General features: G+C 39.9%; 1 protein-coding gene across 1 annotated transcript; it reads right to left on the bottom strand.

Moving 5' to 3' along the window:
• Nucleotides 1-164,811: 164,811 nt before the first annotated feature.
• On the bottom strand, nucleotides 164,812-278,679 carry Srp14 (signal recognition particle 14). The gene is made up of 4 exons (XM_067140320.2): nucleotides 278,495-278,679; nucleotides 251,895-251,967; nucleotides 203,055-203,167; nucleotides 164,812-167,385 (listed from the first exon to the last, which is right to left on the bottom strand). The coding sequence occupies exons 1-4, from the start codon at nucleotides 278,516-278,518 to the stop codon at nucleotides 167,269-167,271; spliced, it is 327 nt and encodes a 108-aa protein (XP_066996421.1). The 5' UTR covers nucleotides 278,519-278,679; the 3' UTR covers nucleotides 164,812-167,268.
• Nucleotides 278,680-288,358: the final 9,679 nt, after the last annotated feature.

The raw sequence follows: 288,358 nt of genomic DNA, 5'->3' as shown, positions 1-288,358 counted from the left end.
TCCTACCTTTAAAGACACCATCCAAACTTATTCGTCTACTGATGTCCTCCCACGCCATCTCTCCACTGACAGCTCGGAACATACCACTTTGTCGAGCAGCTCGTCTCCTTTATCATGGTGTTTACATGTTTACATGATGTTTACATTCTCATAATTATTATTAGTGTGGTAACTCAACTGCAAACAAAATCAAATATTACGATTCAGGAATATATGTTAGATCTTGCAATTTATCCGCATACAACGACATTTTACATTTAAAATGCGTGCATTCAGTACTTATTATTATTATTATTATTATTATTATTATTATTATTATTATTATTATTATTATTATTATTATTATTATTGGATCGAGCTTACAACATTCAGACTTCGATCGCCAATCTGACTGCTTTAATCTCTTGCTTTAAAATATGATTATTATAACAGATGCGTCACATAACTCTCATTATTATTAGTTTGCCCGGTACGTGAACTTAACATTTACAATTACACTACATTATAACTATATCGGACAACGCATTAATCTACAGTCATATTTTATCAAGATAATAAATTGAGCGGGAGCCTCCGTGGCTCAGACGGCAGCGCGTCGGCCTATCACCGCTGGATACCGTGGTTCAAATCGCGGGCACTCCATGTGAGATTGCAGGTTTTCAATAAATTGAGCGTCTCTTTACCTCATCTGCTGGCCGCTACTGCATTCCGCCGGACGTCGTCATCTTTTGTTTAGTGCATCTTGAATCTCATGATTCTGACGTGATTTAGGTAGCAGTCGTTAATTAACCACATTTTTATTTTTCGTAGCACACGCATGTCTTGTTTCTTGATACCTTATAACTAGAGTTTGTGATTTTTAGCATTTGCGATAAATGCGAAATATGCCGAAACTTTGTCAGTGTATGTGCCTTCATCTTATATGACCCGTACGGGTGATTTTTAGCGATTTCGAATTCGCGATAAAATGCGAAATTGGTTCAAAATGCGAAATTATACAATTTATGCGAAATAGATGCGAAACTCTCAGTTTTATACGAAATAAACATATATTTTTAAAAAGTATGCATTTTTCTTAAAAATAAGATATAAATGTTGTTATTTATTTCAGGAGAAATAATTATTACGGCGCCCACTGCGATCGTAAAGCGGTAACATGCTTCGACGGACACTTCCGTCTTGGTGCACGGAACATCTATAAGTTCATTATCGCAGTTAGCTGGTCGGAGAGATTTATTCTATTTGTTTCGCAGCCTAACCGATTGATGTCAGATGATACCTGAAGCTATTTTCTCTGTGTAAAAAGTAACTCTGAGCTGAAATACGGAAAATAAAAAGCACCTCATTTTACCGCTCGTTGTAAACAATCATGGCGGCATCCAAGCGCGGCATGGATGAGTTTATTCGTAATTGGCTTGAAAATAGTGATGTTGAAAGTGGAAAAGATTCTCTGAGGAGTGAAAATTCTTCATCTTCAAATGACAGTGATGAAAGTGATTCCGAGATGATAGTGCCAATTGAAACTACGTGACAAAATCAGAATGCAACAAGAGCGAGTCAGAAGTCTACTTTTTTTTTCTTTTTTTTTGCTAGTTGCTTTACGTCGCACCGACACAGATAGGTCTTACGGCGACGATGGGACAGGAAAGCCTAGGAATGGGAAGGAAGTGGCCGTGGCCTTAATTACGGTACAGTCGCAGCACTTGCCTAGTGTGAAAATGGGAAACCACGGAAAATCATCTTCAGGGCTGCCGACAGTGGGGTTCGAACCCACTATCTCCTGGATGAGCTCACAGCTGCGCGCTCCTAACCGCACGGCCAACTCACCCGTTGAGAAGTCTAGTAAAATGATACTTGGAATTATGATCTTGTTGACAATAATGTAACATCTAAACCAGTTTTTGAAATTCACTCTATAGTGAGGAGGGGGTTGGGTAATAATCCGAAAGAAATGGACTTAGGGAATGAATATCTAAACCCACAGTTCTGGGATCACGTTACTAAGGAAACCAATACCTATGCCTCTACATTTCTTGCTAATTTATCTGCTTCCCTTGAAACCAGTAATACTTACGAACAAGAACATTGGTTTCCTGTTACTATAGACGAGCTAAAAGCTCACTTTGCTTTGTGTATTTTTATGTAGCCTATGTGATTAATCAAATTTATGTTAAAGTGACGAAAAAATAAATAGTGTAAGGGAATATTTCCTTTCACAAGTAATGGCAGGCCAAAGGGTTAAATCATTCAATGTGTGGAATTTCTTTCACTGGCTAAAGAGCACTGCAAAGACCAGTCAATCAAACAGCAAATACACTTTCAAGCACCACGTTCATTCTCTTTGTGTGTTGACCCTTGATCTTAGTTGGTTATTCTTGACATTGGTGTTGAGTAGTAGTTCCGTTTAAATGTACGGTAGCGATTTATTTCATTGTCTGTTAGTCATGGGTCGAAGAGAAGTGACGATCAAACAGCATGCCGAAAGTCACAAATCGAGACATATTTATGTAAGGATACAGATGGTCTATATTGATGTGCCGACTCTGCAACCAAAACCTTGAAGAAGAAAAAATGTTTTGCAGACTTTCCTTTGCCTTGGCAGCACTTCTGTGCATTTGGGCCTCTACGAACAGTGTCGATGTAGAGTTTTTTTTAGCAAGTACAACATAATTGTAACTGATAGGCGGTCTCAAATGAAGGAGGACACCTTTTAAATAATTGGCATGTTGTACTTAAATCATCATTGAAATTCCTCTTCCTTGTAGGTGTGTTGTACTGTGATAAATAAATACGTTCAGAATAGTATTTTTCACTTTGAAATTGTGTTTGTAAATTTGAAAATAAGCATATTCCTGTGTGTTCGTTAATACTTCTTGCAGTCTTATGTTGATGTTTGTCTTATTTTCCATAGTGAATTCAAAACTGCATGACGAGCAATGTGTGATTAAACAGCATGATTTTACTCCCAACTGTTGTGTGTGCAATTTAGCAAATTTTGCCTATTTTTAACCAATTTGCTACAAAATGCTAAATTTGAGAAGTTTAGATGCTACAAAACGCTAAGTTTGAAAATCAAAACGCTAAATCACTGATTTTTAAATGCCATAAACCACGAACTCTACTTATAACATAACTTAAAGACTAACACTATTTTACAAAGATTAATTAAGGATCAGCGTTTGTACTGTGAAAAATGACCTAATTTCACTACCGGCTTATCTCTTCTGTCCCGCGCATCTGATATCGTTCCTGTACGGCACCTCCTTTCCCTTTTAAATGTTTGTAAACAACAGAAAGTGCCCGTCCATTCTCCTTTCTCTAGCGAGATGGGGATATTTGTCCTTGCGAACCTGGTTCCCGGAATTGGTTGTCTGCTAACGGTACACCCTTCTCCCCAATCAATCAATCAATCAATACTGATCTGCATTTAGGGCAGTCGCCCAGGTGGTAGATTCCCTATCTGTTGTTTTCCTAGCCTTTTCCGAAATGATTTCAAAGAAATTGGAAATTTATTGAGACCAGTTCCTGTTATACCTTGTCTTTCATAACCCCAGTTCTCAATAACGTTAACATTTAATGTCTATTTCTGCGGCTCCCCTTTTGAGTAATTTTTGCGTGCAACTGCCGTAGAAAATATATCGGTACGGTTTTGCAAATTGCAATAAAGGTATGACTGTACGTGACTGAAAATATTTATTATTTTGAGTACAACAAGGTTCATTAAATGTTAAAACTATCCATAGAGTTGTCTTACAAATGGCGATCTGTCTGTTAGGTCATCAGCCCAGAGGCTGGTTGGATCCTCAAATAGCACCACCAAAGACTATGCAGTTATAGGGAAACTGCAAAAACCAATGGCAGAGCCCAAATGAGGCGTACTAGGAGTGAGGTAGTTTGCCATTGCTTTCCTCACTGGACCAGAAGGTGCCACTGCAGCACAACTGATCCTATGAGCAACACCTTTCATAACACTCAGACACTAGTTGTGCTCCAAATGTCATTACTCAGCACCAACCCATACCCCAGCAGCTTCCATACTGTCACAGCCATGAATGAGACTGGGACTTCGGTGGAAGCTACACTTTGCTCTGGCCTGTGCCAAGAGATGGATACAAAAATACTGCATCCATCAAGAAATGGCAACAGGCGGGAAAACACCTTTTTCCCAAACTGACGATAGACTGTTCGAGTCACTCCAGTTGGTTAAATAACATATCTGTTCCTCAAATATAAGACTGAACATTGATTGTTGCATAATGACGAGTGAGTGCATAGTTTATTTAAATCATGACAGAGTTCTTATGATTGTGTTAGATTAACACTCACCTCGATCAACAACGACACTCGGATGATAATTGAAGACCGCGTACCGATTTTCAGACTAACTCAGTATCGACTGGTTAACAGCTGGATAACTGGATAACACCTGAGCAACTCAACAACTGAGTATCAACTGACTACTGACTACGCTGTCGGCTCCGACGGTTTCTTTTGTATCTCCTTACGCCACGCCCCCGCATGATCCTGGGAAGGGATGGGCGGAAGAATCTGTATTACACTTCGTCGAATTAATTTGATGTCCATCACTTAATTCATTATTGAATTATAGTAAGTGACTATATAAATGTGTGCGGTTCTAAATTTTCTAATAATAATGGAAATGGATAGCAGAGTTTTACACAAATTCAGAAGCGCCATTGGTGTTAACAGAAATGGTGGATGCACTACGCTTTTTGCCCTGTGCGTTCCCACATTTAGACGAGTTCACTCCACTTACACTTATGGCGTAGATACTTGGACTGAATTAATTACAAAATAATTAATCATGAACATTACCAGAAAATTTCATATTGATTTTTCACAGATGTGAGCACAGTCTTTTTCCTTTTACATACTACAGAATCTCGGAATTGACTGGTAATCAGATTTAACTCGGTTAGGCGGCTATCTCTTGAAATTTTCTGATTGGCTGAATTTTGCTTCGGGCACTAAAGATCTCTTCCGACCAGGATCGTACCAAATACTGTGAGGGGTAGCAGGAGTAGATGCGACCGCCTTCTAAGAATGTGGTCTCTGTCTAACACTAAGTTGTGGCTCTCTTTGTTTCCAAAATTTCGCTTCCCACGAGAAAGTTGCAACAGAAATATAGCAGGCGGCGCATTAAGTGTTTGGGATCCTCACCGAGAATACCTAATAAAAGAAATAGATAGTGTGCAGAAGAAAGCAGCAAGATTTGTAACAGGTGATTTCAGGAGAAAAAGTAGTGTATCAGGAATGTTAGAGGAACTTGGGTGGGAAACTTTAAGTAAGAGAAGGGAGAAAACTAGACTTATAGGATTATATAGAGCCTATACAGGAGAAGAAGCATGGGGAGAAATCCGTGAGAGGCTTTAGTTGGAAAATAGTTATATCGGCAGAACTGACCACAAGCATAAAATTAGAAGGAAGTTTAGCAGAAGCGATTGGGGTAAATTTTCATTCATTGGGAAGGGTGTGAAGGAGTGGAACAGTTTACCAGGGGTAGTGTTCGATCCTGTTCCAAAATCTGTGCAAATATTCAAGAAGAGAATAAACAGCAACAGAGAAAATAAATGAAATATTAGAGGGCATTCGACCAGTGCAGGTTATTGTAAATAAAAAACGTGTGTGAATAAATTAATTCCATCCCCTTGTCCATGGAGTTTGGACAGCCGAAGTAGGGGATTGCCTGTAGGGGTGAAGTACAGTGGGGACTTCGAGGGCCTCGGGACCGCTACGGTAGCTGTAAAGGCCCTTCAGGAACTCTGAAAAGTGGTGGGAAAAGGGGCTCTGGTTAAGACGCAGCAAGTCGTTATGCTACTTAGGTTCCAAAATGGGTAAAAGATAAATAAGTGAATAAATGCAATGTAAATTTTAATCTTATACCAGTTGTATAGTATTATTTGAAGTAATTCCACATACTGTATATGAGTTGACTATGTTTGTAAGTACAGGATATATTATAAGTATAATTTTCTAAACAATATACATTCATTAAGGATGAGCTGTGTGTTTAATAGAAAAAAATTGTTAGTGTAAATTGTATAATATTGTATTCTAGGAAAATTTTCTTCTTCTCTTGTTAATTTAAAATTTTGTGCTTGACAATAATGTATTTTAGTGTACCATTTGCCACCTCATTTGAAAAAAAAAAAAGAGATTTTGATTTTGAAGTTCTACTGAAGGTGGTTTATGGCCGGTTGGGCATTCCGGTACGTGCTTAAAGACAAGTACAGAGGATTTGGTCTGGCTACAAGACTGTCTCTTTGTTATCAAAAGTAGAGATTAACTTCCATGGATTTTCAATGCCTATTTCATATGTGAAATTTATAAATTTAATTAAATTGTTCCTTGGGGTAACCGCATATTGGGTGCAGTACATGGATACGATTAGTGAGAAGTTTCGAACAGTGGAAAGTGAGCAGTTTCAGGATAGAGAAAGAGAATGGGTGGCAAACAGGGATGCTGTAGTAGAAACAGCAAGGGAATGCCTGGGAAGGGCTGTGTGTAAAGACGGGAAAAAGCGAACATCTTGGTGGAATGATGAAGTGAGAGCAGCTTGTAAACGTAAAAAGAAGGCTTATCAGAAATGGCTCCAAACAAGGGCCGATGCAAACAGGGAATTGTACATAGATGGAAGAAACAGCGAAACAAATAGTTATTGAATCAAAAAAGAAGTCATGAAAAGATTTTGGTAATAACCTGGAGAGGCTAGGTTAAGCAACAGGGAAACCTTTCTGGGCAGTAATAAATAATTTTAGGAAGGGAGAGAAAAAGGGAATGATCAGTGTTTAGGGTAATTCAGGTGAACTCATAATAAATCCCAGGGAATCACTGGACAGGTGGAGGGAATATTTTGAAAATCTTCTGAACGTAAAAGGAAATCTTCCTGGTGGTGTCGCGAACAAGCTCATGGGGAGGAGGAAAATGATGTTGGCGAAAACACGCTTGAGGTAGTGGAAAGCATGGTAAATAAACTCCATTGTCATAAAGCACCAGGAATAGATGAAATTAGACCTGAAATGGTGAAGTATAGTGGGGAGGCAGGGATGAAATGGCTTATTAGAGTAGTAAGATTAGTATGGAGTGTTTGTAAGGTACCTTCAGATTGGACAAAAGCAGTAATTGCGCCTATCTATAAGCAAGGGAACAGGAAGGATTGCAACAACTATCGAGGTATCTCATTGATTAGTATACCAGTCAAAGTATTCAGTGGCATCTTGGAAGGGAGTGTGCGATCAGTGGTTGAGAGGAAGTTGGATAAAAACCAATGTGGTTTCAGACAACAGATGGGCTGTCAGGATCAGATTTTTAGTATGCGTCAGGTAATTGATAAATGTTACGAGAGAAATAGACAGTTGTATTTGTTTCGTAGATCTAAAGAAAGCATATGACAGGGTACCGAGGAAAAAGATGTTCTCCATACTGGGGGGCTATGCAATTAAGGGTAGCGTATTAAAATCAATCAAAGGCATTTATGTTGACATTTGGATTGCAGTGAGATTTGATGGTAGAATGAGTTCTTGGTTCAGGGTGCTTACAGGGGTTAGACAAGGCTGTAACTTTTCACCTTTGCTGTTCGTAGTTTACATGGATCATCTGCTGAAAGGTATAAAGTGGCAGGGAGGGATTCAGTTAGGTGAAAATGTAGTAGGGCCTAAGCAGTCTGGTCTATGCTGACGACTTGGTCTTAATGGCAGATTTTGCCGAAACCTTGCAGTCTAATATCTTGGAACTTCATAGGTGCAATGAGTATGGTATGAAAATTAACCTCTCGAAAACTAAATTGATGTCAGTAGGTAAGAAAGTCAACAGAACTGAATGTCAGATTGGTGATACAAGGCTGGAACACGAAGATAATTTTAAGTACTTAGGTTGTGTGTTCTCCCAGGATGGTGATATAGTAAGTGAGATTGAATCAAGTTGTAGTAAAGCTAATGCGGTGAGCTCGCAGTTGCGATCAACAGTGTTCGGTAAAGAGGAAGTCAGCTCCAGGACGAAACTATCTTTACATCGGTCTGTTTTCAGATCAACTTTGCTTTACCGGAGCGAAAGCTAGATGTACTCAGGATATCTTATTCATAAATTAGAAGTAACAGACGTGAAAGTAGCGAGAATGATTGCTGGTACAAACAGGTGGGAACAATGGCAGGAAGGTACTCGGAATGTGGAGATAAAGGCTAAGTTAAGAATGAACTCGACGGATGAAGCTGTACGCATAAACCGGCTTCGATGGTGGGGTCATGTGAGACGAACGGAGGAGGATAGGTTACCGAGGAGAATAATGGACTCTGTTATTGTTGGTTAAGAGGAATAGAGCGAGACCAAGACGATGATGGTTAGACTCAGTTTCTAACGATTTAAAGATAAGAGGTATAGAAATAAATGAGGCCACAGGACTAGTTGCAAATAGAGGATTGTGGCAACGTGTACTAAATTCACAGAGGCTTGCAGACTGAACGCTGAAAGGCATAGCGGTCTATAATGATAATGGAGTGTATAATAATAATAATAATAATAATAATAATAATAATAATAATAATAATAATAATAATAATAATAATAATAATTTTTATGTTTTATCCCTGTCAACAATTGGTATTTCTCATGTCACGTTTCTTTAAACGTTCGGGTATATTTTCTACCTTTCTGAGTGACGTGTAGCTTAGGTTGGGCTATACTTGCTTTAAAATAAATGTTTTTGCTCGAAAGACACACACTCGACATAATTATTATTACTTAAACATTAACAGGTCCGCCTCTGTGGTGTAGTGGTTAGTGTGATTAGCTGCTACCCCCGGAGGTCCTGATTCGATTCCTGGCTCTGCCACGAAATTTGAAAAGTAGTACAAGGGCTGGAACAGGGTCCACTCAGCCTCGAGAGGTCAACTGATTAGAGAGTGGTTCTATTCCCACCTCAGCCATCCCCGAAGTGATTTTCCGTGGTTTCCCACTTCTCCTCCAGGCAAATGCCAGGATTGTACCTAACTTAAGTCCACGGCCGCTTCCTTCTTCTTCCTTGTCTATCCCCTCAAAACTTCCCATTCCCCAACAAGGCCCCTGTTCAACATAGCAGGTGAGGCCGCCTAGACGAGTTACTTGTCCTCCTCCCCAGTTGGGTATCTTCCCGACCCAAAGCCTCAAGCTCCAGTACAATGCCCTTGAGGCGGTATAGGTGGGATCCCTCGCTGAGTCTGAGGGCGGAACCAACCTTGGAGGGTAAACGGATCAAGAAAGAAAGAAAGAGAGAAAGAAAGGAAAAGAAAGAAAGAAAGAAAGAAAGAAAGAAAGAAAGAAAGAAAGAAAGAAAGAAAGAAAGAGATAATAGAACTCAGATAATTAGAGGAGGCGAAGCTTTATCTGACCCTGTAATAATTAAGAGGAGAATTCCTTAAGTCACTATTATTGGAACTTCATGTTTTCTTATACACTAGTGTCCAAAATTTTAAGTATAAGTTACCATTAAGCAGGGCAACAGGAAATAGACCGTAAAACGCACGACATATGCACCTACCAACATTACGTGTTCGCTCTGTATAGGAAAGGAGTGTTTCCTACTTTGATACGCGGCGTAACCGCAAGGTAAGCGCAGCTAGTGCCTGCGCCCCATATTCTCTCAGTCGTGTTTGCCCTGCTATAATGTGCGGAGTGCAGCGTCGTGGTGAATGTGACAACATAATGGCACAACGACGCCATTTGGACCCCGTTTTGCAGGGTAGAATACTCGGTCGCCTGGAAGCAGGCCAGACACAGACCGAAGTCGCCGTGTCCTTGATTGTGCCACAAAGTGTCATTTCCAGTCTTTGGAGACGACTTCGAGACACAGGAGATGTTAGTCGTAGGCCAGTACCAGGTCGACCAAGGGTAACCACCCCACAGCAGGACCGATATCTGCCTTAACCGTCCGACGAAATCGGAGTGCACCTGCAAGACAATTGTCGGCGGAGCGTGCAGCCGTCTCAGGGGTTGCCGTTTCCCGACAAACTATGTACAGGAGGCTCAAAACAGCAGGGCTGTTTGCCCGATGTCCAGCGGTGTGCATCCCGCTCAACCCAGCATAGAGACGGGCCTGTTTACTGTGGAGCCGTCAACATCCAAACTGGACCATGAATGAATGGAACATGTGCTCTTCACAGATTAATTTCGCTTCAGTTTGCAGGATGATTCCCGTCGCACATTAATCTGGATAGAACCGGATAGCCGATACAACCACAGGAACATCGTGGAACGGGACCAGTATGATGGAGGTGGCGTCATGGTGTGGAGCGGCATCATGTTGAATGGCCGTACGGACCTGCACATCTTGATGGGTGGCTCGAGGAGCACTGTTAACGCTCGGAGATACAGGGGATGAGGTACTGAGACCACATGTTCGACTCTTCAGAGGTGCGGTTGGTCCAGACTTCCTCTTAATGGACGATAATGCCCGACCATACCGCGCTGCTCTGGTGGACGAATTTCTGGCTGGGGAAGACATTCATCGCATGGACTGGCCAGCGAGCTCTGCGGATCTGAATCCTATAGAACATGCGTGGGATGCATTGGGGAGGCGAATTGCATCCCGTCAGCCTCCACCAAGGACCCTCCAAGACCTTCGCATTGCCCTTTCGGAGCATGGGGATCGACTGCCACAAGAGCTCTTGGACCATCTGATAGAGTGCATGCCACATCGCTGCGAAGCATGTGTGGCCGTTAGGGGTTACCATACGCCCCAATAACGGCATATTTTGTTGTGGAAGACTTTGTCGAGTTTTGTTACTTGTTGTCAAAATTGTACCTTAGCTATCAGAACCTTTGTGACACTGTTTTTTTGTACAAGTTGTGTGACATATTGTGTGTGAGTCAGCTTCCGTTTGTTCAGCAATCCGTCTGCCATTCCTATCAGGCGGTATGGCCTCATTAGTGATTATGTTTAACTTTTGGACACTAGGGTATATATAAACCATATGAGTAAAGAAGTGGAACCAGAGATACCGCCTTTTGCGGATGATGTTATTCTGTATAGAGTAATAAATAAGTTACAAGATTGTAGTAACTGCAAAATGACCGCGATAATATGCTGAGATGGACAGTAGGCAATGTTATGATGATAAACGGGGTTAAAATTCAGGTTGTGAGTTTCACAAATGGGAAAAGTTCTCTCACTTTTAATACTGCGTTGATGGGGTGAAGGTTCGTTATGGGAATCATTGTGAGTACCTAGGTATTAATATAAGGAAAGGTCTTCATTGGGGTAATCCCATAAATGCGATTGTAAATAAAGGGTACAGGTCTCTGCACATGGTTATGAGGGTATTTAGGGGTTGTAGTAAATATGTAAAGGAGAGGGCATATAAGTCTCTTGTAAGACCCCAACTAGAGGATAGTTCCAGTGTATGGGACCCTCTTTCGTTGTGGAGTGAAGACAGAGTTATTTATTATAAATGACTCAATGTTGTATAATGATAAATGCAATTTTATTATTGTGCACTTTATCAATAGATAATCGTGTTGTAGTTTTTGCCAATACTTTCCATATACTAACCATGAACCTCTAATGATTGAACATTAAACTTAAATGCATGGAATTATTTCTAATTCATATATGCACTGTTACTTGGTCGTAGGAAACTATGTTGTCTTTCCATTTAGTTTAGTTTGCTGTATTCACATTACTTTATTATGTGGTTTCATTACAATAAGGTGTAAACCTAACCTTCGTCTGAAATTACTGACATTTGTTGTTTTATGAACAGACTATCTTACATTCAATAACTTGTGTTTAGGGACACAAAAATGCATTTTATTTAAAATGAAACATAATGACCACAATTACTTTAATCGGGACATTTCATCTTATTTTATAGGCTAACGCATTTCATTTTCCAATCACTGCACTCGAACATTGTGTAACGTTTGTTGCTAATCTCAATATTTTCGCGTACCGGTGTATCACTACTAACACAAGAAACGCGCTGCAAAAGTCGGTAGTATAATACAACAATCCAAATTTCGGTAGTTACTAGCAAATGACTTATTACTACTTGGTAAAACGGGGTTAAAAGTCAGATTGTGAGTTTCACAAATAGGAAAAGTCATCTCATTTTAAATTACTGCCTTGATGGGGTGAAAGTTCCTTTTGGGGATCAGTGAAAGTATCTGGGTGTTAACATAAGGAACGAATCTTCATTGGGGTAATCACATAAATGGGATTGTAAATAAAGGGTACAGATCTCTGCACATGGTTATGAGAGTGTTTAGGGGTTGTAGTAAGGATGTAAAGGAGAAGGCATATAAGCCTCTGGTAAGACCCCAACTAGAGTATGGTTCCAGTGTATGGGACCGTCACCGGATTACTTGATTCAAGAACTGGAAAAAATCCAAAGAAAAGCAGCTCGATTTGTTCTGGGTGATTTCCGACAAAAGAGTAGCGTTACAAAAATGTTGCAATGTTTGGGCTGGCGAGATGGCGTGGAATCACATCAGTAGACGAATAAGTTTGAGTGGTGTCTTTAAAAGTAGGAAGCATCACAATCTGAAGATAAAGTTGGAATACAAGAGGACAAATTGGGGCAAATATTCGTTTATAGGAAGGGGAGTTAGGGATTGGAATAACTTACTAAGGGAGATGTTCAATAAATTTCCAATTTCTTCGCAATCGTTTAAGAAAAGGCTAGGAAAACAACAGATAGGGAATCTGCCACCTGGGCCACTGCCCTAAATGCAGATCAGGATTGATTGATTGGTTGATTGATTGATTGATTGATTGATTAATTGATTGATTGATTGATTGATTGATTGATTGATTGATTGATTGATTGATTGATTGATTGATTGATTGATTGATTGATTGATTGATTGATTGATTGATTGATTGATTGTAGTACTACCGCAATGCAAAACGTATATTACTACTTTATAACCGATTTCAAACTGAATGAAAACTATCGAATGTTTTCATTCGATAGTCACGCTTCACAATCGGTAGTCTTTTTTTTTGTTACTTGATTTACGTTGCACCGACACAGATAGGTGTTATGGCGACGATGGGATAGGAAATGGGTAGGAATAGGAAGGAAGCGGCCGTGGCCTTAATTAAGATACAGCCCCAGCATTTGCCTGGTGTGAAAATGGGAAACCACGGAAAACCATTTTCAGGGCTACCGACAGTGGGATTCGAACCTACTATCTCCCGAATACTGGATACTGGCCGCACTTAAGCGACTGCAGCTATCGAGCTCGGTAATCGGTAGTCTACCGATAGTTTAAAACATTCAATATTCCCATCACTAGGTGGCGGTACTCACCCGAACTTCTTCATGAACTGAATCTCTGACTTTGTTCATATCTGCAGATGTACCTTAGCCTTCCATCTGTTTTTCCGCTCCTAAACTTGTAAAATCTTGGCACAACTTACAACCTAGCACTTTATTTTTCACATAAAGCCACTCATTTCTCTGGAAGAAGTCAGTTCTCTGGATTAATGTCCAACAATCGGGCCCATCATGGACTGAATCGCTTCCTCTTGAACTGAAGTAAATCTGTAAAACTGTCGGTACTTGCGATGTTTTCTTCACATTCACTTGATTCACTGTTCGCAGTCCAGGAGATTCTTCAAGGAATTGCAACGCTTTCTTTTATTTATTTATTTATTTATTTATTTATTTATTTATTTATTTATATATATGCCTTTTTTCAGTAGCGAAGTTAGGGCTCGAGGCCCTGTCTTCCACTTCACCACATACTAACCAAAATCATAAATAAAATTCTGAGATATTTAAAATAGTTAAAACCAAACAAAAAATTAATAGGATTGAGAACAAATTTAAATTCATTACTAAGTTAATAACAAACTAATTAATAGTAAAAACTCTTAATAATGACTAATCCTCAGGCGCGCACACATTCATACTTCAGCCATTTAGTTAGCCTTTCTCAGCAGGTAGTCTCGGCAGGTGACCTTAAATCTTTGTAAAGAGCTAGTTTCTCTGACCTGAGCTGGCAGGGAATTCCATAATCTGGCGCCGGTCACTACAAACGATCTATTAATTTTATTTGTGCGGTGCACTGGAATAGAAGGAGAGGATCTGGTACGTGTACTTAAGTTGTGAAATCATGATAAAAAGGTGAATTTAGAAGAAATATACAGTGGCTGACTTTCAGCTAGTACTCTAAACACCATTGTTAAAATGTGTAGCTGCCGACGTTTATCAGGCTTCAGCCATGAGAGAGCCTTATAGTATGGAGTAATGTGAACATCGTACCCAATATTGTAAATAAATTGCAGGCAGGAATTCAGTGCTCGTTGAAGTTTAAGTGTTTCTTCTCTTGTCATATCAACTAGAACAACGTCACAATAATGAAGAATAGGGAGAACCAGTGTCTGTATTAGTTTGGCCTTAAGCTCAAATGGAAATACATCCCTTTGCCGTTTAAGGGGGTGAAACGTTCCAAAAATATTTTTACAGATGATTTTCGTGTGATCAGACCAATCAAGTGTTTCATTCATAATTACGCAGAGATTTTTAACTGTTTTACTGTAGAAAATAATGTTACCATTCAGTAGGATAGGCGGGATTGCAATATTGTTTGAGCAGTTCAGTAATTTTCGTGTTCTAATTATGATTGCCTGAGATTTTGTGGAGTTTAGTATAAGAGAATTTCGTTGTGCATATATACTGAGTCGTCGGAGGTCATTGTTAATATCTAGTATTGTTTCATCTAAGTCTGAAGTCTTGCAGTGTCGATAAATCTGAAGATCGTCAGCATAGAGGTGGTGTGTGTTATTTCCTGTCACAGATTGTATTTCATTGATATAAATACTGCCCTGTGGGGCACCACTAAGTTTCATTTTCCATGTAGAGACCTTGTCGTTTACTGTTACACGCTGCTGACGGTTACTCAAATAAGAACTAGAAAACTTAAACGCAGCCAGGTCAAAATTTAGCAGTTCCATTTTCATGATCATAGTCTGAATGTCTATAGTGTCAAAGGCGCTACTGAAGTCAAGAAAGATAAGTATAGTAAGCAGTCGTTTGTCCACAGCATTTCTAATGTCTTCAGTAACCTTCAAAAGTGCTGTCGCGGTACTGTGCCCCTTCTTAAATCCAGACTGCAACGGGTCCAAAAGAGCATTTTTATTTAGGTACTGCAGAACCTGCTCTTATACTAAACGTTCAAAGGCTTTAGAAAGCGCTGGGAGTATGGACACTGGACGATAGTCAGAGGGTGACTGTGGGTCTAAACTCTTAGATACCAGTATAATATTGGCTGTTTTCCAGACCGTTGGAAAAGTTCCATTTAGTAAACAATAGTTCAGTATGTGCGTCAGTATAGGCAGGACAGCACCCATAATGATATATAAAAAACCAATAGGAATATCATCTAAACCTGTGGCCTTTGATTTAATCGAGTACAACGCCTTTTAACCTGATTTTCTGTGACACTGTTGCGCACCGGTGCAAAATAATTAGTTATTTTATTCATTTCACTTCTTTACCTTGTGAACTACGTGCACCCATTGCTCCTTCTTTTTTTCTTTCTTAATCTGTTTACCCTCCAGGGTAGGTTCTTCCCTCGGATTCAGCGAGGTATCCCACATCTACGGCCACAATAACAGTGTCCTGGAGCGTGAGAGTTTGGACCGGGTGATACAACTGGAGAGGATGACCACTATGTCGCCCAGGCGGCCTCACCTGCTATGCTGAACAGGGGCCTTGTGGGGGATAGGAAAATTGGAAGGGATGGACAAAGAAGAGGGAAGGAAGCGGCCATGCCCTTAACTCAGGCACCATCCCGGCATTTGCCTGGAGTAGAAGTGGGGAAACCACGGAAACCTCTTCGAGGATGGCTGAGTAGGGAATCGAACCCACCTCTACTCACTTGATCTCCCGAGGCTGAGTGGACCCCGTTCCAGCCCTCGTACCACTTTTGCAAATTTCGTGGCCTCCGGGGGTGGCAATTAATCACGCTAACCATTACACCGCAGAGGCGGACACCCATTGCTCGTACTAAATACAAATGACTCGCTTGTCTCGGCAGCAAAAAACAGGTGTTTTATGCTTTTCAAACAATTTTAAAACAACGCAAACAGTTAAATTTAAACATACACTAACCTCAGATTAACTATGACGTTTAACTATTTACTAGTTGTTTGCTGCTACGTTGGTATCACTGGAGCAATACTGATACCGTTGAATTCTCCTTGACAAGAACATTTTGTTTGCTGAAAGATGAGGAAACCAAACCCTACGTTATTGTATTCCAGTAGCCAAAAATGTGGAAGGATAAGAAAGAACAAGCCGATGATTATCTCCTTCTGTTTCTTTAATAATGGTTTTTACGTCCCACTAACTACTTTTATAGTTTACGGAGACGCCGAGGTGCCGGAATTTAGTCCCACAGGAGTTCTTTCACGTGCCAATAAATCTATCAACACGAGGCTGACGTATTTGAGCACCTCCAAATAGCACCTGACTGAGCCTGGATCGAACCTGCCAAGTTGGGGTGAGAAGGCTATCTCCTCAACCATCTGAACCACTCAGCTCTATTTCCCTCTTTCTCAAACTCCAAGTTGATGACACAACATGGTTAATAGAACAAGAATGATGATTTTAGAACGGCAGTTTACAGGAACTTAAATCATGTGCTCGTACGCATTATAATTATATAAACACCGAGCTCGATAGCTGCAGTCGTTTAATAGTAAAAAAAAAAAAAAAAAAAAGAAAAATCTTATATATATAAAGCCACAAGGCTAACTGACTGACTGACTGACTGACTGACTGACATTAATGTTTGCCCACTTCCAGGTGAGCTAGGAACTTGGAATTCGGCAACCTGGTGGCTATTAGGCTGCAACCCAAGGAAAAATTCCAAAAAGTTGAAATTTTTCATATTTAGCCCCCTTCCGTCTAATCAAAGTATCGGACTGAAATTTCGTGTGAGACCCTTCCAGATGAGATAGGAACTTAAAAGTCGGCAGTCTGATAGCTATTAGACTGTAACGCAAGGCAAAATTCCAAAAAATTCAAATTTTTTATATTTAGCCCCCCACCGAATCAAAATATCGGACTCAAATTTCGGGTTAGACCCATCCATTCCAGATGAGCTAGAAACTTGGAATTCGGCAATCTGATAGCTATTATTCTATAACCCAAGGAAAAATTCCAAAAAGTTCAAATTTTTCATAATAACCCCCCGCACCGAATCAAAATATCGGACACAAATTTCGTGTTACACCCTTCCGCCCAATCAAATTATCGGACTCAAATTTCGTGTTAGAACCTTCCAGCCAGCAATCTGATACCTATTAGGCTGTAACAAACGGAAAAATTCCGAAAAGTTCAAATTTTTCATATTTAGCCCCCCCCGCTCAATCAAATTACTGGACTCACGCTTAAGTGCGGCCAGTATCCAGTATTCGGGAGATAGTAGGTTCGAACCCCACTGTCGGCAGCCCTGAAAATGGTTTTCCGTGGTTTTCCCATTTTCACACCAGGCAAATGCTGGGGCTGTACTTTAATTAAGGCCACGGCCGCTTCCTTCCCACTCCTAGCGCTTCCCTGTCCCGTCGTCGCCATAAGACCTATCTGTGTCGGTGCGACGTACAGCAATTAGCAAAATTACCGGACTTAAATTTCGTGTTAGACCCTTCAAGCCGGCAATCTGATACCTATTAGGCTGTAACGAAAGGAATCATTCCAAAAAGGTCTAATTTTTCATATTTAGCTCCCTCACCGAATCAAAATATCGCACTCAAATTTCGGATTCGACACTTCCAGATGAGCTAGGAACTTGAGATTCGGCAATGTGATAGCTATTAGGCTGCAACCTAAGGAAAAATTCCAAAAGGTTCAAATTTTTCATATTTAGCCCCCTCCTCGCCCAATCAAAATATCGGACTCAAATTTCGTGTTAGGCCCTTCCAGATGAACTAGGAAGTTGAAATTAGGCAATCTGATAGAAATTGAGCTGTAAGCCAAGGGAAAATTCCAAAACATTCCAATTTCTCATATTTACCACTGCACCACCCAATCAAAATCCTCTGCCCCCCTAGCACAAAACAAAATGGCGGACGCCATAATGCAGTACCCTACAATATTAAAATTTGGCAAAATCTAGCTCCTAACCCGTAACAGACGTAGAAATTGCAAGAAGTTCAAATATTTAATATTTTACACACTCAAAAATTCAAAATATTAAGCCAAATTTAAGGCCGGTGCAGGCTTTCGTTTCGAGCTATCTTCCGGTTCAACGGTAATCGCTATCAATAAACGGATTGCACAGTCGTTTCCTAAAATGAGGAGATCTACAACTTTGGTCCTATGACTTTTTGTCGTATCTCGACTCGTTCTACCTTAGACTGAGCTTCCTTTCCCCGCTTTTGGTCAATTTTGTTAAATTTCCATAAATTATTTTACCGATTCACACACTCCTAAAACAGATAGATGCATGAAATTTTGCACGTTCCTTGGCACGACCATTGGTCATATGTAGACCAACTTTCATTATTCTAGCTGCCTTGAATGTATGGGAAAACGGAAGGAATATGTGGAAACACTAATCATATTTCAGTCTAATTTATGCTTCCTAAGCAATTTATGGCGAATCCCATGGAGATACGGCAAAACCTCAAATAACCAAAATTCTAGGCCGTTTCATCGTCGACCTTGCCTGCCAAGTTTCAAGACTGTAGCTGTCTGCTAAGTTGGCAAAATCATTTTTCAACTTGTGAAAAGCGGACGAAATTTGACATGGATCGAAACGTTCACCTCTTTCAATGGTATAAATAGGCGAGATACCAGAAAATGCCTAAGACAGTAATGTAAGCGACTGAAAGGGTCGTCTGCTGTCGCAATCTGTACTTTGATATGACGTACCGTTCGGCCGCAATAAATTTCCAAATGAAAGTCTGCACTATTTAGCGTGCACATTGCCTGGCTCTATCTTATCTTATCTTATATATATATAAAGCCACAAGGCTAACTGACTGACTCACCCACTGACTGACTGACTGACTGACTGACATTAATGTTTGCCCACTTCCAGGTGAGCTAGGAACTTGAAATTCGGCAATCTGATAGATATTATGCTGCAACCCAAGGAAATATTCCAAAAAGGTGAAATTTTTCATATTTAGCCCCCCTTCCACCCAATCAAAATACCGGTCTGAAATTTTGTGTTAGACCTTTGAAGATGAGCTAGGAACTTGAAATTCGGTAATCTGATAGCTATTAAGCTGTAACCCAAGGGAAAATTCCAAAACGTTCATTTTTTTATATTTAGCCCCACCGTGTATGTATATTTAGTCATCAGCCCGAAGGCTGGTTGGATCCTCAACAGTTTTGCCATGAGCTGTCACAGATGGCTTAAGCATCACTGAAGAGGCGTACTAGGGAAATGAGGAGTGAGGCAGTTTCCCGTTGCTTTCCTCACCGAGCCAGAAGTTGCTATTACATATCAGTCTGCCAAGCCCACTGAAATGCATGCACCAACCAAACCTATGAGCAACAGTTTCACACCATTCATAGCAGGGACTGGCTGCATAAGGAATGGCATTACTAGCATGGCTCATACCTCAGTCACTTTCATTTTGTCAAAGCCAAGGATAAGACAGAGACAGATCAATGAAAGTAACAAAATTGCTCTAGCCCATACCAGAAGACATAGTGCACTGTAAACACTAGGTCCTGCCAGCAAAGAATCAAAATATCGGACTCAAATTTCCGGTTAGACCCTTCCGTTCCAGGTGAGCTAGAAACATGGCATTCGGCGATCTGATAGCTATTATTCTATAACCCAAGGAAACATTCCAAAAATTTCAAATTCTTCATATTTAGCCCCCCTTGCGCCCAATCAAAATATCGGACTGAAATTTCGTGTCAGACCCTTCCAGGTGAGCTAGGAACTTGAAATTCGGCAATCTGATAGCTATTAGGCTGTAACCCAACCGAAAATTCCAATAAGTTCAAATTTTTTTATATTTTGCCCCCCACCGAATCAAAAACATCGGACTCATATTTCGGGTTAGACCCTTCCGTTCCAGATGAGCTAGAAACTTAGCTCTTATTCTATAACCCAAAGAAAATTTCCAAATAGTTCAAATTTTTCATATTTAGCCCCCCCTCCCGCCACTCAATCAAATTATCGAACTCAAGTTTCATGTTAGACCCTTCCAGCCGGCAATCTGATACCTATTAGGCTGTAACCCAAAATATAATTCCAAAAAGGTCAATTTTTTATATTTAGCCCCTCCCCCAACGATTCAAAATATCGGATTCAAATTTCGGGTTATACCCTTCCAGATGAGCTAGTAACTTGAAATTCGGTAATCTGATAGCTATTAGGCTGCAACCCAAGGAAAAATTCCAAAAAGTTGAAATTTTTCATATTTAGCCCCCCTTAGCACCCAATCAAATTATCGGACTGAAATTTCGTGTTAGACCCTTCCAGCCGGCAGTCTGATACCTATTAGGTTTTAACCCAAAATATAATTCCAAAAAGGTCGAATTTTTAATATTTAGCCCCCAGAACGAATCAAATTATCAGACTCAAATTTCGGCTCAGACCCTTCCAGATGAGCTAGGAACTTGAAATACGGCAATCTGATAGCTATTTGGCTGCAACCCAAGGAAAAATTTCAAAAAGTTGAATTTTTTCATATTTAGCCCCCCTTGCGCCCAATCAAATTATCGGACTGAAATTTCGGGTTAGACCCTTCCAGATGAGCTAGGAACTTAAAATTCGGCAATCTGGTAGCTATTAGGCTGCAACCGAAGGAAAAATTCCAAAAATTTCAAACTTTTCATATTAGGCCCCCGCCCAATCAAAATCCTCTGCCCCCTCCCCGCAAACAATATGGCGGACGCCATAATGCAGTGCCCTACAAAATTAAAATTTGCCAATGCTCTAGCTCCAAGCTTGTAACCGACCTAGAAATTGCAACAAGTTCAAGTTTTTAATTTGTTACCCACTAAAAAATCGAATTATGAAGCCAAATTTAATTACTGTGCAGACTTTCGTTTCGAGCAATCTTGTGGCTGAACGGGAATTGCTATCAATAAACAGACTGAATGTTCTTGCTTTAAATGAAGAGTTTTTCAACTTTGGTCCTATGACGTTTTGTCGTATCTTGAACCCTTCTACCTTAGATTGAGCTTCATTTCCCCGGATTTGGTCAATATCGTTAAATTTCCATATATTTTTTTTACTGATTAACACACTCATAAGACAGATGGTTGCACTAAATTCAGCACGCCCCCTGGCACGACCATTGGCCATATGTAGACCGACTTTCATTATTCTACTGCCTCGAATGTATGGGAAACTGAAGTAATATGTAGAAACACTAACCTAATGTCAGCATAATGTGTGTACCTTAATCAATTTATAGTGAAGATCATGGAGATACGGTAAAACCTCCAATAACCAAAATTGTAGGTCGTTGCATTGCCGTCCAGCGTGCCAAGGTTCAAGACTGTAGCTGTCTGCTAAGTTGGCAAAATCATTTTTCAACTTGTTTAAAGCGGACGAAATTTGACATGGATCGAAATGTTCACCTCCTTCTTTGGTATAAATAGGCAAGATACCATAAAATGCCTAAGACAGTAATGTAGACGACTAAAGGGGTCGTCTGATGGCGCAATCTGTACTTTTATACGACGTACCGTTTTGCCGCAATAAATTTCCAAATCAAAGTCTGCACTATTTAGCGTGTACATTGTCTGGCTCTATATTATATATATAAAACCGTTTGGCTCACTGGCTGACATAAATATTTACCCATTTCGGCATGAGCTACAAACTTGAAATTTGGCAATAGGATAGCTATTAGGCTGTATTGTGGAAAAGTTCCAAATGTTGATTTTTGTCATTTTTACTTCCCTTCCCTTAAACTAAATTGTGGACGATGTGTTACAGTGCGCCAAAAAATTAAAATTTGTCGCAGTTACAACTTTGGCCTGCAACCGACGTAGAAATTTGAAAGAGTTGCATTGTTTAACGTTTCCATCTCCAGAAATTATCGAAATCTGGAAGCAATTTTCATTATGGTGCTAAGTAACGTTTCGAGGATTTTGGTGGCTAAACTGTAAGTCGTACCGCCAAATGGACAAGACGTTCGGATCCCATCATGAAGAGATCTACAACTTCTGTCCCGGGAATTTTAGTCGTATCCTGATCCCTTAAGCCTTCGATAGAGCTGCGATTTCAGATTTAACGTCAATTTTTTACATTTTCGTTATTAATTTACTGTTTTACACACTTATAAGACCGATAGAATCATGAAATTTAGCAGGCTCATTGGAACGTTCGTGGGTCACATGTGAGCAAAGTGCATGATTCTAGCACCCTGTAAAAATGAAGAAAACGAAAGTAATACGTAAACCCTGCACTCCTAATCCAAGGTTCTAAACCAATCTACGGAGAACTCGATGCAGATACGACAAAACATCGAATAACGGAAATATAGAGCATTTCAACCACGATAAACCTACCCGTTACGTTAGGAAAATAATTTCTTTTCTTGTGAAAATCGTACGTAATTTTCACCACGTCGAAACGTTTAACGCTATCTTTTCTATAAATCGTGAATATACGGTACGAGAAAATATTAGAGGACAAAATATGTACGCGACTATTTGGGCCGTCTGGTGGCGCAATCCGTTTTTCGTAACGAAGTACCGGTTCGTCACAGTAATTTTCCATGTGACCACTTGTAGATCACGGCATTTTAATGAAAAAATTGTCATGCTTTGGTCTGACCCCTCCTTGGTTAAAACTGCTTGCATCTTATCTTAGTGCACGGAAACAATATGTTTGCTATCATCAACATGAGTCTTTCGCATACAATGTTACTTCTGGTGTACCACAAGGGTCTAATCTTGGTCCTTTATTCTTTATTTTATATATTAATGATATGCCCACCAGAATTAGGTTTTCTCAGTGTTTATTATATGCTGATGATGTCAAACTTTATAAAGAGATAAAAAATGTTGATGATATGTTGAAATTACAATATGATTTGGATTACTTATACGCATGGAGTATTGAAAACTGTTTACAACTTAATATAAATAAATGCTGTTTCCATCAGATTTCAAATAAGAAAAATACATTGAATTATAAATATAAAATTAATAATGAAGAACTCAAAGTTGTTCACTCTGTTAATGACTTAGGGGTAATTGTTACAAGAAATTTATCTTTCAAGGAGCATATTAAAACAATGATTAATGATTCCTATAAGAAATTGGGTTTTATAATTAGAAATTCAAGAGATTTTTCTAACACGTATCCACTCACCTTATTATTCAATAGTATTGTCCGATCAAAACTTGAGTATTCATGTACAATTTGGTCTCCATGTTATAAATCTTATCAAAATCAAATTAAAAGGGAGCACAAACGCTTTTTAAGATATATTTATTATAAAAAATATAAGATATTCCCCTTTAGAAATTATGTTTCATATGGTTTTTTGTTGAATGAATTTAAATATGTATAGCTAGCCAGTAGGCGTGTAATAGCTCAACAAATTTATCTCTATAAGATGGTTAATGCATTAATTGACGATAATAGTTCGCTTCACGAGTTATGCTTTAATGTTAGAAGAGGAAATTTAAGATTTCGGCAATTATTTATTACTCCAGTCTCCAAAACTGTATTTTTTAAGAACTCGCCGTTTATCAATATGTGTGAAACATACAATAACTTAATTAATAAGTATCATATAGATCTTGACTTCACTTATGAATATGACACATATGTAAATATATTAAAATAATTTTTCTCGTCGAAGTGATTTGTTTATATGTATAATATTTACATGATTTTGTTAATTTTTTTGTTTGATTTTTAGCAGGCTTCTGTATATGATATATTGTTTCATCCATTTAATACAGAGCATTATCATCTCATTTACATAGCGTTTTCACATTTTCTACTTTTTGGTATTTCTATGTTATTTGTTCAAATAATTTGTAAAAGCCACCTGTAATTGGAGCGTGTCTCTGTTGGTGGCACATTAAATAAATAAATAAATAAATAAATAAATAAATAAATAAATAAATAAATAAATAAATAAATAAATAAATAAATAAATAAATAATGTAGAACAATTGGGGGTTTGGGGGCAGAGCCCCCAACGAGAGAAAGCGAGTTATATATATATATATATATATATATAAAACCGTTTGGCTCACTGGCTGACATAAATATTTACCCATTTCGGCATGAGCTAGAAACTTGAAATTTGGCAATATGATAGCTATTAGGCTGTATTATGGAAAAGTTCCAAATGTTGATTTTTTGTCATTTTTACTTCCCTTCCCTTAAACTAAATTGTGGACGATATGTTACAGTGCGCCAAAAAATTAAAATTTGTCGCAGTTACAACTTTGGCCTGCAACCGACGCAGAAATTTGAAAGAGTTGCATTGTTTAACATTTTTATCTCCAGAAATTATCAAAATCTGGAAGCAATTTTCATTATGGTGTTAACTAACGTTTCGAGGATTTTGGTGGCTAAACTGTAAGTCATACCGCCAAATGGACAAGACGTTCGGATCCCATCATGAAGAGATCTACAACTTCTGTCCCGGGAATTTTATTCGTATCTTGATCCCTTATGCCTTGGATAGAGCTGCATTTTTCACATTTAACGTCAATTCTTTACATTTTCCGTAATTAATATTACTGTTTTACACACTTGTAAGTCCGATAGAATCATGAAATTTGGCAGGCTCATTGGAATGTTCGTGGGTCACATGTGAGCAAAATGCATGATTACAGCACCCTGTAAAAATGGAAAAACGAAAGTAATATGTAAACAGTGTACTCCTAATCCACGGTTCTAAACCAATCTACGGTGAACTCGAAGCAGATACGACAAAACATCAAATAACGGAAATATAGAGCGTTTCAACCACGATAAACCTACTAAGTTTCAAGACTATAGCTCCCCGTTACGTTAGGAAAACAATTTCTTACCTTGTAAGAATCGTACGTAATTTTCAGCACGTCGAAACATTTAACGCTATCTTGTCTATAAATCGTGAATATACGGTACGAGAAAATGTTACAGGACCAAACATGTACGCGAATATATGGGGCACCTCGTGGCAAAATCCGTTTTTCGTAACGAAGTACCGGTTCGTCACAGTAATTTTCCATGTGACCACCTGTAATGTAGACGAATTGGGGGTTTGTGGGCAGAGCCCCCAACGAGCGAAAGCGAGTATATATATCGAACCCATGACCTTTGTGTCCTAAGAATATTATGTATTAAATTGTCAATTGGAATAAGAAGTTCGATTCTTGATAGCACGGAGTTGACACGTGGCGAGGGGGTAGCTACCTTCTGTCCCACGCTCTGGGATACGTGAAGTCATTCGCACGTGTCGACGGCGGAAGAATCTTAAGTCATTTTTGGAGGCTATTTCAGAAGAGCGCGTGTGTATGGCGTACCCAAGCCAAGTCGACAAAATATAGTGCCTATCAATTGAGGTAATTTATCCAGCTAATTGAATATGTATAAATTTTAAATGTCCATGAACACTACCGCCAGAAATGTAGCAAGTATATAGTCACCTTCAAAACTCCTGTAATTACAGTTTAGTTAAGTCAGAAAGGTTACGAAAATTTTCTTGGCGGAAAAGGGAGATGCCCGGAGAGAGGGGGAAGTTTCTATAAATAAGAAGTGACGCCATGATGAAGCCCCTGCATTTTGTATCACGAGGCTGAAGACAGAGGGTTGAGCTGCTCTGTAAAATCGAACGACAAAAGTATACTAAGTCCAACTAACAGATTTTAGCCGTTGTGGCTGGGGTCTTGACTCCATGTGGAGATAGTTTTCTTGAGTGGAAATAATTGTACCAAATAGGACGGTCAAGGTATCGAATAAATTTCTATGTGATAAAGAAAGTAATTCGTGTGCGGAAATAATTACAGTCCATCGTGTGCGCTCAACAAGAACAAGTGAAGGGCATTTTCTATTTATGCTTTATTTTCAGGAAATCGGAAGAATAAAATGATCTGTACAGCCAGAAATGTAAAAATGGCTAAATAAAAATGCCAGGGTCACAGGTGAGCCCTATGATGAACGCTGGAGTGACTTAAGGTATGTGACTTACCACCTTACCACCAATGATATCTTGTTTCATGATGTCTAAATTACATGTATTTGAAGGGGGTATATACGACGCAGTTGGTCGTTCCTATGTGGTTTTTGTAAATGTCAGAATACGACGAAAAAGGGTCATTTGTTTTATTTTCCACTTGGATAAATTTTCGAAGTCTTGCGAGTTCCGTATGATGTAAAAAGTTATTAAATAGGGTTTCGAAGTGATATCACGTACAATGTAGATCGTCATTTCCGTGTGTTTAGTGCCTATATTTTGTGATGTCAAATTAAGATGTTCATTCGACGTAAAATTTTCTGTCTGAAATTTTGACGTAAATAATATAAGAAATCCATAGTTACCCATTTTCAATCGAGGGGAAGTGCACTGTCGGGTGAGAGTATAGAGTGATAAATTTGGTCACGGAGTGAAACGTTTTTCTAGACCCATTTAAACTGTGTTTGACTGACAACAATAAAAAAAGATTTAGTAGAATTTTACAGTCATTTTCGTGAAAATCCAGTTATTAAAATACGATATCATTTTATGCGAAGTTATTCATTATTAAAGCACTGTGCGTTATTAGACGTCGTGGATTCTAGTAAGGATTTTATTCCAGTTCTTTTGTCAGTGATAGTCGTGAGTTTATGAAGCAGAGGTTAGTTTTGTCGTGTGAGTCGAGATGAGATTTATGAATCAGGTGTTGTAGACCTGTCAATGAAGCTGGGACTTGTGGAAGCCCGAGGAAGATTTTATAATGTTGGGAATGGAAAGCAGTATACAAGAATCCACGCCGGTATTAATTTGCGATGTGCATAAATGGATCTTCTGTATTGGGAATCTAATCTTTGCAGTATGTATGATGGTTAGTTGGAAAATGTACTAGGGCGGGCACCAACTGAGAGTTTTTGGTCATATCCGGGGAAAATAGCTCACCAAATGCACGGAAAACATCCCCTCTAATGTAAAATTTACCTTCGAATGGGTTAATGCACCCTAATGCAATATTTGTAATTAAAAAATAATCATAGTGAATACACTTGATCTCCATGTGAATGCATATGTTTAAATATAATATACATCTAGAATAATTTCTCTTAATCAAAACGTTATAAGGTACTAAACTAATGCTTCGTTTATGCGAGTGTTCACATACGGCCGCGCCATTTTTGCAAATATTGACAGCTGCATTAAGGTCTGATATTGCAAGTGATCCTGGCTGGACCTTTATTGGAAGCTCACTTCAGATTAGTGACGACTGCAACACACTGTATTTACTACTACTACTACTACTACTACTACTACTACTACTACTACTACTACTACTACTACTACTACTACTACTACTACTACTACTACTAATAATAATAATAACGATAATAATCGTCCGACTCGTTGGCTGAATGGTCAGCGTACTGGCCTTCAGTTAAGAGGGTCCCGGGTTCGATTCCCGGCCGGGTAGGGGATTTTAATCGCTTATGATTATTTTTCTGGCTCGGGGACTGGGTATTTGTGTCCGTCCCAACACTCTCCTCTTCATATTCACACAACACAACACACTACACTACCAACCACCACAGAAACACGCAACAGTGATTACATCCCTCAATATAGGGCTGGCGGCAGGAAGGGAACCAGGCCGTAAAACAGGGCCAAATCCACTTGTGCGACGCAGTTCGCACCCATGACCCCACATGTGTGGGGAAGCGGTAGGGAAAGAAGAAGAAGAAGAAGAAGAATGTAGTTCTTATGCTGAATAGTCAACGTCGCGATCTTCAGTTCAGAGGGTTCACGGTTCAATTCGCGGTTGAGTCAGGGATTTTAGCCGCGTTTGAGTTAATTTCTTTGACATGGAGGCTGGATGTTTTTGTTTGCCTCAACTAAGATCAATGTATCAGACATTAATGCAAAATAAAAATGGCCGCCTTATCAGTTTGACGTAAACAGTTCTGTACTGTATTATCACAGCATTTTGTTCATGATATGTAGAGCCAGACTTTTTCGCATTAACGATAAGCGCGACGAGAAATATTTTGAAGCGATTTTTGAGATATCTTAATGAATCACCTCATTCTGGTTAAGAAATTAGTGATTTTGTTTTCGCGAATTACAGCGAATTAATGCGACAAGGCCAGTTTAAAGCGACATTTACTTATTTTGCGATAAGTGCGAAAATGCAGCGAAATTCATAAAAAATAACGAGCTTGAAATTGTATTCCAATATCACGTATGTGAGCGGAAACAGAAGACACAATAAGGATTTCTCATTTCGACAGAAGTATCTCTTCGTATCAATATTGTATAAAATACAGGGTAGGTGAAAGGGCAATTTCTTATGTGGTCTTGATTATAGTTCTAATCAAGATTACATAAGGAATAATGAATGATTAACAATGTTGTTTCTCTTTATTTATCTATCCTTCACATAAATAATTCACAAATCTCACAAATTAAACTTTTTTGAATAATTTTAGGAAATGATTCACGTGATCTTAAAGCAATGGGGACAGCCCTCTTTCGCGAATAAACGCGAAAACATGTTTCCTTTTGGCGAAATCGAACATAAATTAATGTGAAAAAATCATGCCCCTAACGATATGTAAGTGCTGTGCTCTCCAGAATGGTGTGCATATTTAAACGAAACATGTTTTCTACGATGAAAATAATGGAATACTGAAAACCTTCTGAAATTAAACAAAAATGTAACACGCTTTTATAACAAAACTAGTGGCCTGTCACAGCAATAGCTGAGAACAAACACTAAAAATGAAATTGATGATAAATGAAGAGCGAAAAAAGTAACGGAAAATATCCTGAACTCGGAAGACCATTTATTTGCCTTTAAACGCACACATTCTTTGTGACTATACGTATGGAATATTTGAACCTTGGCAATTCATAGAATTTTCACAAGATTTGAATCTATCACATAAAGCTAACCGTATAATGCTTGGCAATTTTCAGTAGGCAGTAAATCTGAAATGTATCTATGAATCATCCCCTGAATTTTAAAACAGTAAGAACCTTATCATGGAATGTGGCTACGGTTAGCAGAGAAGGATGCAAAGAACATTGCACTGTTAAACTGCCTTATATGATTCATGAAATTATCATACCTTTAAGTACATCGTTTACCTGCCGTTGTGGAAAATAAACAAAACCACTGTGGCAACACGAATTAAAATGCCCATTTACCATTTCAGCAGCGAAATGCCGTGCTTCGCAGTGCAAACAGATTTCATTTAATAACCCTAAAACCAAACCAGACCGCATGCCACTACAGCCCTTGAAGGGCCTTGGACTACCAAGCGACCGCTGCTCAGCCCGAAGGCCTGCAGATTACGAGGTGTCGTGTGGTCAGCACGATGAATCCTCTCGGCCGTTATTCTTGGCTTTCGAGACCGGGGCCGCTATCTCACCGTCAGTTAGCTCCTCAAATATAATCACGTAGGCTGAGTGGATCTCGAACCACCCCTCAGGTTCAGGTAAAAATCCCTGACCTGGCCGGAAATCGAACCCGGGGCCTCCGGGTAAGGGCAGGGACGCTACCCCTACACTGAATAATTCGATGTGTACCGGGTGAGTTGGTCGTGCTGTTAGAGGCGCGCAGCTGTGAGCTTGCATCCGGGAGATAGTGGGTTCGAACCCCACTGTCGGCAGCCCTGAAGATGGTTTTCCGCGGTTCCCCATTTTCACACCAGTTAAGGCCACGGCCGCTTCCTTCCCACTCGTACGCCTTTCCTATTCCACCGTCGCCATATGGATTCCTTTCTGTTTCTCGCTTATTAGAACCAATATGGGGCAAGAACTGATATTCTGGTTGTTGGAACACTACTGGCCAGCCGGACGGAACCACACCCCGGCTATCGGCAGGGGAGCGACAGTGTGAAAAGGCACAGCACAATGCGACCCTCCAGTTTTAGTTTGTTTTCTTTCTAAGCTGAGGCACTGCCTTTCTTGCTGTCTCTGCTTTAAATGGATACTGTTGGACTTATCTCGGAACCAAGGGTCGAGGGTAGACGGGACTTGAGCTATTATGTTTCAGGCAGTCAGTTAGCAATGGTCGCGGCGCGCAGTTGTATGTCTGAAGTGTTTGATGTAAATATGTTTAATAAATTATTATTAATAAAATTGTCCTCCGTATATGTGTTTCAAAATGAGCTACCAGAGAGATGTTGTTTCACCAGCAAACAGACATTTTTTGGTCCTCCGGGCCGGATATTGTGAATAGTTTTCCGCCGAATGTTACGAATACTAACTTATTGTAAACTTTCGTGCACGGGTCTCTCAGTTCGTATCGTATGTTACGCTACTTTACGTACGGTAGCCAGTGCCGTGTTGTGTGCTTTTCGCCGGTCGTTTTATACAAGCCGGCTTGCTGTTGAAGAATTCCACTGGAGAGCTGAGTAACCTACTGGACCTGGCGGCGCGCCCGAGTTCGACTCCAGGCCGAAGCATATCTACAGGCAGATGTAAGTACCTAGACTGGCAACAACCAATCCTTTCTTACCTAATATTGTTAGTCATGTTATCCTCGCCCGTTTATTGATCCAGTGTTCCTAATTATTGTTCTTGTGCATTCCTCTTCTATGGTCCTTATCTGTCAGCATGGATGAGACTAGCAGGAAGAAATTAGTCACTACTCGCGCAGTAGCGAAAGCCAGCCTCACGCGTCTCGCGAAATTCGTACAAGAATTTCAAACGGATTCAAATAATCATGCCATCGTAGTTCGTTTGAAGGAACTGCCTCTTATTCGTGACAAATTTGAAACTGCTCAATCCCAGCTAGAAATATTTGAGGATTTCCAACAGCATGCAGAAGACAGAGATCACTTTGAAACCATGTATTTCGACACAGAAGCAAAAATGAATAGCTTAATCGCATTGAGTACCGAAGCTGCTGGCCCCAGTAGTTCTCGTTCTAGTGACAGTCAGTCTTGTTTAAGTGAAACTAAGAAGGCAATTAAGCTCCCTACCATAAACCTACCAACCTTCAGTGGTGATGTAACTGGATTTAGACATTTTTATGACACGTTCATGAGTCTTATAGTTAACAATGAATCGCTGGACAACATTCAAAGATTTCATTACTTACTGAGTTCTCTAACGGGCGAAGCGCACGTACTAATAGCAAACCTCCCAGTCACTAGCTCCAACTTCAACGTGGCTTTCGATACGATTTGCAATCGCTATAATAATCCGAGGTTAATCGCATCCGCACATCTTAAGAATCTATTGAACTTACCTACGATGAATAAGCCATCAGCGAATGAACTCCGTGCTCTACTCAATCAAGCTTTGAGCAATTTGAACGCTCTCAAGGCCTTAGAGCTAAATGTACCTTTAGATGATTTGATTGTTTCACAGCTAATTCTTGAAAAAACGGAAGCGTCAATTCGTAGAGAGTACGAAACTACTTTGAGTCCCAAGACATTTCCTACTCTTAGAGATACCTGCGACTTCTTGGAAACGAAATGCAAGTCCATTGAGATTGTGAGTTCTACTTTGCCTGTAAAACAAACCCCTTTGAACACCGGAACGAATTACCCATCCAATCGTAAGCAGCTTCAAACCCAGAAGTCATATGTGATGACCACTCCGCAGTGCACGTACTGCAACGAAGCTCACACACTAAGTAAGTGTCGTAACTTTGCACGTATTTCTGTCAATGAGCGCAGAGACTTTGTAAGAAGCAACAATCTGTGCTTCAACTGTTTACGGGGAGATCACAAGGTACAGGCTTGTAAATCTGGTACCTGCCGCACTTGTGGTAAATGGCATCATACTCTAGTACATGTAGACACTACACCTCAGCACTTTACTCAACAACATGGTCTGTCACGCAACATCGAGAGAGCGAGTACTTCAGCACAATCAGAGTCACGTGTCAATAGCTATTATTCACAAAAGGTGGAACCAAGTAAACACATCCTTTTATCCACTGCACGCATCAGAATTAAGGATAGGAATGGAAAGTGGCAAACATGTAGAGCTCTACTAGATTCAGGCTCCCAAACATGTTTTATGTCCGAGTCCTGTGCCCAGCGATTAAGGTTGCATAGAGAGCCCAACAGAACACCTGTCCAGGGAATAGGTGATACCATTTCAGAATGCAAGTACAGTGTTTCAATAGATCTTGGCTCATGCACTAGTGACTTTACAACTTCAGCAAATTGTTTTGTACTTCCTAAGATAACAGATGACTTACCGGGTCACAGGATTGATTCTGCTACATGGAACATTCCCCAGCACATTGTTTTAGCTGATCCCGAGTTTTATAAGCCCTCCAAGATCGACATCCTTCTAGGAGCTGAGGTCGTTCCGTACATTCAGCAGACAGGCAAGCTCACCAAAGATGCTAATCACCCCATTCTTCAAGAAACCAAACTGGGATGGGTTTTAACCGGAAGATACACAAATAATGACGGTCCTTCAGGTGTCTCACGGCGGCCGGTACTGTCATGTTTTGCTAAGACAGATGTTGAAGTCCAACAGCAGCTTCGAAGGTTTTGGGAGATCGAAGAGTTGCATCAAACTCCGCGTACGAAGGAAGAAGAGCAATGTGAAGCACACTTCGTGCAACATACCAAAAAGGATTCTACAGGAAGATTTGTTGTTCGTCTGCCGTTCAGAGAAGACCCGAAAAAATTGGGTGACTCATTTCAAATGGCAGCCAGGCGATTCTATCATCTAGAGAGAAGATTACGCAAACTACCCAATATGAAACGAGAATACGTGAAATTCATGACGGAATATGAAGAGTTAGGGCACATGGAACTGACACTCCCTTCTGCGATTCCTGCATATTATGTACCTCATCACGCGGTTATCAAAGAATCCAGTTCTACCACAAAGCTACGTGTTGTATTTGACTGTTCTGCTAGTTCCAGCAGTGGAATTTCCTTGAACGATTTACTTTATGTTGGGCCAACAGTCCAGCAAGATTTGTGTTCTATAATCACCAGGTTCCGGACCAACGAGATCGCGTTCACTGCTGACATAGAGAAAATGTACAGACAGGTACAGGTAGATGAAGGAGATTGCACTTACCAGCGTATTCTCTGGAGAAATGACGAATCGCAGCCCTTGCAGGAATATCAGCTCAAGACCGTTACATATGGTACGGCAAGCGCCCCGTTCCTTGCGACACGATGTCTATATCAGATTGCAATGGAAGCCGCTCATGAACTTCCTAGAGCATCTGAAACCCTATTAGACGACTTTTATGTTGATGACTGTATGTCTGGATCACACTCTGTAAATGAAGCTCTCCTCGTGCAGCAGGACTTGATACATTTGTTAAGAAAGAGTGGGTTTTCACTGCGAAAATGGTGCAGTAATCATCCAGCTGTTCTTGAGAATGTTCCTCCAGAGTATCGAGAGACTCAACTTCCCCTACAGCTTCACAATGATGAGAATGTAAAGACGTTAGGTTTGTTATGGCATCCAGCATCTGACAAGTTTCAGATAGTTAATAATGTTCAACCAAGTCCCCACGCTCCACCATTTTCTAAACGCAGTATTCTCGCAACAGTATCATCCATATTTGATCCTTTGGGACTCATTAGTCCAGTGCTAATTTTGGGAAAAATATTTCTACAACAGTTGTGGCTAAAAGAGACGTTATGGGATGAACCTTTGGATCCAGGAATATCACATGCTTGGGAGACACTATACTATCAGTTACCTTCCATTGAAAAGATTCGAATCGATCGTCGTGTCCTGGTTAATGGCCCTATCAAGGATATTCAGCTCCATGGATTTTGTGACGCCTCTGAGAAGGCTTACGGTAGCTGTATCTACATACGATCAACTAACATCCAAGGTAATACCTCAGCCAGACTACTGTGCTCTAAATCACGCGTCGCTCCTTTGAAAAGGCTGTCACTTCCTCGGCTGGAGCTCTGTGGAGCCCTTCTTCTTGCACGGTTGGTTAAGAAGATTATCCCTGCACTGAAACTATCGGTCTCTAAAGTCGTCCTGTGGACAGATTCAACCATCGTCTTGGCATAGATAGCTGCTCCATCTATAAAATGGAAAACGTTTGTAGCAAACAGAGTATCAGAGATTCAGGACAGCACTGAGAACAGTGAATGGAGACATGTGGCGTCTCAAGACAACCCAGCAGACATTATATCAAGAGGATGTTGCCCTGATGAGCTGGGTAAAACTCATTTATGGTGGCAAGGACCAAGCTGGCTACAGCAACACCATGATATGTGGCCTTCCTCTGCAAGTACTAGACTACCACTAGTGCTGCATGAAGAGAGGTTCAAGGTGACATGTAATATCGCAACGATTCCTGACGATAATATTATCAACCGCTTTTCCAAGCTTACCAAACTGCAGCATGTTGTAGCATACTGTCTAAGATTTGCAAGAAATTGCAGGGCAACTCGTGGGTGCAGAGCAACAGGTGCACTATCCCTTCTAGAGCTCAACAGCGTAATTCTCCACTGCATACGAATAGCTCAGTTGACATCGTACTCTAAGGAAATACATCAGTTGCAGTCCAAGAAACCTATTCAGAGCAAGAGCAAATTAAAAACTCTAAATCCGATGTTAGACAGTACGAATATCCTGAGAGTAGGAGGAAGACTTGAACAAGCCAACATACCGTATGAACAAATGCATCAAGCTATACTGCCTGCAAATCATCACCTTACGAAGTTGATTGTTGAACAAGAGCACAGACGTATGCTGCATGCCGGCGGACAGCTTCTACTATCATCGATTAGGCAGCGGTATTGGATTGTTAATGGCAAAAATGTCATCCGAAGAATTTTGCACCGTTGTTTGATTTGTCAGAAACTGAAGTCAAACACTGCTCAACAGCTGATGGGTCAGCTGCCACGCCCTCGTTTAGAAGTAGTTAGACCATTTTACAACTGGGCCGTTCTACATAAAGACTGGTTCCAAGCGATCACCGTCAAGGCAGAAATGTTATATTGCCTTATTTGTATGCCTAGCCACTAAGGCAACTCACCTCGAGGTTGTAACCGATATGTCTACTCAAGCCTTCCTAGCGGCATTGAAGAGATTTGTCTCACGTCGTGGCCGATGTCAGTCAATCCACAGCGACAACGGGACAAACTTCGTTGGAGCGGACCGAGAACTTCGTGTAGTGATTAGGTCCTGTCAACAGCAAACGGAAGTCAGAAACTTCGCAGAACAAGAAGGAATAACATGGATATTCATCCCTCCTGGAGCACCACACTTTGGCGGATTATGGGAGGCTGGCGTGAAGTCCTTCAAGTACCACCTTCGCCGCGTCATGGGAACTATGTGTCTCACTTATGAAGAGCTGACCACCCTCACTTGCCAAATAGAAGCCTGCCTGAACTCCAGGCCCCTTATTCCCTTGTCCTGCAACCCTGATGACCCTGAAGCCCTTACTCCAGGTCACTACCTGATTGGCACAGCTCTCACTACCATTCCCCAGCCAGATCTAGGTAATACTAAGCTTAACCTACTGACTAGATGGGAAATACTACAGCAGCAAATGCAGAGGTTCTGGCACCGCTGGTCAAACGACTACCTGCATCACCTTCAGCAGCGATCAAAATGGACACACTCCAGTCCAAATGTGCAACCTGGAGAACTGGTGGTGTTAAAGGAGGATAATCTTCCACCATTAATGTGGAAACTGGCAGTGATCACGGACGTTCACCCAGGATCAGATGGACTAGTGCGTGTGGCTACTGTCCGCACCTCTCGTGGGATATTGAAGAGGCCTACCAATAAACTGTGCCCTCTTCCAAACGACGAAGAGTGATTTGTGTGTGTTGCAGATATTGAGTGTTGTATTGTGAACTCGTCTAGTGTGATTTTATCTGAATTTGTGATTTCAACTTTATTATGTGTACCTTTGCAGTTATATATTTCAAGAAATTGACATTTCTTGGCGGCCGGAATGTTGGAACACTACTGGCCAGCCGGACGGAACCACACCCCGGCTATCGGCAGGGGAGCGACAGTGTGAAAAGGCACAGCACAATGCGACCCTCCAGTTTTAGTTTGTTTTCTTTCTAAGCTGAGGCACTGCCTTTCTTGCTGTCTCTGCTTTAAATGGATACTGTTGGACTTATCTCGGAACCAAGGGTCGAGGGTAGACGGGACTTGAGCTATTATGTTTCAGGCAGTCAGTTAGCAATGGTCGCGGCGCGCAGTTGTATGTCTGAAGTGTTTGATGTAAATATGTTTAATAAATTATTATTAATAAAATTGTCCTCCGTATATGTGTTTCAAAATGAGCTACCAGAGAGATGTTGTTTCACCAGCAAACAGACACTGGTGATAACTTTATTTCAAAGAGCCATCTATCGGATTATTATAAAGATCTGCATAGACAACTTTCACAGAGCTCTCTATCGGGCTGGCATAGATCAACGGAGAAAACTTTCATAGAGCTTTCTGCCGGCGAATACACTGAATTGCAATGACCTAATCATAGTATTATTTGAATAAATTGTTATTTTACGCAAATAAAGGACTTAATGGAATTTTTCTAGTAATCTTCTTTTGTGTAAAATACATAGGCATTAGTTTTGCAGTTTTCTCACAATATTGCGTTGCACATTCAAATTATATATATAGGTTTTTTCTTTGCTAGTTGCTTTACGTCGCACCGACACAGATAGGTCGTATGGCGACGGTGGGACAGGGAAGGGCTGGGAGTGGGAAGGAAGCGGCCGTGGCCTTAATTAAAGTGCAGCCCCAGCATTTGCCTGGTGTGAAAATGGGAAACAACGGAAAACCATTTTCAGGGCTGCCGACAGTGGGGTTCGAACCAACTATCTCCCGAATACTGGACACTGGTCGCACTTAAGCGGCTGCAGCTATCGAGCTCGGTCAAAATTTGTTTTGAGGATATACTTTCGGAGGAAACGTTTTCTGATCAGCATAACTTCATGTCATATTTTTTTTGTCAACCGTAAAAACGAGCTTTGTGCCAACATTGTCACATGTGGGAAATTGGCTGGACTATTGCGACATGGAGTTGTTGGTGTTACTGTAGACGTTATGTTTACATTTGTCACGTGTAGGTCTCGGTGTGTTTTGAGCTGATTGGATGTTTTTGGTTCTAGATAGTTTTTCTGTGCGTTATTATAACTGATGGATTCTAGATTGTGAGTATGAGTTCGTCACAAAGCTGTCGTTGTTTGTGTAGTTTAGTTTCACTATTTGTTGGTATCGTTTCACGGCATTAGCCCACAAATCTGTCACCTGTGGGTGTAATAGTATTTTGTTGTAATTGTTTGGTTTGAAGTATTAATTTTTCAAGGCATAATCTCATGTGAAGTGGAATTTGAGTGAAAATTAATACTGTAAGTAATTTACAAGTCAGAGAGTTTTCCGGCTTTCTCATGACGAGAAATTTACCGTAAAGACACTCGGAAGACCATTACCGGACTTAAATATTGTGCAGAATATTAATACTGGCGCCCTTGCAACGGAAGTTGCAAGGGCGGCAGTCTGGTTGATTGATTGATTGATTGATATGGCCTTGTAATAATACTCAACAGGGCTCAGCTTGTTGATACTGCTACACGGCTGAAAGCAACGGGAAACTACAGCCGAAACTAACTCCCGAGGACATGGAGCTCTCTCTGTATGAATGATGTACTGATGATGGCTTCCTTCCGGGTAAAATATTCCGGAGGTAAACTAGTTCCCCATTCGGATCTCCGGGTGGGGACTACACAAGAGAGGGAGATCATCAGGAAGATTGATACTGACATTCTGCGAGTCGGAGCGTGGAATGTTAGAAGTTTGAATCGTTGTGGAAGATTAGAGAAACTGAAAAGGGAGATCGATAGACTAAAGTTAGATGTAGTTGGTATAAATGAAGTACGTTGCCAGGAAGAACAGGATTTCTGGTCAGGCGACTACCGAATTATCAACACAAAATCAAACAGAGGAAATGCAGGAGTTGGTTTAATAATGAATAAGAAATGAGCTCAGCGTGTTAGCTACTATGACCAGCATAGTGAAAGAATTATTGTCCTTAAGATAGACACCAAGCCAATGCCCACCACAATAGTGCAAGTCTATATGCCTACTAGCTCAGCAGATGATAAGGAAATCAAAAGAACATATGAAGAGATAGAAGATTTAATACAATACGTAAAAGGTGACGAGAATCTAATTGTGATGGGAGACTGGAATGCAGTGGTAGGCCAAGGAGGAGAAGGTAATACCAAACCAAACCAAACCCCATGGTACTACAGCTCGTGAAGGGCCTTGGCCTACCAAGCGACCGCTGCTCAGCACGCAGGCCTGCAGATTACGAGGTGTCGTGTGGTCAGCACGACGAATCCTCTCTGCTGTTATTCTTGGCTTTCGAGACCGGGGCCGCTATCTCACCGTCACATAGCTGCTCAATTCTAATCACGTAGGCTGAGTGGACCTCGAACCAGCCCTCAGGTCCAGGTAAAAATCCCTGACCTGGCCGGGAATCGAACGCGGGGCCTCCGGGTAAGAGGCAGGCACGCTACCCCTACACCACGGGGCCGGCTTAAGAGAACGTAATACAGTAGGAGAATTTGGATTGGTACAAAGGAACGAAAGAGGAAGTCGGATGGTTGAATTCTGCACTGATCATAATTTAGTCCTTGCCAATACTTGGTTCAAATACCACAAACGACGGCTTTATACATGGACGAGACCTGGAGACACGGGAAGGTATCAAATAGACTTCATTATGATTAGGCAGAGATACAGAAACCAGGTGCTGGATTGCAAAACTTTCCCAGGAGCAGACGTGGACTCTGACCACAACTTGTTGGTCATGAAATGCCATCTTAAGTTAAAGAAATTGAAGAAAGGAAAGAATGAAAAAAGATGGGATCTGGACAAGTTGAAAGGAAAGAGTGTGAGGGATTGTTTCAAGGAACATGTTACAAAACGACTAAATGAAAAGACTGAAGGAAACACAATAGAGGAAGAGTGGATAGTCATGGAAAATGAAGTCAGTAGGGCTGCTGAAGAAATGTTAGGAAGGAAGAAAAGATCAACTAAGAATCAGTGGATAACTCAGGAGATACTAGACATGATAAAATACAAGAATGCTAGAAATGAAGAGGGCAGAAAAGAATACAGGCGATTAAAGAATCAAGTGGATAGAAAGTGCAAGGTAGCTAAGGAAGACTGGCTGAAGGAGAAGTGCAAGGATGTCGAAGGTTGTATGGTCCAAGGAAAGGTAGATGCTGCATACAGGAAAATCAAGGAAACCTTTGGAGAAAGGAAATCTAGGTGTATGAATATTAAGAGCTCAGATGGAAAGCCACTTCTAGGGAAAGAAGACAAAGCAGAAAGATGGCAGGAACATATCCAACAGTTGTATCAAGGTGAAGATGTAGATAATTTGGTTCTGGAACAAGAAGAGGCTGTTGATGCTGATGAAATGGGAGACCCAATTTTGGGGTCAGAGTTTAACAGCGCTGTGAGCGACCTAAATAGGAACAAGGCACCTGGAATTGATGGCATTCCCTCTGAATTACTGACTGCCTAAGGAGAAACCAGCTTGGCAGGGTTATTCCAGTTAGTGTTTAAGATGTATGAGACAGGAGAAGTCCCATCCGATTTTCGGCAGAATGTTGTTATACCTATTCCCAAGAGCGCCGGTGCTGACAGGTGTGAAAACTATCGCACCATTAGTTTAGTATCTCATGCCTGCAAAATTTTAACACGTATTGTTTACAGAAGAATGGAAAAACAAGTGGAAGCTGAGTTGGGAGAAGATCAGTTTGGCTTCAGAAGAAATGTAGGTACACGTGAAGCAATCCTGGCTTTACGTCTGATATTAGAGGATCGAATCAAGAAGGACAAGCCCACGTACATGGCATTCGTAGATCTAGAAAAGGCAGTCGATAATGTCGATTGGACCAAGCTTTTTAAGATTCTGAGGGTGATTGGGATCAGATACCGAGAACGAAGAATTATCTACAATCTGTATAAAAATCAGTCTGCAGTGATAAGAATTGAGGGCTTTGAAAAGGAAGCAGCAATCCAGAAAGGAGTGAGGCAAGGCTGCATTTTGTCCCCGCTCCTTTTCAACGTTTACATAGAACGGGCAGTAACGGAAATCAAAGAGAAATTTGGAAAGGGAATCACAATACAAGGAGAGGAAATCAAAACCTTGAGATTTGCCGATGACATTGTTATTTTATCTGAGACTGCAGAAGATATCGCGAAGCTGCTAAATGATATGGAGGAAGTCTTGGGTAAGGAGTACAACATGAAAATAAATAAGTCCAAAACAAAAGTAATGGAGTGCAGTCGAACGAAGGTAGGTGATGCAGGACATATTAAATTAGGAGATGAAGTCTTAAAGGAAGTAGATGAATATTGTTACTTGGGTAGTAAAATAACTAACGATGGCAGAAGTAAAGAGGACATAAAATTCAGATTAGCACAAGCAAGGAAGAGATTTCTTAAGAAAAGAAATTTGCTCACTTCAAACATTGATATAGGAATTAGAAAGATGTTTTTGAAGACTTTCGTGTGGAGCGTGGCATTGTATGGAAGTGAAACATGGACGATAACTCGCTCAGAAAGAAAGAGAATAGGATCTTTTGAAATGTGGTGTTACAGAAGAATGCTGAAGGTGAGATGGATAGATCGAATCACAAATGAAGAGATACTGAATCGAATTGGCGAGAGTAGATCGATTTGGTTAAATTTGACAGGAAGAAGAGATAGAATGATGGTACACATCTTAAGATACCCAGGACCTGTTCAGTTGGTTTTTGAAGGAAGTGTAGGTGGTAGGAACGGTAGGGGTAGGCCAAGGTATGAATATGACAAGCAGATTAGAGCAGATGTAGGATGCAGTAGTTACGCAGAAATGAAAAGTTTAGCACAGGATAGCGTGGCATGGAGAGCTGCATCAAACCAGTCTATGGACTGATGACTCAAACAACAACATTAATACTGGAAATCGACAGTTTAGAGGGTGTTCTAAAGAGCTATTTATACAAATAGTGATTGGTCATGTGGTTGCGAACTTAAAAATGCGTTATTCTGCTTCCCGTGCTTGTTGTTTGGTGGGGAACGCGCGTGGACCAAAGTAGGAGTTACGGATATAAACCACTTAAGTACCAAAGTAAAGAAACATGCATCTTCAGCTGTTCACATTCCAAACTGTTTAAGACTGTCACTTTTTGGAACTGTCAACGTAGCTGCACAACTCGATAGTGCGTATAGAAGGAAAATTACGGAGTACAACGAAGAAGTTGGGCATAAGAGATATGTGTTAAATATTTTAATAAACTGTAATCGCATCTGCGGTTCTTTTGAACTGGCCTTAAGGGGGCACGATGAAACTGAATCATCATCAAACCCAGGTGTTTTCAGAGAACTAATTAATTTTAGCGCTGAATTGGATGCCGTGCTAACAGGTCATTTGGAAAAGGCAACTATTTTCAAAAGAAAATAAAAAACTATTCAAAATGAACTTTTGCAAATTATGTTGGAGGTATGCCAGGAAGAAATATCAAAACAAATAAGGGAATCATAATTTTTAGCTACTATAGCAGATGAAAGCAGTTACATTTCGAATATATTCCAGATTGCTGTTTTGGACCGCTACGTATTAAGAGGCAAACCAATAGAAAGGTTCTGGAGTTTCCTGTCTCCTGCAAAACATGACGCACAGGCATTCGCTGCATGTTTATTGGAAGAATTAAAGAACCACAAAGAAAATGAAACTCCCCAAAAGTTAAATGCATAGACATATGACGGGGCATCCGTTATGACTGGTTCCTCTGGTGGGGTACAAGCTATTGTAAAAAATCCTATCCCAACGCAGAATATGTGCATTGCTATGCCCATCAAGTTAATCTTGTAATGAGCAAGGAGGCATCGGTCACCGCAATGTGAAAATATTTTTCTCAAATTTGTAAGGAATTTGTGCATTTTTCTCCAACAGCCCACAGCGGACCGCGATACTTGACGAGATAGTGAGGAAACATTTGGCACAGGCGTGCCCTACTAGGTAGAATTTCCAATCATGATGCGTAAATACAGTTTATGACTGCAAAGAAGACCTTATTGAGTATATGAACCAGATATTGGAAGGTGACTCTGTAATGAGTGAAATTACAATGTGTCACACTCTTGGTCATAAAAAGTTCTTTCCAATTGTAGTTCAAATTTTTGGCCGGAATTCTTCCGTACAGTTATGCCACTAGTCCAAGTTCTCTTCGGTCAGCTACAACACGGAGACACTGATGCGGGTTCTACATATAAGGCCATTTCAGCATTTGAAGTAAACATTTCCAAGATCCGAGAAGAAATTGACCTCACGAGCGGTAATGGACCTACCGATTGCTCACTGAAGAAAAAGAAATTGGACAAGACTAAATGGAAAAGAGAAGCAAATGAAGTGTGTGATGTGATAATTTCCCAGGCTAAAAATCGTTTTAGCTTCTCAGGTCATCTTGTAGCTTCATCATTGTTTCTTCCAGAGAAATTCTCCTTGTACCCTTCTAAGTTCCCTGAAGGTACCTTACAGACAGTGTGCTCAGTGTATACGTTTTTGGACAAACTGAAAATACGCCATGAACTATCGTCCATCTATTTAGCACAAGAATTCAGATCATTGTCGGGTGCTGTTAATCTAGCAGAGTTTATAATAACCAACAACCTAGAGAGGACGTCCACTGAGTGCTTGAAACTATTGAGGTTAATTCTTACAATCCCTATGACGTCTGTCGAAGCAGAAGGATGTTTTCCTACTTTGAATAGATTAAAAACTTTCTTAAGAAACTCTATGACCCAGGAATGACTGTCGGCCTTGGCAATGCTTTCTGTAGAAAGACATCTGGTGATGGAAATCGCAGACTTCAATCAATGGGTGACTGACAAGTTCACATCAATGAAAAACAGGACGGCACATTTTCAATTCAAGTGAGGCAAGAATAACTGTTGTTATACTATATAATTCGCCTATTATTTACTGTGTTTTAATTGCGGGATATATTTCAATTTTAATAGGAATGCAGTTAATACTAGATATTCTTGTTATTTCTGTAAGCTTGTCATTTAAAAATGCAACATTGAAAATTGAAGCTTCAGATACCACCAGCCGCCAATTTTCCCGCACGTACAAATAATTACAACCACAAACCCCCCAAAAGGTGGAAGAATCCTGAGAACTTCTAAAAGAAACAGTAGCCCAAATTCCTAAACATCATGTCAAAATTTTGATGGGAGATTTCAATGCAAAAATAGGCAAAGAAAAGAAGTAACAAGCCATCGTAGGCCTCTACCCTGCCAATAAAATTGTGATGGGAGATTTCAATGGACAAATAGGCAAAGAAAAGAAGTAAAAAGCCACCGTATGACTCTACCCTGCCAATAAAAGAACCAATAACAATGGAGGAAGATTAAACAACTTCTGTGAGACCTTTGATCTGAAACAAATGCCAATTCATTTTCTAGCACGCCCGCAGAAGAAAACAATTTGGAGGTCCCCGAACATCCATTTAGGAGAATTTCAGGTAGACCATGTGGCTAGAGAGAAACCAAAAGGAGATCATGAATGTAAAAGTCAAAAAGGTTATCGTCGACTCTGACCATCACCTATCTCTAATTAAAGTGAATTTTCAACCTAACAGACCCAAATGTACATCACGATGAAACCCATGAATCGATCCAGAGATTCTGAAGAAAAACTCAAGCTCTTCCCTGGCTAAAATCTCCGAGCAAAATGCTACTAGTTGGTCAGAACTTAAAGACGCACTTGTAAAAGCAGCCAAGTGCACCAACATGCCACCGATGAAACGCAAACATCAGTGGTGGACGATACTTGTGATAAGGCGATAGATCTTCGCATTCAAGCATGGCACAGAGGCGATATCAGAGAGATTACCCTCAATAAGGGATACCGAACTCGTGACCTCGCTTTCAGTATAACAGGGCGCTGAAACATTCCTATGTAAATTGTTCCTCAAGAAGAGTTCATCGGCCTTAACTGTCCCTTTTGATTCTTAATTACGTATTGCTAGCTCATACAGCAATTCCTCCTTTCGCAAGGCTCCCGGATAAACAATGTCTCGAGTAGACATCGTGTAAATGATACAGGACACAAGGCAGAGTTTCGAAATACCGAGACGAGAGAGCTCCCAGGGCTCAAATTTCGCAAGTAAATGAAGAAAAGTCCAGATCGAACCACGCTCTGCTACCAGCACTGTGCCGTGACTCAACCGGCAGGTCGACCAAAGGAGAGCGGGCCAGGGATCTGGATTAATAAACGTAAGGACCAACCCAGAGGTACAATGTCAAGACAAAGTTTTAAACAGCTTGACTAGAACATTTATTTTACACATAATTAAGAACAAACATATTCGGAAGCGCTTGAGTACTAACATGGTTAAAAGGAGGGTTTTGACCCGTTTCATTCATTCATCTGTAAGTAGGGGAGCAGCCCATGTAAAACAGAAAGGTATCCTCTCCTCCTACAAGAGGTCCAACATGAACATAAACTATTCGCCTTAGTACCAGATCAATGTCGAACATATCACTACTGGGCTGCTATGTATTTGCAGTTCACCAGCTACCTCGTGTAAAGAAACATCATGTAAAAGTGAACATAAGGTTAACATCCCATTAGGGTACTATTGCAAACATAAGACATCGCTTCTCCAACTAAACTCCCAGAACATTCTGGCACCTTACATATCATTTCCGTGAGCTCATTCCTTAGCTCCTACTTTGATTTCAAACCAAAACATCAATAACGTAGGCTCAAGTGGCCACCAATAGCTTATGATCCAAGAAACATAGAATTTAAGGGCTAGAACACTTAGGTTCAAGTTCATTACTCAATAATATCTCTACACCACGCCTTCTGTTATCAGTTCACAAACTAAAATCGCCAGATATATGGCTTTACATATCCATTTCTTAGTTCCTAGTTCCTCCCATCATCCTACCATCATTTAGAAAACCAGAAAGTCTTACCTCCCATGCCCCCCTCACGGTCCTTGGTTCGATGGAAGAGAAGTGCTCAGCTCCAAGTGCAGCAGCTGAGTATGTCCATCGCCCGGCGAGGCGCACCGTCTCGCCGGGAGGGGAGGGACTCAAGACCAACGTCAGCACGCCCCCTGCCTCGGAGAAGCCGGGAGGGGGTAAGCGCACGCGAGCGGGCCATGACAGAAGATCGAGATACGAAAAGAAAAGCAAGAACGGAGGGACGCCCCAGGACGGAACGAATTCCTTGCCATGGAGCCATAAGTGAGGAACAGGGAGAGAACACATTTATTATAACATATCAATGGCCAGGATAGACAGGAAACACGCACAATTAATTACAGTAACTTTCAATGAGCTCACTAGGAGCGCCACACATATATCAAGTTCTTTAAGGCGGGGGGGGGGGGAGATAAAACTCATGGTTCACTAACAACTGAAAGAAACTCTAGGAATTAAATCTGAAATCCTCTCGACCGGATATTTAAAAGTTGTACAAGAAATTTACCCCTCCCTGGTTCATGTAACAGTACCTTCAACACTTTGAGTGTTAATACGACGTATTCCTTTGAGTTGGTATCAGCTGTAGGTATCTCAAACCTAATTCGGTGATGTATCCTTTTGGTTTCACAGACGAGATATAGCATGACTTGAAATTATATTCACACTTCACAAACAACTTTACAAGTAATTCACTGATAACTGTTAGTCTACATTACGACGACTCAATATTCGGCTGTCACCGAACTGACACAAGAACTCGACCGAACAGATACACGAAACACACTCCGAACATATAATCCGTTTGGTCACTGAAGATCACGTATCCATATCACTGTTCGCCATCCGTCTCCTTCCAATTGACTTCATGGCAAGTCTCTCCATTCAACTCCTTCCAACCAACTGCTTCCAGCCAACTGAACTATCCAACTGACTGCCGCTATAGGATACAGCCCCTCTAAATAGACATAAGTTGTCACACACACGCCATTTCTGAATGAGTATATGATGTAACTCCTACCCAGCTCCAAAGCATTACATATAGTGATGAAATAGCCTCAGGCAAAGTTGAAACTCCCAGAAATTATCACATAGTCTAAATGCATACAATGACTTGAGAGTTACTGTAACAATATTACACCATATGTTGCAATGTCAAAAGGTTTCATAAAACATATCCATATCTTATATTAGGCAGCAACTCTCACTCTATAGGGTTTTAAAGCTAATACACACACATATATCCACAATAAATTAACTACAATGAAGCAAGCGATAATTAATTAATACATAGCGAAATCAGATTATAGAATTGAATCAAACAATAATAATAGTTATAATAATATTAATAATAATAATAATAATAATAATAATAATAATAATAATACAGATGCAATAATAATAAAAATAAAATAATAATAATAATACAAATAATGTTAATAGTAATACAAATAAAATAATAATACAGATGAATGCTCGTAACGTAATTTGAACCGTTACAATTCGCCTCCCTCATAAATAAATAGAAGAACAAAGAATCGATTGATTTTTAAACGACATAATATATATAACACAGACATTGACACATATAAGCACTTTTAAATGAGTATATAATAATTTTTTAACACATCAATACATTTTATAAAATATCACTTATATGATAACTTTTTTAGCACATTATCATTACAGGTAACTCTTAAATGCCCTGTTCACTCCTTATCATACAAGTCACAACAATATATCACTTTTTTCGTATACCGGAGTTCATTATACCAATAGGACACTTGATTCACACGCAAATTTTCAGAAGTTACAGTTTATTTTATGCCAGCTTCTTACAAAAATTAATCACATTATTAATATCTCAACAAATCTCACGTGACGTACTTCTTTAAATTTCTGATGTTATAAGTACCGACAATATTCCGTTGGTGATCATTTAAAGAATATGCGCACTTCTCGACATGGCTCACAATCGTGAAATACACCTGATACAAAAGAAAGAATTTAGACATATTTCCCGCCCCAGCTGATGAAGGAAATGGAACTCTGAGTAGCACCTTGTCACCCCAACTGAATTCGTCCAATTTTGCCCTTTTCTGCTGGCGAATGCGTTTATTTCCTGCTTTGATTAAATTTTCCCTGGTCAGCTGGATATAGTAATCCTTAAGCTGCGTTTACACTAGCGAAACTCCCTCGCGAAAGTCGCTCGGGCGAAACATACTCGCTTCGAGTGAAATTTCGCACTACCCAAAACAGAGCGCAATTCAGAGCGAAAAATAGCGCGAGTGGGGCGAGCCGCCTTCAACAAGCCTGAAAGCTTCAGTTCTGGTTTTGCAGCCAACATGGAAACTTGTTTTGTCCCTCCAGCCGCTACAATATTTCATCATATAGTAGATTAGAGTCATAAAGTTAAAATAAATTTCAGTTTTTGTAAGAAATTGAAGTGTTGCGTTTTTCGTGCCGGTCAGTGTAAGTTCTTCACAATGACACAAAAATGCTTCAAAATAGCTACCGGTAGGTTCAAAAAAGTAATGAAATATCACAATTTTGCCTTTTAATCCAATAGTAATTGCTTACACAATCCAGTGATTCTGCTCTTATTTTCTTTCGATCTTTCGCTTCGATATGATCCCAGTAGCGGTTTCATCTTCCCTTTCACTGTAGAAATAGGAAAGGTTAGTTGAAAACTAATTTCCTTCCACGCATCTTCTCTTTTATTGCGATTGAAATGGTTTTTGTTTTTCGGATTCCACATAAAATCTCGATTTTTGTAGAGCTCGATGAGTTGCAAGCACTGTTCTTGATACATCCCTCGGGCAACTGTAGAAATAGGAAAGTTTAGTTGAAAACTAATTTCCTTCCACGCATCTTCTCTTTTATTGCGATTGAAATGGTTTTTGTTTTTCGGATTCCACATGAAATCTCGATTTTTGTAGAGCTCGATGAGTTGCAAGCACTGTTCTTGATACATCCTTCGGGCAACTATAGGGGCTACGTTTCCACTGAGCGAAATTCGATGAGCGAAACCGTTTGATGCGCGGACAAAAACTGACTGAGCTCCGGCCCGCAGCGAGGGCCCTCACTCCGCAATTACTCAGGGGTGGGCGAGCGTCTACACTAGGCTCAATTCCCTCGCGAAATTATTTCGCGAGGAAATTGCGCTTAGTGTAAACGCAGCTTTAGATATTCCCTCTCCCAAGTCTAAACCTAGCATACTTGCAATTTGATCGGTTGGCTTCCTACCATAATGAATTTCGTAAGAAGTACTTACCATAGACTCGTGTAACGTAGTATGACAACATAGTTCTACATCACCAAGTACCGAGCTCGATAGCTGCAGTCGTTTAAGTGGGGCCAGTATCCAGTATTCTGGAGATAAAAGGTTCGAACCCCACTGTCGGTAGCCCTAAAATGGTTTTCCGTGATTTCCCATTTTCACACCTGGTAAATGCTGGGGCTGTACCTTAGTTTAAGGCCACGGCCGCTTTCTTCTCACTCCTATCCCTTTCCTGTCCCATCGTCGCCATAAGACCTATCTGCGTCGGAGCGACGTAAAGCAACTAGCATCACCAAGTCGTGTAAACCATCAACTGTGCTTATCGTGTACGTAGGCTCTAAATATCCTCCCGATCTCTCTCATGACCCGCTCGAACATATTACCTTGTGGGTATCGAATAGACGAATATTTGGTCTTAATACCCAATTCATTCAACTTGGTAGTCCATATCTTTGAACTGAATTGACTGCCGTGATCTGATAATATTCTGAGTGGACATCTAAATTCAGGAATATATCTGTCAATAACCTGCTTCAGGCAACCCCTTCCAGTAACTTTTCTCAGGGGATACATTTTGATATACGTATTTGCTGAAGGCATCAATCAAAACGAACACATATCGGTATCCATACCGATATTTTACTAGTTGCCCGAACAGATCTACGACTATAAGTTGTCCTGGCTTATCTACAATGACTGCCTGCCGTGGAACCTCTAACGTTCTGTTAGGATGCTTACTGCGTTGACATAGATCACAAGTCGCAAGTATTTTCCTAATTCTCCTTCCCATATACTTCCATACAAAATTCCCTTGAATTGTATAAAGAACCTTGTTTGTCCCAAAATGACCGAGTTCTTTGTTGTGATACAAAATCATATCTTCCTGTAATGACTTTGGTACACAAACTTTAAATTGACCAGAATGACACTTCCTTGACAGGAAACCACTGCTTACAAAGGGCACTAGGAAAGTTTTACACTGTGAGTGAACGCTTTAGACTTTTTCTAAATAATTTTCACCACACTCAATACACTTCTCCACACGTCGAAACCAGTCACTGAACCAACTCAGCCACTTTTCTTCGGTTACATTTTCACACTCTTGATCTCATGCTGCCAGAAGCTCTTCGTCGGTTGCAAAACGCCGCCCTTTCAGCTTCATCTTCACTTCTGGGAAGAGTGCGAAGTCACATGGGGCAAGATCAGGACTGTATGGAGGGTGATCAAGCACAGTCAACCCTGATCTGGCAAGAAAATCCATTGTTACATTAGCACGATATGCTGGAGCATTGTCATGACGCAAGAGCCATGTGTTGAGCCGTGACGTTGGACGGAGCTGCTTGAGAGCCTGGATGACCTGAGGCAGACAACTCTCACTGTACCACTTCGCAGTAACTGTCCTTTGTGTTTCTAGCACAACCCGAGTCAGGATGCCCCCATTTAGTGAGAACTGCAATCATCCTTTTCTTCGCTGACCTTGACTTTCGCACAGTCACAGGAGTACCCTCACCTTCAAACAGCCACACCTTGTTCTGGGATTTTGTTGGGACATCCTAATAATAAAACCAAGTTTCGTCACCTGTAACGATGCTATTGGCGTTACGCGAAGTCCCATTTTCAAACTGTTTTAGCATTTTTCGGCACCATTTCACTCGATGTGCCCTTTGATCCTCTGAAAGTGAATGGAGTACCCAAAGGGAACAAACCTTTCTAACATGGAGATGGTCGTGTAGAACTGAATGAATAGCTGGTGCAGGGATGTCGAGGGTCTCTTCTACCTGCTGATATGTCAACCGCCTCTCTTGCTGCAACATTTTCCTCACGGCTTCAATGTTTTCGTCAGTCACTGATTCAGACGGTCGCCCAGGACGAGGGTCGTCTTCAAACCCAAAATTTCCCCTCTGGAACTCTTTGTACCAGCGGAAAAATTGTTGCCCGATGTGGACAGTCTTTTCCCAGCACAGGAGTCATTTCCTCCAGCCACTGGTCAACAGTTAATCCACGAGCAAAATTGTACCGGATAATTGCGCGATATTCACCTTTAGACCACACTGACATCTTAACTTGCTTTCAATCCCACTGCTTGGTAACAACTGGTGTGAAGGTCGTGCCTTGTTGTCTTCTAGACCGGTTTTCACCCCTCTTTTCATCCCTCACCATAATAGGGGTGTCCAGCCAACCGTTTTGCGTATTGCAAAACTTTCCTAGTGCCCTTTGTAGTTTGTACTGATGTTTGCCTTCATTCACCGCAACATCTGCCTCCTTATCACTTAGCAAAGTCAGGATAGCATATATCTCATCCTCCCTCTCTTGTTCTAACATGAGATGACGTAATTAATCCCGTTTTATCATATTGTCCGTTACACTCCCCACACATACTAGTATTCTTTCTCTTATTTCTACATATCTGGACTACGTATCGCCTGATAGATTCCTACTGAGGAAATCTGCCAAGACATTATCTTTAACCTAATATGTCGAAAAGTAAAGTCATTATCACTGATAGCCCAAATCCACCTTGTCATTCTATTACTTGTTAATTTACATGTCTTAATAAATACTATTGCCTGGTGATCTGTCCATATCTCAAACTTATTTCCTAATACATACATCCTAAACCTACTTAATGAGTAAATAATGCCTAAGAACTCAATTTCAGTAACGGTATACCTTTTTTCTGTCAACCTGAGTCCCCAACTCGCCAAGGAAACAATACCCAAATTTCCTTCATCATCCCTGTGGCATAAACATCCGGCAATAGTCTTTTCCGATGCATCGGTCATGAGCACGAACTCGCGATCAGGCATAGGATGTTTTAACATATAGGCATCATTAAAACTTTTCTTCAGCGTAAGAAATACCTCATCATGTTCAACCGTCCACTTCCATTTAGCTCCGCCTTTCAATAATCCTCTAAATGGCTCTAACAACGCTGCATATTGAATAACAAAACGTCCAAAGTATTACCAACCCGTGGAGTACTCCTGTTGTTAATCTCGTTTGTTCTGGTTTAACCCCCTGTGCAGATACAGTTTGTCCCAAAAATGGAATCTGTTGTGTGCAAAATGTTGACTTATCCAGTTTTAATATGAAGCCCCTCTCTCTAATTTTCTGTTAACTATGTCCAAATGTTCAATGTGTTCCTCAAAAGTGTGAGATGCTATAACTAGGTCATCAATATACATCGTTAAAAATCCCCTGTATCCCGACCTAAAATTCTAGACATCGCACGAATCAACGCTGTGGAAGATGCCTTTGTCCCAAATGGAACCCTGGCAAAATTGATACAAACGGTTCTTATATGCAAAGGCTGTGAGCGGTCTATCCTCTTTTCTGAGGGGAATTCGCCTAAATGAAGAAGACAAATCCATGATGGATAACCATGTTTCTCCTTCAAAACGCTGAATGAGTTCTTCAACTGTTTCAGGCCTCTGTTGGCCTGCCTCAGTTTTCTGTTTCATCAGCCTGGCTTCAATACATAACCTTACAGACCCATCCTTCTTGGCAACAACAATTAAAGGATTAATACTATGGCTACAAGATTGTTCACTTGTTCCGTAATCCAGCATAATGTTGATTTGTTCTTCGACGGCACTAGCATATTTAATTGGAATGGGTTACTTAGGTCCCACAAATGTTGATTGGTTATCTACTACGAATTTGTGTTCATATACATGTGTTCCTCCTGGTTTGTCTCTAAACACGTCCCGATGCTCAACTGACATCGAACACAATTGATTTTCCTGTAATTCACTCAAATTACGTCTCGCCACTGCCTCATACAGACTATCCCTCGGATCCTGTCGTATGGACACGTAACAAACATCAAAACATTTCCTCTCACTAGGAACACCATCACTCACCTCTCTTATATCTTTAATAGAACACACGTTACCAACAGACCTATCATAATTTAATCATACTTCTCCGTTAGTTTTCCCCCAGGACAAACAAACACTACCTAAACCAAAGTCTAATGTAGCCCCATGATTTGTAAGCCAGCCAGCTCCCAAAATAACCGAATACACAAGGTTTGGTACAACAAGGTATGGCTGAAAGTTACATTCATCTTCAATCGTGATTGGTACCACTATCATTTTATTGACTCTTTGTCACTTACTACCAACAGCTGTTATAATGAACCTTTGCCTCACAGGAATTTCCGTTATATTCTGACTTTCTTTCAGAACTTCCTCATAAAGCTTGGAGCTAATACATGACCTTTCACTACCAGAATCTAATAGTACCTTCACTTTCCTTCTCCATATCATAATCTCTATCGTCGGAGTCACTACCTCACTACTTATATCCTCAGTATTATAACTACTTACATCACTTAACAGATCACTCCTTATGTTTAAATTAATATTACTATTAATCACTGTATTATCTATGACTACGTCATTACTTGAAACATTTCACTTATCGTTACTTAGGTCGCAATCACGTTGTTCTCTTAAATCTACTTTCTTTTCACACTTATTTACACTACCTACCTGTTTCTCACAACTTATACCTTCGGACTCTCCACGTGACCTACTTATCCAGTCCGCTGAGAGTTTAAAGTGCTCTGGCTCGATGATAACTCCTGAATAACATTCGTATTAAGCCTATTGTTATCTCTCTGACTCTTCTGTCCAGAACTTCTCACATATTTCATATGTTCACGCCTCCCATCTTCAGATTGTCTCTGGTAACTCTGCTGACCCCTATCACTATTGAAATTTCTATTAATCCTCTGATGATCATAATTATTACCTCTCCTCTGATAATTATCTGACCTGTTTCCCCCTCCCTCTACTGTTCTACTTTGCGGTCGATTACCACCTACGCTACCATTCAGAGCCACAAAACTATCTAATAATATCTCTATTTTTTAATAGTACTGACATTTGCATACAGGCAGATTCCCTAATCCTATCAGAGTAGAATAGCATAGAACATCTCTTTATTGCCCACCCTAGTGTACACCATCGGCTTACAGGCAATAAAGACAATAAAACACACAGAAACAAAAAACAAAAAACAAACTTGGGACAAACAATATCTAATCTATGTTTCTTAAAACTACTAACTACCTTCCCTAACTAATTTGGTGGCATCCCCCAGGCGGATCACCAGACCTTGGGCTGTGCCACCCTACACTAATCAAACAATATCTACTATTTACCCTTAAAACTACTTAACTCTATAAAACTCTAACTTGTACGGTGGCGCTGCAGAGGCGGATTTCCGGACCGTAAGCATCACCACCCTACACTAAAACTAATAATCTACTACTACAACTAACAGAAAAAATTTAAAAAACGACAACTGGCTGATCGTGGTATCCCTTGCTAGAGAGGGAATCCCTTCCGCCCATGACACCACTATCAGCCACACCCGTGGGTCAGATGACATCCCCACCTAAACCTCTATGGCAACGTGTTTCCCTCCCATTCATTGCTTGACGAATCGCCGAGGAGGATACCTGACCGTCATGCGATTCGTTATGCTCTTGTCTATTGTCCCGCCTACTAATGTGAGTCGTCATAAAACACATTGCCTGCTCCTATCTTGATTCTCCTTATCTCTACGTGCGGACATGTTTGTTTTACTCACCTAGGGATGGAACCTTCGTAACCCATCCTTCCATCTTATATTCCCCCTCCCTCCCTTTTCCAAATCTTTTCATCTCTCTTCTTCGCTTTCACCTTTTCATCTATCTTATAGTAACTTATCCACTATATGGTACTCCTATTCATTTACCTTATAATAACTTATCCACTATATTGTCAACACTATGTCTTAGAGTTTTTTTAACACCATTTAACAACACTGGACTGTCAACAGTTTTTCAGTTTCCTTATCCCTCGCCGATCTTTCCTCTTATTTATATCTTTTAGATTTTTTTACCCACTAATTAATTACACATTTCTTTAAATTACCAGTTTCAATACACCTGTTTACCCTGTTTAATTTTTTCTATCCACTATGATCTAATGTTAAACTATTTCACTTTTTTACTGAAATTGGCCACATATCAACAGTTATCTTACTCATCATTGTTGTTCCTCATATTTGTATCACTTAGTTTAAAAACCACTCACTATTACACCTTTCTATACATACCCATTGTAGTTAGCGCATTTCTTTCTTATTTTCGTCCCTTTGACCTAGAATTATTAATCACAATTTTTGTTATTAATCTGCATCACTTAGCCTAAATATCATTATCTCCAACGCTATAGTACAATCTTTTTCTTTTAGCACTCATTATCTGGATCATAGTACCTTCCTATTGTTCACTTAGCTTCTTTACAAACCTAGCTCTAACCAAATTTAATGATTTTGATATATTTGTTCCTCTTTCCCATTCTCTGCATAACCATGTCGTCATCTTATGATCCTTTTCTACTTTTTCTATCTCCTTTTTATTCAACACTTTCATTTTATCTCTTTTAATTCACTACATTTAGAAAATATATGTATATCCGACCATACCTATCCACATAAAATACATCTATCCTTATTTTCTCGACCTATCCATCCTAAATTTTTTGGGATTCCCATAACCCACCAGTATAATCCTCTTTTACCCCTTCTACCCTCAAGTTCGGTTCATGGTTTCGTAATTTCCACTAATTTGTTTAATACTGATAATGAGTCTCTTTCCCTACATTCCATTATTAAATTCTGTCTTTCTATATCAGCCACTCTCTTTTCTAACTTTCTCAATACCCAATCTTTCCTCTCTCCCCGTCTTTCCCACCAGTCTTCTAATTCTATCTTTCGTAATTTGTTTTTGCATTTATTCACCCAGTACTCTTCGTTCTCCATACTTTTCTGGAACCTATACACCTCTTGTAATAAATCTCCTCCTTTTCCTTCTTCCAATCTCATCCAATATTTCATTATCCTCTTTGCTATAGTAATATCTATCGATTCTTTACAAACTAATCTAGTCCCCACATTAGCAGTACAATTAGGAACCCCCATCATAATCTTACTAAATTTTGCCACCACCCGGTTTAATTCATTTCTATTATCCTCCAATCCCCACACTTCTACCCCATATAACATTTTTCCTTTAACCATTGATTGGAACACCATTCTCTGAATTTTGTATTTAATATCAGGGAATTTATTCTCCAATACCCCCACTATAGCCCGTGCTCCTCTCCCTTTTAATTTAGCTGTTTTGGTCTGGTCTTTCCATGTTCCATTGCTACTAATTATCACTCCTAAGTACTCAATTTTTTCTGTTCTGATTTCTTCTTGTTCTACTATCCAAAATTTCTTTTCTTTCTTGTCTTTCCTTTTCCTGCATACCATTATCTGTGTCTTCTGTACATTTATTCTAAGTGCCCATCTTTTTATATATTCCACCACCTCTGCTAGCCCTTTTCTCAACCCCATTGCTGTTAGTGCCAAAATCAATAAATCATCCGCAAATAGCAGTCCAGGTATTTACCGTTTGTTTATCCAAGGACATTGCCAGCCCTCGCCTCCATGACCGTCTAATACATTGTTTATAAACAATAAAAACAATATCGGTGACAGTTTACAGCCTTGTCTTACAACCCTCTTGGATTCAATACACTTATTCAATTCACCCCCTTGTAATTTAATCATCACCATTACTTCCTCGTATATTCCTTCTATTGCCATTCTCATTTTCTTTGATAGCCCGATATCCCTTAACCTAGTAAACAACGCCTCCCTATTCACTGTATCGAAGGCTTTCTCCAAATCTATTGCTGCTACATATAATCTCATCCCTGCTATCTTGACATATTTCGCAATTAAAGTATCCAAAATCCATATATTATCCACAGAATTTCTCTCTTTTCTGAACCTATTTTGATACTCCGAAAGCCTTCCATACTTCTCTGCCCAATTTAAAATCCTATTGGCTAAAATTCCTGTGTATACCTTCGATAGAGTCAAGGAGTGTTATTCCTCTGTAGTTATTAGGATCACTTACTACCTTTATTCTTGTATATAGGACATAATACTCCTTTTCTCCATTCACTAGGAAATTTCGCCGATTCCCATATCTTGTTAAAAAATTTACCATCACCTTCAATATCGATTCGTTTGTCCCTACTTCCTTCCATACTCTATTGGTAATACCATTCGCCCCACCCGCTACTTTCGTTTTTATTTTACTTAACACACTAATTATTTCTTGGATTGTTATTTCCCCATCTAATAACTGTACTCCTACTTGGAAATCTCTTCGGATAAATGTCCTACTTTTTTCCCCATGCCAATCTCCTCTCCCACTCAAAAGACCTGCACAATATCCTACCCACTCGTTTTCTTCTATGCTTGCTCCCTTCCCAGTAGGCCTAGTTCTCTTAAGTTTGTTAATGGTTTCCCATATCCTCTCAAATCTTTTCTCTTTGCAATATCTGTTCACTCTTTCTGCTTCCGTCTCTCTCCAGCATTTCTTTTTCTCATTCAGTAGCTTCTTGTATTCTCTTCTTAGTTTACAATATTCCTCTCTTTTTTCTTGTTTCCCTCCTTTCTTAAACTCTGTTAGTGCTGACATAACTATCTCACGTTCCCTCTTACAATCTTCATCAAACCATCCCGTGGCTCTGTTTTTGTCTCCCTCTTCTCTTATCTTTACTTTCTTTCCCACCTCCCATACAGGACGCTCTATTATTTTTAAGGCTTTATCTATGTCTTCTTCTAGCACTCTTTCAGCTTCTACTCTTATACTATCTCCCCTCTCACTTAACTCCAATCTCAATTTCTCAATCGTAGTTTCATTCCAAATGTATTTCCATCTCTCTTTATGCCTCATCCTATTTCCTAACCCTCTCTTTGCTTCACCATTTTCCTCTCTTAATTTTATCCTAATGGGCATGTGATCTGTTGACCCACATTCTACCACCTCGAAACTTATTATTTTCCTTAAAGCTGTTTCTAAGCTTACTGCTATATCTACCACACTCCCTCCCTTTGATGTGATGAATGTCGGTTCTCCCGTAGTGTCTCCCTTCATCCATCCATTTAAAATATATATTTTTTCTATAGCACATAGCTCTAGCAACTTTACACCATTACTATTTATCTCTTTGTCTTTAATGTTTCTTTTGTACCCTCTCACTTCATTATCCTCCCTCCCATAATTCGGTACCCTATTACTCACTCTTGCATTCCAATCTCCTATTAGTATCATTCCATCTTCCATATATATACACCTTTAATTTTATTTATTTCTTCAATCAGATCTTCGAAAAAAATTTTATTCGCATAAACTGAATACTTAGGATGGTTGTACAAGAGAGCTATACAAATTGCCTCTTTCTCTTCTCTTCCCATTTTAACTCTAAACCACACCACCCCTTCTACCTCATTTTGTATTCTCTCTACTCTCCCTAATATCTCATTTTTTATTAAGACTGTTATCCCTCCCGGATTCCTTCCCATCCTCCCTATTTTCTTCTTTGTGACGTTGACTACTCTATACCCATCCCATTCGATTTCTATCCCTTTCCCTAGCCAAGTCTCTACTAGGGCAATGATCTCAAACTCTTTGACTAATTTCTCTATTTTTTATTTCCTAGTTTCCCCATCAACCCCTCAATATTCCACAACCCTATTGTCATCTCTAGTTATTTTTTCCCTCCCCCTCTCTGCTTCTGTACTTCTCCACTTCCACCCCTATTCCTTGTCACTCTTGTAATTCTTCTCCATCTCTATCCCCTCCTTCATTTCTCTCATCCTCCTTCCCTTTCTCCGTCCCTACGCCTTTTTCCTTTCCCCATAAATCCTTCAAACTTAATGATCTTTCCTTACTTAATACCTGTCTTCTCTCTATTTTATTTTCTGAATTCCTTTTATTCGGTGAGGATGAATCCTTACCCTGTCTCGTATTGTCTTCAACTGCACTTTTCATTTCGCTCTGTCCCACTTGTGACACATTACTTGCTTCTTCCATCTCTGCACTGCGCTGACTCTTCAAGGTCTCTGCAGTCTCGACCATCTGTTTGCTGGCTCTGCTGGTCAGCAGTTTTCTACTTTCTGCACCGGATCTGGTGTGGACTTCGCTCACTTTCGTAATATCGCTCTCCACTACGTCACTACCACTTCTCCTAGCACTCTTCCTTGCTGCTCCCTCTGCCGCCCCGGACTCCTGTTGTTGTTGGTGTTCCTCGTCCAGTTTTTTTAGCTGGTTTACTCCCCATATACGATTCCATCTTCCATCTCCAACCACCAATTGTTGTCCTCTGATATATGCTTTGAGTCCTTGCTTTTTGCGTCTTTTAAGTGTCTGTTTAGGATCCTTTTCTTCTCCATGTTTTCTCTGTTCATCTCCCTTCGTATCCACACTTTCTCTCCTTTTAGATTGTTCGAATTTCTTATCACAATGTCAGCCATCAGGGTGGATAATAATTTCACTCTGATTGGCCTTCTCCCCTTCATTTTCCCCACACGTTTCACATCGTCTATATCTACTTCACTAAAATTGATTTTCATTCTATTCTGGTTCACTTCAACCACTTTATATACTAGTTCCACTTTTGTTCCTTTTTCTTCTTCTTGGACACCATATATAAAAATATTTTGTTTCACACTATCTTGCACACCCCTCTCTACAAGTCTCTTAGTTTCTCTCAGGTCCCGCTCCAAGCTTCTTACTTTCTGTTTCAACACGTCCAACTCGTCTTTATTACATCCTTCCTCTTCTAATATCTTCTTTACGTCTTCCTTAATACTAGACTTTAGGTCCATAAAGTCCTTGGATAGCTCTCTAAACATTTCCTTTATTTGTTTTGTCTGACAAGCCTCTCTTATCATCTCTCTTATTGCTTCAAATTCTTCCCATCCAATGGAGCCCACTGGTCTTGGGCCAGGATTAATTTCCACCCCTCCTATTATCAATAGCACCATCACCACCGCCGCCACCAGTAGAGTAGCCACCACCCTTCTTTTTTCACCTTTCAGCTCCATTCTTGTCTCCATTTTTCTTCCCTTTATGCCGTTCCATCTCCCAATCGCTATCCTGTACTGGGTCAACGTGTTACCCATTGTTCCGCTGCTCCGCGCACTACTCAGCACATCCGCACTCGTTACTGTCTCAAAGACGACTGGCGTAATCCTATCAGAGTAATGTTTTAACATAATCTTTACGATGTCAACTTCTGCCCCTATGCTATTAAGGTTCTTCCATATGAGCACGTGTGCCAGAAAATACTCCGTCATAGATACTCCCTCCTTTATTTACCAAACTTAATACGTTCTCTTTCAAAAACTTGTACATTTTTCATCCCAGAACTTGTCAATGAACTTCTCTTTAAGTTCTCTTAAATTATACATATTATTACGGTACACTTGCAAGCATGTTTTACTTTCACCAATGAAGGCATTCGACAAGATCTCCAAAACGTATTCCTATTCGGTAACATTATCCCTCAACTTACTTGCAAAACTTTTCTCGACTAATTTTACAAATACCGTAGTATTGAACTGTTTTCCAGAAAACATAGGCAAGTCTTGGCCCTATTCTATAAAACACTCGTTACTACTACTTCTTTTATAGTCTGACCTACTCTAATTTCTTGCCGTAGTACTCTCCGCCAATTCAATTCCCTCTACTCTCTCAGCATTCTTTTAATATTCTCAACTCTTCCTGAAATTTTCTTCTTTCTCTGTCGCCTTCTGCGACAAAATTTCGTGTTCCCTGTTGGTTCTGCAGTTCACTGACCTGCCCAAGTTTTTTTCAAACGTTTCTACTCTACTGACACATTCCCTCGTATCATGCACCACTGCATTATGGATCTTGTCTAGTCTTTTGTTTATGATCTCGTGAATTTCTTCTTGAGTACTAGACATCTTATTGCTTAACCGTACGATATTGTTACTATTCTCTGCATATGTTCTCTTGAGTATGAAGATCACTCTTATTTAACTCCATTTCACTTCTAAGGTCAACACACTCTTTATTTTTTATTTTTTTTTGCTAGGGGGTTTACGTCGCACCGACACAGATAGGTCTTATGGCGACGATGGGATAGGATAGGCCTAGGAGTTGGAAGGAAGCGGCCGTGGCCTTAATTAAGGTACAGCCCCAGCATTTGCCTGGTGTGAAAATGGGAAACCACGGAAAACCATCTTCAGGGCTGCCGACTCTTTATTTAACTTAGTTTCTAACTTAGATAGTTGATCAGTTACCTCTAATATCTTAGTATCTATCTTACAATTTAATGCTTCGCTTAACCCATCTATATTATTATTGATCACCTTAACATTTTCGTTCTTAATATCAATTCTTTCTCCATTCGTTTATTACTATCTTCGTTACTACTAATCATTTGTTCCATCTGTTTCTTATTATTTTCATTACAAGTATCATTATGTTTCTTATTATTTTCATTGAGCTCGGTTATTCTGGCCATCAGAAAAGAAAATTGATCTTGGTTCATTCCTCCCGCGACTTTCTTTTGAATCTCAGTGTGCTTCTCAACTTCTGCACTTTCCTGACTTACTTCAGAATCTTTCATAGCGTTCACCAGCTCCCTATTCTTAACCTTTCCTTGGATGTTCTTAGAAACAATAGCCTCCTCGTCACGTGACTTACTATTGTCTTCCTTGTTCATCTTTGATTCACTAGTAACAGTACGTGATCTCAAATTAATTTCCCTCTTCAATTCCCTTGACATGCCACCATAATACAAATATGTAACACAAAATTACACTCCTCACATTTACCGGTTATACTTCCGTTGGCTTAAATGTGCATATTCTTCCCAAAATCAACCTATGGTATGCTGTCATTCAGAAAAAGTTCTCAATTTATTCGAGCTCCACATTTGGCGCCACTTTGTGTTTATCTCTCACTGGTTCTATAATATATGAAACTGAATTAAAATGAAACAATATTAAAATATTCATGAAATAATATTCAGCTATCACCGAACTGACACAAGAACTCGACCGAACAGATACACGAAACACACTCCGAACATATAATCCATTTGTCACTGATGATTACGTATCCGTATCACTGTATCATATATATCGTCAAACTATGAATTCACACCTAGTACTTACCTGATTACTTACACATACAATTATTGATGGGCGCCAGCTACAAATCAATGTAACGATAATAGAATACGAGCCTTAAATATCTGTACGGTGTGAGGTAATAAGCTTACTTTGACAGCATAACATTTATGTTCTGGGAAAAGGACATTGAAATTTGATTTCCCCATTCAAATGTGAGGTTATCTGATCTACTATTGAAATGAAACAATTAATTGTATTTGATGCTAAACAAAATATATTATTCAAATATTGACTTTAACGGGTGAAATCTGCTGCGATATTACCAATGATAATATAAAACTCTGAAGTAACAACTGAAGGAAACTCTAGGCTATTAAATTTGAAATCCTCTTGACCGGACATTTAAAAGTTGTACAAGAAATTTATCCCTCACTGGTTCACGTAACAGTACCTTCAACACTTTGAGTGTTAATACGACGTATTCCTTTGAGTTGGTCTTAGCTGTAGGTATCTCAAACCTAATTCGGTGATGTATACTTTTAGTTTCAGAAACGAGATACAGCATGACTTGAAATTACATAAACACTTCACAAAAACCTTTACAAGTAATTCACTGATAACTGTTAGTCTACATTACGACGACTCAATATTCAGCTATCACCGAACTGACACAAGAACTCGACCGAACAGATACACGAAACACACTCCGAACATATAATCCGTTTGGTCACTGACGATTACGTATCCGTATCACTGTTCTCCATCCGTCTCCTTCCAATTGACTCCAACTGACTTCATGGCAAGTCTCTCCATTCAACTCCTTCCAACCAACTGCTTCCAGCCAACTGAACTATCCAACTGACTGCCGCTATAGGATACAGCCCCTTTATATAGACATAAGTTGTCACACACGCGTCATTTCTAAATGAGTATATGATGTAACTCCCACCCAGATCCAAAACATTACATATAGTGATGAAATAGCCTCAGGCAAAGTTGAAACTCCCAGAAATTATCTCATAGTCTAAATGCATACAATGACAGAGCAATGACTCGACAGTTACTGTAACAGTATTACACCATATGTTGCAATGTCAAAAGGTTTCATAAAACATATCCATATCTGATATTAGGCAGCAACTCTCACCCTACAAGGTTTTAATGCTAATATACAAACACATATATATACACAATAAATTAACTACATTGAAGCAAGCGATAATTAATTAATACATAGCGAAATCAGAAATTTTGAATTGAATCAAACAATAATAATAATAGTTATAATGATAGTAATAATAATAATAATAATAATAATAATAATAATAATAATAATAATAATAATAACGATAATAGTAATACAAATAAAATAATAATAATGATACAGATGAATGCTTGTAACAGGATTCGAACCGTTAAAACTTTTGAAACATCAGAACTCAATCCAAATTCAGAACCATCAACACTAGAAATAGTTGAACAAATAATACATAAGTTAAGAAACAACAACGCTCCAGGGGAAGATGGTACAATTGCCGAAATATGTCAGAAGTCTCGTTCAGAAAATCCATAAAATTCTTACAGATATCTGGACCAGTGAAACAATTCCCGAATACTGGAAGTGTGCAATAATTCACTCATTATGTGAGAAACGGGATAAAAGTGACATAAATAACTACAGAGGTATTTCCCTCCTAGCAGTCACCTACAAAATTCTTTCAAAACTCCTACTAAAGAGACTTGAAATGCAAACAGATCATTTGATTGGAGAATATCAGGCAGGGTTCAAGAAAGGTATGTCGTGCGCAGGACAGATTCTTAACCTCAGGGCCATCCTACAAATTCGTAAAAGCAGGCAAACGGTGATTTCTTTTGGGGTTTCAAAAAGGCATATTGAGCCATATCGTAATATGCCTCTATGAGAACACTGTGGCATAATTTTATTTAACGCGTCATAGTGCCGCAGGAAGTGAAGGCAGGAACCCTGGATGGCCGTACCCTAGGACGAATTCCTCGCGGTGGAATTGAGCCGCAAGCCGTGAATTCAGTCATGCAGACCCCTAAACCTGGAGGGGATGAAATTTGAATGGGGGGATCTGCAGATCAATTGTCACAGGTTGACAAAACTCCCTTTCTCAGGGCTGGAATCATCGGAATTTAAATGTAAATCCCCCACAAAGCTAAATTCCACAGATCTGACTCTACACATAATTAAGAACAGAATAATCGAATGCTAGGCGTCGATAATATTATTCACTTGTGCTCAATGGAGAGAAGTGCGTATTTACAGCAGGGGCCGTTGACGTCTAGTGGCCCGATAGAAAGGAGATCCCTCTGTTATGCGGGGAGTTACCTCGACCCCGGCGTCCTTTTTAGGCTATGAAAGCTTGCTTCAAGGGGGAAGCTTTCTCATGCGGTGACTCTCATTCTGTCAGCCACATTCGCATCTCAGTGATTCGCAACACTCCTTGTGTCTCATTCTGTTAGTCCCATTGTGTGTAATTCAGTTAGTCTTATTCGCTCATTATTATTCGCTTAGTCGTGTTACAGAAACTCATTTGTAGTCAGTTTCTCGGTTGATACCCATTCGTTGTTTTGCAACGCCAAGTGCGGGATGGCGTAATTCACGAACGTGTTAGAAACTATAGTAAGACTATTATTCAATGGCCGTGAGTTAGCTCTCACTTCATCATTCTACCAAGATGTTCACTTTTCCCCCATCTTTACACACAGTATGGCACCCATTCCCTTTCTATATCCTGAACTACTTACTGTCCACTGTTCGGAACTTCTCACTGATTTTATCCATGTACTTCTGTCTAATTTCCTCGTCCTGGGTATTTTCTATCCTTATTCGTTTGCAGACAGATTTCACTTTCTCTATCCTAGGCCCAGAGATATCTAGTTCACTGCAGAACAGATAGTGGTATGTTTCATCCCAGGAAAACTCGTACATTCCTATCAGAATTCGGTTAAGATATGGTCTATTACGGACATGGTACCCGTAGCCTGCCATGTGTAGCGGTGAATAGCCTTATGCTTGAAGACTGTATTCGTAACTACTAAACCCATACTAGCACAGACGTCCAGCAGACGCTTCCCATTCCCATCTTTCCCACTTTTTCTAATCACCCTTTCGTATCCTTCAGTTCTATTTCCCACTCTCTCATTGAATTCGACCATTTGCACTATCCTATCCTTGCTGTTGACCTTGACTACGACGTCACTCAATGCTTCATAAAACTTGTCAATTCCATCCTCATCCGCACCCTCACATGGTGAATGCACTGAAACAACTCTCGTCTTAATTCCTCCAACTGCCAAATCTACCCATTTACGCCCATTTACGTGCCTAACAGAAACTATGTTGCGTGCAACTGTATTTCTGATGAACAGACCTACCCCAGACTCTGCCCTTCCCTTTCTCTTTTTTTTAGCTAGTAGCTTTACGTCGCACCGACACAGACAGGTCTTATGGAGATGATGGGATAAGTTGGAAGCAAGCGGCCGTGGCCTTAATTAAGGTACAGCCCCAGCATTTGCCTGATGTGAAAATGAAAAACCGCTGAAAACCATCTTCAGGGCTGTCGACAGTGGGATTCGAACCCACTATCTCCCGGATGCAAGCTCACAGCTGCGGGCCCCTAACCGCGCGGCTAACTCGCCCGGTCCTTCCCTTTTTAACACCCGTCAAATACACTTTAAAATCCCCTACCTCTTCCTCGTTATCTTCCTTTACCCGAATATCACTTACTCCTAGCACATCCAGATGCGTCCTCTTTGCTTACTCAGCCAGTTCTACTTTCTTTCTTCCGTAAGCCCGATTAATATTGATAGCTCCCATCGAATTCCATTTCGTTCGCCAAGTTGTTTCCATGGAGTCCCTCGCCTGTCAAATGGGAGTGGGACCCTGTTACTCCCACAGGTCCGCGGCTGCTTAAAATGTTCTGAGGTCGGTAAATTCATGAAGCAGGATGCTACCCTACTTACACGTAGTCCAAATGAGGATCTATCTTCTAACGGGTTAGGGACCACCGGTGAATTATAGACTATAGCCCTATACCCCTGAGCACAAAGAAGTCCATGACTCAGAATATGTCCGAGATGCCCACTCTCATTGCATAGCAACTGGTATCCCGACTCTCAGGACCACTCACTAGGCCACTCAGCCGTTGCCCATCGTTCGTGAACTAGGACGTGACTACAGTAACCCACACCATGAATCATATAATAATAATAATAATAATAATAATAATAATAATAATAATAATAATAATAATAATAATAATAATAATAATCTCAAATTAATGTCAACACATTTCCGGGCGCTTCCACACAAGAAAACAACCTGGAGATCCCCAAATTTTCATTGGGAGAATTTCAACTAGATCATGTGGCTATTTCTAAGAAAAAACAAAAAGAAATTATGAATGTTAAAGTTAAAAAGGTGATCATGACTCTGACCACATCTATCCTTAATCAAGGTCAAATTTCAACCAAACAGGCCCAAACCCAGAATAACAAATAACCTGGGTGTCGATCCGGAATTTCTTAAACAGAACACTAGTACTTTCCTTGAAAGTATTCCTTCTCACAATCCTTCGAACTGGTTAGAACTCAAAGACATACTTTTGAAGGCTTCTCGAAATGTTGGCACACCACCCAGCAAACGCAAATATAGGTGGTGGAATGAAACCTGCGACACACCGAGCTCGATAGCTGCAGTCGCTTAAGTGCAGCCAGTATCCAGTATTCGGGAGATAGTAGGTTCGAATCCCACTGTCGGCAGCCCTGAAGATGGTTTTCCGCGGTTTCCCATTTTCACACCAGGCAAATGCTGGGGCTGTACCTTAATTAAGGCCACGGCCGCTTCCTTCCCACTCCTAGCCCTTCCCTGTCCCATCGTCGCCATAAGACCTATCTGTGTCGATGCGACGTAAAGCAAGTAGCGAAACCTGCGACAAGGCCATAAACTTCAGAACTAAAGCCTAGCAGAATTGGAATTATAAAACTGAACACACCTGGCAGGAATTTACCAAAATACAGAAACAAACATAAAAAATTATCAGGTCTGAAAAACGCAAATACGAACACTACAGATTGGCAGAAATTGAACAAGATTTTACAAAAAACAATACACGAAACATCTACAAAACTTTCAGAGAAGAATAATTATCAAATTATCAGGCACCTGGTCTTTGCTTCAAACGCCCAGATGGGACATTGGAAACGAATAATCAAGAGAACTGCAAACTTCTAGCAGTTTATTTCCAGGATCTTTTAAACTGTATATCCCCTAAAGAACAACTCACCTCTGAAAAACCCTTATCTAATCAAGATTCAGAACCCCCAACACTGGAAGAAGTCAAAGAAATAATCCATGGACTCAAAAATAACAAAGCCCCGGGGGAAGATGGTTTAATTGCTGAAACGCTGAAGATAGGAAGTGACAACGTAGCCCGGAAAATCCACTCGATTCTTGAGAACATCTGGATCACTGAAGAAATCACGGAAGATTGAAAATGTGCGCTAATCCATCCACTACACAAGAAAGGGGATAAAACGAACATCAATAATCAATCATTATAGAGGAATTAGCTTGATACCAGTTGCTCACACATTTTTTCCAAAGCCCTGCTCACTAGACTTGAGAAACAAACAGACCATCTAATTGGTAAATACCAGGCAGGTTTCCGAAAAAGAAGATCTTGTACAGAACAAATCCTTAATCTCAAAACTATCTTCCAAATGCACAAAACCAGACAAACAGACATTACTTTTGTAGATTTCTGAAAAGCACAGACCGTCAAACACTTTTCAATACTCTAGAAGAATTACAATTGGATAAAAATACAAGAGAATTAATCGAACAAACATTAACTTCAAAAGTTAAATTCCTAGGCAAAATATCTGAGCCTTTTCCTGTTAACACCGGGGATGGTTTATCGCCGTTACTGTTTATCTTGGTACTTGAGAAAGTAATCAGGACCTGGGAAAAGGAAACTAAAGGAATAACCCTTGGAAGAGTACGTAAAGACAGAATTCACGTGCAATGTCTGGCCTTTGCTAATGACATAGCAATCCTTTCCAATAATAGGCATGAAGCAATTCATTCCATTGAAAAACTACATGAAATTGCCATCAAAACGGGACTTCAAATTTCGTAAGAGAAAACTCAGTACATGAAAGGAGCCTCACGATACTTAGATGGACAACCTATGATAACTAAATTCGGCAAAATTGTTCAAGTGAACCAATTTAATTATTTCGGAGAAATTATTCAGCCCTCTGGTGTAAACCGCGAAGCAAATACAGAAAGAATTTCCAAATTACAGAAAGCATACTTGGAACAGGTATAATACAAAATCAATATCTCGGAATGCAAAACTTAGACACTATACTACAGTGATCAAACCTGAAGCGTTATATGCCTCAGAAACCTTAATCATTGGTGGCGGATCTTTAACCAAAGACAATGAGAAACAAGAAAGGAAAGTTTTACGAAAAATATTTGGCCCAGTTTGTATAGATGGAATATGGAGAAAAAAATCATCCCAGGAGATATATTGTCATTCTGAAAAAAAATTCTCACACTTTTCGGAAAAGACGATTGAAATTTTATGGACACATTATCAGAATGAAAGCCTCCGTGGTTCAAATCCCGGTCATGCCATGTGAGATTTATGCTGGACAAAGCGGAGGCGGGACAGGTTTTTCTCCGGGTACTCCGGTTTTCCCGGTCATCTTTCATTCCAGCAACACTCTCCATTCTAATTTCATACCATCTATCAGTCATTAATCTACATCACCTTGGGAGTGGCGACCCCATCGTAATAATAGCCTATATATGATTCATTCATCACATCCATGACCCGGTCAATGACTGGAAAACAGGTTGTAGGTTTTCATTTTCATTATCAGAATGAACACTAACAGGCTAACTAAAAGAATTCTCAACCTGGCTCTTTCATTAAAAACCAAGAACACCTGGATTCGTGAAATTGAAACAGATCTCCAGGAAATCAACATCTCAGAGGACATTGTACAGGACAGATGTAAATTCAGAACCAAAATCGACAATCACCACTTTGAAGACAAACCCAACACCAGAGCTACTATAACTTGGACAGAAGAACGATGGAAGGAGCTCAGCGAGAGGATGAAGAGATTTGGGGAGGGAAAGAAGGCCAACACATCAGCTAGGCAAGTTCAACCGTGCTGCTGAGTAGGGCATAACGATGTAAATAATAATAATAATAATAATAATAATAATAATAATAATAATAATAATAATAATAATAATACCAAACCAAACCCCATGGCACTACAGCCCTTGAAAGGCCTTGGACTACCAAGCGACCGCTGCTCAGCCCGAAGCCCTGCAGATTACGAGGTATCGTGTGGTCAGCACAACGAATCCTCTCGGCCATTATTCTTGGCTTTCTAGACCGGGGCCGCTATCTCACTGTCAGATAGCTCCTCAATTCTAATCACGTAGGCTGAGTGGATATCGAACCAGCCCTCAGGTCCAGGTAAAAATCACTGACCTGGCCGTGAATCGAACCCGGGGCCTCCGGGTAAGAGGCAGGCACGCTACCCCTACACCACGGGGCCGGCAATAATAATAATAATAATAATAATAATAATAATAATAATAATAATAATAATAATAATTGTACCGGGCGGTACACCTCCACTCCGCTAATTTAAAATGTGCGCCAGTTGAAACGCCTCTGCTGGAGGAAGTCTGAACTTTATCTACGCTATTAATTCTCTACTTTCTCAGAAGATGTCACCACGTGGAAAATTTTGAGTTTTTGAACTGTGTCATTTTTGATGTGGTTTTGTTTCGCTTGAAGTAAGAAGTGTGAACTTTCTCTTCTAGAGGACACTACTGAAGATCAACAATAATGCAACCTAGTGCGGAGTCAAAGAACTATTTTGCTGGAGAAATTTTTATTTCAAATGTTTGTTCTTTGCTAAATTTTTTTCAGTCTTTGGTTAAGTTGGCAATATTAACCCCTTCTTTCCCCTTGTTTTAAATCTAGCCTATCCCGAATTTCTTGAATTAATTTTCCACCAATTATGTGTTTCTTCTTAGTATTGTGTAGGGGGTTTATTGATCTACCAATAAAATCATCGCGGGAGGGTGTTTTCATTCCCCTAACGCCTAGAACCTTCTGCGAGAGTATTTAAACTGCTGATTTTAGGGTCTCCGGGCCACTTCTGTTCCATCTTTCAGTGTATAAAGTACATAGCAGGAGGCGGGAAGCGCCTCTTTCCTCGGCAGCGGTCATCAATAAGGTAATGGCCGATTAATAAATTCTTTCTTTGCTAGCTCAGCAGTTTAACTCTCGGGGCGGGTGCGAAGCGTTCCTCCATGTAACCTTTTCCTAAAATGTAACGATCTTTTCTTCTATTCTCTTTTAAGCTGCATATTGGGATAGAGAGTGCTAACCCTCTCGAGCTCCCACTCACATTGTCTTGAGGTGAACTTATTTTCTCAACCTATTCTTCGTTAATGTAAAACAAATTGCTCTTTTCTAAAGTCACCTCGGTAGTATGGGATTAGCCCTTGCATTAGTGGCCTAGAGCCAGATTAGGTTTTTAAAAAAACAAGTGTATTAGGAGTGCAAGATCGCCTCCTCTCAAATTGTTACTTTAGAGGTCATGTAATTGCCCATTTTTATTTAATAGACCTCAGTAGGTTGGGTATTTTACCCCTGTGTCTATGTCCAGTGAGGACAACTTGAAGGTGGAGTTTGGTGTGGCCTGGGAGAGGCTTAAATTTTGAGAGCGAGTGGCTCTTTTGAAAATTGAGTGTTGTATGCCTCGTGGAGGCTTTTCTGTGTAATTTGGAGCAAGGGCTCCTAGGTATGAATGGGGTTTTCTGCCCCTCTGTTAAAACTCGTGTTTGGGGTAAAACTGAGCTGATTGCCCAAGCAGTGTAAAATCAGGGCGCGAAGCCCAATTCCTGTAAATATTGTAACTACCCTTTTTGATTTGCTACTTTGTACCTGCCATGCTTGTTATTTCTTTGTTTTTGAAAAGAAAATATAACCTTGTTAAATTTTAAATTAATTTTGCTTTCGTAGCTGGAGACCTATTCACACCCGCACCTTCTTTCACCTCTACCTACCACGGAAAACTCCGTAACAAGTGGTAGCAGAGCGTGGTTGAATGGGTCTCAATTTAGCCCCTTTTGACGGCTAAACATTGTTTGTTCCGAACTCTAACTATTTTCCCAGTTGCTGGAATTTTTTGAGTTTTTCAAAATTGTTCTGTCACCATGCCCGGCCCTCGCGATGTTCTCCATCTTAACTATTTGCGCAAGGAGGAGTTGATCTATGAATTGACTATTAGAAATGTACAATCTGGAGGCACGGTTGCAGTAGACACAAACAAGCTTAGAGAGTCCCTAGATTTGCCCATTTCCATCCCCAATTTGGGAGAGAAAGAAATTGACGACTCTCTTTCCACGATCACGGAGAATATTACTGGGCTAGCTTCTGTAGTTAGTTTTTTTGATGAAAATGATCCTTCTCCTAATCAAATTAAGCGTGTGCAAGCTAGGCTATATCATTTTTCGAATAGGGTTAACGATCTGTTGTCTCTAAAGTTGAATGACGTTCAGAAGAAGGAAGCTAGTACGCTGCTTGAAAATATGTCTGAATTATCTAGCAAGGTCACTCAATTGTTAACAGGGGAGGTTCCTCCCAAAAGCGATCAACCCACCACAGTGAATGCAGGTAGTGAGGAAGCGCCTCCCAAGGGAGAAGTTAATAGGATAACCGTTGCTGCTCAAACTATCCCTGCCCCATTGGACAACGAATCTGAACGTCGTGCATCATTTAGTAACATCCGTTCTGAATTAACTTCCTTGCCATTGAAACCTTTACCTACTATGTCACCCGGGTTTAGCAGCTTGCCTCATCCATTGGCAATGTTGCTCAGAGGTATCTCTAAGTTTTCCGTTAATACCACCAGTGATGTAATTTCTTTTTTAAGATTTCTAGTTGAATTTCAGGATCATGCCCTTGTGTTTTCTCTTTCTCCATGTCAAATTTTGCAAATTATCTATCCGTATGCTATTGGTATTCTCTCAGATAAAATCGTAAGAGCCATTGCCGAGCAATCATCTATTGAGGATTTCCATGCCCATTTGCTAGCTAACTTCATCCCGGCTAGGGCCAGGTCCTCCCTTATTCAGAAGTACTATTACCGTGTACAACGCTTGGATGAAAACTTAGCTGATTTCATACAGGACATTAAGTTTTATACTAGGGTGTTTGCTCTTCATTTCCCTGAGGATCAGATTGTACAAGCTATTGTGGAAGGGATTTCACCACCCTACAGGTCATATTTGTGTTTCGCGGCGTGCCCGCAAACTTTCTCTGAACTTGAAGCATTGGCCGTCTCAGCGGAAGGAGTTAGATACGCCGATTCTTTGCGTGTCGCGAAAGAACCCCCGCCTTCCTTTAGTAATACTCGGCCTCCACCTCGCCGACCAGTCAATCCCCGTAAATGTTATGCTTGCGGGTCGCCTGACCATCTGCGCAACAAGTGTCCACTGATCAAGTCAAGTGGGACAAGGAATGGAGTCGGGTCATCACAAGGCTGTTTTAAATGTGGGGCTTTCTCACATATCGCCAAGAATTGTCCCAATTCGAATAGCACCCCCTCCTGCTCAACTTCTGGTGCAAATTCCACCTATGCCAATAATAAAAAGTGACTAGTGGCTTCGGCTGAGTCGACTAATCCATCTTCCCGAGACTCAGCCCCGGGTAAACAGGTTGTAAATTCAGGGAACGAGCAATTTTCAAATTCATCTTTTGAAGGTCCCAAAGAGTGTCTTAGGATTGCGGCGGATTCCCCCGCACCGGTCCCCTTTCTCAAAATTGAGTTAAATAACGAGCCTATAACAGCTCTCTTAGATTCAGGTAGTGTTTGTTCTATTATTTCGGCTGATTGGTATTCAAAATTGAAATCTGTTTGTAAGCTTCCTAACTATTGTTTGTCGGCGATCCAATACGTTTCGGCTAATTCCTCTCCATTAGAAATTCTCGGTTCCTTATATGTCAAAATTCGTATTTTTCAATTCACATGGAAAGTTAAATTGTTTGTGGCCAAGCATTTGTCTTGCCCCATTATATTGGGAGCGGACTTTATTTCTCACACTGGTCTTGTGCTCGATCTTCAGAGTAGGTCTTGCACTTTCAAATTTGCCTCTAATTGTAATATCCCTCTATTAAAGTGTAATTCTGCATCATGTTCTTCTATTTCGCCTACCCAGGATGAGATGTTGTTAGACCTTAGACATCTACCTGAGGAGCAGGCTGATAGTATTCGCAAATTGTGTCAGTCGTTTCCCGAGGTGTTCTCTGATACTCTTGGTGTTACTGACCTTATTGAATACAAAATTGAGGTCACGGATTCGATTCCTGTCCGTTTTCCACCTTATAGGCTATCTCCACCTAAAATGAAGGCTCTAAAAGAAATCATCGATCAGATGTTGAAGGACGGTATTATTAGGCCCTCTAAGTCAGCGTATTCTTCACCTATTTTTTTAGTCCCGAAACCCCAAGGGGGCTTCAGGCCTGTCATTGATTACAGGGCTCTCAATCGGAAGGTGGTGTTACAATCTGTGCCCCTTCCCGACCTTCATTCTTGTTTTTCATGGTTTCGTAAGGCCAAGTTCTTTACTATCTTGGACTTGAATCAGGCCTATAATCAAATTCCCCTTGCCGAAGAGTCTAAACATCTTACAGCGTTTGCCACGGACTGGAATTTATACGAATACAACCGCGTGCCTTTCGGGCTCCCCACGGGAGCAGCTGTACTCACTAGGCTACTAGATAGGGTCTTTTCCGACATCAAATTTGAGTACTTATATCACTACTTGGACGATGTCGTCGTATTTTCAGAGACTTTTGAAGAACATCTAGATCATCTGCGAGAAGTTCTCGATCGCCTTCGTAAGGCTGGGTTAACGGTTAAGTTGTCCAAGGTTGCCTTTGCTAAGCCCTCTATGTCTTTCCTAGGGCATATTGTGTCACCGGATGGTGTAGCAGTCGATCATTCTAGAACACAGGCCATCCGTGATTTTAAACCTCCCAAGGACATTAAAGGTATCGCCAGGTTCATTGGTATGGTGAATTTCTTCAGGAAGTTTATTCCTAACTTCGCTAATAGAGCGGCGCCCTTAAACCTTCTTCGTAGGAAAGGCATCAAATTCGAGTGGGGACCTTCTCAACAAGCCGCTTTTGAAGACCTTAAATTAGCTCTTTGTAATGCCCCTGTACTTGCTATGCCTGATTTCTCGAAGAAATTCATTGTCCAAACCGACGCATCGTCGTCAGCGGTAGCTGCAGTCCTTCTTCAAGAGACTGAACTAGGGAGGCGCCCCATCGCCTATGCGTCTAGGACATTGTCGGCTCAAGAAGCCAAGTATTCCATCTATGAGCTCGAAGGTTTGGCAGTCTTATTCGCCTTAGAGAAATTCCGTCTCTATCTGGAACATGTCAAATTCGACCTGGAGACAGATAATCAAGCCTTAAGCTGGGTCTTAGGTAGGCCGCGTCGTACTGGTCGTATAGCCCGCTGGGCCATCCGTATTTCTGCCTTCCAGTTTGATGTTAGACATATCAGAGGTACCGAAAATGTTGTTGCTGATGGACTCAGCCGTATGTTTTCTAACGACGTCGAGACCCACGAACCGGTCGACAGTTCATCACCTTCCGAGTCCATACTATCTAAGGTTAATGCCATCCTAACAGATGCTCCCATGCTCTTTAGGGATATCGAGAAATACCAACGTGAAGATCCGACGCTGGCTCCGATAATGGAAACCCTTTCTTCTGGGGAACATGTTGTCCCTTATGTTCTGAGGAATGGTGTTCTCTGTTGCCCTTCGAGGCATGATAAGATGATGAAAGTTGTTGTTCCAGCGGTTCTTGTACCTATGATCTTCAAATATTATCATGAGACCCCATTAGGAGGGCATCTTGGTATCTTTAAAACTCGTGAAAAGATTCGTGAAATGTTCATCTGGAAAGGTATGGACGGTGAAATCCGTGAACTAGTAAAGGCTTGTAAATCCTGTTTGCTTAGTAAACCGACCATGTCCACCAAGGTAGGCCTCTTGTCTTCTCAGCAAGCGTCGCGCCCCATGGAACGCCTGTATATTGATTATGTAGGACCATTCCCCCAGTCAAAGGGTAATGCCAACAAGTTCATCCTTGTGTGTGTAGATGGTTTTACCAGATTTTCTTGGTTATTTCCGACTAAGCTGGCTACCGCTCAGTCTACCATTACTTGCTTAAATTCTATTTTTGCTTCTTTTGGTCCGTGCCAATATATTGTATCTGATAATGCTAAGGCTTTTACATCTAACTTATTTCGTAAATTCTGTTTTGACTTATCCATCTCTCATGTAACTACTTCTGCTTATTACCCTCAACCATCTCTGGCCGAACGGGTTAATCGTAATCTCAGGTCCGCACTTATTGCCTATCATCATGAAGATCATTCCAGGTGGGACACGTCCCTGCATTGGTTAGCTTTTGCCTTGAATTCGGCGGTTCATGAATCTCATAAGTTCACTCCAGCTTCCTTGATGTTCAAGTTTGTTCCCAACACGCCGCTCTCTAACCTTTGGTCTCTGAGTGACATTCTACCCGAGACAATAGATCCGGATAATATTAAAGATCTTTGGAAGAAGGCGAAAGCCAATCTTAAGGTATCTCAGGAAAAGGTTAGGGAAAAGTATGATCGTGGACGGAGACCCACCACCTTGAAGGTAGGTGACCAGGTGATGGTCAAGAATTTTGTTCCCGCGGGCAAGCTTGCCCCCAGATTTCATGGGCCATGCATCATTCTCGATTTTCTTACGCCGGTTACATTGTTAGTAAGCAATCCAGCCACCGAGAGGATATTTAGGGTTCACCTGTCCCAGGTGAAACCGGTGTAAATTTTGTGTCAACTTGCTTCATATCATTTGATAGGAATATGAAGGTTATATTTTTTTGTTTGAGTTCCACTCTTAAGGCATTCTGCTCCTTCTATTTTATTTTATATGTAAGCATTTCTGTGAAACCTCCCCCGATTTGTTAAACTGCCATCCTGTCCTTGCCACGGCCATTACCACGCTCCCGTCTCCTGCTCCACTACACACAGTGGCTGGCTTAGATGAAATGCCATGGATATCTGCACGCCGCTGGCCCCTCAGTCTCTCTACACGCCTGTGCCCTCAAAAGAAACATGATGGTCCAACACAATTCTGCCGCCTAGCTTTAATGTTTCAGTGCCCCCGCAGCCGCGCGGCGCCGTGCCGCAACTGGGTTTGAGGAAGGGCCCCCTCGGCCCCAGCGAGGACGACATGTGCACGGCGAGCCGGAGCTCTCCTCCCGGCCAAGGCTGATGTGCGGCGCACGACCTGCTACTTGCCCGCAGCCTGTATATGTTCACCGCGGGCGCGGCGTGTTTAAACACCTCTGCTCCCCTCATAGTGCGGGCGAGCGGTATCTCAGGGTACTTGAGGGGTCCGAGCGGCCTCCTTTGGACGCAAGCTGCAACGGCCGGTCTGGCCATCCAACTTCATCAACATCAACTACATGGACAGTTACGATAAGCAATGACTACACTTGGGAATTCAACAGCAATATTTGGTGGACATTGCAAAATTTTTCATCACTTTTAAGTATTAAAAGTTTATCCTCAGAATTCTACTTCTACAAACTTAAAAACTATTCTTCATCTGCAACAACAAAATTTTGAAACTAAATCAAACCAAATTAAGAAAATCTTATAAATTTTTTTGGCAATTAATCTCCATATCTACATCAAAACTTGGACCTTGTTTTCAAACAATTTCATGTGTAACCCCGGGAGGAACTTTTGGGGGGGGGGGGGGGAGGTCTGTACCGGGCGGTACACCTCCACTCCGCTAATTTAAAATGTGCGCCAGTTGAAACTCCTCTGCTGGAGGAAGTCTGAACTTTATCTACGCTATTAATTCTCTACTTTCTCAGAAGATGTCACCACGTGGAAAATTTTGAGTTTTTGAACTGTGTCATTTTTGATGTGGTTTTGTTTCGCTTGAAGTAAGAAGTGTGAACTTTCTCTTCTAGAGGACACTACTGAAGATCAACAATAATGCAACCTAGTGCGGAGTCAAAGAACTATTTTGTTGGAGAAATTTTTATTTCAAATGTTTGTTCTTTGCTAAATTTTTTTTCAGTCTTTGGTTAAGTTGGCAATATTAACCCCTTCTTTCCCCTTGTTTTAAATCTAGCCTATCCCGAATTTCTTGAATTAATTTTCCACCAATTATGTGTTTCTTCTTAGTATTGTGTAGGGGGTTTATTGATCTACCAATAAAATCATCGCGGGAGGGTGTTTTCATTCCCCCAACGCCTAGAACCTTCTGCGAGAGTATTTAAACTGCTGATTTTAGGGTCTCCGGGCCACTTCTGTTCCATCTTTCAGTGTATAAAGTACATAGCAGGAGGCGGGAAGCGCCTCTTTCCTCGGCAGCGGTCATCAATAAGGTAATGGCCGATTAATAAATTCTTTCTTTGCTAGCTCAGCAGTTTAACTCTCGGGGCGGGTGCGAAGCGTTCCTCCATGTAACCTTTTCCTAAAATGTAACGATCTTTTCTTCTATTCTCTTTTAAGCTGCATATTGGGATAGAGAGTGCTAACCCTCTCGAGCTCCCACTCACATTGTCTTGAGGTGAACTTATTTTCTCAACCTATTCTTCGTTAATGTAAAACAAATTGCTCTTTTCTAAAGTCACCTCGGTAGTATGGGATTAGCCCTTGCATTAGTGGCCTAGAGCCAGATTAGGTTTTTAAAAAAACAAGTGTATTAGGAGTGCAAGATCGCCTCCTCTCAAATTGTTACTTTAGAGGTCATGTAATTGCCCATTTTTATTTAATAGACCTCAGTAGGTTGGGTATTTTACCCCTGTGTCTATGTCCAGTGAGGACAACTTGAAGGTGGAGTTTGGTGTGGCCTGGGAGAGGCTTAAATTTTGAGAGCGAGTGGCTCTTTTGAAAATTGAGTGTTGTATGCCTCGTGGAGGCTTTTCTGTGTAATTTGGAGCAAGGGCTCCTAGGTATGAATGGGGTTTTCTGCCCCTCTGTTAAAACTCGTGTTTGGGGTAAAACTGAGCTGATTGCCCAAGCAGTGTAAAATCAGGGCGCGAAGCCCAATTCCTGTAAATATTGTAACTACCCTTTTTGATTTGCTACTTTGTACCTGTCATGCTTGTTATTTCTTTGTTTTTGAAAAGAAAATATAACCTTGTTAAATTTTAAATTAATTTTGCTTTCGTAGCTGGAGACCTATTCACACCCGCACCTTCTTTCACCTCTACCTACCACGGAAAACTCCGTAACAATAATAATAATAATAATAATAATAATAATAATAATAATAATAATAATAATAATAATAATAATAATAATAATAATAATAATAATAATAATAATGCAAAAAGATGGGATCTAGACAAGTTGAAGGAAAAGAGTGTGAGGGATTGTTTCAAGGAACATGTTGCACAAGGGCTAAATGAAAAGGCTGAAAGAAACACAATAGAGGAAGAGTGGATAATAATGAAAAACGAAATCAGTAGGGCTGCTGAAGAAATGTTAGGAAGGAAGAAAATATCAGCTAAGAACAAGTGGATAACTCAGGGGATACTAGACCTGATTGATGAACGACGAAAATAGAAGAATGCTAGAAAAATGAAGAGGTCAGAAAAGAATACAGGCGATTAAAGAATCAAGTGGATAGAAAGTGCAAGGTAGCTAAGGAAGAATAGCTGAAGGAGAAGTGCAAGGATGTCGAAGGTTGTATGGTCCTGGGAAAGGTAGATGCTGCGTACAGGAAAATCAAGGAAACCTTTGGGGAAGGGAAATTTAGGTGTATGAATATTAAGAGCTCAGATGGAAAGCCATTTCTAGGGAAAGAAGACAAAGCAGAAAGATGGCAGGAGCATATCCAACAGTTGTATCAAGGTAAAGATGTAGATAATTTGGTTCTGGAACAAGAAGAGGCTGTTGATGCTGATGAAATGGGAGACACAATTTGAGGTCAGAGTTTGACACAGCTGTGAGTGACCTAAATAGAAACAAGGCACCTGGAATTGATGGCATTCCCTCTGAATTACTGACTGCCTTAGGAGAAACCAGCATGGCAAGGTTATTCCATTTAGTGTGTTAAGATGTATGAGACAGAAGTCCCATCTGATCTTCGGCAGACTGTTGTTATACCTATTCCCAAGAAAGCTGGTGCTGACAGGTGTGAAAACTACCGCAGTTTAGTAGTTTAGTATCTCATGCCTGCAAAATTTTAACACGTATTATTTACAGAAGAATGGAAAAACAAGTTGAAGCTGAGTTGGGAGAAGATCAATTTGGCTTCAGAAGAAATGTAGGAACACGTGAAGAAATCCTGACTTTACGTCTGATCTTAGAGGATCGAATCAAGAAGGACAAGCCCACGTACATGGCATTCGTAGATCTAGAAAAGGCATTCGATAATGTTGATTGGACCAAGCTATTTAAGATTCTGAAGATGATTGGGATCAGATAACGAGAACGAAGAATTATCTACAAACTGTATACAAATCAGTCTGCAATGATAAGAATCGAGGGCTTTGAAAAAGAAGCAGCAATCCAGAAAGGAGTGAGGCAAGGCTGCAGTTTGTCCCCCCTCCTTTTCAATATTTACATAGAACAGGCTATAAAGGAAATCAAAGAGGAATTTGGAAAGGGAATCCCAGTCCAAGGAGAGGAAATCAAATCCTTGAGATTTGCCGATGATATTGTTATTTTATCTGAGACTGAAGATCTCGAGAGGTTGCTGAATGGTATGGACGAAGTATTGTGTAATGAGTACAAGATTAAAATAAATAAGTCCAAAACAAAAGTAATGGAGTGCAGTCGAACGAAGGCAGGTGATACAGGAAATATTAGATTAGAAAATGAAGTCTTAAAGGAAGTAGATGAATATTGTTACTTGGGTAGTAAAATAACCAATGATGGCAGAAGTAAGGAGGACATAAAATGCAGACTAGCACAAGCAGGGAAGAGCTTTCTTAAGAAAAGAAATTTGCTCACTTCAAACATTGATATAGGAATTAGAAAGATGTTTTTGAAGACTTTTGTGTGGAGCGTGGCATTGTATGGAAGTGAAACATGGACGATAACTAGCTCAGAAAGAAAGAGAATAGAAGCTTTTGAAATGTGGTGTTACAGAAAAATGCTGAAGGTGAGATGGATAGATCGAATCACAAATTAAGAGATACTGAATCGAATTGGTGAGAGGAGATCGATTTGGCTAAATTTGACAAGAAGAAGAGATAGAATGATAGGACACATTTTAAGACACACAGAACTTGTTCAGTTGGTTTTTGAAGGAAGTGTAGGTGGTAAGAACGGTAGGGGTAGGCCAAGGTATGAATATGACAACCAGATTAGAGCAGATGTAGGATGCAATAGTTACGTAGAAATGAAAAGGTTAGCACAGGATAGGGTGTCATGGAGAGCTGCATCAAACCAGTCTATGGACTGATGACTCAATCAACAACAACAACAATAATAATAATAATAATAATAATAATAATAATTTTCTTCAATGCTTTTTCCTACATCCTGCTGGGCTTGAGGGAACCGTATAGGCCTACATAGAAGATGTGAACTTGACGCATTTTTTACGACTGGATACCCTTCCTGTTGTCAGCCCCATTCGGGGAAATATATTCATCAATTTGAGTTTCTATAGTGGCTAGTAGCGTGGCACGTTGTGTGTAAATGATCAGGTGGTGTGCATTAAAACAAACGCGGCCGGGCTAAGTGGCTCAGACGGTTTAGATGCTGGTTTTCTGACCCCAACTTGGCAGGTTTGATCCTGGCTCAGTCCCGTGGTATTTGAAGGTGCTCAAATACGTTGGCCTCGTGTCGGTAGATTTACTGGCACGTAAAAGAACTCCTTCGGGACTAAATTCCGGCACCTCGGCGTCTCCGAAAACCTTAAAAAGTAGTTAGTAGGACGTAAAGCAAATAGCATTATTATTATTATTATTATTATTATTATTATTATTATTATTATTATTATTATTATTATTATTATTATTATTATCTGGGCGAGAGTTGGCGTCTGTTTTGTGGTGTATTGCATATACAGAAATCCTGCCTTGTCCCCCTCTTTGGTGTAGTGGTTAGTGTGATTAGCTGCCACCTCCGGAGATCCGGGTTCGATTCGCGGCCTGCCAAGAACTTTGAAAAGTGGTACGTATACCACGGGATCCCCTCAACCTCGGGAGGTGAACTGAGTCAACCTCAGCCATCCTAGAAGTGCCAGGATGATACCTAACTTAAGACCACGGCAGCTTCCTTCCTTCTTCCTTTTCTATCCCTTCCAATCTTCCCATTCCCCCCTGCACCACAAGGTACCTGTTCAGCATTGCAGGTGAGGCCACCTGGGCAAGGTAGGCCTACTGGTCCTCCTCCCCAATTGTATCCCCCAATTCAATATCTCACGCTCCAAGACACTGCCTTTGGGGCGGTAGAGGTGGGATCCCACGCTGAGTCCGAGGGAAAAACCAACCCTGGAGGGTAAACGGATTAAGGAAGGAAGGAAGGAAGGAAGGAAGGAAGGAAAACCTGCCTTCAACGGACGCTTGATTAAAAGGAAATATTTGACGATCGCGTGGATTTACGGGTGAAAAATGTGTTAAATTCCCTTCATTAAACGGAAGCTGTATTACGCGACAGAGGAACCGCGGTCTTGTGGGGTGGGGGATAGGAGGATTTGAAGGGATAGACTAGGAAGAGGGAAGGAAGCGGCCGTGGTCATAAGTTAGGTACCATCCCGGCGTTTACTACGGAAAAACATATGCATTTTAACGGGAAATTTCCAAGTTTAGAAAATTTTCAGGCATCCGGAGAAAGTCTACTTTGTCTGCTTTAACAGTTGATTCTGTAGCTAACAAGGAATGGGCAAATAGGTCTTCGTTCTTTGTTCTCCAAATTACACGTTAAAGTGTACGGTTAATTGCCTGTTTACTGTTGTCCAAGCCTTTCCCAATTCTCGCGTTAATGGGCTGTCAGTCAATAAATGCCTGTTTTTGTCTCGGCCCTTGTCAATTAGCTTAGAATTGAGCTTTTAACTGAGCACTTTTGGACTTTACTGACATAGTTCAGCAGTAGTTATTATGGTTTCGAAAGCAAACGTTGTACTTTATCTTTAACACGAGAGTAAAAGTGATTCATGGTAGTGAACGAGATAAATTGAGTGTAATGCATATTATGAAGATGTTCAACATAGGTAAAACTCAATTATACGAGATTTTAAGGAAGAAAACGGAAATTTTGAAGCTGTGGGAAAATTGTGCTGATGGAAAAATAAAGAGAGAACGTAAGAAAACAAAGACATTAACGAAATAGTGACGGAGTGGTTTGTTTGTGTCAGGGCAAAAAATCATCCCACTTCGGTTCCTCTGTTACAAGAATACAATAAAAACGGTGGCTGAAATTCTAGGTACGACTGAATTCAAAGCATCTGATAGATGGTTGGAGAGTTTCCGCAAAAGTTTCACAGGCTAAAATGTTTTTGGAAAGTCGAGCAACTAAGCAGCAATGTCTAGACAGTTGGAAAAAATAAATGAATCGTGTGTACAGTGACTTTTTTCTGTTCTTTGTATGTTTTGCTTGTACTGGATTAAATTGTAGCAGAAATGTGTAAATACAGTACAGCACCTAATAAGGTATGTGCACCATTTTGTTTTTTCTTAGTATGTCCTCTATATGCATATTCATGGTTTAATTACTTTAACATAGGCTACCTTCGTTAACCGGAAACCTGTCTTTAACGAAAAGATAGGCAAGTCCCGTTCGATTCCGCAGAAGGTAGGTTTTACTGTATATGGCAAACAAATGAGCTTGTAGTTTTACGTGACTGCTGATATCGTTATGATAGCCATGGTATGACTAGATTTATAAGGAATCCGAACTACAGAGACGTGATTTTCATTTCACTACACAAAAGTATTATCTCAGCATTTTTCTTTATTTTCTTAATCTGTTTACCCTCCAGGGTGGGTTTTTCCTCGGACTCAGCGAGGGGTTCCACTTACACCGCTTCAAGGGCAGTGTCCCGGAGCGTGAGACTTTGGGTAGGAGGACCAGTACCTCGCCCAGGCGGCCTCACCTGCTGTGATGAACAGGGGCCTTTATGAGGGAGGGGAAGGTCGAAAGGGATAGAAAAGGAAGAGGAAAGGAAGCGTCCGTGGCCTTAAGTTAGGCACCATCCCGGCATTTACCTGGAGGAGAAGTGAAAAACCACAGAAAACCACTTCGAGGATGGTTGAGCTGAGAATCGAACACCCCTCTACTCAGTTGTCCTCACGAGGCTAAGTGGATTCCGTTCCAGCCCTCGAACCACTTTTCAAATTTCGTGGCAGAGCCGGGAATCGAACACGTGCCTTCGGCAGCTAATCAAAGTAACCACTACACCACAGAGACGGACTCCCAGCATCTTCCTGGATTGAAACTGGCGTCAGCAACACTGAACTAAATATAGTCACTGCTGCCGTTAGGACTGGAATCTCGACCTCTAAATGGTTCGGCTTCACCCTTGTAGTGTCCGCTGCCTCCATAGTGTAATGGTTAGCACTATTAGCTGCCGTCCTCGGAGGCCCGGGTTTGATTACTGGTACTGCCAGAAATTTAAGAATGGCAGGACGTCTGGTACTGTATGTGGTTAAAATGTTACATACCGAGCTCGATAGCTGCAGTCGCTTAAGTGCGGCCAGTATCCAGTAATCGGGAGATCGTGGGTTCGAGCCCCACTGTCGGCAGCCCTGAAGATGGTTTTCCGTGGTTTCCCATTTTCACACCAGGCAAATGCCGGGGCTGTACCTTAATTAAGGCCACGGCCGCTTCCTTCCACTTCCTAGGCCTTTCCCATCCCATCGTCGCCATAAGACATATCTGTGTCGGTGCGACGTAAAGCAAATGGCAAAAAAAAAAAAAAAAAAAAAATGTTACATGCAGCTCACCTCCATTGGGGGTGTGCCTGGAAAGAGCTGCACCAACTCGGAATGAGGATACTAGTTTACTTACTTTACCCTTTTTGAATGCAGGCTAAAATTAGCCTGATTGTACCACCACATACTGTATGCAGGCCAAGTGAAGTACAATTTTCGCATTAATTGCTAGAATTAGAATACAATTAAATATAGTCTGCTCTCCGCATTGCGCTACCATTTAGAGTAATTCGCACTGATTCCCAAGCATTCAAACAGATCAAATATATTACATTACGATAAGTAAAACGAACATTTAAACTTACGAGAGCCTATATACACTGACTGACAGAGCAAATGCAACACCAAGAAGGAGTGGTCAGAACTTTATGCCAATTGCAGGGTAGACTGACGTCACTGAGGTATGCTCATGATGTGAAATGCGCCGCTGTACTGCACACGTAGCGAACGATAAATGGGACACGGCGTTGGAGAATGGCCCACTTCGTACCGTGATTTCTCAGCCGACAGTCATTGTGGAACGTGTTGTCGTGTGCCACAGGACACGTGTATAGCTAAGAATGCCAGGCCGCCGTCAACAGAGGCATTTCCAGCAGACAGACGACTTTACGAGGGGTATGGTGATCGGGTTGAGAAGGGCAGGTTGGTCGCTTCGTCAAATCGCAGCCGATACCCATAGGGATGTGTCCACGGTGCAGCGCCTGTGGCGAAGATAGTTGGCGCAGGGACATGTGGCACGTGCGAGGGGTCCAGGCGCAGCCCGAGTGACGTCAGCACGCGAGGATCGGCGCATCCACCGCCAAGCGGTGGCAGCCCCGCACGCCACGTCAACCGCCATTCTTCAGCATGTGCAAGACACCCTGGCTGTTCCAATATCGACCAGAACAATTTCCCGTCGATTGGTTGAAGGAGGCCTGCACTCCCGGCGTCCGCTCAGAAGACTACCATTGACTCCACAGCATAGACGTGCACGCCTGGCATGGTGCCGGGCTAGAGCGACTTGGATGAGGGAATGGCGGAACGTCGTGTTCTCCGATGAGTCACGCTTCTGTTCTGTCAGTGATAGTCACCGCAGACGAGTGTGGCGTCGGCGTGGAGAAAGGTCAAATCCGGCAGTAACTGTGGAGCGCCCTACCGCTAGACAACGCGGCATCATGGTTTGGGGCGCTATTGCGTATGATTCCACGTCACCTCTAGTGCGTATTCAAGGCACGTTAAATGCCCACCGCTACGTGCAGCATGTGCTGCGGCCGGTGGCACTCCCGTACCTTCAGGGGCTGCCCAATGCTCTGTTTCAGCAGGATAATGCCCGCCCACACACTGCTCGCATCTCCCAACAGGCTCTACGAGGTGTACAGATGCTTCCGTGGCCAGCGTACTCTCCGGATCTCTCACCAATCGAACACGTGTGGGATCTCATTGGACGCCGTTTGCAAACTCTGCCCCAGCCTCGTACGGACGACCAACTGTGGCAAATGGTTGACAGAGAATGGAGAACCATCCCTCAGGACACCATCCGCACTCTTATTGACTCTGTACCTCGACGTGTTTCTGCGTGCATCGCCGCTCGCGGTGGTCCTACATCCTACTGAGTCGATGCCGTGCTCATTGTGTAACCTGCATATCGGTTTGAAATAAACATCAATTATTCGTACGTGCCGTCTCTGTTTTGTCCCCAACTTTCATCCCTTTCGAACCACTCCTTCTTGGTGTTGCATTTGCTCTGTCAGTCAGTGTAAATTCTCTATAGAGACAAATTATCTATCAGGTTATTTATTTATTTATTTATTTATTTATTTATTTATTTATTTATTTATTTATTTATTTATTTTTGAATTTTTGTTAGTATAACAATAATAGTCCGCCTCTGTGGTGTAGTGGTTAATGTGATTAGCTGCCCACCACGACCCAATGTCTCACGCTCCAGGACACTGCCCTTGAGGCGGTAGAGGTGGGATCCCTCGCTGATCCCGAGGGAAAACCGACCCTGAAGGTTAAACAGATTAAGAAAGAAAGAAGAAATAATAATAATAATAATAATAATAATAATAATAATAATAATAATAATAATAATAATAATAATAATAATAATAATAATAATGGCGTATGGCTTCCGGTGCAAGTTTTTATTTTTTTCAATCTGCTTTACATCGCACCGACAGATAGGTCTTACAGCGACGACGGGGTAGGAAAGGGCTATGAATGGGAAGGGAGCGACCGTGCCATTAATCAAGGTACAGCCCAAGCATTTGCCTGGTGTGAAAATGAGAAACCAGGGCTGCCAATAGTGGGAATCGAACCCACTATCTCGCGAATGCTAGCTGATAGCTACGTGACAGGTCTCTTTCTAGTAGACGGCCTATTAAGTGACCTGCACGTCTGTGAGGATGGGGACCTACCTAAGATTATTTCTTCCGGGCGAGCTGGCTCTGCGGTTAGGGTCGTGCAGCTGTGAGCTTGCATCCGGGAGATAGTGGGTTCGAACCCCACTGTCGACAGCCCTGAAGATGGTTTTCCTTCCCACTCCTAGTCCTTTCCTCTCCCATCGTCGCCATAAGACCTATCTGTGTCGGTGGGACGTAAAGCCAATTGTAATATATATTTCTAATGCTGAAGACATTACACACACCCAGCCCCCGAGCCAGACGAATTAACCAGTTAAGGATAAAATCCCCGACCCGGTGGTGAATCGAACCCGGCTACGAGCTGGACATTTTTGCTAGTAGTTTGACGTCCACCATCTTCCGAATGCAAGCTTACAGTTATGGGGCTCCTACCACGCAGCGAACTTCCTCGATCAACTAATAACTTATCAATACATTCTCTCTCTCTCTCTCTTACCATTTATACAAAGAAGCGATAATTTTTGTGCAGTCTGCTCTGACACTGGAATGTCATTGAACATGTCCTTCCCATTACAATCCAAGTCGCCGTTTCTAATCAGGTCTTCTAGACCTCAATAATGAATGTTGTCACAAAGCAATATGGAGTTGGAAGAACAGCCATGGTGAGTGTACTTGTTGTTTCAGTTGGGTTTAGATATTTCAAGTTACGTTCAGTTTTGAAAGAAACTTGCAAGAAATCTTTCCAGAATACCTCAGTATCGTTTATGTATCTAAGAATGTTAAGGTTCACAGTCATTCATCCACCTGCTTAGATAAGTTAAAAAAATGCGGCACCAAAGCGCATGAGAATGTCCTAATAGGCCAGCTGCAGAGATTGAACTGCTGCAAGTGGTACGAGCTAGTTCAGTTGTGCTACATGAGGCACAGCAAGATAATACACAACAAGTACTGCAGAATAAGCTAAGTATTCCTACAATCTAAACTCCAGATTAGCATATACCAGTAATGTCTCCTTCCGCCGCTTTCATCGCACCTGGCTCTCTTTTACAGTCGGATGCCCTTGCTGACGCCAACACTATCTGGACGGATGTATTCATTATTGGATGCTCCTAAGGTGGCTGGTTGTAGTGTGTCTTGGGACAAACACAAACACGCACTCTCAGATCATGAGGAATTAATTAAACGCAGCTAAATCCTCGACCCAGCCAGAAATCGAATTGGGGTCCCTCTGGACCGAAGGCTTCAACGCTGACCATTCAGCCAAGGACTCGGACTCTAGCACAGCCCGTGGAACAACGTCAAGCTTTCGACTATTAAGCACTGTTTTCTTTTTTCCAGCACCAGCAACAAGTTTAAAATACGTAACCACATTTTCACAGTGACTTCACTTATTACGGTACCTTTAACTACTGGAGAGAAGCACAGGGTCCAAACCACGTTTCGTCATCTGGTTCTGTGCTGAGCTGTTAGGTTTCAAATGTCGTACCTTTGGAATCCCCGGTCTAGAAAGCCAAAAATAACGGCCGAGAGGATTCGTCGTCCAGACCACACGACACCTCGTAACTGCAGGCCTTCGGGCTGAGCAGCTGTCTCTTGGTAAGTCAAGGCCCTTCAGTGCTGTAGTGCCACGGGGCTAGGTAGTATCTTTGGAATCCGTCCGGCTGTTTCTCGTTTCGGTTTCTTTAGTTCTGCTCTTCGGGTCAACGTAGTTATCGGCCTGGTGGGAGGCTGCCACTTACCGCCTCCAGGCCTGCGAGAGTTTTCTGTAGGGGTTCTCTCCCCTCGCCTTGAGGGATACCTCCTTCACCCATTTACCTAGGAGACTAGGGGTTTCTCTTCCGACAGCTCCGCCATACCAAGATCTACTTTTCCGCCATCACTAGTCACCAGCGTTGAGGACCTCACCAGAGCATAGTTCACGATTCCTGTAGGGCCTCCACAGCTACCGTAAGGGTCCCAGGGCACACACTGTCCCTGCTGCACTTCACCCCCACAGGCACTTCGCTTCTTCACGCTGCTGCCCGTCTACTACGACGTGGACGATGGGTTAAAGTCATGGGAGACACATCTGCATAGTACCCGGTAAATATTTATTTACCGAAAGTGTTCGCTGCATGGTACGAGTTGTGTAGTTGTAAGCCTGCATTCGAGAGATGATGGGTTCGAGCCTCACCGTCGGTAGGCCTTACGCTGGTTTTAAGTGGTTTCCCATTTTCAGCAGAACAAATGTTGGGACTATATCTCAATTAACACCACGGCACCAACCTTTCCCGGTCTTAGCCCTCCCCTTTCCCATCGTCTCCGAAAACCTATCTGAGTGCGTCATCAGACTCGTAATAGATTGTATTTATTTAATATGATTTGAGACATCTAGAAGTGAAATTCGCCACTTGAATGGGCGAAACGTGTCATTCCGTGCTAATTAACGTTCTTGTTTCTTACGCGGGTCTTAATTTTTCGTTTATGTTATAAACTGCTGACCTATCACAGCAGTAGCTGCGAACAAATACCAAACATGAAACTGACGATACAAAGAAGCGTGAGAAAAGTAACGGAAAATGTACTGAACTTTGGAAGAACATTTATTTGCCTTTACATTTTACACTTCCGTTGTGACTATACATACGGAATTTTTTAATATTGACAATTTGTAGAATTTTCACAACGAATAAAGCTGACCGTATGATGCTCGGCAATTTTCAGAAGGCAGTAAATTTGAAATGTACCTATGAATCATGCTCTAAATCTTAAAACAGTAGGGACCTAATCCTGGAGTGTGGATACGGTTAGCAGAGAAGGAAGCAAAGGACATTGTACGCTTACAGTGCCTTACATGGTTCATTAAATCATTATCATGCAGCATCGTACCTTTAAGTACGTCGTTCACTTGAGGTTGTGGAAAATGAACCAAACCATTGTGGCAACATGAATTAAAATGTCCATTTACCATTTCCGCAGCGAAATGTCCTGCTTGGAAATGCATACAAATTTCATTTCATAACCCTTCACTGAATAATTCATTGTAAGTTCCATAATAAAGGACTTCTTGAAATATAGAATACCCTGAGACGAATGTTTTTCCATTTCTCGCTGATTAGAACCAACATGGAGCTACAGCTAACTTTCTGGTGATAACTCGAATTCACAGAACCGTCTATCGTACTAACATAGAAAGATCTCCACAGACAACTTTCATACAGACCTCTATCCTGCTGGCATAGAAAGATAAGCGGAGACAACTTTCATAGAGCCATCTACCGGCAAATACAGTTATTTGTGTACAGGCCATTTTACGCAAATAAAGGACTTAGTGAAATAAATGATATTTTTCTAGTAATACTGAGTTAGAGACCTTTATTTTGATACACAGGTGTTAGTTTGCGGTTTTCCCACAATATTGTGTTAAACGTTCAAATTATATAAATACGAAGGCGTTTTTTTTTTCAACCTCCGGAGGGCCATAAATGAAAGACAAGTGTACGTATCCAAATGAATTTATTACAAAATGTTAGGTACAAATGTGGTTACTTTTCAACATAATCACCATGGAGGTTGAGGCATTTGTCATACCTGTGGACAAGCTTTTCGATCCTCTCTGCACAGTATGTTGCCGCCAATGCGTTCAGGTAGGCCCGAACGTTGGTTTGAAGATCTTCATCCTCCTGGAACCTCTGCCCTCCCAGCCACTTTATCAGTCCCGGGAAGAGGTGGAAGTCACTCGGCGCTAAATCGGGACTGTACGGTGGGTGGTCAAAAACGTCCCACCGAAATTCCTCCTGCAGAAGTTGTTGGGTGACACGAGCACTGTGAGGGCGAAGATGTTGTCTCATGACCACAAAAGTCACCGGATGGCAGCAGCGTAGATTGTAAGAGACCGAGCGGAGTCGTCGCGCGTGTTAACGTGCAACGGTTATGGAGCCAAGCTCTGCATTCGGGAGACTTATGGGTTCAAACCCCACAGTTGGCTGTCCTGAGAATGGTTTTCTGTGGTTTCCCACTTTGACACCCAGTCAAATGCCGGGACAGTTACTATTCATTGGCCACAGCCGATACTTTCCACCTCCTTACCAAATTTCATTCACCATCATTCACTTCATCTTCATTAGCTCCTGAACTGAGGTTGGCATCAGGAAGGGCATCTGGCCGTAAAACCATGCCATATAAATTCATCTCACTTCATCCCCAAGAAACGGGGCTAAGGGTTACACATACATTATACATTGTGAGAGAAAGTCTGAGTTGGGGTAAAGCTGTACGCATACACCAGTTTCGGCGGTGAAGTCACGTGAGGCGAAGGAAGGAGGATAGGTTACCTAGAAGAATAATGAATTCGGCCATGGAAGGTAAGAGAAGTACCGAGAGATCAAGGCAGCGAGGTTAAGATTCATCGTCAATTTTTAAAGATTTAATCATAAGCGGTGTGTCCGGCCCCTTGGCTGAATGGTCAGCGTTGAGGACTACGGTTCAGAGAATCTCGGGTTCAATTCCCGGCCGGGTCGGGGATTTTAATTACATCTGATTAAGTCTACTGGCCCTGGGACTGGGTATTTGTGTTTTTCCCAACAGACAACACGGAAACATGCAACAGTGAATATATCCCTCCACATAGGGTTGGTGTCAGGAAGGGCATCCAGGCATAAAACAGGGCCAAATCCATATGTGCGACACAATTCGCACCCGCGACCCCACAAGTGTGGGAAAAGCGGAAGAAGAAGAATCATAAGCGGTGTGGAGATAAACGAGGTCACAGAACTACACTGCTGTCCAAAACATATGGACGAGATAGATAAAGCAACATATCATATGAACTAAGTAGTGGAAATGAGTGAAAGTGCGGTAACATGTTGCCAGGGGTCTCCCGCATGGGCATAGATACCTGGCGAAGGTCAGCGTGACTACAGCGCCAAATGGGTCTGGCCCCACAAAACGAGGCAGTGGAAGGAACGGGACAAGACAGTGTGAGTCAACCAGCGAGCTGTTACGGTGCACTGTGGGGGTGTTATTCATTACAACATGCCCAAGAGGCAACATTTGGATGACTTCACGCGGGGAAGAATCATCGGAAACTGGAAGAAGGACGAAGTGTGACGAGTGTAGCCCAGGAGTTTGGTATTGCTCACAGCATTGTTTCACGTGCATGGAGAGCATTCCGAACCACGGGCACTGCTGCCCGAAGAAGAGGAAGGGTTCGACCACGGTCAACTACAGCAGCAGATGACCGTACATTGTGCAACAGGCAAGAAGAGACTCGCGTCAAACAGCGGGTGCGATTGCAGCCACATTTAACAGGACGGCAACGTCACGCTCCACAGTGGCACGGTGATTGCATGGGGGTGGTCTGCTTGCCCGACGACCATTACGTTGTGTTCCGTTGGCACTCGCACATCGGCGGCAACGTTTGCGATCGTGCCAAGAGCATCAAGTCTGGACCGAAGAGGAGTGGGGTCGCGTACTCTTCTCAGATGAGAGAAGATCAGTCTGAGTAGTGATTCTATACACACCCTCAACGCTCAAAGGCATAACAGTCCGTAATGTAATAATAATGTTATTTGCTTTACGTCCCACTAACTACTTTTACGGTCTTCGGAGACGCCAGTCCGTAATGAAGATGTATGCATGTATGTAGAACAGAATAGAATACAACCATTCCCTAGTTCTGGATCACCTGAAAATTTGGAGAGAACATTCATTTATTGCAATGCAAGTTTTTGTACATGCATTTGATTTTATTTGATTCAATTTATTTTTAATTGTATTATTACGTACTTAAACCCAATATTATTTATTTCCTCTACTACTAATTGAGTCGATTATTTGAGAAAGCACACATGCCCACTACTAATAGTTTTGAGAAAAGTGGAAAAAAACTACCTAGAGCTTCTAATGTTTGGAATTTGTGTCTGGCTTTTATACCAATTATTTATTAAATATTTTGTAATAATTCTGATCATTTAAAAAAATTCAAAAAAGAGTGATATGAGGACTGAAAGTTACTGGACATATGCGATTTCTCAAATAACTAAACCCTTGCTAGCAAAAACATAGCAAAATGAGGTTATTTAATCCTTACAATCATGTAATCACACTACATATCATACTTTAATTATGTAATTATCTTTCATCTTTAAATTTCCTTTCATACAACAACATTAAAGTCAAAATTCAGAACACTTTCCAACATTGGCCATTTAAACAATACCGGTATCACTTATTACAGTTACTCAGGGACATCCTCCCTGTTAAGAATAACGCCAAGAGAACGTCTTGTCATGCCCAGAATTCAAGTTCCTCAGATATGTCCTGCCTATTAACAGACAGACATATAGATTTAGAATGGCAATGAGCAGCAGGATTCTGAAGCCGGAAGAGTGCGGCCGCCGCCTTCTTACGTCACTACGCTATCCCGATGCATTAATGTAAAATAGTAGCCGAAATTGAAATAATGAACAGGAGATAAATAAAATTATTAAAATCACATCTAAATAATAACAATACTGATTAATTAGACCTATTATTTCCTTTATTTTACTGTTAGAACAAAGAAACACTGGTATATCAATTTACAAATGCTTATAAATATCCAACCTGTTATACACCGATCTATGCTCAAATCTGTTTCCATGCAACTCACATACAGCATGATTCACACGTATTTGCAAGTACAGTGATGCAGCAACATTAATAAGGCGATAAACATGCGTGTCCATTGGGTTTAAATCTAAAGCATGTGAGCTTAAACTTTAAAACAAATTTGTTTCATACAACTGAGCTGTGACTTCATTAGGTATGTTCCCATTCCTCAATCAATCAATCAATCAATCAATCAATCAATCAATCAATCATGATCTGCATTTAGGGCAGTCGCTAGGTGGCTGATTCCCTATCTGTTGTTTCCGAGCCTTTTCCTAAATGATTTCAAAGAAATTAGAAATTTATTGAACATCTATCTCCCTTGGTAAGTTATTCCAATCCCTAACTGCCCTTCCTATAAACGAATATTTGCCACATTTTCTCCTCTTGAATTCCAACTTTATCTTCATATTGTGATCTTTCCTACTTTTAAAGACACCACTCAAACTTATTCGTCTACTAATGTCATTCCACGCCATCTCTACGCTGACAGCTCGGAACATACCACTTAGTCGAGCAGCTCGTCTCCTTTCTCCCAAGTCTTCCTAGCCCAAACTTTGCAACATTTTTGTAACGCTACTCTTGTGTCGGAAATCACCCAGAACAAATCGAGCTGCTTTTCTTTGGATTTTTTTCCTGTTCATGAATCAAGTAATCCTGGTGAGGGTCCCATACACTGGAACCATACTCTAGTTGGGATCTTACCAGAGACTTATATGCCCTCTCCTTTACATCCTTACTACAACCCCTAAATACCCTCAGAAATCTGTACCCTTTACTTACAATCCCATTTGTGTGATTATCCCAATAAAGATCTCTCCCTATATTAACACCTAGATAGTTACAATGATCCCCAAAAGGAACTTTCACCCCATCAACGCAGTGATTAAAACAGAGAGGATTTTTCCTATTTGTGAAACTCAACCTGACTTTTAACCCCGTTTATCATCATACCATTGCCTGCTGTCAATCTCACATTATCGAGGTCATTTTGCAGTTGCTCATAATCTTGTATCTTATTTATTACTCTATACAGAATAATATCATCCGCAAACAGCCTTATCTCTGATTCCACTTCTTTACTTATATCATTTATATATACGAAAGCATAAAAGTCCAATAATACTACCTTGAGAAATTCTCCTCTTAATTATTACAGGGACAGATAAAGCCTCGCCTACTCTAATTCACTGAGATCTATCTTCTAGAAATATAGCAATCCATTCAGTCACTCCTTTGTCTCATGATCCACCCTATCAAATGCTTTAGACAGGTCAATCACGATACAGTCCATTTGACCACCTGAATACAATATATCTGCTATATCTTGCTGGAATCCTACAAGTTGAGCTTCAGTGGAATAACCTTTCCTGACTGAGCTTAAACCATTACATGTATTCTCTCCGAAATACATCTCAAAAAGGTTGCACACATGTACATCATCTTTCGTAGGAACATACAGATTACCCCTATTCTTGAAATAAATTAATAGATAAGGTTTTTTCTTTTTGTACAACTGCTTCTTTAAACGTTCCACATTGTAGAGAATTGACTAACATCCTTACCACAAATCCTGTGATATATTTAATAATATTCTGTGATAATAAACCTAACACCTAATTCGATTTATGCAAGCTTACTAATCCTTCCGCTCTAGTTTTAACAGTAATTTTGATTTCCTTACAACATGTCTTTAAAGAATAGAAGGGATCGAGACCACTAATATAACCGAAACAAAAACGTAATCTATAGCCAGGTGTTGTATTAACATTATTATTATTGTTATTAATAATAATAATAATAATAATAATAATAATAATAATAATAATAATAATAATAATATGCCGCACTCCATCACACGGAGGCTAACGCCAACAAATATACATCGGAAGAAAGTGATTACTGTCTCTTACATAATTAGGCATCTTTAATAGTGAATTGAATTGCATTACTAACTAGACAACACGTGTATATGAGCATATGAAAGTCACCTCCATATTGGAACTGCTATTCCGCTCTTCTTCTTTCTTCGTCTATAGGAAAAACCACACCCAAACACTATGCAGGTACTCAACATTCTGCCACAATGTAGTCTGCCGAAAAATTAATTTGAAATGTGCATAAAAACAACATAAACCAAACTGCACGCAACACAATTTTGCAGTGGATCTGTAGTGACGTAAGATGGCGGTGGCCGAAAGTTTCCGGCTTCACTAGCACCAATGGTACGAGATAGAGCACTGACTGTCTATTGACTATGTGTGTGTATTAACAGTAGGCAAGGATAAAATTTCCAAGGTCCCAGTAAAACCCTTATAATGAAGTGGACATGTATGCTTTCTCTATGAAAGATGGGCATACATTTCATTTTAACGCACTGTATAAGGATTACACCTATTTTGTCCGAAAACGGACATGTGTGGATTCTCAAATAACCGATGCAGTTATTACTTTTTCCTTTTGTTCTAAATGTTAAACAATGTTATATATTCTAGGACTAGCTTGGATCCTACCCATCAGATTAAGTTAGTGCTAGTTTTGTTTTCTGTAATTTTCTTTTGCCAGATATATTTTATAAAATACAGAAATAATTTGCTGTTCTTCCCGGTGCAATTCACTCTTTATTTAATTCTTTCTTTTTTAATCCGTTTAACCTCCAGGGTTGGTTTATCCCTCGGACTCAGCGAGGAAGCCCACCTCTACCGCCTCAAGAACGGTTACGTCTCGTAACTCACGAGTTTCAAAACTCACGATTACAAACTGGTATCTAAAGTAAACATGCTAATGAGTCTCAAAATTCACGACTCCGGACAGCAGGAGCTTGCGAAGACCACAGGAGGGATGAGGTGCGCGGTGAGTCACGCTTCCCTTTTTAGTCGTCCCTTACGACTGGCAAGGGATACTGTGGACGTTATTCTGCCACCTCAACCCACAGAGGAAAAATAATGGCTGGTGAATGAAAGAGACCGGGGTGTATTATTACTTTTTTTTGCTAGTTGCTTTACGTCGCATCGACACAGATAGGTCTTAAGGCAACGATGGGACGGGAAAGGGCTAGGAGTGGGAAGGAAGCGGCCGTGGCCTTGATTAAGGTACAGCCCCAGCATTTGCCTGGTGTGAAAATGGGAAACCACGGAAAACCATTTTCAGGGCTGCCGACAGTGGGGTTCGAACCTACTATCTCCCGAATTTCCGACTCGTTGGCTGAACGGTCAGCGTACTGGCCTTCGTTTCCGCGGGTCCCGGGTTCAATTCCCGGCCGGGCCGGGGATTTTAGCCTTAATTGGTTAATTCCATTGGGACGGGGGCTGGGTGTATGTGTTGTCTTCATCATCATTTCATCCTCATCACGACGCGCAGGTGGGCACCTACGGGTGTCAAATAGAAAGACCTGCACCTGGCGAGCCGAACCCGTCCTGGGATATCCCGGCACTAAAAGCCATACGACATTTCATTTCATCTCGCGAATACTGGATACTGGCCGCACTTAAGCGACTGCAGCTATCGAGCTCGGTATTATTATTATTATTATTATTATTACTATTATTATTATTATTATTATTATTATTATTATTTAAATATTTTGCTCTTGCATTTTTTTACCTTTAACATGAATTTATAATAATGACATGTGGCCTCCGGGGAGGTCTGGTGCAGGTCTTTAGAGATAATGTCGTATAGGTGACCTGCATGTCTATGAGGATGGGGCCCTACATAAGGTGAAGTCTAATGCTGAAGACGGCACAAACACCCAGTCTCCAAGCCATAGGAATTAACTAATGGACGTTTAAATCTCCGACCCGACCGGAAATCGAACCCGGGACCCCCTAGACCCCTTGGACCAAAGGCCAGCATGCTAACACTTAATGCATGCAGCCGGACGACATAAAATAAAAGTAGGTATATTGCTCGCTGCTAGCTAAAAGAAACTGTCAGTTGGTGGTACTGGGGCTTAGTTCCATTATGCGGCCAGAAGGCGGCACTTACTTGAATAAGGAATTTTATTTATTTTTTTGCTAGTGGCTTTACGTAGCACCGACACAGATAGGTCTTATGGCAACGAAGGGGATAGGAAAGGCCTAGGAGTTTGAAGGAAGCGGCCGTGGTCTTAATTGAGGTACAGCCCCAGCATTTGCCTGGTGTGAAAATAGAAACCACGGAAAACCATCTTCAGGGCTGCCGACAGTGGGATGCGAACCCACTATCTCCCGGATGCAAGCTCACAGCCGTGTGTCCTTAATCGCACGGCCAACTCGCCCGGTGAATTTTATTTAGAGATATTAAAGATCAAGTCAGTCAATTCACCCATTAATTTCAACACTTGGAGATTCATTTTGAAAAAAGGCGTATTTCTAAGAGTTCATCTATTCGCATATTTCAATAGATTGTCCGGTTCCATGGCTGAATGGTTAGCGTGCTGGCCCTTGGTCCAGAGAGTCCCGGATTCGATTCCCGGGCCGGGTCGGGGATTGTAACCTTCATTGGTTAATTCCAATGGCTCGGGGGTTGGGTGTTTGTGCTGTCCCCAACATCCCTGCAACTCACACACCACACATAACACTATCCTCCACCACAATAACACGCAGTTCCCTACACATGGCAGATGCCGCCCACCCTCATCGGAGGGTCTGTATTACAAGGGCTGCACCCGGCTAGAAATAGCCACACGAAATTAAAATTAAATTAAAATTTCAATAGATTATCTACCCGACACACTTAAACCGAAAAAGTATTCATGACGCATCCGATTATTCTGTGCGATATAACTGAATGATATTTGAAACTCATTCGATTATTTAAATTGATTATTCATTCGATTATTTAAATAATCGGATAGAAGTTATTTGATTATTAAAAGTGTCCGACTCGTTGGCTGAATGGTCAGCGTACTGGCCTTCGGTCCAGAGGGTCCCGGGTTCGATTCCCGGCCGGGTCGGGGATTTTAACCTTCATTGGTTTATTCCAGTGGCCCGGGGGCTGGGTGTTTGTGCTGTCCCCAACATCCCTGCAACTCACACACCACACATAACACTATCCTCCACTACAACTACACGCAGTTACCTACACAGACAGATGCCGCCCACCCTCATCGGAGGGTCTGCCTTACAAGGGCTGCACTCGGCTAGAAATAGCCATACGAAATTATAAATTATTATTATTATTATTATTATTATTATTATTATTATTATTATGATTATTATTATTATTATTATTAAAAGTATTCCATTATTCCATCACTAAAAGAGTGGACATTTATCCATTCAAAGAAGAACTGGCCTTGGTCGTGTTTAGAGATTGGCCCAGGCAGAGAAACCTGTTCTTCCTCTTCTTGGAGTTCGTGAGTTTTGAGACTCGTGAGTTTTGAGACGGCTCGTCAAGAAAAGTGTCCTGGAGCGTGAGACTTTGGGTCGGGGATACAACTGGGTTAGAGGACCAGTACGTCGCCCAGGCGGCCTCACCTGCTATGCCGAACCCACCTCTATTCAGTTGACCTCCCGAGGCCGAGTGGACCCGCTCCAGCCCTCGTACCACTTTTCAAATTTTGTGGCAGAGCGGGGATTCGAACCCAGACCTCCGGGGATTGCAGCTAATCACACTAAGCACTACACCACAGAGGCGAACTTCATTATTTAATCATTTCACAATTGTGTGGAATTCTTTCTCTGTTTCTATTTTTACTTTATATTAATTAACCATATAGGTCTATTTAACCCTAAGTGAATCCATATTTGCTCTCAATTGATGAGTCTCTTGCATTTATTCCCTACAGAATAAACAACGATTTTCGTCATGATTCTCTCTTTGACCCTTGTTCTTATATATACCTATTAACCACCATACCGTACCTCTTATTTCTCCATTCGTAAGCCTTTCTTTCTTTCTTTCTTTCTTTCTTTCTTTCTTTCTTTCTTTCTTTCTTTCTTTCTTCCTTTCTTTACAACTTTTGGATACTTTCGCAGATTTCTAATAATGTTCTTTTGGTCTTACATTCTGCCATAAACATCTGCTTTTCAATATTTTTAATTCTTATAGTTACTTTCTTGCTCAGCTTCTTATCTTCGTTCTGAACCTCTTTATCCCAACAGACTCCCATTCCTTTTCTGTCTAGCATCTTTTTTACTTTGCTTAACTCTAATGTATGCATTAATGTATGTATTTAGGTGGGCTGAGTGGCCTAGGTGGTATTGTGTAAGTATAGGGTGTTCAAAAAGTAATGCAACCTTGTGGGAAATTGAGTAAGTTACAAAAGTTGTTGAAAGTGGCCTCCATTGTGCGATTCACATAATTGAACATGACGTTGTATGCTCTTAAACACATGTTGTAAAGTTTGTGAGGAATTGCAGCAACACGTCCTTCAAATTATCTCTGAAGTTCGGGAATAGTGTGAGGTGATTTTTGTGTGTACCATACTTAAGGTATCCCCCCAAAAAAGAGTCAGGTGGGGATAAATCACGAGACGGAAGGGACCACAACCCGTTCGAAATCACTTGTCCATGAAAACATTGATCCAATAAGTCATGGTGTTTTTGGCTGTATGAACCGTTGTATTGACCTGCTGAAATCACGGTTTGTGCAGCCGGTCTTCAGATATAGTATTTACACATGGTTGCACCACCTGTACGTAGCGGTCACTGTTCACTGTGCCCTGAAAGAATGTGATGAAGATTCGTCTACGTGGCATTGCAGGATTGCACACCAAACATCCAATGTGTGCGATTAGTGGTTGAGAAGAACTTGGATGAAAACCAGTGTGGTTTCAGACCACAGAGGGGCTGTCAGGATCAGATTTTCAGTATGCGCCAGGTAATTGAAAAATGTTACGAGAGGAATGTTTTTACGTTTCGTAGATCTAGAGAAAGCGTATGACAGGGTACCGAGGGAAAAGATGTTCGCTATACTGGGGGACTATGGCATTAAATGTAGATTATTAACATCAATCAAAGGCATTTAGTTTGAGAATTGGTCTTCAGTGAGAATTGATGGTAGAATGAGTTCTTGGTTCAGGGTACTTACAGGGGTTAGACAAGGCTGTAATCTTTCACCCTTGCTGTTCGTAGTTTACATGGATCATCTGCTGAAAGGTGTGGATTGGCAGGGAGGGATTCAGTTAGGTGGAAATGTCGTAAGCAGTCTGGCCTATGCTTACGACTTGGTCTTAATGGCAGATTTTGCCGAAAGCCTGCAGTCTAATATCTTGGAACTTGAAAATAGGTGCAATGTGTATGGTATGAAAATTAGCCTTTCGAAGACTAAATTGATGTCAGTAGGTAAGACATTTGCAGATGATATTGATTTAATCGCAAGAACACCAAGAGCATTGAAAGAAGCTTTCACAAGCCTCGAAAGAGCAGCAAGAAAGATGAATTTACAGATTAATGAAGGAAAACTAAGTACATGCCCGTAACCAAGAAAGACTACCCTAGTGGATCTACATTCATAGAAATTGGCTCGTATAAGCTTGTTGTTGTGCGTAGCTTTACTTACCTTCGATCGGAAGTTAATTCCAAGGACAATGTTAGTTCTGAAATCCAAAAACGTATACTGTCTGCTAACAAGTGCTATCATGGCCTCAGAAAACATCTGAAGTCTAAGCTGCTGTTCAGGAAAACTAAAGTCCTGATGTATAAAGTTTTAGTAAAACCTGTATTAACATATGGTGCTGAGACCTGGACACTCTCAAAATCTGATGAAAGACAGCTCGGTACATTTGAAAGAAGGATTTTGAGGCAAGTTTTTGGGCCAGTGGAAGAAAATGGTGCCTGGAGAAGAAGATATAATCATGAATTGTACAATTTATATAACGAACCAAACATTGTTAACTTTATAAAGATCAGAAGGTTGGAGTGGGCAGTACATGTGCTGCGTGATAATGACAGAATGATAAAGAAGATATTTAATGCAGTGCCAGAAGGAATCTGGAAAGTTGGTAGACCAAAGTTAAGGTGGGAAGAAGGGGTGAGAGAGGATGTAAAGATAATTGGAATCAAGAATTGGAGGAGCTGTGCACTTAAGAGGAAAGAATGGGGAAAACTTCTTCATAAGGCCAAGGCCCACAAAGGGCCAGTGATGATGATGATAATGAGGTAAGAATTTAACAGAATTGAATGTCAGATTGGTGATACAAAGCTAGAACAGGTCAATAATTTCAAGTATTTAGGTTGTGTGTTCTCCCAGGATGGTAATATAGTAAGAGAGATTGAATCAAGGTGTAGTAAAGCTAATGCAGTGAGCTCGCAGTGGCGATCAGCAGTATTCTGTAAGAAGGAAGTCAGCTCCCAGACGAAACTATCTTTACATCGGTCTGTTTTCAGACCAACTTTGCTTTACGGGAGCGAAATCTGGGTGAACTCAGGATATCTTATTCATAAGTTAGAAGTAACAGACATGAAAGTAGCGAGAATGATTGCTGGTACAAACAGGTGGGAACAACGGCAGGAGGGTACTCGGAATGTGGAGATAAAGGCTAAGTTAGGAATGAACTCGATGGATGAAGCTATACGCATAAACCGGCTTCGGTGGTGGGGTCATGTGAGGCAAATGGAGGAGGATAGGTTACCTAGGAGAATAATGGACTCTGTTATGGAGGGTAAGAGAAGTAGAGGGAGACCAAGACGACGATGGTTAGACCCAGTTTCTAACGATTTAAAGATAAGAGGTATAGAATTAAATGTGGCCACAGCACTAGTTGCAAATAGAGGATTGTGCCGACGTTTAGTAAATTCACAGAGACTTGCAGACTGAACGCTGAAAGACCACTTCGCTTCTCTTCAACAACACCCTTATCTGACAGTCAAATAGCCCCTCAATTGTAATCACGTAGCCTTTCTTTTTTTGCTAGTTGATTTACGTCGCACTGACACAGATAGGTCTTACGGCGACGATGGGAAAGGAAAGGGCTAGGAGTGGTAAGGAAACGGCCGTGGCCTCAATTAAGGTACAGCCCCAGCATTTGCCTGGTGTGAAAATGGGAAACCACGGGAAACCATCTTCAGGGCTGCCGACAGTGGGGTTTGAACCCACTATTTCCCGGATGCAAGCCCACAGCTGCGCGCCCCTAACCGCACGGCCAAATCGCCCGGTAATCACGTAGTCTGAGTGGACCTCGAACAGGCCCTCAGATCCAGGTAAAAATCCCTGATCTGCCCGGGAGTCGAACCCGGGGCTTCCAGTTAAGAGGCAGGCACGCTGCCCCCTGCACCGCGGGGCCGGGAATGACAATTCCACTTACCAGAAAACGTGTTAAATATGGCAAATCATAAAAGCAATTAAAAACTTAACATACAATAATAGGTATTTTTATGGCCTTGCACTTCAGCACCACGTGGTAAACTAGAAACAGATACTAGACGAGAATGAGCTTCGACTCAAAGTCAGAATATCTAGAATGTGGCCCCCGAACCAATAGCACCGTAACCCCGGCCGCTTCCTGCCCTCTTCGTTGTCTCACTCTTCCGATCCCCCCCCCCCCCCCCAAGACCCGTGTTCATCAAAGAAGGTGAGGCCACCAGGGCAAGGTAGTTGTATCATTCCGACCCAAAGTCCCACGCTCCAGGACTGCACGTGAGGCTGTAGAGGTGTGATCCCTCGCTGAGCCCGAGGGAAAAACCAACCCTGGAGGGTAAACGGATTAAGAAAGAAAGAAAGTAAGAAAAACTCGTGTCCTCATCCCGAGGTAGCGCAACTCTTTTCAGGTCCACCCCCAAATGGAGGCGAGCTGTATGAACCATTTCGACAACATAAGAGCCCCCCTGCCACTCTTAGATTTCAGTATCGGGAATTGAACCCGGTCCCCGAGGAATAGAATAGAATATATTTATTTATCACCTACAGGATGTCCCAATTACAGATGATGTAATAGAAAAATTAAATAAAACATTAAATTAAATAATTAAATTAAATAAAAAATAAATTAAATAATATACATACACATGTACGTATATATACAAGCAGATATAAATCGTCACATGTTTTATACAGATTATTCACATAATTTACAAAATTATCACGTTCCTTCCTTGAGAAGAACTTTACGAATTGCAGTGGAAGGGTGGTGAAAAATGTCGAGTGACTCTTCCAGCTGATTTATTGTCCTAAGGGCTTGCATGAGCCAAGAATTTTCATGCGCAACCGTCCTACATGTGAGCAGGTGGAATGTACATTTCTGCCTTGTTCGTCTGCTTGGAACATGAAGTGGGATCAACCCCAGTATAGCCGGACTGTCCACTTTACCCTTCAAGCATTTAATCGCTAACATCGCTAACATTGCGTTCGCACACTTTTGGCGCGTTGTCAGCGTATTCATTCCAAGAATGTTTACAAACTCTTCATACCTGCTTGAAGAGAGTGGCATGCCCAGGAATACGAAACTAATGCAGCTAATAACACTAACGGTTACGTTACGGAAGCGGACTACAAGGCAGTGATAAGACCAGTTGCTCTTTATGGAGTAGAATGACGCCCTCTGACAAGGAAATATGGAGGTATAATCTGTGCTATGGAGCCAAGGATGTTGCGATAGTCACTGGGACTGAGCCTCTTGGATTATGTCAGGAACGAAGATGTGCGACGTAGACATGACGTAGCCTCAATCGTAGAGAAAGCGCTCGACTCCAGTGGTATGTCCATGACATGTGAAACAATAATTCAATAATAAAAAGGTCCTCCAGTTTGACCCAGGAGAACGCCGACGACGAGGGAGACCGCTGAAGCAGTGGATTGACAACATTATGGAAGATATGCGTGCTGTGGACCTCAAACCTCGAGACGTCCTAGACAGGGCCAAATGGCGAAAATGGAGAGACAGAGAGACTCAATTACTCCTCCTCCTCCTTCCTGGCCTTCTGCCTATTTATTAGGGACGGCATGTGATATGGATTTGGCCCAGTTTTACGGCCGGGTGCACTTCCTGACGCCAACACCATGTAGGCGGTGTATTCACTGCTGTATGTTTCTGTAGTGGTTAGTAGTGTGGTGAATTGTATCTTTCTTAATAATGGCAACGTTATTGGTTTTACGTCCCACTAACAACTTTTTCGGTTTTTGGAGACGCCGACGTGTTGGCATTTTGTTCCGCAGGAGTTATTTTACGTGCCAGTAAATCTAGCGACACGAGGCTGGCGTATTTGAGTACCTTCAAATACTACTGGGCTGAGCCAGGATCGAACCTGCCATGTTGGGGTCAGAAGGCCAGCGCCTCAACCGTCTGAGCCACTCAGCGTGGCTAACTTTCTTTCTTTCTTTCTTTCTTTCTTTCTTTCTTTCTTTCTTAATCCGTTTACCCCCCAGGGTTGGCTTTTCCCTCGGACTCAGCGAGGGATCCGACCTCTACCACCTCAAGGGCAGTGTCTTGGAGCGTGAGACTTTGGGTCGGGGGGATAAAACGGAGGACCAGTACCTCGCCCAGATGGCCTCACCTGCAGTGGTGAAGAGGGGCCTTGTGGGGCGATGGGAAGATCGAAAGGGACAGTCAATGAAGAGGAAAGGAAGCGGCCGTCGCGTTAGGTTAGGTACCATCCCGGCATTTATCCCTGAAGGAAAAGTGGAAACCACGGAAAACCACTTCGAGGATGGCTGAAGTGGGAATCGAACCCCCTCTACTCAGTTGACTTCCTGAGGCAGAGTGGACCCCGTTCCAGTCTTCGTACCACGTTTCAAATATCGCGGCAGAGCAGGGAATCGAACCCGGGCTTCCGCGGGGTGGCAGCTAATCACAATAACGAGTTGCGTGTATATGAAGATAAATTTATTAAGATGTACACGAAAACCCAGTCTCCGAGCCAGAGGAATTAACTTCTTTTAGAATTTGCTTTACGTCGCACCCATACATATAGGTCTTACGGCGACGATGGGATTGGAAAGGTCTAGCAGCGGGAAGGGAGAAGCCGTGGTCTTAAATAAGGTACAGTTCCAGCATTTGCCTGGTGTGAAAATCGGAAACCACGGAAAACCATCTTCAGCGCTGCCGACAGTGGGATTCGAAACCACTATCTCCCGAGTGCAAGCTGACAGCTATGTGCCTCAAACTACACGGCTACTCGCTCGATGGAAGAATTAACAGTATGCAGTTAAAATTCCCGACCCGGTCGGGAATGGAATCCGGGGCACTCTGGAACATTCAACCAAGGAGTTTCATACACTTTCTTCAGCTTCTCCGGGGTCACCGAAGCTACTCATTTTGGTTTCATCAGAATTTATGGTCCGATACCCTTCCTGATACCAGGATTTTTTCAGATAATAATAATTTTATTGTTTTTACGTCCCACTAATTACTTTTACGGTATTCGGAGAAGCCGTTGTACAAGATTTTTTCCCTCAGGAGTTCTTTTACGTGCCAGTAAATCTACCGGCACGAGGCTGACGTATTTGAGCACCTTCAAATACCACTGGACTGAGCCAGGATCGAACTTGCCAAGTTAGAGTCAGAAGAACAGCGCCTCAACCGTCTGAAGCACTCAGCCCGGCTTTTTCAGATGAAAATTCCAATCCAAGGTCGATATATAGTAGGCTTACTCATAAAGTCTATCATCATCATCATCATCATCATCATCATCATCATGTTACCTATAAGTGAAAAAATATTTTCATAGAGTTTGCTTTTAAAGAATGAAGGGCTTCTAAAAGTACCACTGCGTTGATTATGCGCCCTGTGTGCATGCTGAGCATGTTCTGATAATATTTAAGTCATGCTGGAACAACAGCCGGCGCCTATGTATCCGGCGATTATTAATCGATTGTATTTTTACTCGTGTAGGTCTGTAGTAGGTGCAGCCATGACTTCATAGAACATCTGCTGTATTTCTTCCCACAAACAAAGTGAAGTGCAGAGTGATGCCAAAACAAGCAGCCGCATCCATGAAGTGTAGACGAGCACATTTGTAACACAGAAATAAACTTATCTTCATGTTGGTTACTGACAGTCATCATCTTAGCGTTTGTCCCGCAATGATGTTTAAATCTATATATAAAATAACTTGTCCTGACTGACTGACTGACTGACTGACTGAGTGATTCATCATCGCCGAGCCAAAACTACTGGACATAAAAGAAATGAAATTTTGGGGTTACATTCATATTAATACGTAGGTGCCCGCTAAGGGAGGATTTTTTGGATATTCCATCGCTAAGGGGGTAAGAAGGGGGGTGAATTTTTAAAATGAGGATATCGATATCTCAAAAACTTAAAAGTTTACAGACGTAAACATTGATATTTGGAATCTCCTTTAAAAATAAGGAAACACGTATATTTTTGTTTTCGGAAAATCCCATTAAGAGAGGTGAAAAAAGGGGAATAAGGGGTTAAACACCTTTTATGAGGAGACTTATTTCTCAAAAACTGAAGATGTTACAGACATGAAAATTGATATTTGGAATCTCCTTAGAAAATAAAAATTTTTGTGTTTTGGGATAATCCGATGTATAGGGGTGAACAGGAGTGACAAACTGGGTGAATTTAAAAAAAAGACCATATCTGCAAATTATCTCAGACACGTAACATATTACAGATTTGAAAACTGGCATTTGGAATTTATGTAAAAGTAAAGAATCATACATGTTTTTTCGGATAATCCACTTAAAGGGGAACTGAAAAAGGGTGTGAATTTTTTAAATGAGCGTATCTACAGTATATCTCAAACATTTAACATGTTGCAGACGTGAACATTGGTATTTGGAATCTCCTTTAAAAATAAGGAAACACGTATTATTCGGTTTTAAACCCTTAACAGAGGTGGGGGGATGAAAGAATTGAAAAATTAGTTGAATTATTTGTATGAGAATATATATATTGAACCCTTTTGGTCCATATTGAGGGATACCTACCTTTCTTACCTATCAGCAAAGTTCATGAGATCTGTCTCTTGGGTCGTATCGGGTTCTTCGTCACTTGCTGAGGTAAAGGTAGGGTTCAGTAATTCTGATCTATCTACTAAATGAAAGGTCTGTTTAAAAGATTCCTATTTATTCATGAAATTCTGAAGCATTCTGATTTGTCAACGGTATCATTGAAATTAATCGTGTCCACTGGACACCACAATCATTTTTATTACATATAAGGTCAGAACACTGGTGTGAGCCTTTGACGTAACTGCCTGATGGGCATTCTTACTAGAAACCATTGTCTCATTTTTTATTAAAGAAAGGAAAGTCTGGAAATCCGGTGAGACCACATGTACCATCATAGTGATTCGTTATGGTCCAGCCCTCGTAACACGAACTCTGGACTCTGGGTATAATTAAGGCAGTCCAATCGGTGTGTGCCACACAGTGGTTATACGACATAGACCCTTAATTGAATCGATGTGATCTGCGTCTATGTCATGGACCGACATCTAAACTTCTAAGTTACTGTAAAGTCATTGTGGATGATGACCGCAAGGAAAATGATGCTACAGTACCATATGGCCCTAATCTAAGTCACTGAGGTTGATGACCCCCTGACCATCCTAGTTTCTAGGCTGAAGGCTAAACACAATTAAGTTACATCGGTTGATGACCAAAGTTTCCACTTTACTATCCCCAGCACATTCACTGCTCAATCAATCAAAGTTAAATAATACAACAATCGCAATGCTCACAATACTTTGTGGCAGTAAAATCCATTACCTTCGGATATGTCCCCTTAATCGTTACGTTAACATTTACACATTCCCCAGAAAACAAACTAAGATTTCCAGAATGCATCTCCAAGTTATTCGCTTGATTTAAAGTTATTTCAAAATGCGGTTTACTGAATTTAATAATTAAATAAGTTTAAATGATTTAATGAAATCTTAAAGGACAACAAATTCTATCTCCGCGGATTTCTTCACAAATTCCTACGCAATTGTGTTCTCACAATTTTAAAATCCAGTGATGTTTATCTGTTTATTCCTATTGGCTGGAAAAGAATTATTACATCATTCATGTCCAGTTTATATATCTTGTTTCATGACCTCACACTTTAAATCTAATATAACCCTAGCCATTATTAACACTTGGATACCCTAATAATCTACGTACAAACCAAAAGCAACTCGCCATATAATTACGATGTCATAACATTTTATAAAGTTTGCGCACCCCTCACAGACAAACCATCATCACTACCATCGCTCTATATTTTGGACAACCCTGAACTTGGCTAATCTTGGTCATTAGACTCTAAGTCCGTCGTATCAAACGCACGTTACGTCCCCAGTTAAACAAATTTTACAGTATCTAATAATACTCGGGTTATTACCGGATGAAAATTTCAACTAAATCCAACATTTAACGTTCTCCCTGGGCGAGAAATATAATCTCAATTCCACGCGTAACATATTCTCTCGCCCCCAAGCCTGCTTGGCAGTGATAGGATACATCTGTTTCATTCTACCTGACTGGCTTCTCAAAATGCTCCCTTTTAAACTCTGACGACATAATTAAACAAATACGATATTCTAACCAACAAAATGCACAGATTATACTTCAAGTTGCCCCCAATAATTATACACGTCGCAAATTAATACCAGCGCGGATTCCTTGTATATTGCTTTCCATTCCCAACATTATAAAATCTTCCTCGGGCTTCCACAAGTCCCGGCTTCATTGGCAGGTCTCCAACCTGATTTCACAAATCTCATCTCGACTCACACGACAAAACTAACCTCTGTTTCCCAACTCACAACTATCACCGACAAAAGAACTGGAATAAAATCCTTACTAGAATCCACGACGCCTAAAACGCACAACGCATTAATAATGAATAACTTCGCATAAATGATATCGTATTTTTAATAACTGGATTTTCACGAAAATGACTGAAAAATTCTACTAGATCTTTTTATTGTCAGTCAGACACAGTTTAAATGAGCCTAGAAAAACGTTTCACTTCGTGACCAAATTTATCATACTATACTCTCACCCGACAGCGCGCTTCCACTCAATTGAAAATGGGTAACTATGGATTTCTTATATTATTTACGTCAAAATTTCAGACAGAAACATTTTACGTCGAATGAACATATTTATTTGACATCACAAAATATAGGCAGTAAACACACGGAAATGACGATCTACATTGGACGTGATATCACTTCGAAACCCTATTTAATAACTTTTTACAACATCATACGGCACTCGCAAGACTTCAGAAATTTATCCAAGTGGAAAATAAAACAAATGACTCTTTTTTGGTCGTATTCTAACATTTACAAAAACTTAATAGGGGTGACCAATCTGCGTCGTATATACCCCATTCAAATACACATATAGAGATCATGAAACAAGATATAATAGGTAGTAAGATGGTAAGTCACATACCTTACGTTACGCCATCGGTCATCATTGGACTCACCAGCGACCCTGGCATTTTTATTTAGCCATTTTTACATTTCTGGCTTTACAGATCATTATATTTCTTCAGGTTTCCTGGAAATAAAGCATTAAAAAAAGAAAATGCCCTACACATTTTCTTGTTGAGCGCACACGCTAGACTGTATTTATTTCCGCACACGAATTACTTTCTTTATCACATAAAATTTTATTCGGTACTTTGACCGTCCTATCTGGTACAATTATTTCCACTCGAGAAAACTATCTCCACATGGAGTCAAGACCCCAGCCGCAATGGCAAAAATATGTTGGTTGAACTTAGTCTACTTTTGTTGTTTGATTTCACAGAGCCGCTCAACCCTCTGTCGTCATCTTCGTGACACAAATGCAGGAGAAGGAGACTTCGTCATGGCGTCAATTCTTATTTATAGCAGTTACCCCCTCTCTCCGGGCATCTCCCTTTGCCGCCAAGAAAATTTCTGTAACTTTTCTGATTTAACTAAACTGTAATTACAAGAGTTCTGAAGGTGACTACATACTCGCTACATTTCTGGCGGTAGTGTTCATGGACATTTAAATTTTATACATGTTCAATTAGTTGGATAAATGCCCTCATTTGATAGGCACTATGTTTTCGACTTGGCTTGGGCACGCCATATACACGCGCTTTGAAATAGTACACAAACATGACTTAAGATTCTTCCGCCGTTGACACGTGCGACTGACGTCACGTATCCCAGAGTGTGGGACCGAAGGTAATCACCCCCTTGCGACGTGTCAATTCCATGCTATCAAGAATCGAACTTCTTATTAAATTGACAATTTATGCATACTATTCTTAGGGCACAAAGGTCATGGGTTCAATATATATATATATATATATATATATATATATATATATATATACCAAAAAAGTAAAGATGTTAGAAACGTAAAAACTGGTGTTTGGAATCTCCTTTAAAAATAAAGAAACACACATTTGTTGGGGGAATCAACTTGGTAGGTGGGAGGGGGGGAAGAAAACGGAGATGAATTCCTTTTACGAGGAAACATATATCTCAAAAACCGAAGATGTTGCAGTCGTGATAATTGGTATTTGGAAGCTCACTGGAGTGCGGAGTGTGAAAGGAAGTAAAAAAAATGAATTCTCTTTGTGGAGAAACATATATCTCAAAACTGAAGGTTAAATATGTGGAAACTGGAATTTGGAATTTCCTTTAAAAATAAAGAAACACGCACATCTGGGGAAGAGGGAATCAACTTAACGGGTAGGAATGTCGGGGGGGGGGGGGGGTTGAAAAAGGACTTGAATTACTTTTATGAGGATACTTATATATAAAAAACTGAAGATGTTACACACATGAAGTAAAGAAACACGTAATCTTTTGTCTTTGGAAAATCCACTAAAGGCGGGTGAATTAATTGAAAAATTAGTTGAATTCTTTGTATGAGGATACATATATCTCAAAAACTAAATATGTTACAAGCGTAAACATTAGTATTTGGAATCACCTTTAAAAATAAAGAAACACGCATTTTGGGGGGGGGGGGAATCAACTTGGGGGCGGGGGCGGTGAGGAAGGAGATTAATTCCTTTTTATGGGGATACATATATCCCAAAACTGAAGATGCCACAGCCGTTATAGTTGGAATTTGGGAGCTCCTTTATAAATAAACAAGTTTTTTGGTTTTCCGAAAATTCACTTAAGGGGGAGGGTGAAAGGAAGTAAAAAAATGTAATTATTTTTCTGGAGAAACTTATATCTCAAAAATTTAAGGTTACCCACGTGAAAATTTGTATTGGGAATCACCTTAAAAAATAAAGAAACACGCATTTTTTGGAGGGGGAATCATCTTAACTGGCTGGGGTGTAAAAGGAGTTGAATTCTTTTTATGAGGATACTTATATCTCAAAAACTGAAGATGTTAGAGGCATGAACATTTGTATTTGGAATCTTGTTTCAAAGTAAAGAAACACGTATTCTTTTGTCTTCGGAATGTCCACTTAAGGGGGGTGAATTAATTGTAAAATTAGTTGAATTCTTTGTGTGACGATACTTATATCTCAAAAACTAAAAATGTTAAAGACGTGAAAATTGGTATACGGGATCTTCTCTAAAAATAAGCACGCATTTTTGGGGAGGGGGGAATCAACTTAACGGGTAGGAAGGGGAGTGAACAAGGAGTTGAATTACTATTATGAGTCCGGCCCAGCAGTGTAGGGGGCAGCGCGTCCACCTGTCAAGCGGCGGCCCCGGGTTCGATTCCCGGCCGGGTAGGGGTTTTTAATTGTAAATTATTAATATCCCTGGCCTGGGGACTGGGTGTTTTTGTCGTCCTTAATATTCCTTTCCTCACATTCAACACGTTAACTTCCGCCATTTACATAATAAACGCAGGTTCCGCACATATAGTGCAAGTAGGGGCAAAAGTTCTTCCTAGGTCGATGCCGCGAACAAATAGAAAAAAAAACAACTCATATCTCAAAAACTGAAGATGTTACAGACGTGAAAATTAGTATTTGTAATCTCCTTTAAAAATGAAGAAACACGCATTTGTTGTTTTTTCGGAAAATCGACGTAAGCGGTGTGGGGATGAAAATAAATATATAAGGAGTTGAAATACGTTTGTGAGGATACTTTATCTTAAAAACTGAAGCTGTTACAGACATGAAAGTTGGTATTTTGAATTTCCTTTCGTATTTTTTGTTTTCGGAAAGTCCACTTAAGGCGGGAGAGGGGTGGAAAGAAGTGAAGAAGAAGTTGAATTACGAGTATACATTTATCTCAAAAACTGAAGGTGTTACTGACGTTCAGGCATGAAAACTGGTGTTTGGAATCTCCTTCAAAAGTAATAAAACACGTATTTTTTGTTTTCGGAAAATCCAGTTAAGGGGCTGAAAAGAATTGGAAAAGCGGGTGAATTTTTAAAATGAGTACCGGTATATCTACATTATATGTAAAAGAACTTAACATGTTAGAGACAAGAAACTTGCTATTTGGAATGTCCTTTAAATATACATGAACCTGTACCTTTTTTGTTTTCGGAGAAGGTACGTAACAGGGGATGAAAAGAAGTGAAAAATAGTTGAATTATTTTTTACGAGGATACTTATATCTTAAAAACTGAAGATGTTACAGACGTGAAAATAGGTATTTGGAATCTCCTTTAAAAATAAAGAAACATGCATTTTAGTTTTCGGAAAATACACTTAAATGGGGTTGAGGGTGGGGGGAGGACTGATCAAGGGGTTGAATTCTATTTATGGGGATACTTATGTATATCTCAAAAACTGAAGATATTACAGATGTGGGAATAGGTTTTGGAATCTCCTTTAAAAATATAGAAACATGTATTTCTTTTTTCGACTCGAGAGAAGACTGTTTCTCACATGTGTGGTTCTATGTCGCATGGTCGTCTTAGCCCCAAAAGGTAATACCACAAACATATTTACAAATAATTTCTGGGGTAAATGAACTTAGTTTTGGGGTGAGTTTTTGTACTTTAGATATTTTCAGATAATGTCTTAGTACAATGCCGAGGAACGATTACTTTGATCGAACTACGAAATCCACGCGAGCGAAGCCGCGGGTAATTGCTGGTAATTAATATAACTTCAATCCATTAATAATCATTTCTTTCTTTCGTTCTTTCTTTATCTATATTTATATTTTTTTCTTAGTCCGTTCAATCAATCAATTAATCAATCAATCAATCCCTAGCGATCTGCATTTAGGGCAGTCGCCCAGGTGACAGATTCCCTATCTGTTGTTTTCCTAGCCTTTTCTTAAATGATTGCAAAGAAATTGGAAATTTATTGAACATCTCCCTTAGTAAGCTATTCCAATCCCTAACTCCCCTTCCTATAAACGAATATTTGCTCCAATTTGTCCTCTTGAATTCCAACTTTATCTTCATATTGCGATCTTTCCTACTTTTAAAGACATCACTCAAACCCATTCGTTTACTTATGTCCTCCCACGCCATCTCTCCGCTGACATCTCGGAACATACCACTTAGACGAGCAGCTCGTCTCCTTTCTCCCAAGTCTTCCCAACCCAAGCTTTGCAACATTTCTGTAACGCTACTCTTTTGTCGGAAATCGCCCAGAACAAATTGAGCTGCTTTTCTTTGAATTTTTTCCAGTTCCTGAATCAAGTAATCCTGGTGAGGGTCCCATACACTGGAACCATACTCTAGTTGGGGTCTCACCAGAGACAAATATGCTCTCTCATTTACATCCTTACTACAAACCCTAAATACCCTCATAACCATGTGCAGAGATCTGTACCCTTTATTTACAACCATATTTATGTGATTATCCCAATGGAGATCTTTCCTTATATTAACACCTAGGTACTTACAATGATCTCCTAAGGGAACTTTCATCCCATCAACGCAGTAATTAAAACTAAGAGGAGTTTTCCTATTTGTGAAACTCACAACCTGACTTTTATCTCCGTTTATCAATACCATTGCCTACTGTCCATCTCACAACATTATCGAGGTCATTTTGCAGTTGCTCACAATCTTGTAACTTATTCATTACTCTGTACAGAATAACATTATCTGCGAAAAGCCTTATCTCTGATTCCACTTCTTTACACATATCATTGATATATATAAGAAAACATAAATGTTCAATAATTCAATAATACTGCCTTGAGGAATTCCCCTCTTAATTATTACAGGGACAGACAAAGCTCTAATTCTCTGAGTTCTATTTTCTAGAAACAGAGCCACCCATTCAGTCACTCCTTTGTGAAGTCCAATTGCACTCATTTTTGCCAGTAGTCTCCCATGATGTACCCTAACAAATACCTTAGACAGGTCAATCGCGATACAGCCCAATTGACCTCCTGAATCCAGGATATCTGCTATATCTTGCTGGAATCCTACAAGTTGGGCTTCAGTGGAATAACCTTTCCTAAACTCAAACTGCCTTCTATCAAACCAGTTATTAATTTCGCAAACATGTCTTATATAATCAGAAAGAATGCTTTCCCAAAGCTTACATACAATGCATGTCAAACTGACTGGCCTGTAATTTTCAGCTTTATGTCTATCACCCTTTCCTTTATATACAGGGGCTACTATAGCAACTCTCCATTCATTTGGTAAATTTCCTTCATGCAAACAATAATCAAACAAGTATTTCAGATATGGTACTATATCCCAACCCATTGTCTTTAGTATATCCCCCGAAACCTTATCAATTCCAGCTGCTTTTCTAGTTTTCAAATGTTGTATCTTACTGTAAATATCATTGCTGCCATAGGTAAATTTTAATACTTCTTTAGTATTAGTCACCTCCTCTAACTGGCTATTATCCTTGTAACCAACAATCTTTACATACTGCTGACTGAATACTTCTGCCTTTTGAAGATCCTCGTATACACACTCCCCTTGTTCATAAATGATTCCTGGAATGTCCTTCTTGGAACCTGTTTCTGCCTTAAAGTACCTATACATACACTTCCATTTTTCACTAAAATTTGTATGGCCGCCAATTATGCTTGCCATCATGTTATCCTTAGCTGACTTCTTTGCTAGATTCAATTTCCTAGTAAGTTCCTTCAATTTCTCCTTACTTCCACAGCCATTTCTAACTCTATTTCTTTCCAACCTGCACCTTCTTCTTAGGCTCTTTACTTCCCTGTTATAATATAGTGGATCTTTACCATTCCTTACCACCTTTAAAGGTACAAACCTATTTTCACATTCCTCAACAATTGCTTAAAACCCATCCCAGAGTCTGTTTACATTTTTATTTACCGTTTTCCACCGATCATCGTTACTTATTAAAAACTTCCTCATGCCTGTTTTATCAGCCATATGGTACTGCCTAATAGTCCTAATTTTAATATCTTCCTTTCTTTCACATTTATTTTTAATTACCACATACCGAGCTCGATAGCTGCAGTCGCTTAAGTGCGGCCAGTATCCAGTATTCGGGAGATAGTAGGTTTGAACCCCACTGTCGGCAGCCTTGAAAATGGTTTTCCGTGGTTTCCCATTTTCACACCAGGCAAAATGCTGGGGCTGTACCTTAATTAAGGCCACGGCCGCTTCCTTTCCACTCCTAGCCCTTCTCTGTCCCATCGTCGCCATAAGACCTATCTGTGTCGGTGCGACGTAAAGCAACTAGCAAAAAAAAAAAAAAAAAAAAAATACCACATAAACAGCTTCCTGATCACTAATACCATCTATTACTTCGGTTTCTCTATAGAGCTTATCAGGTTTTACCAGCACCACATCCAGAATATTCTTCCCTCACTTTCTGAATCAGGTGCCCTTCCCATATTAACTTATTTGCCATTTGTTGGTCATGCTTCCTGTCGTTCGAATTACCTTCCCAATTCACATTTGGTAAATTGAGGTCACCCGCTACAATCATGTTCCTTTCCTTATCATTTCCCACATAGCCGATTATCTTATCAAATTATTCTGAATCAGCATCTGCACTACCCTTTCCTGGCCTGTACACTCCAAAGACATCAGGTTGCCTATTATCTTTAGAGATGAGCCTTACCCCTAGAATTTCGCGCTTGTCATCTTTAACTTTTTCGTAGCTTACAAATTCTTCTTTCACCAGAATGAATACTCCCCCTCCCACCATTCCTATCCTATCTCTACGATACACCCTCCAGTACCGTGAGAAAATTTCTGCATCCATTATATAATTTCTCGGCCATGATTCAACTCCTATTACAATACCTGGTAAGTATATATCTATTAAATTACTTAATTCTATTCCTTTTTTACAATACTTCTACATTTGAGCATTAACATTTTTATGTCATCCCTACTTGATTTCCAGTTCCCTGTTCCTTTAACACCGCTTCTTAGGTCACCCTGTTTCCCTGAATGTACCTCCCTATAACCCTTCTAAACAAATTTTCTAACTTATACGTACCGCTGCGGTTTAAGTGAAGGCCATCTGAGCGCAGATTCCTACCTCCTAACCACCCATTAGGATCTAGAAATCTCACTCCCAGTTTCCCATATACCCACTCCATAGTCTCATTTAAATCCCCAAGTCAGTATCCCTCCTACACAGTATTCTGCTGATAACAATCTCCGCTTCCTTAAACTTTACCCGTGCTGAATTTACCAGGTCCCACACATCCCCAACTATGTTGGTACTTATCTTATGTTGTTAGTTCCGACGTGAAACACTACCACGTTCTCCTTTCCCTCCTCCTTCTCTTCTACTTTCCTCAACATCTGTCTTAACCTAATTCCTGGATAACACTCTACCCTGGTTCCCTTTCCTCCACACACTTTCACAACATGTCTAACGATGGAATCGCCCATGACCAGAGCCTCAACCCTACCCACCTCCTTTGATCCTCTCCCCACCTGGTCAGTCCTATCTTTCCTGACAGCTGCAGAAGCCACACAAACAGAAAAGAAAATTACCGTACCATTAAAGTTCGAAATTCGCAAAACTACTCAAAATTATAGAATAGGCACTCTAATATGTTACTATACTACACTACAATAATGTTTAAACTACGTTCAGGCGTATCCTAGCGTATTACTAAGCACAGATAGAAATGAAAATTCCAGTTAGGCCTACATTAGATATTCGCACGAACTACCGGTACCTACTCATAGATTACCAACAAAGTTAAACAAGTATACAGATTAATATTAGTACTACTTTGTCCTACTATTGCTGTAATAGAAATGAAACCTGCCGTTTGCACAAAAATACACACGAATATAACAGGCAAGATACTATCTAATATACCGTATCTACGCTACAATTCTCAACTGAAATGTGGTTATGTGATCTTTACAGATGGTGGATTACTATTATTTTCCCTACTCCGCGGGACGGAGAAGAAAAGTGTCCTTAAATGCTGAAAAATATAAGGTTGTTTACAATAATTTCTTAAAAGTATTTCTGTCTAAACTATGCCAGGGATTTGAAATGCAATTATTGGAATGTAGGAACTTGATTATTAGCTAACCGCTCATAAATACTGAAATGTCGAGGGTGTGAAATATAAATTACGGATACTTTAACTGCCTACATAGAACTACAAATGATCGGAATACAAGAATTAGCTGATTTTTATTTATTTAAATTCTTCTACACCGTTTGTTCACGACTGTAGCCAACAATGCCAATATTTGAATACGAAGAGCGAATTTGATTATTTGATTTGATTATTAACTTTTACTCGATGAATAAACGAAGTTGGAAAGTACAAAGTTTGCAGGGAACTAAGACTACAAATTATCGGAATAATGAATCAGCTGATTTTGTATTTATTTACACAAGTACCATGTGCATGTAGCAACAATCGTCAATAATCCAAAAAACTGTTAAGAACCGTAATTATCCAGTGAAAATTACCATGTATTCTCTTTAACTTCTTTTTAAATCGAAGTTTACAGGCGTATCGTGTTGTTTATTGTAATAAATTACTACCTTCGTGATAGTTTGAACGGAAATACCGGAAAAGTTGCGGCGGAAATTACAATGACTTATAACTCCTTATGATAATCTGCCTTTGTAAGTATTATACCAACGAACCTACAGATATTAAAAAATATTGTTTTACAAGTTAATATTATTACCTGATGTATTTCCTAAACCTAAATTCGAAACAAAGTACACCTAGCTAGCCTACTTAACCTAGAAATGTAATCTACTAAACACCAAATGAATTACTTGTTATAAAATTCAAATAAAAATCACTACTCCCAATTTCTACCAACAAGCACTAAATACCAATATATAAACAGCATTAAATGGAACACGCACACACAAAATTTATATAATTTCAATAGGTTTTAACTACTTTATCACTACAATAATGCAAGAGCTCTCTCAGCAGCCAGCCGTTCACAAGCGCATCCAACAATGGTAACAACAATGTTTTACTCTCCAGGGTTGGTTTCTCCCTAGGACTCAGCGAGGGATCCCACCTGTACCTCCTCAAGGGCAGTGTATTGGAGGATCCTGTTTCATAAAACCAATAGTGTTTACTAATAATATTAGTGGTATGTTTCATAGAGTTATTAGCTAATAATATTAGTAATTAGTTTACGAGTCAAAATTTTTAGTAAGTTAGATATTCTTAATAATATTAGTACATTGTTTCATAGACAACATGACTAATACAAGTTACTCACATTATTAGGATTATTTCCACGAGTGTATTTTGACTCGTAATCCATATTATTAGTGAAACTAAAGTGAGCATTATTTTAATATTTTGGCATAAACTCGTGAAGATCAGTGAAATGGTCGACTCTGATTCAAATAGCGATGAGGAACAAGCGTAGGTATTCACAGTTCAATAAATGTTAGGCCAAAGACAGCCTGTACTGGTATGTAACAAACATAATGAAAAGAATGAGACGTTTAGTTTAGATTGCAAAAGTTTTGAGTATTTGCTTGACAGGATTGGTAACAGAATGTTCCACTGCAAGGAATGAAGCATAACCTCAAAACAGCAGCTTTACATCGCACTCAACGGGCTGGTAGTGATGCACGGTATCACTATGTTTCCCTAGTGAAATTCTGCTCGGAGACTATCCTTTAAAATCTTGGCTTATACCACCAGTAAACCAATATGGTGGTGATGATTATTGTTTTAAGAGAAAGTACAACTAGACAACCATCCTCTACATAACACTACTCAGATAGCAAAATGGAAGGGATCCGACACTTCGAAAAATGAAGGTATCGGAAAAAGAAAGAGAAGGGCCACGAAGGGCGTGAAAATGAAAGACTCTCAAGGCTTCACAACCTAATATCGTCAAGGTTGGAAGGAACAAGAGTTGAACAAGGGAGGTCGGATAGGATAGATGAAAGTGAGGAGCCTGGGACAAGTAATGGCAATCAATGCCAGGACTCACCTCAGGGCCGCATAGTCGACAACCCACGCTCCCAAGATGACAGCTCATGGGGCACCTTTTAGTTTCCTCTTACGGCAGACAGGGGATACTGTGGGTGTTACTCTAGCGCCCCCATCCACAGAGGGTAGTAAACCAAGATTTTGCTAGTCCATCAACAGAGATTTTTAAGAGCACATAAAACTAAAAAAGTAAAAAAGAACAAGGACGGTTATAGTGTGCAAAAGACTGCAAATAGTTGACGCTTTAACTTAATCACTTTCAGCAAAGAAACTTTCTTCTCACACATTATTTTCATTCTTTCATCCATCCTCATATGTATCAATGTCACAACAACGAAAATATCAAGTGATCGTATAGAACATATCGATAAATAGCCGGTTGTAGTCAAGCACTAGCCTACTGTTAGGAACAAACACAAGTTTATAACTTGCAAACCAAGAACATAGGCAACAGACCGATTCTAACTTCCATTTGTATCAGCTGACTAATGACCTAATATTATGCGTAAAGATGTTTTATAAGTCAAGTGTAAATCTTTATGAAACAGAATTTGGTTAACGAATAATTATTTTTATGAGTTATAATATTATTAGGTAAAATTTAGTTAGTTTTATGAAACAGGGCCCTGGAGCGTGAGACATTGGGACGGGGATACAACTGAAGACGAGGATCGGTATCTCGCCCAGGCGGCCTCACCTGCTACGCTGAACAGGGGCCTTGTGTGTGTGGGGGGGGGGGGGATTTGAAGATTGGAAGGGAAATTCAAGGAAGAGGGAAGGATGAGGCCGTGGCCTTAAATTTGGTAACATCCCAGCATTTGCCTGGAGGAGAAGTGGGAAACCGCTGAAAACCACTTCGAAGAAGGCTGAGGTGTGAATCAAACTCCACTCTACTCACTTGGCCTCCCGAGGCTGAGTGGACCCCGTTCGAGTCCTCGTACCACAGTTCAAATTTCGTGACAGAGCAGGGAATCGAACCCGGGCCTCCGGGGGTGGCAGCTAATCACACTAACCACTACACCACAGAGGCGGATTCTATTTATTAATAAGTAAAATAAATAAATAGCTTTATTCAGGTATGTTAATATTATTATTTGCTTAACGTCGCACGGACACAGATAGATCTTATGGCGATGATAGGATCGGAAAGGCCTAGGAGTTGGGAGGAAGCGGCCGTGGCCTTAATTAAGGTACAGCTCCAGCATTTGACTGGTGTGAAAATGGGAAACCACGGAAAGCCCTCTTCAGGGCTGCCGACAGTGGGGTTAGAACGCACTATATCCCGGATGCAAGCTCACAGAAGCGCGCTCCTAACCGCACGGCCAACTCTCCCGTTAGTCAGGTATGAAAACTGTTCACATAAAGATAAAATTTTGAATTAAACCATTGTAATAATCATTAATGCAAACTGGCACATATTAAACCTACGAAATTAAATAGAGTAGAGAGTTTGTTTTCCATTTAACAATTAAAAGTATTAAAGAATTCGTGTAAAATTCTTCGTGTACGGCTTTTAGTGCCGGGAGTGTCCGAGGACATGTTCGGCTCACCAAGTGCAGGTTTTTTATTTGACTCCCGTAGGCGACCTGCGCGCCGCGATGAGGATGAAATGATGATGAAGACGACACATACACCCAGCCCCCGTGCCAGTGAAATTAACCAATGATGGTTAAAATTTCCGACCACGCCGGGAATCGAACCCGGAACCCCTGTGACCAAAGGCCGACATGCTAACCATTTAGCCATGGAGCCGGACAAGGCTACTAGGTAACATTACGTCACACATTCTGTATCGCTAATTTCAGATGATGACCAACCGTAAGACATATTTATGTCAACAGAACAGCCATTAAATATAACGACAGGAGATGCACAAGACAAACACTATACTGTAACCAACACCACCTAGATATAAGGCCTGAGCACGAAACCAAGATGGCTGACAATAGAGGCAATCATCATAATTTCACTATGGCATCTTACCATATGTTTTAATTGATCTGGCTACTTAAACCTCAAAATAATTACCCCAAACCCTCATTCTTTCAGATAAAAGTCACTTACACCTTCAAGAAACTATTTCTGAAAAAAATAGGGATAGTTGATACACAAGGTTTCTAAATAATGCTGAAACTCAAGTGAGTTTCAAGAATTAAGGGAATGGCAGAATACCGAAATTCATAATAAATGTTTTATTTTGTCCTCCCACCCACAAAAAAAATTGAAAGCAACAACACACTTATTTACATAAATGCAGACTTGCATGACATTCAGTCCTGTTGACAAATAACACGTTTCTTCCTCGTCAATACATTCTTTGACATGGAACTTTTTTTCTTACAATAATTATTCAAAAGAATGTTTGTTGAAGTCCACACCAGTTTTCTACAAACACATTCTGATGTATGTCTGTTATTGCACATATCTGGCTCCCACAAAAGTTCTTTATCATGAATAATTTTCATTGTACTCTCACATGCAACCTCCCTATGATCATTTACTAAAAGAAACTCTGTTTCAAAATCTGTACATAATTTTGTTACTACCAGATAATTATGTATTATTACATTGATAACAAACATTTCAGGGAACAAAAGCCTACCCCTACTCTTATTTCTAATTAGATTATATGCCTCATCATCAGCATCAATGAAGTCCTCAGTAACAAGAATTCCTTTACAGTGTTCACATTTCAAATATTTTGAGACACTATAGCAACAATAACCTGCTAAATAGACTAAAATTGGCATGTCATTGTTACAGTTTTCAATATCGTGTAAACTTATATGTACATCTATGCTCTTACACAATGAATTATCAAAATCCAAAAAGGCAGAGGATTCAGGAGGCGGGTCAGAGAACTCATCTACTTCAATCTCCCCAAATGCGTTTGATCTTATCTTTAGAGTCAGTGATGACAGTAACCTTAACTTCTTTTCAACTTCAAACAACTGCCTCACAGAAATATTGTACTGCCCTCCTGCAAGCTGCCTATATTTCCCAAACCTGTCTTCTAATATGTCTGTTTGAAATTTTCCTAATACGACATATGCAAAATTAAGTTTTGACAAACAATATTCTATCAACATCAACAATCCTTCAGTTGTCAATATCAAAGCAGCCATTGTTTCAGATGATAATGAACCTTTTACACCTAGATCTCTCCACTTTACTAGCCATTGTAGGAATTTCTTCAAATATTGAAGCCCTTCCCCTGAATTCGAAGAGACTGGACACATTAAGCTGTTGTTGAGCCTTAACCCTTTACCTGGTGTTTTGACATTGACAACAGCCCACCAATCTATTATTATTTTGATATATGAGGCTGTTTCTTTATAATATGGTAGCTTACACTTTTCACCTAACACTTTCAGCCCTTCTATAACATTGTCACTGAAAACTTGCAGAGCTAATTTTACATTCTGCCTTTCAAATGATGAAGGACTTAATGCTTTGAGAGACAGACCATAACCATATTTTATGAACTTTTCATGCTCAAGATCATATAATTTCTTAATTGTAAGAAAAGAAGCACACTGCACTGCACTGTTATCTTCAAAATCAGGGAAGTTCATGCACATATTCTCATCCTTTCAATTTAAACAGTTATTGCGAACACATTTGAGCAAGTGAACACTATCAAACACAAAGAAAAGTGGTCTGCTCTCATCAGCAGGGTGCGGGTAAACACATTTCAATTCATTTTCAGGTGAAAATATTTGCATGCATTTTCTGTTTACAGAACTATTATCACTAACAACACAAACAACTTTAAACCCTATTTCCTCTAATCCTACAATAACTTTTCTTAGTACACCATGCAAATATTCTCCAGTAATTGATTTTACAGGTAATATGTGAGCTACTTCCTTAAAATCAGATAACAAACTTGAAACCATAAAACAATAAGCACCTGTTGCTAACTGCTCATCATTGAATGCTTTGCCAACAACATTACCACCTTTATAGTCCATTAATGGTTTAACATGAATTTCATCCATCATAAGCACAATGAACTTATCACTATCATTGCCAGAAAAGTTATCCCTTATATACTTCAGGAAATTGTTATCGTGCTGTTCTATTCTAGGATCTACTTTTAAAGAAGAAGAAAGCCTCCTGATGGTACATGGATGAGGCAGATACAATAAATTGAGATGTCTGAGGTATGCATAGCAATGGGGTGAAATGGACTGCAATATTGAAGATAAAATCAGAAAGGATGGACTATAACTCCTCTCGTGTGACCAAAGTGCAATCTGTTCAATCATGAATTCAAGTTGTCCTTTTAGTCTCGGTTCTAACATGCGGACTTGTTTCAAAAGGTATGCTGCTAAACCTAAAATGTCATTAGTGCTGTTTGCACTGTGAACCTCAGAACTTAACGTGTCAACTTTTTCAAGAAGCACTGAAATTTCATCCAAGTCCTTTACAGACTGTGGGAAATGAAAGTTACCAATACTGTCTAATTTTATGTTCTTATAGTATACACTTAACTCCAAAGTTTCATTGATAACTATAGAACTAATTATTTCAGATTCAGGGTTCAACACAATTTTAACTATTACTATATTTACACCTTTGTGAAGTATGTCCCATGATTCACCTACATTCAGATTATTTAACTTGTCTTTCAGGTCAGTGAAATTAGAAAATGTTATTCTATTCTTGTGTAAATTATATTCTACTTCACTCTCCTCGATTGCTGCCTGGATATTTTCATTTTCTCTTCTTCTTCTCTTCTCTTCAGGACCTTCTCGATACGTTTTTGAACTACTCAAATACGCTGGGCAATTTGGCAAAAGTGAAGGAACAGCACTGGGGATAAGTCGTGGAACCTTCAGTGGTAGAGTTATAAGCTGTCCATCCTCACAGTGGAACTCAGTATGTTTCCTTATTTCGGACGGATTAAAATGTAATTCACAAACCTGCAATTACAGACAATCAGTTAACCTAACCTGAACGAATTTCACCATACATGTTAGAGGTTAGATCCCGTCTAACCTAATAGCCATTTTTTCAGATATATTATACTACCATCTCTTGATTATATTAATATATGAATAAAACATTTGCGAATAAAAAATGCATAACCTAGTATCTAGTTACTTACCACTGAATACTTCGTTGGAACGAAATTCTCGCGCTTTATTGCACATATCCATTTCTTTTTTAGATCTTCATCTTTCGGAAATCTAAAAATCTGTACTTTGCTATTGGCACTGTAGTTTCCCCTACAATTAGGCACACAACATTTGTAGACCATTATTGTATTTTATATGACAAAATTACGGATCACTTTCACAAGGCATTGCCTCAACAGTCCGCCATTTTCCTTTTAATCTCGACACCATGCACAGGCCTTATATCTAGGTGGTGTTGCTGTAACATAACCAAACAGTGTCTCGACCTGTAATTTGAATAACAGCGAACATCACGCACATCAACATGCATAACAAACAACTGCTTGCATATTGTGAAGGTCTGAACATTGTTATTATGATTGTTATCGAATTCCTACATCTCGCAGGCCTATACTGTGCTACGATTTGGGCGAATCCATGCATGCTCTGTTGTATCTACGATAGATAATTACTGATAATATAATAATACTAATGTGAACCTATAATAATTTCGTGTGGCTATCTCTTGCCGGGTGCAGCCCTTGTAAGGTAGACCCTCCATTGAGGGTGGGCGGCACCTGCCATGTGTAGGTAACTGCGTGTTATTGTGGTGGAGGATAGTGTTATGTGTGGTGTGTGAGTTGCAGGAATGTTGGAGACAGCACAAACATCCATTCCCCGAGCCATTGGAATTAACCAATGGAGGTTAAAATCCCCGACCCGGCCGGGAATCGAACCCGGGACCCTCTGAACCGAAGGCCAGTACGCTGACCATTCGGCCAACGAGTCGGACAATGTGAACCTTATACGGACTAATTTATTTCTAGGGCAATCATGGGAGGAATTCGGAGGTACATTTGAGCAACACGCGTACAGACGAGCTCACGGCAATTCCATCCATGTAAGCAAGTGTCCAAAGACTTTTCGTCATTAAAGTACATACTTTCTCCGCATCGTTGCAACTTACGCAGTGACATAATAAATGGTGTCTTGTTAATCAGGACTAATGCACAGTAAGCGTTGTTGTCTGGTTATTGCACTCCAAAATACGTACAAAAGACATTCAGTCGTGCCGTCCCGATGTGGTTGTGAAGGCATACGAATCATCATCATCATCATCATCATCATCATCTGTTTACCCTCCACGTTCGGTTTTTCCCTCGGACTTAGCGAGGGATCCCACCTCTACCGCCTCAAGGGCAGTGTCCTGGAGCTTCAGACTCTTGGTCGGGGGATACAACTGGGGAGTATGACCAGTACCTCGCCCAGGCGGCCTCACCTGCTATAGTGTACAGGGGCCTAGTAGGGGGATGGGAAGAGTGGAAGGGATAGGCAAGGATGAGGGAAGGAAGCGGCCGTGGCCTTAAGATAGGTACCATCCCCGCATTTGCCTGGAGGTGAAGTGGGAAACCACGGAAAACCACTTCGAGGATGGCTGAGGTGGGAATCGAACCCGCCTCTACTCAGTTGACCTCCCGAGGCTGAGTGGACCCCGTTCCAGCCCTCGTACCACTTTTCAAATTTCGTGGCAGAGCCGGGAATCGAACCCGGACCTCCGGGGGTGGCAGCTAATCACGCTAACCACTACACCACAGAGGCGGCGAAGGCATACGAATACGAATGAAAACCGAGGCGCTAGGCCTATCCACTTTTAATTAAATATTTATTTCCCTATTTAATATTCAGGATCATTTTTGTATTTCGTTTTTGGTGTTTTGTTTTCGACTCGGCTCGGTACGGCCAGGCTCACTAGCGTCACCTATGCTTGTGAACCTTTACTCTGGAATAAACTACTACTACTACTACTACTACTACTACTACTACTAATAATAATAATAATAATAATAATAATAATAATAATAATAATAATAATAATAATAATAATATGGAGCTCGATGGCTGCAATCGCTGAAGTGCGGCCAGTATCCAGGATTCGGGTGAGAGTGGGTTCGAACCCCACTGTCGGCAGCCCTGAGGATGGTTTTCCGAGGTTTCTCATTTTCATACCAGGAAAATGCTGGAGCTGTACATTTAATAAGGCCCCGGTCACTTCCTTCCCACTCCTGGCCCTTTCCTGTCTCATCGTTGCCATAAGACCTATCTGTGTCGGTGCGACGTAAAACAACTTGTAAAATTATAATAATAATAATAATAATAATAATAATAATAATAATAATAATAATAATGTTATTGACTTTACGTCTCACTAACCATTTTTGCGGTTTTCGGAGACGCCGAGGTGCCAGAACTTACTCCCGCAGGAGTTCTTTTACGTATCAGTAAATCTACCGACACGAGGCTGGCATATTTGAGCATCTTCAAATTCCACTGGGCTGAGCCAGCATCGAAACTACCAAGTTCGGGTCAAAAGGCGAGTGCCTTAGCCGCCTGAGACACTCAACCCTGCTACTCTGGTGTCTCCCTCTCCGTAATGTATATTCTAATGTACGAATTCAATCGCAGATAAAGTATGTCTTTACGAGTAGTCTACCTTTTCCCGCAGTCGTTACCATTAATGAAACCTTTATGTACCGATATGAAAATACCGGTATTGGACGTATTTCACCTGTAATAATAGTACGAGTAATAATTGTCGAATTGTCTGGAATTCTTTACCACAGCCCACAGTCACAATTTGGAGGAGGTCAAGAAAGCATTATAGAGCCGCTTCTTCTATGTCCAGCACGCACTCAGTTTACTGGGACCCATACACTCCGAGGAAGAGGAAATGCGGACGGGGACTTCGTAGGGTCAAAGATCGATCTCACCGAGCTCGATAGCTGCAGTCGCTTAAGTGCGGCCAGTATCCAATATTCGGGAGATAGTGGGTTCGGACCGCACTGTGACAGCCCTGAAGAAGGTTTTCCGTGATTTCCCATTTTCACCTTAATTAAGGCCACGGCCACTTTCTTCCCCCTCCAAGGCCTTTCCAGTCCCATCGTCGCCATAAGACCTACCTGTGTCGGTGCGACGTAAGACAACTTGTAAAAAGATCGATCTCCATTCACCGAGCTCGATAGCTGCAGTCGCTTAAGTGCGGCCAGTATCCAGTATTCGGGAGATAGGTTCGAACCCCATTGTCGGCAGCCCTGAAAACGGTTTTCTGTGGATTCCCATTTTCACACCAGGCAAATGCTGGGGTTGTACCTTAATTAAAACCACGGCCGCTTCCTTCCCACTCCTAGCCCTTCTCTGTCCCATCGTCGCCGTAAGACCTATCTGTGTCGGTGCGACGTAAAGCAACTAGCAAAGAAAGATCTCCATTCATCATTCCAGCTTCGCAGTCAACAATCATTTTCTATCACCAGTTCTTGAGTCAGCAGCAGGGGAGGGTGTCTGGACTTCAGTCGGGTTGATGCGATTCTAGGGGCTGCCCGGCCGAGGCGGTGAAGGAGTGCTCGGTTCACCCGGATGGACGTGGATTCGATTCCCCGTCAGGGAGTCGAAAATTTAAGAAACGAGATTTCCACATTTGGATGTACACATGGCTCTGAGGTTCACTCAGCCTACACCAACAATAAGTATAATGTTAATTCCTGGAGGCAAAAGAGCTAACCACTCTACCCCACCAAAGTGCCAAAGTTACAGTAAGGAGAGTGGAAGCCTTTACCTTCCATTACTCCCAGGGCCTCCATGTTATGTATGTAGATGACTTTGCTTTGCTTTTTTGATGCGATTCTATGGATGTTTTGGTGAATAAGAAGTGGTCTACTGGCCTGCATTTTACTTGCTTCTCGGAAAAGGTTGTTCATGCGACGCAGATTTGGAGGAAGGGTGTGGCTAACGATTGGAAGCCAGTGCAGGAGTTTGTTTTGATGACATCGCTGATGATCCGCACTGTCTGGTTCTGGGTGCTATTTAGCCAGATGGAACAATAGTACTCAGCTATTGAATATCCCAGACTTAACGCACAAGTATCCCATGGGTTGCCAGATAGCTTACAAGGGGGCATTCCCTACTCGTCACCGCCGATTTCGCAAAAATTTATAGAACATGCGGGGCTTGGCTAGAAATGAAAGTACCCAAAGTGGGAACTCCAGATGGCCAAGCGTTGTGTTGTTTGAGTCATCAGTCCATAGACTGGTTTGATGCAGCTCTCCATGTCACCCTATCCGGTGCTAACCTTTTCATTTCTAAGTAACTATTGCATCCTACATCTGCTCTAATCTGCTTGTCATATTCATATCTTGGTCTACCCCTACCGTTCTTATCACATACACTTCCCTCAAAAACCAACTGAACAAGTCTTGGGTGTCTTAAGATGTGTCCTAACATTCTATCTCTTCTTCTCGTCAAATTTAGTCAAATCGATCTCCACTCACCAATTCGATTCAGTATCTCCTCATTCATGATTCGATCTACTCATCTCACCTTCAGCATTCTTCTGTAACACCACCTTTCAAAAGCTTCTATTCTCCTTCTTTCTGAGCTAGTTATCGTCCATGTTTCACATCCATACAAAGCTACGCTCTAAACGAAAGTCATCAAAAACATCTTTCTAATTCCTGTATCAATGTTTGAAGTGAGCAAATTTCTTTTCTTAAGAAAGCTCTTCCTTGCTTGTGCTAGTCTGCATCTTATGTCCTCCTTACTTCTGCCATCGTTAGTTATTTTACTATAAAAGTAACAATAATCGTCCACTTCCTTTAAGACTTAATTTCCTAATTTAATATTTCCTGCATCACCTGCCTTCGTTCGACTGCACTCCATTACTTTTGTTTTGGACTTATTTATTTTCATCTTGTACTCCTTACCCAAGACTTCATCCTATACCATTCAGCAGCTTCTCGAGGTCCTCTGCAGTCTCAGATAAAATAACAATATCATCGGCAAATCTCAAGGTTTTGATTTCCTCTCCTTGGATTGTGATTCCCTTTCCAAATTCCTCTTTGATTTCCTTTACTGCCTGTTCTATGTAAACATTGAAGAGGAGGGGACAAACTGCAGCCTTGCCTCACTCCTTTCTGGACTGCTGCTTCTTTTTCAAAGCCCTCGATTCTTATCACTGCAGACTGATTTTTATACAGATTGTAGATAATTCTTCGTTCTCGGTATCTGATACCAATCACCTTCAGAATCTTAAGTAGCTTGGTCCAGTCAACATTATCGAATGCATTTTTCTAGATCTACGAATGCCATGTACGTGGGCTTGTCCTTCTTGATTCCATCCTCTAAGATCAGACGTAAAGCCAGGATTGCTTCACGTGTTCCTACACTTCTTCTGAACCCAAACTGATCTTCTCCCAACTCAGCTTCAACTTGTTTTTCCATTCTTCTGTAAATAATCTTATCTTAATCTGTTTACCCTCCAGGGTTGGCTTTTCCCTCCGACTCAGCGAGGGATCACACCTCTACCGCCTCAAGGGCAATGTCCTGGAGTTTCAGACTTTGGGTCGGGGGATACAACTGGGGAGAATGACCAGTACCTCGCCCAGGCGGCCTCACCTCCTGTGCTGAACTGGGGCCTTGTGGAGGGATGGGAAGATTGGATGAGACAGGCAAGGAAGAGGGAAGGAAGCGGTCGTGGCCTTAAGTGAGGTACCATCCCGGCATTTGCCTGGAGGAGAAGTGGGAAACCACGGAAAACCACTTCCAGGATGGCTGAGGTGGGAATCGACCGCACCTCTACTCAGTTGACCTCACGAGGCTGAGAGGACCCCGTTCCACTTTAAAAATTTCGTGGCAGAGCCGGGAATCGAACCCGGACCTCCAGGGGTGGTAGCTAATCACGCTAACCACTACACCACAGAGGTGGTCTTAAATAATACGTGTTAAAATTTTGCAGGCAAGAGATACTAAACAATTGGTGCGGTAGTTTTCACACCTGTCTGCACCGGCTTTCTTGGGAATAAGTATAACAACATTCTGCCGAAAATCGTATATCTTACCCAATAAATGGAATAACCTTGCCATGCTGGTTTCTTCTAACAAGGGGGATTTTCTACTCGTCACCACCGATTTTGCTCAAATTTATTGAATATGCAGGCTTGGCTAGAAATGAATGTATCCGAAGTGGGAACTCCACATGGCCAAGCGCATAGAAAATGAAAATAAAAGTGCTGACGCGGCTCTCGCAACGTATAAGCAACTTACGTTGCGGCGCACGCCGCGCAGTTGTTGGCGTAGCGGTAAGAGCTCGGACTGGTAATTCGGTGGTCGTGGGTTCGACTCACCGTGTGGAGACTGTTTTTTTTCTGTCGACTTTTATATTATTCATTTTTCAAGTACGCAAAGAGGTGAATAAATCATTTTATTTATTTATTTATTTATTTATTTATTTATTTATTTATTTATTTATTTATTTATACGCAAAAGGCATAGAAAAGGTAAAAAATTGGGATTTCATTGTCAGACTTTGTTCTACCTGTGCCAAGAATCTATTGTTTGTGTCCAGTCGCCAGGAGCAACCTTCACTTGTCAGGTGAAAACGAATCTTACAGCGAAACGACTATTCACGTTTATGGCACATTCCCCAAGGAGGGGAGATAGCCAATAAAGGAGAAAAAAGAAGAATTTCTGTTTGAACACGTCGGGAAAGTTCGTAACTCCAGTTTTTCTACAATTGTTTGCTCATTACAAAAATGACGTCCTATGTGCCTTTTGCATATAAATAAATAAAGTACATTAAAATAAATGAATAATATAAAATGTTACGGAGTTATCTGTGGAAGGCAGAGGTGAAAGAAGGTGCGGGCTGGAATGGATCTAAACAAGGCCGAAAGATTAATTAAAATTTAAATAGAGGTTATATTTTCAATAGACAACAAGATTTAACAAACGTTCACTAGGTGAAATAACCATAAAAAAATACAGGTACAATGATAATTTTACAAGTGAAAACACAAGTTTTAAGGGGATCATTACAAGATCTGGGCTACGAGCCCCAAGATCAATAATTCCTGAGCTCTCAGCTCACAACCACAATTTACCAAAGAGCAGAAAACCCCTAATTACATGGAGCACTTGCTCCCACCTAGTAACGTCAAGCCTCCTAGAGGCACCTTTCAAAATACCAGAAAGAGCTGACCCGCTCTCAATCTTTCAAGCCTATTAAAGGCAATACCAGACTTTACAGTAACTTGCCATCGAGGCACAACTTACAAGAATTAAACAGGGGCATCTCGTACCCAGCCTACAGGGCCTTAAAAGAAAAATAATAGGTTAATTAAATGGCCCAAAATACGAATATGAGTGGAGGCGTTGCTTGCGCTCCTACATGAAACCTTATAAAACCTAAGGGGCACTAGGCCGATGATGCAGGGGCTATTCCCAAGCTAGGGAGGTGACTCGTATAAGAACATTTTAAGACATTAAGAGTAGAAAATCGGTTATGAAAACGTAGTCACCTCAACTCAAGATGAAGGGGAGCTCGAGAGGGTAAAGCACTCTCTATCCCCGATTTACAGTTAAAGTAATAAGAAACTTTTACATAAGCCGGCACTAAGTTACATTTTTCGAAAGGTAGGTTACATTGAAAAAGTTTCGGACCTTCCCCGAGGGCTAAACTGCTGAGCTAGCAAGAATTAAAGATGTTAAAAGGCCATTACCTTGTAGAAGAGCTGCTGGCGGATGAAAGAGGCGCTTCCCGCCTCCTGCTATACTTCCATACACTAAGCTAGATGTAGTACGAGTGGCGGAGAGCCAGGAAAATCAACAGATTTTATACTCTCGGGGAAGATTTGACCTTTCATGAATGATTAAGACACACCCACAGATGTTTATTGGGTAGCTTACAGTTACACATCGACATTGGGGAAGAAAGACGCCATTGGCTGAAAATTAATGACAGAAATTTACGATTGGCTAATTTCAAAACTGGCGGAAAGAAAGATTAATATTGCCAACCCACAAATGAAAGAACAACATTTACTGTAGTAAAGAACAAACTTATGAATACAAAATATCTTCAAGAAAAGTTCCTTCACTTCGCACCAGGGTGCATGATCATAGTTTTTGGTAGAGACATCTGTGAGAGAATGTCCACACTTCTTGATAATTAGTAAACCAAAACAATTCGAAATTAACTCAGTGACATCTTCTGATAAACGGTTGAATTAATTCAGTTTTAAAGTTCAGAGTTTCAGCTGTAGAGGAGTACTTTAAGGCGGAAAATTCAAATGTACGGCGTATAGGTGTACCAACCGGTACAGACCTCCCCCTCACCCAAAACTCATTCCAAGGGGTGACACAGAAGAATGTTGAAGAAAAGTATTTTCCAAAACAAAAGTCCAAGTTTTGTTTAACCCAACATTAATCATCACTTGAAGAAAATTTTTGCTTCCTTGCAGATAGATTTGTTGAAGTACATGGAAGAAACCTTAATAAGAAAACAATTTTTTAAAGTCTTTTTGTGGATGACTAGATAAATTCCAGACTTAGAGTGTCTTTCTTATTGTATGCTGCCAAATACATGTTGCTTAATTTGACGGCCAGACCAGTCGCCGCTGCCAATGTCCAGTCGAGGTCGCTCGGACCCCTCAAGTACCCTGAGATACCCCTCTCCCGCACTATGAGAGGGGTAGTCGTGGTGAAGGACGGCGCAGATGTGAAGTTTGTTTACAGTCCCCAGATAAACTTACGGTTGGTGCGCCGCACTTCAGCCTGTGCCGGGAGATAGACTCCGGCCCGCCGTACACTGTAGGACATCACGGGAGTGGAGTGGGCCCTTACTCCACCACGGTGGCGGTAAGGCGCCGAACGGCTGCGGGGCACTGAAACAATAAAATCTCGGCGGCAGAATTGTTGTTGACATCTGATTTCTTATTTTAGGGTACGATCTTGTTGGTGAGGTAGAGGGGTCAGTGGCATGGAATTTCTTTTTACAGCCACTGGTATGGTTTAGCAGGAGACGGGAGCTTGGTAATGGCCGCAAGGAAGAGACAGCAGAGTTACCACAGGAGAAAGTCTTACATATTTATACAGAGCCGATGAGAAAACAAAGGGCAGAAGGTCTCACATTAATAGAAAATATAACCTTTACACCGTTGCAAGACACAGATGGCAAGTTAGCAATTACATTACACCGGTTTCACCTGAGACAGGTGAACCCTAAAGATCCTCTCGGTGGCTGGATTGCTCACTAATAATGTTACCGGAGTTATGAAATCCAAAACGGTGCTTGCCCGCGGGAACAAAGTTTTTGACCATCACTTGGTCTCCTATTTTTAATTTGGTTGGCCTCCGTCCACGATCATATCTTTCCCTAACATGTTCATGAGAAATTTTAAGATTGACCTTAGCCTTCTTTCATAGATCTCTAATATTATTTGGATCTATTGTCTCAGGTAGAATATCACTAAGAGACCAAAGATTAGAGAGCGGCGTGTTGGGTACAAACTTAAACATCAAGGAAGCTGGAGTAAACTTATGAGATTCATGAACCGCCGAATTCAAAGCGAAAGCTAACCAATGCAAGGACGTGTCACACCTAGAATGATCATCATGATGATAAGCAATTAGAGCCGACCTAAGATTACGATTGACCCGTTCAGCTAGAGATGGTTGAGGATAGTATGCAGAAGTTGTTACATGTGAGATGGATAGATCAAAACAGAATTTACGGAAGAGATTGGAGGTAAAGGCTTTAGCATTATCGGACACTAAATATTAACACGGACCAAAAGAAGCAAAGATGGAATTTAAGCAAGAAATGGTGGACTGAGCAGTAGCCAGCTTAGTCGGAAATAGCCGTGAAAATCGTGTGAAACCATCTATACACACAAGGATGAATTTGTTGGCATTCCCCTTTGATTGGGGGAAGGGTCCTACGTAGTCGATATAAAGACGTTCCATGGGGCGCGACGCTTGATGAGAAGACAATAGCCCTTGCTTAGTGGACATGGTAGGTTTACTAAGCCAACAAGATTTACAGGCTTTTACCAATTCACGAATTTCACCGTCCATACCTTTCCAAATGAACATTTCTCGGATCTTTTCTCGGGTTTTAAAAATGCCTAAATGCCCCCCTAATGGGGTCTCATGGTAGTACTTGAAGATCATAGGTACAAGGACAGCTGGAGCCACAACTTTCATCTTCTTATCATGCCTCGACGGGCAACATAAAACACCATTCCCCAATACATAAGGGACGACATGTTCCCCAGAAGAAAGGGTTTCCATAATAGGGGCCAGCGTCGGATCTTCACGTTGATATTTTTCAAGATCCCTAAACAACATGGGAGCATCCGTTAGTATGGCATTTACACCAGGAGATATGGACTCGGGAAGTGAAGAACTGTGTTCTTGTTCAAGGGGCTCTACATCATTGGAAAACATACGCCTTAGTCCGTCAGCCACAACATTTTCAGTTCCTCTTATATGCCTAACATCAAATTGAAAGGCAGAAATTCTGATGGCCCAGCGCGCTATGCGACCAGTGCGACGCGGCCTAGCTAAGACCCAACTTAAGGCTTGGTTATCTGTTTCCAAGTCGAACTTGACATGTTCCAGATAGAGGCGGAACTTTTCTAGTGCAAATAAGACTGCCAAACCTTCAAGTTCATAAATGGAATACTTGGCTTCTTGAGCCAATAAAGTTCTAGACGCATAGGCGATGGGTCGCCTCCCTAGTTCAGTCTCTTGAAGAAGGACTGCAGCCACCGCCGACGACGACGCGTCGGTTTGGACGATAAATTTCTTCGAGAAATCAGGCATGGCAAGAACAGGGGCATTACACAGAGCTAATTTGAGATCTTCGAAAGCGGCTTGTTGAGAAGGCCCCCACTCAAATTTAACGCCTTTCCTACGAAGTAAGTTCAAGGGCGCCGTTCTATTAGCGAAGTTAGGAATAAATTTCCTGAAGAAATTCACCATGTCAATGAATCGGGAAATACCTTTGATGTCCTTAGGAGGTTTGGAATCACGGATGGTCTGTGTTCTAGAATGATCTACAGCGACACCATCGGGCGATACAATATGCCCTAGAAATGACAAGGAAGGCTTAGCAAAAGCAATTGGACAACTTCACCGTTAACCCTGCCTTACGAAGGCGACTCAGGACCTCTTTCAGATGATCTAGATGTTCTTCAAAAGTCTCAGAAAATACGACGACAGCATCAAGATAATGTTATAGATACTCAAATTTGATGTCGGAGAAGATCCTGTCTAGCAGTCTCGTAAGCACAGCTGCTCCCGTGGGGAGCCCGAAAGGCACGCGGTTGTACTCATACAAGTTCCAATCCGTGGCAAAAGCTGTCAGATGTTTAGATTCTTCAGCTAGAGGGTTCTGATTATACGCCTGATTGAGGTCTAAGATGGTGAAGAACTTAGCTTTCCGAAACCACGAGAAACAAGAGTGAAGGTCTGGAAGGGGCACAGATTGTAACACCACCTTCCGATTTAAAGCCCGATAGTCAATCACAGGCCTGAAGCCACCTTGGGGTTTCGGAACTAGAAAAATAGGCGATGAATACGCCGACTTAGAGGGCCGAATTATACCATCTTTTAACATCTGATCTATGATCTCCTTCAGAGCCTTCATTTTAGGTGGAGATAACCTATAAGGTGGAAATCGAACAGGAATCGAATCCGTAACTTCAATCTTGTATTCAATAACGTCAGTAACACCAAGAGTATCGGAGAAAACTTCTGGAAACGACTGATACAACTTACGAATACTATCAGCCTGCTCCTCAGGTAGATGTCTAAGGTCTAACAACATCTCATCCTGGGTAGGCGAAAGAGATGAACATAACACAGAACTACATTTAAGGAAGGGGATTTTGAAATTACTAGCAAATTTGAAAGTGCACGACTTGCTCTGAATGTCGAGCACTAGACCGGTGTGAGACATGAAATCCGCTCCCAATATAATGGGGCAAGACAAGTGCTTAGCCACAAACAGTTTAACTTTCGAAGTAAATTTAGCAATTTGGCATACAGAAAACCTAAAATTTCTAGCGGAGAAGTATTAGCCGAGATGCATTGAACCGAAGACGAACAAAAATCAGAAAATTTACGAACAGATTTTAATTTGGAATACCATTCAGCCGAAATAATGGAACAAACACTGCCTGAGTCTAATAGAGCAGTTACAAGTTCATTATTCGATTCAATTTTGAGAAATGGTGCGGGTGCAGGGGAATCCGCCGCAATCCTAAGACATTCTTTAGAGCATTCAAATATGGGGTTGGAAGACTTCCTACCATGTTCCGAGCCTGAGATTTCGGCTGGTTTACTTGGGGCTGAGCCTCGGAAAGATGAGTTATCCGACTCAGCCGAAGCCACTAGTCACTTTTGATTATTGGTGGAAGTTGCACCCGAAGTTGAGCAGGAGGGAGTGCTATTAGAATTCGGGCAATTCTTGGCAATATGGGGAAAAGCGCCGCATTTAAAACAGCCTCGAGATGGCCCTGCTCCATTCTTTACCCCGTTGTATTTGATCAAAGGGCACTTGTTCCGGAGATGGTCTGCAGACCCACAAACATAACATTTGCGGGTTACGATGGTTCGGCGAGGTGGAGGCCGAAGATTACTTGAAGAAGGAGGGGGCTCCATCTCGACACGTACTGTGTCAGCATATCTAACTCCCTCGGCTGAGACAGCCATAGCTTCTAATTCGGCAAAAGTTTGCGGACGCACCGCAAAACACAAGTATGACCTGTAGGATGGTGAAATTCCTTCCACAATGGCCTGTACAATTTGATCTTCGGGAAAATGGAGAACAAATACCCTAGTGTAAAACTTAATATCTTGGATGAAATCTGCCAATTTTTCATCCAATCGCTGTACTCTATAATAGTACTTCTGTATGAGAGAGGACCTTGCCCTAGCCGGAATGAAGTTTGCCAGCAGGTGTGCATGAAAATCTTCACTAGTTGATTGTTCAGCAATTGCTCTTACTATTTTGTCAGAGAGGACACCAATGGAATAGGGATAAATGATCTGCAGAATTTGTCACGGAGAAAGAGAAAATACAAGGGCGTGATCTTGGAACTCAACTAAAAACCTTAGGAATGAAATAACATCACGGGTGGAGTTAACAGAAAACTTAGAAATACCTTGAGCAACATTGCTAATGGATGAGGCAAACTACTGAACCCGTGTGACATAGTAGGAAACGGCCTAAGGGGTGGAGAATCTGTTTCAGAGGGTGCATTATTCAATACAAATGGAGGGATGGATGTACGACGACCTGACTCGGTTTCCAATGGGGCAGATGCTTGTTGAGTTGCCACGGATTTTCTACCTCCTTCACCCGTGGTAGAATCCTCCTCGCTAACTATGTTTACCAGAGTGGGTTGGTCGGTTTTGGGGTTAGCCGATCCAGATAACAATTGGCTAACCTTACTGGACAATTTAGAAAGGTTTTCGAGAAGAGCACTAGACTCCTTCCCTTGAATGTCATTTAACTTAAGAGACAATAGATCAGTAACAATATTGTAAAAATGGAACAATCTAGCTTGTACACGTTTAAATGATTTGGGGATGGATCACCCACTTCAAAAAACTAACTACAGATGCTAGCTCAGTAGTATTATCAGTGATCATGGAGAGAGCGTCGTCAATATCTTTCTCCCCCGAGATAGCGATACTAATCGGCAAATCAAGAGAATCTTTAAGCTTAGTGGTATCGGCCGCAACCGCCTCCAGGTTGAACATTTCTAATCGTTAATTCATAAATTAATTCCTCCTTGCGCAAATAGCCGGGATGGAGGACATCGCGAGGGCCGGACATGATGACAAAAGATTGACAAATTTAGAAAACGAGAAAGAAAATTCCAGCGACGGAGAAAATTGTCCGAGCTCAAAACAAAAGCAATGTTTAGCCGTCAAAAGGGGCAAAATTGAGGCCCATTCAACCACGCTCTGCTACCACTTCTTACGGAGTTATCCGTGGAATGCAGAGGTGAAAGAAGGTGCGGGCTGGAATGGGTCTACAAGGCCGAAAGATTAATTCAAATTTAAATAGAGGTTATATTTTCAATAGACAAGAAGATTTAACAAACGAACACTAGGTGAAATAACCATAAAAACACAGGTACAATGATAATTTTACAAGTGAAAACACAAGTTTTAAGGGGATCATTACAAGATCTGGGCTACGAGCCCCAAGATCAATAATTCCTGAGCTCTCAGCTCACAACCACAATTTACCAAAGGGCAGAAAACCCCTAATTACATGGAGCACTTGCTCCCACCTAGTAATGTCAAGCCTCCTAGAGGCACCTTTCAAAATACCAGAAAGAACTGACCCGCTCTCAATCTTTCAAGCCTATTAAAGGCAATACCAGACTTTACAGTAACTTGCCATCGAGGCACAACTTACAAGAATTAAACAGGGGCATCTCGTACCCAGCCTACAGGGCCTTAAAAGAAAAATAATAGGTTAATTAAATGGCCCAAAATACGAATATGAATGGAGGCGTTGCTTTCGCACCTACATGAAACCTTATAAAACCTAAAGGGCACTAGGCCGATGATACAGGGGCTATTCCCAAGCTAGGGAGGTGACTCGTATAAGAACATTTTAAGACATCAAGAGTAGAAAATCGGTTATGAAAACGTAGTCACCTCAACTCAAGATGAAGGGGAGCTCGAGAGGGTAAAGCACTCTCTATCCCCGATTTACAGTTAAAGTAATAAGAAACTTTTACATAAGCCAGCACTAAGTTACATTTTTCGACAGGTAGGTTACATTGCAAAAGTTTCGGACCTTCCCCGAGGGCTAAACTGCCGAGCTAGCAAGAATTAAAGATGTTAAAAGGCCATTACCTCGTAGAAGAGCTGCTGGCGGATGAAAGAGGCGCTTCCCGCCTCCTGCTATACTTCCATACACTAAGCTAGATGTAGTACGAGTGGCGGAGAGCCAGGAAAATCAACAGTTTTATACTCTCGGGGAAGATTCGAGACCTTTCATGAATGATTAAGACACACCCACAGATGTTTATTGGGTAGCTTACAGTTACACATCGACATTGGGGAAGAAAGACGCCATTGGCTGAAAATTAATGACAGAAATTTACGATTGGCTAATTTCAAAACTGACGGAAAGAAAGATTAATATTGCCAACCCACAAATGAAAGAACAACATTTACTGTAGTAAAGAACAAACTTATGAACACAAAATATCTTCAAGAAAAGTTCCTTCACTTCGCACCAAGGTGCATGATCATAGTTTTTGGTTGAGACATCTGTGAGAGAATGTCCACACTTCTTGGTAATTAGTAAACCAAAACAATTCGAAATTAACTCAGTGACATCTTCTGATGAACGGTTGAATTAATCATCATCATCATCATCATCATCATCATCATCATCATCTGTTTACCCTCCAGGTTCGGTTTTTCCCTCGGACTCAGCGAGGGATACCACCTCTACCGCCTCAAGTGCAGTGTCCTGGAGCTTCAGACTCTTGGTCTGGGATACAACTGGGGAGAATGACCAGTACCTCGCCCAGGCGGCCTCACCTGCTATGCTGAACGGGGGCCTGGTGGAGGGATGGGAAGACTGGAAGGGATAGACAAGGAAGAGGGAAGGAAGCGGCTGAGGCCTTAAGTTAGGTACCATCCCGGCATTTGCCTGGAGGAGAAGTGGGAAACCACGGAAAACCACTTCCAGGATGGCTGAGGTGGGAATCGAACACACCTCTACTCAGTTGACCTCCCGAGGCTGAGTGGAGCCCGTTCCAGCCCTCGTACCACTTTTCAAATTTCGTGGCAGAGCCGGGAATCGAACCCGGACCTCCGGGGGTGGCAGCTAATCACGCTAACCACTACACCACAGAGGTGGACCGGTTGAATTAATGCAGTTTTAAAGTTCAGAGTTTCAGCTGTAGAGGAGTACTTCTTCTTCTTCTCCTTAATCTGTTTATAGTCCAGGGTTGGCTTTTCCCTCGGACTTAGCGAGGGATCCCACCTCTACCGCCTCAAGAGCAGTGTCCTGGAGCTTCAGACATCGGGTCGGGGGATACAACTGGGGAGAATGACCAGTACCTCGCCGAGGCGGCCTCATCTGCTATGCTGAACAGGCGCCTTGGTGGGGGATGGGATGATTGGAAGGGATAGAGAAGGAAGAGGGAAGGAAGCGGCCGTGGCCTTAAGTTAGGTACCATCCCGGCATTTGCCTGGAGGAGAAGTGGGAAACCACGGAAAACCACTTCCAGGAAGGCTGAGGTGGGAATCGAACCCACCTCTACTCAGTTGACCTCCCGAGGCTGAGTGGACCCCGTTCCAGCCCTCATACCACTTTTCAAATTTCGTGGCAGAGCCGGGAATCGAACCCGGACCTCCGGGGGTGGCAGCTAATCACACTAACCACTACACCAGAGAGGCGGACACTTTAAGGCGGAAAATTCAAATGTACGGCTTATAGGTGTACCAACCGGTACATAAAAATTGAGAAAAATATTCTCCACGCGGGGAGGCGAACCCACGACCATCGAATTACTAGCCCAAGCTCTTATTGCTACGCCAACAACTGCTCGGCGTGCGCACTAACGTAAGTGACTTATACGGTGCGAGAGCCGCGTCAGCATTTTTATTTTTATTTTCTATACGCTTGGCCATCTGGAGTTAACACTTCGGGTACTTCCATTTCTAGCCAAGCCCAGCATGTTCTATAAATTTGAGCGAAATCGGTAGTGACGAGTAGGGAATTCCCCCTTGTAAGGCAGTCAGGAATTCAGAGGGAATGTCATCAATTCCAGGGGCCTTGTTTCTATTTAGGTCACTCACAGCTCTGTTAAACTCTGACCTCAAAATTGGGTCTCCCTTTACATCAGCATCAACAGCCTCTTCTTGTTCCAGAACCAAATTATCTACATCTCTACCTTGATACAACTCTTGGATATGTTTCTGCCATCTTTCTGCATTGTCTTCTTTCCCTAGAAGTGGCTTTCCATCTGAGCTCCTAATATTCATACACCTAGATTTCCTTTCTCCAAAGGTTTCCTTGATTTTACTGTATGCAGCATCTACCTTTCATAGGACCATACAACCTTCGACATCCTTGCACTTCTCCTTCAGCCAGTCTTCCTTAGCTACCTTGCACTTTCTATCCACTTGATTCTTTAATCGCCTGTATTCTTTTCTGCCCTCTTCATTTCTAGCATTCTTGTATTTTAGTCATGTCTAGTATCTCCTGAGTTATCCACTGATTCTTAGTTGATCTTTTCTTCCTTCCTTCCTAACATTTCTTCAGCAGACCTACTGACTTCATTTTTCATGACTATCCACTCTTCCTCTATTGTGTTTCCTTCAGTCTTTTCATTTAGCCCTTGTGCAACATGTTTCTTGAAACAATCCCTCACACTCTTTTCTTTCAACTTGTCTAGATCCCATCTTTTTTCATTCTTTCGTTTCTTCAATTTCTTCAACTTCAGATGGCATTTCATGACCAACAAGTTGTGGTCAGAGTCCACGTCTGCTCCTGGGAAGGTTTTGCAATCCAAAACCTGGTTTCCGAATCTCTGCCGAATCATAATGAAGTCTATTTTATACCTTCCAGTGTCTCCAGGTCTCATTCACGTATACAGCCGTCGTTTGTGGTGTTTGAACCAAGTATTGGCAAGGACTCAATTATGATCGGTGCAGAATTCAACCAGCCGACTTCCTCTTGCGTTCCTTTTTCCCATTCCGAATTCTCCTACTGTATTACCTTCTCTTCCTTGGCCTACCACTGCACTCCAGTCTCCCATCACAATTAGATTCTCATCACCTTTTACATATTGTATTAAATCTTCTATCTCTTCATATATTCTTTCGATTTCCTCATCATCTGCTGAACTAGTATGCTCATAGACCTGCACTATTGTGGTGGGCATTGGTTTGGTGTCTATCTTGACGACAATAATTCTTTCACTATGCTGGCCGTAGTAGCTTACCCGCTGCCCTATTTTCTTATTCATTATTAAACCAACTCCTGCATTGCCCCTGTTTGATTTTGTGTTGACAATTCGATAGTTGCCTGACCAGAAATCCTGTTCTTCCTGCCAACGTACTTCATTTATACCCGGGAGGAAGCCATCATCAGTACATCATTCATACAGAGAGAGCTGCATGTCCTCGGGAGTTAGTTACGACTGTATTTTCCCGTTGCTTTAAGCGGTTACGTCCCAAGTCTTATGTATACTAATGTAATTATGTAGACAATAACAGGCCTGGACAATGAGTACCGCTGTGTCGACGTCAGTTTCTATAGGTCTGTGAAAGATACGCCACTTTTGAACTAATATACCAAAACCGTTTTCCACAACTCGTCGAGCCCTAGAAAGTCGTCGGTTGAATTGTTTTTTATGTGGGTCGTTGTGAGCAGCAGTCTTCGGAAAGGGGCGCATTAAGAATGTGTGTAATCCAAACCCTTCATCTCCAACTAATACGTGAGGGACTGGTAAGTTTCTCCCTCGTAGAGGCTTTGCAGGCAGAATTGTTTTTCCAACAAGGAAATCACGGTAAAAGGATGAGTTTTCAAAAATACCATGGTCACTTAGCCTCCCGTAGCTGCCAATATCCACTACTAGGAATTTGTATAAGGGGTCAACTATAGCCAGAAGAACTACGGAAAAATATTGTTTATAGCAGAAGTAATTTGAACCGCTGTTGGGTGGACATTTTATTTTTACATGTTTCCCGTCTATGCTCCCTACACAATTGGGGAAGTTCCACATTTCTCGAAATCCGGTCTCAGCTCGTTTCCGCGTTTCGGCGGTTGGCGTAGGTAGGTATAAGGGCTGCAGTACATTCCGAATTTCTTTGCAGACTTCCTTTATAATTGTTGAGACAGTTGAGCGCCCAACTCGAAATCGAGGCTATGGAAGTTTCCCAAACGAATAGTGCAGCCCCTTCAAGGAGTAGTGTTCCTGTGACTGGAGAACAGCAATCACTGTCCACACAAACGCCGCAACCCCCAAACAGGAAGAAAAATTCTAAAGAGCAGAGCAATGACGTCAAACAACTAATAAATTATTTTGATACGAAAAACGCCTCAAAACGTCTACCTGACGAAATAGATAATCTTTTCATGAGCTACGCTGCAACATTTAAACGTTTTTCGCCGAGGAGACAGGTTAAACTGAAAATGCAGTTAGCTGAGCTATTTGGTAAGGCTGAACTGGAAGAAACCGATGAACATTATTCATATTCTTCAAGTACTTCCTGTTGGAGTTCACTCGGCTCAGATGAAAGATTCTATCGTGATTACAGCAGCAGCAGCAGCAGCAGCAGCAGCAGCAGAGATACCAGTTCAACGATTGGTAGGTCCTCCAATGGTCAGAGCACTTCTGCGGCTACAGAATAACCTGTTTGCACGGAACAATTTCAACCGCAGGAAGCTGATCCTCCTACATCAGCAACAATCGGAAATCTAAATACAAGAGACATATACGAAGGTGGAGCTAATTTTTTTGCTCAGCAATAAACTACAAACCCTCTTATTTCACGTCAGCTTTGTTAGCTTGCCAATCTAAACATTCCATTTTGTGACATGAGACAAAATATTTGTAATTTTTATCATTAACAATTTATAATAAATTTTGTTCATAAGGTATATTCTAATTATTTTAAATAACTTACTTAAACAAATTGCCAGCCTTTCTCTTGTAGGAATAGGCCTCCTCCAGTTTGTTGTGAATTTCTTTATAGTCGGTTCCAGTAAATTATATAACATTTCGAAACATTCACGAGACATTCGAAAGTAAGTAAAAAATCTATCTTCAAAACTCTCTAATTCTCGACATAATCTGTGATATTCGCCTAATTGTTCTCGTTTGCAAATTTATTTCGTGAATCCATTTCCGCTTCTTATTCTTTCTCATAAGGACAAATAATGCTAATATTTCCTCTTCATCAGAAGAACACCACATATTTGAATATGTTTCTCTTCTGCTGACAAAACGCAGGTAGCCTTTCTAGCTGTCCGCACGCTGTAGCATGCCGCAATGTGTGTGACATCTCCGGATCGCAGACCGCATTGGGTTTCACGACGTCCTGCCCGTGGTCGCAGCCCGCATTCTGTGTGCCAAGGCCTTAAGACTACACAATTTACTGAATGAAATGAACTTATATGCCACTAAGGTACTTTTGGCTTTATATGAGCCAAACCAGACCAAACCAAACCCTATGGCACAACTGCCCCGAAGGGCCATGGCCTATCAAGCGACCGCTGCTCAGTCCGACGGCCTGCACGAGGTGCCGTGTGGTCGGCACGACGAATCCTCTCGGCCGTTGTTCTTGGCTTTCTAGATCGGGACCGCTATCTCACCGTAACGTTAGCTCCTCGAATATAATGACGTAGGCTGAGTGGACCTCGAACCAGCCCTCAGATCCAGGTAAAAATCCCTGACCTGGCCAGGAATCGAATTCTGGGCCTCCGTGTAAGAGGCAGGCACGCTACCCCTACACCGCGGGGCTGGCGACTCCATATGAACATTTAGAAAATATAGGCAGTAAATGAATTGAATTTCCGTGAAACACAAGTTGGGCAGCTCCCACCGAATTCTTGAAGATGATATTACGAGGTCGAATAAAACTGTACTTTACCGAGCGAGATGGCCCCGCGGTTAGGGTCGCACAGCTGTGAGCTTGAATTCGAGAGATAGTGGGTTCGAACCACCACTGTCGGTAGCCCCGAAGTTGGTGTTCCGTGGTTTCCCATTTACACACGCCGTAAGACCTATCTGTGTCGGCGTGACGTATGGCAAACTGTTAAAAAAAATGTGTAACTTGACTGACTATATATGCTGATTGCCTTTCCACTTAATAATCTAGTTTTCTTGAAGATCAGGAATGATACGCTCAACACACGTAGTTATTGGACAGTACAGCTTGCAAAGGGTGGATGATCGTGAACACTTTAACATGGCACACGAGCAGTTTTAATAAACTCAGCCTTCAACAGAAATACTTCCGAGAATTTCTGATAAGTATAGAACTGGTGGTTATATCTGGGTGACTCACTTACTCGAGGTTTTTCAGGCAATACAAATAATGAATCAGTTATCTGGAAACACCACTCGTCCATAGAATCAAATTTTACAGTAGAACAAAGAAAAGCTACATCTGTTGAAATTCACAACACCTTTAAGGAAATTAAAAATACCTACTCACATACATAACTCCTCATAAGGAACGGGTTTTTTTTTTTACTTGAAGTTGTTTTCAAGAGTATTACTTGTTGGCAAAAAATGTACCTTGGAGATGTAGACTTTTAGAACAAAATGAATGGTTAGTCCTCCTCTGTGGTGTAGTGGTTAGTGTGATTATCTGCCACCTCCGGAGGCCCGGGTTCGATTCCCGGCTCTGCCACGAAATTTGAAAAGTGGTACGAGGGCTGGAACGGGGTCCACTCAGCCTCGAGAGGTCAACTGAGAAGAGGGGTTCGATTCCCAACTCACCAATCCTCGAAGTGGTTTTCCGTGGTTTCCCACTCCTCCTCCAGGCAAATGCACGGCCGCTTCCTTCTCTCTTCCTTGTCTATCCCTTCCAATCTCCCCCGACACAAAGTCCCTGTTCAGCATAGCAGGCACGGCCTGTGCGAGGTACTGGTCCTCTAGTCCAGTTGTATCTCCCGACCCTCACGCTCTAGGACACTGCCCTTGAGGCGGTAGATGTGGGATCTCTCCCTGATTCCTGGGGAAAAACCAACCCTGGAGGGTAAACAGATTAAGAAAGAAAGAAAGAAAGAAAGAAAGAAAGAAAGAAAGAAAGAAAGAAAGAAAGAAAGAAAGTTTAAGGGCTGCATTGTTGTTGTTGTTGTTTCAGTCATCAGTCCATAGACTGGTTTGATGCAGCTCTCCATGCCACCCTATCATGTGCTACCCTTTTCATTTCTACGTAACTACCGCATCTTACATCTGCTCTAATCTGCTTGTCATATTCACACCTTGGTCTACCCCTAGCGTTCTTACCACCTACACCTCCTTCAAAGACCAACTGAACAAGATGTATCCTATCAATCTATCTCTTCTTCTCGTCAAATTTAGCCAAATCGATCTCCTCTCACCAATTCGATTCAGTATATCTTCATTTGTGATTCGATCTACTCATCTCACCTTCAGCATTCTTCTGTAACACCACATTTCAAAAGCTTCTATTCTCCTTCTTTCTGAGCTAGTTATCGTCCATGTTTCACATCCATACAAAGCCACGCTCTAAACGAAAGTCATCAAAAACATCTTTCTAATTCCTATATCAATGTTTGAAGTAATTAAATTTCGTTTCTTAAGAAAGCTCTTCCTTGCTTGAGCTAATCTGCATTTTATGTCCTCCTTACTTCTGCCATCGTTAGTTGTTTTACTACCCAAGTAACAATATTCATCTACTTCCTTTAAGACTTCATTTCCTAATTTAATATTTCCTGCATCACCTACCTTCGTTCGACCGCACTCCATTACTTTTGTTTTGGACTTATTTATTTTCATCTTGTACTCCTTACCCAAGACTTCGCCCTATACCATTCAGCAGCTTCTCGGGGTCCTCTGCAGTCTCAGATAAAATAACAATATCATCGGCAAATCTCAAGGTTTGGATTTCCTCTCCTTGGACTGTGATTCCCTTTCCAAATTCCTCTTTGATTTCCTTTACTGCCTGTTCTATGTAAACATTGAAAAGGAGGGAGGACAAACTGCAGTCTTGCCTCACTCCTTTCTGGATTGTTGCTTCTTTGTCAAAGCCCTCGCTTCTTATCACTGCAGACTGATTTTTATACAGATTGTAGATAATTCTTCGTTCTCGGTATGTGATACCAATCATCTTCAGAATCTTAAATAGCTTGGTCCAATCAACATTATCGAATGCCTTTTCTAGATCTACGAATGCCATGTACATGGGCTTGTCCTTCTTGATTCGATCCTCTAAGATCAGACATAAAGTCAGGATTGCTTCACGTGTTCCTACATTTCTTCTGAAGCCACATTGATCTTCTCCCAACTCAGCTTCCACTTGTTTTTCCATTCTTTTGTAAATAATACGTGTTAAAATTTTGCAGGCATGAGATACTAAACTAATGGTGCGATAGTTTTCACACCTGTCAGCACCGGCTTTCTTGGGAATAGGTATAACAACATTCTGCAGAAAATCGGATGGAACTTCTCCTGTCACATACATCTTACGCACTAAATGGAATAACCTTGCCATGCTGGTTTCTCCTAAGGCAGTCAGTAATTCAAAGGGAATGTCATCAATTCCAGGTGCCTTGTTCCTGTTTAGGTCGCTCACAGCTCTGTCAAACTCTGACCTCAAAATTGGGTCTCCCATTTCATCAGCATCAACAGCCTCTTCTTGTTCCAGAACCAAATTATCTACATCTTCACCTTGATACAACTGCTGGATATGTTCCTGTCATCATTCTGCTTTGTCTTCTTTCCCTAGAAGTGGCTTTCCATCTGAGCTCTTAATATTCATACACCTAGATTTCCTTTCTCCAAAGGTTTCTTTGATTTTACTGTATGCAGCATCTACCTTTCCTAGGACCATACAACCTTCGACATCCTTGCACTTCTCCTTCAGCCAGTCTACCTTAGCTACCTTGCACTTTCTATCCACTTGATTCTTTAATCGCCTGTATTCTGTTCTGCCCTCTTCATTTCTAGCATTCTTGTATTTTAGTCATGTCTAGTATCTCCTGAGTTATCCACTGATTCTTAGTTGATCTTTTCTTCCTTCCTAACATTTCTTCAGCAGCCCTACTGACTTCATTTTTCATGACTATCCACTCTTCCTCTATTGTGTTTCCTTCAGTCTTTTCATTTAGCCCTTGTGCAACATGTTTCTTGAAACAATCCCTCACACTCTTTTCTTTCAACTTGTCTAGATCCCATCTTTTTGCATTCCTTTCTTCAATTTCTTCAACTTCAGATGGCATTTCATGACCAACAAGTTTTGGTCAGAGTCCACGCCTGCTCCTGGGAAAGTTTTGCAATCTAACACCTGGTTTCTGAAAGTTGACCTAATCATAATGAAGTGTATTTGATACCTTCCAGTGTCTCCAGGTCTGGTCCACGTATAAAGCCGCCGTTTGTGGTGTTTGAACCAAGTATTGGCAAGGACTAAATAATGATCAGTGCAGAATTCAACCAGTCGACTTCCTCTTTCGTTCCTTTGTCCCAATCCGAATTCTCCTACTGTATTACCTTCTCTTCCTTGGCCTACCACTGCATTCCAGTCTCCCATCACAATTAGAGTCTCGTACCTTTCACATATTGTATTAAATCTTCTATCTCTTCATATATTCTTACGATTTCCTCGTCATCCGCTGAGCTAGTAGGCATATAGACCTGCACTACTGTGGTGGGCATTGGTTTGGTGTCTATCTTGACGACAATAATTCTTTCACTATGCTGGTCGTAGTAGCTGACCCGCTGCCCTATTTTCTTATTAATTATAAATCAACTCCTGCATTTCCTCTGTTTGATTTTGTGATGATAATTCGGTAGTCGCCTGACCAAAAATCCTGTTCTTTCTGCCAACGTACTTCACGTATACCATCTACATCTAACTTTAGTCTATCCATCTCCCTTTTCAGATTCTCTAATCTACCACAACGATTCAAACTTCTCACATTCCACGCTCCGACTCACAGAATGTCTGTATCCATCTTCCTGATGATCGCCCCCCTCTCGTGTAGTCCCCTCCCGGAGATCCGAATGGGGGACTAGTTTACCTCCGGAATATTTTACCCGGGAGGAAGCCATCATCAGTACATCCTTCATACAGAGAGAGCTGCATGTCCTCGGGAGTTAGTTACAGCTGTAGTTTCCCGTTGCTTTCAGCCGTGTAGCAGTATCAACACAGCTAAGCCATGTTGAGTATTATTACAAGGCCATATCAGTCAATCATCCAGACTGTCGCCCTTGCAACTTCCGAAAGGCTGCTACCCCCCTTTCGATGAACCATTCCTTTACATATGATAACAATGACATTTACAATAAGATACAAAAGTTGAAAACTAGAAAAGCGGCTGGAATTGATCAGATTTCTGGGGATATACTAAAGACAATGGGTTGGGATATAGTACCATATCTGAAGTACTTATTTGATTATTGTTTGGTCGGAGGAGCTATACCAGATGAATGGAGAGTTGCTATAGTAGCCCCTGTGTATAAAGGAAAGGGTGATAGACATAAAGCTGAAAATTACAGGCCAGTAAGTTTGACATGCATTGTATGTAAGCTTTGGGAAGGCATTCTTTCTGATTATATTAGACATGTTTGTGAAATTAATAACTGGTTCGATAGAAGGCAATTCGGTTTTAGGAAAGATTATTCCACTGAAGCTCAACTTGTAGGATTCCAGCAAGATATAGCAGATATCTTGGATTCTGGAGGTCAAATGGACTGTATCGCGATTGACCTGTCTAAAGCATTTGATAGGGTGGATCATGGGAGACGACTGGCAAAAATGAGTGCAATTGGACTAGACAAAAGAGTGACTGAATGGGTTGCTGTATTTCTAGAAAATAGATCTCAGAGAGTTAGAGTAGGTGAAGTTTTGTCTGACCCTGTAATAGTTGAGAGGGGAGTTTCTCAGGGCAGTGTTATCGGACCTTTATGTTTTCTTATATATATAAATGATATGAGTAAAGGAGTGTAATCAGAGGTAAGGCCTTTTGCGGATGATGTTATTCTCTATAGAGTGATAAATAAGTTACAAGATTGTGAGCAACTGCAACGTGACCTCGAAAATGTTGTGAGATGGACAGCAGGCAATGGTTGTTGATAAACGGGGTTAAAAGTCAGGTTGTGAGTTTCAAAAATAGGAAAAGTCCCCTCAGTTTTAATTACTGCGTTGATGGGGTGAAAGTTCCTTTTGGGGATCATTGTAAGTATTTAGGTGTTAATTTAAGGAAAGATCTTCATTGGGGTAATCACATAAATGGGATTGTAAATAAAGGGTACAGATTTCTGCACATGGTTATGCGGGTGTTTAGGGGTTGTAGTAAGGATGTAAAGGAGAGAGCATATCTGTCTCTGGCGAGACCCCAACTAGAGTATGGTTCCAGTGTATGGGACCCTCACCAGGATTACCTGACTCAAGAACTCGAAAAAATCAAAAGAAAAGCAGCTCGATTTGTTCTGGGTGATTTCCGACAAAAGAGTAGCATTATAAAAATGTTGCAAAGTTTGGGCTGGGAAGAATTGGGAGAAAGAAGACGAGCTGCTCGACTAAGTGGTATTTGTATTAAATAACACTTGTATGTTTTAATATTCATCCACCTATTCAATATAATACAATTTTTTAAAAATTAGGACATTGTCCTTATTAAAATTGTAGACATGAAATTAGTATATTAGATGGTACATGTTTCGCCCATCAATAGTGGGCATCATCAGCCATATTTTCCACCTTAGAATAGATCAGGTACCTGATTGGAAATAACCTATGAATGCTGTTAAAAACTATGTCGTGTAAAATATATTGGAGGTTGTTAAACAACTATTACAATATAAAATGTAGTATGCTGTTATTTGACAATATTAGTGATAATATTGGAGTCTAAAACATGGCAGTTGTTTAAGGATTGTGACATAATAAAAGCACTAGTGCATGAACCGTCTTCGGTGGTAGGATCATGTGATATGAATGGAGGAGGATAGGATAGGTTGGCTAGGAGAATAATGGATTCGGTCATAGAGGGTGACCAAGACGACGATGGTTAGACTCAGTTTATGATAATTTAATAGGTATGGAAACGAGGCCACAGAGCTAGTTACAAATAGGGGATTGTGGAGGCGTTTAGTAAACTCACAAAAGCTTGCACACTGAACGCTGAAAGGTATCAGTCTATAATGAAGATGTATGTACAGAATGGCGCACGAAATATCATACATCGGAAACTGTTTATAAAATGCGTATATCTGAACTCAGAACCACGACCTTTTGTGAACAGAAACCTTATTTCATGCGTGATTTGACAGATGGCAGCAAATGGCGCATGTGTACCGTCTTCCAGTTATACAACATGGTGGATGGTGGACAAACGAAGGTTGACGCGCGAGCAGGCGAAAAGTGTATTTTTTATGCGGGAACAAAGAGTGTAGCTCGGACTAAGGAAAGTTTCGTGCTCATTTCGGTAAATGGTGGAATCGCCGCCGACGGGCGATGTATAGACTGGCCAGCTAATTTGAAACCGAAGACAATATCATGGAGAGAAAACGACCCCGTCTCAAGCCGGTCCGCTCACCGGAGAATACCCTATTGCTGCTGTGGCTCCGAGCCCCTCCAAATCCACCAGAACTGCCTGTGTTCAGCTAGACACCTCTCGTCAGTCAATTCAGAGTATATTGCAGTCTCAGACTGACCTTTCCCCATACAAAATGGCAACATCTCGTAAAATAACGGCTCATGACGAGCAACGGCGAGTACAGTTCGCTGGGTGGGCTATTGCAGAAGGTACTGCAAAGCCATGGTTCAGTGTTAAGGCGTACGTTTAATCTCAACGGTGCTGTGGAAAAACAGAACGTCCGAGCTTGGGCGAAAGAACGGCCTGATATTGTGCACGAGGTTGAAAGTTATGGTGTGAAAGTGTGTGTGCAGTATTTTCCAGTCATGGAATTACTGGACCAATCTTCCTCAATGACACAATTTTTGCTAATGGCTTTACGTCGCACCGACACAGATAGGTCTTGTGGCGACGATGGGATAGGAAGGGCCTAGGAGTTGGAAGAAAGCGGCCGTGGCCTTAATTGAGGTACAGCCCCAGCATCTGCCTGGTGTGAAAATGGGAAACCACGGAAAAACATCTTCAGAGCTGCCGACAATGGGATTCGAACCTACTATCTACCGGATGCAAGCTCACAGCCGTGCGTTCCTAACAGCAAGACGAACTCGCCCGGTGATGACACAATCGACAGTGTGAGTTACATGAACATGTTGCATCAAAACAAATTCCTTCCACAGCTCTTTGCATCAAGACTACCAATGGAGACACAATGGTTCATGCAAGATGGAGCTCGTTCGCGCACAGCTAATGTTGTTCTGGACTTCCTGCATGCACATTTTGGGCCCCGTGGATGTCTTATCGATATCCCGACCATTTGCAGTGCAGCTCAATCTGGCCACCACATAGCCCTGCCTTAATCCCAACGACTTCTTCCCGTGGGAATATTTGAAGGAGATAATCTACCGACACAAACCAGAAACTGTACAGCAAATGCAAACGGCCATTCTGACTTTTCTGTAAGGGTTGAGTGAGGACATGTATTTTAGAGTGGTCGCAAACATGCAGGTTCTTCTCGAAGCTGTACTGACCTTCGGTTCAGAACACCCCGGCTTCGATTCCCGGTCGGCAGATTTTAGCTTCGTATGGTTAATTCCTCATGCTCGTGTTTGGCTTAATACACTTCTCTTCACGTACCGGTACAGGAAACACAACACACTTAACAACCAATAATGTTAATTGCTCGCAGGTACTTCCGTCAGATGTATCATCCGCTACTATTGTAAAGTACTAACCGCTATCACTTTTTACACGATCTACAATTTTCCGAAGTATTGACTCCCCACACAGCACTCAAATCATTTTGAGTGTCTTTTTCGATAGAGATTTCTTTTTTGGGATCTGTTTCTAAATGTACTTTCAATATTTCACCACCACCTAAGAAGGGAGTGAAAATTTTCCTCTCTTTCACACAACGCTCTTGAATCTAGTCGGATTTTCCCGTCATTTCTATAACCCTTGAGAGGAATATTTTGTCGGCCGCACTCGCATTTATATACCGATTGAATGGCTTTGGCGAAATAACTCCAATATTTTGGTCACCCTTACCTCCCTCAATTCTGGTGGATAATGCACAGAATCAACAGCATCCACCATAACTTCTCTTTACCACTATAAGCTGGCCAAGCGAAACCTCCATCCATTTCAATATTGCAATTTTCAATTACGTACGTATGTCCGTTTTTATGTTGCACAGGAAATTCATATTTCGAGTCTGGTGTCCAAGCGTCAAGACCGCCATGCACTATCGCTCCATACGTCCGAATGGAGTAGTGTCACTCCAAACTCTCGTAGTGAATTGGAGAACCGCCAGACTCGGCGAGAATCGAACCTAGGGGTCCTACGAACCGAAGGCCATTACGCTCACCATTCAGCCAAGGAGCCGGATAATAATAATCATAATAATAATAATAATAATAATAATAATAATAATAATAATAATAATAATAATAATAATAATAATAATATTTGTCCGGCTTCTTGGCTGAATGATGAGCGTACTGACGTTTGGTTCAAAACAGCCCGGCTTCGATTCCCGCTCGGGAGATTTTAGCTGCGTATGGTTAATTTCTCATGCTCGGGGACTGGATGCTCGTGTTTGGCTTAATACACTTCTCTTCATACACACAAAACACAACACACTAACAACCAACACAGAAACATGCAAAAGCTTGGTTTATTCGGAAAAGAACGGATCCTCCCTTAGAGATTAGATGGCCATGGAAGCCTAGGATAATAATTCAGTAGTATCTTGCCGAGCGATTTGGATTGTGTAGCTGTGAGAGATGGTGGCTTCGAATCCCAACGCCGGCAACCTGAAGATGTTTTTCCATTTTCATACCAGGCAAATGTTGGAGCTGTACTTTAAATAAGACCACGACCGCTACCTTTCCAATCTTAGCCCTTTCCCCACCCTTGCGTCGCCGAAAACCGGTTCCATGGCTAAATGGTTAGCGTGCTGGCCTTTCGTCACAGGGGTCCCGGATTCGATTCCCGGCAGGGTCGGGAATTTTAACCATCATTGGGTAATTTCGCTGGCACGGGGGCTGGGTGTATGTGTTGTCTTCATCTTCATCACGACGCGCAGTCGCCTACGGATGTCAAATCAAAAGACCTGCACCTGGCGAACCGAACATGTCCTCGGACACTCCCGGCACAAAAAGCCATGCGTCATTTCATTTTTCAGCGATGTGTTAGTGTGACGTTAAACCACTAGCAAAAGAACATACATCATACTATGTAGGTAGTTATTTTAATACATGCATAGGGACTTTTTAAAATTCCTTTGATAATATCACAGTACAGTTGATCTGTCATTCTCAGACGTTGCAATTAGGTTTTTCTTATTCAATCCCAACCAACCTCCTCAAGAAAGAAAGAAAAGGTCTTTGTTCGTGTGAACGAGGGGAGCCTCCGTGACTCAGGCGGCAGGGCGCCGGCTTCTCACCGCTGGGTTCCGTGGTTCAAATCCCAGTCACTCCATGTGAGATTTGTGCTAGACAAAGCGGGACAGGTTTTCCTCCGGGTACTCCGGTTTTCCCTGTCATTCCAGCAACACACTCACACTTCATTTCATCTGTCAGTCATTAATCATTGCCCAAGAGGAGCGCGACAGGCTTCGGCATCCGGCACAATTCCTAACGAAGCCCTTACGAGAGCCAAAGAGAAGGCCACTTACCTCCCATGCAAAAATCAACTGCGTTATCTCTCTCACTTAAGTGAGGAATACGTGCGTCATGCAGAGACCAACAATTTATGCTTATAATTTTTTCTATTAAACACACATCTCATCCTTAATAAATTTATATTGTTTACAAAATTCTACTTATAATATCTCCTATACTTACAAACATAGTCAACTCATATACTGTCCCCGTTAAAATAGGCAATATCGTGTATATTTTCAACAAGTGGAAAGCGAAAGTTTTATTGTCTGCTTGGAACTGCAATGTGTCATTGGGGAAGTAGTGGCGAGCTAAGAACGAGTTTTTTTCGTCATTCAGAGCGGTGATACATGGCCCGGACCGTGCCAAGGTCGAAGCAAATCACGTGACTACCGCCGCACGCGCGCAACTCACATTCTGAATCTGGAATAGTCTGAGCCAATTAAATGAGACCATCAGCCAATTATCGTTCTCGTGGAAGATCACACCTCCCAGGCCGATAAGATAAAAAGGCCTTGTTACGAGTAAATTGCTCTCTCTGAATATCCTTCGCTGTATTGCTCTCTCACCCTGAATTTTCTTCGCTGTGCTGCTACGTGCCACGCTACGTTATCCGACCACGTGGAGAAATGATTTCCAGTTCAAGTCGACGCCCGTTCTGCCAGAGTTTAGCGAGATAATTAGCGAATTCCTATGGAGTAAAACACGCCTTAAGAACCAAGTTAAGTGTGACTGTGTAGACGAGCTATTAATATTCGACGTGTGCTTGTGCAAATACTTAATCTTGTCATCTCAGTTACAGCTTGTGACCGGAATTCTACAGAAGTCGTCTTAGAAGCTGAACACCTCAAGATGGACAATTCCACAACCACCTATAACACAACTTCATCGAGGGACACCTGCTACAAAGCCTCTATGGAGCTGTAAAATGTGAGGCGTATCTGGTAATTGGAAGGAGACTGACCGGAGGAAAATGCTGGAATAATTGACTGTCGACGGGGATCGAACTCCATCTAAAACTTGAGTACCTTTTAATTTACTTTATCTGCCTCACCTTTTGTACAACTAGAGGTCTTTCTTCTTTAAGTCGTAGATCTATTAGTTTGTTGTAGTTAGAAATATTTCATTTTTCCACTTCTTAAGGTGTCGTGGTAGACTAGGTACGTGTGAATGAAATTTTGAATCTGTTAGAGTAGACATGTAGGTTGTCTTTGAGTGATTTCCCATGCTTAGGAGCTTAATATTTAATAATCACTGACCACACGATAAATCTACTTCCCTCGTAATGTTGAAAGTTATTGGACTGAAATTTGCGTGTACATTTTGAGTGAATAGGGTCGAACCTAGTGTCTTTCAAGATCACTTCTTGTATTTATGATGAAGTCATCTAATTTTATGATATTCCACGAGGATCAGTATATGTAATAATCACTCAAATAATAATAATAATATTGACTAAAGATCGGGTAAAACAGAATTAAATGCTCGTGAGCCATAAATTTACAGTAGAGTCCTTATATGTGAGATTGAATGTACTCTGTTCATGAAGGGTCTGGAATATGACCAATCCTGAGGGATATTTGTTGTATAAGTGAGCAATTGATGATTTAATGATGATATTTGACTTATTCTTGTGTATAGGGAGCGCAAGATAGATTCCAATTATTGGAGTACGTGTTGCGAGTGTATTTCACAGGTAGGGAATAAAAATAATACGATTAAGGCTCACGCTCGCGATAGTTTCAACCTGTAGCCCAAGCGATGGTAGTGCTTATGGATTTTACTAAAATCTTCCATTATAATTTCAAGAGTTAGATGAACTCACATCGATATGTGAAATGTGTTTCTACCAAGTGATACCCATGACTTCGATCACTAGTCACCATTAATGAAGAATAATTTCAGTACACAGATTATTTCTGCTAGATATTACGTGACCTGACCACTCGTAAAAATCATGAATAAACTTGCCAAAACAGGATTCGATGTAAATAATGTACATAAAAGACGTGTTTCCTAGTGTGAATGTGTGTGTATATGTGAATATGTATATTTCTCTTGTATCATGTTGGTCCCATTTAATTTGATCTGGTCGCGCACTTGCTGCGACGCAGATTACACTCATCGTTGTGTGTTGCCTTAAGAAGTAATTTTCATGCCCTTAAGGGAAACTTTCATCAACTTAAGTCGAGGAAGACTAGAAAAGTATTTATTTTCTTCATTAGCGAGATTTAAAAAGAAAGATCATCTCGTTATCTTACGAAGGCACTCGATTTGTAAATAAAATTTATTTAACTAGCTCACACGTGGATAACGTAAATTTCTGACACATTTATAGTTGAACTTTGAAATATTTTGATTAATTTGAATGGAAATGCAATACAAAGATCAGAAGTAGTTCGTTAGCCGCATGATTACTTTGAGTTATGGTGATACCAAGTCATTAATAATTAATTGGAAAATAATTATTCTGGAATGCTAATGACGATCGTTAGGTAAATAATGCAGTGGAAAATTAATGAGAACATGATCGTGTGACAGTGAAGCATAGGTTAATTAAATGATGAGAGATTAATAATAATAATAATAATAATAATAATAATCAGAATAATAATTAATTAATTTTGAGAATTTTGAAATCAATTTTCATTTTCTACTGAAGTTCATGTTGGTGTCATTGACTAATATTAAATACTGTAAATGATAAATTTAGTTGAGTACATCTTAAAACCACATGTTGAGACTACTCTGAATTGGTAAAGCTTTGAACACATTTATTGTAAAACCCTCGTTAGCAAGACAGTTGTTTAATTATTTTATGAACCTCTATGTTATTTTTTTTAATTCTTTCAATCAAATATTTTGATTTGGAAAGGCAAGAGGCCTAATTTTTCTTTGGTTTTCATTACAGCACAGTAAGGCTGGAGATTAAGAACATGTGTCACTCTAAATCGAGGAAGAAATACAATATTATGGAAGTTCTATGTAAAAACAAAGAATATCAGTAAGAATATTTTCATTTATTGTTTGCTTATGTGAATAAATGTCAGAGTGTTGTTTTAACATTTCTTTTTATCCTGCTTGGTCATCAAACCTTGACTTCCCTTAAATGCCTCTAGAAAGTGATAACCAACGATCGAACGGTCCACCTCGGGATCTCTCGCTCGCTGGCTGGGCTTAGCTCGGGAATAATGGGGGCAATACAGTATGTGGAATTACTTCAAATAATACTACAACTGGTATAAGATTAAAATTTACATTGCACTTATTTTTTTTTTTACCCATTTTGGAACCTAAGTAGTATAACGACCTGCTGCGTCTTAACCAGAGCCCCTTTTGCCACCACTTTTCAGAGTTCCTGAAGGGCCTTCACAGCTACCGTAGTAGTCCCAGGGCCCTCAAAGTTCCCACTGTACTTCACCCCTACAGGCAGTCCCCTACTTTGGCTGTCCTAACCGCATGGACCAGGGGATGGAATTAATTTTTTCACACACATTTTTTATTTACAATAGCTTGTACTGGTCAAATGCCCTCTAATATTTCATTCATTTTCTCTGTTGCTGTTTATTCTCTTCTTGAATATCTATACAGATTTTGGAAAAGGATCAAACACTACCCCTGGTAAACTGTTACACTCCTTCACACCCTTCCCAATGAATGAAAATTTACCCCAATCGCTTCTGCTAAAATTCCTTCTAATTTTATACTTGTGGTCATTTCTGCCGATATTATTTTCCAACTGAAGCCTCTCACAGATTTCTCCCCATGCTGCTTCTCCTGTACAGGCTCTATATAATCCTATAAGCCTAGTTTTCTCCCTTCTCTTACTGAAAGTTTCCCACCCAAGTTCTTCTAACATTTCTGATATAATACTTTTCCTCCTGAAATCCCCTGTTACAAATCTTGCTACTTTCCTCTGCACACTATCTATTTCTTTTATTAGGTAGTCTTGGTGAGGATCCCTAACACTGTTTGCATATTCCAATAATGGACGAACCATACTTAAGTAACTTTTTTCTTTTAATTCTTTGTTGCATCCTTTAACTAGCCTCATTATGACATGTAACGATCTGTATGCTTTCCCAACAATGTCATCAACATGACCCTTCCAGTGCAAATTACTTTCAAATCTCACACCTAAGTATTTGCACTTGCCATCTTTTGGGATAACTATCCCATCAAAAGTATATTCAAATTCAGTTTTAAAGCTCCTGTTTGTAAATGTTGTAACAGTTGATTTGCCTCCATTAACCTTCATATTATTTTCTTCAACCCATTGTTGGATACTCTCAAGGTCCCTTTGTAATTCTGAACAATCCTCAATGTTATTTATTTCCCTATAAACAATTATGTCATCTGCATACAATCTTATTTTCGATGTTATATTGTTCCCTAAGTCATTTGCGTATATTAAGAAAAGTAACGGACCGATTATGCTACCCTGTGCAATTCCCTTCCAGACTTTCTCCTCCTGTGATATATTATTTCCTACTTTGACTTTCTGAACCCTTGAATTTAGAAATGTTCTTATCCAACGTATAACCCTTACGTCCAATCCTATTCCCTCCAATTTCTTTAATAATATTCCATGTTCCACTCTATCAAAGGCTTTGGAAAGATCTATGGCTATGCAATCTAACTGGCCTCCTGAATCTAACTGATCTGATATGTCCTGCTGAAATCCCACCAGTTGTGCCTCACAAGAAAATTTCTTTCTAAATCCGTACTGGCTCCTCATGAACCAATTTTTATCATCACATATCCCTCTGATGTACTTTGCTATTAAACTCTCCAGTATTTTACAAACTATACTGGTCAGGCTGATTGGTCTGTAGTTCTCTAGTTTCCTTTTATCACCCTTTCCTTTATAAATTGGTATTATTATAGATCCTTCCATTCTTTTGGTATTACACTATTTTTTTATGACATAGTCAGAGAAATTTTAAGTAAGGCACTATGTACCACCCCATTGTCTTTAATACCTCCCTGGTAATTTGATCACTTCCTGATGCTTTTCTTTGCTGAAGCAGTTGGATTTCTCTGAAAATATCTTCATTTGTGAATGAGAAGCTTCTTGTTTCCCTATGTGTCTCTCCCTCTCCATCTTCTGTTATGGTTTCCAACTCCTGACAATCTTCTTCTGAATCTCTGAATTCCCTACTAAATAGATTTGCTTTCCCAGCATCTGTTAAATAGTGTTCACCCCCTTCTCCCACCATTGTAGGAATTTGGATTCCTTTTCCTTTTTGATTCCTAATATATGAATACAGCTTTTTCCATTTCCATTTGTGGTCATTACCCTCTTGAAGTATGCCATTCATATATTTCTTTTTTGCTTCCTTTTTCACTCTATTCAGTTCCCTCATTAGCTGCTTTCTAGTTTCTCTGTTCTCCCTACCCTCCTTGATTTTCCTGTTTACTATTCTACATTTTCTTTTTAATTTTCTTATTTTCCTTGTATATTAAACAGGGTCTGAGGTCATTTTAGCCTTCCTAACAGGTACAAATCTCTTCTCTCCTTCCCAAATGATTCGTTTAAATTTAGCCCAAAGTGTATCCACATTACTCCCTTCACTTATCCAACAACTGAATTGTGATTCAATTTAAGTCCCAAATTCATCAACTTTAGTTTTTCTGTATAATTTCTTGTCTTGTGTGACCCTCTTATTAAGCATTTTTGATACGAGTCCTACATCCATTATTACAGCCTTACGGTCACCTATTCCTTCAATTACCTCAGTTTTATCAACAATTTCCCATGGTTTAACCAAGAATACATGGAAATTTTAATGCTGGTGAACTTGTTTTAATAAATTTTGCACTACAATTCAATTATTTAAACACCAAACCAACATATTTCTCTCTAAAATGTTTTGCTTGGGCCTTTCATTATCGTCGTATAAGTACAGAAAACATGAAGTATAATGTCTAAATATTGTAAGCAATGTGTTTATGTATATCTTCAAAACTGTACTACTATGTAGTACTGTGCCCTTTTCCCACGTTTAAAAATTGTAATTAAGGCAAGGATTTCATCATAAATGCCTATTTTTATCCTCAACTCAAAACTGTAGGCTCATAAGTCTAAAATCTATTTCGGTCGATTTATGAAGGAAATACATGGATTTTATTGTGCCAACAAATGCCTATTTTGAAGATATTTGCATTTTAAATGCCTAAAATAACAAATATTAAGCTTTTAAATAGTATTCTTGCACCTATCTCTACTTTGTTACTTTTCTTTATCAGATAGCTGCTGAAAGCAGGCAATCTTTGCAGGTAGCTACCAAAGGCACTTAAATATGATTAAAGGACAACAGTGTTCTTTCTGTCCTGATTCTGCATGGAGCGAGCTGGCCTTGAATCTGCACTGGCCAACTCGAAGATTTTCAGCGGCCTCACGTACATTTCTTCTAAGTTTGAGAAGCTACCTTCCAAAATAAAGCAGCAGGAAGAGTATAATGCAGAGGAATCCCGGCTGGAAGGATGCTTTGGCCATTGCTGCTGTTCTTGAAGGAAATTACATAACACCACCCACCAGAATTCACCCCAGCAGAGCTAGCTGTTCTTACATAATGTCCCCCGACCTCATGTGAAGTGGAAAGGTCATTTTGTCAATTTAAAAATATATTAGCCGACAACAGGCAGAGTTTTACTTTTCAAAATTTGGAACAATATCTGGTTGTCCATAGTAACATGTGCTTACTTTCATTTGAAGTGTCCTGCTGACATAATTATTGTCTGGAAGAGATAACAGTGTCTTGAATTTTATTAAAAATAATAGTAATAATAACAATAATCATTAATACTTTTACCTTTTCCTATGTTAGAGCTATGTTAGAGGAACTGAGAAGAAATCACCACATGAAGATGTTGAGGAAGTTTGTTAACTTTTAAGTATTTATAAATATAATTATATTATTTATACAATGAAAATGTATTGTTTTATTTTAAACTATATAAATGGAGAAATGTTAATGGAATTAAACCATTAAAATAAAAAGTTAGCAGCTTTAATTTGATCAACACATTTCTTTAATTGGAAATAATTTCAATAATATTATTAACAGTAATTTGTTCCTTAGCATAAAACTTTTAGCCAAGAACGAAGTGGCATGATTTGCATATGCTGAGTAATTTTAAATCCTAAGGTGATAGTATATTTGAGTTGATTTTTAGTGCCTATTTGCCTGCCTACTTTGGGTATTTTTTGTACCTACAAATTCTCGCTCTACTTATAATGTACAAATAGTGACTGTTAGCTTTAGTTCAGTAGTTCTATATAGTTTTAAAGTTTAATATAGGATACTTCTTAATTATCATTCTGATTGTTACTGGTTAAGTGTAAGACAGGGACAGCTGTTTAACTTTGCCAGGATAAGTACATAATCTAACTAACTAAACACCTATATCTTTGAATGGTTTTATGACTAGAAACTTATGATAGTCTTCACTTTTTGACACATCCGTTCTTGAGGATCATGTTTCAGATATTGGGGAGTTAAGAGATTCTTCTACCTTCCTGGCACATTTAACAGGTATCTGGGAACGGCACTATGGATGTTAGGTGCCCTTCCCGAAGCCAGCCATATGTGGGGGGATTTATCAGGATGTCTACAGATTTGAGCAAACCCTTTTTCATGACTTCCATGACCAGTTCCTGAAATATTTCATGACTCGTTTGAAACAACAATAATGAATTAGAAAGGAAGAATGCCAACAACTCAACCTTTTGGCACTTTCAACAAGTGTCCCCACTCACATTCTTTCTAATTAGTTTTATTTACATTTATTAAGTAATACATTTAGTAGGGTAATTACACAAAGATATTGCACTTCCAATGATACACAATAAAAAATTACTGTACCTACCTATATTTATTTAATGCCTCTGCTGGCGAAATGTAGTGTTTACAGTGCACTCTGTCTTCTGGTATGGGCTACATCAAATTTGTTACTTCCATTGACCTGTCTCAGTCTCATCCTTGGCTTTGACAATATGAAAGTGACTGAGGTATGAGCGATACTAGTAATACCATTCCTTATGCAGCCAGTTCCTGTTCTGAATGGTGTGAAAATATCGCTCATAGGGTCGGTTGGTGCATGCATTTCAGTGAGCTTGGCAGACTGATAACGTAATAGCAGCGGCTGGCTCGGCGAGGAAAGCAACGGGAAACTACCTTGCTCCTCATTTCCCTAGTACGCCTAGGCTATTTATGACGGCTGTTGGCGGAGCTGTAGAGGATCAAACCAGCCCTTGGGCTGAATACCCAACATACAACATATTTATTTAGTAATTCCTTTTAAATTAGGGGTGTCACTACGTTAATTACAGTATCCAAAAGTCTTACACTCGAAACCATGTTAATTATTGGTATTCAGAAGTCTTAAACTTTCAACCATATGACAAAATATGTGGTTTAGAAAGAAGAATAGCAAATACAGTACACGATATAATTGGGGAACGGATGACTCTGGTGGACACCATCAGGCATCAGGTAGTGGTAGCAATAATGAGAGATCAATCAATCAATCAATCAATCAATCAATCAATCAATCAATACTGATCTGCATTAAGGGCAGTCACCCAGGTGCCAAATTCCCTATCTGTTGTTTTACTAGCCTTTTCTTAAATTATTTCAAAGAAATTGGAAATTTATTGAATATCTCCCTTGGTAAGTTATTACAATCCCTAACTCCCCTTCCTATAAAGAAATATTTGCGCCAATTTGTCCTCTTGAATTTCAATTTTATCTTCATATTGTGATGCTTCCTACTTTTAAAGACACCACTCAAACTTATTCGTCTACTGATGTCATTCCACGCCATGTCTCCGCTGACAGCTCGGAGAGTGACAAAAATTGAAAGAATAAAGGAAATAAGAGAGAAGAAAATAAAAGTATGTACAGGGGTATTTATGTTTGTTTTAAGGGGCCTAACATCGAAAGTCATCGGCCCCAGGGGATACTGAAACAACAAATTAGAGCAATGGAATTTGGAAATGTGGAAGGGTCCAAGTTTAGAGGTTGGGCATCTTCCACATTCCCTCTGATTAGTGTTGATAGAGGCTGGTTGCCGTGTAGTGATGATGATGATGATAATGGCCTCCGGAAAGGCGTGGTGCAGGTCTTTTGAGATGACGCCCTGTAGGCGAACTGCACATCTGTTAGGATGGATCCCTACCCAAGATGAATTCTAATGTTGAAGAAAACATGAACACCCATACCTCGAATCAGGAGAATTAACCAAACCAAACCCATTACAGCATCAGCCCCGAAGGTCCATGGCCTACCAAGTGACCGCCGTTCAGCCCGAAGGCCTGCAGATTATGTAGTGTTATCTCGTCGACACAGCAAATCCTCTCGGCCAATATTCTTGGCTTCCTAGACCAGGGAAGAATTAACCAATGAATATTAAAATCCCAGACCCGGCCGGGAATCGAACACGGTACTCCTTGGATTAACTTCCTCTGAAAACTATAACCACCACCATCAGCAAATAAAAATGCTATCAGTCAATCATCAATATATATATGTTTAGTTGCAAAATAGATTTAATTGAATAAAAATGATTCAAATGTTTTTTAAGAGCAGCACCATTTACATCTCAACAGGTTAAATGGAAAGGTGAAGTCAGAGAAATCTAGACGAAGAGTTATGTCATTTGTTTAAAAATGTAGGAAACAAATAATTATTTTTACACAAAAATTGTCATAAAAGATGTTTATAGGCTTGATACATCTAAAAAAGTCTTAGAGCTGCTCCATAATATTTCTCTATGTTTATTAAAATTTTTGCCTCATGTTATATTATTTAACTGTTTGTTCTTGTTTATATATTATACGTGAATGCCATTAATTTACAACTTGCACTTACAGAAATGTTTTTAAACACCACATAAATAAGGGGCTAATTCACATAGTTAGACTTATTTATTGTATCGTTTTCACTTCATTCCTCAGGTCTGTCTGTCACAAATTATTTTTCAAAAATATGTACCTGAGGATTTTTTTTCCATACGGACCAAATGTTGTCTTTTGACACAATGTTGTAAGCAGTAATTTGTTCATACTAGTTTTGAGATTTTAGTATCAGTATATTCACTGATATGCACTTTTTTAAATGGGAAAGATTATACTTTCAGTTCGTATAGAAGAAACTTCGGTAAAAAAAATGGGAGAATATTTCATCAGTTATGTACACAAATAAATGTATAAATATTACTATGCAGAAAATTTAACTATTTTTTATGTCTAGTTACATATTATGTATATTGTTGCATAAAATCAGTTTAAAATCAATTCATCTTCACACTTCTATAAACTAATATTTCATGCAAATACAGTAAATCTAAATTATAACAACATTTCTTATAGCAATGTATATAGTTTATAGTAATTTCCTTAAAACTTGATGTGTTGTGATGTTGGAATGAGTAAATCGCGAGATCACGATCAAACTATTAACAATTTTTAACAGGTTGGCTGCCGGTTGGAGTGATGCGATGGAGTGACTTCTGATGACTAACATCGTTCCATTCCTCCACTTACTTACATTAGGTGGAAGAAAACGAAAATAACTAAAATAAGTATTGGGTTTTCTTCAGGCTGGAGGTTCCCTTTGCGAGTATTTATTTTCCTGTTTCTGAGTCAGGGATTGGTCCCTTGTTAATTGCCTGACACAAGTAAGGGTTTCACAAAATGCAATTATTCTAAGGAAAATTCAAGATGATGAAATTGGTTAGTGACCACCAGGAACTGTTTAAAAATAATATGAAAGTGTGTACAAAGAGTAAGGCTATAGAGTTTCCATGAATTTTTTAATAACATTACAATTTTTACAAGGACAATACATACATTTTTTAAAGTTCAGGAGATGGTTTATTTAACAGCACACCATGAGTAAGGGAATGTATAATAAAGTGTTATTGGTCTCTTGAAACACCAACCTTGCTCCGTAGGAATCTTCCATATTCAACCAACTGATATAGTTAGTTGTATCAATATTTGAACAGGTGATTGCTTCCTGGGTTTAGAAAAGTGATGTTGCAATGGATTTTCATATTGTGCAGTAGTCTAGAATTTTCCTTCAAAGAGATAACACCTACCGGGTGTGTATATATACCATATTTCCTAAATAACTATTTGTTGAAGGGACTGGTAATCCCACAGTTCAAAAAAAAAACATAGAACATTGGCATGTAGAGTGAAGATTCTCATCTTCTACAAAACAATACTGTTTATTGTGTATACTATCTTCATATGAGCAAAGGCTTGATACATTTAGTTATTCACTTCCCCTGCTTATAATTTCTGTGCAGTATATACAACACACTGTATTTCAAAGGGGGATAAAAGAAAAAAAATTCACATTCAGTGGTTCATATGATGACTGGAAAGGAAGTTCTCATATTTCAGCAGACAGCACAGACTTTTTTGATTAATGCTTCTAACCTATGTGTAGTCAGCCATTAACCTGTGTAGTTTACATCCAGCACTAGGGAGCTGGACAGTTTATGTCTAGAGAGCCGTAAGAAGTAAAATCTTTATTTTGTATGCTTTATGTTGTTTCATTCTACAGAATATTGCTTGGCACTTATGGTTTATTTCTTCAAATATTCTGAATTTAACATATCAATTACTAAGGTTGGTGGAAGTATAACACAGGCCCATGAGCCTCTCCAAAACGTGATATCTACCGTACTTCCAATATTAACATTCAAACTTTTGGCTAACTTAGAGCAATAAGAATCACTTTCCAAAGGAAAAAATTAAATGTATCCTCCTAATTAAATACAAAACATAATTCCATCATTAGATAGAGCAATAAAATTCAAACAACATGTTTCGACTCGTTTAATGTATTTTATTTAGTAAAGTTAATAGAAGAATTGAACTTATGTTTTCAAAGCATATGCTTTCATAAGCTTAATAACTAATTTACTAGATTATCTCAAATATAAAAGATTAGAGGATTTAAAATATATGAGCCATCTTCAGTGAAATAAGGGGGGTTAAAATAATTACATAAAACAAGCTAAAAAATGTGCTAAAAACATAATGAACAAATGAAAAACAAAGGAGATGGACAGAAATAAAAACAATAACAATATTTACATCACTAGATGGAGCAATAAATAACTCGCTGAGACAAATTCAGTGAAAAAAGGGTAAACATAAAACATAACTGAATCCAAAAAATGTGTTAAACCTAAGAATAAAATAAAATAAAATAAACGATACAGACGGAAACGAAACAATAAGTGCTAATAGTGAGGTTGCGGACCTCTTAGACTAAAAAAAAAATCAACTTTTGAATTGTTATCAAACTAAAACAATAATTAGTCTAAGAGATCCGCAACCTCACTATTAGCACTTATTGTTTTGTTTTTGCCTGTCCCATTTATTTTATTTTCTTCTTAGGTTCAGCACATTTTTTGTTCTTAAGAACAAGAGAGACAAACATTTTTTAAAATTTCACCACTGAACTGAATGTAACAGTGCATAAGGGAAGGGTACAAGGGTGGGTATATTTTAAATTTGTAACTGAGCCAATGATACATAAGTTTCTGAGGCTTATGTCAATAGAGAAAAAAAAATCACTCTCAAGAGCTGTTTCAGTGTGAGGTTTCCACAAATGCATTGGCTTTTGAGCGAGGCCAATTTTTGAGAGCTGGAAGCAAGATGTCAAGTAGATATTAATCTAAAATCTATCCAAGCTGTGAATTTCTAGGCAGAGAAACACTGACTTATGCGATTTTTTACTGACATGAAGTATTAATGAAGATTTTCTATCTGGAAAATCACATGGAGAAAGTGGTGAGAAGTCTTACTTTTCTTCACCAGCCAAAGTATTGTGATCATCGGTCAAAGTACAACAGAGATCACAAAAGATATTCTTTAACAATAAGGCTATATTCTTCACACTATACTAGCAGTTTGAAACACTTCAGCTATAAGCACATTTGGAAATGGTGTTGTATAGCCAAAGACACTTGCATTTTCCAATCTCACTTCACATCAGACTGACCCTCTGGTATTTTTCTCAAAACATCCAAATATGACATGGTCATACTTCAGGGCTTCAGTTCAACAGTTGAATTGTATCTTTACAATGGGACAACAAATCTCTATCTCTAGACATATTCTTTGAAGGAAAATAGAAGTCTTCAATTTAGCACCCATTCATTCTTAAGCTGCTTTCTTAGCAACACCACATTAGCACACTTAAGTACTTAGTTTACACGACCGATCAATGTTATTGGGTTGCTTTTGATTTTGTTTTTGGCTTCTTCATTTTCTTCAATCCGTCAAGATACCCCCGAAGAAGGCACATGTATGCCATTTGAAATTTATTGATATCCTTTGCATGAACCTGAAAAGAAGGAAAAGATGGAAACATTTTCTGTCAAATAGCAATAAGTATCAAAGTACTTAATTATTCTTATTTTTCAGAGACCAAGTACTATGAATAATTTAGTCCTTACAGAGTATATATACTTAAAAGTTATTTATCTTGTGTCAATCTAATGGAAAGGAGACACAAAGGAGGAGCTGATTACAATGATGTATGGGTCCTCAAAACAGCAATCTTCACCACTGAACTTCATTTGGATAAGAGATGAACAAGATTTTCTCTCTCAAGGCTAGTGAGCAGGAATGGGAGGGTTGTCAGACAAGGAACATACTTACCTATGCAGATACAATTTTTATGGTTCAGGGCTGGATTGAGAGGATGAGTTTGTCAGGCATTAGAGGCAGTAAGCATGTTGAATGATACACTGATGATATACAGTGTTTGTAGGTGAAATAAAAACAAGGGATGGAATGTGTACACAGAAGGAAACAACATTTTAATTTTAATGAAATAACATTTGAAATATTTGAAAGGGTACTGTAAAACAGAATGAGAAGAAAGGTGAAAGGACAATTAAAAGAAGAGCAATATGACTTTTGAAGTGGAAGATCAACACTAGACCCTATTTTGTATGAGACAGTTAATGGAAAAATATTGGGAATATGGAAGAGATATGATGGTGACTTTCCCCGATATAGAAAAGGCTTATGATAGTGTCCTTAGAGCAAAAGTATGGAAAGTAATGCAAAGGAAAGGATCTGGAAAACAAATGACAGAATATGTAAAGCAATGTACAAAAACTGTGGCAGCAGTGTCCAAACACATGTGCAGAGGACAGAGTGGTTTTGGAATGTAAGGGTACTATGACAAGGAAATTTGCTGTCACCACTGTTATTCATAATAGTTATGGATGAAATTGTGAAGAAGACAAAGGAAAAATATGGGGACAGGAAGCTGAAGGTAATAATGTTGTTTGCAAATGATACTGTGCTGTAGGGAGCAGACAGAGAGGAAGTGCAAAATAATTAAAATTATGGAATGAAAATTAGCAGTGAAAATTAGCAGTGAAAAGAGAAAGAGTAAGACAATTGTGCTGAGTAGAGGAGAAAGGGAAGGGAAAGGAATGATGAAAATTAGGGGACAAAACCTTTAAACTGTGGAGAGCTTCAAGTACTTGGGAAGCAAATTGATGCACGATGCAGAGCTTTACACAGAGGTCAATAAAAAGATTAAACAGAGAAACCTAGTGTGGAGGAAGGAAGTACCAAAGAAGTGTAAAGAGGTGAAGCATAAGATGTGCTACTGCCCAGTACCAACATATGCAGCAGAAACCTGGACACGGACAAAATGACAAGAGAATAAAATCCAGGACAGTGAAATGAAATTTTTAAGAGGTTTTTAAGATGGTTTGGGTACATTAAAAAAAGGGAGGGAAGGAGGATACATAAGTGGATCATGGCATCTAAGATAGAAAGAGGGAGGCCAAGAGGGAGACCCAGACTAAGGGGGTTAAGACGATCAATAGTATAATGAGAAGAAACCTGGACTGGAACACAGTTAAGGTGGAATGATGGTTGTTGGACAGAGGAAGATGGAAAGGTGCCATACACATCCCAAACTGATGGGAGATAGACAAGGGAGATTGATGATGAAAATTGGGAAACAAAAATAGTAAAAAGCCATAAGAAATGACTGAATACTCTAGCATAAAAGATCATATTTTACCACTTTCAAGAAAAACAAAAAACATAACAAAAGCCCAAATTTAAGCTATCTATATTATGAAGTCTCATTTTTCCATATAGTTTTCCATATAGTTTGACCCAAAAGTCCATTAACACTACACGGAATGTTGGAGGTAGAGAGGGAATAATTAACACACAAGATTGACATGACATGGGGTTTTATTGATACCAAAATAAAGTAAATAAAGTTTCACTAACAGTACCTTTCCTGGTAACGTCAACATGCTGTGACTGCAGGTGCATCTGAAACCCTCTCTCATGACAGCTCCTTTTATACCGTACACAGGTCTCGTGCAGCATCACTGGTGTGTTGCTGTCCAGCGCCATTTGTTGGCCTGCTTGTGAAATCGTTGTTGGTGTCAATAAAACCCCATGTCATGTCAAATATGTGTGGCCATTTGTACCTGACGTGTTGCTGTCCAGCGCCATCTCTTGGTCATTTCGTGCACTTTATTTTGATGTCATTAAAATCTCATGTCATTCCAATCACGTGTCTCAATTATTACCTCTCTACCGCCAATATTCCGTGAAGTATTGCCTTGTCAAATGTTAACACACTTTTGGGTCAGCTTGTATTATTATTGTATTATAATTTATTAAGTGCAAAATTGTATTATAGTACACCTCATGATTTTAGAAAATCAAAATAGCACATCCTTTTTGCTTAGTCTTTAATTTAAACAAAATACTAATTGTTATATTAATTTTCACAACATTCAGCACATAATGAAGGAGCAAAATAGAAAAACAATATCAAGAAGTCATGTTTCCTTTAAAATATATAATATTTTAACAATCATCTCTTCTAGTCTCTGTGTTTTTTTACAACAAGGAACACTAAAATCATTACTAACGAGGTTGGAAGTTACCCACAAGCATGCCAATATGAAATTAAAAACCAGTAAAAAAATTTCCGAATGAACGACTGCTATTGCGAGAAACGATCGTAAGGATGTTTGAAATGTATTTTGTCACTAATATGCTACAAAGGTTTCTCAATGATTTGAAATGCTTTTCTCTCCACCAAGGGCTCTATTTTTATAGCAATGATCAGGGTACAAAATGCAACTGATATTCTTATTTTCCTTTTCTTGCATCAGCTGAGTACCACCAACATGGCTAAACTCGAGTGTGATGGAAGCTAATTTACTGGCAGGTCTTTCGAAGATAAAGGAATGTTTTCTGTAATATGGAGACTGGAGAAAACTGGTCAAGGGAACATGAACAAGGGGAGTGTGTATGCGAGGATCTTCAAAAGGCAGAAGTATTCAGTCAGCAGTATGTAAAGATAATGTCCAGATAGGGGATGTGAGTAATACTAAAGAAGTATTAAAATTTACCTATGATAACAATGACATTTACAGTAAGATACAAAAGTTGAAAACTAGAAAAGCAGCTGGAATTGATTTCTGGGGATATATTAAAGGCAATGGGTTGGGATATAGTACCATATCTGAAATACTTTTTTGATTATTGTTTGGTTGAAGGAGCTACACCAAATTAATGGAGAGTTGCTATAGTAGCCCCTGTGTATAAAGGAAAGGGTGATAGACATAAAGCTGAAAATTACAGGCCAGTCAGTTTGACATGCATTGTATGTAAGCTTTGGGAAAGCATTCTTTCTGATTATATCAGACATGTTTGCAAAATTAATAACTGGTTTGACAGAAAGCAGTTTGGGTTTAGGAAAGGTTATTCCACTGAAGCTCAGCTTGTAGGATTTCAGCAAGATATAGCAGATATCCTGGATTCAGGAGGCCAAATGGACTGTATTGCGATTGACCTATCTGAGGCATTTGATAGGGTACATCATGGAAGACTACTTGCAGAAATGAGTGCTATTGGACTTGACAAAAGAGTGACTGAATGGGTGGCTATATTTCTAGAAAAGAGAACTCAGAGAATTAGAGTAGGCGATCTGACCCTGTAATAATTAAGAAGGGAATTCCTCAAGGCAGTATTATTGGACTTTTATGTTTTCTTATGATATGTGTAAAGAAGTGGAATCAGAGATAAGGCTGTCTGCAGATGATGTTATTTTGTACAGTGTAATAAATGCAGGGTGACCTCGATAGTGTTGCGAGATGGATGGTGGACAACGGTATGATGATAAACGGGGTTAAAAGTCAGGTTGTGAGTTTCACAAATAGGAAAAGTCCTCTCAGTTTTAATTACTGTGTTGATGGGGTGAAAGTTCCTTTTGGGGATCATTGTAAGTACCTAGGTGTTAATATAAGAAAAGACCTTCATTGGGGTAATCACATAAATATAATTGTTAATAAAGGGTACAGATCTCTGCATAAGGTTATGCGGGTATTTAGGGGTTGTAGTAAGGATGTAAAGGAGAGGGCATATAGGACTCTAGTAAGACTCCAACTAGAGTATGGTTCCAGTGTACAGGACCCTCACCAGGATTACTTGATTCAAGAACTGGAAAAAATCCAAAGAAAAGCAGCTCGATTTGTTCTGGGTGATTTCCGTCAAAAGAGTAGCGTTAAAAAACTGTTGCAAAGTTTGGGCTGGGAAGACTTGAGAGAAAGGAGACAAGCTGCTAGATTAAGTGGTATGTTCCGAGCTGTCAGTGGAGAGATGGCGTGGGAGGACATTAGTAGACGAATAAGTTTGAGTGGTGTCTTTAAAAGTAGGAAAGATCACAATATGAAGATAAAGTTGGAATTCAAGAGGACAAATTGGGGCAAATATTCGTTTATAGGAAGGGGAGTTAGGGATTGGAATAACTTACCAAGGGAAATGTTCAATAATTTTCCAATTTCTTTGCAATCATTTAAGAAAAGGCTAGGAAAACAACAGATAGGGAATCTGCCACCTGGGCAACTGCCCTAAATGCAGATCAGTAGTGATTGGTTGATTGATTGGTCAGGAATTCAAAGGAAGGCTATGAAGTTTCAAAAGATAAAGCAAAGCCCCAATATTTCAGACTTTACGATAATTCAGACTGCTTTTCATTGTATAGTAAAACAGTGTAATACTGTACCACGCTCCGTATGCGTGCCCAAGCGAAAGAAGGAAGCTGACAAAAACGGTGAATGCAACAGAACTAAGTTAAAACTGTCAAATGTAAGGGAAAATATGAACACATCAATTTTACTGACATTAATCCAGGCTACCAAAAGTACTGTCTTACACTAAAAGAGATGCAAAAACTGGTGACAAAACAACAGCAAAGGAAAGGGTCTCAACCAAAAACAAGTGTTCCCTTTAAGACATTATCAACAAATGCTGTGGATAACAACATTGCCATGACTTTAACAACAGGCAGTGGCACTCTTTGGCAGCTGAGAATATTGTAAGTATAATTTGTTTAATCCTATCCTACTGTGAGAACATTTGAATCGTTCATTGTTGAAAGGTGCTAAGTCCACATTTTTGCCAAATTTGTTTTACAGCGATTTTGCGTTCTAAGAAGCAAGATGCAACTTTTGGTGTTGAAAGGAACTATTTCCCGGCAGCACTTGTGCCATTACCACAGTCGACAGGTTAGTTATTCCGTGCTGAAAGGAACTTAGCCCTGCAATTAGTGTGTTTCAACACAGAATGTCTACCAGCGCCAACAAACCTATGCAGAGAGCTCTGCTGTTTCTTGGATGTCAGGATTGGCGCGCTTGTTTCATTTGTTTACATATATGTTGAGTGTTGTCATTGACAATATATCCTATGTGGTTGTTGAGCTCTGCATATTATTACTCTTCTTCTTGCTGTGTTCTTAAAGATATTTTCATCATGGACAACAAAGTTATGGCAGGAAAGAAACGTAAACGCAATGAAGAAAATTATGCCAGGAATAAAGTAAAGCGATCAAGGGTAAAGGGTAATGCATATATAAGCTATGCAGGAAAGGCAGAAAAGTATTGGACCTCCCTGCAGGTATGATGGAAATTATCATTTTTACCTAGATAGTATCTGTACAACCATTTCACTTCCATAAAAGGGATTTGAACGATTATTGATACTGAAGTTATGATTACTTAATGGATGTCGGACAAAGAATTTACCTAGGTAACTTGTTTGTTTTAGGTGTAAGCGTCACTGCTTCAATATACTGCAAGAAGAAGAGAGTCTGCACATATTTAGTGCTTTTTACGATTATGAAACCAAAAATGAACAGGATATTCACTTACAGAAACTGATTGAATGGCATCCCATTAAATGGCGAAGACCTAGGGCTGTTAATCAAGACGGAGAACGATCAAAAGTGGAACGTGAATCAGTATATACATATTTTGTTCTTAGAAATCAGGAGCGTCTGCAGGTCTGTAGGAATGCATTCATTAGTTTACACGGAGAAACACAGAAGCGTGTATTCAGGATTGCTAAGCTGTTGGCGCAAGGCAAAAGCCCAGTGGACAAGAGGGGATTCAATAAGAAGACGCATGCTATAACACGTGAAATCTGCACTGAAATTCCGGACCACATTCTCAATTTTCCAGTCAAAACTTCTCATTATGGGGGTAACAAAGTAAACTATTTGGATGCAAGGCTGAACCTTAAAAAAATGCATGATTTATTTTGTGAGGAACATTTTAATCTTGAAGTACATTATACATTTTATGTTGATTATTTCAATAAGAACTTTGGCTACAGATTCGGTAGACCCCAAATAGATGTGTGCAGTATCTACGAAGAACTTCAAGTCAAAATGAAGTCTTCGCACTTATCACAAAATGTTCAATTAGCAGCAGCAAGTGAGCTAAATATTCACAAGCGCAGAAGTCACAAATTTTATTCTTCTATGAAATCATGCTCAGAATCCTGCCAGTCTGATGATACAACCTGTGTTGCCTTTGACTACATACAAAATTTACCTGTACCTCATATACCTGTTCAGGAATTATTCTACCTAAGGCAGCTATGGGTACATGTATTTACAATACACAACCTCCAAGACAATAGTTCCAAAGTATACATGTATCATGAGGGGCAGGCCAAGAAAGCGGCCAATGAAGTGTGCACATTCATATTGGACTATCTCACCAACGAGATTAAACCAGGCACGAAGAAACTTCACTTGTACTCAGATGCGTGTCCAGGCCAAAATAGGAATCATTCATTTATTCGTTTCTGCATGGGTTTGGTCGAAGATAAGCGATTCGAGGAAATTATTCACCGCTTCCCTATTAGAGGTCATTCCTTCCTGCCTTGCGATAGGGATTTTGGTGTTTTCAAGAAACAAATTAAGAGCTGCGACAGAATCTACACTCCAAAAGAATACTGTACAATCATTGCTAATGCAAAAAAGGATGTTACAATAAAAATGGTCGAAGGAACTGACATCATTGATGTGGATGCGAGGTGGCCTAAGCATTATAGGAAAACAACTCCAAGTGATGAATCAACAGGAAATGACGTTCCTAGAAGTGCGAAGGTGGTGTTTGCTCCTGCATCGTTTTCCGAGTTCCAGTATTCTGCAGATCATCCTGGCAGAGTGATTGCTCGTCCCTTCATTGGGAGTATAGTCCATCACACATTCCACCTGTCTCAGCCTGGGCCAAGAAATGGTCCACTTATGAATCAGTTGATGACGGCGTATGAGAAAGGACGAGTACCAATCAAATCAACGAAAAAGGATGATCACAAGAAGGTTAATCGTTATGCAACAACTTCTGAGGAGAGTAAAGCATTCTTTGATGAATTACTAGAATGGCCGTGTCAGTGAAAAAGGTTTACCTGTCTTTTCTAACAGTATTATTTGTTTTGCTAATATGTTTTTGTTCCTCGATATCTATGACTACAGTGCAGCTGTTTTATTCATAATGGGTTTATTTAAACATACCGCATAACAAAATAATAAACAATTCTGTGTGTTATTTGAAGAAAATAACAGTTATTCCATTTCAGTTACCTTTTATTTTCATGCTTGCATATACATATATTCATTTAGAAAATAAAGGAAATAAACCAAGAACGTAAATGTTATTGCTCGTTTACAGGTTCTGTTCGTTCCATGTTGAAAGGAACTAAGTCCAGTTACGTATTTTGTCTGTAAAAGTCTTAGTAGCATATGGAACAATACAATTTTTACTTTATTATAATGGCGTGTGTGTGCACATTACATTGTACAAACAATTATGTCTCATATTATAATACAAGAGCGGAAAAATAGTTTTCTTGTGTTTATCTCAAAACTTTAAAAATTGGACATAGTGCCTTTCAACTATGAGCTATTTATTTGTTACATTTATATTAAATAATATTTGGACACTCTCTAACAATCAAATTATGGTCCACAACTGGCCAAGATCAAAGGAAGAAGAAATAATATACTCAAGAACCTTGTTTATCCAGACGTGGGACCGGATTATAAAAAATGCGGATAATCTGGAAACAAACTAATAAATGAACAGAAGCTACTAATCTACACAAACTTTTATTTTCCCACTAACAAAAAAACCCAATTCTTTGGCACATAAACTCAATACAGTACAGACTGTACTTCTATTTACTGAAAAAGTGTGCAAGTTTCTTTTGTTTCAAATTAGTGTGATGTTTGAGAGCAGCATGATCACATGGATGTTTTACCAACATCAGTTCGGCTAGAGTTGTTTCTGTCTGACGTTCTAGATAAAATATTATTTTTTCCAGTTATGCTGTTGCCTCCGCTTATGGTATTACTTTTTCCGCTAAAATGTCGCTTTCATTTTCCAATTCACCATCACTATTCTCCTCTGTATCACAGGTCGCAGTAAGTTCGTCATCGGTCATCAAGCCATAACCAACATTCTTGTCATTCTGCAACCAGGCATTTACATCACTACCAAATCAAATATCAACGATCTGCATTTAGAGCTGTCATCCAGGTGACATATTCCCTATCAACTGTTTACCTAGCTAAATTCATGTTGTTTGGGTTTATTTAAATTTGGATAGTCTGACAAATTTTCCTTTTGAGATTCCAAGGGATAGCTGGTCTTGTCAAGGATGAATTTAGGAGGATATAAAATAAGCAATTCTTGGATGCCTATCATACAAAGATTAAGAGATGCAGACCTAAACATAAACACACAGGACGAACCTCTAATTACATAACAGCCCGCGCAAGTCCCACTGCCTGACTGTGACACAACGTTCCAGAAGCCAGGGGGCTTACCCAGCCAGAGAGAGTATGATATATAAGGCAAGGTCAGGAAATACTCTTGTAGTGTGACTGCTGCCTGGGAAACTGATTAACTTCAATTGAGCAGGGGTATTTCAGTTGCCTTGACAAACTATACTATAAAGTATTCAAAATGTTGGCAAACTGTATGGAATGTACAGAAAACAGCAACAGGGTTCAACCCGGAAGAAGAACTGAATGATACTAAAACACATTAAGTTAAACTATATCATTTGAATTATTCAAATACTTTGTCACATTTGTAATATTACTATTATTGTTATGTCATTTACCTTTAATTTCGAACAAAATGCGGTGGTGATACAACAGCAAACTAGTCATGACTTAAGGGTACAATTTTTAAAAAGTCTGAGAATCCCTGCTCTATACAGTATAACATCATCCACAAACAGCCTCCAGTTCTTTACTCATACCCACTAGTGTCCAAAAGTTAAGCACAATCACTAAATGAGGCCATACCGCCTGACAGGAATGTCAGATGGAGTCCTGAACAAACAGAAACAGACTCACACACCATATGTCACACACCTTGTCCAAAAAATAGTGTCAGAAAGGTTCTGATAGCTAAGGTACACCTTTGACAACAATGAACAAAACTTGGCAATGTCTTCCACAACAAAATATGCTGTTAATAGGATATGGTTACAACTAATGGCCACACATGCTTCGCAGCGACGTGGCATGCTCTCTATCAGATGGTCCAAGAGCTCTTATGGCAGTCGATCCCATTCCTCCAAAAGGGCAATGCAAAGGTCTTGGAGGGTCCTTGGTGGAGGATGATGGGATGCAATTCGCCTCCCCAATGCATCCCAGGGATGTTCTATAGGATTCAGATCCGATCCGCGATGAATGTCTTCCCCAGCCAGAAATTCATCCACCAGAGCAGTGCGGTGCGGACGGGCATTATCGTCCATTAAAAGGAAGTCTGGACCAACTGCACCTCTGAAGAGTAGAGCATGTGGTCTCAGTACCTCATCCCTGTATCTCCGAGCGTTAACAGTGTTCTTCGGACCACCCATGAAGATGTGCAGGTCCGTACGGCCATTCAACATGATGCCGCTCCTCACCATGACGCCACCACCACCACCATACTGGTCCTGTTCCACGATGTTCCTGAGGTTGTATCGGCTACTCGGTTCTCTCCAGATTAATGTGCAATGAGAATCGTTCTGAAAACTGAAGCGGGATCCATCTGTGAAGAGCACATGCCTCCAATCATTCATGGTCCAGTTTTGATGTTGACGGCTCCACAGTAAACGGGCCCGTCTCTGTGCTGGAGTGTGTGGGACGCACACCTCTGGACATCGGGCAAACACCCCTGCTGTTCTGAGCCTCCGGTACACAGTTTGCCGGGAAACGGCAACCCCTGAGACGGCTGCAAGCTCTGCCGACAATGGTCTTGCAGGTGCACTCCGATTTTGTCGGGCGGTTATGGCCAGATATCGGTCCTGCTGTGGAGTGGTTACCCTTGGTTGACCTGGTACTGGCCTTCGAATAACATCTCCTGTGTCTCGAAATCATCTCCAAAGCCTGGAAATGACACTTTGTGGCACATTCAAGGATAAGGTGACTTAGGTCTGTGTCTAGCTTGCTTCCAGGCGGCCGAGTATTTTACCCTGCAAAACGGGGTCCAAATGGCGTCGTCGTGCCATTATGTTGTCAGGTTCAACACAAGGCTACACTCCGCACACTATAACGGAGCAAACACGACTGAGGTAATATGGGACGCAGGCACTGGCTGTGTTTACCTTGCGGTTACACCGCTAGTCAAAGCAGGGAACACTCCTTTCCTATACAGAGCGAACACGTAAGGTTGGTAGGTGCATATGTCGTGCGATTTGCGGTCTATTTCCTGTTGACCTGCTTACTCGTAACTTATGCTTAACATCGGGACACTAGTGTCATTTATGTAGGGAAAACTCTGGTAACTCGTGATGGTTCTAGTATTTTTCCATTCATCTGTTCTGAAAATTGGACATGGATGCTATGACAAGTCAAATACTAATGCAAACGAATAATAGGTTAGTAGAATGTTGTTATATTTGATGAAAGAAGTACAACATTGTATTTTCGTGTACAGTTCTGGTTACTCCGTGATAACTCTGGTTATACTGTGATAGCACTCTGCTTACACCATGATAGGCCTTGCAATCCCGTGATAAGTTAACCAGTCAACTTGTTCATAACTTTAGTCACTATCAGAATCATCTGCACATCCACTACACATATAAACAACTTCGTTATTAACATTACTCAAATTCTGGCACAAACAATAATACCAAACACAACAAAAACTACATTCAGTCCATTCTGCACCATTCTCTTCTTCAGCATCTTCATTAAAACTTTTTCCGCATGATCCACAGAATAAGACTTCTTTGCGTATTTATTTTCCTCCCTTAGGTTTCAGTTGACGCGATTTGTGCACAGTAGGCATCTGAGCAGCATCATAGTTGCCTGTAACGTTAGAAGTTGATGTAGAACATGATGGCAAAGCTTGGGATATTACCTTTGCCCCAGGATCGTTTTTCTACGAAACTCTTTCTTTGGTTGAGAGGGGAAGTGTTAAAACTTTATGCAGGAGTTCGCGGTCGTCTGAGTTTCAGATTGGTGGTGTCCTTGAAGTCACTCTTTAACCAAAGATGGGCCAAATGCTTGATCTGTGGTGGCAATTCTGTTGATAGGAAAGATTCCTGTCTTCTGAAAACTGTTCACTTTTGTGCTTGGAATGAAAGTATATAGCCTGGCTGGGGCGAGTAACAACTGAAGTCAACTCAGGTGGGTTTCTCTTTAAGTAGTATAATTGGATGGTTCGGCAGCCACCACCACCACCACCACCACCACCACCGGGTCCCAGAGGCCTCCTCCACCACCACCACAGCCAGAGGCCTCTTCCAGTGCTGCCAACTTAACCTAACTAGCACGAACTTTGCATTGGTAAACAAAGCCATGTGCATTTTTTGACAGCCACGTGCTTTTTGACAGACAACAACGCATCGCTAACCTCAGCACTGCCATCTTGACGGGCCTAAACCTCAGTGGTACCAACTTCACCTAACTAGCGCGAGATTTGAATTGGTAAACAAAGCCACGTGCATTTTTTGACAGCCACGTGCTTTTTGACAGACAACAATGCATCGCTAACCTCAGTACTGCCATCTTGACGGGCCTAAACCTCAGTGATACCAACTTAACCTAACTAGCGCGAGATCTGAATAGGTAAACAAAGCCACGCGATTTTTGACAGCCACGTGCTTTTTGACAGACAACAACGCATCGCTAACCTCAGTGCTGCCATCTTGACGGGCCTAAACCTTAATGCTACCAACTTAACCTCACTAGCGCGAGATTTGAATCGGTAAACAAATCCACGTGCTTTTTGACAGCTGTCATCCGCCATCTTTAAACTACAGAGCACCGTGCTGCCCTCTTTATCGCAGTAGCTGCAAATTCGTCACCTGTCATCCGCAGTGCTGCCACCTTAACGGGCCTAAACCTCAGTGCTACCAACTTAACCTCAATAGCGCGAGATTTGAATCGGTCAACAAATCCACGTGTTTTTTTGACAGCTGTCATCCGCCATCTTTAATCTATAGAGCACAGTGCTGCCCTCTTTAGCTACTTACCTTTGACATGTGGTGGCAGATAATTTGAAAAATGCTTTTTGACAGCAGCCATCTTTAATCCAGAGAGCACCGTGCTGCCCTCTTTAGCTAGATACCTTTGAAATGTGGTGGCAGGCAATTCCACATGACAGCAGCCATCTTTAATCAAGAGAGCACCGTGCTGTCCTCTTTGTGGCGGTGGCAAATTCTACGTGCGCTTGTTTGGAAACAAACTCACATGCTTTTTTCTGACAGCTGCCATCCGCCATCTTGCATCACAAACCTCAGTGCTGCACCCTTTAGCTAGATACCTTTGAAATGTGGTGGCGGCAATTTGAAAAATTCTATGTGCTCTTGTTTGGAAACAAAGCCACGTGCTTTTTTGTCACCTGTCATCCGCCATCTTACATCGCAAACCTCTTTAGGTACATACCTTTGAAATATGGTGGCGGATAATTTAAAAAGAAAAATTCTACAGCAGCCATCTCTCGACGCTAATTGCACAAGATGGTGGCTATACATGACTCCTTAAAGGTGCTTATGCAAGATGGCCGCTATACATAGGTTCTTATGAGACGCCTTGGGGTGCTTGCGCAAGATGGCGGTTATACAAGGCTCCTTATGAGACTCCCTAGGGATGCTTGCGCAAGATGGCGGTTGCTCTTATGAGGCAGCTTAAGGGTCCTTGCACAAGATGGCTAGAGACGCCTTAAGGATGCTTGCGCAATATGGCGGCTATACACGACTCCTTATGAGACGCCCTAAGGGTGCTTGCGCAAGATGGCTGCTGCTCTTATGAAGAAAGCTAGCTTTGCATCGTGCAGGTATCTTTACAGCACTAGACCTCATACCTTTGAAATGTGGTGGCGGGTAATTTGAAAAATTCTACGTGTTTTTTTCTTAACAGCAGCTATCTGTAAACAATAGCGGCTATACATAAGCTGTTAAGGCCTCCTCTTATGTCAAGGCATAGCTCTATCGGACAAGTTTAAACCTGCATCGGGATAGCTAGAGTAAGCACGTGCTGCAGTGATGACGTCATTATGCATGTTTAGACTTGCAAATCACTAAAGAAACACAACAAGACTAGAATCGAACACTGCACTCTACGCCGTTAACTTTATCATGTGATCGGAACATTGATTGAAGTGTTTAGAACACTAAATAAGTGATCAAGACTGAAATAGAACACTGTACTCGATACAACATGTGTTTAGAACATGTCAGGGGATACCTTTGTTCTAAGAAGATTAGATTACCGCACATTCCTTGTAGGGCTAATAGGCTAAAGGGCTAGGGTGCCTCTCCTCTCTTCATCCGGGCTTGAGACCGGCTCTACAACTAGAGGCGGAGTTAACACCCTAAGGAGGGGAGAATGTTGGGAAATAATCTATACGAATATAGCTACTCGATCGACTATATACTACAGATGGATGACTTATGTGAGGTTAAGCGCTCACTTAATAATACCTACACGACGTAATTCATGCTCTCTTTCAAAAATATCTTCTTTGTACTGTGTGTAACCAGCATCATGATAGGCTCTTAGCAGTTGTAAATGTTTTACGAGTACATTGGGGTCTTTACATTATCTTATATCTACATAGGGTAACAGAGGCTTGTTGTGAACTTTGAGTCTATATGCAGACAGTTGATGTGTAGGGACTTGTTTTGATGTAATACGTGCTTCAGCAGTAGCGTTTCTAGGTACAAATTTAACTTGTTTCGATAGCGATGAAGCGTTGAAATTTCCTTCTTCTTTACCTTGCATCTCTTCTTGAGATGTTTGCACTGCGATAGAACGTGTAGTAGGCTTAGGAAATGAAGTAAAATCATCAAGCTGTGATGGCAATGAAACATTAAGATTTTCGTCTTCTTCTACTTTCCCTTTACTACTGTTTTGATCAACATCATTATCCTTATTATCATAATCATGATCTTGCCTCTCTTTATCTTGAAGTTTGTGCTTAGTAACAGAACTTGCAGCAGGCCTAGACAACAAGGGAGAATTAAAAATATCTCTCAGAGGTGTACTTTTTAAACATAAATCAGTGTTCGCTTGAATATGGTTGAGCTCTTTGTATTTTGTTCCCGATGAAGCTACATTACACGCAGCTTCATGATGTTGAGCGTTGTATGCGTTCGTGAACTCTCTTCTACAATGTTTGCATTGAAAAACTGTCCTACATGATATCTCATGACGTCTCTTGTGATAGCTTTGGGAAAATGCTTTTCCACACTCTTCGCAAATATACCTAGAAATAGGTTTTTCTATGACGGACTTTTATCTTCTGCTAACAGATTCTTCTTTAAATCTACTTGACATTCGTTACTCTCTACTTCTATGATGCGAACAGCTTAGTGATTAACAGTAAACTAACACAAAAGCGTATAATCAAGGTTAGCAACAGTAAGGTTTAAGCCCATCAAGATGGCAAGAGTGAGGTTAGCGACGTTCTGTTGTTGGATTTTAAATTCCGCGCTATAACATGCATAAGGTGGCAGCCTTGAGGTTTACCGCCGTAAAGATGGCAGCAGTGAGGTTAGCGACACTTTATTGTCCTTCAATGTGAGGTTAGGGTCCGTCAAGAAGACAGCTGTCAAAAAAACACGTGGCTTGGTTTACTAAACAAGAGCACGTAGCTGTGACGTCATGGTCACGTAATCAATCCTTAGCTCTACATCGTTAAGAGCAGCATTAGGATTAGCTATGTTTAAAAATTTTGGGAACAGAGCAGCAGTATGAATAGCCATGTTTCAAAGCGTGTACACATCACCCATCTATTTTACATGCATCGACCCTCGTACTGAACTTCTTCCGCTAGATCGTGCTGCTATCTTAGCATAACCTATACGTACGATTTTACAGTACAAAGAATAGCCATATTTCAAAGCGTGTACATATTACCTATCGATTTTGCATGCATCGACTCTCGTACTAAACTTCTTCCGCTAGACTGTGCTGCTATCTTAGCATAATTTATACACGTGAACTTACAGTACAAAGAATAGCCATGTTTCAAAGCGTGTACACATTACCTATTGATTTCACATGCATCAAATATCGCACTAAACTTCATCCGATAGATTCTGCTGCTATCTTAGCATAACTTGTACGCATGAACTTAAAGTACAAAGAATAGCCATGTTTCAAAGCGTGTACAACTTATTGATTTTGCAAGCATCGAATCTCGTACTAAACTTCTTCCGCTAGATTGTGCTGATATCTTAGCATAACCTATACCCATAAATTTAAAGAGCAAAGAATAGCCATGTTTCAAAGCGTGTACACATCACCTATCGATTTCGCATGCATCGAATCTCGTACTAAAACTTCTTCCGCTAGATTATGCTGCTATCTTAGCATAACCTATGTGCATGAACTTAAAATGCAAAGAATAGCCATGTTTCAAAGCGTGTACACATCACCCTGAACTTCTTCCGCTAGATTGTACTGCTATCTTAGCATAACCTATAAGCGCGAACTTAAAGCATAAAGAATAACGATTAACAGCGCGTACACATCACCTATTGATTTTGCATGCATCGACTATTTTTTACCGCCGGAGTGTACAACGATTCCATATGTGTATTGCTAACCTATGTGTATAAACTTAAAGCATAAAGAAGAGCTATGTTCTAAAGCGCGTACACATCACGTATCGATTTTGCATGCATCGACTTTCGTATTAAACTTCTTCCACTAGAGCGTGCGACAACCTTATAAGTATGCTGCTAACTTAGTATAACTTATACGCATGAACTTAAAGCATAAAGAATAGCGATGTATAAAAATCTTGTGAACATAGCAGCAGCAGTAAGAATAGCAATGTTTTAAAAGCGTGTACGCATTGTCTATCGATTATACATGCATCAACTAGAGTACTAAACTTCTCCCACTGGAGTGTGCTGCTATCATAGCATAAATTATGTGCACGAACTTAAAGCACGAAGAATAGTTAAGTTTCAAAGCGTGTACACATCACCTATCGATTTTGCATGCATCAACTATTATACTAAACACATTCCGCTAGAATGTACAACGTTCACATGTGTTTGTGCTGCCACATTAGCATGATCTATGCACACAAACTTAAAGCACAAAGAATAGCGATGTTTAAAATCTTGCGAACATAGTAGCAGTAAGAATAGCACGGTTTAAAAGCGTGTACATATCACCTCTTGATAATGCATACATCAACTATCGTACTAAACAACTTCTACGCAAGCGTGCGACCATCGCTTGTACATGTGCTGCTATCTTAACATAACGTATGTGCACGAACTTAAAGCATAAAGAATAACTATGTGGAAAAAATATCTTGTGAACATAGCAGAGTGTTAACTGCGTAGGCGAGGATTTTTCAACTTCGCATGCTGACGTAGCATACCGCATAACCGTAACGTCACAGCTAGGTGCTCTTGTTTAGTAAACCAAGCCACGTGCTTTTTTGACAGCTGTCTTCTTGACGGACCCTAACCTCACATTGAAGGACAATAAAGCGTCGCTAACCTCACTGCTGCCATCTTTACGGCGGTAAACCTCAAGGCTACCACCTTATGTATGTTATAGCGCGGAATTTAAAATCCAACAACAGAACGTCGCTAACCTCACTCTTGCCATCTTGATGGGCTTAAACCTTACTGTTGCTACCTTGGTTAAACGCTTTTGTGTTAGTTTACTGTTAATCGCTAAGCTGTTCGCATCATAGAAGTAGAGAGTAACGAATGTCAAGTAGATTTAAAGAAGAATCTGTTAGCAGAAGATAGAAGTCCGTCATAGAAAAACCTATTTCTAGGTATATTTGCGAAGAGTGTGGAAAAGCATTTTCCCAAAGCTATCACAAGAGACGTCATGAGATATCATGTAGGACAGTTTTTCAATGCAAACATTGTAGAAGAGAGAGTTCAAGAACACATACAACGCTCAACGTCATGAAGCCGCGTGTAATGTAGCTTCATCGGGAACAAAATACAAAGAGCTCAACCATATTCAAGCGAACACTGATTTATGTTTAAAAAGTACACCTCTGAGAGATATTTTTAATTCTCCCTTGTTGTCTAGGCCTGCTGCAAGTTCTGTTACTAAGCACAAACTTCAAGATAAAGAGAGGCAAGATCATGATTATGATAATAAGGATAATGATGTTGATCAAAACAGTAGTAAAGGGAAAGTAGAAGAAGACGAAAATCTTAATGTTTCATTGCCATCACAGCTTGATGATTTTACTTCATTTCCTAAGCCTACTACACGTTCTGTCGCAGTGCAAACATCTCAAGAAGAGATGCAAGGTAAAGAAGAAGGAAATTTCAACGCTTCATCGCTATCGAAACAAGTTAAATTTGTACCTAGAAACGCTACTGCTGAAGCACGTATTACATCAAAACAAGTCCCTACACATCAACTGTCTGCATATAGACTCAAAGTTCACAACAAGCCTCTGTTACCCTATGTAGATATAAGATAATGTAAAGACCTAAACGTACTCGTAAAACATTTACAACTGCTAAGAGCCTATCATGATGCTGGTTACACACAGTACAAAGAAGATATTTTTGAAACAGAGCATGAATTACGTCGTGTAGGTATTATTAAGTGAGCGCTTACCCTCACCTAAGTCATCCATCTGTAGTATATAGTTGATCGAGTAGCTATATTCGTATAGATTATTTCCCAACATTCTCCCCTCCTTAGGGTGTTAACTCCGCCTCTAGTTGTAGAGCCGGTCTCAAGCCCGGATGAAGAGAGGAGAGGCACCCTAGCCCTTTAGCCTATTAGCCCTACAAGGAATGTGCGGTAATCTAATCTTCTTAGAACAAAGGTATCCCCTGACATGTTCTAAACACATGTTGTATCGAGTACAGTGTTCTATTTCAGTCTTGATCACTTATTTAGTGTTCTAAACACTTCAATCAATGTTCCGATCACATGATAAAGTTAACGGTGTAGAGTGCAGTGTTCGATTCTAGTCTTGCTATGTTTCTTTAGTGATTTGCAAGTCTAAACATGCATAATGACGTCATCACTGCAGCACGTGCTTACTCTAGCTATCCCGATGCAGGTTTAAACTTGTCCGATAGAGCTATGCCTTGATATAAGAGGAGGCCTTAACAGCTTATGTATAGCCGCTATTGTTTACAGATAGCTGCTGTTAAGAAAAAAGCACTTAGAATTTTTCAAATTACCCGCCACCACATTTCAAAGGTATGAGGTTTAGTGCTGTAAAGATACCTGCACGATGCAAAGCTAGCTTTCTTCATCAGAGCAGCCACCATCTTGTGTGAGCACCTCTAGGCCGTATCATAAGGAGCTGTGTATAGTCACCGTCTTGTCGCTGCTACCTTGCGCAAGCACCCCTAGGGCGTCTCGTAAGAGCAGCAGCCATCTTGTGCAAGCGCTCTTAAGCTGTCTCATAAGAAGCTATGTATAGCCGCCATCTTGTAGAATTAGATAGCTGGCAATGCCAAAGGGCCTAAGTAGGAATCGAACCGTCGATCTCATCATTAGACTATGTTTTTCTTATGCTATCATGTTCCTCATATTGCGAACCAAGGTATTGGGCAGAAAAATTTTGCCCGTTTTGCTCTACGATGCACCGTTTTCGAGATATTTAACATTTTGCATTTAAGCCCCAAATTTAATGAATCGAACTAGCACGACCCGTTAGCCTCTAAGCTAGCTTTCTTCATAAGAGCAGCATCCTTAGGGCGTCTCTAGCCATCCTGTGCAAGGACCCTTAAGCCGCCTCATAAGAACAACCGCCATCTTGCGCAAGCATCCCTAGGGAGTCTCATAAGGAGCCTTGTATAACTGCCATCTTGCGCAAGCACCCCAAGGCGTCTCATAAGAACCTATGTATAGCGGCCATCTTGCATAAGCACCTTTAAGGAGTCATGTATAGCCACCATCTTGTGCAATTAGAGTCGAGAGATGGCTGCTGTAGAATTTTTCTTTTTAAATTACCCGCCACCATATTTCAAAGGTATGTACCTAAAGAGGTTTGCGTTGTAAGATGGCGGATGACAGCTGACAAAAAGCGTGTGAGTTTGTTTACTAAACAAGAGCACGTGGAATTTTTCAATTTGCTGCCACCACATTTCAAAGGTATCTAGCTAAAGATGGCAGCACGGTGCTCTCTTGATTAAAGATGGCGGATGACAGCAAACAGAACTTTTCAAATTGCCGCTACTACATGTCATAAAGAGGCCAGCACGGTGCTCTGTGGATTAAAGATGGCGGATGACAGCTGACGAAATTGCCCGCATGATGACAGCACAGTGCTCTATTGATTAAAGATGGCGGATGACAACTGTCAAAAAAGCACGTGGCTTTGTTTCCAAATAAGAGCACATAGAATTTTTCAAATTGCCGCCACCACATTTCAAAGGTATCTAGCTAAAGGGTGCAGCACTGAGGTTTGTGATGCAAGATGGCGGATGGCAGCTGTCAGAAAAAAGCATGTGAGTTTGTTTCCAAACAAGAGCACGCAGAATTTGCCACCGCCACAAAGAGGGCAGCACGGTGCTCTCTTGATTAAAGATGGCTGCTGTCACGTGGAATTGCCTGCCACCACATTTCAAAGGTATCTAGCTAAAGAGGGCAGCACGGTGCTCTCTGGATTAAAGATGGCTGCTGTCAAAAAGCATTTTTCAAATTATCTGCCACCACATGTCAAAGGTAAGTAGCTAAAGAGGGCAGCACTGTGCTCTATAGATTAAAGATGGCGGATGACAGCTGTCAAAAAAACACGTGGATTTGTTGACCGATTCAAATCTCGCGCTATTGAGGTTAAGTTGGTAGCACTGAGGTTTAGGCCCGTTAAGGTGGCAGCACTGCGGATGACAGGTGACGAATTTGCAGCTACTGCGATAAAGAGGGCAGCACGGTGCTCTGTAGTTTAAAGATGGCGGATGACAGCTGTCAAAAAGCACGTGGATTTGTTTACCGATTCAAATCTTGCGCTAGTGAGGTTAAGTTGGTAGCATTAAGGTTTAGGCCCATCAAGATGGCAGCACTGAGGTTAGCGATGCGTTGTTGTCCGTCAAAAAGCATGTGGCTGTCAAAAATCGCGTGGCTTTGTTTACCTATTCAAATCTCGCGCTAGTTAGGTTAAGTTGGTATCACTGAGGTTTAGGCCCGTCAAGATGGCAGTACTGAGGTTAGCGATGCATTGTTGTCTGTCAAAAAGCACGTGGCTGTCAAAAAATGCACGTGGCTTTGTTTACCAATTCAAATCTCGCGCTAGTTAGGTGAAGTTGGTACCACTGAGGTTTAGGCCCGTCAAGATGGCAGTGCTGAGGTTAGCGATGCGTTGTTGTCTGTCAAAAAGCACGTGGCTGTCAAAAAATGCACATGGCTTTGTTTACCAATGCAAAGTTCGTGCTAGTTAGGTTAAGTTGGCAGCACTGGAAGAGGCCTCTGGCTGTGGTGGTGGTGGAGGAGGCCTCTGGAACCCGGTGATGGTGGTGGCCGCCGAACCATCCAATTATACTACTTCTTTAGGATGCGAATACATAAATTCATCCAGTTCCTTCTTCCAGAAGCTCTTCAGAGGTTTGTCAACTCCAACATCCGTGGACTCAAGTGGCTAGCATGGCTATCCATCAACCAAACAACTGGTCTAGCAGTGGGGGAGGATGTTAACAAAAAAATGTCCGAACCACTCAAGAAACAAAATTCTGTGTTGATCCAGCCAGTATTTGATAGGCAAACCGAGCCTCGAGAAATTTTCTCACCAACACCATCAACCATTCGAATGCTTTTAAAGATGACCATCGGAGGTACTGAGAATCCAGATGCACTGACACTCCAACACTGTTGTAGTAACACCTCTTTCCGAATAACTTTGCTTGTAGATATATTTCATTCCTACAAGGGTTACTAGTTTGCCCGATTTCATGATGTAGGCAAGTCCTGTTTCATCCACATTCCAAAAATCATCCTGCCAATTCTGTCAATCCCAAGGGCTCTGCAAGCATTTCCAGCTTGGTATAAAAATCATTTAAGATTTCATGGTTTGTCACTGATGCTCGATACACTGTTAGATTCTCTCGCTGCCTCAGTGTAAGACTATAGCATTCTTTGAAATGTTGCCACCAAAGCCAGCCAGCCATTTGCTTGGTTTATGAAAAGGGTGTGGGACTCCAGATTGCTCTACTAAATGATAGGCAATATACCTATACTATACCAGGAATACTGTTCTAAGTTAGAGTCCCTGATGTGTGAAGTTATATTGCCCGCCGAGCGAGCTCATCCAGCAGCCTACGAGCATGCCAGCTGAGAGCGACGAGGAGTTGTGACGTCACGAAATGTGGAACGCGGTCAGGTCCACGTTGCATCAGCCGATAGAATGTTCGATTCTTTCCATCGATATCCTTTGAGTGGATTAAGGCACGAAGAGATGAACTACGTCGTCGTGTAGCCCAATTTTTTATGATTATGACTCCCAAGTTTGAAAGAAATATGTTAAGAATTAAGGGAGATATTAGAAGAAATAAAACAGTCACAATTTCTAGGGGATTCCATACAAAAAGGCAGGCATTTCGCCTGTCAAGCCAGTCTACTTTGTGCCACAGTCGAGGCTGGTCGGTCGGCTGTTGGTCATGAAAGTTTAAGTCCACGTACTATTGAACTCTGATTCTACAACGCATCTGCAAGACTTAGAAGAATTATGGTATCATTTGCGTGTGGTAATAGAAGTTGTGTATCAGTTGAGACGTGACTTGTTAAGGTGTTTTAACCCTTTCCGCTCGTGTGTCGACCCTGAGTCGACACAATGTTTCGCTGCTCGTTGCTAGGTTACCTGGAATGCCAGGGCTTTTGTACTTCGTTTCGTAAGTGCTGGTCCCTTCCGGAAACTGAAATAAACCAAATGGGTGTGTTTTAGTTTCTCTTTGCTTGGCAAAATTGCTCCGTTTCCTTGACAATGGAAAGCAGTCCCGTGAAGCAACATGCGGCACACAGTCTGACCGAAGCTGAGATTCTTGCGTCTATTTCAGCTGATTTTTTTTATAGTGACCATGAAAGTGATGAAAATTTTGAATCTGGCAATGAAAGTGATGTATTTATTAGGGATTCAAATGACGATATTGATATCAGCATCGCAAGAAATCATGGAGGCGGCAATAGTATTTTGAATCGTCCCGGTCCCAGTCATACATTGCTGACTTCAAACATACCTTGGAGATCGCGGAGAACGGGTGATGCAAGATTACCCAAATTTCCTTACAGATTAGTCAGTGTATTCATAAATTGTGGCAATAGACCTAAAATAGAACTAGAGTACTGGTAGCTATTTTTTACTGATCAGTTGATAACCTCTATTGTCCATGAGACAAACAAATTTGCCGAAATGAAGTTATAGCAAAATACTCCACTTCAGAACAGATCTATCTGGTTTTTTTGGAAAGCTGTGACATTAGAAGAGCTGAAGGCATTTATTAGTGTAATTATTAACACGGGGATGAACAGTAAGGCAGAAATGTCGGATTATTTTAGTGCAGACTGGTTGGATAAGCAAGCAGGGCTCCATCCAAGCATTTGCTTTGAACGCTTCCACACACTCAAGACATACCGTTAAGAAAGTGAAAAACATGATTTTGTGTCATGTACAGGCCATACATTCATTAATTTTGTAGTTTCTTCCTGTATATATTGTTACAACCAGTACTTAACACCAGGTTTTAAAATATGAAGAATGCTGACAGAAATAAATACGAGTTGGGAGAAATCAGGACGTACAAATAATTCGAGTGGAAAGGGTTAACTATTTACAGGAACAGTGTGATCCGAACTTATGTTTCCTCACTAGTACGATACTACGCTACCATGTACTTAAAGATAATTTGATGTTTGAATTAGAAGAGATGATAGGATTTGAACGACAGTGTTTAAACTTTACAAAGTGATTTAACATTGAATGCTAAAAGTGATAAAACTTTGTCGTTAGTGAAACGTCGAAACTGTCCATAATTTTGTATTTAACCCTAACAAGTGATAAAACTGTGCCAATAGTGAAATGTAATTCAGTGTTTCAAACTGTACAGGTGATTGAATTTTGTGGTAGTAAAACGTCAAAGTGCACAATTACTCTACCAAGGTGTTAGAACATTTCATCAAATTATACGTTTATGTTACAAGCTACTGACACAAGTAGTTGAATTTAACAGTGCTATTGAACTTAGGATTTATTTTCCAAGTAACCAGATTCTTGATAGAACATAGTCTTAGAACTGTGGTTAAATAAACTGGTGCAGTTAACATTTCTTAATTATCCAGATAGGACTTGTGCTGAACCCAGGACGGTTCCAGAAAGGACAGTGTTTTCTTTTTCGCCAATATTTAATCATGAACGGGACTAAATTCACAGAACGAATTCTTTGGTTTCATTTTATTTCAGGAATTAATTTGAACTTGAACTGTGTAAGTTTGAAAGTGGAATATTTTATTTTCTACATCATTATTCAATACCAATATAAATGGTCCGTTGTTGGACATTCTAAATTTTCCAGCTAACTCATTCCTGGTTGCCAGCGTTCCACCCCCATGTGCTAGGGTGGGCTCATCAGTTGGTACCTAGCACACCTACCAAGACGTATGACTAGTGCATACTGTGGAGGCCAGTGCGTAGCTTAATTGTAGCCACCGGCAGTGCCAATGCACTATGAGAGACTTTGTCCCATTACTCATTTACTCATTCGGAACAAATATTTCAGATTCCCTATGGGAATCAACATCTATAACAACATTTTTCAGCCGAAGTTCTCATATTTAACTTTCATACAGGGACATTTATTTTCCATGGCTGATACATTACAGATTCAATTATGAGTTCAATTTAATTTATTACTTAACTCAATCCAGTGGTAATGACTGAGTACGTCAAGTTCAGTGATATTACAACGCAATTATTCGGTGTCATCAAACTGTGAGGACAGTTTTTTTTTTTTTTTTTTTTTGCTATTGGCTTTACGTTGCACCGACAGATATGTCTTACGGTGACGATGGGACAGGAAAGGGCTAGGACTGGGAAGGAAGCAGCCGTGGCCTTAATTAAGGTACAGCCCCACAGCCCCAGCATTTGCCTGGTGTGAAAATGGGAAACCACGGAAGACCATCTTCAGGGCTGCCAGCAGTGGGGTTCAAACCTACTATATCTCGAATATTGGATACTGGCCGCACTTAAGCGACTGCAGCTATCGAGCTCGGTGTGAGGACAGTTTATCGCCACTTGTGATTTGTTTAAAAATCGCCATTAACAATAATTTTGTTTGTGCAGATCAAATACTTTAAGAGTCCATTTCGAATCCTTGTGCAGTGTTACACCCGATACTACGAGTGCTCCTAGATCATCTAGATCTTCTAGATATTCAAGACCTTCTAGAAATTCGAGACCTTCCTGGAAGATGGTGCCACTATGAAAGAACATTGCGATCCCGCACTGTACCAGGACCAGTTCAATCCCAGGAGAAATACACGTTGTAACTGTTGTGCTGAGGTGATGTTGAATTCTGATTTTATTTTATGAATAAACTTTTGAGCAAAATTAAAAACATTCCATTATACTTATTTTACTTCCCTCTCCCCTGTAACAAATCAGATAGAGACTGGACACTCCTGTGTAGAGTCTCGTGTTCAGCTAGCCGACGTAATAAACATTTACTGTTACAATAACTTATTTGGTTTACTGTTAGGCCGAACCCAAGCTCCTGAATTATTATAATGTAGTTGTCCAGTTTAACCTCCAAATCACTACTCATTCCAAATGGCTTGTCAATTTTGGTACGTTTGTAGGTGGGCTGGCACAAGGTTGTACTTGACAGTTGTAATTCATGTTGGCACCACTACAAAAATGAAATGAAGAACGTCACCCATCAATCAGAATCACCAATCTACTACTTTTAATGTCAGATACAGTTACGCATTTTATTCATGTTAATTCGTATTTTATTCCATATAGTGCTTATAATCCTTTATTCACTTACACAAATATGAGCATTTAAAAAAAATATTATAAGGTTTTAGCGAGCCACAAAATAAATACAAACTATTTTCAGTTGATTGTTGTTGGCAATATGGGTAGTATGGTGGTGCCATCTATATCTAGCCTGACTACCATATTGAAGTGTTGCCATTTCGTCTGTCATCGCTAGCACGTGGTCAGGTGTGATTTGCGTGTTTGTGAAAGTTTTGTTTTCTTTGTGAGATAATTGTGAAATTTTATTTTAACGAATGCAGTGCGATGTCATGTAAACGACAACATAGTTATGAACCGCTAAGTGATAATCCTTTGTGCTGTGGAGTGGCCCTTAATAGTCAGGCATTAGAATTAGTGTGGAGAACTTGTGATTTTTACGAGAGGGAGAGGAAATTCGTACGCTTGTATAGCCGTCTCTCTGTTCCTGCAGATCAAGTTATGGAACGCATATGTCAAACATTAGGGCTTTCAAAGCATACTGCTATTCAGACAGGTGTTCGCCTCCAATAACAGAAGGAAAAAGGGACTGGGGAACATAGAAGTAGTGGAAACAGGGCAGATAATAGGGACTTGTTTCACAGCACTCCAGGAAAGAAAGGAATTAAGCTATCTCCTGTTACAGGAATTAATTATTTCCAGGCTGATGCAATACGAAGACACGTGTATAATTATTACAGCTGAAAGTCCCTTCTGTCATTGTTATGGACAATGCATCTTACCACTCCGTAATAATGGACAAGACCCCTACTTCGAGCATCCGTAAAGAACTGTTAGTGGAATGGCTGCAGGAAAGAAATATTCCAGCACACATGTGTATGACTAAATTAGTCGACGAGGTAGCGAAGGAACAAGGGCACGAGGTTATTAGGTTGCTGCCGTACCACTGTCATTTCAACCTCATTGAGATGGTAGCAGTACGGTATGGGGTGAAGTAAAACATTAAGTACGCACTAATAACAAGTCCTTCACAATTACTGAAGTGGAAGGACCGTTACGAGAGATTATTGCTCGAATGGACGCAGCTTTGTGGAGGAAGAAAGTTAACCATGTCACAACATTCATTAACTCGGGAATAGCAATACATGGCATCAACAGTGACTGTCAGGAGTTGATGATCTGCCTAGAAGACAATTACAATGACAACGAAGGCGACGGCAGTGATAGCAGTGATCTGGAAGGTATCGAGCCTCTACCTGTATAAAACAGGTATTAAAGTAAGGTTTCTGAATTTTCATAAATTTTATAGATTTTACTTGAAACCTTTTGTGTTAGCATCGATTATTCTAACATTTATTGGTGTATTTAAAGTGAGATTCTTGTTGGTCAATTTCTTCCATATTTTCTAACATCGCAATAATAAGAACTTCGTAGTATATGCATCTCCTTTCATTTTGTGTTATGAAACACTCCTACTGGTGTGTTTAAAGTTTTATTTTTGTCGGCCGATTTCATTTGTGTTGTGTATCATCACGATGAGATTAAAAGAATTTCTCCCATGTTTTAAAAACTCAAGTGTCGTGCAATCAGCTGTTGTTGCAGTGGCAACAACGCTTCATGCACCATTGCAGTGTGACTAATACTGTGCGCAGCTGTCATGTGCAACTTTATGCTGGCCCACCTATAACAAGGAAGCCATACTCAGTTAAATATAACTTAAAGGCTTTTTCAGTCCATCAAATATAATCAAATGTAATATAAGTATTACACTATAACATACCTATAAAATAATACACTATTAAAAAGAATAAATCAAAATCAATCAAATTAATTAATACTGATCTGCATTTAGAGCAATCGCCCAGGTGGCAGATTCCCTATCTGTTGTTTTCCTAGCCTTTTCCTAAATGATTTCAAAGAAATTGGAAATTTATTGAACATCTCCCTTGGTAAGTTATTCCAATCTCTAACTCCCCTTCCTATAAATGAATATTTGCCCCAGCTTGTCCTCTTGAATTCCAACTTTATCTTCACAGCCCAAACTTTGCAAAATTTTTGTAACGCTACTCTTTTGTCGGAAATCACCCAGAACAAATCGAGCTCCTTTTCTTTGGATTTTTTCTAGTTCTTGAATCAGGTAATTCTGGTGAGGATCCCATACACTGGAACCATACTCTAGTTGGGGTCTTACCAGAGACTTATATGCCCTCTCCTTTACATCTTTACTACAACCCCTAAACACCCTCATAACCATGTGCACAGATCTGTACCCTTTATTTACAATCCCATTTATGTGATTACCCCAATGAAGATCTTTCCTTATATTAACACCTAGATCCTTACAATGATCCCCAAAAGGAAATTTCACCCCATCAACACAGTAATTAAAACTCAGAGGACTTTTCCTATTTGTAAAACTCACAACCTGACTTGTAACCCCGTTTATCAACATACCATTGCCTGCTGTCTGTCTCACAACATTTTCGAGGTCACGTTGCAGTTGCTCACAATCTTGTAACTTATTTATTACTTTATAGAGAATAACATCATCTGCAAAAAGCCTTACCTCTGATTCCACTCCTTTACTCATATCATTTATATATATATATAAGAAAACATAAAGGTCCGATAATACTGCCTTGAGGAATTCCCCTCTTAATTATTACAGGGACAGATAAAGCTTCACCTACTCTAATTCTCCGAATAATAATAATGTTATTTGCTTTACGTCCCACTAACTACTTTTACGGTTTTTGGAGACGCCCTAATTCTCCGAGATCTATTTTATAGAAATATAGAAACCCATTCAGTCACCCTTCTGTCTAGTCCAATTGCACTCATTTTTGCCAGTAGTCTCCCATGATCCACCCTATCAAATGCTTTAGACAGGTCAATCGCGATACAGTCCATTTGACCTCCTGAATCCAAGATATCTGCTATATCTTGCTGGAATCCTACAAGTTGAGCTTGAGTGGAATAACCTTTCCTAAAACTGAACTGCTTTCTATCTAACCAGTTATTAATTTCACAAACATGTCTAATATAATCAGAAAGAATGCCTTCCCAAAGCTTACATACAATGCATGTCAAACTTACCGGCCTGTAATTTTCAGCTTTATGTCTATCCCCCTTTCCTTTATACACAGGGGCTACTATAGCAACTCTCCATTCATCTGGTATAGCTCCTTCGACCAAACAATAATCAAATAAGTACTTCAGATATGGTACTATACCCCAACCCATTGTCTTTAGTATATCCCCAGAAATCTTATCAATTCCAGCCACTTTTTTAGTTTTCAACTTTTGTATCTTATTGTAGATGTCATTGTTATCATATGTAAATTTTAATACTTCTTTAGCCTTAGTCTCCTCCTCTATCTGGACATTATCCTTGTAACCAACAATCTTTACATACTGCTGACTGAATACTTCTGGCTTTTAAAGATCCTCACATACACACTCCCCTTGTTCATTAATTATTCCTGGAATGTCCTTCTTGGAACCTGTTTCTGCCTTAAAATACCTATTCAGACCCTTCCATTTTTTGCTAAAATTTGTATGACTGCCAATTATGCTTGCCATCATGTTATCCTTAGCTGCCTTCTTTGCTAGATTCAATTTTCTAGTAAGTTCCTTCAATTTCTCCTTACTTCCACAGCCATTTCTAAGTCTCTTTCTTTCCAGTCTGCACCTCCTTCTTAGTCTCTTTATTTCTCTATTACAATAAGGTGGGTCTTTACCATTCCTTACCTCCCTTAAAGGCACAAACCTGTTTTCGCATTCCTCAACAATTTCTTTAAACCCATCCCAGAGTATGTTTACATTTTTATTTACCGTTTTCCACCGATCATAGTTACCTTTAAGACCTTCCTTTCTATCACATTTATTTTTAACTACGACAAAAACAGCTTCATGATCACTAATACCATCTATTACTTCAGTTTCTCTATATAGCTCATCTGGTTTTATCAGCACCATGTCTAGAATATTTCCCTCTAGTTGGTTCCATCACTTTTTTAATAAGCTGGTCTTCCAATATTACCTTATTCACCATTTGTTGATCATGCTTTCTGTTGTTCGCATTCCCTTCCCAGTCAACATTTGGCAAGTTCAGGTTACCTGCTATATAATGTTCCTTTCTGTGTCGTTCTACACATAGCTCATTATCCTATCAAAAAGGTCTGCATTATCGTCAGCACTAGCCTTACAAGGTCTGTACACCCCAAAAACATGAAGTTGCCTATTATCTTTACAGGTAAGTCTTACACCAAGAATTTCATCCTTAACTTTTTTATAGCTTACAAACTCTTCTTTCACCAGTTTGAGTACTCCCCCTCCTATCGTTCCTAACCTGTCTGTATGATAAAAACTCCAGTTTATGAGAAAATTTCTGCATCCATATCACTTCTCAGCCATGATTCAATTCCTATTGCAATATCTGGTAAATATACAAAGGTTATTCAGAAAGTTTCTCTGCAAGTTTCTCTATTTTTTTCTCTGCAAACCACGTTTTAAAATTAAATTGGTACTGTAGGAACTTTCATTGGGGTATGGTGGTTGCACCTGACCTTCAACAGCATGTGCTTGCTCCGCATTCGTCAGTACGGTGCCAGCTGCCATTGAGCTATCACATGAAAGCATAAACGTTTTTGAACTCCGTTTTGTTATTTGCATTTTCACGGTGAAAAATGAAACGCCTTTAAATATTCATCATTTAGTGTGTGTTTATGGTGAAGAATGCATGAGCATCCAAATGGTTCACCACTGGCGTTCATGTTTCCTGGAAAGATGGCAAAATATGCATGACGACGAGTGCAGCGGCAGGCCCGTTAGCGCTACAGGAAATGCAGCCACTGTTGCAATTCCAAATGTGGTGGACAAAGATCAACGCATCAGCATTGATGAGATAATGAATAGACTGCCTCCTGGTATGGAAATTGGACGTTCCTCTATTGCGATGATTTTGCCGGATGTCTTGCAGTATAGAAAAGTCTGTACAAGATGGGTCCAACATTTGCTTATTGATGGTCACAAGCAACAACGGATCGAGGTGGCCCGAGCTTTCCTGCAAATGCTTCAAAGACAGGGAGATCAACTGTTTTCCCGCATTCTTACTGGAGATTAAAGCTGGGTGCATCATTCAACTCCACAAACAAAACAACAAAGCATGGTACCAATATAGTTGGTCCGTTATTGGACTCATTCCTGGTTGCCCAGCATTTTATCCCAGTGTGCCAAGTAGGGCTCATCAGTTGGTAAATGGCACACTCACCAAGACGCATGGCTAGTGCATACCGTGGAGGCCACTGCGTAGGCTATTTGGAGTCACCGGCAGTGCCAATGCACTATGACACTCTTTGTCTCATTTTCAAAAATTGATGCCTGCCTGGCCATCAGATGATAAAGATGTTGATTCCCATAGGGAACATGAAATAATTGTTCCAAATTAGTAAATTTATAATTTTTTTTGCTAGGGGCTTTACGTCGCACCGACACAGATAGGTCTTATGGCGACGATGGGACAGGAAAGGCCTAGGAGTTGGAAGGAAGCGGCCGTGGCCTTAATTAAGGCACAGCCCCAGCATTTGCCTGGTGTGAAAATGGGAAACCACGGAAAACCATTTTCAGGGCTGCCGATAGTGGGATTCGAACCTACTATCTCCCGGATGCAAGCTCACAGCCGCGCGCCTCTACGCGCACGGCCAACTCGCCCGGTAAATTTATAATACCAATATAGTATTACATATTTATAATTTATAATATCAATATAGTATTATATTGGTATTATAAATTTACTCATTCGGAACAAATGGTTCATGTTCCCTACGGGAATAGAATGTAATATTAATATTAATATGAGGAAAGAGATTCTGTATGGCTTAATATACACCAACAAACAATAAAATAAAAGAATGTTTGCAGCAAATGCACTGGCAGCTGTAAAAGGACAGATGGTTCTTCATCTGACCCCTTACAACTGTTGACCTCAACCCCACAGATCTGGTATGGTCGAAAATTGAAGTGTATTAAGAAAACATAGTGCGGTGGGGAACATGTCATATCACCAATTAAAGGAAATAATAATAATAATAATAATGTTATTTGTTTTACGTCCCACTAACTACTCTTTTACGGTTTTCAGAGACGCCGACGTGCCAGAATTTAGTCCCGCAGGAGTTCTTTTACGTGCCAGTAAATCTACCGACACGAGGCTGACGTATTTGAGCACCTTCAAATACCACTGGACTGAGCCAGAATCGAACCTGCCAAGTTGGGGTCAGAAGGCCAGCGCCTTAACCGCCTGAGCCACTCAGCCCGGCAATTAAAGGAAAAAAGACTGTCAGTGTATTCTCTGAGGTCACAGCTTAGGACTACGAAAGTTCATGCAGGCATGTGGTCAATTGAGCAAGAATACTGGAGAAAAGATGGCATCATGGAACTAGCAACCGGCGTCAAAGTTCGAGATGATTTAATGCATCATTTTGGGGCTTAGTCTTCTGCGATGGCGCTAGTGCGTTGGAGCAAATTCACGGCCATTAAGCCGCTCATAATTATGCTGATATTTTGGAGAACCTGTTGCTTCCTTTCACCCTAGAATGTAATCACAAAGGATTCATTTTCCAGGGACAGGCGTGGTTTTGGTGGAAGCTCGAGATGCTGGTTTTAGATTGCCCTCCCTAAACCCCATCCCCGAAATTTAATGGACCTAAATGTCATACAGAATGTAGACATGCCAACTTTCTAAAGTAAAATATAAGGAGAAATTTGGCAGCGAATCGAGACGTATTACGACACATCACTGATGGCAGAACCTGTACTAATTCATTATAATTCAATACATTAACAATTCTATTTGGCCTACATATAAATATTTTTCATCATTTATATGTGAATTTCATTGAGTTCAAGCCTAAAAAATGTTACAATAATGGGATATATTTTCAAGTCGCTTTTATTGCTACCATCAGTAGCAACAGAAAATGCATTCACCTGCAAATGCGATACAATTTTCGCCCTTTCTTCCATGCATATTTCTGTAATGATAGCCATTTTCGTTCTAACATGCCCATATCGTTTAGCGATTTCCGAATCAGGAAACATTTTGCGAAATAAAGGTCCCGCGTGATTGGCACAATTTACAGGCAGGTTATGTTCTACGATACATGACGTAAATAACTCCTCGGCATTCGTCACAGGTCTTACATCTTGGTATTTACATGAAAAGTTCAGTTTCTGGTTTCTTTCTACACACTGGACACTCTCCGTATGTTTTTTCATTTGCATATGCATGAGTATATTGCATTTAGCACCATGGGCAACTGAAAAATCACACCTAAATATAGTACATAATGTGAATGTTGGTCCCTTCCTGGATTCACTCAAACACGGAAACTCTTCATTATAAGCACATTTAAACACTGCATCTTATTTCCTTTTTGACATTTTGGCCAAAACAAATATTAAGACACAACACGAGCACTTCTGCAGGTCCTGACCTGGGTATAATCGACGACTATGGCAAGCTACTTCTGAGGTTAGGTTACAAGGTTACTCGCTTGCAAAGAGAATGACTGTATTGTATTATAGACCAAAGAGGAGCACAAGACTGGCCACCGCGCCCTGTACTGCCATCTGGTATCATTATTAGTACTATCGACCAGCCATACTCAGCCATACATCGACAGAACGAGGAAATCCGTGGGAGTTTAAAATAATACGAAAATTATTGATACTGCTCTGAAAATCGGGAGAACGGTTCCAGCGATCGGGAGGAATGATGGAAATTCGGGAGTCTCCTGCTTAAATCGGGAGAACTGGCACGTCTGAGAATGTATGGGCAAGGTTAAAACGTAGGAGGCTTGATGTCTACACAGATGACCCACCAATGAATGCAGACCAGTTGTGGGATGAAGTTCTCAGGTTCAGAGAAGATCTAGTTTGGATGAAGATTATTTCTACAACATGCTGAATTTCATATTGCAGAAAAATCCAAAGAACTCAGGAAGCCTAGAGCATGTGGACAAACTACTAGTTCTGCATCCCTGTTTGTTATGCTTCTGAATTTTTCGTTTTTATTTTGTGGAAGGAAGACAGCTTTACCATACAAATATTAATTTTCTTTTGTGTTACCTAAATGTTCTTTCGTGTTACCTTCCTCTGTGCCATGGGCCAGGTAAGGCCTCAAACTAGCCCATGGGATGTTTGAACAGCCATAAGACAGCAACGACATTGCCTGTGCTGGTACTAAAGTGATTAATGGAGGAAGTGGGGATCAAACTTGCGTCTTCTGGATTTCTTCTTGTGGGGACATAGGAAAAGCCTTGTGTACATGACACCAATGTCCAACCCAAAACCCGAAGACTTATTTTAACACAGGATAATTGCAGCATCAGATGAGGTACTTGTGATGCATGATATACAGTATTTGGTAAAATACGTCAGAGTTTACTTTCTAAGTTTTACAATATTTAAAATTCTTCCACCGTTTTGATACTTTTTTTGCCTTTTGGCAAATATTTTATTTGTCAACAGTACATGTTTTGTTCCTTATTTAGGAACATCCTCAGCTGTTATTGTAGCTTAGGTGAATTGCTAAGATTTTAAACACGTTAATTTGCAGGTACATTGATTCACTTAAAAACTACTAAAAATACCAATTAAATTAAATGATATTAAAAAATATGTAGGGGTTAGTGTGTTAATGATATGAGAACGGATGATTACATAGTTGGTCAGCTTAAAAACTATGTATATTCGTTTGAATAGTTGTTAAAAATTTCATTTTGTTACATTAAAATGTCTGTTTGCGGTTAAAAGTTTAAAAAAATGTTTGACTTCGTAACACTGTTCAAATTATTGAATGTTTTATCTTCCGTTCCTTCCAGGTGAGTTGTTATATATTATGAGTTTGCTTATGGTGCCTTTGATTGAGTCTAATGAGGAACTTTGAAGCTGATTGCTGATCAATTTTTGTGAAGGGAGCTTCATTTCAATTTCTGAAATGAAATAAAATAAGGAAATGGGAATTTGTTTTAAAAACATGTGTCTTTACGTAATAACTAAATGTATTAAAAAGTTCTTTACCTTGCTATTGTTAGACTCCAATTCTACTGTGACCCTGGAGGGACGTTTATTGCTGCTTTGCGTCTTATATAGTAATGGTGTGTGCGTTCCGTTGTATGCTCCTCCTTACGGGAGGCAAGGTTGCGGAGAGGGGAGGGGGCGTGTCGGTTACTGTCACGGCATCAACTTTAAAAGGGCTAGGGAGAGGGGATGTACAAAATGGCGGAGTTTCGGTCTTATTTATCCTTTTACTATTTGTATTGCGTCTTTTGCCTAAAATTTCAAGACTTGATATCATTTAATTTAATTGGTATTTTTAGTAGTTTTTAAGTGAATCAATGTACCTGCAAACTAACGTGTTTAAAATCTTAGCAATTCACCTAAGCTACAATAACAGCTGAGGATGTTCCTAAATAAGGAATGAAACATGTACTGTTGACAAATAAAAAATTTGCCAAAAGGCAAAAAAAGTATCAAAACGGTGGAAGAATTTTAAATATTGTAAAACTTAGTGATTAAATTTTGATACAGAAAATGAAGTTGATTACTTGCAAGAGTTTACTTTCCCGTTGTGATTCCTGCACTGAATGTAGTGGGCAAACCTTCAAACAGATTTTGCAAACGACATTCAGTGTCCAGTGTCTAACTTCACACTGCATCCACAAATTACTATCATTTCACTGGATGTTCCGAAATTTTTAGGAATGGAGAGCATTTTGTAATTAAAAAAAAAAAAAAAAAGTCCATCATGTAGTTCCTGATATTCCTAGGCTTCTTCTGATGCAGGGCTTTGTCCTGGATACACATTCCTAATCAAAAGTAGTTTTATTTCGACCCCTCTATGGGCTACTTCAGTTTCTGCACAATCTTTTGAATCACTGGTATAGTGTTTCTAATAATTAATGTGGCTATACACAAATATGTTTCTTATCTAAACATGAGTTTTAATCATAGAGATTCCTTTTAACTTTGTTTTAATTAATTAATAAATGACAAATTTCAAAGACTGGCTCTAATGTCACTTCAAACCAGCAACATGATGAACATTAAATGGAAAGATGGGACATAGTGCATCACCAGTGTAAGGGGCCGATGACCTAGATGTTAGGCCCCTTTAAACAACAAGCATCATCATCATCATCATCATCATCACCACCACCATCATCATCACCAGTCAAGGGAAGTCTTGGGAGCATAATTTTTATGTATTCAAATAAAGTTAACCAACCACAGTGCTGATCTTCTTATTCCTCAGTGTAGCTCGCATTAAACACGTGTATTCAGTTGAATCAGGAAGGGGTTTTCTTCCTTCACAAGGCTTTGGTTTTGTACGCCCATCATCTGGAACAAGCAACATCAATTTTTGTCAATCTATGGAAATGCAATGCATTCCACGCATTAAACATTCTTCTTCATTTGTAACTCATCGTGGGATGCTCGGCTGCTTAAAATTTGACCCCAAATGGTTCCTCTAATACAATTTAAACACACTTACAATGCCAGCCAACACTGTAAGGATTAAACCACAACCTAAGGAACACAGGGAAATTGCCTTAACTAGCAGAATTTCAACAAGTTAAATCTATGATAAGAACCAAATCTTGCAAAAGTATCAAATATACCATAGGAATTCTTCCCTATCACACAAGAACCACTTCTAAACAGTTTTAACTGATATTATACTCCATTCAGTGCTTTCTAAATCCCTAGTGAGAGATATATTTTATGGTATCAATGAAAATGAATTGCAAATTAATCTTGATTTTAAAATTTCTTTCTTTACTTTTATATCAGCCTCACATGCAAGCTAAGGATACTGTTATTTTCAAAATTCCTAACAATAATGAATGGATAATTTGTACTCAGCATATATCACGAGCCTTTTCACTTCTAAAACAAACTCGTACTCAAACTACTGTACACTTAAAGGCTGGTGATATGGGTTTCATGGTCATATCCTAGTTTGTGACTCTAGGTTACAGGGCAAAGCATGAATTAAGTGGTCTTGAAACTACGGATATCAGTAATTGTAGAACTAGAGCAGGCATCTCAGACACATTCTGAGTTACGGCCCTCCCTGTGCTCAGGCGGCTAAGTCTATAGAATCCACTCCTGTTCCCTAAATCATCCAGAGCTCATTTGACCTTTGTGCAAGCAAGGCTAGAACCTTGTTTAGATGATTTTACTGAAGCTCACAATAACATTTCGAGAAAACTTCAGTCCCCGGGAATGTTGGAATCTTTACTTCCATTTGATGGGGCACAATGCTTTAGTCAGGGATCAGGGTGGCGCCATACATCCTCTAAAATATTTTATTTTAAATTCTTTATTCTAAATGTGAAAATTATATCACCAAGTCATTAAGTCAAACTGGTGGAATTTAATCGTGAGGCTTTGGCTGCGGGCTGGCAGGGCACTTGTGGGAAGTAGGATATCCCTCATTACCATTCCTTATAGAACCTAACAGATTAAAGTGGCATCCCCTAACATACCCTCTTTTCCCAACTAAAGCTGTGATGTGGGACCATAAATGTAAGTGACGCTTACAGAAAAAGAAAGAAAAATTAGCTAAGTCAGCACGCAGGATGGATGTGCTGTTTGGATTAAGGTGGAGTTCCATTTGTGCGGCTGTCAAATGAGATGACTGCATGCAGCGGACGCAAGCAGCCGATGCAAGGAGTCGGGTAGTTTCTTTTGCGCAGATGGCATGCGCAATGGCGACTGCTAAGCGGCACATAAAATAAATACAACATTTTTTAATCCACCTTCTCAATACTTGACAATCATGCGATGTTTACAAAAGCATTACAATGTGCTATTACAAGGTACTAGTTTCGGTCCTATAAGGACCATCATCAGCCTAGCCAAGATACATAAGTGTATACCATAGTCCTAAAACAGAGTTATGCGGTGAGAATGAGAGATGCATGGACTGGGGATGTGGTGGAATGATATACATATAAAATGATGAAAATATGAACTGTTGTAGATGTAGCAAAGTTATGCTGAACAGTGACAAATAAAATCTTTTGGTATATGTCTCGTAAAATTACAATATTAAACAACAATTATCTCAAAATTGAATAAAATAATCTCTAGTTGACGAATAGTCCAAGGTTGCACATTTAAGCATTGGTTTATGTCAGATTTTAAACAATGTCCAATGTTTCTATTAAGTTCTAGAAGATATGAAGTTCAACAGTTTATAAGTTTATAACCTAGAATGCTAAGAGGCAGTCTACAACCGATGAAGTTCAGAGACAGATGTTTGTACATTCTAAAACAGCAAGAACTAAGGTGGAGTTTCGCTTGTGTGACTGCCAGATGCGATGATCGCATGCAGCTGCTGCAGGGAACCAGTAGAGTATGTTTGTTTTGAGTGCCAGGTACTAGGCATCGCTTGCGTCTGCTGCAACCACTAGCCGAGATAGCAGCGAGTCTGCAGCAGATGTGTGCATTCGCTTGAAATTTGCCCAATTTTAAGTAATAAATAATTGATTTCATCAGAGATGAAGATTCAAAATTCACTCAACGTGTAGCAGTTCAAAGCTAACTGTATGATTCTTCCAGTAAGAATTATAAGAATGTTATGTTGAGAGAGAATATTTGGGAAAGACTGCCTCCGATTTAGATACGAAAACAGGTGAGAAAACATAAAAGTTTAAAAAGGTGAATACCTGGTATCTTAAGCTGCTCAGCATAATGGAATATATGTTTAATCTAATTTCATATCATAATCTATAATCTTTCTAATTGTGTAATCTAATTTCAGGCGAATATTGTAAAAAAAGATGGAGATGCATCAGACACACCTGGAAATGACTGAAAAGGGATGGTAAATTAGGCACTGTAGCCTGTTCGAAGTGTACCTAGCCCTTGGCTCTGTATTTGGAATTTCTTAATCATGGGTGGGAAATAGGCTTTCGCATGCGGTACCAGAAATAAATTACGAGTATCCTCAAGAAGTAGAAGTAGCTCGGAACAATTCACAAATTACAGGAGAAACTATAGACTTTACAAAGAAAAATTTAATGTTTCCTGCTATTCAATACAATATATTGTATTGTTTTTTAAATTTCCATCATGTCTCTTTTGTTTTTCATTTGTTCCTTCATTATGTTTTTAACACATTTTTAGCTTCTATTATGTAACTAACTTTAACCCCCTTTTTTCACTGAAGATGACTCAAACGAGTCAAAACAAGTTTGACTTTTATTACTCCATCTAATGATGGAGTTATGTATTGAATAGGAGGACACATTCAATTTTCCTTTGTAAAGTGAAAACCGTCAATACGGAATGATTCTAATATCTTGTAATATAAAAGAAACTATAGATTCGATCAGTACTATTGATGGCAGGATTATACAAGCAGAAGCACATGTGGGAGAAGGATCAGACTGCAAACAAGCCAGTTATCGTGATTGCTGGAACAATCAAAGGAAGAAAGGTGCAAACAATCAAGACGCTCACGAAAAGTGAAAGCCAAGACAAGGTGGATTTATTCTACAGAAGTTTGGTACTGTTGGCGAAAAGGTTGTCAATGCAACCACAATCACAAGAGAAATTACGACACTTAGAAATAGTGACAGACCTTGATATTTAAGCCGGTAATGAGGTTATAAACTTAACACATTCACTCCCATAGACGCCTTAAGGCGTTTAAAAGCTGTCTATATGGGAGACCGTATCCGAGTTAAGGCATTTAATGTCGCGCGATATAGCGCTAAATTCGTACAAAGTCATAGTTCGGGTTGAAAACCATAGATGGCTTATAAATGAATAGTCCCTCGCTCTGACTACCTGAACAGAGGGTACATTCCAATACTTACTTTCTTTTTTTTTTCTTTGAGTAAACACAGACCTAAGCCAGTCGTGATATTCTTGTGAGGGTGTGTATTGAAGTGAGTTATTGTCTCACGATAAGAAGATGAGTTACAAAGGCAGTATTCGAAGTGAGTAAATTGAAGACATACTATTAAACAATGATTCTTTGATGAACTCATCCCTGATTTCAGTGATAATGATAGCAATTCCGATGATGATATACCAGACTCTAGGCAAAATGAAATTCAGCACATTCAAATAACCGATACGCATCTGTCTTAATGCCCGCCTGCAATGAATTTCACTGGCCAGCTAGGATTAAATGTTGACATAAAAAATAGCAACAAAATTATGTCTTTTGTCAATTTATTTGCGGATGACGATTTCCTTGAGTACATAGGCTAATTAGATAAACTTTTACACAGAACAAGTTAGTAGTGCAGCACCGTGTCCCTTCACTAAATATTCTATTTTTCAGACGTGGAAACTGGTCGATGTAAATGAGATAAAAAAGCTTTTTGGACTAATATTTGTAATGGGAATAATTGAAAAAACCAGATTTTACAATGTACTGGGCAGAGGACACTGCTTTCCGGTTGTCATGGCATGAACCAGGTTTGAAAACAATTTATCGTTCTTGCACTTTAGCAAGAGCAGTCGCTATGAGGGGAATCCTGATAGGCGATACAAAATTAGGCTGATTCTTGAAAGGCTCATGACCAATTTTCATTTTTGTACACTCCAGATTGGAAAATCACCCTTGATGAAGGAACATTGGCTTGGATGGGCAGCTTGCATTTCAGAGTTTACAATCGAGGAAAAATAACCAAGTATGGGATTTTGGTGAGGATGGCGTGTGAATCCCCTGCAGAGTACATTAGTAAGTTGAAAATCTATGATGCGAGTTGCATGAGCATTCGAGACACTATGTTTGACTTGTTATATCCGTACTATGGCCAGGGGTATACAGTGTACATGGACAATTTTAAAACATTGTAGGCTTAGCCAAGGAACTGCGTGAATGAGAAACTGCTGTATGTGGGACAATAAGGCAAAATAGAGGACTTTCTAAGGAATTCAGTGAAAGGCAAAAGAAGTTGAAAACAGGGGAAATGGCTTTCGATAGGGGCAATGAAATATTGATTGCTATGTTCATGGAAGGATAAAAAGTAATTGGCATAGTTTCAACAGTACATTCCGCAGAAATGGCTAAAGTTCCGAACAGGTTTGAGAAAATTAAAAATGAAACCTGTACGTTTCATTGATTATGATCAGTTTCTGCACGGAGTGGATACAGCTGACCAGTATTTGGCAATGTATCCATTCATGAAGAGAAGTGGCTGAAAGAAAGTTTTTCCACATTTTGCAGTGTACATTTTTTAATGCATTCAGGATTTTCCAAAAATCCAATTCAAACTCCAAAATAACTTTTCTGACATTCACGCAGACAATATGTAGAAACTTCTTACAAGACAGTAAACATGAAGAACCATCAGAAAACGCGAATATTTCTGTGTTGCCGGTCCCATCTCAGTCTTCAATAGGCTCATCAGCATCTACAGTATGTGTAGCCCATCAGTGCAGCCCCCTAAACAAACTCTAGCTAATGATCCACCATTTTGACTTGATGGGAAAATAAAGGAGCATGTACTTCATAAATTCCCAGATATGAAATCAGACAATTTCCCAACTAGACGGTGCAGAGTGTGCGCGAAAACAACATGTGACGTGAAACCAGGTGGTGCTGTGGAAAGTGTGGTGTCATCCAGGAAAATATCAAACCCGGTACCATAGCCTCAAGTACTACTAGTAATCATCTTCTAGGTATGTTAAAATTTTCAATATTGTACCTACGATTGTTTTCTTACAGTAATATTTAATGTAAAATAGTGTGCTATAGAGCTGAGGGCATTTAAAAAGGCTGGGCTGGAGGTTTAAAGCACACGCTGAGAAGCTGATAGTGAATGTGTTAAGTGGTATAATGATTATTTCTTCAGGGCAAAATAATAATTTACTGATAGTTATCGTTTACCGTGCCTCAATGTGAGAGCAAGTTTTTTTTTTCCTTCCGGTGTAACAACTCTTCTTACCGAACTCGATAGCTGCAGTCACTTAAGTGCGACCAGTATCCAGTATTCGGGAAATAGTGGATTCGAACCCTACTGTCAGCAGCCCTGAAGATGGCTTTCTGTGGTTTCACATTTTCGCACCAGGCAAATTCTGGGGCTGTACCTTACTTAAGGCCATCACCGCTTCCTTCTCATTCCTAGCCCTTTCCTGCCACGTCGTCACCATAAAACCTATCTGTGTCGGTGTGATGTAAAGCAACTTGTTAAAAAAAATAAAACAACTCTTCTTACAGCTCTCATACGAAGTTTCTCAATATCGCTCCTAATTGCTGACAGGCCAAAATGAAACTGAATTCTTATTCATCAAAAGAAATTATGAAACTTGCTCTCATCCTACATGATACGGTGTACAGTATACTCTCGATTATCCGGGCTAATGACCGGGGTGAATGGCACGGATAACTGGAAAACAGGGATAATCCAAAAGCATGTGTTTACTGAAAGAAAAATGCCTTATATAATTTTTTAAAAATACAGTACCATATAAAGTAGGCTATAATGCATTTATAAAGATAACCATATTATTGTGCTCTGAAGAAGTCTGTAATGGTTCTCTGCTTTTCGTTGTTCATGTGCTACCTTACCTCGAGATGTAATTTGCATGCGGCAATAATGTCACCATATTCAAACCCTCCTTTGTCCTATATAATCCAACAGGGTATCTATGCACTGTAGAGCCACAGAATGAGAAACACTTTCATCACCTTCTTTTTCTTCAACCTCATTTAAACTGCTAACGTCACTATCATTTCCAGCGCAGACATTAGCAATGTCCTCAATATTGAAGCCTATTGAAAGCCTTGTTCGCACGAATCACTCAAAAACCATTCAGTTAATTGATCCTCGTCAATTACCTCGAACCCTTCAGCTTTCTTAGCGTGAGCAAGAATTTCCTGAGAACTGTCTTCTTTGCAGATATCCTGTTCTTCTATTTGTGGTAGAATTTCCCTCCATGATCGCAATAGGGTGCACGGTTTAACTTTTTCCCAGGCTGTTGCAACTCCACGTACTGCATTAAATAAAAAATACTGTTTTCAGAAATTTTTCAGGAGTTTGGACCTATCGTGTTGCTTCACAGATGCAATAACGATCTAATCTATAAGCTACGTCAGTGCTGTCACATTCAGGGGAAGAAATATGGCAAAAATGAGTCCATCGTCCAACGAACTTTCGTTTGGATGTGAAGGTGCGCTATCCAAAAGCAGCACTGCTTTCTGTGGTAATCCTTTGTTTTTAAGACATTTTCTTACTTCCGGTACGAAATGTTCTTGACACCAACTGAGGAATATTTCCCTAGTCATCCAGGCCCCTGTCTGATTGTAATAAAGAGGCAGGGTTTTGGCTTCAGTACCCTTGAATGAATGGGGCTTCTTGGCTTTCTCAATCATTACAAGCTTCATTTTGTGGCTTCCGGAGGCATTTCCACAGTGCATGATTATAACACGTTCTTTACAATTTGTATCCAGGAGCAGACTTTTCCTTTTGTGAAGCAAGAGTTTTTGAAGGAAGACATTTCCACATTAGCCCTGACTCAGCATTATAAATTTGATCAAGAAGAAAATTTTCCTCTTCTATAAATTTCTTAAAGCTGCTGCAAAATTATGCAGACGCTTCTGTATTCGCACTCAGACATTCCCTTTCCACCCTTACTTGATGGATACCATGTTGCTGTTTAAATCTAGTACACCACCCTGCTGAAGCATTAAAATCACTCTCTAAGCATAAAGCTTTATGGAAAAAAAAACTGGCTTTCTCGGAGCACATGGCACCTGAAATCAGTATTCCTTCTGCTCTCCTCTGGTTAAACCATTTCAGGAGCGCAGAATCATTATCGCAGTTCCTTGTGAAGGCTGTAAGTTTTTGATGTTTTTTTGTCTTGCACTGTTTGCACTCCTATTCCATAATCACTGGCTGATTTCCTTGCAGAAACACCATTATCATATTTCTGAATGATATTTAATTTCTGTTCTACTGTTAGCACTGCTTGTTTAAGTTTTACACTAGACACCACAACGCACCGTATCTTACTATATGACAATTTCTTAACAGCTGTCGACCATTTGGCAGATCCCTCAATGGAATGCAGACAGCACTTGCCTTCCAGCAACCTTGAAATAAGCCTACCCTCATCTCCTTACATAACTTACACTTTGCTATTAAAAAACAAGACAGGACAATGCAAGAAGTCATCAACCTGTCACAACGTACCATACTAAAAATAACATACTCCCACTGGGACTACACTGCAAATCCAAATGTATCAATTTCAATTGCAGTAATTTTAGTAAGGCAAAAATGTGCACTGTTAATCCGAAAACTAGATAATCAGCGCCTGGATAATCAAGAGTAAAACGTATTTTGTAATTAAGTTTGAATGATAATCTTCGTCATGTCTCCTTAAATACAAGTTATCTGTTTGTTTCCTTTTCCAGTTCTCCAACAATCCCACTATAAACTCATCTAAGGGGAGCACAAGAAGGGGAAACAATAAATAATACAGTTTTTAATACATTTCAGGTAAGTGAGTAGGATTGTTTGCCTGGAGACCTCTCTTATAACAATAATGAGGCTGTTAAAAGGATGAAAGGGAAATAAATGCCATAGACCACTGAATGTTCTTAATACTCATAGTAAGAAATAGTACCAAGAGAATAGTGCTTCCACTCTGAAACCACTGGGGGCAGGGGAAGAAAAACCTACTTCTGAAACCCTTCACAGCTGCCACTTGACAAACCTAATACAGTAGTATGTAAATACCTCACCACAGTGGAAAAGGAGGAGGAATTAATAGGTTTGTCTACTTGGAGACTAATGCTGTAATAATGTTTGGATAGGAAGAGAGCACGAGTTGACACGGGGAGGGACAAGGAAAGATTTTCAATTTCACCACCCACAAACCAACAAGTAAAAATCATTCGTGATAATGATGTATTCCTTCAAAAAAGTAATTTGAGAGGAGAGAAGGGCCTGTGAAAACATTGTACAAAAGACCTTAGAAATTATAGAGAGCTTCTGTTAGCCTGACATGGAGAAATTGCTTACAAATCATGCAAATTTTCACCATAACCCATCTTAAATTACCAAGTCAATATTAAAATGTAAACTAAAACATGGAGTTTAAATACATTATTGTGATCTTTTATTCTTTACCGTTTATCCTGCCTGGTTGCGGTGTCCACTATATGGATCTGCTGTCATCATTTCCTTTTAACTTAGGCTGCATCTGGACAGGTATTCACATCCAAGATCTTTATGTAGCGTGTCGGCCCAGTGTTGCTTCAGTCGTCCCTTTGGTCTTCTGTCTATGACTCTACCCTCCTAGTGATGCCTATAGATGTGAACAAGATCAGCCATAATTATATTGTTTCCTGTTGTGAAACCATACCTTAAAATTTTGTGGCATTGTTTTCTGTGGTGACAATATTCCCCTTACTACATCAAGTTGAAAGATGCTGTCTGTATGCTCTGTCATTCTTTATAATTTTTCAAATTCTGTCACCTTCTGTTATTTATATTTTAATTGTTACTGTTTATTTTTTTTTCTCTTCTGGATCTGTGGTGAAATTTAAATCACGCTGTCCCTATTTAAAAATATTATGGTAAGATGACTGTTTTGTGGAGCGGGGATGAAGGGGAGACCAATCAATTGTAGCCCCGCCCCATGTGTGACGTCAACGTGCCAGGGCAGTGCTTTCCACTGTTCAGCCGACCTGACTGGAGAGGGCCAGCACTCATTGGTCAGACTCTGCTAGAGTGGCTATCATTGGCCGTTACGTCGCTAGTAGCCTCGAGGGGTGGAAACTAAGAGTTCCGCCAACCAAGAGATTTCTATGTCTGGAGGCTTCCACAAGCTTTGCGAGACCAACACATCTCCAAGAGGTACATAAGTCAGGAGCAACTTGCCAGTGCAGTTTGAGTTGGAGTTCGTGTAGTTCAGTCGCGAGCTGAGTGAGGGTGTGGACTTAGTGGAGCGAAGGAGAATGAAGTGTGAGTTATGTCAGTAGCCGAGAGCGAGAGAGCGTGCGTAGAGAGGGGCGGTCTGTGGAGTGTTCGTCTGTTGAACTGAGAACTGTCCTGTTTGCTTATCTTCACGTGTATGCCTCTTGGCGCCGGCTGCTAGAGAAGGACATCGGGTGTTCTGGAGCAGCACTAAGAAGACACTGGGTGCCAACGTGTGTAGGTTGCAAAAGGAGTTCCACTGGAGTGTGAAAAGCGAACATCGCCCTGAGCGGCGAGACTGTCGTGCACGGGCTGTGGCAATGCCAACAAGTGTGACTGAGCAGCTGAGTGAGTCTGTAGTGTAAGTGATTGTGACTGTGTGTATCAGTGTAAATAAACACTGAGAACTAAGTGAGAGAGAGAGCGCATACTGTGTAAATGTATGTCATGTGTACTTGTGTAAGTAGTGAGCTTGGTAATCCTCTGTGTGTTAATGTGTAGTATTTAGTAACTAGCTAATAACTTCTAGAAGTCAAACACTACCAGATTCTGTCTTCATTTATTTACCCAGCGAACACGTCACAATATTTTGAAACTAAGAAACAATGTTAGGTTTTGGTCCACCCAATCAATACGCATCACTTTACAAGTAAAGAAGTATTTAATTAAAAAACATATTAAATATTAGGGGCATGTTTTGTCTCTATTTGAGACTTCAGCAGCCATAAAATCACGTGGTAGATTACAAAACTCATTGTTCAGAAATTGAAACAAATGGAAGATTATGGAGGATTATCTGAGAAATGCAAAAGATATATAAATACGAGGGTTGGCATAAAAATCATGGCAACTATTTTTTTTTTTGAAAATAACAATCCGGTTAGAAAATGTGACATATACAGATGAAAGGACAAGATGGTAACTACATGTGTGGACAATGAATAGCACTGAAATATCTTAACACACTAATTTATTACAGTAGTATACAGGGCAATATGGCCTTCCCAGTGCAAAAGATGGTGATGATACTTGTTGTTCAAGGGGCCTAACATCGAAGATCATCGGCCCAAAAGAATGACAACACAGTACACATAAAGTTGACATAACAAACCTGGGCCTAAAGACCCTCAAAGTAGTCCCCTGCTACTGACACCACACGCTGCCAATGATGTGGGAGGCGATGAATACCATCTGCCTCAGCATTTGTATCACCATGTGTGAATCGGGTCACCTGTTGGCGCACAGCATTAGCAATGTCCTCTCATGTTGCAAACCGCCTACCACGTAGTGATTCCTTAATCTTTCGAATGAGATCAAAGTCACAGGGCGAAATGTCGGGAGAGTACGGTGGGTGCTCCAATTCTTCCCATCCCCAACGTTGCAGTAGCTGCCCTACACACTCTGCATTATGTGGTTTTGCATTGTCATGCAGGATTATTGCACTGTCCACAAGATCCAGACGTTTCTCCCGAATGCCACGTCATACTTGTCACACCAGGAAGTCCCTATAGTACTGTGCGGTCACTGTTCTGCCATGTGGAACAAAGTGGCAAACAATGACACCCCTGACGTCATATGCGACGATCACTATCAATCTGACTGGGGAAGGATTCTGACGGACCTTCTGCCTCCTTGGTGATCCAGCATGTCGCCATTCCGCGGACTGACGTTTTAGTTCTGGTTCGTATGCCCTGGCCCAAAATTCATCGATGGCGATTATTCGTGACAAGAATTGATCGCCGTCCTGTTGCCAGCGTGCAAGGTGGTCGGAGCATATTGCATAGCGCACCCAACTTTGAACTTCCGTCAGTGCATGCGGTACCCACTGCCATGCGATTTTGCGCAGTTGCAGCTCATTACGCAATATCCTGTGGACGGTGCGTTTCTCGATGCCACTTGCCCTCTCTAACTACAGTAGCGTCCATCGTCTGTCTTCATCCAGGAGCTGCTCGATGACGGCATGTGCCACGTCGGTCCGCACACTGACAGGTTGTCCCGAACGTTGCTCATCACTGGTTGACACACATCCTTGCTGAAACTTTCCTACCCACCGTGTTACTGTATGGTATGGTAGGGCATTATTCCCAAGGGCTTCCACTAATTCACTGTGACATTCCATCGCATTTCTCCCTCGGAGAACAGCTATTTTGATGTAAGCATGCTGCTCAACACGCGTTACTTCCATCTTGCACGACACTCACCAACTGACTGATTTCACAGCCCTCGCTGCGCTACTACCAGCTATCACAGAGCCATCTGTTGTTCTGCATACACACTATGCCTGCAGAACTTCCACACGACACATACGTTTGTGATCCGTTCACATATCTACATTAAAAAAAATAGTTGCCATGAATTTTGCCCCAATCCTCGTATATATACATTATTTACACAAAATGACCTCACTTCTTGCTTAAACTTTTGTTGTCTTCAATGTTAAAATTGAAATATAACTTCAAATGTGACATGCCTGCTATTTTTAATGACACACATTAATTGTGTTTCATCTGAACTCTGAAGACCAAGCTTCATTCGCCACCTGATTAAGTTTTAATTAATTAATTAATTATGTCACTTAAGTTTTTAGTAACTAGGCATCCCCACTAAATTCAATTATTCCTTAAATTTTTCTATTTATACAATTTCATTTTTTATTGATTTTAGAAAACCTTCATATTCTCAAGCCGGCCCCGTGGTGTAGGGGTAGCGTGCCTGCCTCTTACCCGGAGGCCCCGGGTTCGATTCCCGGCCAGGTCAGGGATTTTTACCTGGACCTGAGGGCTGGCTCGAGGTCCACTCAGCCTACGTGATTAGAACTGAGGAGTTATCTGACGGTGAGATGGCGGCCCCGGTCTAGAAAGCCAAGAATAATGGCCGAGAGGGTTCATCGTGCTGACCACACGACACCTCGTAATCTGCAGGCCTTCAGGCTGAGCAGCGGTCGCTTGGTAGGCCAAGGCCCTTCAAGGGCTGTAGTGCCATGGGGTTTGGTTTTGGTCATATTCTCAAAGCTATCTTGTTTTTGGGTATGACTGACATACATTTTTTAAATTGAGAGTTACCTGTACCTAAATTTATTATTAATTTATTCAATTTTGTTAAAGGAAAACAGTTGTTTTTATTTAATGTTTTGGAAGACTGTATGAAAAAGAGAGAGAAAGTGAGAGTGAGAATGTGTGTGTGCGCATGTATGTGTGAGCGAATGAGTGAGATTTCTTTAATGTTTTCTTGGGGTCTGTTGTGATGTGTCATCTCTTCTCTGCCCCTAAAATTCAATCTACTAGCAACTTCCTGTACCAATAAAGGGGTAGCATAGCCTGAAGGTGTTGGGGTGTAAAAAGCTAATATATGTATTGCACCTGCTCACATTCTGAGTCCCAGCCTAGCCTTAATCTCAAAGGTGATCAGTTCGTAATAGATGTCAAAACAATAAAAAAAAATATCGGCGCACAAATAAACACAGGGATGAACGGGGCATGCAAATTAAGGTAGGGGGATGGCTCATTCGCCGATATTAATTATAGGACTCCACAATAGGACTGGGAAGTGACAACTTACATTCCATGGGCATACTGGACTAACTACAATAAAAAGATATGAAAACTGTTTCCTATTGAATTTGCAATAAGGAGCAATATATTAACTTAATTCGCAAACTGCAAGTGATGACAATTATTACATTTAGAAATTTCCATCCTGAAAAATAATACATAAATTTGGGTTCACCTCACTACGCTGGTAGTGTGAATATTATTTGGTCAATTCGCCCCATTGGTCACTGGGGAACGAATCCACGTCCGTATGAATGGACATTTCACCGCTGGAAATCATCTTTCGGAGACGTGGGCATGGGAGTAAACTATTTACCATCATCTCCAAGTTCAGTTGGATATGAGTCACTACCGGGTAATTACATTCTAGTAGGCCGGATTCCCACTGTGGAAATGTTATCGTATCTAAAACTGGAACTAACTGTACTGACAAACTCTAGCCTAATATAACAAGATTTACAAACATGCCAGAGGTAGCTCGTCAACTCAAAGCTTATCTCAATATTTACATTTGTCAATATGACAACGACGTACGGAAAGGTTCCTTATTATGCTCGCGCAATAAAGACATGTGCCATCCGTGGGTTAGTTCGCACATAATGCCAACTATCTCTCATGTGGAAAACCAACATTTGGTTCCGAACAATTCGACACATAACGACTGTCCCTATCATATTTTCATATGATTATTATATAATTATCATTATCATATATTGCGATTACCATGAATTACGGTATTTCATTATCATAATTTATTTCAATTATCATCCTTTGCCGACGTTTCAAACAAAGGGTCCTTTTTCCTCGTAATTAATCCGCACAAATTAATGATAAGTTTTATAATAAATTATTATTATTATTATTATAATTGTACCGGGAGGTACACCCCAAAGCCGCGCATTCAAATTCAGCTCCTAAATGAACTCCTCTATTGGTAAAACAGTGAAACTGAAACTACACCAACTTAGAACTTTACTCAGAGGATGTCACCACAGAAATATGATGTAATTTATTATTGTAAAGTTTCCTAAACTGACTAAATTTCTGCTAGTTTTGTTTGCTATACACCAAGAAGTTTGGACATTTCTCCACAGATGACACTACCAAAAAATCTATGATCACGCACCCTGGTGCAAAGTGTAAGAAGTTATAATTTAAAGAAGTTTTGTATTTCTAGGTTTTATTAACTGAATTATGTTCATTTATTTTTGGGTTGGCAATATTTCCTTTTCTTTCTGCCAATTTTGAATCTAGCCAATCCCTAGTTTCTAGTATTGACTAGGAGGATATCAAAATAATTTTGTACAATTTTGTAAGAAGAACCATCAGAACATCACAAAACCTCGACAATCATTTTGAAAAGCCCTGTATTTTTTAGCTACTTGTTTTACGTCGGACCGACACTTATGGCGGTGATGGGAGAGGACATGGCTAGGAATGGAAAGAAAGCACCTGTGGTTTTTAATTAAGGCACAAGCCTGTATTTGCCTAGTGTGAAAATAAGAAACTACAGAAAACCATCCTCAGGGCTGCCGACAGTTGGATATGAACCCACCATCTCCCAAATGCAAGCTCACAGCTACGCGAGTCAAATCGCATAGACAACTTGCTCAGTGGACCAAATATTTTTCTGTCATGTACTGCGACCATATGACTTCCAAGCTTTGCTCTCAAGTAAAGCAGAGGTGGAATCAGCTATTCTGGAAGTTAAACTTTTTTTAGTTTCAAGAACATTCACATCTAAGAGAAATAATGCAAAATGCCACATCCTATTGTGAGAGAATTATTCCTCATTTTTAGTAAACAATAATTTGACATTCTGAGTTGTTTCGGGATCACAAAGCTGCCTTCTGTAGTCATAATTCTAACCAATCAACTACAATTGATATTACTGACAGTTGGAGCTGGCGAATTCTTATTTAGTCATTTAACCTATTTTGGAACTATAGAAAAGCGAACAACAATGCAAACTGGGAAGTTTAGTTATGCTGTCAATTGCTCTAGGAATCCCAATGAGAAATTAAATACTTTCATTGAGGATTCCAGTGAAGCTGATACAGGATTTCAAAATTCTTAGGAACTATTCTATCTTCCCACCAACAAAGGACCCACCACAAATGTCATGAACAACCAAGATTATGATCAAGAGATCCTACGTCAACTCTCCGACACCACCACATATTTACCCCTTTAACCGTCATGTCTTGAACTATTATAAATGTCAGAAGTGTGGTGTGCATTACAGTCCAAAGTGTTTCAGATTGGAAAAAGATGGGCAGCTGAAAGTGTGAAACATCAAGAAGAGCTACTGAAAGAATGACATTTAAATGACAATGAACAGCAGATGAAACAGTTTCAAAGTGGTAGTGGAGCTCTTAATGACAAGGCAACACTAGATAGTTGTGCAAAAATAATTAGTCAAAATGTACCTGTGCCAGGACCAATGATACAGGTAAAAGCATTAGAAATCACAGCAGAATTAGGTATTGGAGATTCCAAAGCCTTGAATGGACAACAGACTTTTTTTTCCCAGTCCTGCAGGTATCCATTACAGACATTTTTTACTGAATGCTGTCTCCTAGAAAACGTGTTATGTTGGTCCTTTGAACATGAGCAGATATGCACCTTGGTCTGATAGTCTGAAACATGTTAAATTACACAAATAGCAGGTAAAATTCTTGTTAGAATTTTGCTTAATTGCCTGCAGATTATTTCTGAGAGGATCCTACCCGAGTCGCAGTGTGGTTTCGAATGTCCAGAGGCACAACAGATATGATCTTCTGTGGAAGGCAAATCCAGGAAAAATGCAGAGAGCAACAGACTGCTATTTACCTAGCGTTCTACGACCAGGAAAAGGCTTTCGACTCGGTCCCGAGACCAGCTATGAGGACTGTACTGGAACATATTATCTGTCCACAGCATTTTGTAGATCTGGTCAATGCTCTTCATGATAACATGTTTGGGTAAATCTTCATTATCAAAATATTTATCTCTGATCCATTTCCAATCACTCATGGATTGAAACAAGGATGCGTACTTTCTCCAATTGAAGTTAATGAATATATTTAAATGGAATATATAAAAATATGGTGCATCTGGAACTGTAATCAGAGCCAGTTTAACTACGAGATTTCATGCAAAAGATGCTGTCCAAAGGACACGTTACTTAAGGGACAACGCTATCCCTTCACAGTGCAAAACACAGCTACAAAATAGATGTAGCAATGTCAATAGACAGCTGTTAAGCAGACAATATTACTGCTATCAAGGAATCAAAAGAAAATTTTGAACACATCTGCCAAGGAAAATTGAATAAGAGAGTCTACCAAAAATTGTCAAGTCTGTTTTGAATATACATCTGTCTGAAAAATCACTCTTACTTGAGACTCCTGGTCTGAAAAAAAAAAAAGGTACTTCAGGAAGCTTCTGGGGGAAACAATTTCATTTAAAAATCATTTCTTCAAGAATTGCAAAATATGTTCTGCTTTTTGTTTTATCAGACAATACACAAACAGACTAGGAAAAAAACCAATGTTCCAACATGCCATAGAAAAAAATTATATGACAATAATATTCATTCTGAACACATATTCTCTGATATAAAATCCACTATGTGCAGAGATCTGTAGATCACTGCTCCATTACCTATGGCAGAAAACTGACCACTACAGTGGTGAACCTGTACTGGAGTTCAAAAATGTCATCAATTTCATCATTTACAAAATGCCCTCACATGGATTAATCTTTGGGCACTTCTGCACTCTGATCATTCGTAATGAAAGTCCACAGTCCTATGCATATAGCCCATCTGATCAAAAGTATCCACCTACTCGAAACTGTACTTTACGTGCTCCTCGGATATACTACCCAGTAGTGGAGATTAATACTGGGTGGACAACCACCCTTGGTCTTTATTACAGCTTGAACACTAAGGAGGAGACTGTCCACCAGTTGTAAGAATGCCTCCGGTGGAATGGCAGACCTTTCCTACTTGCAGCTCTAAAGCAAGCATAGTTAGTGATGAGGATCATTGAGGTCTGGAGCGAAGTGCCGTTCTAGTTCATCTTAGAGATGTTCAATAGGAGTGATTATCACTAGTAGTTTGTCATGCTAACAAATTGAAGTTTTTCAGTGAGACAATAATCAGAAGGGGATTGGAAAGGAAGTGACTGTGGCCTTAATTAAGGTACAGCCCCAACATCTTCACGTCTGCCGACAGTGGGGTTCAAACTCACCACATCCTAAATGCCAGAGAGAGTTGAGATCGGGCCTCTGAGCCGGCCAGAACCTCACTGTCCACAAAATACTCAAACAGACCTCGCTTTATGACAGAACACATTGTTGTGCTGAAATGCACAGTGTTCATTTCAAAACTAGTCTAAAATAATAATGTTATTGGCTTTACATTCCAATAACTACTTTTATGGTTTTTGGAGAAATTGAGGTGCCAAAATTTAGTCCCGCAGGAGTTCTTTTTCGTGCCAGTAAATCTACCGACATGAGGCTGACATATTTGAGCACCTTCAAATACCACGGGACTGAGCCAGGATCGAACCAACCACGTTGGGGATCATAAGGCCAGTGCCTCAACCGTCAAAGCCACTCAGCCCGGCAGAAACTAGTCTTTTACAGTAGACACCATGCAGCTGGTTATAATACCCTTCTGCCTTTAATGTCCTCTATAGTAATACTAGGGAACCAAATCCCTTCTATGAAAAACACCCTCAAATTATCACCCAATCTCAGCCAAATTTCACTGTGGGCACTGTAGAGGCTGGCATGTATGTTCGCCTGGCATTTAGCTGCACAAAAACCCTCTCATCTGACTGCCATGTGGTACAGCATCATTCAGCACTCCAAATCACGCATTTTATCCATGGGCCAGTTGTAGAACTTTCTAGACAAATGAATGCAGCACTTAGTGCGGGAACCTGAGTTTGAACGCCAGTCCTTGCATCGGCCGGTACAAAGTCTTGGTGCTAGCTGCATGTTTAGTAGCACTGCGGAATTCATAGATTATGGTATCACACAATGTCATGAGATTATCCTGTACCACCTTTTTTATGCTGAAAGGTCCCAGTCGGTTAACACACATGGGCTACATGGCTGTGATTTTGTTGTGGTTGTGTCTGCCTGTTTCCACTTCACAATTACGTCCTTGACAGACAACTGGCGCAACTTGTGAAGGGCAGTATTTTTTTCCTTTACAATTTACTTTAGGTCACATCCCCCACAGATAGCTCTTATGGCAACAATGGGATGGGAAAAGGCTAGGAGTGGGAAGGAAGCGACCATGGCCTTAATTAAGGCACAGCCTGGTGTGAAAATGGGGAACCATGGAAAATCATATTCAGGGCTCCCAACAGTGGGGTTCGAACTCAATATCTCCCAAATGCAAGCTGTTACCTACATGAACCAAACCACTCGGCTGCTTGCTCGGTAGGGTGGAAATGGACTGGCTGATGGCTCACTGAAGGAGCAGTTAATAACCATTTCATGTACAAAGTCCCTTGATCCACCCATCTTGCAGGTAACTCCTAGCACTGAACAACTTCGAACCGTCAACTGTCTTCTATACCATTGGCGGCAGTTGTAGGGAAATCCAGGCTCTCATTTACATGTATCAAGGGATGTCTGGATACTTTCGATCCCACAGTGGAATTAATCTTGTCTGATTTTTAAGCTTCAAATTGGCACATGCTGTCAGAGACCACTACTGATCAACGGAGGAATTTTACAGAAAAACAACAAATGCTAGTGAATTTAGAGGAAAGTGAAATACCTATAACTGAATTTATATTCAGTTTTGTTTGTTTGAACCCGAGCACATTCATTGTGACCTTAAATTCAAGCTGCTTGCTGCATATGGAATTCCAATTCACAGAATGGGTGCACATGCACAGCTAACAGAAAGCCATTGTCAGCATGAAGTACAATTTAAATACAGGTTATAAGTAAAGCCAGCTTTGTGTACGTGCAATAAAGATATGCACAATCCATCTCCAGACAAATGGACCCATTCAATCGTGGAATTATTAAAAAGAGTTGGAAGTCTGAGAAAATTAGTGAGTGGAAGATTGTTTCAATTCTTGTCAAATGAATTTCTGGTTGTTTGGAAGAATGCTTATTAACAAGTTTGGTGCATCTATATTAATATTTAGGGCAGACAGTGTGCAATATATAGACAACAAAAAATTTCAGTTAAAAAAAAAAACATATCCCACAAAAATGCATGTAAACCTTCCAATACCTTAAATTTCAAATCATAGCAGACCTATGACTATGACTCTACCAAATGCAAATGCTTCAAAAGGACAATGCACATAATGCATTATGGAAAGACAGATGATGGCATCTGCATTAGTGGCAAAATCTGAGTGAATGAAATTTGAAGAAGAATACACGTAACAGATCTCCTGTAGAGAACTGCTAGATAGAAACAGCTATGGGTAGGACATATGGCTAGAACAATCTCAATAGATGAACCCCTATGGTTGTTCAATGGAGACCGTGGGAACACAGCAGTGTAAAACTACAACAAAAGATGTTTCTTGCTAGTGGGTTAACATTGCACTAACAAACTGAAGGTTTTCTGCAATGGAAGGGTGGGAAAGAGCTAGGATTGGGAAGGAAGCAGCTGTAGCCTTAATTAAGGTACAGCTTGGTGTGAAAATGCCGCCAGTGGAATTCGAACCCATCATTTCCCGAATGCAAGCTCACAGTTACATGACCCAAACTGTATGGCCATCTAATTCGGTGTACCACAGAAGAGATGGCTTGATTATATAAAGATGGTACCAGGAACACAGTGGTACCATATAGCTCAAGATCAAAGAGACTGGAAAATAATGGAAGAGGCCTCACTAAGGAGTGGGTAGGTAATGGGTAAGATGAACAGACCTGCAACCAGTGGGAAATCTCTGTAAAAATACAGATGGTTATACATAATATTCTTGTCATAATTTCATAAGCCACAGATCACGCATAAGAACAAAATAATTCATACACAAGTTTTCTGTATAGAGACACAATTTCTGCATGAGAGACAAAAGCATCATTCTACAATTAGCTTTTATGTTTCACCAACACAGATAGGTCTTTTGGTGACTACGGGATAGGAAAGGGCTAAAAGTGGGAAGCAGCCATGGCCTTAATTAAGGTACAGCCCCAGCATTTACCTGGTGTGAAAATGGAAAATCACAGAAAATCATCTTGAGGGCTGCCAACAGAGGGGTTCGAACACACTATCTCCCGAATGCAAGTTCAAAGTTGCGCGAGCCTAAAACGTCATTCCAAGAACGAAACCCAAATACATTAAAAAATCAAGAAATTAATTCTTTTTTCTTGTCCATTTAAGACTTATCCCCTCATACAGGGTTGAAAGCAGAGAGAAACTTGGAACTGTTTTCATAAACAGGAAACAGCAGCCCAACAAGTAGTGAAAATGATTTAGCAAAATATGAGAACAAATACAGGAAAAGTACCCATACTTAAGATATTATGGGTGGGTTAGGAATAACACAGCAGACAAAATTATGCATAATAATTGGCTCAAATCAGACCTGGCCAAACAACACTCTTCAGGCGCGAGTGCTCTATCCATGCTCCTACCTTGTGTGCTGGGCACAGAGGCGATGACGTGTTCAGAGGTGAGGAGGGGAAGGTTAGCTGTTTGGCTGCATGACAGCAGCACAGTCTTCTGGCTGACCTGTCAGCTAGTACGTTTTTGAAAAGGTGTCAATACTTCCAAGGGCAAAAGACTCTGTATGATTTATTTATCAGAATTTTTTTTCACTTTTGGCCGATAATATTCCTCATCACCTACAGCTTGACCTGATAGATCTGCAGTGTAACACCTGGCTCAAGAACAAACTTCTGCAATCCTGAAATGCGCACAATTTTTACAAAACACTTCCTTAAAGGAGAACACAACACAAAAATCAAGTTGCCTCACAATCAAAGAGTGTATCGGACAGTGTTCAACTATATATTTGCTTTTGCTGTGCGCCGCTCAGCAGGCCGGTGAACTAAGGAAACACGAGTAGCTGTGACGTCACTGCGCTGTAAGCGCTGAGTGAGCCATCCAGCTGATTACTGCAGTACGCGCTCAGCTGCTCTTCCGTTTACTTGAAGTGTTGTTTATTATAATAGTGCGGTGACTGTTTGTCGAAATGCCTTCCTGTAGTGTGTACGGCTGTAACAACACAACGAGTAGAAACCGAAAGTGTAGAGAGAAAGAAATACATTTCCATAGGTTTCCAAATCGAAGTAAGTCGCCTTGAAGATTTAGCAGTTGGGTACAATTTTGCAGAGGAAACACTTTTCTCCTGGTAAGGGAGCTACTGTATGCTCAATGCATTTTAAAAATACAGACTATGCTGAAACGCAACTTTTGAAAATGAAGGTGATGCCTACGGAAAATCTGCAAGGTCCGAAATTGAAGCCAGGGTCTGTTTCTTCAATAAGATGTCTGGCGTCGACAGATGGAGATACTTCTCAGGCAGGAATGCTAATTCATACGGAAGCCGCTTCACAAAACATACTGTGGGAGTACTCGTAAGAAACTAAAAATAACAGGACGGAAAGGTATGAGGCTAAAAGACGAAGGGAGTTTGTTGACACAGTATTAAACGAAAGTGATAACGATAATGATGTACACAACATTCAGAATGATATGAGTGAAAATATTTCACCAGACAGACACGAATGTAGTGTAGAAATACAGTGGGAGTTAAGAAGTGAAATAGCTAGAAAATACTTCAACGTTGCAACTTCCGGCACAGCCTTGAACAGTGACGTAATTGGAGAACAGTTGAATGACAGTTTCTATGAACCAGATGAAAGTGACAGTGAAAGTTATATTAGTGATACTGATAATGAACACACTCAGGGCGATGTACATATTATAGGTTCATATTTCTTTGTAGCGGGGACAAGTTTGCTCACACTCTTTGAAATTTGTTACATTTGTAAAAGTAAAGTGAAAACATTTCACATTACATTAAAGGGACTATGTTGTGCGTAAAATCACTTTGCGATTGTGGTAATAAAGTCCGTTGGTATTCTCAACCTTTGGAAGGAAAAAAAAAAAAACTGGAAGCAAATGTCCTAATATCATCAGCATTATTGTTGTCAGGCATTCTGTTTGAACCTTTTCGGTCATTCTGCAAGTCCATTAACTTACATATAATGTCACGAACTGTGTATGATAGAACTGTTCATAGAGTAACTGGTCGGATAGTGGAGGGTGCTTGGGATCAAGAAAGGACCAATGTTATTGATTATTTGAAAAGCAGTGCCAAACCCATTTGGTTAGCCGAAGATGGCCAGTACGATTTGCCCGGCTTTTCAGCCAAATATTTAGTGTATTCACTAATGTATATAAATACAGACCGCATAGCTCATTTGGAACTTGTTCAGAGAGTGATGGTGAATCATCGCGATGAGGATGATTGTACAGGAAGAAAATTGTAATATAAAACTCTTCCTTTCCGATAGACACAAAGGAGTACGGTATTTACTGAGAATGCAGTATCCTGATATTGAATATGAATTTGATGTTTGGCACATACCAAAAAGTCTACTGAAAAAGATGAAAGCTCTCGATAAAAATCATCCAGAAGTTCAAGCGTGGAAGGCCAGCATAAATAATCATTTATGGTGGGCAGCACAAACGTGTAATGGAAACAGTTCTGTGTTAATCGATAAATTTACGTCAATTTTGCACCACGTAAAAAATGAGCATAAGTGGCTAGAAAACGGTGAATGGAAATCCTGTGAGCACGATACATTAATGGAGGAGGAAGAGAGAAAGAAAATGTGGATTAAAGGAAATTCAAGTTCATACGAAGCCTTGAAGAAAATAGTTTTAGACAAATCTTTTTTAAAAGATGTGGAACATATAAAACACTACGTTCACACTGGAAGCCTAGAAAGTTATCACAACCTTCGTTTGAAATAGGTATGCTCCTAAAAGAGTTCATTTCTCGTACAGAGGCTTAAAGCTCAGGTCAGTGATTGCTGCATTGGACTATAATTGGAACATCAATAAATTGAAAGCTGGTATCAAAACTCAGTACTCAAAATCAACAAGAGCTTGGGTGATAAAACAGAAATATGAGGCATCAAGCGATGGATGGAAGAAGGCAATAATGAACAAAATAAATATCTTGCAAACTAACTATAGTAGAGCCTCACCTGAAGATCAAGCAAGGGATCCGTTACTCCTTAAAAACATCGCTCCAATACCTCGACCTTCCAATGACGACCTGATCAAGCACTTCTCACGATTTCACTCGCAACAATAAATGAGGTACCGTACTTCATGTCAAAATAATACATTATCTACATTTATCATTCAAACAAGCTTAGGAAACTCTTACATAATTCTACTGTTTTAATTTAATTTTTTCGTTTACAGCTTGAAGCCCACATAGGTGCCATCGGGTTCCAGAAATGTGCTCCTTATGGTGTTGACAACACATGATGGTATGACAACTCTGTTCTTTTTACCAATCGCAGCCCATGAATTTACCCACGAAGTGAATTGTTTGTAACAAATAAAACACCAAGTTCTATATGATGGATTTAAAGCTGTCAGTAAACGTTTCCTTGCCATGTTCTTTGTTTTTAAGCTCATGTTATGCCTTGTCATTGTCAATACTTCACGGTCTAAAATAAGCTTTGTAAACGAGGGATTTCTTGTTATATGCATAAATTTCTCAGATTTCACTGCTTTTACATTGTCTAATTCACAACAGCATACACTTTCTTCATCCGTATCCATGATGGTACACTCATTACATTTACACCAAATTCGCGTGCCGGCACGGCCTGTAGTGTTTAGTATATCCATGTCAAGATCGCTATACGAATGGACATAAGCAAACGTCGTTCGTTCTGGCTCATACTGATACGGACGAATGATATTTACATCCATTATAAACAAAAATAAGCCCACTAATACTGGCAACAGAAGAACACGGCAGTAGCAGATGGAGTGCGGGAAAAGACTGCGCGAGTTTACTCCCAGCGTCAAGGCTGCCAGGAAGACTCTACAGCGCAGTGACGTCACGACCAGTTACTACTTCTGCACATAACTTGAGAATGGTTGGGCATAGAGGCACTGAATTAACGGCATTGTTATTACATTCCCATAATACATATTTAGCAATGAATAACGAAATATGTGTTTTTGTGTTGTGTTCTCCTTTAAGAGCAATATGTTTTGCAAACAAAAAGGGGGATTCATAGACAACATCTATTTATCGACCCGTGTACATAATCAACACCATAGCTAAGGCATATTATACAATAGGATTTATAACCAATCAAAACTGAGTTATCTGAATTTCAACATGACTTTATTCCAAATAGATGAGTTACCGCCAATTTTCTGGGCTATACTCAAAACTTTGTATTATAACCTTTATAACAACAACAACAGGACTGATATTATTTATATGCATTTTGAAAAAGCATTTGATAAAGTCAACCACAGAATTTTAGTTACTAAAATGTATAAATTTGGTTTCTGTAAACAGTTACTACAGTTAATGGGTTCAAAAAAAAAAAAAAAAAAAAAAAAAAAAAATCAACAGCAGTTTGTTTCCTTTAATAATGAAATTTCAGAGAAATTTATCAGTCCTGAGATGCTGCTAGGATTTAATATTGGACTTCTTTTGTTGTTAATTCCAATTAATGATTTATCAATTTTTGCTGATGATTTGAAACTTTACAAATCCATCAGCCACAACAAAGTCCAGGATGAGTTAAAAATGGACATTGGATATGTCATTTCTCGGTGTAATATTAAGAAATTGGATCTGAATGTTAGTAAATATAAATACATGACTTTTACTAGGGGAATAACAGCCTGTCACATACACGGGGGCAAAAGTAGATTGAGTTTTAATGTTTACAGATCTAGGTATAATTCATGACAGTAGGTTAACATTCAACGATCTTTCGAAGCCTATATACAAAGCAGCAAGTGAATGCTACTGAAACTGTTTTTACCAAAACACTCTTAATATATTTTGTCCTTTCAACACATCAACCCAGTTATTTAAGAATGTATGTCAATTTCCTTGACTGAAAATCAGACAGTCCTTAATTTCTATACATATATTGAGGAAAATTGTAATAGGATGAACTGATTCTTTGGACCTTGTTAAATCACATTTCATTCCATGTTCCCCATAATAAGAATACATCAGTATCAATTATTTCATGTTCAATCATCAAAAACATTACATCAGTCAAATTCACTTTCGTAAAAATGACAACGGTTTATAATACTTAACAAAAGAAGTAGATATATTTATCAAATCGGATAATGAATTTAATTAGAAGTTAAAAGCCTGCCTTTACAATTTGTAATACCTTATGATAACTTTTTCTCTTTGGTACTCATCATTTCTTTCAGTGTATTCAATTTGTGTGTTTGCTTTTATTATTATTTTTTGTTTTGTTCCCAATTACCAAGTGATTTTCATTGTGCATTTTATATTTCCTTGTAAACTGTTGTATGGCGGGGTTATTCTGCCCACGGGGCTCTCCCACCCAAAATAAGCAGAAGTTGTAGTGAGCAGCCATCTTGTGCATGTGACATCCCCCTTTGTGCTCAGAGTGACCATTAGTCTGTGCTACTAGATCTATCGTTTATTTGGGACTAACATTTAAATGTTGGAGAACAAAGGAAGAACACTGTAAAGTAAGTAATTTGCATTGCAAAACTTGTCTTCATAAATAAATATTGTGCTTGCAACTTAAGCCATAGCATTCCTCCTACTAGCGGCTACTTTGCCCCGGAAGCGAGACACCTGGTAGCCTGAAGGTTAAGTTACATCTAGGAAAAGCAGGTAGTGCATTTCCTTTGTCACAGATCTTGGAAGGTGTGCATTTCTAAATTTCAGTATTTGGGGCTACTCCGCCCAGAAATATGGGAGCTATTCTGTCCGGTCAACACTCCTCGTTTTCATTATTTTATATATATATATATAATTCGCTGGGGCCATCAAGGACCACGTTAAGTCTTGTTGGATTTGACACTGAACTTGGCCTTCTTTAGAGCCCAAATTTCCCTCATTCTTTGTGAGTGGGCCTGCTTACGCTCCTCTGTCCAAGGGGCACCGTGTCTTCTCTTCGGTTGCTCGTCTCGGTTTAACCCGTTCGTCAATATTTTCTTGCGGAAGAGATCTCTGTTAAGGGCGTCTTCAGCTGAGATATGTAGCATTTGCAGGTCTTCTTTGGTATTTCTAAACCAGGGAATTGTGGTTTTGGGGTTTGAATCAAAAAAGTGAAATATTTCTTTAGTTAACTTTCTTCCGTCCATTCTTTTGAGATGACCGTAAAATCGTGCCCGTATTTTTCTGATTGTGTCTGTAATTTTCTCTATTTTGCTGTAGACTTCCTTGTTGGATCTCTTTTGATGGATTCCATTTCTGTACTTTGATCCCAAGATTCCTCTCACAATTTTGCGTTCTCTTTTCTCCAGTTCTTCAAGGAGTCCTTTGTTGGCATTTAGAGACAGGGTTTCGGCTGCATATAGAACTGCTGGCTTCAGAACTGTTTCATAGTGACGTATCTTGGTGTTTTGGGAAAGGCATTTTTTGTTGTAGATCGTGCAGGATGTTTGGTAGGCTATTTCCAGTTTGCGTACTCGCTCCTGAAGTGCTTCTTTGTCCAGTCCATTTTTCAAGATGATCTCACCCAGGTATTTGAATTTGTCTACTCGGGTGATGTCCCTGTATTTTGTATGGAGTTTTGGTGGAGCCTCTTTGATGTTAGTCATTACTTTTGTTTTCTCAAACGATATCTGCAAACCAGTTTCTGCAGCAATTTCCTTTAAAATTTCAACTTGAGCTCTAGCGGTTTCTATGTCGTTTGAGAGAACAGCAATATCATCGGCAAATGCTAAGCAGTCTGTTGCGATCCCCTTGGATTTGGTTCCTATTCTCAACTGACTGTAGTTGGTTTCCTGTAATCTCACCCGCCAGGTTCTGATGATCTTTTCAAGAACACAGTTGAAGAGTATTGGGGATAACCCATCACCTTGTCGGACTCCTGTTTTGATGTCAAAGGAATGCGAGAGACATCCGTGGAACTTCACCTTGGATTTTGTATCGGTCAGGGTGGCTCTAATTAATGCCATCAGTATCAAATCAACTCCAAATTCATTTAAGATGTTTAGCAGGACTTCCCGGTCAATTCAAGAGGACAAACTGGGGCGAATATTCATTTATAGGAAGGGGAGTTAGGGATTGGAATAACTTACCAAGGGAGATGTTCAATAAATTTCCAATTTCTTTGAAATCATTTCGGAAAAGGCTAGGAAAGCAACAGATAGGGAATCTGCCACCTGGGCGACTGCCCTAAATGCAGATCAGTATTGATTGATTGATTGATTGAATGGAGTCGTAAGCTTTCTTAAAGTCCACAAAGACAGACACATACTGCTTGGACCTTAGTGTACAATATCTGATGATCGTTTTGAGATTTTGGATCTGTTCAGCTGTTGAGCGACCTTTTCTGAACCCTCCTTGGTATTCACCTATTTCATGTTCGACTTGTGCTTCCAAACGCTCCAGGATGGCAAGTGATAGAATTTTTAAGTCACGGGTAGCAAAGATATTCCTCTGTAGTTGTTGATGTTCTTCATGCTGCCTTTTTTGTGTAGTGGATGGATCAAAGCTATTTTCCAATCTTCGGGTAGGGTTTCCATGTTCCAAATTTCTTCTATTTGCTTTTGCAAGATATCAAGTGATTCCTCTGGGGCATATTTCCATAGTTCTGCTACTACTGAGTCTTCACCCGGCGCTTAGTTATTTTTGAGACGGGTAATGTGGCGCTTGATTTCATCTCTGTCGGGTGGTCTGGAATCTGGGTACCTGAGTAAGGGTTCCTTGGTCTCAATGGGGCTTTGCGGTTTAGAGCAATTAAGTAAATTCTTGAAGTAATCTGCCAGAATGCTGCAATTTTCTTCATTTGACATCGCCAGTGTGCTGTCCTTTCGCTCAAAGCATAGAGATGGTGGTTTATAGCCAGGAGTTTGCGTTTGAAGGCTCTGTAGTACTCTCTGCTTTCATTCTTCCTAAAGTTTTGTTCTATCTTTTCAATGAGAGATTTTTCGTATTTACGTTCTCAGTTCTGAACACCCTAGCTGCTTGGGCACATTGGGTTTTGTAGGTTTCCCAATCATTTTCTGATTTCGTAGAGTAGTACTGTTTCCATGCATTGAGTCTTTCTTGGAGGACTGATTCGCAGGTACCATTCCACCAGGCATGCTTTTTGCTTCTCTTGATTTCTGCAACGTCTTTGGCAGCCTCAACAAGGAGACTTTTGGCGTTGTTAAAGTCACAGTCATTTGGTCTAGCCTTCTCCTGGAACTCCTCGACCCTTTGCTGAAGTTTATCGTTGTCGAAGCGTGTGATCTGTTTGGTTGTCTTCCTTGTGTTTGCGGGAATTGGTTTGAATTTGATAAGAGACATATAATGATCTGAGGCCACATTGATGCCTTTCCTTACCTTCACATTCATAATCTCAGGACTGTTTCTCCTGGAGATTGCAACGTGATCAATTTGGAACTCTCCGAGAGCTTGGACGGGAGAACGCCAAGTCATTTGCTTTCTGGGTAGATGGCGAAAGTGGGTCGACATGACCTGCAGGTTGTGATTTTCGCAAATGGACACCAGTCTTTTGCCGTTGGGATTGGTTCTTTTGTGAGCAGGGTAATTTCCTATAACTTTCTTGTACTTCTGTTCACGACCTAGTTGGGCATTGAAGTCACCCAAAAGAAGCTTGCCATGGTGTTTGGGGATTTTGTTTAATTTTTCATCCAGTAGGTCCCAGAAATTATCAACTTCGTCTGGATCAGACTTGTTCTTATCGTTTGTAGGAGCATGTGTGTTAACTAGGGCGTAGGTTTTGTTCGCGCATTTAATTGTGAGTATAGACAATCTGTCATTCACAGGTTCGAAATTTGCAACCGATTTAAGGATCTTGGTTCTAACAGCAAACGCAGTTCCAAGCATCACAGCTCCATTGAGGATTCCTATTTGCGCTTTGCTCTTGAAACATCAGTAGCCTTCGGATTCAAAAATCTCTTCATCTGGGTACCTTGTTTCCTGTAGGGCCATTATGGATATATGATTTTCGTGAAGAGCTTTGGTGAGGGTTTTCAGCTTGCCAGTTTGTGTAAGTGAATTTATGTTGAAAGTTGCTAGAAAGGTTTTAGATTTTGGCCTGAGTTTTTGACTCTTCAGGGTACACCGAGACGCTCCGACTCGTCTCTTGCATGATGTCGAATCTCCCCCAGAATCCGAACGAGACTCGTGCGCCGTGGCATTCACGACGAGGGATTTATCCGAAGATTTACCCCCTGGGGTATGTTTCTTGAAATGTTGTGCCATCATGCTTTTTGACTTGACTTTGCTTTGGACGGGTACCCATCCTTTTACAACTAGGGTTGTTAGCCCTAGAGGTTGCCTCAAGATGTTTTCTGGCTTCTGGTCATTATTATTATTATTATTATTATTATTATTATTATTATTATTATTATTATTATTATACCAGTATTGCAACTCTTATCCAGGGCTTGGAATAAGTGAGCAACAGTCGGACACGCTTTCAAAGGTTTCCGACGCACAGGCGTGTTTCCGTTCAATCCGTTGGCCATTCCTGAACACAAAATTTTGCCTTCATATTACTTTCAACCAGTCATTTCTGAGCAGGCCACTAATTCAGCAGGCAACACTCCACAACTTCTGAAGTCACCTGATTTACAAATCAATTGAAGAAAAGAAGTTTCCCTTCAGCTTGGTAATTCCATGTAATGGTAATTCAAACTCCAGAAAAAAGCCATCTATCAAAGAAGCACTCAAGAAACCAAGCACCTGTCATAACATTCAAAGAGGCGAGGCCAAAACAGAGTTTAAAATTCGATAATGGATATAAAGGAAAGGTTGCTAAGAAACCTTTCTGAGACATTAACAAGGCAGACACACCATGTAGATTTTGTGTCATAATTTTCTATTCCGCTCAGTCATATCAAAGGGTGGCTGGAGACAATGCCAAGGCTGTGGAATATGAATTCATCAAATGGATGTTGATGCTACTGGAAGGATAAACTTCATTTGTGGCAAATGTCTTTGAGAAACATACATTACATTCTGTGAACAGAATAGCCCCACACTTTGGCCTAATGGTACTTAATTGGGTGTAGAACCTGTGTTCTTTCAAATCAATGAATGAATGAATCAATCAATCAACCAATCAATCAATCTCCTTGCCTGCATAGACAAGGTGCAAAATGTTCTTTCAATGTTCGGTTCCATCTACATATGCAAGCTTTCTTGCTTTTTTTCCCTCCTGTTATGAAATAGACGAAACGTACAGGTTTCAAAGTCTCATTTAAATCCTCAATCACCCCTCAGTCAGTATCCCACAGCATCTCGCTGAGAACAAACCCAGCTCTCTGAAACTTCTCCCCCAGTGTCATAACCAGATCCTACACATCCCCAACTATGATGGTACCTGCCTGTGTTATGTTGTCACCAATATGAAAAACTACCACCTACTCCTTACCCTCTTTTGCCCTTCTACATTCCTCAACATCTACCTTAACCTAATTCCTGTATAACACTCTACCCTGGTTCCCTTTCCTCTACCCACTTTGTCCACATGCCTAACAGTGGTGTCCCCCATGAGTAGAGCACCAATCCTACTCAACTCCCCTCTCGGTCTCCCTTATCTTCTCGGACAGCTGCAGTACTTATTTCCTCCTCCCTTTTCTCCCTCTTGGAGGAACTGTGAAAAGAATTTGAAAGATTATGAAGAGCTGACTGATCCAGTCACAAAAATAATAATACTCCACAAGTCAGAAAAACACAGAATGTTATCAATGCTGGTAATAATAATGCTTCAAATACAATGAAAAGATGACTTCTACCTAATCCACTCAATCTCATTGTATTTGTGTATAATATCAATACGGAAATGAAACTTATATATTACAATAATAATGCTTCAACGTCAGTCTTGTGCCAGTAGATTTACTGGCATTAAAAAAAGAACTCTTGTGTGACAAAATTCCAGCCCTCAACGTCTCCCAAAACCATAAAAAGATAATAATAATAATAATAATAATAATAATAATAATAATAATAATAATAATAATAATAATAATAATAACAACAACAACAACAACAACAACAATAACGTTACTGGTTTTATGTCCAACTAACTACTTTTCACAGTTTTTGGAGACATCAGGGTTTGGGAATTGTTTCCCACAGGAGTTCTTTTACATGCCAGTCAATCTATCAACACAAGGCTGACATATTTGAGCACCTTCAAATACCACCAGACTGAGCCGGGATCGAACCTGCTAAGTGGGGATCAGAAGGCCAGAGCCTCAACCGCTAAGAATGTACTTGGTGGGACATAAAACAAGTATTAATAATATTATTATTACTGGTATTAATAATGTTCCCAAAGTCCAAAAGGCACAGAAACGGTTGTTAATGAAGGTATGACCAGAAAAGGTAGAATTGTAAAAAGAGCCACCAGTGTATCTTATTATGATTAAATCACACTTAGTTATTGTGTGTCTTAGTATTTTATGAAAATTACTGGTTGTAAAAAATGTTTAAAATAACAACTCACTACTAATATAGCATTAACTGATAAGGGTAACTTGCTGTAACTCCTTACATAACTAATTCTGAATATTTTTATTGTCAATATTTTCTGTTTGTTTATACTGTACTGCTGTGCAATTTATATAACGTAAAGAAGTAATGGATATGTGTGCGACGGATATCAATTATGTATCAATTGGAGGCAATGTACGTGGATGACTTTGATAGGGTTTGTGTTTTCTGCTATGAGTTCGATTAGGTTAGTCTCAGATCTGAGAGAAGACAGTGAGCAGTTTTTGTAAAGTGAAGTATTCAAATAAACTGTGTTTCATATTAAATAATTATGTGTGTTGTTTGACCAATATTACACTTCAGGAAGGTGATCAAGGATGTCCTTGGTTCCAAAAGTTTTACATATTGTGTTTCACAAAAAGCCATGGAACAGATCACAAGGGATTCCTATGTCAATAAAGAGTAGGTGAGAGTACAAATATAATAATACTCTCATGTTCAAATGTAGAAATAAATATGTCCAATAGACCATATTCTTCATCATTGTTCTCAATTTTATCCATAAAGCCTTTTTCTTTCATATTACATACCTTTTAGCCACAAACAAACTTCATGGAATGAAGCTTCACAGGCATGCACTTCCAATGAGTGAAAATTAAATATGCATGCCATAGAGGATTTCACAAAATCTTCCAATTTGCAATAAATTAACAAAAATAAACATTTAATTAAACAGGTATTATAAAAAAAATTAATTTCTAGTTACCCTACTAAGACCTTGAGTAAAGCTCATGCCTATGAACTGACAGCCCATATAACCAAAGAAAAGGTGCTGATCCAAGGAGATGAACCACAGTACACAATTTACATCTCCTAAAGACTGAGCTCGTTCATATAATAGGCATTGTGAGAATTTTCCACTGATATAAACTAGTAGTTTTGCTGAGTTAATTGTACATATAGCTCCTAGAACCAGCTCATTCAATATTCAGGATGCTTCAAATGAACAAATTTGTAAAGCAGGTCGGTATGTCCATAATGAACTGACATTTTAAGTTCTGGCCAGTTAAAAAAAAGGAATTAAAAATGCCACTATAAAAAATAAAACAATCATTTCTCCTAATTTTAGTTCAAATAACCTCTGACTTGCTCATCATTACAGATCACTGGTAGCAAACCCCATTACTTATAACAATTTATGAGATTTTCTTAATCCAGCAACAGTACTTCAAAAGGCATATCAGGTTAGGTTAATGGAAGAACAAAGTCATTTATGACAGACATTATTCACCATCAACCAAGTCTCTATGAAATACCTTCCTCTCGTAGACGATACAGACGTCAATGAGCCACCCATGACCACAAGTTGCTTTCAGGGGTTGAGAGGGAAAGTCTTCTATTGTCAACAGTGCAACAACAGTAAAAAATATCATTTATGAGAAAAAGACTACCGGTAATGTGCGTGCACGTTATTAAGTTGCAAAAATTCAAGTTCAAGAGTGTTGCTAATGTTATGTACTGGAACCTGATTTCTGCATGGGATGGGTTCATAAGCTTTTTAAAAAAAAATAAAAAATAAATCAAAATCTGTTTAACAAGGACAGAAAATACAGGAAACAAAAAAAGACAGGCAAAGAAAAACAAAACATTTTATATCTTTTGGATACAAATTTCCAGAATGTAATGCATTACACATATCACTCCAATGTCTATCTCAGATAATCTGTTTCTTCTTACAGCATGCAAAATATTACAGTTTAGTTATTGTAAGTGAAATAGGTCTATTTTATGTGGTACGACTATTACTCTAGTTCAATATGGTTACATCTGTAGTTGAACAAGTTTTCTATCAACGGAAGTTTCCAAGATCTCAAAGCGTACAGATTTGCCTCTCCTATTCTGTGTTACTACACATTTAACATGATGTTAATACAGCTTGCTACCAACTGTCCTTGATGCTATATTGCTTTGGTAGGATAAGACATGCAAGTTTTATTGTTCTTTGTCAGGTATATTTATGTTTCTACATCCATGGTGCAAGTTTCCAAATGGGGATAACTTATGTGAAAGACGTTCATGATACCAGTGCTAAGAATATCTGCCAACAAATTAAACAATGTAAAGGATGCATAATGTTACAGACATAACAAAATCATGTGGGATGTCTCATCGGTCATATGGAATCTTTAATCCAGAACATGTACACTTACAGTATCACAATCATGGTATTAAAGCAGCGTGATAGTAGTATTAATTACACTACTGAAGACTATGCAGATATATTGCTGACAGAGAACAATCTGCACCAGATACAGTTCAATGGTTGGAATGTTATTGAAAGAATTCACATGTTTAAAGCAACATATGCACATCACCCATGAAGTTGTAGACATGATAATAAGCTTTTGTCATGTCAGAAAACAAGGTGAATTTTTTTACGTTTTGCAGAGAACTTTGCTTCGCGTCTTAAGAAGAAAATATTGTTTGTTCACGAGCAAAGATTTCTCTAATAATGAAGTTATCGAAGATGAAGCAATGGGGGCAACTGTTTCAGATGCACTTCAAATCTCCCTCTAATACGAGGATATGTCAGATGTCTGGTACTCCAGATGTGAGTACAATGCCTGTATGGTGTATTCTTCAAGAACATTGCCTTAATCCAAACCACTGTTTAATGAAAGAGCTACATGGAGTCAATTTCCAATGCCAGATAGCCTTTTGTCAGATAAGTGGACAAATTTCAGCCGCTGACATTCGGGGGTGAAAGCATGCTTAACAATGCAGACAATATTTAGAGATGGTTACTCAATATTTAGAGTGAAACCCACAGGACCTCATTTCTGCAGTGATCTAATGACAGGAGCATGTTAACTATCTTTTCTCAACGATGAGCTTACCGTCTTGCTGAAAGAGGTTTCTTATGTTGATCGACTCATAGATGGTACCAACATAAATGATTTCCAGCACATTCAGTGATCAACCTGATACAAATGGATTTCCTTTAAGGTGAATGTATTAAAGATTGTATTTACTTATTTACACCACCGAACCTATTACTCCTGATGATATGACACCCTGTGTCCAGGATGCCTGCCATTTGATCACTCCAGCAGTGCTGCATCTAGTGACGAGTAATACTAAAAGACAAGGTTAGCTTTTCTTGGAGAAGGACAGTCATGCATGCACTGAATTTCAACTCTACACAGTAATGTGTTACAAACTTCAGGAACACTGTTACAGGGCTTTTTCTGAATGCAATGCACAAACACCTCCTGAAAGTTCATTCATTTATATTCAGTCAATACATACTGCAGGTGGTAACTATCCATCCACATCAAAGATTACAAATTTGGAGACAAAAAATGCCAGTTTCAGTAAAGAACTTGATCATTCCCAGAATGGTCCTAGATTTCTTATTAACACCAGGTGAATTTCACCATGTCCAAAAAAAGAAAATCAAATGCAAAAACCATTCATTTTCTCATTATTTACAGAATCAGCAAGTTAACAACTTTCTGAAGTGTAGTTAATGGAATGTTACAAACCACTTAGTTAACGTATCTACATGAAATAAAGGTAGTCACAACATTTTACTATGACGTCCCACTTCAGTATTTTCGAATCTTAATTCATTCCACATATCTTCATGAATATATCTAATAACATTTAAGAGGTCCTATAAGCAAACTGGCAACTATCGGGTATTTCTTAACCGTACCAAAATGCCATTCAACTACCACAGTACAGATCTTATGAAAAAGCTTCACTTCAACATTGTATAAAAACGATCTATTTTTATACGTTACACATTAGTACTGTCATTGTCATTATTAGGGCCCAGATAATTAAGTACTAAAACCAGTAAATTATATAGGATATGTATTTAAAAATCTTGAAATATGTTATGAAAACATGAAAAAGTAAGAAACACGTAAGAGTATACTAACAAGCATTCCTGTTCTATTTTCTAGTAGATAATTTAAAGCAAAAAAATGGTACCTAGTTATACAGTGCAGATCACAATAATATTTTACATTAATGCACTGTTACATTCCCCAAGTTGTATTCTCCGTAACAATATGGGGTGGAGGCGGCTTGTTAACCACACTCGGGTGACTGGTGTGAGACAGTGATGATGATGATGAATAGGAGGACATATTAAATTGAGTAAATTACCTTTCCATACTGAATGAAGTACCAGTAACAGGTGCATATATATACTTGCACAAATCGTCTGCTGTACACTCAAATTCAAAGGCTTTGGCACTGCCTCCTTTTTTTTTTTTAAATGCAATTTGTTCGGGGCATTGACCTAGAAAGATCTTTCGCCCCCACTTGCACCATATGTGAGGAACCTGCGTGTATTTTGTAAATGGCGGAAGTGTAAAGTGTTGAATGTGAGGAAACAAACGTTGAGGACAACACAAACACCCAGTCTCCAGGCCAGGGATATTAATCATTTACAATTAAAAACCTCTGACCCGGCCGGGAATCAAACACGGGGCCACCGAGTGACAGGCGGACGCGTTGTCCCCTACACCGCGGGGCTGGACTGGTACTGCCTTCACTTAGCACTCTGTTAATACATTGAATGTATTAAATCTAGGGTTTTTCTCCAAAGAATTCACTTGAAACTTTTTCATAGTTCACATGGATCATCTACTGATAGGTATAAAGTGGCAGGGTGGGATTCAATTAGGTGGAAATGTAGCAAGTAGAATGGCCTATGCTGATGACATGGTCTTAATGTCAGACTGTGCTGAGAGTCTGAATTCTAATATCTTGGAAGTTGAAAATAGGTGCAGAGAGTATGGTATTAAAATGAGTATTTCTATGACTAATGTGAAGTCAGTATGTAAGAAACCTGAGAGAACTGAATGTCAGGTTGGGAATACCAAACTGGAATAGGTAGATAATTTCCAAGTATTTAGGATAAGTATTCTTCCAGGATGGCAGTATAGTAATTGAGATTGAATGAAGCTACAGTAAAGCTAATGCAGTGAGCTCGCAGTTGCAAACAATAGTATTCTGTAAGAGAGAAGTCAGCTCCTGGACGAAACTATCTTTACTCCAGTCTGTTTCCAGACCAACATTGCTGTATGGGAGTGAAAGCTGGGTGAACACAGGATATCTTATCCATAAGTTAGAAGTAACAAACATAAAAGCAGCGAGAATGATCGCTGGTAAGAACAGGTGGGAGCAATGACAGGAGGGAATGAACTTTATGGATGAAGCAGTAAACATAAACCGGCTTCGATGGTGGGGTCATTTGAGGCAAATGGAGGAGGAGAGGTTACCCAGGAGAATAATGGACTCTCATGGATGGTAAGAGCAGGAGAAGGAGACCAAGACGATGATGATTAGATTCAGTTTCTAACGATTTCAAGATAAGAGGTATGGAACTAAATTTACGTGCACACACATGTATATATGGTAACTTAATGCTCCTCGTGCAAACATAAGCCCCTCAAGATATCAATTCTCTAGACCTGTGCTTTTTGGTGCTGACTACAACTATTTGGATGCAAGAATTGTTCGTTGTTAGGCCTGGCACTATCTACAGACATAATTCTTCCCTATTTCCTTATCCTCTCTGATATGATACCCGCTTGATGGCACGTCCAAGTGTAGCTAGGAAATTTTGTATTCATCCCCCCCTCTCAAGTTGGCTGTGGTTGGTTAACCTCCCGTTCGCATGATGTTGCACTACCTTAGTTAGTGATGCCTGTCTGGTGTGTGGCTGACGTGTCTGATCTGGGCCTCCATGATGGAAGGATGACTAGAACAAAGTATGATTGGATTGTAGAAGACAGGATTCCTATTTAAAACTGTTAACATTATTTAAACCAACCTGGGCAAAATGGGGTTTAACTACACAAGTTGTACTGAATTACATTGTGATAATTATTCTGTACGTATGGTTTATTACGATTTACATTGTTTTTTGATAGGGCTTTTCACTTGTAAATTTGGAAAACCCTTTTGGCTTTTATTTTTCTTTGGCTATCCTGCTAAATTATGGTAACTACTTTTAATTGTATCAAAAGTTTTCTGCTCTGATTTTCAATTAGTTTTAGTATCATTGTGTAGCTTGGGGCTAGTCTTCGTTTCTGAAACTTTGCAAAGCTCTGTATATATAACAACCGAATACTGCTGCTCAGTGTACTTACAAAGTGCATATACAAAGAAGGTAGATGTCGAGTTCAACAATTCAATGAGGATAATCTCTGGAACAATTTGGTCTACCCCAACATACTGCGTCTCATGTTGTTCCACCAGATCTGTGGCATTCCAACGCATTGTTTCGGGAGTACAGTAAGATCTCATCCAACACACTTCTACATATCCACAGGGACATCAAAGTCCTTTGCAGCCATAGACTAAAATCCCACCACCCTTCAATCATCACAGTTTAATGAAGGAGTCAGAAACAGAGTTTAGTCTGAAAGATGGAAAATTCAATGGACACACATAGCTCCAGGGCGTTTCAGGTTGCTCAATCCAAATCATGCTCCTCCAAGAGGCTTTGATCTACATCGCAGGACTTGGTCGGTACTGAATCAGTTTCGCATAAGCTCCCTTCATTAGTGGGGCTTCCGGATATCACCTGACTGTGATTGTGGAACTTCCCAGCAGCCTCTGGAACACATCTTTTAACAATGCCTGCTGCAATCATACCAAGGAATACAGACCGACCTTGTAAACTGTCCACCATAATTAATCCAGTGAATGAATGAACTTCATGTTCAAGTCTAAAGCAGCATTTTTTCTTTCTTTCTTTCTTTCTTTCTTATCACAAGGGTTCTGACACCTGACTGTTGTATAAAGTGTACATATATTATACATTAAATGTTTATTTCTTAATTCTGTATGTTGACCTACAGCCATATATTAAATTAGTAAGTCTTTGTTCAAGAAAACACTTATCCTCAGTCATGATTTTGTAATGACATGTTCAGGGGAGTTTACCTAATGGCTGTGTTCTCTGCTCTACCTAGTAGCTCAATGAACTGTGTGGAATGGTATTGATTACCTTCATCTGGCCTCTGATTATGTGTTTGTTTTCACCTTTGACCTGTTTATCTATTGTAATTTGTATACTGGTGATTTTTGATGTCACCTTCCCTATTATGATGTCCCCTTCAAATTTGGCTATCATTAGATTATTTACGACAGGCCGGCATTTAAAGTTTTATTGTTCAATGGGAGTTGTATTCATCATTTGGAAAGCTGTGTGTGAGCACCAAACTTGGTTTCTTTTGACGTTCAGAGGGACAATGTATTGATCCGTGTTCCACTGAGTGCAGGGTAGATCACGTGACAAGCCAGTGTTCCCAGGCGAGCCACGCGCATGATGGCCTGCGCTGCAAGCAAGCTTCTAGAAACAGTCACAACCAATTATAAGAGACCGCGTGAACCAATGATCGTCTCTAATAAATACACCCCCCCCCCCCCCGGAGTGAAGACTATAAAACATCATGTTCGCAGTAAATCACTCTCTCTCCGGTCTGATCTACGCAACTCTGGTCTACGCTACTCTTTCGTCGGAACCACGTGGGAAGAAAATTCAGCCATGCAAGCAGACATCCGCTCTGCTAAAATTAGTGCAGTTTTACTATAAAATACTATGGAGTGAACCTCAACATTAGTGATCCAAGTTTATTTCTCCACGAGAACATTAAATATTCCAGCGTGTGTGCACACATTCTAATATCTGTTGCATTAACACAGCTTACACTTCTGAAACGTGGCGAAGTTCATCCCAGCAAATCGCTGTGTACATCAAGATGGATTCTTCCTCTACAATGTGCATCTTAATTTCATCGTGGGACGTCTACTGCCGTGTACCATGACCTTCTAAGCATATAAGGCATTTCTGGCTGGAGAAGGTGACTGACGGGAAAATGCTGGAATGACGGACTTCAACCTGGAATCGAACCTCAGCTAAACTTGAGTACCATTTTAACTGTTTATTTTCTTTCTCATCTTTGTTAAACTAGAGGAACTTTCTCGTAGTATATTGAGTCACTTTCATTTTCATTTCTTGAGGTGTCATGGTAGTCGAGTTACGTGTGTGTGACTGAAATTTGAAATCTATTAGATTAGCTGTGCAGACTGTCTTTTAATGAGTTCTCATGCGCAGGATTTAGACAGATTTTAAAATCACTGGCCACGCGATACATCTTATTTGTTTACCTGTGATATTGGAAATAATCTTGATTGGAGTTACGTGAAAAAATTTGTGAGATAGGGTCGAATTTAGTGTCATCTTTAAGATCACTTGCATTCTTTAGGATTGAGTCATCTAATTTCATGACATTTCAGGAGGACTGATAGGTCTAATAATCACTTAAAATAATAATAAATTCAAGTAGAAGATCGGGTTAAGAATGGAATTAAATGGTCGTGAGCTATAAATTATCTTAGATTTCTTATATGTGAGATTTAATGTGCTCAGTTCTTGATGCGCCTGGAATAATGGCAGTCCTGCGGGATTTTAACTGAACAATTTATTACTGAATGATTTGTTGCTTGTGTCTTTGGGAGCACAATGTGATATTATAAGTGGAGCACACGTTGAATACATTTTGTGAATAGGGAGTAATAATAATGTGATTAAGGCTCACGAATGCTACATATGTGACTTATAACACATGTGATGGTGATGATTATGGAATTCTATTAGAATCAACAAATTAATTTCAGAAATTTAGATGGATCTCCGTTGCTGTTTAATGAGTATTTCATTCAAGTGATACCACACATTCGATCACCAACCACTAATTGGATTGAGAATATTTTCAGACACGAATTCATCTTCTAGATATTATTGACGCGACCAAGCTAAAAATAATTAATTAATTAATTCATAAATGGCAGGATTTGTTGTAAATATTGAGTATATAAAATTACGTGTTACCTTGTGTGAATGTGGTGTGTGTTGTAATTATGAATATTTTCCATGTTTTTGATTGTCTAGTGTATTTATCGCAATGGTACGGATTATTTTCAACGTTTTTTGCCACTATGATGACTTGTTTAGCATATTTTACGGAACAGTTTGTTGAGAATAATGTAGAGTAAGACCAGGCTAGGATTTTATTTGTACTTACCAAAGATTTAGATGAGAGATCGTCTCGTTATTTTACAGCAAAGGCAAGGGATTTATAAATCAATCTTTAACTCACACGTGGCTATGAGACAATTTTCAATGCATTTGTATTAAATTTCTAAAATATTTTCAAACTGATTTGAAACTTTAAATGCCATGCAAGTACAAATTTAATGTTAACAAACGGCATAATCAGCCTGAATTTAGGTGATAACAAGTAATGATAATAATTAATTGTATGATTAATTAATTGGAAAGATGTGTGTTATAATTACAGTGAGAGTTATTTAGTGAGATACACTCATTTGTAAACACGATCGTGTGATGATAAAGGTAAATGCTACACAGATAAGGTTGGAGATTATTATTAATAATAATAATAATAAAAAATTAATTGTAAATTTTGAATCAATTTTGATTTTTAATCAGAAATTTTACTAGTGTTATTAATGGACGTTACGCACTTTAGTTAATGAAATTCATCTGAATTTAACATTGACCACGTGTTGAGATTGCAGTAAATTAATAGAACCTTTAGTTAATTTTATTGTGGAATAATAAGCAAGATAGCTGCCTACTAATTTTGTGTAAATCCTCATTGAAGTCTCAGGATGTTTTCATTGAAAATATTTTAATTTTGAAGGCAGTGAAGGCCTAATCTTTTGTTAATTTTTATTCCAGAACATTGCCATAAGCTGGAGGACGAGGATTATATTTAATTGGTTGTTAATTGCTACAGGAAGACCAGACATTATGAAAGCTCATTGTAATTAAATCCCAGCAAGGATATTTTTGTGTTTTTAATGCTTATGTTAATAAATGTAAGAATATTGTTAAAATTTTTTTTTTGCTTGGTCGTCACTAGTTTTCCCCTTAAATGCCTCTAAAAACCGAAAGCCAGGAACGAACGGTCCACCCCGAGATTTCTCGCTCACTGGCTGGGCTTAGCTCGGCAACAATAGGGGCAATACCTTGCTTACTTAACTGAATGTCCTAGATCTGACCTGTGTAATTTTGGTCATCTTTTTTCTCATTGCCACTTTTTTACATTGTATCTTACCAATTTGGAATTAAACTGGGTTTACATGGGTCCTGTGTGGATGCCAATTGTTGTTTTCTGTAACACTTACTAATGGCTTTTTGCTCAAATAATAAGCTACTTCTTAGAATTTATTATTAAACAGCATATATGTCTATTTTTGGATTGTTTTCAACCTCCTTGCACATCCCTGCAAAACTTGATTTGTAAACTTCAAAGATGCCATAATAATAATAATAATAATAATAATAATAATAATAATAATAATAATAATAATAATAATACATAGGGCTACATCATACATCTTCATTATAGACTGTTATGTCTTTCAGTATTCACTCTGCAAGCCCCTGTGAATTTATGTGAATTTACTAAATGCTTCTACAATCTACTATTTATAACTAGCTCTGTTGTCATGTTTAGTTCCATCTCTCTCATCTTTAAATCATTTGAAACCGAGTTTAACCATCGTTGACTAGGTGTCCCTCCACTTCTCTTACCCCTATGACAGAGTCCATTATTCTCCTAGGTAACCTATCCTCCTCCATTCACCTCACATGCCCCCACCACCGAGGCCCGTTTATGCGTACTGCTTCATCCACTGTATTCATTCCTAACTTAGCCTTTATCTCCTTATCGCTAGTATATGTCTGCCACTGTCTGAACCTGTTTGTACCAACGGTCATTCTTGCTAATTTCATGTCTGTTACTTCTAACTTATGAATAAGATATCCTGAGTTCACCCAACTCTCACTCCCATAAAGCAAAGTTGGTCTGAAAACAGACCAGTGTAACAACGGTTTTGTTCAGGAACCGACTTCCTTCTTACAGAATAATGTTGATCGCAACTGTGAGCTCAAAGCATTACCTTTGTTGCACCTTGATTCTATCCCACTATACTACCATCCTGGGAGAATACACATCCTAAATACTTGAAAGACCTACCTGTTACAGTTTTGTATTTCCAGCATAAAAATGAATTCTCTAAGGTTTCTTACCTACTGACATCACTTTACTCTTGGAAAGGAGGATTTTCATATCATACACATTGCACCTATTTTCAACTTCCAAGATATAAGATTGCAGACATTGAGCACACTCTGCTATTAAGACCATGTCGTCAGCATAGGCCACAATGTTTACTACATTTCCACTTGACTAAATCCCTCTCTGCCACTTTATACCTTTCAGTAGATGATTCATGTAAACTATGAACAACAAAGGTGAAATATACTTTATTACACTCTTTTCTAGCTCATGTAAGTAGCTTGAACCAAGAGCACATTTTATCATCAACTCTCACAGCAGCCCAACTGTCAACACAAATGTCTCTGATTGCTTTTATTAATCTATCCATAATTCCACAGTCCCCCAGTATGGCTAACATCTTTTCTCTTGGCACTCTGTCATATGCCTTTTTCGGATCTACGAAATTTAAACACAACCTAATTATTGCTCTCGTAGCATTTTTTAATTAGCTGGTGCGTGCTGAAAATCTGATCCTGACAGCCCCTCTGTGGTCTGAACCCACAATGGTTTTCATCCCCAACTTAATCTCCACCATTGATCACACCCTCCCTTCCAAAATGCCTGTGAACACTTAGCCTGGAATACTGATTAATGCAATACCTCGATAGTTGTTACAATCCTTCCTGTTCCTCTTCTTATAAATAGGTGTAATTACTGCTTTCGTACAATCAGAAGGTACCTGACTAATATTCCATGCTAATCTTATTACTCTATGAAGCCATTTCATCCCTGCCTTCTCGCAATATTTCACTACTTCAGGTCTAAATTCATCCATTCCTTCCATTTTATGATAATGGAGTATATTTATCACCTATGTGCTTCCTCAGGCGTAATTTCACTAACACATCAATTGCCTCCTCTGTATGATCTTGTTTGTTCGCTAATCCAACAGTAAGATTTCCTTTGCCAGGCTGAGTGGCTCAGACGGTTGAGGCGCTGACCTTCTGAGCCCAACTTGGCAGGTTCGATCCTGGCTCGGTTGGTGGTATTTGAAGGTGCTCAAATACGCCAGCCTCGTGTCAGTAGATTTACTGGCAGGACTAAATTCCGGCACCTCGGCGTCTCAAAAAACCGTAAAAGTAATTAGTGGGACATAAAGCAATTAACATTATTAAGATTTCCTCATACAAATGTAAGATATGTGTTTAGTTTCATTTTTCCGTATTGATGGTTTTCAACTCGCAATTACATAGTTTTTTTTACGTTCCCTCCTAATCAATATTATACTATTTAAATACTATTTATATACTATACCGTTTATACTATATACTATTTAAATAGTATTGATTAGGTCGGAAATTCAAAAAATTTCTATAATTGTGAGGAATGTAACTTAGATGCTCTTCAGTCTGTCGAACACACAGGTTAAATATAAATGCTACACTACAACATACCTGTAAAAAAACACATTATTAAAAAAAGATAAAAATACACACTATTAAACAAAGAATGACATGTTACAATTTTAAAAGAACACCATCATATTCTATCAAGTTACACTCAAATATTTAGAAATAATATCTGTGTGTATCTCTTTTTAATATTTAGGAACTTAAATTCTACAGCTTATCTTAATAATGTCCTGCTTTGTCTCCACCGCGAGGTGTTTGGATAAGTTGCTCTGTCATTGGCGTGGGTCTAATGGCTGTAGTCCGTTGACCTACCTTCCTCGCGTCATGTCCCTCTGCCACATCATGCCCCTCTCCTTGCCACGTCACTGACACATTGATTACGATTCCTGTTGTTGTTGTTGTTGTTGTTGTTATTATTATTATTCATATTTCAATTTTTTATGCAAACTATGCAAGGGTTCTTAAGGAGCATCTTGATGATCATATAATTTACATTTACATGAATGGCTTTTGTATTTAAAAAAAAATTATTTACTACCATCAATTTCTTTATTTTGGGATAGTCTAATGAGTTTTTTTCTAACAGGTTAGTTAGTTTTTCTTTAATTTTGTAATTTAGGCTGTGTTTACATGAATGGCTTTCATAGAACTATATTTGTAGTTTTTATTATCATTAAGGGATAGTCTAACAAGCTTTTCAACGGACTGTTTAGTTTTCCTTTAATTTTCTGTTGTGTAATTTATGTTTACATGAACTGTAATTTATGTTTACATGAACTATGTTTTTTTACAGGCATGTTGTAGTATAATATTTATATTTAACCTGTGTATTCGACAGACTGAAGAGTGTTTAAGTTACATTTAACCAAGTCAACACTGGAAAGTATGTCCTTCTTAACAAATGTCCTCATACGTTGAGAGAAGATTTACAAGATATTCCTTTGATCAGTCCAGTGGATTCCTGGGGTCTACTATCAGTTCATTTGATTTACCCAAAACACTATTCATTTCTTTTGCCCTCCCTTTCTAAAATTCTTTATCACTGTCCAGAATGATTTCCCTGCTGCTTAATCAAGCCTTTACAGGTTGTCACCAAAATCTTCCGAAGACTTCTTCTAGGTTTGAACAATTATACATTTTCTCTGTTTCTTTCATCTACGTACAATTCTGTGTCTGAATCAGTCCTTGTTTGGAGCCATTTCTGACCTCTTTATGATTACGTTTTCCCAAGTTTCCACTCTGTTGTTCCTAGGCATTCCCTTTCTGTTTCTACATCCTGAACCTGCTTACTAACTTTTGTTTGGAACTTTTTAATAACAATATTCATGCACTTCTAATTTCCTCTTCTTGGAGATTCCCAAACCTTATTCATCTACAGACAGATTTCGCTTTCTCTATCCTACACCTTCAGATACTTTGTTCGCAGCATATCAGATAGTCGTCAGCATAAATGAAAAATCCCGAGAATACCTGCTCATTCCTAACGGATTTCCTGAATCCAAAGTTGGTTATGATATAGTCTATTAACGATTCGGTGCCCCAACCCCCGCTTGAGTAGCGATGAATAGCCTTATATTTGAAGAATGTATTCTTAGTTGCTAATCCCATATTAGCAAAGAAGTCCAGCAAAGCTTTCCCATTCCTATTAGATTCTATATCTTCCCCACATTTACCCATCACTACTTTCTATTTCCATTCCTCGCACTGAAATAGCCCATTAGCAATATCCTTTCCCTATCCTCTTGACCCTGACTATGATGTCACTCAGTGCTTCTTAAACCTTGTCAACTTTATTCTCATCTGCACCCTCACATGGTGAATAAACCGAGACGATTCTTGTCATAATTCCTCCAACTACTAAATCTACCCATATAATTTGCTGATTTACATGCCTAACAGAAACTACGTTGCATGCAATAGTATTCCCAATAAACAACCCTACACCACACCCTGGCCTTCCCTGTTAACACATTGCGGACCGGGTGCCCTTCACCCCATGCACAGCCCTGTTCCCGGCCACTTTCTAACTACCTCCAAACTGGAGTGCATGCATTCAAATAAACTGCCAAAACTTCACTAGCCTTTGAAGGACTACTGTGTTTTATTCTGGAGATATTCCTGATTAGTAGTTGAAATGCAGTTAGGTAAGTATTTGCTGAAATCTATTTCGGCTCATAGTTTTCCGAAATATATGGTTTTCTATTAGGGGATCGGTTGGCCAGTAATCTTTCAGATATGGTTTCTTAACCTGCCCTATCAATATACACAAAACAATTTTTTAATTTCCCTCCTAGGGAAATTAGTCCACTTTGGGTTTTACGGGATACGTTATGAGAATGTGAATTCTGCTCATAGTATAAGTTTGTCTGCTCAGCTACATAATGAAAAAGTCCTCTCAAACATAAGTACTGATACTTGTCCTACGTTTCCAGGTTCATTAGGCCATACCTTTATATCAGGAGCACGTTCAAAATCCTCTAGCCTTGGTTTACTGTTGTCCATAACCTAGTTGTCAGAAAACACTATATTATTTACAATATTTAGAATATTTACACCCGTAACACAATTATGAGACTCGTCCTGCGCCACGTGAGTTCCACACCTTGAAGATAAGGATATCTACTCGTCATCACTTGAAACGTTTCCGTTAGAATGTATTTCATCATCGAACTCTAAATATTCAGCATCACTTCGACATTCTGAGCCTGTATCAGCACATAATACGTGAATAATTTCATCCCTGCCTAAACACGTGCGATCCGTGAGCGCTGCCATCTTGCATGGCTCTTCAAACTTTGTAAACATGTTGTCAGGAAATGCAAAGAAAAGCTATGATATGAAGAATAATCGAAAAGAAATGCGACTATCGATTGTGTAGAACCATACATAAGAGTTCTAGCACCCTTGACCTCCAAATAGTTCCGGTATATATCAAAAGATAGCACTAAACTTCAGTCTGCTGCTAACACGAGATAACTCGGGACCGGTCCGCAACGTTCGGCCAGGCATGCACGAGTTTTCTCGGGACCGGTCCGCAATGTGTTAAGAATGCTTTATAACCTCATATATCTTTCTTATTGATAGCTCCCTACTGAATTCCATTTCATTCACCACAATATTTCCAAGGAGTCCCTCACCTGCCAAATGGAAGTAGGACTCTGTTATGCTCACAGGTCCAAGACTTGCTTAAAATATTTGGAGCTTGGTAAATTCTGTGAAGCAGGATGGCCCTCTAATGAGTTAGGGACCACGGTGGATTGTATAATCCTAGCCGCCTGAGCACAAAGAGGGACGTGACTAATTATATGTCTAAGATGCCCACACCTATTCCATAGGAACTAGTATCCCAACTCTCAGGAGTTCATATTAGGCCCCTCAGCCATTGCCCATAGTTCATGAACTAGGATGTGATTACAGTAACCCACATCATGAACCAATGTTAATATTATGTTACTTGCTATTACTGTAGTAAAACAAACTGTGACTTAAAAGTGTTTGTGTATATCTTATTTATACAACAAAACATGCAGATTTTGAATAAGGGAATACTTGCAATATATATGTTGTTATTTTATTTACTATTATAATCATTATTATTGCAGTATTATTATTTTGCTGATTCAAATTAATTCTGTCCAACATAAAGAGTTTTCCAGGATATAGGGGTTGTCCAACTAGATGGGTTGTAAATACATTTTCCTATAAATATGTTGTAGGAAATAGTTGACCATAGGAAAAAGTTTGTTGATTTCATGACAACAGAATATTCAATAATAGCAGAATTTGTCATGAATTTGAAAGGGAAGGATGACAATGGGTACTTGTTGGAGACAGTGGTTATGCCTCCCGACAGTTCCTGATGACACCAATCCTTAATTTTTCAACACCAGCAGAGGAATCGTATAATGCTTTTGATATCTTGGCACGAAATGTTGTGGAAAGGACTTATGGTTTTTGGAAGAAAAAGTTTCTCAGTGTTTGTCAAATTCACACTAACGATACAAAATATTTCACCTGTTAGTCTTCTTCACAGTAGCCACAAGAACTGGTGGAATAATAATAATAATAATGATGCAAGATACTACAACAGCTATCGGTCTTGAGAGAAGTTGTAAATTTATATCCTATGTAGAGCAGTAAACCTAATGGCACTATCCTCTTGTCTTTAAGCACAACATTTCGTGCCAAGATATCAGAAGCATTATACGATTCCTCTGCTGGTGTTGAAAAATTAAGGATTGGTGTCATCAGGAACTGTCAGGAGACATAACCACTGTCTCCAACAAGTACCCAATATAAATGCTACCTGCACTGGGATTTTTTTCTCCAAGTTATCTAACACTGCACTACAGCAGACAGGGATCCTATCAATATCAAACTTTACAGCAGGACATAGTGAAATATGATTCAGAATTAAAATAAATCTAAAGAACTTACATCTCTTCATTGTAACCCGCACTGATCCTGACTTGCGAGACTTCTGGAACATGCGAGTCAGTTGGCATAGAAACTAGAAATAAAATAAAAATAATATTGAATCATAATACTACAAACAACCACAATATCGCACCTCCACAAGAATAATGTCACAACTCAAAAATGAAAGTTTTCGAGAAAACAAATGTAAAAAGTTTAAGACACCATGTCAAATCACGGATATTATTTTATCAAACTATTTCTATATGATAAAATTTAGCATATATTACATCATATTTTCAGAGAGATTCAATGAAATATGTGGAACAGTGGATGTTTATAATTTAAGAATATTGTATATTCAACATACATCATCCATGCACATAATAGCATTGTAAAGTTATAACTCTCATATCAATTAACGTAGACAAAGATAAGACGAAGAACATTTGCAAATTGATAATTTTTCTTTTACCCATACTATGTGACACCTTTATGATTTAAGAATAATGTATTTTTAACATATATCATTCATGTACATATAGTAATGTTTAATCCTCATATCAGTTAAGGTAGACGATTACTTAAACTAGTACAAAGAACATTCGTAAGTGACAATGTTTTACCCAAACTATGTGACATTCTTATTGTGATGTTTTAATTGCATGTTATGATGGTCAGCTGAAGATGACCTTCACAAGGTCGAAACCGGTACTGTAGAACAATAACTTATAAATAAAGTATTGGTTAGGTGGAAGCTTCAAAACTTCATCTTTGTGAACATGTTTCGAGCCGTTTAAAATTTCATCTTAACTGGATGTAATGTTGAGTATTGACAGGAGGATAATCAACACAATTTTGTACAATTCGTAAGAAGTTCAACTTTCAATACGGATCTAACGTGAGATTTATAATATGTAAATTTTTATTTACTTATTAATTACTGGTTTACAACAGGGTAGTAAACCCCAATTACAGTAAACCTAAATATCTTTAAAGTACTTATTAAATTACATTGACACAAGTCTTCGATCTTAATAACTAAGAAAATACAATTCTTCACAACTAAATTATTAATTCAATTACATTGATACAAGTCTTAGATTTTAATAACTAAAATAAACTTCTTAATAACTAAAATATTCAGTATCCGCAATAACTTTTGGACAGTTTTCAGTGTGATGTTAATTCTTAGTGTTGTAGCAGTGTAGCTGCAAAAGTTTTATGAATGTGGATATTGAAATGTTGAAGTCCAAGTTACTGTCTATGCTAACAGCTTCATTATAATTGTTACATAACCTATAGAGAGGCAAATGGTTGTGGCTGGTTCCCCTTCTGCATCCTCTTTAGAGCTAGCGAGGTATGTGCAAATTCAATAACGGCAGTAAACTCATATTATATACTTTATCGTTTAATAATTTATGCAGGTACTTGGCATCGATTATTTTTCTCTGATTTTCAAGGCTGGTCATTCCGATACTGGTTAGTACATTTTTGTATGGCACCATAAATGGGTAAAAGCCATGTGTTTGGTGATGTAGGAATTTTACAAAACGATTTTGCACTCTTTCGATTAATATATTTATCGAACCTTGGATTCCATAGAACGCTAACATATTCCAATTTTGTTCATACAAAGGCATTATAGAGTGCTACGATGGAATTAATCTCCCTGAACAGTTTTGTGTTCCGTATCATAAATCCCATTGCCTCTGTCACCTTATTTACATGAGCTGTGAAAGTAGGACCCTTGTCCAGCCGGATGCCAAGGTCACTGACTTGGTCAACTTCCTGCAGGCCGTTTGGACCCAGTTTGTACGGATAGTCTTATTCTTTTTTTTGTCGGGTGAATGACATTGTTATACATTTCAAAACGTTAAATTTTAATTTGTTCATATGACTCCACATTAGAATATCATCAAGGCCTTTCTGCAGTAAGAGGCAGTCTTGTGTTGAGCTAACCAGTCTGAATATTTTGAAGTGACTGGCATAAAGGAGACAACTGGATTTTTTTACATGTTTAGGCAAATCATTTATGAAAATAACGAACATAACTGGGTCCAGGTTTGAACCCTGAACAATTCCCGAATTTACATTGTATTCCATAGAACAATTTCAAGATACTGAATATACTGTTTCCTATTAGATCGATAAGTACTTAAAAAATTGAGCATATCTCGCGAGAAGCCAAATCTACTCAATTTATTTAACAATATATCATGATCTACGCTGCCAAATGCCTTTTCAAAATCTGTGAAAACAACTTCCATTTGCCCCCCATTATCTAATTGTTTCGATATATCCTGACACAGATTGACCAGATTTGTAATTGTTGATCTCCTAGATACAAACCCATGTTGCTGGTCAGATATTAGTGGTCTAACATGTAGGATAATCTTATCATGAAGAATAAACTCAAATTTTTTTTACAACTGATCACCTGATTATAGTATTAGGCAAACCCGAGACTTTTTCCAAACATCAGGAAAAGTTTGTGTTTTAAGAGCAAGATTACAAAGAAAATATAATGGCTTCTTAAGAATTTCCGCACACTCCTTTACGATATATGAAGGTATTTGATCTGGACCTGAAGATGACTCGCTTTAATTTTCTCAATGCTCTGTTAATATCATCCATCTTTATTTTACCGATGTGTAAAGTTTCTGAGTCACTAATATTATCTGTGGGAATATCATATAGAGCAGTGTGTTGAGAGTAGACTGATCTGAAATACCTAGCAAACCCATCCGAAACTGATTCACCACTCTTTAACTCCTCATTATTGTACCACATATTACTAAAGTTCCTGAGTTATGTTTTCTACTTTTTACGTAAGACCAAATTTTTTCTCTTATCTCTTCTAGTTTTTCAATTTTTTCCAACTGTAATTTTGCCACCACAACTCTATGGTCCCCATCAAATGCTTCTCCTGGTTAAGCTGTCACATCCATCAACTTCTTACGATTTGTCCTTTCCACCAAAAAGTAGTCAATTAACTGATTTTGTTCTTTTGTCACCCCACCCATATCTCGTAATTTTTTCCTATAAGCTATTTTAATATCTTCCTTAATTTTGCTTCTGAGTAGCTTAAATTTCATATCACTATATTGGGAGATGCTCTTATGCTTTCTATGGAATTCATTCTGTTTTAAGTCTCTAATAATTTCTTTTGTGAAACAGGAGGAGTATTTACTAAGCGTCTGTGAATTAGACGCAGGAACGTTTCTCTGCAATACTGTGCACAGTTGACTGTAAAAAGTATTTACTGCTGAATTTATTTCTCATTCCAGTCAGCGTCCCTTAATTCAGTGTACAGCTTCTCAAATTCAGCTTTCCTAAAATTAAATCTTGTTTCCATTTTTAGCCTGAAATTCTCTTGAGTACATTTTAGTGGTAAATTTAATTTTAATGAAGGGCAGTGGTTATCTTCCGGTAAGAGAGTGAATGTGTCCCTGGAATTTTTTTTTTTTTTTTTTTTGCAAGTTGCTTAACGTTGCACGGACACAGATAGGTCTTATGGCGACGATGGGACAGAAAAGGTCTAGGAATGGGAAGGAAGCAGCCGTGGCCTTATTTAATGTACAGCCCCAGCATTTGCCTGGTGTGAAAATGGGAAACCACGGAAAACCATCTTCAGGGCTGCCGACAGTGGGGTTCGAACCCACTATCTCCCGAATACTGGATACTGGCCACACTTAAGCGACTGCAGCTATCAAGCTTGGCGGAAAAACTTCTAATTGAGTATAACTGGTAAGAATTAAGTCAAGGGTTTTCCCATTGCAATTTTGCACAGTGTTATGAGGAAGTGCACTGTCGCCATTATTGTTTATTATATTGATGGATGAAATCATAAAACGTAAAAACAGAGTATCAGTAGTGATGAAGTGAATGCTTTGGTATTTGCAGATGATGTGGTGATTTGATTTGTGGAAAGGGAGGAAAGGAAGTACAAAGGAGACTGGACATTTGGAATGAAAATCTGAAGGAGTTTGGAATGGTAATTATTAAAAAGAAAACTGTAGTCATGCACTGTGGAAAAGAGAAAAAGAGAAGTCAAGTGAACATAGACAGCATGGTTAGAGAATGTAGAATAGTTTATATATCTGGATAGCATTATTAATGGAAGTAATGAAATCAACCCTGATATTAATAACAGACTAAGTATAGGTACAACATTTTATCAAGTCAGAGAGCTTTCATGGGATGACAAAATACCCAAGAGAACGAAATTAACATTATATTAACAGTATTTCATACCAATTGTAACATACGGACTAGAAACGCTGGTAACTAACAAGAGACAAGATAGTAAGATCCAAGCAGTAGAACATCGGTTTAAAAGACAAGAAGAGATAGAATCCAAAATATTAAAATCAGAGAAGAGCTAAATACAGAACCGTTAGTACAGAACATACAGAAAGCAAGACAGAGACGGTTCGGACATGTAAAAAGAATGGGAAAGGAACGGGTAGCAAGAAGGGAATTGGAAAGAGAAGTTAAGGGAAAGAGACCAGTTGGAAAACCGAGAAGGAGGTGGATGAATCAGATTTGGAAGGACATTAGAGAAGCTGGATTGGATGTGGCGGAAGTAACAGAGCAGGAAAAGTGGAAGGACAGAAAGGAGTGGAGGAGGCTTGTTAACCACACCCGGGCGACTGGAGTGGGACATTGATGATGTTATGAGATGTTTGTTCAAAAAGGTTCCAATTTTTTTTTTTAATCATCTGACATTTGACTGTTACCATCAGAGGGACTGAGGTCTGTTCTTGTTATCGTGGGAATGTTAAAGTCACCTGCCACCTGCTATGATCTTATTATTGTAAATTTCACATTGGGCTTCCAGCCACTCTAGTCCTTTCTGGTATGACTTGAGATTAGAGGCGGGGGGGGATGTAGACAACACAGACAAAACAAATGTTTCCCTGTAGTCATAATTTTTTTTTCATTTACTTTACGTCGCACCGACACAGATAGGTCTTATGGCGACGATGGGATAGGGACGGCTCAGGAATGGGAAGGAAGCGGCCGTGGCCTTAATTACGGTACAGCCCCAGCATTTGACTGGTGTGAAAATGGGAAACCATGGAAAACCATTTTCAGGACTGCCGACAGTGGGGTTCGAACCCATTATCTCCCGGATGCAAGCTCACAGCTGCGCGCTCAGAACCGCATGGCCAACTTGCCCGGTAGTTTTAATATTAACAGCAAGACTTCTGCCCTATGTGCAAAGCCTTCGGCCTTGAGGACCTTAATGCTTTCCTTCACTGCCATGAGGTCTGCCTCCGTAGCGTAACGGTTAGTGTTATTAGCCGCCGTCCTTGGGGGCTTTGATTCAATTCCCGGTACTGCCACAAATTTATGAATGGCAGGAGGGCTGGTATGTGGTTGAAATGGTACATATAGCTCACCTCCATTGGGGGTGTGCCTGAAAAGGGCTGCACTACCTCGGGATGAGGACACGAGTTTACTTCTTTTTACTGCTATGAGCATCCCATTCCCCCTCCTGCTGTTACCTCTGTCTTGTCTGTACACTCAGTATCCAGTGCTGCAGACCTCACTGTCATATATACCCCATTCCCCCTCCTGCTGTTACCTCTGTCTTGTCTGTACACTCAGTATCCAGTGCTGCAGACCTCACTGTCATATATACTATCATCAAGCCAGGTTGCACGTAATATACAAATATCTACATTATTAGATAATAAACTTTCATTAGAAGAGTCTAATTTGGTTCTCATTCCTCACACATTCTGATAGTAAATACCATATTTACTCGTGTTTTAGCCCCCGCCCCTGGCTTTTTGAGACGAAGAAAATTAAAAAATGAATCTTGCATACAAGAACCCCCAACGAAATTCGTCAGAGAACAACAATTCCGCTCCGAAGTGGGTACAAATCTTATTGCAGCTCTGATGACAATGCACAAATTTGTGAATAGTTTTATCCGTACGACCCGCGCAATGAAAACGCGTCGAAGTCATGCGGTACATCTGTGTTTCGTAGTTAAGAAATGTCCGCCTCCGTAATTTAGGATTACTGCAGTTCTGATGATGTCGCACAAATAGGTGAATAGTTTCATGTCCGACCTGCGCATTACAGGCATGCATCAGTCTGTGTTTTTTAGTTAAGAACATCCGCCAGCGTAATGCTTAGCACAATTAGCTGCCATTTTGGGAGTACGAGTTTGATTTTCGGTAACATACTCCCAGAGATTTACTAATGGCAGGAAGGTTGATATGCGGTAAAAATGGTACATGTTCCCAGTGTGGAATTTCATATGTTGGACAGACTGGACGAAGCTTCTTTATAAGATACATGGAACACTTCAATGAGGATAAGAAAAAAAAAATAGTCGGCAATGAGCACGCACATGAAGGAAACAGGTCACCGTTTTACTTCAATAGAAAAGGATCTCACAATAATCAGGAATACAAATAAAGGTAAACTTCTAAATGAATTAGAGAATATATATATTTTCTGGACAAAACACTTAATAAGGATCGCAACCTTAATGATGATACGGAAGTCAAGAGTCCCTTATATACATTAACGCCTAAGCTATTAAAAACAGTCAATCCAAAGCAAAACAAAGTCCCATGAATATTTAAATTCATTAAATCAAAAACTCCCCTTATCCCACCAAATACTATGCCTGCACTTGCCCCTCCAAACAATCCCCCTCCCACATTAACATTGATATGTAATGCTCCGCCCACCTCCATTTCCCCTCAGCATGCCCCCCTCCCTTCATCATATCGTTACAACACGCGAAGTAGGAACTCCAGACAGACCAATGCTGCTAATACAGTAAGATATATATACGGCATATGAGTAAGTACCCACTTTACACAATACACAATTCTTGGACATTAACATACGATTTAAACACACACGTCAAACACGTCTTTTTCTTCTTTTGCAGTATAACTACATTCTATTCATCGATGTTCTACATCTTCTAGAAGGACTACATTTTCACGTGAAAATCAAACATAATCTGTCAAATACTCGAAATAAACTTGTCTCAAAGCAGCCTCAACCTGCACACTAACGTCTGTTAACAATGGTTATATCAGATAATATTTTAGACCAATCAACTTAATAATGATAACATTATAACATTCGCCTTTTCTCTTAACCAATCTTTTAATGTGGGAACGCAAAATATAAAAAATATTCACCCTCAAGTTTTCAACCATTTTAGTCTATTGAAAACTTATGTTGGCAACCGCCCCAGCGAATATATGCTGACTTTTATAACGAAGAGGATCCACTTCAGTACCAGACATGTGCCGTTTTTAGAACTTTATACTGACATAAACATTCTATTAGACAAGATTTTAAATTAGTTTTTTTTTTTTTTGCTAGGGGCTTTACGTCGCACCGACACAGATAGGTCTTATGGCGACGATTTAAATTAGTTTACAATAATTTTAGCATGTGTTGTATGTCCCAACATCATATTTTATAACCACTATTCTGTAAAAACAGTTAAATTTTTACAAATTATAAATGTCATTGTGCTTTAAACAATGTTTGTTTTAAGATTAAATTAATATGGCTGATGATGCCCAATAAGAAGGGTGAAACATGTCCCCATAATATTCAGACTTTCTATGTCTAATTAACCACATAACGTGGAACTGATTGTATTGAATAGGTGGAACAATAAATGTAATCTTTTGTAAACTAAGTGAGAATTTCTCCTTGTCAAAACGCTGCACAAATTTCACCACAATCGCTCATGTTCTTGGCTGGGATATTTAGGAAGCTGGTGGCATGTGTCAACCATCCCATCCTTAACTTCCACGTCCAGAGCTCTCCCAACCTGCTTTACAGTTTCTAGCACGTTTTCATTCGCGCACTCAGGAACACCCTGTATTTCAAGAGCGTTCCTTCTGGAATACTGTTCTCCCTCTACAACACTGTTCTCCAGACACTCCACTTTGGCTTGATATTATCCTGCGTTAAAAATTAAATTTTGGCCAAACATTGAGCTATGTCACCCTGCCGCTTGTTCAGAAGACTGGCGTTATCAAGTTTATTGTGACACACTTCTAAGGAATTGCCTAGGTCTATTTTCCCTTTCGTCCTGTACCTTTACCATCTTCATTTCTTCCCGAAACTTGTTAATACTGCAAGTTCGATCACATAAGCAATTGATGGAGATGTTTCTTTCTTACAATGTTTACATGATTCATCACTCCTTCCATCGACATTGAAACACTTCACGTGGTAAATAATTCTCCTCTCACAAATTTGATTCAGTATCTCTTCATTCATGATTCTATCTACCCATATCACCTTCAGTATTCGTCAGGAACACCACCTTTCACAAGCTCCTATTCTCTTTCTTTCTGAGCTAGCTATCGTCCACGTTTTAGTTCCATACAATGCCACGCTTCGGAAGAAAACCTTCAAAAAAACATCCTTCAAATATCAATGTTCAAAGCGAGCAAATTTTTCATCTGCATTTCATGTCCTACTTACTTCAACAATTCTTACTTATTCTACTACCCTAGTAACAATATTCATCTACTTCTTTTAAAGCTAAATTTCCTAATCACAAAAAGCTATCTTCAGAACTGCCGACAATGGAGTTCGAACCCACTATCTCCTGAATGAAAACTGACAGCTATATGACCCAAACTGTGCAGCCAGTTGCTCAATCCCTTTATTTTTGGTTTGGATTTATTTATTTTCATCCAGGACTACTCCTCCAAGACTGCGTCCATACCATTCAGCAATTGCTCTGCAGAGACAGATAAAATAACAATATAATCAGCAAATCTCAGAGGAGTGATTTTCTCCCCTTGGACTGTGATTCCCTTTCCATATTTCTCTTTGATTTCCTTTACCACCTTTTCTATACAAACAATGAAAAGGAGATGGGACAAACTGCAGCCTTGCCTCATTCCTTTTTGGATTCCTGCTTCCTTTATGTTTTCTTATATATATAAATGATTTGAGTAAAGGAGTGGAATCAGAGATAAGGCTTTTTGCGGATGATGTTATTCTCTATAGAGTAATAAATAAGTTACAAGATTGTGAACAACTGCAAAATGACCTCGATAATGTTGTGAGATGGACAGTAGGCAATGGTGTGATGACAAACGGGGTTAAAACTCAGGTTGTGAGTTTCACTAATAGGAAAAGTCCTCTGAGTTTTAATTACTGTGTTGATGGGGTGAAAGTTCCTTTTGTGGATCATTGTTAGTATCTGGGTGTTAATATAAGGAAAGATCTTCATTGGGGTAATTACATAAATAGGATTGTAAATAAAGGATACAGATCTCTGCATATGGTTATGAGGGTGTTTAGGGGTTGTAGCAAGGATGTAAAGGAGAGTGCTTATAAGTCTCTGGTAAGACCCCAACTAGAGTATGGTTCCAGTGTATGGGACCCTCACCAGGATTACTTGATTCAAGAACTGGAAAAAATAAAAAGAAAGCAGCTCGATTTGTTCTGGGTGATTTCCAACAAAAGAGTAGCGTAACAAAAATGTTGCAATGTTTGGCTGCTCAACTGAGTGGTATGTGATACAAATTCTTAATTGTTAAATACCACCTATTCAATACAATAAAAACTTAATAAAACTTACATATTTATTAAGTTGTTGATATGGTACATGTTTCGCTCCTTTTTCGTGAGCATCATCAGCCAATTATGATTTACTTAAGGTTATATAAGATCATGAATCTATTCTATTGGATTAAATTATTCTTGTAAACTTGATTGACAAATCTTATAATATTTTACAAGTCATATAACAATAAAATTATGTCTTTAAGTTAAAACATATTTGTCTAAATTCTATCTAACATTTTATTGACAAAACTCATTTGGGGAACATCCTTTAAAATTATTTTTAAAAACCTTTTGATATCTGGCTAATTGTATTGATTCAATGTTGCTTGGCTTGTATGATTATCGTTGAAACTTCGTTAACTAAATTAACAATTTTCTTCAGTTGATAATTGCCTATGTTATGAACATTTAACTTGTTCTCGATGTTGCTGGAGTAACATTTGTACAAAATGTATTGGCATTAATTTTATGTTGTCAATACGAGAATATTGTTCATGAGCAAACTTGTTGGTGAATAAACACTTTCTAATGGCCGGGCTGAGTGGCTCAGACGGTTAAGGCGCTGGCCTTCTAACCCCAACTTGGCAGGTTCGATCCTGGCTCAGTCCGGTGGTATTTGAAGGTGCTCAAATACGACAGCCTCGTGTCGGTAGATTTACTGCACGTAAGAGAACTCCAGCGGGACTAAATTCTGGCACCTCGGTGTCTCCGAAGACCGTAAAAGTAGTTAGTGGGATGTAAAGCAAATATTATTATTATTATTATTATTATTATTATTATTATTATTATTATTATTATTACACTTTCTAATTAGAGGTAGAATTTGAATGGTTCTCGTATGTTCCAAATCGGGCTTGTTGGTATATCTGTACTGGAAGACAAAAAATATATGTTTATGGTTTTGATTATAATTCTGTATAAACTTCTTATCGAAAGAATTGTCACTTACTTTTCTTTCTGCAGCGTAGTTGTCTAGTGTTACTCCTAGCCTCGTGAGAACTACTTGTTGTTCTGTTTGCACTCCTTGTATTATATGAGTGAGTATGGATGAGTTTACGTTTTGGCGGGGAGTGGGAAGGGGAAGTGAAGGTAGGTGGTGCATTGATAGCTGCAGTAGATTGTGGAGGGGACTGCCTAAGAGAAGTAAGGTGAGGAGCTGAGCTTGTTTGCGTCAATAATACATTAACTTTTGTCGGATTAAAATGTTTATAGAATTTATTTATATGAGATTTAAGCATTTGTATTAATTCTGGTAATTGTACTAAGATGGGGTTCTTTATTTCAATTTCGTCATTTAGGTTTTTATTTTTGTTGTAATGCTGATCTAAATGAATGTATATGTTTTCCAATTCTGTCATTTCTTTTCCTTTTTCTACTATTCTTAAAATTCTTTAATCCCTTTCAATAGTTGTAAAACTGTGTCCAGTTTCTAGCATGTGTGCTCCCATTGCAGAATGTTTCTTGTGTTTTGCTGCATTTACATGTTCGAGATATCTTATCATAAAGATATGCCAACAAGCCCAATTTGGAACATACGAGAACCATTCAAATTCTACCTCTCATTAGGAAGTGTTTATTCACCAACAAGTTTGTTCATGAACGATATTCTCGTATTGACAATATAAAATTATTGCCAATATATATTGTACAAATGTTACTCCAGCAACATCGAGAACAAGTTAAATGTTCATAACATAGGCAATTATCAACTGTAGAAAATTGTTAATATACTCAATGAAGTTTCAACGACAATCATACAAGCCAAGCAACAATGAATCAATACAATTAGCCAGATATCAAAAGGTTTTTAAAAATAATTTTAAAGGATGTTCACCAGATGAGTTTCGTCAATAAAATGTTAGACTTAGATAGAATTTAGACAAATATGTTTTAACTTAAAGACATAATTTTATTGTTATATGACTTGTAAAATATAAGACTTGTCAATCAGGTTTACAAGAATAATTTAATCCAATAGAATAGATTCATGATCTTATATCACGTTAAGTAAATGATAAATGGCTGATGATGCTCACAAAAAAGGAGCGAAACATGTACCATATCAACAATTTAATAAATATGTAAGTTTTTATTACGTCTTTATTGTATTGAATAGGTGGTATTTAACAAAATTAAGAATTTGTATCACAAGTAGATCTTCAATACGGACAAAAAATGAAATTTATAACCTGCAATGACATTAGTAGACGAATAAGTTTGAGTGGCGTCTTTAAAAGTAGGAAAAATCACAATATGAAGATAAAGTTGGAATAAAAGAGGACAAATTGGGGCAAATATTCAATTATAGGAAGGGGAGTTAGGGATTGGAATAACTTACCAAGGGAGATGTTCAATAAATTTCCAATGTCATTGAAATCGTTTAAGAAAAGGCTAGGAAAACAACAGATAGGGAATCTGCCACCTGGGCGACTGCCCTAAATGCAGATCAGTATTGATTGATTGAACAACAATCTAATATCAGATGGCACTTCCACTGTACCATACATCTTACAAACTGACTGGAATAACCTCACCATGGTGAGTTCTCTTAAGGCAGGCAGTAATTTTGTGGCTGTCATCAACTTCAGGTGACTTTTTCCTATTCAGGTCTCTCAAGGCTGTCTAATTCTGACCTCAAAATTGGCTCTCCCATTTCATCAGGCTCTTCTATATCCAAAACCTTATCATATACTTCTTTCTCTTGATACAACTGCCTAATATCTTCCTGCCATCTTTCTGTCTTGTCTTCTTTACCTAGAAATGGGCTTCCATCAGAGCTCTTAATATCCCTACACTTAAGGTTTCCTTTCTCCAAATGTTTCCTTGATTTTCCAGCAGCATCTATCTTTCCTAAAACCATACAACCTTCAAAATTCTTGCACTTCTCTTTCAGGCATTCTTCCTTAGCTTTCCTGCACTTTCCATCTACTTCATTCTGTAATTGCCTGTATTCTTTTCTGTCTTACTAAAATTTTGCATTCTTGTATTTTTGCCATTCATCAATCAAGTCTAAGATCTCCAGAGTGATCCACAGATCCTTACTTGATCTTACCTTTCTTCAAGCAGGCCTACTGATATTCTTCATGAGTGTCCACTCTTCATCTGTAGTGTTTCCTTCAGCCTTTTCAATTAGCCATTATGCAACATATTCTTTGAATAGCTCACTCTCTTTTCTTTCAACTTATCTTGATACCATCTTCTTACATTCCTTTCTTCAATTTCTTCAACTTCAGGTGACATTTCATGACCACCAAGTTGTGGTCAGAGTCCACATCTGCTCCTGGGAAAGTCTTGCAATCCAGCACCTGCTTTCTGAATCTCTCCCAAATCATAATGGTCTACTTGATACCTTCCAGTGTCTTGAGGACTCATCGACGCATACGGCAGTCGTTTGTGGTGTTTGAAACAAGTATTAGCAAGGACTACATTACGATCGGAGCAGAATTCAACCAGCCGACTTCCTCTTTCATTCCTTTGTCCCAGTCTGAATTCTCCTACTGTATTACCTTCACTTCCTTGGCCTACCACTGCATTGTCTCCCATCACTATTACTCTAGATTCTTGTCTCCTTTTACACATTGTATTCAATCTTCTATCTCATCATATATTCTTTTGATTTCATCATCATCTGCTGAACTAGTAGTTATATAGACCTGCACTATTGTGGTAGGCATTGCCTTGGTGTCTATCTTGACAATAATGATTTGTTCACTATGCAGGTCTTACCCGCTGACCAATTTTCTTATTCATAATTAAACCTTAAACCAGCTCCTGCATTTACCCTGTTTGATTTTGTGTCGATAATTATGTAGTCGCCTGACTATCCTGCTCTTCCTTCTAACCTTACTTATACTAATTACATCTAACTTCAGTCTATCCATTTCCCTTTTCAAATTGTCTAACCTACCGCAATGATTCAATCTTCTACCATTCCACACCCCAACTCGCAGAATTCATCTTCCTAATGATTACCCCCTCTCATGTAGACCCCACATGGAGATCTGAATGGAGGACTATTTTACCTCTGGAATATTTTACCCAGGAAGAAGCCATCATCAGTACATAATTAATTCATAGAGAGAGACCTGCATGTCCTCGGGTGTTAGGGCTGTTGTTTCCCTCTGTTTTCAGCTGTGTAGCAGTATCAACACAGCTAAGCCATATTATATATTAACAATTGGCATTACATCGCACCATCACAGATTGGTCTTATGGTGATGATGGGATAGGAAAGGGCTAGGAGTGGGAAGGAAGCGGCCGTGGCCTTAAGGTACAGCCCCAGCATTTGCCTGGTGTGAAAATGGGAAACCATCTTCAAGGCTGCTGACAGAGGGGTTCGAACCCACTATCTCCCGGATGCGAGCTCAAAACTGCGTGCTCCTAACCGCACGGCCAACTCGCCCGGTCTCGTATGTTCAATAAAGTACTAATTCCTTTCCTCAAACTTTTATACAATATACTCCAAACAGTTTCGCTGTGACCTAATGGTCCAACAATCAACTTTGGTGATCCATTCAATATTGACTGTACCTACTTCCATTGCAGACTGATCGCACTAAGATGATTCCTGACAGTATACCTTCAATAACGGGCCTTGACTATAGACTTTGTTTAAGGGTGTGTATTAACTTGCTGCCATTGGTTTATTTTCAGCACATATGCCAAGCAAAGCGAGGCATAAGGGGCTAGAAAACGTGCCACCATTGGATTATCTTGAGCATAAGGGAGTTAAAAAATTTATCACGACTTACTTTGTTTAGGTATGTATATTTTAATTTAAACCACTGGATTAAGTAGATGGTGAGGACAGACCGCAAATGACAAGATTAAAGTATATTGGCTCCACGATCACTGATGATGGTCGACTTGTTGAAGAGGTCAATGCAAGGATAACCGCAGCCTGGATGAAATGGCAAACAAAGGACAGTGTAACTTGCGACTGGATAATGAGAGATAATCTCAAATCAAAAATATATTGTACTGTCATCAGACCTGTTGCACTGTATGGTTGTGAATGTTGGCTGAGTATGACTGAGACAGATCGACGACTGGGCGTCGTGAAGACAAAGATGCTCAGGTGGACAGTTGGCATCACTAAACTGGATTGGATCTCCAATGAAACCATCAGGGAGAGATGCGTTACACCGATTCACGACAAAAAAAAAGGCGAAAGTCGTCTACGATAGTTTGGACCTGTACAAAGGACCGGAACTGATACTATCGCGGAGATGGTTCATATGTTAGATGTCGTTGGTAGGAGACCAAAACAGCGATGAACCGATACTCTTCATAAATATCTGAAGAACGTTGATCTCCCCCTTACATGGCCCAGGACAGAACCAAATGGAGACAATGAATCCATGCAGCAGACCCCAGGAGGGACAAACACTGAAGAAAAAGGAGGATTAAGAGGTTTTATTGTACTGGAACTGGTATTGACGTCTACCTACAAAAGTCTGTTCTGAATTACAGAGTGATGCCACACTAAATAATTTCAGCCAATAGCAGCATTCATTTATCTGGGAACTTGAAAAATGTCCTCTGGTTTGTGATATTGTACTATAAAAGTAAAGAATGGTACATTGGTAGGTCCCCAGCAGTGGCACTATTATAACTATATCCCGTGCCACGCAAGATTAGTACCACAGGTCACGACTTATATCGCAAATATCAACGTGCAGTGACTGTTGTTTGTTTCCTTCTCGCAGCCTTCCCGTGGACAATGTGATCGGGTGGTGCACAAGACTGTCAACCTGTCTACTTAGGAAGTAGATAAGCACTAAGCAACTTTTTTTTTTTTTTTACCTTGATGTGGAGACAGTATGCATCGCAGCCATGGAAAAAATCCTCTCAAAGGAACTGTGGCCCCGAAGGGCTGAATATGCAAAGTCAGGTTACAGCTACTAAATTACATTTTACAGTATGCACCGCAGCCATAATAATAATAATTAAAAAAAAAAAAAAAGCCTCCAAAAGGGAGTGTGGCCCCGAAGGGGCTACTGTTCTCATGACACAGATTGGCCTGGATGTGCAAAGATGATGATGATCATGATCATTATTTAAAGAGGCCTAACAGCTAGGTCATCGGTCCCTAAGGTATGAGGTGCAACAAATCGAAACAATAATTAAAACTTCAAAATATATCCACTGACTAGAATCTAAAGTATGGTTCGTCCATTATTGGAATATGCAAACAGTGTTTCGGATCCTCACCAAGAATACCTAATAAAAGAACTAGATGGTGTGCAGAGGAAAGCAGCAAGGTTTGTAACAGGGGATTTCAGTAGAAAGAGTAGTGTATCAGAAAGGCTAAAGGAACTTGGTTGGGAACCTTCAAGTAAGAGAAGGGAGAAAACTAGACTTATAGGATTATATAGAGCCTATACAGGAGAAGAAGCATGGAGAGATATCCGTGAGAGGCTTCAGTTGGAAAATAATTATATTGGTAGAACTGACCACAAGTACAAAATTAGAAGGAATTTTAGCAGAAGCGATTGGGGTAAATTTTCATTCATTGGGAAGGGCGTGAAGGAGTGGAACAGTTTACCAGGGGTAGTGTTTGATCCTTTTCCAAAATCTGTACAGATATTGAAGAAGAGAATAAACAACAACAGAGAAAATAAATGAAACGTTAGAGGGCATTCGACCAGTGTAGGATATTGTAAATAAAAAATGTGTGTGATTAAATTAATTCCATCCCCTGGTCTATGGAGTTTGGACAGCCCAAGTAGGAGACTGCCTGTAGGGGTGAAGTACAGTGGGGACTTCGAGGGCCCTGGGACCGCTACGGTAGCTGTGAAGGCCCTTCAGGAACTCTGAAAAGTGGTGGCAAAAGGGGCTCTGGTTAAGACGCAGCAGGTCGTTATGCTACTTATGTTCCAAAATGGGTAAAATATAAATATGTAAATAAATTCAATGTTAATTTTAATCTTATACCAGTTGTATATTATTAATAGAAGTAATTTCACATACTGTATATGAGTTGACTATGTTTGTAAGATGATATAAGTAGAATTTTGTAAACAATATAAATTTATTAAGGATGATGTATGTGTTTAATAGAACAAATTATTAGCGTAAATTGTATAATATTGTATTCTAGGAAAATTTTCTTCGTCTCTTGTTAATTTAAAATTTAGTGCTTGACAATAATGTATTTTAGTGTACCATTTGCCACCGAGGTAGACACCTCATTTGCAAATAAAGAGATTTTGATTTGATTTTTAAAACAAATGATGATGAAAATATGACCAAGAATACAATTCACTTTTTTTTTAAAATTTGCTTTACGTCGCACCGACACGGATAGGTCTTATGGCGACGATGAGGGAGGAGGATACTAGGAGTGGGAAGGTAGCAGCCGTGGCCTTAATTAAGGTACAGCCCCAGCATTTGCCTGGTGTGAAAATGGGAAACCACGGAAAACCATCTTCAGGGCTGCAGATAGTGGGGTTCGAACCCACGATCTCCCGAATACTGGATACTGGCCGCACTTAAGCGACTGCAGCTATCGAGCTCGGTAATCCAATTCCCAATGCCTTATTTTCTGAGATGATGCCTGTTGTCCAAAATCCAGGTCACCGGCCCTCGTAATGGTATTAATTACTGGCAAAGCAGAACGATGGTGTTTCTCTTACAGTGGTACTAATCACAGGTAACGTAAACCCATGGTGTTCCTCGCAAGGTGGTACTAATCACAGGAAATGTAGACCCAAGGTATGTCACACATAATGGCACCAACACAGACCCATGGTGTTCCTCACATAAGGATACTACTCACAAGCAATGCAGACCTATGGTATTCCTCATATAGTGGTACTGATCACAGGCTATGTATACTAATGGTGATGCTCATATAGTGGTAATACTCATAGGTAATATAGACCCAATCTGAACACAGTGGAAACAGCACATTCGAACGCAGCGCTCGGCACCTTCTCACGCTATGCACTAGTCTGTGCAGCCGAGCGACCGCTTCCATCTTGGTGGGATGCACACGATGGTACAATGAGTCTCATGGCTCCAAGTTCATCATCCCTTGGTTGCCCCTTTTAGTTGCCTCTTATGACAAGCAGGGGATACCGTAGGTGCAGTCTTCATCTGCATCCCCCACCCACAGGGGTAATTACTTTTTTTTTTTTTTTTTTTTTGCCGTGCGGACAGTACGTGCCCAGGCCATAGAAAAAAGCCTCTCGAAGAGAGTGTGGCCCCAAAGGGGCCACTGATCTCATGACAGAGATTGATCTGGATGTGCAAATATAGGTTACAGCTACTAAATGACCCTTTTTCTTGTCGTGCGGACAGCATGCTCCTTTATAGGTTCTATTTACTTGTGCTTTTCTTCTGCAGGGGATAGTAACAGAATTTAATTCTCATCATTCTTGGGAAAGACGTCATAACGCATTTTAGTCAGCCAATAGCAATGCTAGTAGCTACGAGGTGTGTTCAGTACATAATGCAACACATTTTATTTTTTGGCCAATTTTGGATTTAAAAAATTGTAATTTTGTTTGGGACATCTTTGAATATTCAAGCTTCATCTCGTACAGTTTCACAGTACATAGAGATGGAATTTAATTCCATGCCACTATCCATCAATTTTTAATATATTATATTGTACTTGTCATAGTTTAACTTTCTTAAAGGGCGGCCCCATTTTCATTAGGTCTTATTGTAATACACTAATTTTAACCTATTTAGCTGAAGAAGAGAATGTGCATATTCTCAAAACATGTACTAGATATAATGTAAATGTGAAATGTAAATATAAAAAATTTTAACACATAGTTTTGACTACGCGGACCATCCATCTATTTACTGTGATTAAGTCAATATGGGCCCTATACTGGCCGTTATGGTCAAGATTATTAATCGTACAGTTTCATTCATTTCTGATACATGGCAGTGCTATAAGTAGCCTTCAAAATGGCGTCTGTAATGGAGGTGCATACCAGACGAAGATCAATTATCGAGTTTCATTTGGTGAAAAACCGGCGCATCGTAGATATTCATAGGCGCTTGCAGCAATGTCTACGGAGACCTCGCAGTGGTCAAAAGTGCGGCGAGTCACTGGGCGAGGCGTTTCATCATCACAACAAGGACGAGCAAATATGTCTGATCTCCTGCGTGCCAGCTGGCTGCACACAGCTGTGACGTCTGCAAAGTTGGTACGTGAGGACACCCTTATTCGCGGCGATCGACGGATCACCTGGCTGCACACAGCTGTGACGTCTGCAAAGTTGGTACGTGAGGACACCCTTATTCGAGGCGATCGACGGATCACAGTCAAACACTTCGCTGCTGAACTTCACATCTCTGTTGGTAGTGCTAACACACTTATCAACCAGTTGGAGTATTCAAAGCTTTGTTCCCGCTGGGTTCCTCGACACCTAACGGAAGAGGCTTACAATAATTGAAAATGAAGCTGATTTCTTGCAAACCTAACGGAAGACCATAGAGAGCAAAGAAAAAACATCTGTGCGGAATTGCTTGCTCGTTATGAGGCTGAAGGTGACAATTTCTAGTCAAACATTGTCGCAGGTGATGAAACATGGATTCACACTTCGGACCGGAAACAAAACGGCAATCCATGGAGTGGCGCCACACCAATTTTCTCATGAAGAAACAGTTCAAAACCTTACCCTCAGATGGTAAAGTCATGGCTACGGTCCTCAGACTATGAAGGGGTAATTCTGTTCAATGTCCTCCCTCGTGGTGAAATGATTAACTCTGAAGTGTATTGTGCTACTCTAAGGAAATTGAAGAAACTACTTCAGCATGTTCGTAGCCACAAAAATGCAAACAAACTTCTCTCTCTCCACGACAACGTGGCGTAAATTCGTAGCATTAAACTGAGGTTATCTTGAAAAATAGGGTACTGTAGCAAAAGGATTGGGGAATAACATGGTGTATTTGAATCTTCAATAAAACCAACCTGTTTTTAGAAAAAATAAGTGTTATACACTGAACTGCCTTTGTTTTTTTTTTGCTATTTGCTTTACGTCGCACTGACACTGATAGGTCTTATGGCGACGATGGGACAGGAAAGGCCTAGGAATGGGAAGGAAGCGGCCGTGGCCTTAATTAAGGTACAGCCCCGGCATTTGCCTGGTGTGAAAATGGGAAACCACGGAAAACCATCTTCAGGGCTGCCGACAGTGGGGCTCGAACCCACTATCTCCCGATTACTGGATACTGGCCGCACTTAAGCGACTGCAGCTATCGAGCTCGGTAAAACTGCCTTTGTACTTCAGGAATGAAGAATGCTGTGTGCTACTCTTCATTTGGTTATAAAAGTAAACTTAGTTTTAGGGGCAGGCTAGTATGTTCCCGGACATCGCAATGAACACATCTCTCCTCTAAAATGAATTACGTGTGAGGTTTTCATCATTTCTACTTCCTTACAATGTTATAAAACTTGTGTGGCACAGCACAAATTTTTACCATGGCACTGAAACTTCTCCCTCTCTCTCCTACATGTAATACAAGGTTAGATTTATTATAAGATTCCTCTTTCTAAATTGTGTACTTTATTTCTAGGATTGTTACTGAAGTTATACCTTCTGATTACTCCCACAGTTTTGCACTGATATGAAGGTAAATGGTAGGACTGTCTTGGTGAATGACAACTGAGGAGTTCTCACGAAAGGTAGTGATTATACTCACTGAAAATGACATATGGTGAGGCTTAAAATACCATAATGATCAAGAACCACGTGGTATCAATACCAAGCAGTGCAGCAATTGGTAAATTGTTCCTGGCCCCATAGAGGACTGTTGAATCATTGCTATCTCTGTTGGTTCATCGTTCAAATTTCAGGAGATTTTTTTTTTTTTTTTTTTTTTTTTTTGCTATTTGCTTTACATCGCACCGACACAGATATGTCTTATGGTGACGATGGGATAGGAAAGGCCAAGGAAGTGGAAGGAAGCGACCATGGCATTAATTAAGGTACAGCCCCAGCATTTGCCTGGTGTGAAAATGGTAAACCACGGAAAACCATCTTCAGGGCTGCCGACAGCGGGGCTCGAACCCACGATCTCCCGATCACTGGATACTGGCCGCAATTAAGCGACTGTAGCTATCGAGCTCGGTGTCAGGAGATCCATTTATATTTCTTTAGTACTTTGTTAGCTGCATCTATATAGCACACTTAGGATCAAATCATAGCATGGCTTTTGATGGTGATTAATGACAAGAACTCTAGATCATTAGATTTACTGACAAGTGAAAAACCTATTTTCAGAAAAAAATTCCAATACCCATTTAATCTAACTCATGTGAAGTAATGTTAAAACAAAGGATTATTTCTCAAAAATTTTATTTCTATTATTGAAAAATTGAATCTTAGTTTTTAAGAACTCATATCAAACAATGGACGCAGTCCATGATTTATTAATTATATTAGTAAACGCCTAAATTTGTATGAAATTAAGTTAAATATTATTTGATTTTCAATACATACATACATACATACATACATACATACATACATTATCATTATAGACTTTTATGCCTTTCAGCGTTCAGTCTGCAAGCCTCTGAGAATTTACTAAACGTCGCCACAATCGTCGATTTGCAACTAGTGTTGTGGCCTCATTTAGTTCTATACCTCTTATCTTTAAATCGTTAGAAACCGAGTCTAACCATCGTCGTCTTGGTCTCCCTCTACTTCTCTTACCCTCCATAACAGAGACCATTATTCTCCTAGGTAACCTATCCTCCTCCATTCGCCTCACATGATCCCACCACCGAAGCCGGTTTATGCGTACAGCTTCATCCATCGAGTTCATTTCTAAATTAGCCTTTATCCCCTCATTCCGAGTATCCTCCTGCCATTGTTCCCACCTGTTTGTACCAACAATCATTCTTGCTACTTTCATGCCTGTTACTTCTAACTTATGAATAAGATATCCTGAGTCCACCCAGCTTTCGCTCCCGTAAGGCAAAGTTGGTCTGAAAACAGACCGATGTAAAGATAGTTTCGTCTGGGAGCTGACTTCCTTCTTACAGAATACTGCTGATCGCAACAGCGAGCTCACTGCATTAGCTTTACTACACCTTGATTCAATCTCACTTACTATATTACTATCCTGGGAGAACACACAACCTAAATACTTGAAATTATCGACCTGTTCTAGCTTTGTATCACCAATTTGACATTCAATTCTGTTGAATTTCTTACCTACTGACATCAATTTAGTCTTCGAGAGGCTAATTTTCATACCATACTCATTGCACCTATTTTCAAGTTCTAAGATATTAGACTGCAGGCTTTCAGCACAGTCTGCCATTAAGACCAAGTCGTCAGCATAGGCCAAACTGCTTACTACATTTCCACCTAACTGAATCCCTCCCTGCCATTTTATACCCTTCAGCAGATGATCCATGTAAACTACGAACAGCAAAGGTGAAAGATTACAGCCTTGTCTAACTCCTGTAAGTACCCTGAACCAAGAACTCATTCTACCATCAATTCTCACTGAAGCCCAATTGTCAATATAAATACCTTTGATTGATTTTAATAATCTACCCTTAATTCCATAGTCCCCCAGTATGGCGAACATCTTTTCCCTCGGTACCCTGTCATATGCTTTCTCTAGATCTACGAAACATAAACACAACTGCCTATTCTTCTCGTAGCATTTTTCAATTACCTGGCGCATACTGAATGTCTGATCCTGACAGCCTCTCTGTGGTCTGACACCACACTGGTTTTCATCCAACTTCCTCTCAACGGCTGATCGCACCCTCCCTTCCAAGATGCCAGTGAATACTTTGCCTGGTATACTAATCAATGAGATACCTCGATAGTTGTTGCAATCCTTCCTGTTCCCTTGCTTATAGGTGCAATTACTGCTTTTGTCCAACCTGAAGGCACCTTACCAACACTCCACGCTAATTTTACTACTCTATGAAGCCATTTCATCCCTGCCTTCCCACTATACTTCACCATTTCAGGTCTAATTTCATCTATTCCTGCTGCCTTATGACAATGGAGTTTATTTACTATCCTTTCCACTTCCTCCAGCATAATTTCACCAACATCATTTTCCTCCTCCCCATGAGCTTGGCTGTTTGCAACACCACAATGATGATTTCCTTTTACATTGAGATGATGTTCAAAATATTCCCTCCACCTCTCCAGTGATTCCCTGGGATCTATTATGAGTTCACCTGAATTACTCAAAACACTGTTCATTTCCTTTTTCCCTCCCTTCCTAAGATTCTTTATTACTGTCCAGAAAGGTTTCCCTGCTGCTTGACCTAGCCTTTCCAGGTTATTACCAAAATCTTCCCACGACTTCTTTTTTGATTCAACAACTATTTGTTTTGCTCTGTTTCTTTCATCTACGTACCAATCCCTGTCTGCCTTGGCCCTTGTTTGGAGCCATTTCTGATAAGCCTTCTTTTTACGTTTACAGGCTGCTCTCACTTCATCATTCCACCAAGACGTTCGCCTTTTCCCATCTTTACACACAGTTGTTCCTAGGCATTCCCGTGCTGTTTCTACTACAGCATCCCTGTATGCCACCCATTCACTTTCTATATCCTGAACCTGCTTACTGTCTACTGTTCAAAACTTCTCACTAATCATATCCATGTACTTCTGTCTAATTTCCTCGTCCTGGAGATTTTCTACCCTTATTCGTTTGCAGACAGATTTCACTTTCTCTACCCTAGGCCTAGAGATACTTAGTTCACTACAGATCAGATAGTGGTCTGTATCATCGAAAAATCCACGAAAAACTCGTACATTCCTAACAGATTTCCTGAATTCAAAGTCTGTTAAGATATAGTCTATTATGGATCTGGTACCCCTAGCCTCCCATGTGTAGCGGTGAATAGCCTTATGCTTGAAGAATGTATTCGTAACAGCTAAACCCATACTAGCACAGAAGTCCAGCAAACGCTTCCCATTTCCATTAGCTTCCATATCTTCCCCACATTTACCAATCACAATTTCGTATCCTTCAGTTCTATTCCCAACTCTCGCATTGAAATCACCCATTAGCACTATTCTATCCTTGCTGTTGACTCTGACCACGATGTCACTCAATGCTTCATAAAACTTGTCAACTTCATCCTCATCTGCACCCTCACATGGTGAATACACAGACACAATTCTTGTCCTAATTCCTCCCACTGACAAATCTACCCACATCATTCGCTCATTTACGTGCCTAACAAAAACTATGTTGCGTGCAATGGTATTCCTGATAAAGAGCCCTACCCCAGACTCTGCCCTTCCCTTTCTAACACCCGTCAAGTACACCTTATAATCTCCTATCTCTTCCTCATTATCTCCCCTTACCCGAATATCACTTACTCCTAGCACATCCAGATGCATCCTCTTTGCTGACTCAGCCAGTTCTACCTTCTTCCTTCCATAAGCCCCATTAATATTGATAGCTCCCCATCGAATTCCATTTCGTTCGCCAAGTTGTTTCCAAGGAGTCCCTCGCCTGTCAAATGGGAGTGGGACTCCATTACTCCCATAGGTCCGAGGCTTGCTTAAAGTGTTCTGAGCTTGGTAAATTCATGAAGCAGGATGCTGCCCTACTTGCACATAGTCCAAGTGAGGATCTCTCCTCTAACGGGTTATGGACCACCGGTGAATTGTATAGTCCTAGCGGCCTGACCACAAGGAGGGCCACGACTCAGAATATGTCCGAGATGCCCACTCCCCTTCCATAGCAACTGGTATCCCGACTCTCAGGACCACTTACTAGGCCACTCAGCCGCTGCCCATGGTTCACGAACTAGGACGTGACTACAGTAACCCACAAACATGAACCATTTTTTAAAGAAAATATGTAGGCTGATTACCTACAAATACAGTAGAGACAATACGCAACACTTACGGATTTAGCCTTGCTAAAATGGGAGACAATTCAGCGGTGGCGCTCCTAGTGACTTGACCTGAAAAAAGTGCGCTAAATTCAAATATCAATGGAAATGTATATACGGAAATGGATAAATAAATTACGTCTAGAAAGAAAGTGCTATTGAGATATTAACTTTGAAGTAGCTAAAGCAATTCTGGATAAATGAAAGAGGGATTATTTAAAAGGTCATTATTCAAAGACTGAAATTAGACATATAAACAAGATGTGAAATGGACTGCTGTGAAATGGCTTGATCTTTCATTTATGCATTACTTTTTCAGCTTTAGCATTCCTGCCTGAACTCTTATGGTTGGATTTGTCTTTTTTCTCATTTAAAAACATTGTATCATCACATTAAGACACTTGTCAATAAAAATATTGGCACATTCCTTACACATATGAAGCAATTAATTAACATTTAATACCTGGACAATTTTCCTCTTAACATGAAGCCTACTAACAGAAAGAAAATCTACAAAATCCCGGCTTTAATCTGAGAAGAGGGATAAAAGAAAGAAAAGTATGAAAATGTTGTCGATAGTGATGCTCTGAGGAATATTTACGTACAGTTAGAGTAAAAATGTAACATACCCTTGGCTGTATTGTCGAGGATTTTTAAAGTCGCTGGCCTGGAAATGATCTGAACAGATCTTATAATTCTTATATAAGCGTAACGTCCCTTCTTTCTAGTACACCTTATCCAAATCACTTCTGTGACATTTCTAAACCCACATATCACACCTACAACAAGGTTAACAGCTGCACTACACAATAAAATATGCGTGTTACATTTTAAGCCAGTTAAAATATGGGTCGAGCAGGTCAGAAGATTATGAAATACTATAAAGGTCTCTGTCACTGGAAGAATATATATGCAAACACAATATTACTTACATTTTCTTGTCACGAGTGAACCTGAAGAACAACCGCGCATTCTTCTCTACTTCATAGTTACTGCAGCCAAACACAGCACATACCTTTCCCCTCATGTTGAGAGGAGATATCGAGCAATGACACACGCTACCATTTAATTATGTCAACTCACTGAAAACGCATAAATAACACCAAAACTTCACACAAGAATACACGTGCTCTTATGACAGAATCGGTAGTTTTCAGGTCTACTCGCTAGAGAGAGCTCCAAAAGCTGTCCCTCGATATCTCGCTTAGTGTCGCGTATTGTCTCTACTGTGTTTGTTACCTATAGCATTATGCATTTGTTAAAACATGCGCAAGAATGACAACGGTAATGAATTCCTATTTAAAAGTACCATAGGTGTGTACCTGACGATCTTAACAAATCCAGACCATATTTCATTATTAGCCTGAATTCTTTGCAGATTTTAACGCCCATCATTTTACTTAGGCATACATTACTTGCTGAAGCTTCCATTAACAAGATTGAACTTTTCATCACTTTATAAGAACCTCTGATATCATTGAAAATTTGCAGATTAGTGGTAGCCTACAATTACAAATAAAATTTCTTCCATCTCCACTGAATCCTACTATACTATTAAAATGATACTTGTGATAGTCATCTTAACGGGATAGAACACCATCATTATCAGCCCACACTTGTGACTGTCATCGTAAGGGGATAGAACACCATCATTATCAGCTCACAGCATAACTCTCCACCTAGAAAAATATTGTGTGTTTTATCTTACTCTCAGTTTTCTAAAGGGTCTACACCACTTCCTGATAGTGCACAGAAAGTATAAAAATATAGTATTCAGAAAATGCTGCACACACCATTCTCATTTCTTACGCTACATAAGAAAAAAACGAAAATGGAATAATCTGGATCCTGGAGGAAAAAAAGACAAAATACACCTGACAAAGAAAATATTATAATCTTTATAGCAGTGCATATGGTCAATTTCCTGAATTTAATATAATGAAGCGTAAGCCTTCTGTTCATGTTTTCAGGATCACACCAAGAAAATCTAAAGAAGACCAATTTTATCACGTCCAAGAAGGCAATTATAATTGCGCCTTGTACTAATACGTACACAACTTGGCACTTCAGCTTCCGATCTACGGTATTATTATCATTTATTGTACACACATAACCTATATGACGAGTTAATAAACATATGGACGTATATACAATAGTAACAATGCCACCATCGGTAACTTACCAGTTCATTGTCCAAAAGAACCATTTTGGTATTGTATGTATATGTAAAACATTTAAAATAAATTACGAAAAATTAATGGCATATATTCATTGGATATGACATCTGACATTCATCCTGATTCAACGCAACATGCTAGCAAAATATCTGCGGCAAAGCACAATTTTCTTCTTCTTCTTCTTCTTCTTCTTCTTCTACTTCTACTTGAAATGTTTATGGGCTTGTTATGTCACCCAGTTCCAATTCATTCTTCTTCGTGGTTAGTTTTTGGACATCGTCGTAAGACGCTACGTCCAGTCACTGGTTTGCGGGATAAGTAATGTCTGGGAGAGGTACCAACATTAGAGGAAATTAGTACACTACGAGATAGTAGGGTTAGCTATGTAATGAAGTTAATTACAGCCGGAAATAATGAAACTGAGGAAAATACCAATAATACGGAGGCTAAACTATCAAGGCATAACACAAAAACACTGGGACACAGGGTTCTAATGCTTCACGTCTGTGTGGTCTGCCACGACGTCTTACTACAAACGAACTAGACCGGACCACAAATAGGGGTGGGATGCGAAAGTTCGTACCTATAGGGAAGGAAAAGGGTACAATTGGATATTACAGGCAACTAAAAAATTGAGTATGAAGGCTACAACGCGAAAAGATGGTTGGAGCACTAAACATGAAACATTTAAAGGCAGTTGGTAACCCGCATGAAGAAGCTTAGCTATGAATTCGCGACGTTGATGTGCATTTGTCTGACACTGAAAAAAGAAGTGATGTACAGTACCTACTGCCCGACCGCATGGGCAGAAGTTACTTTCGAGAAGAGGCAGGCGATAGAGATGAACAGACGGACCGAAGAATCTCATCTTGTAATAATTTTAACTTAGGCGTCCATGGGTCGTTCGGTCCCATTTCTGCTATTAAATCTGCTAATTGTTTAAGGGCGGTTCGACAGTATTCATTAGAAATAACGTTTGATTTACAGTGTAAAGCCATGACAGAGGGAGATGCCGGTAGTGGTGCGTGGGGATCCGTAGGTTGCCCTTGAGGACTTGATTTCCGTGATATAGATGCAGTCTCGGTAGGAGTAGCAGGTATCAAACGCACCATTGGAGTGCCAGAATGTTCTGGAACCGATTTCGGATTACTTAAACGCACCATTGGAGTGCCAGAATGTTCGGGAACCGATTTCGGATTACTTATCAAATTCAGGTATGATGCCCTGTCATAACCTGGTGTGACAGGTGGGCGGGGAGGGTTCCGAACTACCATAGTAAATTTACGCTTTCGAGGGAGAGTTTCTTCCGTTTGGGAAGATCTAGTGGGTAAAGGAGGGAAATGTTGTGGCATCGTAAGGGGGTTAGATATGGACGCTAATGGGGCAAAAGAGTTTGTTATTTCGAAATATGATTTGTTTTCAACACTCATAATGCGTTTAATTTCCTTCTGTTATTTGTGGACTTCACAACATTCAGCCCCCGCAGGGTGATTTTCTGCACAATTAGCGCATTTAACTAGTAGATGAGTGCAATCTTCGGTAGAGTGATTTAGTGAACATTTTCCACATCGCGGCTCCCTGGAACGACAATTAGTGGCGGTGTGTCCATACCGCTGACATCGTTTGCATAATAAAGGAGAGAATATAAAGGCCTGAACCTCTAAAATGACTTTAAAAATGGACACACTTTTCGGAAGTTGTTGACTTTCGAATACAACCTTCACAGTACCTGTAGGGATATATTCAGTTTTTCCTTCTTTGGATGAACGTCTATTTAGACGTTGTACTTTCACTACAGGATATGGTGAGTCTAAATAAGTGAGAATGTCGGATTCGGAAATAGTAGTGTCTACTCCCCGTATTACCCCTACTCGCTGAATATTCGAGGACGGAATAAAAGCTGTCAATTTCTTTTCTGTAAGAATGGGATGAGAAAGAAAGGCGTTTGCAGCCTTACTAGACATGAAAGTAACTTGAATTCTATTTCTGCCCTTCCTATGGATGACCTTGACGTCACCGATTTGCCTCTCATAGAAAATCCGACCCAGAGTCATAGGGTGAATATGTCCTATTTTATTGTGAGATTCAGTCGATTCGACAAATACTATGTAAGGGCCAAGATGAGTATTAGAATAGGTAGGTACAGGAACGTGCGGACGTTGATCCATGTCACGTATTGAATCTTGAGAACTATCTCGTTGGGTATCGGTATTACTAGCGTCCATGTGTAAGTCCTCACGCACGGCATCTTTACCGATATCAGGAGGTCGTCCTAAAGGGCCACCTCCACTATCTACAGACATAGTAGTCCAAAAGGGGATTACACTATACTAGCACCGGAACAAACACAAAAGAAAATTTACGAGGATACAAACACAAACATAAAACACTCTACTTATCTACAGATGGGAAAAAGCCGCTACACCAGTGACCGGAGCGAGACGTGTGCACTGCACAACAGCCGAACACCGAATGATGCTATTCGAAATTCGAATTGACAAGTGCAGTTCCAATTCAAGAATTGTACGATACTCCTGTTGCCTACGACATGCACAAGGCCGGGAAATACAGCACACTAGACTCATCCTCGAGATACTTCCGGCAAGTGACACTAGAGTTCTCTTTACTGTTCTGTCTCGCCCGCTCATTACAACACGTTCGAATATGAAAAACTATAAAAATTCATTAAAACTAGTAATTTCAGAAGGCAGCAAACAGATATGAGATTAAAGATAGACCAAGAGCAATTGTTTGACTTATTTTCTACAACGTATTTCTTACAATATGCTTAAACGAAATAAGTAATTCACGAAAGAAGCAGAGAAATCTGATAGCGAGTTTGTCACTTCTTACCGATTCCTTTAATTGTGCCTCAGAATATCCGGTAAGCGGATCGAGATTGTGGTCATGAATAACTTTGGGTTTAATCGCCCTTTATCGAATTATCAGCGATCCAATCTTTTCCTCCGCACATCTGATATTTTGACATTCGTATTGAAGCCGCTGTTTGGTGAGCGATATTATGCCCATTACGCAAATATTTAGCGTCGGTTCACCGTATTTCTCTATTTTATTTCCCTAAAATTAAATTTGTGTTCGCCTCTGCGCTTTAGTGGTTAGTGTGATTAGCTGTCACCCCCGGAGGTCTCGGTTTGATTCCCGGCCCTGCCTCAACATTTGAAAAGCGGTACGAGGGCTGGAACGGGGTCCACTCAGCCTCGGGAGGTCAACTGAGTAGAGGTGGGTTCGATTCCCACCTCAGCCATCCTCGAAGTGGTTTTCCGCGATTTCCCAATTCTCCTCCAGGCAAATGACAGGATAGTACCCAACTTAAGGCCACGGCCGCTTCGTTCCGTTTTCCTTGTCTATCCCTTCCTATCTTCCCGCAAGGCCCCTGTTCAGCACAGCAGGTGAGGTCGCCCGGGCGGGGTGCTGGTCATTCTCCCCAGTTGTATCTCCCGACCCAGAGTCAGAAGCTCCAGGGCACTGCCCTTGAGGCGGTAGAGGTGGGATTCCTCGCTGAGTCCGAGGGAAAAACCGAACATGGAGGGTAAACGGATGAAGAAAGAAGAAGAAAATTAAATTGGTTCTAACAGGAATAAAGCTCCTAAATGACCAATTTTACCATGCTTTTCAATTTGGTTTGCTTTTTGTTCAAGTTCAGATACCGTAAAACGTTTTTTCTAATTTCATTACTCGTATCCTACTTCTCAATTTATAGATTATTTTCTATAATCTGGAATTTAATTTTCTCATCCGTATATTTTTTTAGATTTAACAGAGATACTCGTAGACTTTCCTTGATATAGAAACGAGACTTGTACTCCTTTCTTGTTTGTGGCTTACGTATGAAGATATAGTATGTTCATCGTTATCTGAATCGGAAATTATACTAAATTTTGATGGCAATACATCAATTTTGGGAGCTCAATGCTTCCTGTTTTTGACATTTTCCTGTTTGTGAACAGGATACACAATGAAAACAGAAGGAAATTTGATTGATGTGCTTACACTGAAATCTGTTTCATGAGAAGAATTGCTAGGTACCTAAAGAGATCTTACTATATCACTTTGCCTAGAAATAGTTTGCTTCCATTTCTCCCTTAAACCGCACTCGGAAGGGAAACTATGGAACGTCAATTTTCATGCTTTTTAGTCATCGGAAAAAGAGAGGTATACAACCTGACATCTAGCAGCCAAACCGTGAACATGGTCGGGCCGCTTTTTCAGCGACAAATTAGTAGCTATGTCCCGGCCATGTATATCTTGTAGGCAACGATACTACACTCGCGTCAAACTCCTATAAATTTGTATACAGATGATGTAATTAAAATTGCATGATGGACAAAGACTTTCTAATAGAATTAAGCAGAGAGTGAAATGGCACAAATATGGGCTTCAAAGGCACACGAAAAAGTTCACTAGAAAACGTAGCACAAATAAAACTGTTAGCCATAAAAATTACGTACCTATATAATGCTCAGGATATATAGGAAATACACAAGGACACAAGGTGCTAATCTTCACGCCAGGGTGAATCCACCTCGGCGACTTTGTACAAGACGAACAGGACCCGGACCAACATTTAAGGTGTAGAATGGAAGAGTAGGTGTGACTACTGATGGATGACACATTAAAGGAATGAGGGACGCTGGACTGAGGAAAAGTAGACGATTATCAAATGGTGTTGGGGACAGAGAATGAGGAAGGGTTTGTTGATGTCTGAAGCAAATACCCAAACCTCGTAACACTGTGATAATATGACATCAAATGAAGGAGGACCCGCAATCTGGGGGTGGGAGTATGACAATAGACAGTAGCTATGAAGAGAGGGGTAAACGCAGGCGTGTTAGGGGAAGTAAGTCAAAAGATAGATTCGTAATATGAAGTATACAAATTGTTAGGCAAATATATTAAGAAACAGCGGAGATGATGGCGAGTAAGGGTACAAACATACCGAAGATGCATCGCAGCTCGCGGTCGCGGTCGAGGTTTACGTCGCGGTTGCGGTTTACGTCGCAGTCGACGGAGGGTGAACATACCGGGGAGGTTTACCTTTCAGTGTTCTGAGATGTGTTTACAGTGAGTGGACGTAATATTTAGATCTCCACGTTCAAGTTAAAGATAATTTATCTTCTATTGCTGAGCTTTTACAAGTATAGAGTATGTATTCAAGTGACAGTGGAGACAGTGATTCATTTTGCATAAGCACACGATGGTGGCTACTTTCAAATCAGTCAGCCCGCCAGTGGAATGCTCATCCTATAAATCAAAGAAGGCAGGCGATAGGGGAATATCACAGCTTATTTGAAGAACTGAAACACCACCTGGACAGATTCCATTCATACATGAGAATGTCCCTTGAGACGTTCCAATACATATACAACAATGTGGAATAAAAAATTGATACTGTGAAGTACAATGACTACCACACGAATACACACGGCTCTGTGGACACCTGGATCAAGAGCACAGTAGAACGGGGAGATATATCACGTGATGTTAATCAGGACAAGCCAATCAGGAGCAAGCTACATCGATGCCTCCCGTTCTACAGCGATGAGAACACAAACTTTCTTGTCATCGCGCTAGACCTTCTGGTAAATCGCGATGGTGAATGGAAGCGAGCAATTTTGACATGAACTGTTCCGTTTAGAACTGTGTGTTTGGGTTACCAGGAGGTGACATCGAGGCATCGACCGCGATGTAAACCGCGACCGCGAGCTGCGATGCATCTTCGGTATGTTCGTACCCTAAGGTACCCAGTGAGTGATTAGAGGTGTATAATTTATGAGATTCATCTAAGAACTGATTTAGGATACTGAGTATAGTGGTAGAGGGGTTGTAGACCAGACATGCAATGCACGTTGTTGGAGGGAGATTTAAATTAATAAGCTCGAATATAGGTGGCGCGGGAGGAGTTATACAAAGTAAATTGAAAGATGGGATGATTAATATCGGCATCTCTCGGTACTCTTTAAAAAACTCCCATTGCAATTAAGAGATATGTCAGTGAAATCCCCTCAAAATATTCTGAATAAACTGGTTGATAATAAAGAGCATTTACAGTATATAGGAATTTGAAGAAAAATTGGTGCACCTCCATACAAATTGAAATTAGTAGAGATGTGTAAATTTATTATACTGCGCCCTGGTGGGGGTGCGATAAGCGCCATCTAATTATGATGAATTATTGAGGAATATATATTTCATTTTCAGAATAAAGAATATCTTACTGTACATACAGTAAGAGCAGGCCAGGCCGAGATGGTATGGTGAAACATGCCACAGACTGTTGTCTCCAATAAGATTAAGAAACACAATGAGTGACAGAATTAGAATTCTCAGAAATTGTGACGACGAGGAAAGACAGAGGATAATTTGTTGCCAAAGTTTTCATAGCACCGAGCGAAATAGGTAGTGGCAACAGCGCAAAGAGCCGGGTGCATATTTCTCAGAAATGATGGCAGGGTATCTCCATGTACTAGCGGAAGTTGAACGCGAGGTTGGCACTTGAAGAAAAAAATATGAGCCTTCCCGGTCCCGTGGTTTATGTGGACCAATAGTAAAATTCATCGACCAGTCGCAGGTATGCCAACTTTGTATTGTAAGAAGCACCAGAAACCTGAACTCCACGGATTAAATTTATAAACGTAAGTGAGTTATACATTCGGAATAAGGTGGAATTTATAAGCCTAACCAAGTAATAAAAGTTATTAAAAATCACTAACTGAGGGAGATTGATTGGCGAAATTCTGAGAATTAATGAATGCTATCCGCTGATTGGCTGGAGGCAAAGGACGCCACAATATAGCGCGAAATCCCAGGCCAGGATACGGCAGCTAAATTCGCAAATATATCACTTACCAGCGAACGATAATAGTTGAGAATTGGTATAGAGCCTTTGAGAACAGAATTACATCATTGAATCCCATATTTAAGCCACTGGCAAAGGCGCAAATAGTCATATGAGGATATCGGGACTGCGCGTCCTAAGATGACCGCCCGTGAACTCGGAAGAGAGGGGATACAAGTATAAATACGAGGTCGTGGACAAGGACTGACAACTACTTCTGACAAAGTGTCGGAGCTGATACCACGCAAGGGGTGCGTAACTTAATTGTGAATATTCCGTGCCGTTACTACGCTAGGGAGCATGTGTATATGTACTCGTGGAGAAGTGTTCGAAGTATTAGAATGTTACGTAGCACAGTAATTCGTGACGCGTAGTGGTTCATATTACAGTCTTGAACAGTCTACTAGCAGGAAGAGTTCCAATATTCAGAACTCGTTAAATTAAAACCTACGAATAGGAGTGTGAGAGTCTACAGAATAAATTAGGGAGTACGTGGTGTGAGAACGATCACGAGTGTTTGATGTATTTCACCTAATAAACAGTCGATTATAAACTGATACCTGGTCAGCTGTGTGAACGAGTGACGGAAATTCAAGTGCGCGCACGGGCCGTTGTAAAGGGGATCCCGAGGTATCCCATGTTCCTAGTGTCCGGGAAAGGAATGAAGAATGTAAATCTACATTAAGTGGGATAGATACAAGGCCGAGAGTTTAAAATTTGTGAGTAGAATTTAGGGTGGAAATTATTCCAGAGTGCAACAGTTATTTTATTTGTTTTTATTCAAAATGTGTAAAGTTGAAAAGGGTCAAGGATTAATTCTTCAAGCTGGCATCAAATCCAGTAGAATGCAGTGCTAAAAACCGGAGGGGTTAGGTTCCTTGACCGGTTTTAGCAGACTACAAGGCAGAGATGAGTAACCTTTTGAGATATTTGTAGATTGCTATCGTTAGGGGGAGGAAATCATATTAATTTATCATGTAACTTAATTGTGAAACGAGCCGTTTCCGGCTCGTATAAATTCAAAGATAGATAGACAAAGGGACAAATTAATATGTACATAATTAGATCAAGCACTTATCATAATTTTGATTATTAAATAGAGTAGAGTAGGGTTTATTTGTTCGTCCGACTCGTTGGCTGAATGGTCAGCGTACTGACCTTCGGTTCAGAGGGTCCCGGGTTCGATTCCCGGCCGGGTCGGGGATTTTAATCGCTTCTGATTTATTCTTCTGGCTCGGGGACTGGGTGTTTGTGTCCGTCCCAACACTCTCCCCTTCATATTCACACAACACACTACACTACCAACCACCACAGAAACACGCAATAGTGATTACATCCCTCCATATAGGGTTGGCGTCAGGAAGGGCATCCGGCCGTAAAACAGGGCCAAATCCACATGTGCTGCACAGATCGCACCCCCGACCCCACAGATGTGGGAAAAGCGGTAGGAAAAGAAGAAGGGTTTATTTGTTCATTCAAGTGCTTGAGTTGTTTGATATGATATCGAGCACGTTTCACGTAATGTTAATATTCATTTAGAAGTGCTTCCAAGTGTTTTTCCGTTATCGGAACTTTTATAGATATTAAGGCATGTTGTTAAGATAATCCAGAGGTAGGGTTGCCAAGTGATTTAAATTGTTGTGGGACGGAATGAAGTCCATTGATTTGTTTGTAAATGTCCGCGAAGTTCGCCCGTGGACAAAATAATAATAATCGGTAGAAATGTCGGAGTAATAAATTAATATTGGGTAATGTGTAAAGGCATGTTTAATAATAATCTTTGAGAATAAAGGCACGGGCCTAGTTGGATAGAACGATTGCAAATTAAAGTAAATCAAATGTGGAGATAATATGTGGCATGAATAATTAATTTGGGCATTGAATCCGATTTTAACACTAATTGTTGATTTAACGTTTTTGGATTCCATAATAATCATAAATAATCTTGGTAGAAACGAGATAGGCACTTTGATAATATGGTCACGCTATGTTTGAGGCCCAGAGTGATTTGAGCCAAAGGTTGAGATTTGGAGTTTTGTGGGACAGAAATCCGGCCCGAAATGAAAGTGAATTGTACTGATGTTGACGAAGAAATAGATGGATCTTAAGGCCTACATAGAGGTTGTATTTCTATACCGGTGATATGAGTGGCAGAAGAGAGTCCACACACCGAAGGTTAATTAATGAAAATGTTTTGAAGAGTTCCGATGGATAAATGGACTTCAAAATGGAAAAGGAAGGAATAATTTAACACTTGCAGAGATTGGAGGTATTTGCCCAACTGCGAGGTGTTATGGGATTTGAGAATTGTCTTAGGAGCATATGGTCTCCATGAATTAACGACAGTACGAAAATAAGGTTGCGGGTTCGAACACTATTATGTCCCGACCGATGTGAATTCGAATCTTGGTGATTTCTGTTTGCGAGAGAACGTATGTGACTAAATTAAAAAGATGGGGCATAAACATAAAAATTCTCGAAAGAATAAAATATTATTAATAATAATAATATTCCAAGTAAATCATATCTGGATTGATTAGTGCCAAAATAAATCGGAATTGTAAAAAGGGGTCATGCGATAAACATTTATAGAGTGGACTACCGTGTAACAAGCGAAATTAATTTTTTAAAAATTCATAATAGTAATAATAATAATAATATTTGAAGAATCAGAAGAACTATTTTTTATTTTTATTTATGAACACAATAATGATGGTGGGAATTGAATTGAAGATATTGAAAATTTCAAACCACTTTAATAATAATAATATTTGAAGTATAAAAAAGAATAAGCTACTTCTTTAATTTCAGATGAAAATAATAAGAGCGAGAATTTGAAGTATTATAGCGAGGATGATTACGGGTTACGATAATCACGATCTCCACTATTAATAATAATGTTGATAATAATAATAATAATAATAATAATAATAATAATAATAATAATAATAATAATAATATTTTTTAATTATTTTTATTTTATTTTATTATTTCGGATGCTGATGATGAATGA

This window comes from Anabrus simplex, chromosome 2, assembly GCF_040414725.1.
Source record: "Anabrus simplex isolate iqAnaSimp1 chromosome 2, ASM4041472v1, whole genome shotgun sequence".
Classification (NCBI taxonomy): Eukaryota; Metazoa; Arthropoda; class Insecta; order Orthoptera; family Tettigoniidae; genus Anabrus; species Anabrus simplex.
Note: the sequence above shows the minus strand (reverse complement) of the source record. Positions and strands in the feature narration are given on the sequence as shown.

Coding starts and splice junctions, on each gene's coding strand:
- Srp14 (XM_067140320.2), bottom strand. CDS start 278,518: ATGGTTCTTTTGGACAATGAACTG. Junction 251,968..278,494: donor TTCTTTTGGACAATGAACTG/GTAAGTTACCGA, acceptor TTTTATTTCTAG/TTTCTATGCCAACTGACTCG. Junction 203,168..251,894: donor GCGGGTTACAATGAAGAGAT/GTAAGTTCTTTA, acceptor TGCTTGTTCCAG/ATGATGGGCGTACAAAACCA.